At 41.2% G+C, this 288,358-nt stretch overlaps 3 protein-coding genes, 1 long non-coding RNA gene and 2 other non-coding genes across 15 annotated transcripts; all 6 read left to right on the forward strand.

Moving 5' to 3' along the window:
* The first annotated feature begins 1,120 nt into the window (after positions 1-1,120).
* Positions 1,121-154,449, forward strand: DENND2B (DENN domain containing 2B). 7 transcript variants are annotated; one of them, XM_059848887.1, is made up of 22 exons: positions 1,121-1,354; positions 37,317-37,404; positions 37,983-38,054; positions 66,935-67,039; positions 92,982-94,196; positions 98,358-98,494; positions 108,666-108,814; positions 111,428-111,643; positions 113,812-113,908; positions 114,858-114,902; positions 117,122-117,306; positions 117,920-118,029; positions 119,586-119,655; positions 125,613-125,690; positions 128,422-128,562; positions 131,889-132,037; positions 148,248-148,425; positions 149,468-149,509; positions 150,495-150,606; positions 151,609-151,848; positions 152,091-152,177; positions 152,581-154,449. In XM_059848887.1, exons 4-22 carry the CDS (start codon positions 66,960-66,962, stop codon positions 152,613-152,615), a joined length of 3,366 nt encoding a protein of 1,121 aa, XP_059704870.1. In that variant the 5' UTR covers positions 1,121-1,354; positions 37,317-37,404; positions 37,983-38,054; positions 66,935-66,959; the 3' UTR covers positions 152,616-154,449. The 7 variants fall into 7 exon arrangements, with proteins under 7 accessions (XP_059704870.1, XP_059704869.1, XP_059704874.1 ...); XM_059848893.1 differs by lacking the exon at positions 1,121-1,354 and adding an exon at positions 27,621-27,638; XM_059848892.1 differs by lacking the exon at positions 1,121-1,354 and adding an exon at positions 35,099-35,139.
* A 543-nt stretch (positions 154,450-154,992) lies between these two features.
* RPL27A (ribosomal protein L27a) lies at positions 154,993-157,835 on the forward strand. The gene is made up of 5 exons (XM_059848894.1): positions 154,993-155,176; positions 155,453-155,516; positions 155,936-156,011; positions 156,815-156,989; positions 157,659-157,835. Exons 1-5 carry the CDS (start codon positions 155,174-155,176, stop codon positions 157,785-157,787), a joined length of 447 nt encoding a protein of 148 aa, XP_059704877.1. The 5' UTR covers positions 154,993-155,173; the 3' UTR covers positions 157,788-157,835.
* Positions 156,347-156,478, forward strand: LOC132329530 (small nucleolar RNA SNORA3/SNORA45 family). Its single transcript, XR_009487088.1, has one exon. It is a non-coding gene; the product is annotated as a small nucleolar RNA SNORA3/SNORA45 family (small nucleolar RNA).
* On the forward strand, positions 157,302-157,433 carry LOC132329531 (small nucleolar RNA SNORA3/SNORA45 family). The gene has a single exon (XR_009487089.1). It is a non-coding gene; the product is annotated as a small nucleolar RNA SNORA3/SNORA45 family (small nucleolar RNA).
* A 148-nt stretch (positions 157,836-157,983) lies between the features above and the next one.
* Positions 157,984-208,067, forward strand: TRIM66 (tripartite motif containing 66). Of its 4 annotated transcripts, none has more exons than XM_059848885.1 (21): positions 157,984-160,893; positions 161,059-161,246; positions 172,042-172,145; positions 175,816-175,963; positions 180,095-180,227; positions 180,643-180,759; positions 181,553-181,667; positions 182,439-182,585; positions 182,712-182,829; positions 183,799-184,655; positions 185,679-185,840; positions 194,253-194,525; positions 194,731-194,959; positions 198,084-198,144; positions 198,845-199,019; positions 199,857-200,149; positions 201,644-201,767; positions 203,018-203,092; positions 204,232-204,384; positions 204,991-205,209; positions 205,524-208,067. In XM_059848885.1, the coding sequence occupies exons 2-21, from the start codon at positions 161,081-161,083 to the stop codon at positions 205,581-205,583; spliced, it is 3,729 nt and encodes a 1,242-aa protein (XP_059704868.1). In that variant the 5' UTR covers positions 157,984-160,893; positions 161,059-161,080; the 3' UTR covers positions 205,584-208,067. The 4 variants fall into 4 exon arrangements, with proteins under 4 accessions (XP_059704868.1, XP_059704865.1, XP_059704867.1 ...); XM_059848882.1 differs by having other exon boundaries at positions 157,984-159,820; positions 160,036-161,246; XM_059848884.1 differs by having other exon boundaries at positions 157,984-161,246; positions 204,232-204,345.
* Positions 208,068-238,498: 30,431 nt separating this feature from the next.
* LOC132328335 (uncharacterized) lies at positions 238,499-243,952 on the forward strand. The gene is made up of 5 exons (XR_009486740.1): positions 238,499-238,553; positions 239,405-239,494; positions 241,245-241,335; positions 241,693-241,781; positions 242,648-243,952. It is a non-coding gene; the product is annotated as an uncharacterized LOC132328335 (long non-coding RNA).
* Positions 243,953-288,358: the final 44,406 nt, after the last annotated feature.

Raw genomic sequence — 288,358 nt, forward strand, 5'->3', positions numbered from 1 at the left:
AATAGTTTATCTGAGGACTTGGCTCTGGGCTCAGGGAAGTATCCTTGAGTATAGTATTTGCCTGATGCTATTTTGCTTCCATTTCAGTCAAAGGAAAGAAAGTCAGCAAGTGCTTAAAAGTTCCAGAAATTTGTAGTGCTGGAGTTTGTGTTTCAAATTGCAGAATAAATGCTGCTCTTTATTTTTCTTCTGTACCTAGAATCATTTGGTTAATCTATTGTGAAGTGACTTGTCTTATCAATGCCTACATAACACTTCAAGATCAAGGAGCAGTCTCTGTATTTTGCAAGACTCACGGTGCTGCTAAGAGCTAGCATCCTGCCTCTTACTATATTGTTTTATATCAAACGTTTTGGGTGGGTTTCTCATCTGCCAAACCATCAGAAGCCGTGGACACGTGTGCCAGGGAGGTGGCCCGCACAGTGCTGTTGGTGGCCCGCACAGACCATGTGCCGTGCAGGAACTTTCTGCCCCCCAGGTACGCGCGATGTCCTGGCTGGGCCGTGCCAGCGAGCGGGACACCTTGGGCTGCGCTGCCCCGGGAGCTGAGCATTGTGCATTGCTGCCAGGAGCTGCTCCGGGGGGCTGCATCGGAACCCGGGTACCCGGCAAGGAGTTCAGAGGCACGCCGCTCCTCCCTCGGCCTCCACAGGTGCTGTTGGTGCCCAGAAAGGCCCGGGAGCTCCCTGGCTCGCAGCTCCCCGCTGGGAGCCATCGGCCCCGCGCCTGGCGCAGGAAGCGCGCCTCCCGCACTCCTCCTTCCTTCCGCTCTGCCCCGCAAGCGGCTCTGCCCCGAGAGGAGCCCAGCGCTCGGGGTGTTTTAAATAAAACCAAGCGGTATCGCCCCTCCGGGCTAGGGCGAGGAGGAAGGCTGTCAGTCGGGGGGCTCGGTCCTCTTCTCCTTCTGTGCCCATCGCATCTCCCCGCCAAGCAGCCGGCCCTGCCTGGCTGCTCTCCTCCCTCCCGCCTGTCCGGGACCCGGGTTTGGGGCTGGGGGAGGCGGTGCCCACCCCTCCGCGGGGCCGGGGCAGGGGCGAGCGCTGCCGGCGGGAGCGGTGGCTCGGCAGCCCGGGGCTGCAGCCCGGGCCGGGCTGCGCTGCGCTGCGCTGGGGGAGCAGGTTTCTTTGTTGGCTGCCGGGTGACTGGTTCCCATTAATCTCCCGCACTGGTCGTGGCCGTCTCCACTTCCTGCCTTTGCATACTTTTCTCTCCCTCGATCTCAGTCCCTTCCCACCCCCTTCCCTCCCCCCTTTCTTTCCCTCTTCCCAGCTTCTCCAAAAAAGCTACAATCTCCCGGGCTGCGGGACGGGGGCTGCAGGCGGCCGGCGGAGGGAGCGCATCCCCGCGCACCTCGGTAAGGGCCGGGGAGGCGCGCTGCCGGGCGGTGGTCGCCTCCGGGGACCCGGGCAGGGGAGCGGGACTGGGGGAAAAAACGATTGCTTGTGCTCCGGGTGGCCGTCCCTGCGCGCCGAGAGCTTCCCGCGAGCGGGGCCGGCCGGGGATGCGCGGCGGCGGCGGGGGCTCGCCGGGAGCTGCGGCTCCCCGGAGCGCGGAGCTCCCGCGCCAGCGGAGCCGCCGGAGGCCGTGCCGGCGCGGGCCGGCTCTGCCATCCCTGCGGGACCCTGCCCTGCCCTGCCCCGGGGGAGCGCAGATGGGCGGAGGTCCTTGAGCACGGGAGGAGCGGGGACTCGCTGCTCCCGCGCTGGTGCCACCGCCGTGCCTCGCTGGACGCTGCTGTTTGCGGGGGTGGTAAGGGCAGAGGCACCGCGGAGAGACAGAGTCCCCGGGACCGCTTCGGCCGGAGAGGGGTAGCTCCGGTCCGACTGGGGAGCCAGCGCGCAGAGCGTGGGGCTCTGAGCTGGGGAGACGGGAGCTGCGGCACTTCTCTTCCGATGCCCACTCGCATCGTCGGTCCGGCCGGCTGCGGTGTTTGCGTGCGTGCTGAAAAGTGTAGAGGAGCCACCTGGACTCCGGCGGAAGACTTTAGGATCCCAGGACAGATTTGGCTGAAGAGCTAAGGGAGTTGTGCCGCAGTTCACTTGGTGGGAAAATCAGATGTCCTGCTCTTGGCTTGGTACCAAACGTTTGCGTTACTAAGGTCACTGCAATCAAAGAGTAGCGGTTACATATGAGAGAGCCTTCTTGTGTTTACTCCAGTTTTATCACTCAAATGTACTTCGAATTTAGTAGTCAAGCTGAATGAAGCCGGGTGCATAGTATTACTGCATGGAATATGTCAGTAGTAGCATTTCCTACACGCTATGCTGACTTGGGGAGTAGGTTTTCTTTCATTTTTATGCTGGTTAGGCTTAACCTCAGGCATATATTAAATAATCCAATAAAATTGGAGTGATCAAAACCCACGGAAGATGAAGGATGAAACTGCTAGTTGTAGTCCGGTTTTTGATGATAGGATGAAGTGAGGCTGATTTGCCTTTAAGACTTAAGGATGTTTTGTTAATACATGATTAATTTACAGTTGGTGAATGAAAATTTCCATATAGTGAAAGGATAAGTTAACAGGGCAAAGGTAGGAGTATCATGCATTTAAAGTGAGGTTTGAGGAAATCATTTATGTTTTCGAAGCACCAAAATTTAACTTTCATTGTGGTGGGAAAATTTATGCAGGTGACACAGTGGAAATCTGTCCCAGGTTGACATGTAAGAGAAAGATTTATGGGTTTGACCATTTATTTCCCTCTTTCTTTAAGATTAGTTATTTAAAATAAAATGCAACATATTTATAGCAACTGTGATGACTTTATTGAGTTACCCAGGAGTATAGTCAAGCACCTTTTAAAATTAGCTACAGTCTATCCACTGTTAAGGGTGACATGACTGACATGGAACTGATATCTTGCTTCTGGGGTGGAACCAGTTTCCTCATGAGTATGGAGTGAGGAAAGGGGCTTTTGAGAAAGGTTGACAGGGATGGTGGTGCTGGGCTTCACTGGGGCATGAAGACTGTCCTGCTCCTAGAAGGATGTAGTGTGCGTTCTCTTGTGTGCAGAAATAAGAGAGCCCTGCCTGGCCTGGCTTTCTGCTGCTCCCTTCAGGGTGCTAAACTCCCCCAGCCAGCTTGTGTGGCATAGTCACTGCCCTTCCTGGCTCAGGGGGAGAGGTGCCTTCTGTCCTCTCCTATCCCTGCGGCGTGTTTGTGCTGTGGCTGCCAGGATGTGCTCCAAGAAGCTCAGGATCAAGCATTGCTCTTTCCCTTTAAGCAAATGCCTTCATGTACAGTGTATCTCTTTAAGGAGTGTGTGACCCCTTATTATTGGTGACCCTGTAAACCATTGTGTAATCTGTTGACTGTAACATACCATGCCAATTTATTCTTGGTTGGGAAGTCTTGCCAAGGACTTGATGGAATAGCATGATTTTGTCCACTTTATTGTTTTCATTGTGTTTCATAAACATCTAAGACCCTCTGGGAAGAATCACTGGGGCGGCTGGGCCTCCTTTTTTTAAATTGCTGGTTAAATAAATGTTGCCAGTTTAAAAAAAATTAAAGTGGTATGCAGGATCTCAGAATGCCTGGATCTGCCACACACTCATGTTTAGGAAGCAGGACTATTTTTAGTGTAGGAGCATTTAAAGAAATGATACAAGCCCCTTGTGAAGAGGTCACTGTGGAGTACACTGAAGAGCCTGCTTTTAATTGGAAAGTAAACCAAGTTTCCCACAGCTGAGTAAAGCAAAAGAACCAGATTCGTGCTTTTCCTGCTTAACTGAAGAGGGAAAGGATGGGTTTTTTTATTAGTCTACTGTAGTAGAAGTAAGGATGCCCAAATTCTTGTCATACAACAACAACAACAATGCTGGTCTTAATGACACCCTCAACTCTCCGATTTCCTCCAGTGAGTATGTGCAATGGAGATGTAGGACTGAAAGGCACTTGACACTTTTGAAGAGGGGCTGGGAACTGGCAGCTGAGAATATGGTGTATCCCTTGGGGTCTGTGTTTGTGGGAGGTCAAAGTTCCCTGGCATGAATCCAGGGTTGCCATTCTTATCTCTACTAAAAGAACAGGGGTAAAACTAGGGAAGAAAAGATCATGTGTGTTGAGAACTCCAGGTGATCTGGGCTCCTAAATCACTTCTGAATATGGGACTGAGGTTGTCAAATAAATTACTGAGATTTCAGAGATGTCTTTCCTCAGTTCATCTGCCAGAGAAGTGGAAGTCCTTGCTTTGGATGGCTTAAGAGAATGTGGTTTAGGTCAAAGTTACCACTGTGTGCTACAAACATCATGTTGCCTATGAGGTCTTGAGTAATGTTTAATGTAACCCAGGTTCCTGCAGGGCAGAGGACCAACATCTGGACTGATCAGACTTTCAAAATGTATGAAATGATAGCAGAGTTGATTTTTGGTCCAAACTTCATTGATGTCTTGTTTAGAATAAGTTTAGTTTAGATTACGAATTGGGGGTTTTTCCTTCTTTTTCTTTTTTTCCCCCTGTTGCTGAGTGCCATGTGTGTTAGTTTTGTCTGTGTGCTGTAAAGTGTGTGCAACTGTTGCTTTTCAGATTTTTTGGTCTGCAGTTGGGATTTAGTTGGCAGTGCAGACAGAGACAAGTTTGGGGAACTGAATCCAAATATTTACATTCTCAATTTGGCCTAGTTTTTGTGCTTGTAAACATTCTTAGTCAAATTAAACTTTGGTGAGGTTATAAGTGGCTTTGCCAAGCCTTGGATAGTCACACCCTACAAGACCTGAAATTCCCCCTTTTGGGAAGAGTTTTGGATCTTTTTTGGGTGTACATCCATCAGCTGAGAGTTAGTACTCATCATTTTTATCCCTTATTCGACTGCAAAATCTTTTCCTGTTTGTTGTTTTTTTCATGTAGGAATGCCTCATGCTGATGAGATGTGTCAAGTTAAGTGTCATGGAGGAGAAGTCCTGCCCACTTATGAGGTCCTGTGCAAATGCCATAAATCCTGTCCAGATTCCAAAAATCCTTGTCTCTTATGCTGCTCTACAGCTCTGCCCTGGTAGAGAGGGGCCATGGTGGGGATTCCTCTCTCTCTGTAGCTACCTTTTTCGTGGTCCTTGTTGTTTCATTGTGCAGAAGATTTTAAGACTTATTTGAGCAATGGGGTTGTTGCTTATGGAATTTCAGATTTAAATCCTCTTTTAATTCTTGTAGGCTTTGAGCAGCTGTCAGATTTTACTAGAAACTTTTTATTCACTGAGGACTGAGCCTAAAAGATATGTTCTCCATTAGCAGTTGAAATTTCTGAAGTCAACACTACTACAAACTGTAGGGCTAGGGATCAGCTGCTACATTAACACTTCATGTCCAACCCACCCTCTTGTGTGGGGATTGTGTGTTCCTATTTGGGGCTGTTGCTGATAATCAGAGTTTGCAGTTAGGATAGTTTAGTTGCAGAGAACTGGAGACTATTTTGGGCTAGAGGTGACTGCAGTGAGTTACAGTAAGATTCTTACTCATCAGCTGAGGTCTGGAGCTTGTTCTCAGCCAGCCGAGTCTGGCCTGCCTTAGCTTAATCCATGGTGAACATGTTTAGAGTAATGTAACTTGGAGTGTGTTCTCAGATAGTTCAAGCTGTTTGGGGAAATGAATGGTCTAATTCCTAATGAATGGTCTAATTCACAGCCAGTGCTTTTGCTACATTCTGCTGTGAGCTTCTGACCTTGGAGATGTGCTTGGTAGGTTGAGGAACACAGGACAGGAGTAGGTGTTCACTTTTAATGCCACCTTCACCCCTTCTTTGAAGACATGTTTGGTAGAGCTGTGTCTGTAGGCTGAGAAGCTGTCAGCTGCTGCAATGTAGTTGGGAATTCAGGGAACTTGTGCAAGTGGAGATGTCCTTAAGGACTCAGGGAAAGCACAGTGGGTTTCTGTCGGAAGTGCACCCTGTGTGTGTTCACACACACAGGAACGGGATGTTGTTCCAGTGTGAGTATATCTGTCTCCTAATTGCTCTTTAAAATGAAGATGTAAGAATGCTTAATGTGTTAACATTTAGTGTTAGGACTGGTGCCAGCACAGGAAACCAGGTCTTTGAGTTGAAACTTTTAACATTATTCTCGAACTCCTACATTATTAAAAACAGTCACTGGATAAAGTTTTAAAGCCATAATTCATTTTATCATTTTGATGAGGTTGTCACACTGAATTACTGGTTTGCATTTTTTCCCCTTAGGAAAAAGATTAGTAGTCTTCATGGGACACCCAGTCACAATCACAGGGGACAGATGCTAACTGACTAGCCCTGTGCAGAGCACTCTGCTCAGCCTGCTGTTCCAAGTACTGGGGCAGAGACCAAAAATTTTGGGAGGGCTGGCCTGGAAGATCTTGCAACCCTTCTTCAGCTAGGAGCAGATGTTTCAGACACTGACTCTGCTCATTGTTCTGGGAAGTCCTTCAAATTAGGAGATGAATCTGTCTCTTGGCATTTTTCCTTTCAACTTGAGGGAGTACAAATAGTTTTTGCAATATGGGGTGAAATTAATGAGGAATTGTAATGATTTTGATCCTTTGTCCTGATGAAAACTCCTATCACTTGAAGTCACGGGAAAGGGCCTAAAGTCATGTTTCTTTCTATGTGGGCACAAAGAAATGGGACATATTGATTGACTCACTGTGTGTGGAAGTGCTTATTTGGGCTACTAGGGTTGTAATGGTTGAAATTTCCAGTTTGCCTCATATCTTAATCCTGGCTCCAGGCTTACAAAATCCTGTTATCCAGTGTTGTTCAAATAAGCTTTACGAGCCAGGAATATTGTTTTGAAGATATGGCAAATGAGTAAAGTGCAAAACCTTACCAAATAATCAGCAAGCTCTGATTATTTCCACAGTGAAGTTGTAAATCAGGTTGCAGTTCCATACCACAGCTTGTGTTTTTACTGCTTGCTATATTCCTGCTATATTGTTAACTTAATCTTTGAGCAGAACATCATCTGTGCCACTCAAACTGCATAAGAAATTACTGACTTGAAAGAAAGCTGAGATCAGGACAGGAAAGGAAAAAAGGGATCATAAGGAAGAGGCATAAAATCATCTGCACCTCCCTGAAGGCTCTTTGTGAAGATTACTTACTTAACAATCTCCAAAACCATTAACACAGCATTCAGTTCTCATCAAGACAATTCATGCAGCTTTAGGTTAGTGTGCATATTTCTGTTGTAGCTTTATGTATGTATCCATCACCATTTCTCCTGTGGAAATGAGTAAATATCTGGAATCATTTAATTGTACTAAAGGGAAAAGCAAGGACATGCACAGGGAGCTCATGCTGTCTCCTTCTTGTCACCTGTCTTGTTTGAAAGCCCTTGGGACACTCGGCTGTACTTCAAGTTTTAATGGCACAATCCTGATGGCCTGGTTTTGTTATTACTCAGCCTCAGGGTATCTTGCAAGCCTCCCTCCCTGCTTTCACAGGTGCTGTGCTTCAGCTCTTCCCTTCCCAGCGCTAAGGATTGGTGCAGAGGTGTTTCCTGCTGATTGGCCCAGTGTTTATTAGCCTCTGAAGCAGCACTACTCTAGCTGCTGTAGTTGCAGAGCAGCTGGCAGAGGTGCTGCTCTTTCTCTCCAGAGGTGTCCTCGGGCCTGGGAAGCAAAGGGGGATGTTGCCAGGTGGCAGAGCTACCTTCTCATCTAGTGCCAAGGTGAGCTGGGGATAATCTTCTTTTGCCTGCTCTGCTATTCCTGTGCCTGCATAACTTGGATAACACAGGTAACTCTCTAGAAAAAAATCAATTCAGGAGAGGTAAGGGCTTGCAGACTCTTGCCATTTTACTTGTAAGTGAGGCTTCATCTAAATCCTTGTGCTTTGGAGAAGGTTGTCTTTTCCTCAGTGTTCTGCTTTTCTTTTTTCTCCTTTTAGCCCTTAGCTTCCCTCTGAAAGCACTCCAAGCCTAGCAGCTGGGCTGTAATGAACTCTGTGTGTGCCATAATCTCTACTTGTGCTGCTGTTTCCAAGCTGTAGAAGGATGTGAGGCTTATATTTTGTTGATGCCACTTCCACTGCAGCTTGGGATTTGTTGAGCCCTAGAAAGGGGATAAATGGTGACAAATTCTTCATCCATTTGTGAGCATTGAGGCTTCTTGTCTGCCACAGACAATCCATGATAGCAGCTACTTGAGCTGCTGGTGACATATTGCTTTGTTTGTCTGTTCTGATATTGACATTTGTATTTAGTGAAATGCCAAGAGAGGTATCAGACTGCTTTGTGCTGTTAAAGAGTATCACATAAGATTTAATTGTGATTTCAGCTTTAATTTTGTCATTGTTTGCCATTGAGTTGTCTCCTTGTGAGACAGTTATCTGTGAGCTGGAGAAACCAGAAGGGAAGTTGGTGACCGTTCAGCTAAGGCTCTGTGTCCCAAGCCAAGCAGTGAGAGAACCATGGAGTTTGCAGTGACAGGCACATGCTCCAGAGAGAATAACAGTGGAAGGTAAAGTTGAGACAAATCCACTGTCTGCCTATTCACCTCTAAGAGATTGCATCTGGAGGGGGGGAACATTCTGAGATATATGGCTGAGGGGATGTGTGTGTCTTATCTTTTCAGTTGTGTAGATCATTGTATATTGTGATATTTCTGGCAACTGAAAAATGACAGGAGATAATACCTAGCTTAAAAGCACAGTCTATGAAAAAGATGGGAAAACATTCTTGCTGCTCTGAGTGAAGCCAGCTTCTCTTTTGATGGTTAATGGTTCACATTCAATCCATTATCATTTTTTATAGTACAGAGCATTATTATGTACAGAGAGCATGAGATAAATCTGATTTTTGGCACACTGGTGTTGACCCAGAGCTACTGTGGGTAGACTGATGTGATAAGGAAAGAATCTGGCCTACTCTTAAATCTGCAGAGACAGTAGAATGTTTTGCTCTGTAGAAGTGCCGCTGAGCCCCTGGGCTTGGAGGTGTGCTCTGGAAGCAGGAGAATTAAGGTAAGTGGCATACTCATGTGAGAAATTCAAATATGTAATGTAGATTCATGAGCCTATGGATAATGGCTAAACCAGCAGGAATCCAACCCTGCGTAGCCAAGTGCTTTGTCTTGGACTAAAAACTTCCTTTTCCCTTTCCCATGTGCTTTGCAGCAGGACAGGCTGGCAAGCCCATCTGCCTGTCCAGCCCAGACAAACATGTAGTGGGAAGGTCAGCTGGGGTGGAGACCACACAGAGCAGCTGCTTTGGGCCACATGAATTATCCCTGCAGTGTCTGCTCACCTCTTCCTCACCTGGCACTGTAGTTCTGGCTGCAACTTTTCAAATTGTTTTTGAATCTACCTTTTTTTTTTTTATTAACTTTCACCTCCTAGTTAGGCAAAGAGTAAGGGGAAAGTACATGTCAACTTTTTTTGTGGAGGATTAAGATAACCCTAAGTATTGGATAGTCAGTGAGAGATGTTTTGATCCAGGGTTCAGTGACATAAATGAGATTTTATATTTATATATATATATCTATATATAAAGTTTGTTTTCAATACACAATGAAGACTTGCCTTCATAACTTCTACAAACTGAATGGAGTATTCCTATACTGGGTCTAATGGAAAAAGATTAATTTCATCTCAAGGTTTTATCATGTGGATTTAAAAAACCTGAATGATGAGGGCCTCTGAATCAAAGTCAGATTGGTGGTTTTTTAGGAGTAGGGCAAATGACAATAAAAAGCAGGAGCTGAATTCAGATATTAGCAGAAATATGGACTATAGCAACAGAGTAGCATCTTTCATTTGGAGTTTTAAAAACTCTGAACAAAATGGGAACAAATGAATGAAAGACTGCAACTGACTTTGGCAGACGAGAGAAACATCAGTGCAGATGACAAGAATTGGGAAGATAATTCTGGGAGCAGATAAACTCTTTTCTTTTTTTTTTATTTTCAGTGTAAGTCTTAGGAAAATCAGAAATATATTGTGAGGCAGAACATTTTCTTTTGTATTGAAGTACAAGTACCCAGAGTAGTGCTTTTGAGATGACAATATTGATGCTGCCTTTAAGTGCTTCCACCTGCCCTCACAACATAAAATGTGACTCTAAGTGGAGTTACTTTTCTTCAAGAGGTGTATGATCAGGTGGTAAGGCTATCAGGAAAATTTAGGCTTTTAATACCATTTCTTTTCTGTGCAATCTCAAATATTTATAATGGACCATTTTATAGAGATATGGTGTTAATACATTTTTGTTTTCTTGAAAAGGATGAGTTCTTCTTTCTCTACTTATGTCTGATTTTTGAGTCTTAGTTATAACCATTATTTCTGGTTACAAGGAGGCAGTTATTTTGTGTCTGCTATCTCCATCCTCCCCCTCATTATAAACCTGTGCCATGAGGCAAAGATGCTTCCTGGTACATCAGTGTGCTGCTCAGGTTTAATCTTATGTAGAGTATATTTATCATGGCTATTCAAAATATATTAATTTACCCATTTCTTTTCACAAATATTTCAAACAGTGCTTTCTGTATGTGGATTAAATTAGCCCTTTTTAAGGGATAGAAATAGAGATTTGCTTTGACGCACAAGTTATCACAGCAGATGTTTCATTTATTGCTAAACTTCATTTTGACCAGGGAATGGAGGAATAAAGACCCCTTCCACCATCACAGTTTCTGATCTTTATTAGTAAGTCCTCAGCTCTCTATAAAGCCTTACTAGGTTATATTCAAATAGAACAAAAAATGCTCTGGCTTTTTATACAACCCCGCTGAGATTTTCTAAGTCACTTATGATAATTAGAGGCTCATTTTCCATTAAAGTCAGTTTGAACCGAGTACAAAAATCCTCAGTGTGGCTTTGGCCTAATTATTTAACAATAAAACATCCACATGTTCCTCTTAGAGGGAATTTGGGACCTTCACATTAGGAATGTGCAAGCAAAAGGCAGCAACTTATTGTTTCAGTGTTTTCCTTGTATTAAAGATACTTCTATGTGTCTGTATATCTCTCTGCTGAAACAGAGAAATACCTCTTTCTCAAAACAATTTGGCCCAAAAATACCTGCTTTTCTTCTGTTCCCACACTTGGAAGAACTCAGGTTTGCTCTGTAATGTTGGTATTTCTGTACTTTTCTTCCTTTGATTTTTAACCACTCTGGCAATAATCACCCATGAGGAAGAACATGTTGATCTATTTCCAAAAGAGAATAATTTATTTTTTATAACAACTAAGTACAATATCTGTGGAAAGAAAGAAATACGGTAAAGAGTTACTACCTAGCAAATCTCTTGTCCAGTGGCTGATTTTTTTGCTCACTCTTTCAGAAGTCCTTTAAGTCATTCCATTACCTGGAACCTCAGTTTCCCTGTGTCTTCAATAGTAAGGCACAATTTAATAAAATAACTGATTTCTCCCCATCTATTCCTGAGATCTGCACATTAAAGAAGCAAAAGCGACCAGATGTTTGTATTTAGCTGTTTTTTATGACACTTGCCTTTGCAGTTTGCTGCATTTCTTTGGGAACCTGGAAAGGTTGTGATGGGCTGAAATTGCCCTCTGAAGGGTGGTGGCAATTTTCCTGTAGAGTTTGAGTGAGCCTGAGCTGTGCATGTGGCTTGGGGAGCTCTGAAGCTGGGAAGGCTGAAACTCGTGTTTGTTCTGTGCCGACACCTCTGGTGAGCAAAGAGAAGGTGTTGATGTTGGAAGGACCTGCAGCCCTGCTCCCTTGCCAAGTATGGGGTGAAGCCCTGAAGGGAGGAATAGCAATGGTGTGTGACCCAGCAAAGAGTGTTCAAGACTACTCCCTCTGAGTAGCTGGACCCTCTGAGGCACGTGAGGACTCACCATCTGCCAGCCAGGAACTCTTGGGAGAGGCTCAAAGCATCCGGGTTTTATAGGCCTGTTAAAGCAGCGCTGTGCAAGATGCTATTTTTCTGTGATGCAGCAGGATTTCTGACTTTTCTTTTTCTCCTCATATTTCCCATTGTCCAGGAGCTGTAGCATCTATCAGGTTACGCTTTCATTTAAACAAAATGCTACCAATGTGCTTAGAGTTAAACATGCTACATAAATACCTTATTTTACTGCTTTATTAAATGTGTAACAAATCTGTTTGGCAGGCACCTAATAGGAAATGTTGTACAGGTCTCTCTTGCACATTTACTGAGCTCTAAAGTTTTCAGGTTCAGGTTAAATTGAGTTTTGGATATCACTTTCTTTGAAAAAACTTTTCAAATAACCTTATTTCTTTCTCAGTCCTCTGGATTCTGTAGGAACTCTGCTAGTTTTTTATATGTGCTGCCTGTTTTAATTGACTTGAGTCCCCCAAAGCAAACCTTGCTGCAACTTTTTCAAATTTCATTTTTGTGTAAATGGATTGCATTTGAGTCAAATATTTTTAAGTTACATACATAAAATACAAAAGGAGGAGAATAAGCAGGTGACAGGAGATTTGATTACATCCTTAGCTGTGCTTTTGTTTCACTGTATCTTTTTACAGATGTTTGGTACCACAGCCATAGTTTTTCTCCTGTACCCTCTCTTGTGGAGGGGATGCAGGCTGGAGAAGTGAACTCCTCTCTTTTCCTCCCCCAGTATTTTTTCTGGTCTTTTTCTACATTCCTGTAGACATTTCAGAGCTTGGATCACAAGCTGGGTTAGCTGATCCTTCATGACAGTGCTTTATTTTATTTACCAAAAGTTTCTTTCAGTATCATACTAGATTTGTTGCTACTCTGGAAACTTTTTTCCTTGTGAACTGATGGTGGGAGATAGTTTCATCAGGAGGCCAGGCTGGCTGGCAATTTCTGGCTCAGATGGAGGAAGAAGCAACATTAAAGGGACATAAAGGGCTATCAACTTGTATGAGAGTGAATGGAGGTGATTTAGTATACTGGCTGTTTGTTTTCCTCAGAGCTCTTCTCTGTCCTAAGGGAGTCTCTCCAGCAGAGTCTCCTTGCTTTAGGCAGTTTGTGACCTACCCCTGGCCCCACAGCTGCTCCATCCTCAGGCGGTTTGGGCATGTCTTTACAGTGGGCCAAATGCCAATTGCATATTTGGGACTGAAACCCCATGTGGGTTTCCTTTTTTTTTTTTTTTTTTTTTTTAAGCCAGAAAAAGGAATCATGAAAATGTGTCTGTTTTTCTGTATTTTGCAAAGGATGTTGCTCACAGTAAGGGCAATGGAAGTCTAAACCTTGAACTGCATTAACACACTTGCATTTTGCTGAGGTAACTCAAGTATTTGAATGCATGCAAACAGCATGATGCTGTGTTTCTTAGAAGAGGATCATGAAGTAATCATAAAAACTCCCAACAAGGTGAAAGTGGACTTAGGCCTTTCCAGTGGTTTTGTTTCCCATTTGGAAACCTGATCCATTGATTGTTTTCTCTACTGTGCTTAGTGCAACAGCAAGTGAATTGAAAGCAGGGGCAAGTATCTATTTTTCCCTAGCTGATACTTAACAAGATCAGATTCTATATCCTTCTGTAAGGCTGAGTGACGCCCAGTTCGTGCCACCTGGGACTGTAGTTGTGAGGAAATCAATGCCTTTATTACACTGGATTTCTGCTCCACTTGTTTAGAAAGCTGCTCCTGGGGGCTTGCTGCAGAGTGAGGATTGTGCTCCTGGCTGGAATTTGCTGTGCCCTTCCTTACTCTAAGACTGAATGTCAGTCTTTTCTGCAGTGCTGTTTGAAAGACCAGTGAAGGAAAGTAGCCTGTACCCTGCTTCTCAGGGTATTTCCTACTCCACATAATGTGAAAGGGTGAAAATATCCCAGTATGATAGTGTGTTACCCTTGCTTGGAGAGGAAGGAGGACATTTTCCAGCAGCCTTGGAAGCAGAGTGGAATCTGCCTTTGAATAGGACTGTGGCTTTGGCAAAGCAAAGTGTGTGATATGAGACTGGCTTTTGTCTCTAAGTCCTCTAAAACATTCTGACTAAACAGTTTCTCCTAGGCTACACAGACTGGGAAAGGCTCAGTCTGTGGGCAGGAGACCTCCTAAGAGCCTGCTTGGTTCTGTGATTCAGTTCATGGTATCTGTCCCCTGAGCAGAGAAGATGTGTGCCAGTGGTCCAGCAAGGAGCTGAGGGCACAGTCCTCTTGGACATCATGGTTTTCAAATGAGATCTGGATCAGGTGCTGGGCTTAACACTTGTGCCTGTCTGCCTGAGGAGTTATTGCATCTCTTGGATCTAAGCAATTGTTCAAGGCACCCTGAGCTCACCAAAATGTAATAATGATTGCCCTGCAACATTAAAGTGTCATCTAAAGATAACACAAGACCAGTCTACCAACACTGTTAAACAATCACAAACAGAACAGATTAAGTTAGCCACTAAATCAAACCAGGAAAACCCTCCCTTCTACCCTTACCAACCCCTACAAAGATTTGTTGCTTTTGACTCCTCCTTGGAAGATTACCAAATTTGGAAATGTGAGCTATTTCTGACCAGTTTGGCATCAAGAATAGGGTGCTATTTAAGTACTTTTATTTTATTTTGCTTTACTGTACTTCTGCCTCCACAAACTTCCCCTCTTGCTCTAAATGGGTACAACAACATTTTGTCCTTTGTGCCCTCTATGCTTCTGTGGCTTTGCACTGTTAAATGAGTATTATGTTTTGCTCTAGAAACAGCTGTATTCCAGATGAAGCAATTTGTGTGAGTGCTCAGTTTTCACTATTTATTTTTCAAAGGTGATGCAAGGTTACTAATTGTTTAATGACTTGAAATTCTTCCTTGAGGAATATGACTTGAAGCAATGTTTAAGTCAATGAAGGCATAAAGATGTTGCCTACATGTATTTTGAAGTCTTTAGCTCATATTTGTGTTGGTAATAATACCTAGCTCTGATACAGCACTTTCAATGCAATTCTCCAAAGTGCTTTGCAAAGCTGAAGGGAGCCATTACTAGAGCTAATTAAAAGGTTTTTGATTCAATGAAACATGATTAAAATATGCTGTTTTGCTTGTGCTGAACACTTTCTGGAATTCATTTGATGCTAGGTGAGCTTCCTGAGGAGCCAGAATGGGCTAAAGACCTAACTGAAACAGAAGCAAACCCTGCAACTGCTTTCTAGGGGAGATTGGACATATCAGCAGAACTGGCTGATTGTGCAGCATCAAGTGCTTTGGTTTCATTCAAACATGAGATAAAAGCAAGGAATGACACTGTGGATATTATAATGTCCTTGAATAATTTTAGCCATTATCTCCATTTTGTAGGTTAAGAAATCGAAGTGGAGGAAAATAAAATTACTTGCGTGACTTGAATTGCCCAATATGCCAAAGATGGAGCTGGGGCTTTGAGTCTTCTGGCCACAAAGCTGCCTCTGATGCTTCACCATATTTTAACAAGGCACTTGCTTTACCACTTTTGCATAAAACCCATTATTTCCAGAAATTAAAATTCCAAGCAAAGTGAAATGTGTAGATAAGTAATAACAGTGAATTTCTCCTGGTCAAAGAAAAGGGAAGCTATGTCTACCTGTAGTGTTAAGTGCTTATGCTGCAAATGAAAACAAAGCATTCAGTGTTTCAATGCTGATATATTGCAGCATGCATGGAGCTTCTTGGAGTTTGGGAGCAGAAATGGAACTGAAATTAATTTCCTCAGAATTATAGAAAAATAAAATGGATTCCTTCTGTTTATCAGTGTCTCTAAGAACATACCTGTTATGACATCATAGAAGAGATGACAAAAGAATAGTGAGATATACCTGTGGCAAGGTGAATTTCAACTAGAAATTTTTGAAGGTAATTGATCCAGACAAGTACTGCTGCGCTGCCTCACTCTTTGTTGAGGTGACTCTGAAGACAACGCTTACCCTGCAGTGCTTTGCTGTTGGGAAGTGAAAAGAAGGTACTGCCCTAGAGTCAGAAAAGGCCTTCCTCCAGCAGCAGGCAGAGATTCAATGCCCCATTTATTGTCCTGACATTTTGTTGTATTGTTCCAGTTTGCAGAGCGGTCTCCAGAGGTTTCTAAAGTATGCATGAATAAGAGAAAGAAATGAACTCTTAGTTTCTTTTGGGAATTTCAGCTTGGAGACAGGCTTGTCTATTTAAACACATCTCTTGCTCCTTTTGGCTTTGGCAAGATTCTGGGTGGCACAGTACCCTCCTACTTCATCTTCTAATTTTTCTCTATACCTGTCTTTATTGTTTATGCTATGCTGTTTGCTAACAAGTCTAACAAGTCTTAGTTCTCCTCAGATTTTTTTTTTTTGCATTGACTGTCCTTTATTACCTTTATTCATATTCCAGGGTGGGCTAAAGTCGGTGACTGAAGCCAGATTTCTCAGTCTTTCTACATGCACGAGCCATGCCTGTAAGCAGTATCAAACATCCCTTTTTGATGTAATAAAAGCAGATATAAGAAGTAGACAGGAAGCAGAGAAATACTTGTTGGCTTTAATGCATTTATTGGTAGTTTACTAAAAAGAGGTCAAAGATGTCACCCACTAAAAATTCTCAGAGGTTGTGGGGTGACTGGCTATAAGTAGTTCTATGCAGCATTGGTCTTGAAAAATTATGTATGGGAATCTTTATCACATATGGGAGAGAAGTTATGTTTATATCCCAGAATATAAATGAGATGCTAACTGGAACAGCTTTGTAGCATGGAATGCCTCTCTTTCCTTCACAGCTTTACATAGTTCGGTGCTTCCCCTTCTTCATGTCCTCATGCCTAAAGAATGCAGACAAATAGCTGGAAAAGGTTTGTCTTAGTGCTGTTGGGTCGTTAAGGTTCTTGGCCAAAATATATCCCTGACCTCCCTGGTCAGAGGAAATGTCATCAATGGCAGTGGTTTCACTGAGACTTTAGCTAGAGTGTCTCAGCTGTTGGGGATGAGGCCTGAGGGTGCTGAAGGGGATAGATCAAAACCTGCTATAACTCTTGGCAAGCGTGTGTCTGGTGAAAACCTCTATGCCTCATTTCATGTGAGGAGAATGCCTGCAGACAGTACAGAGAGGCATTCCTCATGTGTCCATATTTTTGTAAAACTTCAGGACAGTTCTCATCAAAATCCCGGTAACAGAGGGTCTGTTGGCCTCTCCAGCTGCAGAAATTCAGCTCTTAGAAGGATCTGGGCATCAATATTCATAACTGGTGTGTAATTAACACTGAACTGATTATATCACAAATTTTGAAGCAAACTGCTTCCAACAAATCTATGTGCATGGACATGAGGCATTTTCATTTTTTCCATAGAGGAGCAATCAGCACAGCTTTCTGCTGCACAGCTCATGCCTCCAGCAAGCTCTCTCTGAACTGGAGCTGCCTGCAGCCTTGCAGCACAAATGGATCTGAGCAGTGTGGTCTGAGACAATGCTTATGAAAAACACTGGAAATGTTGTCAGGCTGGCATCAGGAGAAATGGCAATACCTGAGCAAGGAGAAGCAACAGGAGCCAAATTCTAGGATCTTGAAATCCAGCCAGCAAATTGGAGTTCTCTAGGAAGCAATACAAAAATCTTGTGGAATATTCTATATTTTTCTTGCATTACAGACAGCTCTTTCTATATATCTGAATATAATAAAATACTCTGAATTGACCATAGAATCCTTTAGGTTGCAAAAGGCCTCTAAGATCAGTGACTCCAACTGTTAACCCAGCACTGGCAAGTACACCATTAAACCGTGTCCCTAAGTGCCACATCCACATGGCTTTTAAAATACCTCTAGGGATGGTGACTCAACCACTTCCCTGGCAGCCTGTTCTAGTGCTTGACACCCTTTTGGTGGAGAAGTTTTTCCTTATACCCAAACTTACCCCTGGTGCAAGTTGAGGCTGTTTTCCCTCATCCTGCCTGCTCTGACCTGGGAGAAGAAACCCACCCCCACCTTGCTACAACCTACTTTTGGGTGACTGTAGAGGAGTGGACCTTTACATCTTCATTAAGAAAGGTCACATCAAAGCACTTGATCCTGTGGAAAGTGGAATACCCTGACTGTATATAACCTGAGCCCTCAGTAGATATTCCTGTGATGCTGGGAATCCTTCCCCATTGTCCCTTTGAGGAATGTGAGTAATTGAGGAACATGTACCTTAAATGCAGATCAATGTGCAAGTCACATCTGTTATTTGACATGCAGTGCTTGACCCTTTCTGATAAAGAACCCATACATGGGGAGTTGACATAATCTTCCTCAAATCATTAGTAACTGATTAGTTTCAGATAAAGTTTATTTTCTTGCTGTTATTGTTGTTCTTAGTCCCAGCCTTTCCTGTTTTGTGACCCTTGAGGGAAGGTTAGGTCTCATGATGAGGCCAGGCTAATTTTGCCATCCAGAAACCTAATGATTTAAACTTCTGGATTCAGTTCCAAATGACCTATGTTCCCATAAGGCTTGTGCTCATTGCTGAGCATTGTTTTATGTATTTTCTTTATTATATTAAAACTTTATGAATGTGGTTGCTGTTATATACAAGTACCTGCAGAACTGAGTGTCTTTTGGGGAAGTTGAATTTTGGTTTTTTGAGCAAGCCTGCAGTATTGAAACAGAGCAACACAGACAATGTTAGAGCCCTAAAGTAGTCCTTAGGGAGAGAACATACAGGATCTCTCTTCTTCCTCCAGGTTTCCCTCCTGGAAACCTGGGCTACCTGTGGGACTCCCAGGACACACATTCCAGCCCACTTTTGCTCTTTATTATCTCATACTGTCCTTGCACTTGTTCTCAGAATATGAGAGTGACTTTTGTAGGCATCTGTACCTGAATAACCACCAAAGGCTGAAGGGCAAAGCCTCCTTTTTAACTTCAGGGAAATAAAAAACCCAAACACAATCTCTCCCTGCCAAACCCCTGATCCTCCCTGCAAAAAAACCAAAGATACCCAGAATAGGCAGTGATACTGCAAGAGCTTTTGGCTGGTTACTTAAAGACAACACTGTTAAGGGGTGGAGTGTGGGTGGAATCAGACAATGCAGGTAGATGATTTAGAAACTAGACAGCTGTTTGTAAAATGGTATCTATCCCAAACCAAAATAATCTGTGTCCAGAAATTCTATCTTGGTTTGCTGGTAGCATATAGTGTAGGATGTCACCTATGAAGATGCCTGTACATTTGTTACTATTTTGAAAAAAAACCCAGATTTTAAACCTGCCTGTGTAATTTCTCTGTTGATCATATACTTCATTGTTGGCTGTATTAGTTTTGCACATCACTGTGCCACTTTGCAGAACCTGCAATAACTTCTGAGGTTCATACAGTGCAGCTGGTTCTTGGTGTCTGTTCTTAGTGGAAATCAGCTCTCTTGATTTCTGTCTCTACCTATGAGCAGGAAAGAGAGAAGAAGGTTTGTTTATTTGTTTTGTTTGAAAGGATGATACGTAAAGAGGAGGAGTGACTGTCCAAGACCAAAAATAAAACAGCACCAAAACTGGCCTCTGGTTTTCTTCCAGTGCCTCCAGCCTGCACTCCCAACAGGCAGAGAGTAAGGTGAGGCCAGAGTGCTCACAAAGATTGCTGCATATCCTGAGGAAAACTCTCTGGTGCAGTTCTAGTTTTGCTGTAAGGATGCTCCCTGCCACATTGCATTTAATGCAAATGGCAAAAGCTTTGTTTCTGTGGGAATAGAAACTTATTTTAAGATTTTGTTTTAACCTCAGGCTAGCTTGGAAAGTCTGGATGGCTGAGAACCTTAAGTGTGAATAATTGAATTTATCCACCAGCCCTTTTGTGAACAGGAAATAGTGTGTTTCTGTGATGCATTATTTCTGTTTGAAGAGAGATGATTGCTTGCAAAGGTGCCTTTCCTGTTCATGCATCTGATTGTATAAGCAGGGATGTTTTGAACTCTGTCTGAACCAGATCAGTATCTTACCCTGGAATTAATCATCAGGAAAACCAGTGACCCAGTTTCCCAAACCTGCTCTGATACAGGTTAGCTGCTACTTCTTCAGATTTTCCATGGGTTAAAACCAAGGTGTTGAATCCCTCTGAAAAGGTGTTCTGATATTTCTCCTTCCTCCAAAATTCCCCTTCAATGCCAGCCCCTGGCTATCACATGATGCTTGTCCTAATCATGCTCCAGGGTCTGTCAAGCCAGAGAGGGTGACCAGCAAACGGAAATGGTGTGTGGTTCATGGCACTGTCAGGGAGCAGAGAGCAAAGGCTGAACCATGAGAAGCCAGGAGCTGAGGGTGACCCCAGCACAGGTAGGACACTGCTCCCGCTGACCTCAGCAATGTCCCATGGTGCTCAGCTGGGACCAGCTTGGTGACAGTGACAGATGTCACTGGTAGCCCAGTGATCACTGCGTAGATGCAGAGGGCAGAGCTGGGACCAAGCTAAATCCATGCAGCATGTCAGGCCCAGCAAGGACAGAGCTGGGGGTGGTCAAACCTGCAGCATGGCTCAGCCTGAGCTTATCCCAGGCTTCTGGTCCCTTGGGCAGTGGCTTTGGGGGTACAAGTCACGGGTCTTGCTGGACAGGACATTTAAGGGTTGTTGGTGCACTTGGGGCCCTGACAGCTGCTCTGATGTGGACCAAGCACTGACATAATTAATGGCACATGTTATTTACTATGTAGGAATTTCTTCTGGGCTCTGTGAGACAGCTCAGTGACTAAAGTGCTACTGAGCATGAGTAAGGATCAGTAGGGCTTCCTTTCTGGAGGCCAAATGGTGAGTTATGAGTTTACCCCAGGGCAAAGCAAGGAAGGGTCTAACATTTCACTTCCTGAAGAGCAGACTGAGAAAGTGGTTGAGTCTTGATGGGCTGGGGCTCCTGCCTGTTGATGTGCCAGGGTAAAGCTGAGGTGGGCAGTTGTGTGCTGAAGAGAGGGACATTTTTGTGTTCAGGAAGAATTTGGGTGAATGTAATTTTCTCCATATTTCTAGCCTAAGACTCTTCATGGCCAGTTTATGTCTAATTTTTCTCTGTGTTGGTGAGAAGAAAACCAGCACAGGGAGTGCAGCGAATAAGGTCTGCCTTGAGGGCTTGTGGAAAAAGCTGGCTGAGCAGGTCACTCTCCTGGCCTTGCAGCAGTAGGGTGGTGACTCAACACTTGCCTGAAAACACTCGGTGTGGTTCTGATGTCCTTTACAATGAAGGAATGTGAGTCTGGCCTCAAGCTTGAGAAGCCTGTGGAAAGGCCCATGTTGACTTCAGTGGTCTTGAGAATGAAGCTGTGCACGGTTTGCATAGAGCTGGCACCAGATGCACCTCCCACCCACAGCTCCAGCAATGAACATGTGTGCACAAGGTCGCTGCAATTATGAGAGAGTTCAAAGGGAGCTCTACATCCAAGGAGAAATGTTCACAGGCTGATCTGTGCTTCAACAATGTACTTCCACACAGTAACCATCCCTAGCAAGGGCCTCCCCACAGAAGGGAACCTCAGACTCAGCCTGTACCCCAGGGCTGAGCTGCACATGTGTTCTCTAGGAGATGAAGTTACTGCATGTGAGGTTCACAAAATAAACATGCAAGGAAGTTGTGCAGCTTGCTTGCTTGCAGTTTGATCTGTAAGAAAGGTCTGTGGTAGCATGTGTTTTTGCAGTCAACACAGATATTTTTGGGGCGTGAGGCTGAAGTGTAGGCAGCACGTAATGATTCATGTGGAAACAGTAATTGCAGGAGTTGCTATGGAGGGGGTTATAAGAAGAGCTAGTGAATGAGAAGTTCTTAACTATCACAGCCTCTTGAGATAAGCCTGATGTGCAGATGAATATGCTGATAATGTGCACATGAATATGTTGATATTTGCTCCAGGAAAATATTGGAAAGTTTGATGGTGTAAAACCTCCTACCCTGGGTTGGTGGATCTCATCTAAGTTGTTCTTGTTTTCCATCTCCAGAAGTGCCATTTTTTTGGGTATGAATCCCTCTGGTGGAGCAGGGAAGGGTTGACCTTCATTAGGTAGGATGCGGTGGGTTTTGTCACACCCTTGAATCCCTGTAGGGATGCTAGAGCTGTGTCAAACATGGGGGCTGCATCCTGCAAGAAGTAACGGTCAGCTTTCACATAGAGAGACAAAGCTATAATTGGAACACCTGATGGTTATCAATATCTCTTGTTTGTGTCATCAGAGGGAGCATTGCTCACATTGGGTCAGGATGTGCTGATCTGACCCTCCAGTTATTCAATTTCCAGACTGGTTTATTTCTCTCCTCTTCATCTTTACACATCCTGTGAGGCTGCCATGTTGTAGTCCAGGTGCTGCTGTGTTTTGCTGGCAAATGAAGCAGACCTTGTTTGCTCTGTATACAGTTACAGTGACTAAGGAATTTTAAAGTAAGACCTGGAAGTGCTGTCACAATATGCTCTTACCCAATTTTATTGTGTGGGAGACAGTGGGTGGTAAATGCAAAAGAAAAAAATCAACAGCTTTTCTTCCTTACTCTTGTCAACTCTGCCAATTTTAATGTAGGATTTTTTTTTTTTTTTGTATTTGGGTTTTTTCCTACCTTCTTTTAAGGCCAGAGTTCCTGGAGCTAAGTGACTATCAGAAATCTTTACCCTCTCTGGCTTTTATAGCTATACAGGAAAGCTGTAAAACATGAGTCCCAGAGGCTCAAGGTCTGTAAACCTAATAGGAGGACTATCACCTTTATTTATTCCTAAAATTTTGAGATTTGTTTAGGTCATCTCACAGCATCTAAGTGATTTATTTCAAGGCATGAAGTACTTAAACCCAGTAAAGTGAATTTTGTCTTATTTTTCACTCTCCACTTGTTGTTTGGTGTTGGAGGGAGAGCAGGAGATGGGTCTGTGGCTCTGTCCCTCTCCCAGCCAGCTGAGAGGTGTGACAGAAGATTGTGTCTACTTGGTGTGGTCAGAGATTTTGTTCCTTGAAGGGAAAGGACCTGGCACTTTGCTCAGGGCTGGGGTGAAGAGACAACTTCCATTATTATTTTTTTACACTGTGGAGTATTGGTAAGGGATGGACAAAACCACACTTTTTTCTTACTTATTATTTACAGCACTGTTACTTCCCTACTGATGTCACTGGAAATATCTTTAATTGCTGTAACCTCCAAGCATGGCCAGAGGTCAATGAGAAGAGAATCTGGTACTCCAAAATTCCAGCTTTGTGTAAATAAACAAATATTTTGGTAAATCCTTGAGAATGGAAGCTGGGGGCCATGACACGACAAGCAAACCCATCAAAACTATGTTTCTTCTTGTTTGTTTTGTATTTGGTTTTATTAGCAGACTGAATTTTCCAAGCAGGAGGATTGCACATACTGTATGCAATTTGTCTGAAAAGTACCTTCTCTAGAAAGCTGGGGGAAAGGGAAGAGGAGGAAAGCAATAACTTTTCAGAGGCATTCTCCTACTGCATTTGTCTTTCATTTAGAAAGAGATGCTGACTCATAAGTTTGAAGCTTTCTCCTGCATCAGGATAGTACAGCCTTATGGCCATGCTATCTGCTTTGCTTCCCTTTCAGGAACTGCACTGAAGGTGAACAGGTGAACCCAGGCACTCTTCTCCTGTAGCATCTGCTTTTCAGAGCAGAGCTTTGCAGGAAATCAAATGTGATTGTGCATTGAAACTTTTTATTTTCCTGCCAGCCACACAGATGAGGCTAATTTGCTTCCAAAGTTTTTAATTGTGAAGAAAGCATTTTGAGATTTGATTGGTCTTGGCACCTTTCATTGCCTATCCAGTTCTATTAGACAAAATACAAACAGGTTGGAAACACTGAACCATTAAAAATTGATCCAATCCTCCACCAACCCCGTGTCTCCAAAACCCTTCCAGGATTTGAAGTTGCACAGAAACTCACCTGTTGATTCTGACAACATGGCATGTGGGAGGAAGATCTCCTAGCATCAGTGATAACCAAGTTGAGTGGGGAGCAGCTAGTCACTCTGCTGTATGATTTTTGGGGGTCCTGTGATTTGACTGCACTGTTGCAGCTTTAAAACTGGGCAGATTCCCAGGCTCCTGAATATATTTAAATAGCTGTATGCTCTTGGTCAGCTTGGGAGCCTAGTGGCTGGTGTGGTGTCTGCATTATTGGGGGCACTTTAAGGACAGGAACAATCATTCACCTTCAGGTATTTGTGGATGGAGTTTCTTATCAGTTATTTCAGCTCCTGACTAGCAGGTGCAAGCAGGTACTTGTTCATCTAAAACTCTGTCTAGGTGAACTATGCCTTCAGAGCTATGTACCCCACTTAATGAAGCAGCCTCTGTTGGGCAGATGCTATGCTTTTGTAGAGGACTAGTCCAATTTACCTAATTTACCTTGTACTACCTTGAATTTACAAGCTTAAACCTATATTGCCTAATATGTGTTTGCTTTGTTTTAAATAGGTTTTACAGGGCATAATTTGTTTCCTTGATGATCTCAGTGTGAAGGTAGTGGTTACAACTCTATAAGGCATCAGAGGAGCATTAATCATCTGCAATTGGTAACAATCTGGTTATTCTAAACTGCATCTTTATGATAAGCTATGTATTAGGTAAACAACTGTTATAGCCCTGCACTGAGGCATTGAGATGTTCATGTGACTTTGGGTAAGTCAGTGGTACCATGTTAAAATGAAACTTAGGGTTTGGAAGGTCTTAATCTGTCCATGCTGTCACTGGCTGACTCCTGGCTCTGAGCTCACCTCCAGGTGACCTTTCTAACTGAGGATTGCAGAATCTTTTTCTTCTGATGTCTACCAGTTTTTGTTTTGAGGAAAAGAGGCAGAAAATCAGGACAGTTAAAAATAAGTTAAATATAGCATTGTCAGGAACCAGAATGGCTTTATTTTGCCAGAGGAGAGTCATACTTCACATGTGAATGATCTTCTTTTGACCTAAACTTAAACCATGAGTTCGGGGAACTGCCATTTATAGAATTGGTTAGGTCTGTGATTCACTGTGTGAATAACAGGATGGTCTGAAAGAGAAAACAAAGATCCTTACTTCTCAACAATGAACAGAATAAAGACTGTCAAATTCTCTTGGGTTTTCTTGTTACTTGTGCTCTTGGGATTTTTTGGCTTGGTTTTTTTTTTTTCATGAAGAGGAATTGGTGGGGTTTCAGAAATACATTCAACCAGTGCAAATCGTTTCCTATTGTGGCTGGCAGCTGTTCTGTGTTTCAGATGATGAGCGCAGCAACACTTCTTAAGAAAAAATTGCTTGCAAAGAACAGATGAGTATGAGATTATGGTTAAAGGGAGAATGCACCCTCATAAATTACTGCATTATTATATATCAAAATACTTTGTTGTCTGTCATTGAAGCAACCGTTGAGTGGGATTCTGCATCCCACACTTGAAAATGGTCCCAGCTCAGCCAAATACTTGAGCATATGCTTGAAAGCTGAGCATTGACTTCAGCAACTTGCCTAAGGGCTAACTCAGGTTCTGTGCTGGTCTGGAAGGCTGATGGAATTCTCACAACAGCTCTCATGTGGTGTTTCCTCTGGTGAGAATGGACAGCAACACTTGTGTGCTTCCTGTGCTTGTGAAGTGCAATGATCACTCCTTCTTTTGAAAAGTTTATTACCTGGCTGGATCACTGGGAAGGTGGGTGGGTGACATCCACTGGGGTGGGTTGGGCTGTGAGCTGCTCAAAGCTCACCTGTTGTGAGATATGGAGTTGCATGACACAGGGAGCAAAGTTGACATGGAGCAAGAAACTGATATTAATTGGTGTAGCTGCCTTCCATTAAGGAAGGAAAGCCAAATGAAAAAGATTTGATTGGTCAGGATTGAAGATGATTGCTCAGGCTTGACTAATGCTCTTGGTTTTCCATGCTACCATCCTGACTTCTGTAGCACATGGCTATGCCTTAGTCATGATGTCTCACCCTGAATGGTATGGATATTCCCATAATGATGCTATTCTTTCCCCTTCACAATATTTTTTTTTAGTTTCCTTTTTTTTTTTTTTTTTTTTTAAAGACAGAAAACACTAATCAGAAAGTTACTGTGTCAGGTAAGCAGCGAGTCACATGCAGTTGTAGGGTTGGAGATGGGCTTTAACCTCTTGAGCATATCCTGGCACAGTTTTTGTACAGATTGCTGGGAGATCAAATTCACCGTGCTCGTCTGTTCCTTCTGTATTGATTGAGTTCTAAACTGAAGATAGTTCAATGCTGAGATAAATAGGAGAAAACAAGTCTGACAGACATTTTGTCATTTTTGGCAAAAGTAAATAACGAGTTTGCAGAGCTGTACAGCCCTGCCTTTGTGTTTGGAGAGTGCACATGATTTACTGCAGGAATCAGTTTGGCATAGCATAGCTGTGCCGATTCAGCAGGACCTACCATTATCTTGTCATGTTTTTTAGCAAATTGACTTTAACAAGGCAGCAATTCAAAAACATGAAAGAGAAATGTGCTGAGCAACCCATCCCTTCTTGTCCCCCCCATCCAGTGTGTGCTAGCAAATCTGCCACAGCTGTGCCCATGGGCACGACAATGTTCGATCCTCACTCGTTTACAGGCTTTGAGTGTTCTGTGTGTGTGAGCTGGTGTGGGTCTTGCTTTTATTATTGTGTTCTCGAGCTCCCAAGTTGCTGACTTTTCAGCTAAATGCAACAGTTCACACATGGCTTTCTGTTGTGCTTCGCTTTACACTTATTAGGATTTTAGTGGTACAGCAGGAGTAACAAAAGCACCGTTAGCAACATTTTGTAAATCTCGCTGCTTTCAGCTCTGCTCACCCACAGCTTGCAGCCTCCCACGGACAGAGAGAAAGGGGCAGAAAGCAGCGAGGTTCCCGGGCTTGTCCTGACTAGCACTGCCTTTCACTGCCTCTGAAGACAGTGATGAGCTAGAGGCATTGCTGGTCTGACCCTGAAGGGCATTTTGGGTGTTTTTAAAGTACCTCTCTATTCTAGTCTTGACACTGAAGAAGCTGTAGACACAGTATTTCTGCATTCTCATAGGATTGGCAAATGTAAATGGATTATGTTTATTTTTAAGGTGTAATTTAAAATCTGTAAAACTTTCCTACCTTCTGGGAATTTGGGATGTTCAGCTCCATCTATGCCTCAGCAAATAGCTTCTATTTAATAACACCTTTGTATATTACCATTGAGAGATGGCTATCTTGGAGACCTAATCTGTGGATGTGCCCAAGGGTAAAAAAAGAGCAGAAAAGTAAGACTGAGAGGAGAGGAGATGGGAGAAGGAACATTCTTTGTTTGTGCAGGTTTTTTGAATGGATAATGTGTGGGATGAAGAGGGGCAGAGATGCTCCAAGAGCACTCTGAGATAACAAAACACCTTGTTTAGCTAACCAGGATGGAAATGACAGCCCTCCTCATCCTTCTGTCTTGCTCTCCTGTCAAGTAGCCAGTGCTTAAGCAGCACTCTTCATGCTTGGGGCAGGACTGTGCACAGCTCCTTTTTCTGTTCCTTTGGGTTTTGAGATGACACTGCAGAGCTGGTGGGGTTTTCCCTCCAGCTCCTGAGTGTAGCAGCTTCTGTCTGGAAACTGATGACACTGCCAGCTCCTCATGTTTTGACAGGTCCTCTGGCACCACTGTGTGCCTGGGTGTCACCACACTCCATGAACCTGCTCCACAAACCCTGTCTCAAGCCACAGTGCTCTTTTTCTTGAAGGCATGACTATTTCCTCAATAGAACTTTCTTCTGTAGTAAGTTCTTGTTTCCTTTCCTTTCCTCTGCAGAAAATATTTGTTACTCAAAAGATTCATTCTGAGGATTAGCCAGGCACACAGAGATGCCAGTGAGGGAGACCCATCCTGAAGCAGCAGATTTTGGATCACTCTGCAACCCATCACTTGTGTAGGTTTCCCTTCCTCTCTCAAGTAAGGTCTTAAAATCTTTTGAATGACTCACTCAATAGGAAAAAACTCTACTCTGTACTAATGGTTAATGGGTCTTTCTAGCAGATGTAAAATCCAGCGAAACATATACAGTTTCTTTAGTTTTAAGAGGAACAGATGATTTAATAAGCAGCTATAAATCTCTTGGGAATGTACATAGTCCAACAGCAAACTTCTGCCAGATTTTTCACTGACTAGACTTATAGCCTATGAGTCATAGCAGTCTGTTCCACTCTCCACCTCGATTGCCTGTTGTTGTTTTGGCTTTTAGGGGTGCTCTGTGCTGCATATGGATTTTTTATCACCTTCTCCTGTTAATGGGCTTGCTCTTTCATCCAGGGGACAGCCTCCAAGCAGTTGACTCTTATTCTCTGTTTCTGCATGACAGTGCATGATGTTTCTTTTCCATTCCCTAGCTCACAGTGTGACTTTAAAATTGTATAAGGAAAATGTTTCTGAGGAATGTATTAATACAGCCTCCTAAATGGGCTTAATAGTGGGAATCTAGTTAAATTTAATGAGATATAGCCAGTCTCTTCTTAATATAGTAATGCTTTCCTAGCAGCAGTCTGTGGCCATCTTATGGATCTTAATAAGTTTATTGTAAGAGTATTCCCAATAGATTCAGCTCTTTAGAGATAAGGGAACAGGCAGAAAGCAGAAAGTTGTTTCAGTTGCCTGTGTCTCATGCTGAATTGCAGGGGATGGTTCTATCTTCTAAAGTATTGAGCTGCCGTTCCAAAAGGATGTAAAATGACCCACTGTGTTTTACAAACATCTTCTACGTTGTGCTGGCCTGCTGGCTCTCTGTGAGTGTCTGAGGTATCTGGGAAGGGGGGCTGAAAGCTCTTGTTTTATTTTACAGCTGGTTCACAAGCCCTGTGAATTATACTTGGGAGCCACACTAGAGGAGGGGAGGAATTAAAACTTCTGAGACTTGCTCTGGGTCACACCCTGGTAAACTAGAGATAAAACTAGTGATAAGACAAGACTTTGTGAGGAACATTTAACCATTGTGGAAGCTTTTACAAGACAGGTGCATTGCAGCTTATTTTGAATGCAGCTGGATGGAGGGGATTTTAAAAATGACCCACGGCATAGGTTTTTTGGGGTTTTTTTTGGTTAGTTTTAAGTCTCACAATGTAACTACAAAAATCTAAGAAAAATTGTGCAAAATTCTCACTTTGTCAGAATAAACAGTTGGCAGTAAAAATCAGGTTCTAATTCTTTCATGTGTGGCTCAGGACAACATTTGCATTACTTGCTCTCTAGGACCATGTAAATGGTGAGGGAAAATTCTTTTTTCGTTTGTAAGGATGATGAGGAAACCCTGTTAATGCTTGACCTTTTTCAGGCTGGAGTGAGTATCAAAAATGTATAGATGTGAAGCAGGTTAAGAAATTGGAAACAGCTTAGAGGCTTTTTAATGTACAGAATTGCATAATGTGACCAAAAATAGATATTGTTTGAAGTTCATAGTTGAATTACAATTTACTGCATTGTTCCAACACCTTCAGAAAGCCAAACAGGCCTCCCGTTACTAGGCAAAGAAAGCTATCCAAGGTCATATACCTGCATGGTGTCAAAAGCAAGAACAACATTTGACTCTTCTGACTCCTTGTTGGGCCTCTCCACACAGTGCAGGAGGAAGCACAGAGGTTTTCAACACCATGCATGTGTGCAAAACCAGCCCTTTCAGCTCTTTCTGGCAAACTGAGAGCGTTGCTTTATGCTTTCAGTAAGCACAGAGCTCTCATGTTTACTGATGGGACTTTCACACGTCAGGAAATCAGCAACTGGAGACGTAACCAGCGTGTCTGTTCTTGAATGAGGAATTTTCCCCAGAGCAAGTTGTGATGTGCACTCTTAATGATTTGCATCTTACAGTTCAGACTTTCCATGAGCTGCTTCCAGCACTGTAGGCACTAACTTGTGTTTGAGTGCACACACACACCCCCAGCTGCAAGGGTAACAGCCACAGCTTCCATGTTTAGATCTTGGCATAACTCTGAGTGGGGATACTCAGTTCCTTTGGCAGCCTGGCTCAGTTGTGGGGTTTAGGTGGAGATGTCAGTGCAGCATTCAGTGCTACCCCAGGTTAGAGGTTAGCTAGAAACTGAGGCTTTGAAGAGAGGTTTTGCTTGCCCTTCTTCACTGGCAGCATGATCTTTTGCAAACTTTCTGTTGTGTGGTCTGTGCACACTGAATGGCTGACACTGAGCCTGTGTTGTGGGATTTCACCACTTCCATAGTATGAACAACAAGCAGCAGCAGTTCCAGGGAGGGAGTTTTGTCCCTTCCCTTAAAACAATGTACATAGCAATGGGGAACATCATGTGACTGCATGGACCTTATCCAGTGTTTTAAAGGGAAAATATCTCTAACAGTGTCCTGGCCTATGTAAACTGTATAGTTTTCCCAGACTTGGAAGAAAAGCACTGGTACTTTCCCAAGTTCCGCCCTTTTCAGCTTGATATGAAACAAAAAAAGAGTTGATTCTTGCTTTCCTTCTGTCTCTAAAATGGGAAGTAGTTTAATGAAAATAAGAAATTATGCTTTTTCATGTCAAGAGGCAGAATCTTTTCTCTGAACCATCTGTTTTGATGTGAATGAAGCAGAATGTGTACTTTTTTTTCCTTAAGTAATAACCTCTACTCTTAGTGGTGAAGAAAAGATGTGTAGGTGTGTGATTCTCCAGCAGCCTAAATGTAGATGTTGGGACAGTCCACCCCTGGATATGGGGCTATTTTCAGAGATCTCCTAGCTTTGTTTGGAAGAACGCACAGAATTTAAGGAGGAAGGATGACCTTGATTTTAAAGCATTCATTTGGAGCTTGGATGCTGGGAGTTGAATTTCCAGTGGTGGGACTGGCTTCCTCTGTGGTCTGCAGTGTGATGCTCTGGGAATGTGTGTGCCACACAATGGATTTCAGCACAAAGGGCCCTGGAGCTTACCCCAGGAGGTCTGCACCGCCCTACACTGCAGTGTGGCACTGTGTGGTGCCAGGGCCCCCATCCCAGAAAAGGCAACTGCACCAGTTCAAGCACTGCTTTGTGCTGTTGGAGCTGTGCTGCTTCCAATTCTGGCATTCAAGTGGTTGTGGCTCATTTGGACATTTCTGTACCACACTCCTATTGTAAACCCAGGAAGCACTGAGGTACTGAGAAACAAACACAGAGTTCATAAAATGTTTGTGAACTGTCTGCATGGTCTGGTTTTGGATTTCTTTTTTGCACAAGCTTGTCCTAGTCACTCCAATGTCACTGAGTTTCATTCCCTCTGTGGCACTGGAAACCAGCTGGGAAAAAAGCCTCATTTTGGCTGTTTCTCATGCCCAAACTGTTTTCCAGAAAACCCCAATTTTGACTGACCCCAACTGCCTTCCAGGTTCTAACTCTGGCCTCGGGGCATGCAGCAGAGCCTGGTGTTTAGAACACTGTTGGTCACACAGAGTTTCCAGAGGGCCAGTGTGCAGACTTGCACACAAAGCCATTGAACTCGTTTTTCTGAGCAGCCACACTGGAGAGGCATTTATGCGGCTTTGCAAAGCACCCTGAGGGCCTTGAATGAAAGGATCTCTGCATATTCAAAGCAATATTATGTTTATCTGGTCTATCCAAAGTAGAGAAGAAAATGCTTTATTGTCTGTGTCTTGAGATCTGCCTGCTATGATGTTTATGACAGTACAAAAGACAAACTCTTTGTGTCCCTGAGAAAATGCGCGCTGCCACCGGCTTCGACTTTCATGGGGTGAAGGTGGTGGGAGTAGCACTGGGCCAGTGCTTGCACCATCCATCCTCCCCAGAGATGAGAAGTGGGCTCACAGGCATCCCCCTATCATGTTAGCAGCAGTTCACAGGGTCTCCAGGCCAGCTTGGAAGTTCAAGAAGCCAACTGTGATAGCACACAGAGAAGTCATTGCCTTTTGTCCAAAGGAACATCAGGCTGATGTTCCTTTCTTCTTGGAGTTTCTTGGCTCCTAGCATTCTTCACTTTCTTCTTGGAGTTTCTTGGCTCCTAGCATTTGGAAGATAAGATCTGTCCAGTCAGAGGGGGCTGTATAAACTTCCTGTGAACTTTCATAGTTGATGATCAAAAGGAATCACAAAACATGTTGTCATTATTTATCTATTTATTTGTCTATTTAGAAGTTCAAAGACTGTACAGTGCTATTGATTGTGATATTTTTTTTCCCTCATGTAAACAAGGTGATATCATACTGGATGCACAGCCTTAGGCCCCCATTTTCCATTTTGAGTTTAACTTAAGAGCTGTTTTGCTCTGGAAAGCATCTTTGCAGGGGAAAAATGAGAAAAATGCAACCACCACCCATATTCTGCTTCAGAAGTCATCACTGCAATGTTTTCTGTCCTTGTGTCCCTTGCTTTGCTAAAAGATTCTCTTCCCTCTATTAGCTTCATCTAGCCAGTATAAGAATAGAGACAGTTCCCCAACAGCATCTTTTTCTTTGTCCCACTACTTGGGACAAAGTACAGGTAGTGGGATACCTTGACAAGAATTTGAAGAGTTCCCTTCAGCTGGGGATTTGGCTTATATGACCTGTAATACCATAATCATGTGCTCTAAGAAGTATTCTGCTTCTCTGTTCCCATAAAGTCAAAGCTTTGCAGCACTTGCTCAGATTGACACAAGATTTAGTCCTCCCAAAGCTATATTCTTGTGTGTTCTGCTTCAGTGCAATTCCAGGTGTGAGGGGATCTGTTTTTTGCATTGTCTTCTAGTCCCATGTGGAGCATCTTGTGTCACAGGATGTGAACAGGGGCAACAGAAACTTGTCCTTGCACTTCTACTTGAAAGAAACAATGGTGAAAAGAGACAAATGGAGATCTTGCATTCATGTGGGGTCAAATCAGAAATCCTGTGGTGTTTCAAGCAACTCATTGACATCTCTCCTGATATGGCTGGCTCCCAGAGGAAGCCTGCTTGTCCCATTTGCCCTTCTTCTTGGGGCATAAATCCACCCTTGATGGGGATATACAGACAGGACAAATAAGCTCTCCTAGGGGGCCTCTCCCCCTCCATCAGTGTTGGACCTACAGCTTCCTGTCTCTCCCTTTTGGGCATGCCTGGGAGGCAGCAGAGCCATGCAAGGAAGGGTGTTGACTGGAAGGAAGATGATTGCAGACAGGGCTGGCTCTGGAGAGTTAAGGAGCAGAAGGACTTATTTACATGAGATTCCCACCTTTTGGTTATCCCTCTGGCTTGGCTTTTGCCTTGGCCTGGTGCCATCTGACACAGTTTGCAGTGCTGGGATGTTGAGGGCTGGCTGAATTGGCTGCCTGGGCCCAGAGCCAGTTTGTATGGCTTGTTTGGCTTTGCACTGCTTTTCTAGCAGGGTGAGTTGTTATATGTGTCTCCTGTCATGAATCAGAGCATAGGTATGGATAATTCTCAAACCAGGCATTCACATGAGTTAATTCCACACTGTTCATGTTTAAAGTTGTTTTATTAAGGAATTATTCAGCTTATTGCTCAGCAAATTTTCAGCATCATTAGTAGGCTTAGAATGAGGGTTGTGTCTCAGTATGACCAAACAGTGTCTTAAAGTTTTAATTGCCAAATAAAAACTCTTTCCACCTCTCTTTTCTAAAATATTCGCTATTACTAAACCTCCACTTTGGTAAAATATTGTAGCACGTATATTTAAGTGTATTTTGAAGTTCTTTTGAAGTCAATGTTTAAGTGCTCTGCTGAATCAGGGCCTACAATAATAATACCCACAAAGTTAAGCCACTTTATTTTTGAATGAGTGTTTGCACAGCAACTGAGTGCATGTCAGCTTCTTGTCATGACCCCCAGGTACAGATCTCCCCTTAGTTTCAGTGAATTAGAAACTTTTTCAAATCGCTGTCTTGCACACAGTTGCAGTGTCAGGGTCAGACCCAAGTATGGCAGGCTCTCATTTGCAGAATGAGATCAAACAGAAATGGGATATAGGGCCATAAAGGGATTGGCAGCATCTCAAAGAGAGCACAGCTATGATTAGTCATTTCCTATATACATACTGTATAAATACTGGGGACATACACACACAATTTTTTTTTCTTTTCTGGGTTAGTGAAACCAGTACTGTGCTGCAAACATGATCCTTGCTAGATCATTGAGGAGGTCATGGAAAATTAATTCTCCTGTTAGAAAAGAGTTGTGCATATACTATAAGTACTGGATCTGCAGTGGGGGAAGAAAACAAGTTCATTGCTGACTGATCTTAGTCTTTCACCTCTGCAGCCCCCTTGCAACTGGGGAGCTCCTATGTTGAGTCAACTCCTTTGCTATTATTTGCAAGGCTGCAATCTACTTTTGTGCTACTTACTTGGATACCACAATCCTAGCAAAACATGCAGTGGGGCAAAATTGAAGTTAACATGCCACTGAAGGCAGAGGAAGGCTTAATCACTTTGGTAGAATGGTACCTTTGGGGTCAGAGGTGTTATCCTGTGCCACTTGCTTTGTTGTTGTTTCATGTTCTTACACCATCACGTTGGAGTGTTACCAATAAGGGCCAGTGCTGTGCACTGTTAATTTAAAGAACTCAGTGGTGCTATGGGACTGCTTCAGAGTGTGTGGTGGCTGCTGCCCTGCCTGTCATCACTTTGCCCCACCTGGTAGTCCACAGAATTCCCTACGCAAAAGTATTGACTGCTGGGTCTCTATAAACAGAGCAGAGAACACAGTTTTTGTAGTGCATGTGTGCTTTACATTAAGAGCTGGCTCAGGCTTTTCCCCTTATTTCCATACCTCTGCAAGTCACTGCCTGGTGATGAGGAAGTGCTGCTCCTGAGCTCCCTGCCTCTCCTAGGGTGAGGTCAGCAGGAGCTGCAGGCACTTTCAGCAGTATTGGGTTAAAACCATACTGGGACAGACTAATTAGGTTTCACTTTTGCTGTTGAGTCTTAAAAAAGTACATATTTGTTGAGGTCATGGAAAGATGGTCAGTAAATGTGTGGGGATAACACAAAGAAGAGCAATAAAATAAATAATTTTGCAGGAGTGTTTCTCATCTAAAAAATACAAAGGAAAATGTTACTAAAGTTGAAGCAGTGAGTAATTTGAATTTATGCCTACCAGAGACTTGTGCTGCTGTTGTGGCTGGTGTAGTCTGGAGCTCACCTCTGATGTTGTTTTCACCTACTGAAAGTGATAAACTTTCATGAGGAGCAAGTCTGATTTTTGTTTCCTCTCCTGTTGCTGCTGATGGCTGCTTGGAAAGCATTGAGTAAAGGATCTCAGACTGGGCATCTCACGTTTCCCTTTCAGGGAGAGACTCCAGGTGTGCCTGGTGAGGGCTCCTGCTGTGCACTCACCCTGCTCAGTGCATGTCTGCTCCTGTGCCTCACGTGGCTGCTCCATCCTGGGGCCAGGCGTGTAGGAAGGAGTGTGCTTAACCAGTCAGAGAGGGGAAGTGTATCTGAAATAAGAAACTCAGCATCAGCTGCATGTGATTAATGGGCTGTCTGTCTCCTGCAGGGAGATGAGGGTGCACACTCTGATGTCTTTTGATGGCAGGGTAGCTGTGATGTTGTAATTAATGCAAAATCAGCTGTTCACCATGTCTTCTGTTTATGATTCCAGAACCTAAATTGTGTTCTGATGTGCTCAAATGAAAGCTCAGTGAGAAAAAAGTAGGATGTGGGAATGGCTCTTGTTTCACTGGGATCAATCTGAGCTACATATGTCCCCTTTTGGTGAGGAACTGATTTGGGGTGTATTCATGGGGCTTAGAATAGAAATGTGCTTGTCTGAGGGCTTCTGTGGTAGTCACCTGCCCAGGGCCAAAGCCTGGGTCGTAGTTTTACAACTGTGCCTTGTTCCTACATATTTGTGTATGCATGATATATTTTAACAACTTTACTCACTTTGCTTGGAATTTTAAACTGTAGCAGAGTGTGTACGTAATGCACACAGCATTTTCCATGATTTATGAATGCCAGCTTGCCTGCTCCCCCAGATCCTTGCCATATATGCAGATGTGGTCACAGAATGAAGTGCCACAGAGCCTTGCCATGAACACTGGAGTGGGATGGGATGCAGATGGTTAGAACACACTCCAGTTAGGTGACCAGTAACGGGCTCTATAGAAGAGCTGAGCATGACCAGCCATTTCACTTGTGCTTAGTCACTCACATTCCTAGGGTGTTTTTTATTACTTCTGTGCCTTTGAATACTCCCCCTGCAGTGATGCAGTATAAAATGTTACTTTCCTATGAGGAGTTAGCAGTTTCCCTCTTTCCCAGTCACACTGCTGAAATTGTGCCCACTTTCAGCATGTGATAAATTTACCTTAGTCATACACCAAAGGAACTTTTCAGGACAAAACCAAGTCATAATTCCTTAATATTTGGCTTTCATGGCTCTGGCTGGGCATTACTGATGCATTCTTAGTGGAACTTAGTGTGAATTTACAAACTTAGCATATGGTGCTTTCATATCTAGGAACTACTTGTTGTGATGTGATTTCAGCATCTTCTGGACCCCTGACAGCTTTAGTAGCTGTTTTATGTTTATCTACCTGTGAGTAGTCTGCATGCAGTTTTTGGTAGCAGTGTAAAATGTGCTTCATGTGTAAGTTTTTGTGTGATGCTCTTGTTAGAGAGAGAGGGGTGGTTTCAGTGTGCATTCTGCTGGGAGCCCTGTCACTCACAAAATGCAGAGTTTTCCAAAGTACAGGCGATAATATGCTCTGGTGTAGTTTATATGTAAGAATGGCTATATGGAGACAGGTGTTTCCCTGAAACATCTTGGCTATCTCACACGACCATAAGAGTAATAGATTGGAACTCTTTCATCTCCTGATGTAGAAACCTAGTTATGTTGATTATATCATGTATGTTTTCTTGTGTTCAACTCCCAAAATAACATATAAAGGATTTCATATGCTGAAATAATGTTGAGTTTTAAATGCAGGGGTGGAGCATCATTACAGCACAATGAAGCAGTTAATAGGTACAGAAGAAATTGATTTCCTATTTAGCTTGGCATAGGCAGCTTTGCAATTTTCTGTCCGCTAGAGGGACTGCTGCTTATACTGCTCATTGCAGAACACAGACTCACAAAGTCCCTTCAGTATCTTTTAGGAAGTTTTAAAACTTTGAATGACTGACTTCAATTAAATCCTCTCAAGAGTAAGTCTCCAAGATATCTCTCAAAGTGTAAAAACTTTGGGCACAGTACTCTTATTCTGAGTCCAAATATTTTTAAACTGAATTTTCTTAATAAATGTTCTTTCTGTTTTATAAAGTATTTTGTGTTCTCTTGATTTATCAGTCCAGACTTTCCTATATGACGTTGGTGGGGATTAATTTGGATTCTTTTTGTCAAGGAAAAAATGTTGTATGTCTTTATTTATGTTTGGTGTAAGTTTTGTTTTGCAACCATGGTGCCAGTGAATATGGTAAACTAATCAGTTCTTGTATTCTCAAATGTCAGTGAAATGGGCTTCTCCTTTAACTGGGAGATAGCAAGCTTTGGGTAAGCAGCAATTAAACTTATAGTCACTATGAGAAAACTTCCAGATGTATCTCTGTGTTCTTGTTTAGCTGGGGGATTTTTTTCTGTTTGGTTTTTTTTTTTTGAGCTGCATGTTTCTGACCTGCCCAATTTTCTTCTTAATTACAGAAACATGAAAGAATACAGGAAGTCCTGCATGACCTTATGAATACCTGTGCTAATTAAGTCACTGGCTTGGTACTGGGAGAACAGCAAGGTAAGCAGTCAGGCCATGCCAGCAGAATTTCTTGTAATCTGCATGATTGTATTTCAACAAAGCTTCAGTGCTTTCACATATCAAATTCATAAGTTAGTCAGGCAAAGAGAAATAGCCTGCAGGTCTGAATGTGATAGATTTACTTTTAGTTCAAAGCTTTGATGAGTAAGCATCTCTTTTTCTTCCTTCTGGGAAAAAAAAGTACAAGTTTTGTGGTCGTTTTCTCTTTTTTAGAAGGCAATATCTCTAATTTCCACGATCAATTCCTGCCCAAATCTCAGTTTCCTGGGCTGACTCTGGGGAGGGGCTGGAGGAGGGGTGGAATGTTTCAAAACTTAGCTGATGAAAAGGCACGCTGTTTTGTGGATGCCTCCCAGAATTGTTTAAATCTGTGTGTGTGTGTGTGCGCGCGCTTATGAAAAGGGGGGGAGCGAGATCTCCATGACAACTGGCCTGGCCAGTCTGTGTTCTCTGCAATCATTGTAGCTGCAATCAGTGCTGAGAGAGGTCATATGAAGGAGTTATGGGAAGCACAGCAGGTATTAGACACTAAACGACTGGTTTTCTGATTGCCTCAGATAATAACAGAGTTTTGTCTGGGAAATACAAATCTGAGAATGGAGTGGAAAGGGAAATGCTCCAAATTTCAGGTAACAAAAATTGCCTTTTTAATGTTATGTCCTCCCATTGTAAAGTTTGATGATTTTTATTTTTTTTTAATTGGTGGTGGTGTTTACTCCCAGCCGAGAGTGCCGTAGTGAGCTTGGATTCCCTAACTCTGGGGAATGATGTCATGCAGCAACAGTTGGATTCTATTAGCCAGGGAAAGAGGAAACATCCTGCATTTTTTGTTTTTGGGGTGGGAGGGGGGGAAGGGAGTTACTTTGGCTCTTTGTTGAATCGTGTGCACAGGCTACAAGAAGTGTTTTAAAAAGTTTGTGGCAAAATAATTCCCAGAAAATACCATTTAGGACCCAGACAGCACCAAAGCTTAAACCCACTGCAATGATTACTCCTATATGCAAGAAAATTATTATGGAAATGTTACAGAAATCAGAGGACTTTTATTTCATATTGAATGCTCCTATGTTAATCTTTAATGAGAAAATTAATTAAACCATAATTAAGCAGAGGATTTGGAGCCTCCCTGCACTTGGGATCCTTTAGTAATTGTTTGGAGAATGTGCTGCTATAGAGTTTCTTCTGGGCTGGGCCCTCTCTCAAGCGGCTGCTCATGAATAGATGATGCTGGCAGCATTGTTCTTAATAAGGTTTTCAGCCCTAGACTGTATTTCATAGCTGTAGACCAGCCTTTTAGGGAGAAGACAGTGGGGAAAGAAAGCAAAAAACTCATAATTTCAGCAATTTGAAAAGGACTTTTCTTCCCAGCTCTCCTTTTGCTAAATGCTGTATTAAACACTCAATGCTAGGGCATCATGCATAGCATTTTAGGCAGAAAAATACCTAATGGGTGTACAACTGTTGTACCCTAATGAAAAGACTTAAAAACTTAATATAATCCTACTTTGCCAAACATCACAAAAACACATTGTATCAGCAACCATGATGAATATATTAGGTCACCATTGTGCTGTTTAAATTCCATTTTGGAGATGCTTATTTCTACATTTATGCTGCTTTGTTCCCTTCAGTGCATTTCAGGCATGATCCTAAGCTCGATGGAGTCCATGGGAGTTTTCCCGTCAACTTCAAAGGGCTTGGGATCAGCCTCAGCCTGAGAACTTCCCAGCCTCTGTGTCAGTCTTTTGACTGCAGGAGCAGGCCACAGGCTCTGCCTTTTCTTTCTTGAACTTTCCAAACAGAAGGTCTTTTGTGTTTCTCCAAACAATGCCAGACGCTGCTGACTGGCTTCAGCGTGGCTGCTAATAACACATGCTGGAGATGATGGTGATGCTGATCTCCACTTTCTCCTCAAACCTTCCTAGAGAGGAAAGAATGGAAATCAGATCCTTCTATCCCACCTCCCTCCCCACAAATGGCTGTTGTTTACAAGTATGTGTGTGTGTGTGTGCAAATTGTTCCTCGATTATAGGGCTGTGCTTCAGAGGGGAGTTCCAAGAAGACTTTAGGGAAAAAACGCTGTCATTTTTGTGACCTACCCCAGAGCACTCATGCAGGACCAGCAGGCTGTGTTGGAGCAGAACTGACAGCTGTCATCTGCAAACTGAGGGCTTACCAGCACTGCCTAACACTTTGTGTCCACCTCTTGCCTACCAGCTTGATTCCATAAATAAATAATGCTGTTAGCAAATATCAATAGCCTGGTTTGGGGAAAGAAAAAATCATCTCTTTGATGGCTGGGACCAGTTTAATAAGAAATCCTTGTGCTATTTTTGACTAGGAATTAAATATTTGTGGAGCTGGTGTGCTAATTTGAACCATCTCCCTCCTTAAGAAGAAACGTTGTGATTATTTCCCAATTTTAAGGTTCATTTGAGGGGAAAATGCTACTAGTCCCTGAAATTTCTAAGACAGACAAATCTAATGATTTTCAATGTTAGAACTGCTGCTTTTAAGTGCTTACATTTTACAGATGATTATCCTGGGAATCCTGAGAGATCTCTGCAAGGAGTTCAAACTGGGTTTTCCAAAGGTAGCAGTGGGTTTTTGGTGTGTATCTGTGTGCTGTGATGCAGCAGGAAGCCTGGTGGATTCTCTCCTAGAGTTTCTGGCTGAGTGGCATTTCCCTTAATGGTCTGTGCTGTAGCATTTGCAAGTTACTTTGAAAAGTGATACAAGGCATCATTCCCTTGGTCCTTTAAGAAAATTTCCATATGTTCTTGTATTCTGAATGGTTTCAAATGAAGTTTTCATATGTTATGCTATGTATACCTTACAAGTAGGAGATAATAGTAAAAATTATAATATATTTGTAACTACAATTGCAACAAGATTGATCCATTGTTTTTTCATCTATTGAGGGAGTGAGCAATTCAGGAAGGCTGCTGGTATAGCTGGTAAGGCAGGTGGAGTCCTTGCAGGAGTCTGTGCAGGTGTAACAGCTCTGTTTCAACACAGCACCTCTGGACAGGTCCTTAGCTCAGCATTTACAGCTTTCTGTAGTTGTCATTTTATAAATGCATTCATGTCTGCATTTCAAAGACAGTTGCTTTGTGTCGTCCTGATATAAATCTCCTCACTGGTTCCAGGTGTCCACCATGTTTCTGCTAGTGGCTGAATGTCCATAATCTGTCTGTGGATAGTCAGTGGCTCTGAGTTTTCCAGAGACATTGGTGAGATCCTTTGGTGGGATTAATTGCTTTCTGTCTCACTTTACTTAGCAAGAAAGTGAAGGGACACAGAATTTTTTTCTGTCCTTTACTGTCTACAGAGTAAATTTTATATTCTGAGGTAAGTATTTTTATTGCTTGTTTCACTTTGCATAGATCCTGTCTTCTGTAACTCCTTGTACACCCTCTATCTATAGGCTGACAGCAGATGTTTGTGTTGTCTATTGAGGTCAATTTCAAGTTAACTGCTACTCTGATGCATTTGTCTTTATTACTTAGAAATACACTGCTTTGCAAGTGAGCTGAGGCTAGCTAGAAGCATAGGACTGACTTTGTCTGTACAATTCAATACTAGTTTCTGCTCTTATTCCTTTGTCTAGATTATTATGAAGTCCTTTCTATTTTTCTTCTCAGGGAAAGTCTGTGAGATATTGGAAAAACCCTGTAGTTTTCTTTGTTTCTGCTGTTTCTGTTGAAGGCTGATCTTCAGAGCACCTGGTTGTGGACAGATGTACCATTAAATTCTTGAACATGAGATCAGTGTTCTTAATCTGTAACCTTGTGCCCATTATAGGTAGAATTAATTCAATGAAAACAATGGTGCTGCATGTTTGGTAGATGCTCAAATCTTTCCTGATTTTCTATAAGTTAATGACAATTCCAGCAGTATGAACAATGACTTCAGTTGTTTCCTCTCATGTTCTGTTTTCTGGTCATGAGTATTTCTGGTCATGAATGACTTCCCAAGGTGTAAAATGTGACACACAAAAAGATCTGTTCAGTGCAGCTCACACTGGAGGTGGGTATGGCTGCCTTTAATTACAGCAAGAGCCTCGACAGGATGGCACTGTCATTCTGCTCTGCAGTGCAGGCTCTCATTAGTGTTAATCAGTGATCTCTCTTCTGGCTGTGCATCTTTGACCCAGTTACTTTGCTGAACTTAGCACAGTTGCTAGTGTGACACAAAGCAGACTCTTGGCACAGCCCTGATCACAGAGCAGGGCAAGATCTGGCAACTTTCACACAAATCCATTATAATTAAGGCTTCCGGTCTGGGATTTAAACTGTTTCTTTCTCTTAAAAGCCTGAGAGGCTTTTAAAAGTATTTTTTCAGGCTGAAAATAGACTCACTGCTCGTAGAAGCAAAGTCCCCAGGTGGTCATAGCTTTAGGCAGACCTGGAAGAAGCAGGTGCTGCTCTTGTTCCTTCATCAGGCTTTGCAAACCTGAGTGCTTTTTGAACAGAGCCTCCCAGTTGTTCCTCATTTCTTTGTGACAGAGTCCCCTAAGCAGTTACAGGAGTGTTGCACAGTTGGCTTTCCTCCAGTGCCAGCTCTTATTCTGAGTTCAAGCCTCATGTAACATTCATCTTCTCTGCCCACTTGGAGCCAAACTGCTGTAGTCAAGGGGCTGTTCAAAGGAGTCCTGTTTCCCAGTCCTCTCAGAGGCAGGGCTTCATCCTGGAACCCTTTTTGCCCATCCTGTTGTAGTTTGATGACAAGAAGATGAATTGGAGGCTAAAACTTCTGCCAATGGCAAGAGCAAAGTCTGGCATCCCCTGTGCAGCTGGCATCCAAAGGATACAAGCCATCAAATTATCTGTGCTCCTGGGCCAGCTGAACCTGTTGGTTTATGACCAGAACATCCCTCCTGTCTTTAAAGCTTCCTTGAAAGTTAAAAGGTGTCACTAAACATTTACCACATTTATGGGGTGTGCTGAGGACAGTTGGGCAACTTTGACAGTCCAGAACCTGTTCCCTGCAATGCTGTTTTGTGCCTTCTTGGTAGACAGCAAAAAGCAATTTGAGCTGTAGCAGTATAGCAACATTTGCAGCTGCACAACTCACATTCCTGTGTTTCAGTCTCTCACAGGCTCATGCAGACCTTCTATTATTAGTTTTAAAAGAATAGCTGACAGCTGATTAATTTGAATGGCGTATTCCAGAGAGAGCTGTTTTATGACTGTCAAGAGTAGCCAGCCAAGAAAATATTGACTGAAGTTAAAAAGAGATTTCTGATGTAGAGCACAATCTTGTTTATCCAAAAGATTTGTAGGGGACAAAGCCATCTTCATACCACCCTGCTGTCAACATATTCAAGCCCATGCTGGGGGAGGTGAGAAGCTGAACACCCAGCCTGTTTTGCATTCATTCCCTCACAGTTTTCTGGGAGAGTTCCCAGGGGTTTCCTGGCATGTTGTCACAGGGCAGGGGCTGTATTGCAACTCAGCCTTTAAAAACCCACCTAAAAAATAATTTCAAGTGACTCATTCTGGTGTTGCTTTTTGGAGAAGAGTCAAGTTGGTTTCAGAGAGGAAGAGTGAAAATAAAACTACTTTTGGACAATGGATATGCTCTGTGTAATCAGCTGATGCTCTGGATTAGAGCTGTTCTCCTGTGCATCAGACTGGGTTTCACTGTTGTACTCACCCTACTGCACTCAGGCTCAGGGAGGCAGATGGGCTTTTGGGAAGGGTATGAAGATCTAAGAGCAAACATTGGTTTTTCAGTGGTGTCTGGTCACCCTTTTTGTTTCCTGTGGAAAGCACTGCCCTTGTGTGCCACTTGTAGGCAAGACTGCTCACAGCCTGGGCAGCTGAGGCACAGTTACAATACTCTTGCCCTGACCTTCGGCTTCAGTGGAGAAGGAGAGCCAGTCCTGTCCCTGGAAAAGGTCCATTTAGGCCTTCTGCCTCCTTTAGCATCAAGCCTCTGCTATAATATTGAAATGTCACTTCCTTTCATGGGCCTGTTCCCCCTGACCTTCCTGTGGGAGACTCTAGTGTGGCAGGAGTTACAAAAGGTCAGAGTGAAGAGAGGCACAGGGCAAGAAGGCAAAATCATGCCCCTGTAATGAGATTTGTTTAATGTAAAGGCTGGATGAAGGCAGAGGTTGAACCAACTGCATTTAGAAACCCTGACTTTGTGCCCACATGTTTGGAGCTCTTTTCATGGTGAGGGGGCTGCTATCCAAGCTGGTTGAGCAGAGAACCCATCAGCCAGTTTTACCCTTTTCTGCTCCAATCTCAGTGCACAGTAGAACGTGCTGTCAGATTTTACATGCTCTCCTCTCCTATGGACACATTATCCAGGTTTCTGCTGAAACACATCATGAGCTGAGGTCCCTGCTGTGGTTTATTTACTATTGGCTGACGTGTATGACAGCAGAAAACAAATGTAGGCATGACTCAGTAAACAAATGTCAGCCTGACTTGGTGCCATGTACTGCATCCCTCCTGGGATCAGTCTGCAAGAACTGGGCATTCAAAGAGCAGCCTGAGGTCATCAGCCTGCAGCACCTTATCAGCAGTTCCCAGTGCAGCTCCTGTGCTTGTGACTCTGATAATGGCTGTGCTACCTGTTCTAAATGTGTGGTGAGATCCTCAGGTAGAGGAAGGCAGTGGAGTTATGCTAAAGGTTTTCATGATTTTTCTGGAAAATCTCTGTTGTTCTTGTTCTAGGTAGGGCAGGCTGATTGAAAAGTGGCCACCTATCCAGAGACTTCAGGGAGTCAGGGAATGGCTGCTCCAGTCAGGCTGTGACATGTCCTGAAATCCTGAACAAATTCCTCTTTCTCCTCCTCAATATTTCCATGTACAAAACCAGGTTGCATTAGGTGAATTCTTCTGTGTACCAGCCTCTTGCTGAGCAGTATCAGGTGTGTAATGTCATTTTGGCAGCTGCATTTCTGGTGAGATCTTGGCTACAGCAGCAGTGCCCCTGGGCTGACTTGTCTTCCAAGACCTGGCATCATGAGTCCCTCAAGGTCACAGTGACAGGACAGGCTCCAAAGTGAGCTGCCACTGGTTCCTGAGAAAGGTGAGTTTTTACCACCTGTATTGGTGCCAAATGATATGCTGGCTTCTGGAAGCATCAGTGTTTACTATTAAAAAATGATTTGTCATGAGAAAAGGAGAAACCTGTTGCTTGCAGTGAGGGAGCAGTCAAATGCTCCTGAGTCTGAGTGGAAAAGGGAAATGCTAGGAAATAGGTGGAGGAACAGGGCAGGAAAAAAAAGCCAGCTGATACTGTGAAGGAGTTGAGAGTACATTGTTAAAACATAATTATTCTTCTGCCTTTTCTGTGAGGTGGGCAAAGTCAAAACCCAGGCTTCTGGCTCAGCTTATCATTTCAACACTTATTGCAAGATTTGCTTATGATCTGATTTAAAAGCAAACTTTGTAGTTGGGGAATCCTGTAAAAGATTTTTCCACTATCATAGACATTTTAGTGCTCCCAAAACAAAACAGTCCAGGGCACTTGTGACAGTGGGTGATACTGGGACCTGCTGGGCTGTTTCACTGCTGAACAGGAGCAGCAGCTCTTGCCTTGGACAGATTGCCCTTGTGACAGTGGCTCATTAAAGAATGTCCCATCAGTTATGTTTCCATGACAGCCTCAGGTCTGACAAATGTGACAAAGTTGTGTTTTATCAGCACATCCCCTCTGGGCCCTAGTCAGGAAAGCACATGGATAAGGAGAGAAAGTTATTCTTCCTGCTCTTTGTTGCTGACCAACTGCTCTTTGTGTGTGAAGCAGCCAGCCATGACTGGCTACATTTCTCTGTAATTTGCAGTTCCTCCTGTGAGGGGCTGAAGCAGTGCTGACTCAATACATTTTCCATTTGTTAAGAAGTTTTATTTGTTGTTTTGGGGACCAAGTAAGCTCTAAAGGTCAGATGAAAGTTCTGGAGATCGAAGCACCAGTGGAGGTGCTACAGGGAAGCTTGGGCACTCTTGAATCAAGCTGACTTTTTTGCAGTACAATTACAGAAATTCAGATAGCTATGTTGGCCAGGGTTGAACCTGGGGGGTGAGCAGGCAGACTTGCTCTTGTGCAGTTACTTAAAAAAAAGAGCAGGAGCATGTCATTTATATTCAACTAATATCTCCCTTTACTCAGTGAACACTACAAGAAGCAGTCTGCAACCACTTGTTATCTGTAGGTTATCTATTAATATGTTGTATGCCAAATCACACTCATACATAAAACATGGAGGAAACAAAAAGCTAAAATTATAGATGTGGAAAGCTCTCTTTCTATCATGTACCTATCAATCTTGATTCCTAGAAGGATCTGTAATACCGGTATTTTCCCCTCCTATGCAGGGAAGATAAAAGAAGGGAAATAATACTTGTCTAAATAAGATAATATGACATAACTAATAAAAAGGAGGAGGGGTTTTGAAGTAGAACATAATTGTAGGTACACAGTTTGTGGGAACTGGAGTGGGGCTGTGGCTGAGCCCCATCCCCAATGGGCTCCAGGTGTGCAAAGCAGGTGAGCAGTGTTGAAGGTGATGAGCCATGGAGTGCTGAGGTGTTACTGAGCTGTCACCAAAGGGAACAGAGGGCACACAGGTGCAGTGCATGAACATGAGGGGTGTGAAAGGTTGGGCTGAAGGACAAGAAGGGCAGATGCTTGCAGCCTTCTGAGGTGATTAGGTGTCACTCTGTATGGACAGACACCTGAAGCCTTCTAAAGTGGTGAGGGGTTATTGTGTATGGGTTGGAGCTTTCTGATATTGTATGGTGATACTCTGTGTAGGGTGGCCCTCTCATCTGTGATGTGTGCTGTGGTGTATGCTGTGACACATAATTGACCTTTTCTGAATAGAATCAGATCTGCTTAGGAGCATTCAGTCTATCTCTGAGGGGAATTGCAGACAGGAGGGAGCTTTGCTATTATGGGCAGGTATTGGAGCTTTTTTTTTAACTGAAGTGGTAGAACCTAGGTCCCTCCATCAGAAGGTCATGAGTTGAATCCTGGTACTACACTCAGGATGCTAAAGAAAAAGGAATCAGGATGTCTTTCAGACAAAGTTTTGTCATGTACAAATAGCAAATTCTAGTTTCTGAGAGAGTGGTGAGACACTGGAGTAGGTTGCCCAGAGAAGTTGTTCCATCTTCTGGAAGTGCTCCAGACCAGGTTGGATGGAACTTTGAGGAACCTGGGATAGTGGAAACTGTCCCTATCCATGGCAGGGGAGATGGAACAAAATTATTTTCTAAGGTCCCCTCTAATCCATACTGTGTGATAATTCTGTAAACTTTTTGACACACCAAGCACAGTCAGTGGAAGATGAAAGACCAGGGATGCAAATGGGTTTGTTCTCAAAGGATGCTATACACCTCAGCACCGCTGGGTATTTGGTGAGGGAATACCTTTGTTTTACATTTTTAACAAATTCAAATCTCTATTTTGAGAAAGAGGAAAAAGATTTCTTAAGGACAAGGTGCTGCTTAATGAATGAAGTATTTCTATGCAAGACTGAAATTCTGTTGTGTTTTTTGGCATTGAAAGTAGAAAAGGCAACATTTGAGGACAGGCAATCAAAAGGAGCTGACAACCATTTTATAAGGCATGACCTGTGTATGTAGGCTCTGCTGGCAGCAGTGGTGTGCAGCATTACCAATCATGTTGCACATTCTTTTGCAGAACTACAGCAAAATGAAGCATTAGGTGACTCATGAAGTTTACTGCAAAGTTTTCTTTGTCTCCTGGTAACAGCCAGTCCAGCAATGTACCTCTTCCATTGCACCTTTGCAGGGATGGTGTAAGAAGCTGTGTGGGTGACATCACAGCAAACTCCAATTGCCACAGTGTTTGAAGAGAAACTACTCAAGTGAGACCAACATTTTCAGTTTTGTTTGTATAGTGTTCACTATGCTAAGCCTTACTGCTTTTCTGAGGTAGTGGGTGTAATAACAACGGGGTTATTAGAGCTCAGGCCTGAGAATAACCACTGTTAAACTGAGCAGAATATTGCCTTTTTCTAGATGTAGTTCTTCTAGAGATAGTTAGTGGCTCTTGAGAATCAAAATGTGTCTATCTTTTGGTTAAAAGGAAAGGTGAATGAATCAATGCATATCAGTTTGCTCACCACTTTCTCCCAGTCCTGTTACAAATCTGTGTCTAAAAATGCAGTACTTAGAAAATCTCTCCATTCTTTATCTCAATGGAAGTTTGCACTTCCGTTGTTTTTCTACAACCAGCACATTCCTGTTGGCAGTTCAGGTGGGGAAGTGAAAAACCAGAATTGTGGAAAAGTGCTTTGTTTCTCAGCTGGCTGAATCCTAGCTTGCAGTTTTCATTCTACCTTGAAAATCTTCCCCCAGAAAAAGGAGTCTGAACCCTAGACAGTATTCCTGTAAAAGCAACTGAGTCATTGCACCTGTCAAGCAACTGTCTTAGTGCCTGAGATGAACAGATAGCTAGGAATTTGCTGTAAATCTGTATTACACCACTCATTATTGTTTCATTTGTGTTTAGTTATACAGGGAGAAAGCAGACAACATTGCTCTGAAACAGGTTGGGTTTTTTTTGGTATTAATGTAGAAGCAGGCAAAAAAAAAAAATAGTGTGACTCATAAGGAGTAAGATGGAGAATAAAGAGTTTTTTCTCTCTTTTTTCCCTCTTTCCTCATCATCAAAGCCTTCCAACCAGTATACTTTTTGAAGCAGTTCATGTTTCACAGCTAGGTGTTAAGTTTCCCCCACTTACGCTAGCTAGGTGGAACAACTATTTGCAGTTTCATAGCTGAGGCTTTATTAATAATATTATGCATTCAGGTGAACAAACATGACAAATATCTTTGTGAGGGAGTTAACTTGCCATAAATCTGTGGTGTACACAAAGCAGCAGATCAGGTCTCAACAAAGTGTGTCTGTCAGTGATGATTATACGGATTTTTATTCTTCCTCTCTCCCTAGGTAAAAAGGACTATATTCAAAGGGGATGGGCAGGATACTGTGTTCAATTCTCTTCTAAATCTGAAAGCTGCTATGGGTGGGAAGGAAATTGCCTGCATTTCCAGTTGTGGGAAAGACATGTGGACAAATGCCCTGAAGGGCAAGAGGTGTGTAAGGCTGTCAAGAAACAAGGAAAAGAAAGGCATTAAAACAAATTGAATAATTAGATTTCATTCAAGCAGTGATTCATAGAACTTGGTTTTGGCTGTCTTTGGACAGAAACTTTGGAAGAAGCAGTAGCCAAGAGATGATTGAAAATGCACCACAGCTCTCTTGGCGTATTGCCTTCCAAAATAGATGGTGAAGCATCTCACTGGGGCTATTAGCTGCTGTGTTAAAAATGTTTCTTAGTCACAAACAGAGCTACCCAGAGATGAGTTTTAAAAGCTACTCTACAGCAGCTCCAGAAAAGCAGGGTTCATTCTAATTGTCATCCATGCTGTCAAATGACTGCTCAGTGTCAGTCAAAGAGAGGTGGAAGGTTTGAAGGGATCTAGACTGTTTTATTAGGTGACCAGGTAGATAAAATATGTGAATACAGTGCAAAGGGGATGTGGGAGTGGCTTTGACTTATCAAATGGAAAGCTTTTTACCAGAATGTAAAAGTTTGGTTAATAGTTAACAGAATAATAAATTTTACTTTATAAGAATTCTGTGCCTGATGGCTATCATAATTTCATTTGTCTTCATTTAAAGGTTTATGTTAACTGAAGTCTAGTTTCTACTTCTCTATGTACTGTGAAAATCTGATTTGTGGTGTGGTATGAGTATATCATGATCAATCCAGAGATTTCTGGTGCAATAAGATCTGTGAGAAAAACTAGTATTTAAAAATGACATGTTAAATCACAGATTGGATTGCTGGATCACATCCTTGGGCTGAAAGACCATGTCACTAATTTCCCTTCCATTTTTCCGGAAGAGGAAATTGTTCTAGCTCAGAAGTTGATGGAATGTTTTTTGTAATTATTTTAATTGCTTTTACCTTGTTGTATACTGGCAGCAGATGCTTCTTTCATCTTGCTGTATGTGGAGAAGTATCAATGAAAATGTATTCAGCTCTGCTGCAATATTTGGAGTGGTCTTTTTGCCAGAGAACTATTTTAAGACACTAGAAAACTGTAGACAACTGCTGCAAAAAGCAGAGGCACTATAGATCGAAATTGGTCATACCAGTGTTGCTGAATCCTAAATTCCTTTTAATTTGAATATCAGAGAGTAATGATTACCTGGAGAACCCTGAGGAGGCTCCTGAAACAGCTCAAAGTTTAGCTGATGTAAATAAGCCTGTACCTCTGTGGCACATCTTAGCTGCAGAATATGCAATGACTGGGAAACACTGGTTACTTTTGGGGGGGTTTGAAGCTGTCAGAGAGCATTACTGTGATTTTACACAGGAGTAGTGGAGCTGGGCTGCTGCACAAGCAGTCTAGTGGTAACTTGAAGACAGACCCCAAAGTCTGAGACCCCACTTATGCTGTTACTGAGCTAAAAATTTGAGATCCCACTTATGCTGTTACTAAGGAAAGGACCTTTCTGATGCCTTTCCAGCTCAGACTGTTGCAGCTGTGTGTGCACAGTAGGTTTTCTTTTCTTTTAGCCATGTGGTACATAACTGGGCTTGCTTCTTCATGTCTCTGGGCAGTTGGATTCTGCTGCATTTTCTCTTTATGGAGGATCCTGGTTGAAAAGTCTGCTAATCTCCATTGAACTTGACAGAAAAAAATGTTAGGGATATGATTTTGAAACTGAAAAGTGCAACACTGTAATAAATTGTGGCTCTCTGGTTGAACATGAGGATAAAATTCATTCCAGACCCTGTGTTCAAATGGAACAGTTTATGAATGGAAGCACAGCCCATGGATTGTATTTCAGCATTAGTCTCTGGTTTGGAATTGTGCTGTTTCCAACACAGACAAGGGTATATATTTTATAAGCTTTCATTCTTCCACTCTTCAGATTGTTCGAGGACAAAATCTCTTGTGCTGGAGTTGGCAGTGGATTATATGCCATAGGAAAAATACTTTAGTTCTTTGAAAATAGCTTTGTATTTGGCTGAAGGAGAACTAGCTAATACCTAAGAGATAACACATTTGTATTTCTTCTGCTTTACCTTAATTTCTTACTAGCCATGTCTTCTGTTCATCACCTCTGTCCAGCTCTGATGCCTGTCAGATGGGGACAGCTCTGTCAAGTGACATCACAGCCATGAGTGCTGTCATTGAACAGTCAGGGTTCAGTGAAGCTGCAGTAAGTGTCAATTAGTATTGGTTGTGTTCAGATGGGCAAGGTGGAATACAAAAATGGTGTAGTCATTAAAGAAACAACCAAATCGGGAAGAAACATGCTTAAGCAGCACCTATTAGGGATCTAGGAGTCTTGGGCTGAAGTCTGTGAATGTTCCAGCCCCCGCTGCAGAGAAACAGCAGCCGAGTAATAGATGCTTAAAGATGAAGACCAAGCCAAAACCTCCTGTCAGTTAACATGCTGTGGTTTCACCCACTGCCTAGAACTGTTTAGTTTTAAACCTTTCAGATGGTTTGTGTTACAATGTTGACAGAAACAAAAATGAAATGCAAAAAGAAAAGCTAAGGGAAAAAAGCTCAAGGTGTGATTTTACAAATGGTAACTGGGAACTAAATTTTTAAAAAATGTATTCCTTCTCACTAGGATATTTAAAGATGCTGAACTCCTATAACTTTGGCTGAGAAATGTTTATTGGTGTCTAGGTATTTCTTCATCTCAACTGACAAGACAGTGTTAGTCTTGGTTTTACTGATTAATAAGGAGGTGAAAGACCTTTGTTCAAATAGGATGTTTATTCAGTCTATCAAAACATCAGTTACTTTTTTTTTTAATAATTGGAAAGAATTAAAAGGGGGACTATAACAAGGCTTCTCATTTCAAGTAAAAAATTGTGATAGAGCTACAGCACTTATTTTGTAACATCAGATGGACTGAATTTTCCAGGTACCCAAATATGAAGGACACATGAAAACAACTGTTCCAACAAAAAAACCTCTGGAGACATTCAAACCCCAGCCTGGATGAGATCCTGTGGAACCTGCTCTAGGTGAACCTGCAGCAGAGGTTTTGGACTGGATGGTTTTCAGGGGTCCTTTTCAATTCCAGTTATTCTGTGATTCTGTGACTATAATAGCATGCTTGGAAATTGCAAATATAGTATGTTTTCAGAAGAGGAAAATTCAGGTCAGTGATTCTGATCATGATAAACCAACTCGGGGGAAAGAACATGTGGAGCCTTGGAGTTTAAAAGTAAAAGATAGATTGTGCTGAGCAGTCTGATAACACTGAATGCTCTATTGTAGACTCAGAAGTGGCATGTTTGTTCTTTTTGGAGTTTTGCTCAGTAGGAGAACTACAGAGAGAAATTTACAATCCAGTAGAGTCACTGGAGAGTGAATTGATAAGGGTGTTAAGACTCCTGTTGAGAGAAAAATATCGTGTACAGAGCTTATGAACGAACTACTGTCTTGAGACTACTTTCATCCACTATCTCCATAAAAATGTTCATTAAAAGGTATATGCAGTTAGATTTTAGCCCTCTACACAGCTGAGTTGGTGCTTTTTCAGACTGAAATAAAGGAAATGGCATGACAGCATCATCACCTGAAAATGAAGATATCCCAGGTGGGCTGAAGGCAAGCAAACACAAATTTTAACTGAAAACAATCTTATCACAAGAACTGGGGACTATATGAAGTGGAGAGCAAGCCACGATTGCTATTGGGGCAGATCCTTCAAGTCTCTTGTTTAGTATGTAGAAGAAGAACCTTTCCCTTCAACTGCTGATTATGATTAAAAATTTTTCTTGTTTTCAGTTTTAGTTCAGCTTCTTTTCATAGCCCTTACTGGTGAGAATATGTGTAGGCAACAAAGTGGGAACGGATGTTGCAAGTCTTTTACTGACCCTTTGAAAGCTGTAACACAATTGAGATAAATTAGTAGTACCAGCAGCCTGTGAACTCTTCTCAAGAATGTTCTCTTAAACCAGAGGGTAGCAATCTGGGTCAAATCCATTTGTTAAGTGAAGTACTAAATATTTTTTTGTTGTTGTTGCCAAAGCGTTAGTTTAAATAGTTATTTGTCTGCATGTTTCTATTTTTTGTTTCTTAATGGAAGCATTAATGTGTATTTTTAAAATGCTTTTCTACTCATAAACTGTACCTTGAATATTTTCCAAAAGAGTTTTTAATAATAGTTTCTGCTGAAATTAGTTATGGGGGGATCCATGTGCTGTTTGGTAGAGGAAGCGTGGGTTTTCTTTGTTGCTTATAGTGCCCAAAGAGAACTTTAATTTTCACCCCCACAACACCCTCTAACAAGCACCAAAATCCCATGTTTTGCCCAGGGGCTCAGAAAGTACTCAGTGAGACTCAAATTGCTTGACTAATCTGAACAGGGCTGTTGGACCCCTTCAATCAAAGTCAACACTTCTCTTCCCCTTCCCAGTTCCTTACAGAGAAGAGTATTTCTAATTTAGTCTTTGTTTCTCCTTAGATTGTTGAGTTCCCAGGTGACTGGGTAAGTCAGGCAATAGTAATTATGGAGGTTTTGCACTATGTAGTGCTAGATAAAATAAAATAATCAAAAGCAGATCAACTTTATGTGAAACAAGTAAAACTCTTGACTAAATTAGAACTGAGCAAACACTTTTTACCTTGATTTACCTTGACCTTATGACAGAATTTTTCAGACAGCTTGCTGTCTTAAATCTTCTGTTGATCTGTGGACATCAAAGCAATCTTATCTAACAGCACAATGATTAATGGGGCTTGCCTGAAGCAGGGTAGCTTTGAAGAAAAATATTTAGCTGGCAAGTAGCTTTTACTTCTTCCAATAGAAAAAGAAAATTATTTCTTAAAATGTATTTGCTTCTCCTTAACATGGGTAAAGTACCTTGCTGACAGTGTTTTGAAAGACTTCTGTAATGCTTTTAATGATATTGTTATGCTGCTTCCTCATGTGGAATTTTGGCTCTGTTTTTTTGTCTATTTTCATTGGGCATTCACTTGTGGAATTACTCTGAAAACGTGCTGTATTGAATGACATACACTGAAAGTCTCCCTTTTTTCTTGTAAGAAACAAGATTCCTTTTGCAAGCTGAAAGCCTCTTTGTGTGTGGCAGGAGTGAAATACCTTCTGAGAAACACGAAGCTCCGTAGATGCTGTCTTGAAGGTGCCTGTGCAACCAACCCCTGGACTGACTGCTGAGTTTAATACTTTTGTGTTGAATGAATTGTCTGCTTAAAGCAGCACTGAACATTAATGCTCGTTCTAGCACTTGTGCAGCACTGTGAAATACACAAGATGCAGAAGAAACAACTCTTCCTTCCCCACAAATTATGTCTAAGGGAAGGATGGATTGATTAAACTCAGTGTAGTGAAACAAAATGCTGGGTACATCACTGTGCCTTGACTCACCTTTAGTTATAGATTTAAATGTTGTACTGTCATGTAAGAGTATGGCCATAGTGGGCATTTAAAAGGACTCACTGTCAGCAGCCTGTTGAGTTTCAAATATGTTATTCATATGATTCTTTGCTCCCTCCAGCTGTTTCCACAAATTGGAAAGGCTTTATTTCAGTTTATAAATGCCATTTCCCCATTGTTCATGCCCACAGATATTTTCCATGCCCAACTATCCATCCTCTCAAGAAAAGAAATCCTGACCCTATAAAAGAAGGCATGTGGAATGATCATTTGAGGAGAAAGTCCAAAATGGCACAATATTGGATTTGCCATCTGCAAAGTTTCAGCAGCTGGTATTCCTCTGTTGTGTATCTGTGGGTGGGGACATGGGGCACAGAGCAGAAAATGAGTGGGGTGTGGTTGCATTTCCAAAGAGCTCTCATTTTTTGTGTTGTGGCTCCAGCTTTCCCATTAAAACTGGAAGGGCCAAAACTCCCTTGTGTGAGAACTGAATGGAGTAGTTGCTTCATGTTTTGCTACAGCATGAGGAGAATTTATCACACACACAGAGACTTCAAACTTATTGGCCTTTTGATGAAAAGACCAGTCAAAGAGTTGAGAAAATGCAGTTGTCTGAAAGAGCAGAGATAACATAAAATTAAACTGCAGCTTGACAAAAAGCCCTCAAACTTTAAACCATTTTCTCACATATATTTTCTTTAGTGCCTCACCTAGCTACCACGAAGAATCAGCCACAGTGAATTTCATGTTTTTCTCACCTTTACATTCCCTAGGATCAGAAAAAAGCTTCTTAACATGACTGTTGCATCTAAAACATAGGATAAAGAAAACCTGTTATTACATGGATGTCCCACCATGCATTCTTCATAGGTTAAATAGGAGAACATTTGTCTGGAGAAAATGAGGTAGGAGTTCAGATATTAAGTAATAGGCACACACTGGAAGAGAGAAGCAGTTTTTCCATCAGGAAGTTTCAGGAATTCATGCTCTGTAGGAACCTGTGAATCCTGGTGCATTTATAACACCTACAAATTTCAACACAAATTCAGTTAGAACATCTCAAACCTAAATTGTCAGATGAGTAGCTTGTCACAAGAGGTGTTTGAACTGGATTCATGATCTTATAAATCTTTACCTTTTGGAGTTGCAAAAGGCATTTTTTGTTGCAGCAGGGTGGAATCTGCTGTCAGTCAGCTTTTGTTCACTGTGCACTGGGCACAGGTACAATTATATCTGCCTCTATAATACAAATCACCTTCCTGGGACCACAAAAATGTCCATAGATATTTATCTACCTTTTGGAGTACTAGGACTGAGTTTTGAATGAACTGTGGCCAAGTTTGTGGTACCAGCTAGAAACCACATGGAATCTGGCACTGCAGACTTCATGCCAGACAAGTGTTCAGTATCTGTCTTGAATGTTTTGATTTGTTCATTAATCAAACACAAGTGGAAATACATTCACAGGAAGCTGACACTGAAGAGTTTCTCTGTAATAAGTCTTCAAGGTAAAAAAAAAAAAAATCTATTTGTTTTGTGATGATGGAATTTTTAGTAGGAAAGTGTTGCTTATATACTCTGTGTGTATACTTTATTCTGCTCAATTTACTGGAGAAGAAGTTTTATTTGTGAAGTTTACTATCAGATTGTCTGTGCAGTACCTCTATCTGTAGCAGTTTGTCTATGTGTAGATGTGCATTTTTTTAAATTCTCTGTTATCTGGTATTAGGAAGATGAGTGTGTGTGCACCTGAACTGAAGGAGGAACAGTGAAAAGAGTAGGAAGCAGGAGAGAAGTCTGAGCTGTAATTTCCTTTCTGGTATTGCCCTCTATGAGCAGTAGCAAAGGAGCTTCTGAAATTAGAGTTAAGGTGAGAACTGCATAAGCATGAAGTCTATGAAAGCAGAATAGAGTTGTAGTGTTCCCTTTCCCTAAATCAACTGTGTTATCAGAGATTAAGCTGAGTTGGAAGGGACCCATGAGGAGCATGGAGTCCAGCTCCTGGCCCTGCACAGGACACCACAAAAGTCACACCAGGTGCTTGAGGGCATTGCCCAAATGCTTCTTGAGCTCTGTTAGGCTTGGTGCTGTGACCACTGCCCTGGGGAGCTGCTCCAGTGCCCAAAGACCTCTTGAGTGAAGAACCTTTTCCTAATATTAAACCTAAACTTCCTCTGACACAACTTCAGGCCGTTCCATAGTTGATCATAGCAAAATCTGCTGTAACATTTTTGTTGTGAGTAGACAGGTCCAGTTTTGGAGGTCTGGTTGATGCAGAGTTATTGTCTACAGTAACCACACTTCAAAAGAAACAATAAAAATATTTTTGTATAGGGAGCAGATCCAAATTGGACTTCTGTGGCATTCAGCTTAAAACCATAGGAAAGAAGAAAAGAAAAATGAATTCCAGCTTTAGTGCCAGTGCCATTCTAAAGCTTGTTCAAATATGGACTCCCATGAGATGGGGAAAGTTTGAGTCAAATGCTGCTGTAGGCTCACTCATGTTCCAAGTAAGAGAGCACATGTCTTCAGATAATAGGTTTTATACCCTGGTGTTGTTTTGAAGAAGATATTTCCATATGGGTGCTATACCAAATTTATCCTTCGTGTGTGGAACACTTTCTGCTTGGCAAAAGACCAAAACATTCCCTGCAAGGGAGAAGGGGCTGAAATTTTATCTGATCAGAGTGTTAATCTGTGTCCCTTAGGCTTATCTTGTGGCTGTTTCTGTGTTGCAAGGGCAATGCTGCATATGCCTTTTCAATGAGATCATTCCAAAATCAAACTGCTATTAAATTATATTTTACTCCCAGTTTTGAACTGAGCTAAAGTAGGAGCACCAGTGCTAAAACTTTGAGTAGAAATGCTGGTGCTAGAGCAACATTCCAAATGCTGTCTGGGTAAAATTAATGATTTCACACAAATATTTCAAGTTAAGGTTACGTGTTTCAGTATTGTTAAACATAAGTGGTAGCACATTATGGCACTTTAGCCAACCTGCAAACAAGAAAGGGGACCCTATTCCTGCACACACTGGCTGCTTGTTATTCCTGGACACATCCAGCTGACTGTAAGGGTGTGGGATCACATTTTCTACCTGACACGTTTCTGAGGTTGTGCTCTCCTGTGCCCTCTCTGGCATTACAGATGTTCAGACTTGCATTGCAAGCAGAGAAGTGGGATTTGGGAAGCTTGGGAGCATTCTTCACAGGCCTGTGTGATGAGGGCAGTGCTTGTCTGACAGCCCCTGTGGGTCTCTCTCTCCCCAGTCTGAGAACGAAGCAGTTCAGGCTGTAATGCTCCTCTGTGTCAGGTTTACTCCTGCTCTGTGGGCTGTGAAGAAAGATTGTTCCCTCAGCAGAACTCTCCAGCACAGTGGGTCTATTCAAGCCTGCATCTGGGAAGATAGTTAGTGCCTTCATTTATGAAATTCCTATCATAGAAGTGTGAGTTCTTTGCAACAGCGGCTGGTCTCTTGAGAAGGCTCCAACATGTCATGTACACAGCTGCATGTAAATCATTTTCATAAAAGGAAAGAAAAGAAGCTCTTTCACATCATCAAATGCCATCTCCCAGCATGTGAAGGTTTAAAAGATATGTGATACCATTCACAGTTTGTTTGTGGATTTGTTCCTGTTTGCCTCCTTCTAGACCCCTGCGGTTCCCTCCCGCCACTCTGGATGCAGCGCGCATGGGAACAGAGCTAGAGTTTCTGTGGCTGCTGCTCGGTTTCTATCTCTGCTGGGAAAGGCTGCTGCTGCAGAAATCCTCAACAGAAACTCCACTGGCAGGAATCACTGTCCAGAGTGGTTTGGTGGCTGCAATCAGCTCCTGTGGGTGGATGGGGAGGTGTTTCCCTGCCTCCTCCCACAAGGAATGCTAAAACAGGTTTAAGTGTTTCCAGTTGTTTCTCTGGCTAGTGGTTGGAGGCCTGATGAAAGGTGATTTATAACACTTTTGCTTGTGGTAGTTTGTTGAAACTTTCCTTTCATGCAGATGGCAAAGGTCAGTGCTGTGGGAGCTGAACCCTTTCCTTGGGAAAAGTGCCTCTGCTGATGGCTGTGGATACCTGTGGCTGAGCCATAGGTGGGAAGGCACTCTCTTCAACTCACAATCAGCTTGTGATAGCTAGAAGAAAGCTTATTTGCATGGTTGTTATAAAGCCGGGGGATATCACTGAGGATGATGATTTAATTTTCAATACATCCAATTCTTCATAATTTTATATTATAAAAATGTCCTTTCTAGGAAGAAACAGTTACTTCTCTCTTGGACCTTACTGGCATTTTTTACACTTGTGAAGGGCAACTCTTGAAATTCCTTATGTTTCTTATGTTTCTTCTACTGGCTTTTCAGTGTAGATTCACACTTTCCTTTTTTTTTTTTTTTTTTTTTTTTGGTTTTAGTGTGGAAGAGTGAAATTCCAGCAAGGCTGACTTAGTGAAAACTGAATTAGTGTTGATGGCTGGAGAGAAATGTAACTTGATCTTCTGTCTCCAGTGCTTGAATCAGGAACTGAAATAATTGTTCTAAGACTCTGGTCAAGTTGCCAGAAAATGGAGCAGTGCTTCTGCCAGATGGTCACCGCAGAAGTGCCAGAAATTCCTCCCCTCTTTGAGCTTGCAAGTGTGTGTATTTGAGAAGGAAAATACACACAGGCAGCAGGGAACTGAACTGCTTTTCTCCCTGAGATGCTTGCTGAGTGTGCAGAGCCGTGCTGTGGGCAGCTCCCACAGGGATATCAGTGTGTGATGGCTGGGGAAGGGATGCAGGCACAAAGGCTTGGGCATAGGAGATGTCTCTGTTGAGCAGTGACATTAGTCACACTGTCACAGGGCTTGACAGACAACATGAGGTAAATCCACCAGAAATGGGGCTGCAGGGCCTGTCATACAGCAAGGGGAGCTAGTTCAGTGCCTGAAGGAAATGTGGCTCACTGGAAGAGGTGATATTGCCTGTCAACTGCTGAGCCCAGCTGTACTGGTTAATGATTGGTGCCTTTAACTGAAACCATGGTGTACTACTACAGCCCTGTCTTGTAGGAGCTGCTGGTGCCATAAATCTTGTTTTTTTCCATATTAGAAAGCTGAAGATATCTTTGGAGATATTGAAGTGTCTTGGACTTTTTTCTTCCCTGCCCCATTTTTGTTGCTATAGCTACTATAATTGTCATTAACAAAGGGAATAAGTAGTTTGCTGTGCGTAGTTTGTTTTTGTCATTCTGCTACAGTGTCATTCTGCCAATATTCTCTAAGTCATTTGTCCTCTTCTCTTTTTCCTCCAATCTCCCTTAGAACCAATTCTGTAAAGACACTGCATAAATCTAGGAACTGCAACTCTCCTGCAACCACTGCAGGGCTGTGTGTGTGGGGGGGTTGAGGCTTCTACCCATGAATCAGGGACTCAAAAACTTGAATTTAGATCTGAGTTTGTGTATTGAATGAATAGCTATGCAGACCCTGAGCACTTCTCACTCTCATGGACTTGCACCTGCTTTGCAGGACTGCAACATTTTCTGTCTCTTTTGGTGAAGTCTCATGTCAGTATTACAGATCCAATTTTCTTGAAGTATCTTCAGAAAAATCCCAGGTTTATTCCCTGAGGAAGATTTTAGCCATGGAATGAAAACATCCTGGAGCTTGAGGAAAGTTGGGCTGCTTTCTCTGGGGGACACAGAGTGTGTTCCCATTGTGGAGGGGAAGAAGGGGGCTGTATTTCTCTCCCCACTTGGGGTTTCTTATTGCCCTTTTGTATTTCTAAAAAATCTCTTCACTTTCTTGTTTCCCATTTGTGTTTTTCTCATAGTATGTTAGCTATCCATCACCTCACCTTTACTCTACCAGTCTTGAACTCTTCTGATGTTTGCCTGGACCTCACCCCTCCTCTCTGCTTGTTCTTTTGCATACACCCTCTTTCAGCAGCTAGGAGGGAGGTTGGGATTCACTCATTTTTCTGGCTTCATGCTTCTCTCTGATAATTCTTTACTTAGGTTTCTGAGGTGGGAACTTGGGCAGGGCATGGACTGCACCTTTCAGTCAGGCTGCTCACACCTCATTGCAGTTTATCATCCTGGGAGCACAGGGGACTTGGGTTTGTTTCTTTTGGCTTGGGACATGTAGAGTTTGAAGGAGAGGGAGGTGGTAGCCAAGGTGTTCATAGACACGAAGGGAACCCGAATTGGAAAGCCACTGTGCATGAGAGAGCTCCTCATTACCTCAAATCAAGCCAGTTTTAAGCCTCCATCTCTGTACAGCAGTGATGTTTGGATAGATTCCTGAGGTAGTAGGAAAATTAGGAGTACCTTTGAGAAAATGGGCCATTCAACCAGATACCAGAATGTGGGTGGTGGGCTTTAATCTCTGGCACTGAATTTGCAGATCTTACCTCTAAACAGGTTTCCTAGGACTGTGGCTGAAATCCATGTCAGAGCTCCAACACAGCTCAGAGCTTCTGCATCCTGCAGATGTTGCCTTAAGTGCAAGAACATAATTTCTAAATGTAAGCAGAGAACTTCCTGAAAGGTTCCTGCACAAATCCCTAATACAAACAATGGACTTAGTTGCCATCCCATTTGTTGCTGCTAATGCCTGTGTCCAGGTTCACTTCTGGATGTGCTTTGGATACAGGGGAGCTAAGATCCTCTCTAGGGGAATTGAAATCTTTTGTGTGCCTTTCTACAGATTCCCTGGGTAACTGCCAAGAGCTAAAGAGACTGACCCAATGTTGTTCTCATAGCTTTGTACAAGCCAAGACAACTTTGGCCAGTGTTTTCCTCTTGCATCCATGAGGTCTCCAGCCCATACCTCATCCTCCCAGAGTGCCTTCATATCATCATATTGAGACAGTCCATGCAAATTAGTACTTTCTTCACTGGAAGCACTAGCACTTCCAGCTTGGCTATCATGGACAGGACCTGTTTCTGGGAGATACTGGCTTAGAACAGTCACTAACACACAGTGATCTAACTAGAAGGAGATTCATGGTATCTCCACAGGTCAGCTCTTGACCTTACTGAAGTATCCACAGATGATTGCCCTTCCTCCCATCACGTATCATTACAACACTTTGCAAGGCCTATAACTGCCAATAATTTTACAATTCTTATTCTAGCAGGGCTCTGAGAGGGAGCCACGTGTGCCTGACAGTCAGGAATGGAGGTGTGCTGACAACTCTGGGCACAGCAGCTTGCTCTGTAGGATGGCTGTGACCCATGTTTTGCCTCAGATGATGCTCTAACAAATCAAAACTTACAGCAGTTGCAAAGCCAGGATGTTTCTCAACTGTCTGGCAGACTTTGTCAGTCAGCCTTGCTGTGAGGGGCGTTCAGTCATGGGTGTCAGCTCAACTGAGAAGTTCCTTCTAAGACTTACTAAGACTTTTGTCTTTGTTTGTTCACTCTGAGAATTGCATTGGGATGTTTTTAGGGACTGGTCACACCCTGTGGGAAATACCAAAGGACGTTTTGTCATCTCTATTTCTCATCTCTCTCTATTTTCTCATTTATTGTATCCTTTGTGACACAAGAGATATTAATGAAAAAGAATCTTTGTTCCTCAAAGCTACCCAACTCTCATTCCTTAGCAAATTTATAATTTGTTTTTTGTGTCACAAGAAGCAATTCATTATTGTGCAAATGGTGTTGATGTTGCTATTAGAGCATTATGACTTCACTGAGGAGTAAGGAACAGGTGAGCTCCTGAGACTAAAATGGTTGTTTTTATGCTAAAATCCTGAGGATGAAGGGAAAGGAAAAAGGAAGAATAATACCAAAGAATTGTGATATATGTTGGGCATAGTTTCTAAGTAGACCCTTTCTACCCTGGTATCTCAAATCAAGATATTTAAGCTTGGAATAGTCAATGTATTTTTCCAAACCCAAACCTTTACTTTAGCCTACACAGGGAAAGACTAATTTCTGGTTCAATAACAGACGTATTTTTGGTTCATGCCTCCTTCTCTAAATTTCTTCCTTGATTGTCACGTTGTTTTCCTTCCATTTGGAAGCTGTGATTGCCCTAGGATTGCTAAGGGTAATGGAGGAGCTTAGCCCCAAGTTTTTACCTAGTTCAGGCATCAGGTTTGGACTGCAGTGTATTTCAAGTCAGGTCTGTTCTCTCTACAAGGTACTGCCCATTTCAGTTAAGGGGGCAGGAGAAGAATAGCTTGAGAGAAGATAAATTAAGTAATAAGAAGATAAAGTAGGGTGAGGAAGACAGAATAAAGGTACCAAATAGGAAAGAACATCAGAAAAAGGAAAAGCATTTTAGGTGGCAGAAAAACAGGAAAGGAGGGTGAAGGGTGCGTGGAGAGCTGTCTTTGCTTTAGGCAGAGTGCCTGGAAGGGTAACTTCTTTCCCCTCCAGTAAGTGCTGTAATATCTATTATTTCCCAGTAATACCAGTTCAGTTCAGTGGGGACTGAACTGCTGAGAGGGCGGTTTGGGCATTGCAAGGGTCAATGGCAGCCAAGTTCACCAGTCCTGCTGGTTATAGGGGGAAGTTTGTGCTAGAATTAAAGTTGCCACCTAGCTGTGAAAGCTTAGCAGAGAGACTGGTCCCTGACTTGGTTGAAAACAGGCTGTAGATTATAGGGAGGGAAATTTTGGACGGGACTGTGGAGTTAATCCCAGTCCAGAGATCAGGTATTCCTGCTGGAGTCTGGTAGCAATGTTCTCAGGAGTCTCTGCAGGTGCCCTCTCAAGGCAGGAATCGTGAAACATTTTACTGGGCTTTCTAGTTCATCAGAACTGACGTGGTTCTGGAAGGACATAATTATCTGTTTTACTGGAAGGGAGTAGGCAAATTGCCACAAAGCAGGCTGCAACTCTTAAACAAAAGTTCAGCTGTGCTATACCTCTTGACATGTGGGCAAGCTCCCTTAAAGCACTCAGAAAAGCAAATTAATGTGTTAACTTCTTAATGGCTAAAGCCATTCTGTTGCAGCTACTGTTAAGAGAAAAATAAGCAAGCACATCAATTATTATAAATATATTTATGAAAGTTTGTATTTATTGTATTTTTTCAAAAACATGAGTTTGTTTTAGCAGCCTGCAGTTCTTCCCTGTTATGACTTCCTGTTACGCCTCCAGGTCTCTGCCCTGTGGGGCAGACCAAAGGAGTAGTATTTTCCCATATTTTCCAGATCCCAGATCAGTGGAATTTCAAGGGGAAGGTAATCTGCATGAAAAACTCAATCAGGACTCAAGATCTCAAGTAGATTACAAAGCATAGTGATAATGCCAGGAGAGGGCTTGGGAACCTACATTCATAGGCTCCCTTCTCAATTCATCAGACACCACATATAAACTGTTCTTCTGGGTTCAATGATATTCACCTTCCACAGAAGGAGAGGAAGGCATCAGTTCTTGGAATGTGCTAACTGATAGACACTGTGTATTAGAAAGCAGGAGGTTTTCTTGAAGCTATAAAGCAATTTAAGCATTCTGTGTTGCTTTGACTTTCCAGGGGCTTGCTCCAAGCCTCACTCCTCAACTCACTCCCATTCACAGCTTTTAGTGAAAAAAGAAAAAGGTTCCACTTTTTCAGTAGTGGGACTGAGAGTGGGTGCTTCCAAAGTGTTGGGATGCTCTAGGAAATTAAGAATAATTTTAAATTGCAGAGGGGAGGAGCAGAGGGTTTACCCCTCCCCTGCTAACACCCGCTGATGGAATTAGACATTCAGTGGTGCTGTGCTGTTCATTAGCCCAAAGTGTGATGGCTTTCAGTGCCCCATTAACATCTTCAAGCTACAGTTTAATTTCAAAAGTCTAAGTATACCATAAACAGGGGGGAAAATGGTCCATATTCTGTCACTGGAGCTTCTTGCAATGATAAAGATCTCTTAGGAAACATCCACTTTGTAGCAGCCCTTTTTAGTCAGGATGCTGAACCCTTGCCTGGCATGAGCAGCAGATCCCATGTTGCCATCACCTAATTTCTCATATTTGCCTGTCATCTTCAGTTTTTGATCCTGATAAATGGTTTGTGGAGGTTTCAGGCAAAATTGATATAATGATTCTACCATTTGGGCTCATTAAATTGCCAATTTGAGAGCTCTCCTAGTGAAATTAGTAAAACTGGGCCTGGAACAAAGCACAAATTCTGTCTAAGTAAGGGTTTCAGAGGAAGTCTTTACATTTACAAATAAAACAGAATTCTGCATTTTTTGAGCAGGTTTGTTAGATGGTTTATGAGACAATGCAGAATCTGTGTGACATAATTATTCTTGGGGTTTTTTTTTAACAGAATGTCACAATACTTGAGAGATTTTGGTTTCCATTGCTTTGTGAAGAATAATTTGCAAATACTGTAATGTGGAATGCTCTCACCCAAGCCCAAGGGATGTGATTCTCACCCTACAATGGTTCAATAAACTTGCAGGCTGTCAGACTCATTCGAAGGCTATAAGATAATTTTCTAGATAATAACATTTACTTTAGGTTTTCTCTCCTTAGTTTAGGTTTTCTCTCTTGTTTCTTTGTCTCTGTTTAATTTTTTCCCTTTATTTTTGGCATGAAGTGGATTAGTGGATGGGGAGGTGAGTTTTTTGGGGTGATATAAGTCTTTCCTTACAGGCACCTCTGTAAATGGTTGAACAATTTCTGCCATGTTCATGTTGTTTGCATTTTTTCTGCATATGCTGGGACAATACCAGCATCACCTACATTAAAATATTCATCCAAAATAAGCTTTAAAGGAAAATTGAATAGAAAAGTCAGTTGATATCACCGTATATATCATAGTCTCAACTGCATAGGAAGGAGCACACTTACATCAGTAAATTGACATATCTTGAGAAATTGTCTTTAGGAACTCAATTTATCTTTAGTTGAAAACAAACCACTTTTTCTATCTGACATTTAAGGAGGCTTTGAAATGTAACATTTAAATTAAATAAATTTAAATGTTGATGATGATGATTTTTATCAAGCTTTGACATACTTTTCTTCCCTCCTCACCCCCTTCTGATTTTGGGTTTGGGAAAAGAGGACTCTCAAAACGAGCAGCACAAAAGCACACTATATTTTTTTCATGTGTCAGATCAGTCTCCCATCTTTTTGAGGGTCTCTTGGGCTTATTTTTGTCTTGAACAAAAAAGCAGATCTTGTAAAATTAATGTTACACATGCATGCTAACAGCTATTGTTCTCCTTACGCTGTGTTTATCTCTCTTATTTTTCTCACATTAAGAGTTAAAAAGTGATTTAGGTTTAACACAGCAGAAGTATTGAACTGGTGTGTGGAAAACATTAAAAAAACCTGCTTACTCTCTGTGGAATGCACAGTCCTAGAAAGCTTGGCCAGCATTAGCAGGCTGCCTTTTTTGTCCCAAGCAATCCCTTTTCCAGTCGGAACAGGCAGTTCTGTAACAGTCCTGTAATCTTGATAATGTAACGCTAACAATAACAATGAGACACTGGAGGAATTTAGGGAGCTTCAGTGTAGAAAAAATGTTACCAACCAGGGCAAAAAAAAAATCTCTGATTAATCTGGGAAAATGGATACAAGGCAGCAGAGAAGGACAAGTAGACCTGGAGTTTGTGGTCAGCATGATTGACTCTGCCTTTGGAGCTGTAGTCTGCAGATTTTCTGACTGTGTATGTGGCAGAACTGCTTGGAATAAAGTGGTTTAGAGAATGTCCCTTGACTGTGATAGGTCTGTTAGTATAGGGATTTTTGTGTGTTGTCAGCCCCCAGCTTGTTTTGCAGCATCACATTACAGTGGCTTCTCAAGCAGTCTGGACTTCCTGTGGGTTTGAGTAAACAAGAAGTTTCGTAACACTCCTTATTTTTGCATTAGCTGTGCTGTTAATGGTCGTCAAAATTGGTAGTTCTGGTCAGACCCTGGGTGGCAGTGCTGTAAACCATGGTAGATATTTTAGTTTATAAACTAAGCAGCATCTTAGAAACCACCCAGACTGGTGCCAGCAGAGCCACAGAATCCTTCATGAATGACTCCTGTAGCATCAGGTGGAGTAAATACTGTTCCTTTTCTTTCTCAAGGGACTCTGCTGGCATTTTAGGGATTGTATCACAACATGAAAATACGTTCCTCCCTCATTTTGCAAAATATTTCTCAAGGGATTACAATGACAGAAGAAATGGCCACTAAGAGCTGTGCTTTACACTGAAGAACCATGGGATATAGTCAATGGAGGGGCTAATGATATCCCAATGATATTAGGGATTCCTGCTTTTGCATCCCTTGGATGACACCCTGGCCTTTACTCATATCATCATGTCCTCCCTTCAGTCACAGCATGACATTGCTGTTAAGAGAGCAGAATGAAGGCAAAATAAATAATGGTACTGGGCTGTTCCTTTGCCAGTGTGCAGCAATGTCTCAGAAGTGAGACCTATCTTTTGGGCACACAACTTTATACACAGGGCTGAAATTAAGTCCACTGTTTTTGGGATTACCAAATAGTTAAAAAAGCAGCTAGGAATTGATAAAGATTCTTTATATTACCTGAGATTTTAAAAGTGTTCCAAGATAGCTTTACTTAAAGAATCCTGAGGCCAATAGAGAAAACTGCTTGTGATATTTTTATATCACAAGCAGATTTCAAAATTATATTCAAAAATTCATCATTTCACTATTAGAAAATATTTCCATAATAGAGCTGCACTTTAAAGGTGAGAAAGCTTTTTTTTTTTTTTTAATTCCTTGGGATAGCTGTGGTGTGGTCAAACTTCCAGCCACAGCTACGGTGTTTGAAAGTATCACACAGTGCTGTTGCTGGGATCTCCACAAACTCTGAAGGATGGAAGAGCCACACCAAACCTGTGATCTTTTGTGGACTTAGTATCAAGCTCTGTTCATCAGACAGGCCAGCACCTGAAGCACACACCTACTTCTCATAAGTTATTTCCATTTATAGCACTGGGCTGTGATAAACTTGGCTGTGGATGTGCAATAGCAGCAGTAAAGGGTTTTGTTTTTCAGCTTCATCACTACACTGATTGCATTTTATAGAATGAAAAGCAACCTGGAGTTCTGCCTTTACACAGAACAGTAGTTCAAGGAGTTAATTGTCATTTGGGCTTGCTGAAGCTTAATTGACTTTTCTTCTCACAGATATCCACATTTCTAGGAAGCAGAAATGACCATGACTGCCAACAAGAACAGCAGTGTCAACAGCAGAGCTGGAGGGAGTAAAGTGCCTCAGGACACTCTGGATAGGTAAGTGGAGAGCTGCAGGATTTGTAGATTTTGAGTAAAGTCTGTCTGTGTTTGGAGCAAGATGTCTGTTCAAGGGTAAGCGACCTCTATTCTGATGGAAAGAGAGCTTTGCTGGGCTGAGGGAAGTTTTTTGTAGGGAGTGGAGGACCCAAGGTACAAAGAACATACCTTATTGAACAATTGCTGCTCATGGGCTGGTTATGATGGGAGTGCTTGCAAGGAAGGACTGTGTGGAAGGTGCTGTATAGATCTCAGAAGTTTTGAGCTGAATTCCTCAGCCAAGGGATTGCATGCCAGCTTTCCTGCACTGCCAATCTCCAGTTGGTGTTTTGTGTTGGTTTGTGTCACATTCCCTCTGCTGTTTCTGCCTTCACAGACCATGGTCAGACTGTCTCCTGTTGCAGGTCAGGCAGCAGGTGGGAAAGGGCTGAATGTAAAGTACAGGCTCATCTGTGGCTTTGCTTATTTGTCCTTTCTGTAGCATTAAAATAATTTGCAAAGTAGATTACCTTTGTAATTCATAGTTAGGGAAAAACTAAACTTTTAAAAATGCACAGTCAAAGAAAGATGCAGACAACCAGCAGCCATTCTGGTTTTTTTATTAGGTATATTATGCTGTGGTAGAGCTCAGCAGAGGTGAGCTCCATATCCTTGTACACTTCCCAGTTTGTGTGTTTGCCATCTCCTAGTACAAAATAGTAGGAAGATAAAATAATGAGGGCCAGGGGGGCTTAAGGAATTTCTAGAGAGATATTAACATGTAGATATTAATAACAGTTACTTAATGATCTCTGGTGCTGTCAAGTTGTTTATTGTCCTTCCACCAGTGCAGACAGATCGGTGCTCAGAACTTGGGTCTAGACTTTGGCAAACTTTGGACAAGTCTCTTATTTCGAAATCATTTCCATTCTGAATAGCTTAGAAAGTACTGTGGGATACTAAGTTATTGGATAGTAACTGTCAAATAAACTGTCTTTCCTTATCATCATCTGTTTAGATTAGAATTTGTCAGGAAGAGATTTTTCTAAGTACAAGTAAGAGCCTGAAGCTAAGGACAATCTTTAAGGTGCACTTGCACAACAAGGGATGAGATGAATAGGTGGTCATGCACCATTTCTCCATCCATTATTTTGCCTTATGTAATCTTCACCTGTCTCTAAGAAAACCTGCAAGAGGATGTTATCTGAGCCAACCATGAGCATTCTTCCTTTGAGTCAGACTGTAAATCAGTGCTGTAAGTGCTGGCATCATAAAAGTTTAAAGCTTGCAAAACTTATTGTAAACATGTTCAAAGATTCACTTAAACTGAACAGTTTCTGTTTCTGTTGTGGGATTTGACTGGGCATTTGGAAACCTGCAAAAGTATTTTATAATCTGTGGTAGCAGAGTTTCAGTTAGTGCTGATACTGGCATAACACAGGTGTAGCAGTCTCCTGGTTGCTAAGATATATTTTTAAGAATTATTTTCTTGTCAGTCTTAGTTTTGGTGAGGTTTATTGTTTCAAGATTGTTCAGTTGATGGTCTTAGAGGTATTTTCCAATCTCATTATTCTGTGATTCTAAGATGCAAGGCGTGATTCAGGGAAATGGTGACATCAGCTGGTTCAACCTTTTGTGATTCCTTATAGGTCAGAAGCAAAGGTCAGTAAAGTCTCTAGAAGTCTTTCTAATTACTTTGGCTGTGATTCAGATCCCTGTAGATTATGGATTTAAATTTTAATAATAAAAATCCTCTGTGGAAAGAAGGTGCCTCCACGTAAATATCCATACAGCTGCTTTGCAGGCATTAAGATTTTTGCAGTAACTAAAATTCCCTTGGTCCTCACCAGAGTGGGAATTAACTGTCATGAATCACCAGAGCCATTTTTCCACCAGAGTTGTTTGAACGGCACTTGAGGAAATGAGGGGAAAGACAGAGAACAGGGGAAGGACATTATCTGGGAGGATAACTGTGAATTTCACCTGACAATCTGGTTGTGGGATTCATGGGTTTCTGCTGTGAGCACAGGAGGGGAAAAAGAACTCTTGGATCTCAAGCAAGTGAAGTGTTTTAAACAAAACCACACTAAAGCATTTTTTAAAGGTACCTGAAGTTCATTCACCACTTGTTAAAACCTGAGATTTGTGTGTGTGTGTTAGGAGAGAAAACTTGACTGTGCTCAGAATGGGAAAATTGTAGAATGACAAGGGTGGTTGAAGGTAGGAAGCATTTTCACTGCAAGACAAGAGTAGATTTATTGTGACTCGTCATCCTAGAAAGGAAATTGAAGGCATTGAAGGGAAAGAGGAGTATCTGAAATTATATATAGAACAGAGGTGATAAATAGGGAAAAAATAGTCTTTCCATTTAAGAACTAATACTAGTCCAATGAAACCAGAAGATAACAGGTTGAGAATCAGTTGAAAAGAAGGCATTTTTTAGCAGCATGTTTTTAAACCATTAAACTTACTCTTATGTGATGCTGCAATCAGACAAATCCATGGAAGAAAAATCTTCCAAAGCCTTTTAGTCACAGAAATAAAATCTCTGAGTCAACAGACTTAAGCTGGTTAAGCTGCACTGCACATTCTTATTCTCTTCTCCAGGCACCTGCTAACTCTCATGGTCAGTGACTGAACATTGGACCAGGAATGCTTTTTTGGTCCAAGCCAGAGGGAACATTCTGATGTTGTTTGGAACAAGAGTCAGTTACAGGAAGCAAATTGGAGAAATTGCAGAAAAGTTATGCTTACAAAAGGAGACTCTGGCTTTCAGTGAGCTTCCAGAGTACAACTTTAATCCTTCCTTGTGAGTCACTGAGGTGAATGCCAAGGAATGGAAGGATAGGAAAGCACCTTGTGTGTAGCTGGAAGTGACTTCTTAGCAATTCTGGCAGGAAGCAGCTCTATGAAATCTTCTTAATCCTTCAGCAAGGGACAAAGGAGCCCATAGCAAGATTGCAGCTAGTGCACAACCACAATCCTGTTGCATCAAATGAGTTTGATTTCACCATAGTTATGAGGATCAGTGTAACTCTGAGGAAACCTTAGGAGAACAGAAGTCACAGAAAGGCATAGTGGTGTTTGTAGCTCTCCCTCCTTACGATGTAGCTTGCTTTCCCTCAGCAAATGATTTAATGTTTATCTGGAGTATTTGGGTTTTATCAGAAACTCTGTTTGTTATTAGTGTTTGTCCCAAACTTGTGTTTTTTCCAGTGCAATCAAAGGTTAATGTAGAAATGGCACTACTGTCTTTGACTTAAAAATCACCTCTACACTGCACTGTATTAAAAGAGGCCAATAGTTGTGTCTATGAAGTCATGCTCTAGTTAGCAAAATGCAGCTTTCAAACTTGTAGGCTGTGTAATATAACAGATACAAGGAGTAAAAAAAAAATCCTGAACAAAAGATTTATATATCATTATATCAATATATGATTATATCTTAAAATTGCAGCTCAGTTTGAGATGCTAGATACAACAAGGACCAGCCCAGAGCTGTAAAACACTTAGAGTTATGTGGCTACATAACTTCTGTAAATAATTCTTAATGTCTTTGCCTCTGGCTAATATGCCATCTCTTAACTCTGCATCTCAAGGCATTTTATACACTTGAGCCTTCTCAAATGCTGCAGTAACTGAAGCACAGGAAGGGTTTGTTTTTAGAGGACCCCATTGAATCAGTTTTTTATCAGAGTTTATTGCCTATAGGCACAAATAACATCAGATTTTGGAGATGCAGACCTCTTTCCATGTGTTTGTAAGTGGAAGAATTTCTCTTTGCCTGTAAAATTTTCTGTGGTGCAGGGTGTGCCTTATGTATGGGTCCCAACTTGCAGAACAGAAGAGGGCTTTGGAAAGCTCAAAAACATTTTACAAAAACAATTACAGTGAACAAAAATTAAGTTTGCTGCAGATAAATGTTTTACTAGCATGGTGGCTTTGGTAGACTATATAGAGGGACTGCTGTGAGAGCAAGAACAAACATTTAAACAAACTTTCAAATTTAGCATCTCTGAGTTTGATTTGGGAAGACAGCCAAGGCAGAAACCAACCCTGATTCCAGTTGTGGAAAAGGATTATGTCTGAGGAAAACTGTTCTCAGAGGCTATGTGTCCAAGGAAAGCTTGCCACTGGAATCACAGGTGTTTTGTCACAGTCTGGATTTTGTAATGTGGATTGTTGTCTTTCCACCCAAGCTCCACAGGAAAGGTGGTGTCCTCACCAGAGGATGTTGGTGGAGGATGTTCTCCAGCTGAGCAATCATGATTTATTGGCACAATAAACTGGGGGCACTGATGTCAGGGGGTGCTATAGCAAGACACCAGAGATTTCTGCAAAAAAAGGATTACATCTGCAATTTGACACTAGCACCAAGTTACAGAGTGTCTATTCAAATCAGGCTCATAAAACTCTTTCTAAATACTTTTAGTTGAATCTTTGAACCAAATACATTCTTACTTATTAAAACTGAAATGTGATATCATGAGTTGGATCTTCTTGCTTGGGAAGAACTGAACTGAGTACCCACAAACCTCTAAATATAGGCTTTGGTTTTTACCTCTCAGCAGCGTGTGAGGACATTCATAATGTTACTGAGAGTTTGTCACTTCCATTAGCCTAACCTGCTGAGATATGTTTGCACTGGTTTTGTGGCTCAGAACCTTTTCCTTCTCCAAAATTTAAGTTAATAGGACAGAAATTTAATTGGTGGAGCTACCTTACCTCCAGTGAAGGCAACAGAGAAGAACCACAGAGTCTGGACTAATGTAACTAGAGACACCCTGGGAATGTTTCAGGTAGATTGTTTATAATTCTGTAAGTATCAAATAAAAGAATGACTTACATTTCTTGACAAAGTAAGCCTAGGTTACTTTACTAGGTCAATTTCTAGGATACTAGAAATACTGTTTTGGGTTGGTTTCTTGTCTCCATCATGTACACAGGTCCATGCTCAGCCATTTCAAATGCATGTCAAGGTCCTGTGTTTTATTACTGCATTTCTCTCAAGGCAGAAACAATCTTAGAAAAGTCTTAGAAACTAAGAAAACTTCTAGAAAAATCTTAGTTGAAGGAAGACTGTGTTTATGCTTCAGCCTTAAAAACCTGAGATGTGTGATCACTTCCAAAATCAGTCATACTCAAGCCAAGCTCATTTAGTTTTATATTAAATGCATTTATTTATTTTAAAGTGAAATTAATTCTTGGTCCACATTACTAAATCCAACTAAAATACTTTGTTTCCCTTGAAAGGATTATGTGGTTATGGGCTGGGCAGAAATCTAGAAATATTTTGCCTTAGGAATTGACACCTCCAGAACCCTTAAATAAAAGAATGTGTAGATACATCCAGTGCTGGAGTTAAGCAGAGCTCTGCTGTCAGTGCTTGAGTAGGGCTGGCAGTATTTTTGCTCTCTGGCTTGTCCTTAGAGTGCTTTATTTTCTTCCCTTTCTACAGTAAAATTTTCATTTCAAAGATAATCTCAAGTCTGGAGGAAAACTGATCTGTTTAGGGAGAAGAGTCATCTTCAGAGAGGGGGCAGGATGTGTCTCTAAATAAGAGACATCCCTTCATGGATGCAAATGTGGGGCCTTTTGTTTGTGTTATCAGATATGTAACAATATGCCTTTAATTCTTATTCCTTCAATCCTTCTGCTACTCCTAATACAAGAAAAAAAAAACAAACAAACAAAAAAACAAACCCAACAAATTAACCAGTGCTCCTCAGCTCTGTGTTGAACTGTAGGCACTGCCCAAATTTATTGTCAGGTCACTCATGCAGATGTGATCCAGTCTGCCTGAATTACCACTGACAATGGATTACCTTGTGACTAATGCAGAAGAGCTGTGTTCGCATCCAGGGTGGATGACTCCAGGGGCAGATAGGGGAGGACAACACTGAACAATTCCCTCACCATTAGTTACAGAGCCTTGGGAGGGAGATAACTCTGCATCCACCACAGTGGAGCCCTGGTCCTACTGTATACAAAGAATTACCAGTGAGATAAACAAAATGCAATTAATTGCATTCATGTATTTCACGTGAATATGAATTTAAAGACCATGAGATGTATTTTTTTTTACATACCCTGAGTTTTCTGATTGGAGAGCATTGAGAAGAATGCAATAACTTGCAAATCAAAAGATGCATCTTCAGCTCTGTGTTGCTCTGAAGCAATGAGGTTTTGATCTTATTTGAAATTCTAATGCGTGCAATTTTCCCACTAATTTCTGTGTGATTGCCAATGTCTTAGCACATTAATAATAAAGTATTTTCTCATCTCTTACTCTTTCCTTGCTTAGTATGTGGAAGTATTGCTGTGAGTGATAGAAAAGCTGTTTATTTCTTTTGTGGATGGCTGTATTTCAATTACAGGCTCCATTTTAATTAAAGGTGAAAGGTGTTCTCTGTCTTACACTTAGTACACAGGAACAGGGAAGGCAGCAGGTCTAGAAGTGGTTGCTGGTTGCTTACAACTTTTGGCATTTGTGCATGGTTTGGAAGGTTAGTGGATACTGTTTTGTGCATATTTGGGCATGCAAGTTTTATTTGAGGGCTCTGAGGAGGAAGGAGTGAGAGCAGCTTGAAAAGGAGAGTCAGTTATGTATGCCCAAAGCAGGAAGCCAAGGCTTTTTTTTTTTTATTTTTATTTAGAAAAAAAAAAAAAAAAAATCTGTTGCCCCATCAGTTGTGGGGTGGCCTGGGCTAAAACATCTCCCAGTTTTTTCAGCTAGAGCAGTCATCAAGGACTTGGTTAGAGCAAGAGGCCAGTGGTGTGAGTTAAGCTCACATGGTCTCAGCATGTCCCAGCCTCTCCCCACTGCCTGGGCTGGGACCTCTCCCTCTGCTGTGGGAGATCTCCTGGCAGCTGAGCAGGGCTCAAGGCAATGAGGCACTCCACACTGAACTGCTGAGATGGATTTTCCCTGCCAAAAGTATTTGCCTACTGCTCAGAAGTACTAGTGAGAATGTTTATGAGCTCTTTATGAATTTGTGTGAGAGAAAAAAACAAATCCTCTGTAGAAAATGTTTGTTACTTCAGAAGAGAACCAAGTTTTAATATTTTGACAGTGAGCTTGAGAACAGGAAGAATAGTGAGTTAATAAAATTCTAAGACTAAGCAATATGCTCAGTTATTGGAGCTGTGATGAAACATGGCTTTTTTATTTTCTTTAAACCACTGAGATTTAGAAAACCATACAAATAAACTTCAGCCAAATAATGATGAAAACTGAATAACTGATATGAAATCTATTAGCAAATATTGTACCCTTCCCTTTACAAGCAGAAACAGCCTGAAACATGCAGCTGACAAATTTCCAGCAGCTCAGTTCCCAGCAGTGCAGAATTTCTTTTGGTTCAGAAGGGAATAAGAGCTGTTGTTTACCCTGTGACACTGGAGGTGCATTTGGGACACGAAGCTCTGGAAGCTCAGCTCTGAGCTGGGCCATGGGAGGTGGGAGGGCCATCAGGAACAGAAACATTTGTAGTGGGAAGGAGTGACAGTGCTGGCTCAGATGACCCTGGGGCTGGGAAGGGTTTGAATCCGGGCTTTGACTGTTCTGCTGCCGTTATCTGGGCGAGCGGCGGCGGTGCCGCGCTGATTTCCGATGGTCAGGGCGCGATGTTCCCCTCCCTCGCTGGTCACTGCCGGGCACTGACCCCGGCCTGCCAGAGCTGAGCCATGCTGCAGCCTCTGCAAGTCACTCAGCAGGGCTGCAGAAACGCTCTGATGAGCACAGTGCTCTACAGACACGAGAGGAATGGTTTGTGAGATGAGGTGACAGCTTCTAGTTAGATCACCAGACAGAACTGGAGAAGTGGACCTGCTTCTGGATACATCCTTTGGGCTTTCTCAAACAGTTGATGGTGGGAATTTTGCTATCCCATTTCTGTTGCTGGCTGATTTGTTTCACTTTAATTTTAAAAGTCCATTCAGGAAGAATGCACTTGTCAGTCAAACAAATCACTTTTCCTTGGCTGGAAATTTTATCAATATCTCCCTCCCATTTGCATAGGTTCCTAGAAAAACACCCCAAGAAACTCTAAAATTTTGATTGGATTTTGCTTCATAAAGCTTCAGATCAAGTTGACTTTATTATTACTTAAAGGCTACAGGAATGTAGTGAATTCCTTCCCATTGTAATTTAATTCTCATGACACTTTCAATGCTTTATGTTTTTATGTTAAGCGAATCATAGCTTATCATTAAAATTACCTTTTCTCTTCTATTAAGGTTTATATTTGCCAAAACCACTGGAAACTAAAAAATTAAAAAGAGAAACTAAGAAGTCTTTAAAAAACAGAGTTCTAGATGAGAGGTTACACTAAAGAGGCATTTTTAATGCAACTATTGCAGGATGAAAACTGCAATATTGCAATACTGTGCAATATTGCACTACTTAGACTAACACTGCAATCCTTAATTGTTTAATCACTATATTTACAATAAGGTACTGAGGGTTACTAAGATCTGAAATAAACATAGATATTTTTACAGGAAATTATTACAAGAGCTTGAATTTGGAAATGTTTCTGATATCTTTCTAGAGCTTTTACTGCACTGAATTGTAGTGAATAGAAGCAAAGAGGAAGACACAGGTTAAAACACCCACAGGAGTCCCCACCTGTGCAGTATCAGAGAATCAGCACAAGTTTTATGTGAATTTGTTTTTTGGGTGGCAATAAGAAGTGAGACTGAAGTCCTCAGGGAGTAGGACATAGTAGTCATGTGCATAACATTTTTACATCATAATGCCAATATTTCGTTTTTTTCTGGAATGAAACTCTATTGCTTTCTGGACCAGGGAGATGCTGGCAATCTCACTGAAAAGACCATCAAAGATGCAAGTGATGAGCATTGCAAATGATTTTTCATGTTCTGTGAATATCTGTCCATTTAGGAGCTAAGACACTCATCTCTTTACACTTGAGCTCTTGAAAAGCCACCAATGCGGGAGAACAATTTCCATTCTGTGCCCTAATCAGTCTGAATTTGAATCAGTAGCTTAGAAATGAAAGGGTCTGTGTTGTCTTATCAGTTTCCTGCAGTGTTTGGTTATCCTAAAAAGATATTTTCCACTTGTGCAGAGCACAATATTAAAATAATCCATAGCAGAATTTTTCAAGATTGAATTTGAAAGGAAGATCTGAATGTAATAAGATAGATAATATGTTTCTCCCCTGACTGGAAAAAAAACCCAACCCATTTGCCTGGGAAACAAAGCAAGAAGTGCACAGACATAGCACCCTCACAGGCTTCATCCTCTAAATAACATAGCCACTATTCATCAGGCAATATTGTGTGATGAAACTGGGAATTAGCTCAGTGCTTGATTCAGTCTCCACACCAAGCATCACCTTCAGTCTTCACGCTTGAGGAATGAACATTGAAAGCAAATGGTCTTTAAAAGCAAAATAAATTGTAAGCATTCTTTATCAAGCAGGAAAACAGGTAGCATCCATATTATTAAAATACATACCTGCAAAAATGCCCATAGTTCCTGGGAGACCTTTTTGAATTGTGACTTTTGTCACAATTCCCATCATGCACTCTGAAGTTATTTCCATTCTGGCCAGGTCCTGTGTAAAGAACTGGCAGTGTGTCACAAGGGAATATGTGTCACATTCCCTTGGCACCAGGGAACCCTGGAGCTGTTGAGCAGCAGGCATCTGGTAGGATGGGCTTCAGTGCTGAGAGCACAACTAAATATAACCATTTTAACAGATATGATGTTCCTAAAAACTAAATAACACTGAAAAAATGATTTATTGAGTCAATCCATAAAATTATATTGTAGTCAATGGGAATGTCAACTCCTTTAAGAGCCTGAATGCTTTTTTTGAGAGTCTAAATATCCTGGTTTTCATTAACCAGAGAGGAAAATTTTGCCCAGAGTGTCCATATGTTGTTCCTGAAGCTCTTTGTTAAAGTACTATTTTTATAAAGGAAATATTTCATGATTATCATATTAATGAGTTTTATTGCCAATATGTGTTAGTATTTTATTGTGAGGGAGCTGTAGGAAATTTCTGAAGTAAATGAGAAGTATTAATTTGTTTTCTTCTCTCCTTAGCTATAGAAAGAAAATGTTAGGTCTGTAAAACCAGGGTCACTTTAACATAGGTGATCCACAATACTGTGGCTGTAGAGCAAGTACTGTTTTGGCAAACAATTAACAACAGCTAATAGATGGAAATGGTATTTTTCATTCTGGGTTCCTAGCATAAGTCCATCATGCATGACAATTTCCTAAAAGCAAGCTTTTGCCAGGTAACAACTATTTGGCTGTAAAAGCAGAATTCATCACAGTGGCAGTAGCACAGAAAGGCTTTGTGATTCAAATTCTGCCAGCTAGAAGCTCAGCAGGTCCTTTTACAGCTAATGCAGGCAGGCAGGTGGGCTGCTGGAACAGGGGACTTCAGTGCTGGGATGGGCAGCGTTGGTGACACTCAGGTGCGGGCAGGGCTGGTTAATCCTCCTGTTGTCACTGTGTGGATGTCTCCAGCTGACTCACCTGTTTTATTCTGCAGTGGGACACTCACCCTGACTCACCCTGGCAGCTGGGGCCAGAAGAGGAGCTGTCAGTGCAGATAACCAACAAATGCCCTGCAATGAGACTGCTCTCACAGCAGACCGCTGCCCCCTCGATTTGTGCTGGGGTGGGAAGCCACTTTATGTCAACACAGGCAGAGGGGAGATGGCAGACAGCCTGTGGCCATTTGTTGGCAGGGACCTGAGAGGGTTTGAATGTGGATTTTTAACCTCTCCCTTTCCTGTAAAACAGTCACCCATGTGGGCTTCAAGATAGAGGCTGAGCCTGGCAGGCTTGCTGTGTCTGAGTGTGTGTGGTTTGGTTCCTGACACAGCTTCTATGATTTCTTTAGCATCAGGCAGCTGGATTGCCTTAGTTCAGAGCTTCAGGAATGAATTGCAAACTGTTGCTTCTTTAAAATAAAACCTCAATTTTTGTGGGCTACCAAGAGCAAACTTCTGGCTTGCCAGATTTCCCACACACCGGTGCCTTCAAAGCCAACACGTGAGACTGCAGAGAAAGGCTTTGCTCCTGTTTTGTTAAACATTAACACGAGTTTCCTCCCCTTAAGCACACAAAGGGACAGAGGTTTGACAAACCCTCTCAGTGTGTCATTTGCTGCTTGACAAGAGAAGCAGGCAGCGTTCAGGGAGCACAGAGGCTATGGCAAAGCACGGACTGAGAATTCCTGCATCCCCATTCTGCATCTTTCCAGGAGGGAAGAGCTCCTGAGTAAGTCTGGATGTGCTGAAGTGATGGCAGTGGTGGGCAGCTGTGTGCTTGTCAGAGGCAGGAGGGGAGGAGGAAACAACACAGCAGAAGGCAAGAGCATGGAGTGCCATAGCACTGAATTCCTTAGTGTCCTTTCCCACAACCAATTTTGCAGGAGATGAACTGTCTGCTCACAGGCAGGAACTCAACAGCAACCTTCTGCTTACTGAAAGTAGCTATAGCAGTAGCTTTAATTTCCAGAGTTTGCAGTTTGGTGTAGAAGTGACTTTGTAGGACTAAAACTCATTTTTAAAACCCTTCTCTTCCCTTCCTCCCTCTACCTCTCTTGCTCTCAGGCAGAACCTCATCTCTCTAAGGCTAAATACCTGTTTCTTGTCTTGAGATTCCTTTTTATCCTCATTAATTCTTAAAGGTGATTATTAAGTTATGCAGCACTGTTCATATCCATGCTAAGCTGAACTTGTTTTTATTGTATAGAAAGTGCTGGTCCATTAGAGAGAGATCATAGTTGTTTATACTTAGGCTGAATATGCCTTACAATGACTGTACTTTTCTAACTGCTGAGATGAAAACACAGGATTAAATGAGGTACTGCTGGCACACTTTTGTGTGCTGTCTTGGTTTTGATGCCTGGTTTCAGGTCTTGGGTTTTTGTGACATCTTTTGTTAATACACTTTCTGTGAAATATGCTTTCTTGGCTATGAGACAACTTGCAATTTTTTCCCCCATTGAATAAAGAGCATCAGTCACAGGCTTGTGCTTTTCAGGAAAAAAATCAGTATTATGGGTCCAACTCTCTGAGTTTCTGAGGGAACCTCAGAATTTTAATTTAGGGTAATTTAGGGTCAGAATCTGGACTTCAATTTACTGCTTCAAATATTCATTATTTGAGACCCCATGAGCTGCTGGAAGGAGTTTGTTGTTTGCGTTGTAGTTTGTAGGGAGCAAATACTTTCAGAGCTGTTGAGCTTATAAATGTTTCCTGTTGGTTTTTCTTGCTGCTTTATACACAGATGTTGGTATTGCTTCACATGCACCACAGCATTTTTATTTTCTGGATGCTTTGCCTGGTGCTACCTATGTGGCTTCCTGTAGAGACATGAAATTTAGTTTTGTCCTGGAAGTGAAAGGATGCGTGACAGGAAAAATGTCTTCTTGCTTTTAGTTGCTCTAAGTTAATGTTTAGTTGCCCTAAAGTGAGAAAAACTTTCAGTTGACTGTGCAGCATTTATGTTGGAGGGCAGTGGCCACAAAATATTTTCATCCTTAGGGTTATACTATGTACAAATTCTCTCACAAGAAGTAAAGAGTGAAGTGAAATGTTAATACATATTGGCCTGCTCCTTATAGAACCTAGTGTAAAACTAAATCCACAGTTTTATAAGAAGCCAAGTTCTTGTGAGAATCAAAAGCTTATAAAGGATATATAAATCCCCCAGCTATTATTCTGATTCCAAATTTAGGCTTGAGATCCCAGAGCTCTTGTAGGTGTGGTGCTGAAATCTGGTCTGGGAGGCTCATTTCAGCTGGATGAGTAATGGACACGTTTAAGTTACCCTTGATCACAGTGAACAAAGTCGTGGGGAGTGTCTTTCCCTGACCTAACTCTGCTCCTGTCGACAGTTATGGGCAGCAAAAGGCAGAGAGAAGCCAATGTCTGAATCTTTTGGAAAGTTTCCTTTAGATCATGTTTCTGGATATTGGTGTGCACAGCACTCCAGCACTGGCTGATTGTTCATTTGTTAATATGCAGTGAAACGGAATTAAGGCCAGATGTAGCCCTCAGTCAAGTTAAATTTGGCCTTATCTGGACTCTTATGTAGATAAGTATGATAGCAAGAAGAATTGCAAATCACAGCTTGGCTTTTTTCTTTTGCCTTTCTTCCCCTTTTTTCTTCTTTTTTTAACATTTATTTTAAAGTTTATGTGTATATGCCAACAGATTGGGGAATAAATAGATCAAAGAGTTTTTCAAAGCTCTGTTCAACTAAGGAAAAACCCCAACAACTTTTGGCTGGCCAATTTTTTCATATGATGCTCAGTTGTGGGTATGCCCAACACATTTCCTCCTTTTCCTGGCTTGTTTAGCTGAGAGTGAAGCACACTGTAACCAGTCAGATGTAGTAACCTAATTTAATTTTCAGTGTAAATGTTATTTAAATATTTAAACTGTAACTTTGTTTTTCATAAGTGTGCATTCGTACCAGATCAATGTCTTAAATCTTCCTGCACTAACTTTTGCATCAGTTTGGATCTTTAGCAACTTCTCCTTAGCAACACTTGATTTGTGCTAACATAAGGCAGAAGAAAATCTAACACTGGTTAATAGATTTTTAATGGAAGTGAATGAAAAGAAATTCCCTCATAAATTCAAGTCAAGTCCATAACTTCTTAATCTGTACAAAGCCATTGTATTGGCCAAGGCCGAGCCCATCAGCGACGATGGCAGCGCCTCCGGGATGACGTATTTAAGAAGGGAAAAAAGTTACTGTGCAGGAGCTACTGCAGCCAAAGAGGAGAGGAGTGAGACTGTGTGAGAGGAGCAGCCCTGCATGCACCAAGGTCAGTGCAGAAGGAGGGGCAGTAGGTGCTCCAGGCACTGGAGCTGAGATACCCCTGCAGCCCATGGTGAGGCAGCTGTGCCCCCACAGCCCATGGAGGACCACGGGGATGCAGAGATCCACCTGCAGCCTGAGGAGGAGCCCATGCCAGAGCAGGTGGATGCCTGAAGGAGGCTGTGACCCTATGGGAAGCCTGTGCTGGAGCAGGCTCCTGGCAGGACCTGTGGACCCGTGGAAAGAGGAGCCCACTCTGGAGAAGGATTGCTGGCAGGACCTGTGATCTTGGGGTGGACCCACACTGGAACAGCCTCTTCCTGAAGGACTGCACCCTGTGGAAGGGACCCACCCGGAGCAGTTAATGAAGAGCTACAGCCATGGGAAGGACCCACCTTGGAGAATTTTCTGGAGAACTGTCTCCCGTGGGAGACACCACGTGCCGGAGCAAAGGAAGACTGTAACTGTCTCCCATGGGACAGACCCCGTGCCAGAGCAGGGGAGAAGGGTGACTGTCTCCAGTGGGAGCAACCCCATTCCAGAGCAGGGGAGAAATGTTCCTGTTTCCAGTGGGAGCAATCCTATGCTGGAGCAGGGGAAAAATGCTCCTGTCTGCATTGGGAGCAACCCTATTCTGGAGCAGGGGAGAAATGTTCCTGTTTCCAGTGGGAGCAATCCTATTCTGGAGCAAGGGAAAAATGTTCCTGTCGGCATTGGGAGTAACCCCATTCTGGAGCAAGGGAAAAATGTTCCTGTCTCCAGTGGGAGCAACCCTATTCTGGAGCAAGGGAAAAATGTTCCTGTCGGCATTGGGAGCAACCCTATTCTGGAGCAGGGAAAAAATGTGCCTGTCACCAGTGGGAGCAACATTACTCCAGAGCAGAGAAAAAATGCTCCTGTCTCCAGTGGGAGGGACGCCATTCTAGAACAAGGGAAGAGTGTAACTGTCTCCATTGGGAGTGATCCTATACTAGAGCAAGGGAAGCTTATAACTGTCTCCAGTGGGAGAGACCCCATTCCAGAGCAGGGGAAAGGTGTGAATGTCTCCAGTGGGAGCAACCCCAGTCTGGAGCAAGGGAAGAGTGCAGTAAGTTTCTCCAGTGAGGGTGATCTCATTGTGGAGCAGGGGAAAAGTGGGACTATCTCCAGTGGGAATGACCCCATCCCGGTGCAGGGGGAGAGTCTGAATGTCTCTAGTGGAAGAGACCCCATGCCGGAACAAGGGAAGAGTGTAATAACTGTCTCCAGTGTCTCCAGTGGGAGTGATCCTACTCCAGAGCAGGGGAAGAGTGTGACTGTCTCCACTGGGATCGACCCCATTCCAGAGCAAGCGGAGAGTGTAACATCTGTCTCCAGTGAGAGTGACCCCATTCCAGAGAAGAGGAAGAGTGTGAAGAGTCCTCTCCATGAGGAAGAAGGAGCAGCAGAAACGCCGTATGATGAGCCGACCACAGCCCCCGTTCCCCGTAGCTCTGAGCTGCTGCGGCAAAAGAGGTAGAGAAAATGGGGAGTAAAGTTGAGCTCAGGAAGAAAAGGGAGGGGTGGGGGAAAGGTGTTTTTAAGATCTGGGTACATTTCTCATGATGATACTCAGATTTGATTGATAATTAATTTTTTTCCCCACATCATGGTGTGATGGTAATTGGTAAGGAATATCTTCCTGTGCTTATCTCAACACATGAGCTTTTTATTATATTTTCTGTCCCCTATCCAGCTGAGGAGAGGGAGTGACAGAGCAGCTTTGGTGGGCACCTGGCATCCGGCCACATTTATGCACGTTGGCAAGTGTACCAAGGGTCATGTTTGTCATCATAGCTGGAATGTATTTTGTATTCCATAAGGTCAGAGTGACTGAAGAAAATTATGATAAGAGAGGCCAGGGGTATAAACTTTGAAATCTTTCCTCCTTCAGAGACAGGATGCAACCTCTGCAGATGAGACATGTTGTGTACTCAATTAATAGGTTTCCTTCTCTCTTTCTTGCTTTGGCACCTCCATGAGTCATCCTTTACTTATCAACTGCTCTCTTGTCTCCTGCTTCTCCAGATGCCAAAAAAAAAAAAAAAAAAAAATCCTGCATCTGATTTCTTTGTTTCAGTTGTTTATATACAAGAGAGATATTGTGTATGTGTGAGAGATATTACTACCGCTCCTGTCCAGAGTCTGTTATGAATGTTGGGATACTTCTTAGAAAACAAACAAAAAAAAGTGTAACTTTTGGTAGGAAAACTGTTTTCCCTATTCTCAAAGGTTGCAATTAATGTCAGTGTGTGTGTGAGTAACAGACAAGTTTTGAGGTGTAATTGTATAACTCAGTGACTGGAAAGTTCACAGAGGATGGTAATAGCAATTATTATGTTGGAAAAATAGTCAAAGTTTGAGACACAGAGATCTTGGTGATTTAAGCAAGTGGAAATCCACTCTTCTAAGGGACAAAAGAGAGAGGGCAAAACTTATAAAATGAAGTTAAAGACGAAGAACAAGGGCACATTTCTCAGCTGTGTCATTGTTTGTACAAATAATGTCCTTCAGGGAACAGATAAGTTTTCCTAGCGTGGAGTGTGCTGGTTTTATGCCAGTACTTCAGCTTTTTGCTTACAGAGGAAGGTTGCAGTAAGCTGAACTGAGCTGTTACAGTTGTCTTGCCAACAGGATGGCACCCAGCTGCTGGTCAGAGATGAGTCAGCCCCTCAGAGGCCTGAGCACACTTTGGGTAGAGTTTGAGATCAGGATTAGCTCTTCTTTTCCCCTGCCTCAGATGGTCCATATGACTTGTGACCTCCCTTCCCAGTGCATGAGCTCCAAGTGCACAGCAGTGAGACAGGCTGGGGCTGATAGGCTGTGTTTAGACAGGGTGATGTTGAGGTTGTTCTGCATTCACAGAGATAGTGCAGGAGATTCTATTCTGATGGTATTTTAAATTTTATTTGATTTTGTTTTGCTTTGCTTTTTATTTCCTCTGCAGTTCAGTAACTCCAGAAGCAACACAGATATTCTCAGATCTTTTCAATCCCTTTAGTATTATCCTGTGTGACATATTGTATTTTCTCCAGATATCTCAGGCCTCAGACTTGATGGACTGTGATACTGGTAGTTGAAATGATGACAGAAATTAAGAATCCTGTTTCATAGCAGACAGATGGACAATGGCTTTTGGTTTTATAATCTGCTCTTCTGGGATGCTTTCTCACTGTGTTAAATAATCTAATTTCCAAACCTGAACAAAAGAAACCTCTACAGAAAGATGTCACTGGACACTGGCAGCACATCGGGGATCACAGCTAAGCTGGTGGAACTGGAAGGAAAATGTGGATGCTGGTAGAAAAGGCAAATAAAATATTTTATATTTATTCTGAAACAAACTTTTCTGAGTAGATGAGATTAAGAAAGTTTGTAGAAGATGGGAGCTCTGAATTCCTTTTATTTTTCTGTCACTGTTGGATAGTTATACTTGAGTCTATTTGATGAGGTTTTGCATGACCTAGAAGCTGATTTATATGTGAAGTAGGGAAAGCAGATTTGTCTCTATTCTGGATTAGTGTGTAGCCAGGATTTAGGACTTTTTGACTTCCTGTTCAGATCTTTTCTCTGTGGATACAGAGTATTTCAGAAAAGTATAGAGTGACCTTGTGAGGATTTCTGACTTGTCAGGGCAGAAGAGGGATGAGCCTATTTCCCAAGAACTTTCCAAACCCAAATTTCAGATTTGGAGGTTGCCAAACCCAGAATGCCCTCAGATATCTTCAAAACTGAGAGTCACAATTCATGAAAATAATTTTTAATGCTTCCAAAATTGCATTTGTGTGAGCACAGAAAACTTGGAAAGCTTTGTCAGAATTAGTTCCACAGAGTTTGTTACTTTGATATTGCAGGACAGATGAACAAGGCTGTTGAAAAATCACCTGTACTTTGAAAAAGCAAAGTTTAGAGCCTCTATGTGTACTGGGATTTTTAATAGTCAGCATGTTCAGACATGCTGCAAAAGAACAAGTTTCAAGGAAAGGCAGTTCTTAAATAGACAAATGAAGGTTTGTGCTTTCTGCCTGGTTTAGGAAAATGCCATTACTTGCTGCATTGCCACTCCCTCTCCTGCAAAACTCCCAAGATCTTAAGATATCAGGTAAGACTAAAATATACAGAGCCAATTCCAGAACAATAACTACAGTGGAGCTGTAATAATGGAAACATCTATTGCATAAATTATTATTCAGAACATGTTATGGGAAAAGAGTAACTCATAGGGAGGCTTCCCTTTTTCAACTTTGAATCATGTGTTTTGAGGAGAAAGTGAGAGGTGGTCCTATGAAATCAGTGCAGTTTACTTTGGTGGAAAAGAGAGAATGGCTTCCTCTGATACTTCTGATCTTGCTTTTTGATTTTACCACAGTCAGCTTCTGATGCCTGTGATGGAAAGTACAGCCCAGTCTTGTTGGTATTCTTTGCCTTGGGTAGTTATTTGTGTCTGAACAGAGGAGGTGAAAAAGGCCTTGTAACAGAACAGAAGACAGCCATAAATCTGGAGCGGCAGGGAATCTAACCCTCTGAGTCTAGATAATTTCACAATTTCCTGTTATCTTCTTCCCACTCACTTGGCAAAGACACCTAGTGCATGCTGATTGATGGCATTTTATTTTACAGTCATTCCTCTTGGTCAGATTAGTCTTGCTGTCTTGGCTTTATGGATCCAGGCTAATTCAAGTATTTAGGATCTGACTCATCAACTTTGATTTCTTTGCCCTTGTTTTGTACAGTGGTAGAGCATAGCTGCCACTTCATGTAATTCACTTTGGCAGAATGACTCCTGCATTTCCCTGATGTAAATCAGATCTTTTTGCTTCGAGCCATAAGAGCACAGCTGAGCAGCAGTCAGCTGTGACTGAGTGTACTTCTCTTCAAGAACCAGCTGCAAAGGCCCAGAGCTCTGGGGTGGGGGGTGTTAAACACAGGAATTCACCACAGTACCCCTGCAAATCCACCCCACAATTGTTATCATTGACTCAGTACCTCTTGGGAGAACAGGCACTGGGGCTTTTAAAAACCACACACAGAGACTGATCTTTTTTTTGTCTGTTTCACAGTCCTATCATTCTGTAGTGAGTTCTGATATTGTTTCAGTTTTTATTTAAATGAAAGTATCAGAACTCCTTGGGGAAAAAATTCAGAAGTACAAACAGGAAAATAATTGGTGTTTCTATTTTTGTTCTATCTTTAAAGATTTAGTGATTTGTTGTCCACTTTGATTTTACTGCTCATTCTCTCCAAATGCTGTGACTTTTCCATCCCAGCACAAGTTCAGGAGAGTGAGCCTATTTCAAACAATGTTATAATGCAGACTCACTGCTCAGTTTAGAAAGCACAAGTTTTTGTCTTGTTTTTGTCACAATCCCAAAGTCAACAATAACAGGGGGATGCAGATTTTCAGGGATTTTTAGCCAGACTCCTGGTGAGAGCTCAAAGATTATAAAGGGTCTGGTGCCAAGAGGGTTTGTTCTGCTGCTCTGTACCTCACTTTCTTTTCCAAGAGAGAGGCAAGATGTGACAAGTTGCACCACTTGTTCCAGCACCAAGTTGAATCAGCACAAAAATCACCCCTTACTGGTGTGTGCCCAGCACTTGAGTGTGAAAAGTTCATCTCCTTTATTTGCCATAAACTCTTATTTAGATTTAAGATAATTAAATACAATCTGTAATTATCTACTTGAGTTAGGGAGAAAATGAAAACGCTGTGTGCTGTGGGAGTGCAGAATATATTATAATAGAGGGTTTACTGCCAAATAAGAGTGGATTTAAATTCAGTAGTGTAGGAGGTCCCTTTGGTCTTAATGTTCTCATAATCCCTAGCTACAAGAAGTAACAATAAACATAGATTTTAAAGTCCTTTTCTGCTCCTGGAACAATTAATACACTGAAAGACTCAATTTATATTTTTTGATTGAGTATACAAGGCAGCTGTCCAAGCCTAGATGATCATTGATATTTGAAAAGAAAAAGTCAGAACTCAAAGGATCATCAATACATGGGATCCTCGTGGGCCACCCTCAACTAAGCAGCAAAGCTTGGATTCTTAGACTTCAGATCACCTCTTCTGGTGATGGTTGTACATTTTACCCTCATGCCAACCCAGTTAGACCAGCCTGACTCCCTGAATTTGTCTCCTGCTTGCAGCAGTGCCTGGCTGAGTCTTTGCAGCAGTCACTGTCACTGCCTCTGCCTGGCTGTCCCCTCTGGTGAGGAAAGGAAATGGCACATTGTCACAAGGAGAGAATGGTGAATCCATGCTGTTCTGTGAAATGACTCCTTCTGTAACTCATCTCCAAGTGCAGCCCCACCAGTGACTGCTGCTGTTTGACAGCTAAAAGTGGACTTCTCACAGTCCTTTGGAGGAAAGCATAGAGGAAATTTATTAGTAATTCTTGTATAGAGAGAGAAAGAGTGAATTTCTGGAGAAGTGTCCTTCATCATTGCTTCTATCAAAGCCCTTGTGGTGTTTTGGTCTCCTTAAATTACTCTGCCTTTTTGTGCCTGAAGAGGCCTGGGGATTGCTGTACTGCAGTGGTGTGTTCAGTTTCTGTTTGTGCAAAAGTATTGATTTGTACTGGGAGCTTTCCCAAGAATGTCTGACAAAGGCAGAAGAGTTTATGTGCTCTGTTTGTTTGCTCTGTGATTTTCTGGCAGCACTGCCCTCGGTGGGGTGTGAAGCTGTACTGGTTTCAAGGAGCTGTGGTTACTGAACCTCTGCAAAGGGCTCGTTCTGTGCAGGTCACAAAAGGAAGGGGACATAAACACCATTTCTAATTTGAGCTTCTGTTGTTCTCTATGTGTTTTCTCTCCTCTGCCTGCTTTGTCAAATCAAGTGGAAGTCTGATATAAATGAATATCATAGTGAGCCATTTAATCTGTTTTCAGCAGCAGCACACCAAGATGTGCATGATATAGTGAATGGTTCCAACTAGCAGGTGAGAAGGGTGTGCTTCCCTCTCGCTTTGCCTGGCTCTGGGAAGGATGGATTCCAGGATCTTCACTCAGAGTGGCTGGCAGATGGTAGCTGAATATTCCTTAGCATTCTCTCTTAAAAAAATATTTCCAGAGAATTTCAAAGTTACATCCTCATTTACCTATCAGGGCAGCTTTAATGTATGTATTAAACATGAGTTTTGCTGCCCTTGCAAAGAGAAATTTCTGTTGCTTTTGTTGCAGATCTCCTTAAATATTGGCTAGAGCAACAAGAAGTCTCTAGTGCTGGCCAAATCTACTCATTCCCAAAGTCACAATCCTATAGCTGATTCTGATGATACTGCTACCCTCAAACAGGTTAGGTTGTCCTGATGAAATGGCATAATGCCCTGAGAAGAACCAGGAAGGAGAAAAAAAAACCCTAAATAAAATATTTAGAAAGCAATATTTTTTTTTAACAAAAGTGGGAAAAAAGTCCTGAGGAGTAAAGCCAGTGCTGGGATTCTTTGCACCCAACATCAGTGTCACTGGGAAATGATGGGACCTCATCAACAGGAGCCTGGAAAACCCAGGGCCTCTTTGTCATCATGTTCCTTGTTCTTCTTTCAGTAAATGGGCTCCCATGCATGAGCATGTTGGAGTGGGAAATTCCCTGGATCAGAGAGCCAAAATCTCTCCTACTATTCTGTATGTGTCAGTTCAAGAAAAGCAGATGGGATTTACAAAACTGAAAAAATGCTGAGTGGCTTCTTCCAGCTTGCCTTTCCTCAGGACAGGATGATCTGTGGGGTCACTCCTGACACTTGAGGAAAGCTAAAACAGTGCTGCAGAAGTCTGAGCTGCTTAGCTCAGAGGTCAGAACAGGGCAGTGAGAGTTGGGAGTCCTGTAACTCTTTCAAGGCAAGTCACTTAAGCACCCTCCAGTCACTGTTAAAGCCTGAAATGCAACCCAAGATTTTTCTTAGTGTATATCAAGTGTATATGTTGGACAAAGTGTATACTGGATCTTGGATGCAAATGCCTCAATAAATGCACATTCTGATTATCCACCCATACTCTGATTCCCAAGCCACAAACCCCTCCAGAGCCAACCTTCTGGCTGCCTCCTGTTGTTAAAAGTTACTCATGAAGTTGTGGGAATTTTCTGCACCCATTGCTTCTCTTTCCTGGAGTTGATGTTTGGCACTGGAAGCAGGAAGGAGCTGTGCTTCTGCTCAACTGGATCAAAAGACCAAGCCCTCTAGTTTTAAATACTAATTTTGTATTGCTCACTTTCAGAGTGGTTTCCAGGAATTTTTCCTCTTCTATAAACAGACAAATGTTAGCACCACATTTTGCAGGAAGAAGATTGATGTCTTGTCCAAAATTGAAGACTTTTTTGACTTTTGGGTCAGACAGAGGGTGAGAACTCAGGCACTTTTGGCAACAAGAATGAGCCCTTTTCCATCCCCATAGATTTTTTCAGTACAAGTTAGCCTTGCTAAAAGGTAGGAGCTCAGTTTTTTCATCTTTTGCCTTGTGATGAGTAGGTTGCAAATTACCTTAAAGGAAGTGTGTCTGTTCTCTTGGTGCAGCTGAGATGCAGCTCCACTGTTATCCACATGTGGTCACTGGACCTGGTGAAAGGAGATGCCTTTACCAGAGACAACAATAGAATATATGAATATTTGAGAGCAGCCCTCAAGAATTACAGTTTTTGTAGATTACAAGTTTTTTCTACACTTGGGTGAGAAAAAGAGAAACTGAAGAGGAGAGACTGAATCAGAGTGTGAAGATCAGTTGTATCTACAGTTCAGTATTCCTACAGAGCAAGACTGATATTATCAGTTTCCTCTTACTGTGGGTAACTGCTGATTTCTCAAGGAACAAATCACAACAGCAAAGCTGAGCGTGGTCTAGAGAGCTGGAAAGCACCTCTTGGATTCTGTCTGCTCTCCCTGGTGAGCAGCAATGAGTCCCAGCAGAAAGGTGCTTCCAGGATCTGTCACCTGTTTAGAGGACATTGTGGGCTGCTTGGCAGCCTTTGAGACTGCAATGCACACCTGACTTGCCAGGGGTTTGGGCACTGCACACCTAGGGCTGTGTGTTGGAAGAATGCCCTTAGGGAATCAGAGCAACTTATAATGGTGTCTTTTGTGAAATGCTGATATCCTCAAAGACATAATCCTTGACCAGAATGAAGGTCTTGGTCAAGGGAACTTGTTAAGAAAGCTAAACTTGATTCCATCATCTCTATTTATAGATGATATTTGGGAAGTTTATGCAATGATATGCATTGTACAGTGCTGCATCATATCATTCTGTGTGTCGAAAATTTCAATTAAAAGCACTTTGCTTTACAATCTTTTTGTGGAAGGTTGCAAGTTTCCCAATTATTCATCTTTGTCTAGTAATACTGATTTTAAAGTCTGTGGAGCTACTGTGCCTTCAAGAGAACATTCTTCTAGTAGAAGTAAGTTTCTTGGGGAAGAACCATTTTATTATCTACTGATCAGCTTTTGGACTTGTTTTTCTCCTTCATTCTGTTACTTACCAGCATCCTTTAGAGAATGCATGGTGAAACCTTTGGGACAAAGCTCTGTTCCTCTTTGTTGTTGAACAAGTCCTACAGATTCTCTTTGAATTACTCAAATTTAGAGTGTATACAGTGTAAAACCAGAATCTATTTCTTAACTGATGTAACCCAAGTCTTTGAGGGCAAACTCCTGCAGAAGGCCCGGCGCTCTGCAGCCCCAGTCTAGCACAGTGGAAGTGATTGGGAATTTTGTAACTGGATTTGGGGGTTTCAAGATGAAGCCTTAATTGCAGTTACCTTACTGGGAAGTTACCTTACTGGGAACCTGGGGCTTAAAAGAATGCTCATACCTCTCAAGAAGAAATGTTTTGCAACTTCTTCAGGTTATGCAAACCATAATTTCCCCCTTTTCCTCTTTCCCTGATGACTCACCAAACCTTTTCCTGACAGTGGAAAGAGCTGAAAAGATATTTCTTAGACTGTAAGGAGAGGAAGGACTATGCCTATGGTATTTTCAGTGCAGTGTGTCAAAGGCAGAGAGAGGTGCCTGATATCTGATTGTCAGCGCGTTCTTCACCTCTGCTGTCCAATTTTACTGACCCTGTCATTTTATATTTTATTCTTGCTATTGCCAGTACAGATTCAGAGTCTAATAGGCAAGTTGTAACACGCTAAACCATTCCACAGGGCTTCTTCTGTCCCTTTCCTGTAGCTGAATCCTGACAGTGGATTTAGCCAACATGCAGCTTCTGAGGCTGTAGTCTTTTGACATAAAATACTGGAAAATACATTCCACTGGGTAATGCCTGTTTCCTTGAGAAAAATGTCAGTGCAGCTCTGGGATGGGTCTGCACGGCATGAAAGAATTAGGAGAACATGATCTCAAATCTAAGTTAAGGCAGTGTTACGAATAATATGAAAATTGGGCTTTGTGGTAGCAACCTGAAGAAACTGAGATGAGACAAGCTGAAATAATGAAGGATCAGGGTGCCCCACTAAGCCTGAGGAGGCTGATTTAGCCTTCATCTTCAGGCACTATAAGGGTATGTTGGCCAAGGTAATTCCAGGTAATCCACTACAAACTGAGCAGCAACAGCCAGCCAAAACCACTCATCATCTCTCACCTGCTTTTGATCTTCTCAGATCTCTTAAGACACCTGTCTGCAGCTGTATAGAATGGCAGGAAATTCAACTTCTAGCATGCAAAGAGCGTATTCTGGCTTGCATCCTTTCTTGTCCTGCTTTAGGCAGTTGTTGTAGGACTGTTTGCCATCATCTTTGACATGAGATCTCTTCTCCTACAGGCATATTTATCTTTCAAAACAGTAAAGAAATAAAAGTCACCAAGCAGTGACTATTCTGTGACAAATAGACTTGCTTGCTCTCAGGCCTCTGAAAAAAAGAGATCAGTTTCCTTTTGTGATAATTTGATTATTGTATTTTTCTGTCTTTTTTCTTTCTATATTTTTGAGCTTTGATTGTGAAGTAGTTGCTGTAGGAAACGGGGATGAAATCTGATAATCTGTTTTGGGGCTGCATTTGAAGGAAAAGAAAATATTTCCTGTGTCAAAGTAAATTTTTCAGAAATCACCCCAGTGCTCTGGATTTTTTGGATTAATGCACAGAAATTGGCACTTCTGCTGTAGGTATTGGCTGGCTGTTGGGAAGAAAACAATATAGCAGCAGAGATCTTCTGAATCTCTTCTTCCTTTGCTATAGTGCAGACATTTGCTCCCCTGATTTCTTTTGGGCAAGCAATTCTTTCATTTGGATCTTGCCTGAGTACAGGACAGTTGATAAAAAACAGCTTGTTTTCCACAGTCTTCACACAGCATAAACTTAATAGCAGATGCAAGGCATTACTTATGGGTCTTTCCTCTTTTTCCTGTGCTGTCTGAAACAGAAAGGAGTTAACATTCCAGGGGCTGTGATTACTTCTCCTATGATTTGTATGTATGGATTTTGGCAGGGTGGCAAACCCCCTTTTTTGATACAGTTTTGGTCTAATTTCCTTACTGCTGGCTCATCCTTGATGAGCCAAATGATTAATGTGTTATTTAATTTCCTTGTGTCTTTTTGTTCTTAAAAGTCCTTGCAACAGTGTACAAAACCCCAGTAACAATAGCTGATTTTGCAAACCATGGCTAAAATTTGTTCCAAGGGTTTTTTCCAGGGTAACACTGAGATCTTTCTATGTAGTTTATATTCTTCAACACGTAGAGTGAGCAGATTAATGTGTTTTCTCAGTGTGTAATATTCTTTTGATAAGAAATTACTTCTGTTTGATAAGGGGAATTTAATCTGTTGGCCACAGCACCAGATCAAAGACAAACCAGGTCTACTCATCTGCAGGTGGTAGATGTTTTCAAGGCAGAGGTTTGCTATGAGAATCTCAGCTGGCTTTGAGTTCAGGCAACTTGGAAAAGCTGGGGGTCAATCAGAGGTGGGAAAACTTGTTTCGGATGTGCCAAGTGTCCTGCTCATGGCCCATCACTGACTCCAGTTAAAGGCTGCCTCCTCCCACCCCTGACTCTGTGGCGGAATGGTCACTGATGTCTCAATGATGCTTTGAGGGGGTCTTGAAGTGTGGAGACCTGCAGCCAGAAGAAAGTTGGCAAATAACTCCAGTTTCCCCAAGGCCTTGATTTTTTCATTTCTTTCTGCTTCCAGGTGCCAGTCAGCCACTCCGCCGCCCCTGCTGTCCCCTCAAAGGAGCCCTGCCTACCCCCTCAGTGACAGTGAGGACTCCTCCCGCTCTACTGGGCTCTCCAGAGTCTCCAGCTCCAGGCTGTGCCTCAAGGACTGGAACAGCCGCACGTCTACGCTGCGCAGCACCTCCACGAGCCCGTCGGACACCGACTCGCCGAGCCGCCCCCTCAAAGCCATCAGCGTGGGTGCTCTGGATAAAAGGCTGTCCGTGTTCAAGGCCGACCAAAAGGAGAGTCCCAATGAAGGTCAAGATGGGGAGGCAGTAGGGAGCCATCCGCTCACCCGGAGCACTCTGTCCTTGGGCACTGCCACCAAGTTGAGGACCCTCTCCAGCAGCAGGGTGAGCGTCCGCTCGCAGACGCTGGACATCAGGCAGAAGATCACAGAATGGGAGTGCCGTCGGGAGCTGTCCCCCAGGGCCAGCGTGTGTATGGACAAGAGGGATGCTGGGGAGAGGTCGGGCAGTGAGAGCTGCCCCAGCGTGCTGACCTCTCCCTGCAGCGACAAGACATTTGATTTCAAAGGGTTCAGAAGAATGAGCCGAACATTTTCCGAGTGCTCTTACCCGGAAACAGAGGAGGAGGAACTGCTGGACAGGGATTCCTGCCATCGGTTTGACAAGAGACCGGGCAGGAGCGAACCTCCTTCTGCCACTTTCCTTAAGAGCCATGTGAGGAAAGAGTCCTCTGCTGTGCTCAACAGAATCCAGAAGATCGAGCAGGCACTGAAGGAGCAGTCGGGCAGAGGCCTCCCCCAGTTACCGAGTAGCTGCTACAGCGTTGACAAAGGGAGGAAAAAGTCTGGGACTCTGCCTGCTGTGGAGGGACTGAGCGAAAGCCCGAGCGATAGCAAAGGCGGGGGTGTTATTTTGGGGAGTGAACCAGAAACCCCTCCCGAGGCTGAGAAAAGCAGTAAAACAAAACAGGGCCTTACTGCGAACTCAGCGGGCCCCAAAGCGCTCCTGGAAAGCGCGCCCAACAGCGCCGTGAATCCCGTCCCCAAGCCCAAACGCACCTTTGAGTACGAGGCAGACAAGTCCCACAAGAGCAAACCAAGCAATGGCCTACCTCCATCTCCCACGCCTGCTGCTCCTCCTCCCCTCCCGTCCACGCCCGCGCCCCCCGTGACCAGAAGGCAGAAGAAGGAGTCGCGCTTTCACCGAAAGTCCCAGAACAGGTAAAAGCCAAGGAAATGTATTTGCAGAGAATGCCTTGATGAAGGCAGGAATGATGCACCTCATTCCATGTTCTCAGAAGGTTAATTTATTATTTTATAATGCTATATTATGTTAAAGAATACTATACTAACTAAAGAATACAGAAAGGATACTTACTGAATGCTAAAAAGATAATAATGACAACTCATGACTCTTTCCAGTCTCGACACAGCTTGGCCCTGGTTGGCCAGTGAGTCAGAACAACTCACACCAGAATCCAATGAAACAATCACCTTTGGGTAAACAATCTCCAAACACATTCCACATGACCAAAACACAGGAGAAGCAAATGAGAAAAGAATTTTCTTTCTTCTCTGAGGCTTCTCAGCTTCCCAGGAGAAAAATCCTGGGCAAGGGGGTTTTTTTCAGAGAATGTGAATGCCACAGAAATGTGCTCGGTTCTCCAAATGGATAAATAAGTGGGCTATATTTTTGCAGTAGCAATATTCTAAATTCTCCCTCTAATGTAGTGCTTTTGATGAAAGAAAATCTAGGAATTGCATGCAAGACAAGTGTTTTTTTTCTGCTGGTCTGCCCTGATGGAATGCACTGGTACAACATCTTTGAATGCCTTGAGTTTTGGAGTTGTAAAATCTGCATCCCTCAATCCCCCAAAAAGTTCTAAGTTACGTGTGCTAAAGGTCATCTAATTAATTCTGGCACAAATGCCTTATTTGTGATTTTTTAATGAACCATAATTTCATTATTGTCTGGTATGGGACCATAGCTGCTCCCTCATAGCCTTTTCTTCCTGTAAAATGTCCCTGCTGAGGTTTTCTACTTCCAAAGTTCATTAGGATAGTAGTTGTGTCAGTGTTATGCAATGTAGGTGATTTTATTTAATTGAGTCCTTAGGAATATTGTCCTAAATCATTATCAACAACTGTCGAGGATTAATGCTGAGAGAACTGTTTGTCACAGAAAGTCCTCTATGTCTTCCTGAGTTAATGATGGGGAGAGTGTATGGCTACATTTCCCCAGCAATTTGTGGAGCATGGCTTGTTTTAATCACGTCATTCCTCTTGAGTTTTAGACATGGTAAAACTCATTCTGCTCATTGCTTGGAAAATTGTAGGCACAGTTGTTGCTGAGCATTCAAATTGCAGCATTTTTAATGAATTCACCTGCTTGTGCTTGTGCATGATCCACACCCTCCCTTGATATTTAGTAATGAGATTTGTAAGGAACTGCTAAGCAGCATCTCAGATGCACAACACCCCTTCAGATTCTGCTGCTTGAGGATGGCTCAATTATTACAAGTTTTTTAGCACAAGAGAAGAAGAGCCTTCAGCTTCTGTCCTTTTCTCAAAGGAGACACCTGCTTCTGAAACATCAAACAGCTCTGCTGAGGCAGGTTGTTTCCACATCACCACCCCCCCCACCTTTCTGGAAGGAAGTCAAGCTCTGATCAGCAGTGCTTATCTTTTAGTCCTGGCAATAATCTCAGAGGAAGTAAATCTAGTTTTTAAGGAAAACTTGTGAAGTAAAGCTGCCCTCAGTTTCTTCAGCACAGCATTTGCAATGGGCAGAAGACAAACAGGAATTTTTAAATGATCTGGTGTAAATTATAACCTTTATCATCAGAAAATGGGCAAGTCATCTAAGAACCACAGTATATTATCCCAGTGAGTTTTTGAGATGAAGTTTTGAAGCTCATTTCCAGAAGAGGTATAATTCTGCTTGCACCTCCTTTTCTACAGATTCAGTCTCCTGTCATAGCAGAATTAGACAACAGCACAGTTCAGCCAAGGAGCTTCAGGCCTGGGTTAGGGCTAGGGGAAACAAGCCTTCTAAAAACATTATTTATCAATTTAAGTTATAGAATATTAATTGTAGGATTAACAGGGTTGTCATGTGTATCTGATAATTCTTGCAAATCGGTTTGACATTTTACTGGGTAGGTATCCATTCATTTGTAACAGCTTTACCTGCTGTACTTTAATGATTTCTCTGGACACATCTTGTTAATCATGATCTAAAAAAGTTCAAATCAACCTCCCAAAAAATCTCAGGTTTGCTGGCTGACTTCAACGCTGAGTGGAAATCCTTTATAAAAATTTCACTTTTATTGCCTTTGCTACTGTTCTTCCTTCAGTTACAGAAAGGATTTACAAGATTTACAAAGCACTAAAGACCATAGAAGTCATTTAAGAAAGACAGTATTTAGTTATTAGTAATTACTGAAATCTCAGTACCTAAGCTGTTCTCATTTTGAGAACAGACATAACTCATTTTGCCTGCAGCTTGTAGCTGTGTGTTTCAGACTGAACATACACATGGTTTGCACTTCCTGCAATGCCCTGAGAATGGACTGAGGGTATTTATTTCCTAATACTTGGGTTGAAAGCACTGCTTTTATTTTTGGTGGCTAATTCAACACTGTAGTAACAGGGAGGAAGTCTCTCATGTTTGCCTGCTAGCAGAAAGCCAGGCTGGATCTGGAGAACCTGGTGCCAAGAGCAGCTTTAACATTTCAGAGTGGTGTGAGCTGGGTGTTCTCCCACAGCTGGAAATCCTCTGGCACACACACAGTGCAGCAGAGCAGTGCCACAGGATAGACTTGGGACACATGGACCACAGCTGAGTGCTGGTCCACAAAGCCATTCCTGTCATCCTACACAGTGTCACCACATCATAGTGATGCCTTGAAATCTACAGGAGCTGGGTATTTAACTACTTTAGAAAGTCTCATTTCACACAGCTGTGCCTTCAGTGTGCCAGCATCCTTTGTACTGTGAGTAGCTGTGGAGGAGCAGGTGTTTGGATCTGACTTGCACAGATTGTTTCTGCCACAATCCTGATGTGAGTAACTTGGATCTGGATATTCTGAAGATTAGGGAAAGAAAAGAGAGGAGGCTCTTAAACCTGATCCAGCTGTAAGCCTGCTCCAGCAGACAAACAGGAAATGCTCTTCTCAAATGCAGTGTTCTGTGCCACAGCCACTGTGTTACCTGTAGAGATGCTCGAGCCAATTCACAGGCCAGTGTGTCTCATGAGGCTCTGTCACTGCCACATGGACATGCTGTAACATATGCTGCACTCCATCTGGGAAGAAGAAAAACCAGGGGGGTTGATGGCAGGATGATTTATTGTTAATCTAGGTTGGGGCTCAGTGAGTGGAGTCTGGGCACCAGCACACTCCACACAAGCCTTGCAGCACTGTGGGATTATTTATGCTCTGACCTGAGCCTGTTTTTCTCACTGCTCCATCCTCAGCAGTAAATCAATCCCGTGAATGCCAGCCCCTGTGCTGCTGCCACTGCAAATCATGGGCCTCCCACCCTGAGCATAGTTACTGCCCCAGAGAACAAGGGCTGGGTGAGCTGGAGAGTGGGAAGGCCTTGGGAGAAAAGCTCAAGAACTCTCTAGAACTGCTCAGCAGCACTGGGGCAGGTGTGGGTGGGAGGTGGTGAATCACCCTGGGTGGGAGACAAATTGTGTGGCTTCATCTGACCCAGCTGGTCCTCACCTTCCTGCCAGAAAGGCCAAACCTTCAGCCCCTCAGCCCAAGCTTCTCATGCACCCCAGAGAGCACCAATTTCCTCAGGGCTTTCTCCTTTGCTGCCATGCTTGGCATGGGGTGTGCAAAGGCTGTGGGTGACTGGCACGTGGGTCTCCCTTTGGCATTTGTGCTCTGAGCACTGCACAGGAACATATCCAAAGGTTCGAGACATGTGGGTGGTGTCAGAATAAGGGCTACATCTCCCAGAGCAACCAGTGCAGGAATGCTTTTCAGAGACTGTCTTTCTTTAGGGACAGAAGGCCACGTGTTTCTGGGGCCTCTGGAAAGAGCAAAGTGATTTCTAATCTGAGGACTGTGTTGCTAACTTATTCTGTAAACTTGGAAAAATAGAATGTGTTTTCTTGGTATTTTCTTCCTGTCTGCATAATGGGGATAACAAAACTTCCAACTTCATTAAATTGTCATAGATGGCTCTATTAGAGACTGCTGTGAGCACAAGACTTAGTCTCTGCTAAAAGCTAGCCCTTAAAGCATGATGTAAGATTTTTTTTTAAAGTTATGGTTCATTTTATTTGTAGATCTTAACATGCAAATAATCATCTAAATGTTTGAATAAATTTGCATTCTTGTTACTAATTATTATTGTTTTAAACTTTAGAAAATCCTTTGAGTTTGAGGATGCCTCAAGCCTGCACTCCCTGTACCCTCCCTCCCCGACTGAAAATGGAACCGAGAGCCAGCACAAATTTGGATCCAAGAGCACTTTAGAAGAAAATGCCTATGAAGACATTGTAGGTAAGAAGCTGCTGCAGGACATGGGCTCACAGCAGGATGCTGAGTGGCTGTGGGCAGGCCACAGTATTGCTGAACACATGCCCTGTGCAGGAACGTTCAGTGCTGTCAGTAGGGAGAGATGAAATGGAGGCTAAATGGGTTTGATCCCTCAGTGCAAATGGAGCTCTCGGGCTGCATGCAGGAAGTCTTGATTCTTTCAGACTTCACTGGGTAGTATTGGAAACAGACTCTTTGGTCAGCTTTTTGCCAATGCTTTTCAAGAACCAAATCGTTCTTTTTATTGAGGCCTTGGCTTGAAGCCTTGAGTGGTGTAAAAATGTAAAGAACAGGACTCGAGACAGTGTTTACAGAACTATCCAATAGCAAGATTAACCTCAGAGGCCTTGTGTGGTCAGCTGAGCTTTTCAGGACTCCGGTGTGTTCTGCCCCAAAGCAGTTGTTTGTAGCACAATTCCTGGTCTCCTCCAAGTCCCAGTTCCTGGTTAAAGAGGAATTAATTTCCTTTAGCTACACACCATCGGGAATGCACAACAAAAAACACTGTTTTCATTAAACTTCATAAGAAAAACATGTTTCTTTTGGTCTTAGAAGGAAATGTATGGCCTATGCATACATTCTTTTAACATCTAAAAAAAGTTGTTATAATTACCGAAAATTGGGCAGCCCTTCAGAGCACAGATTTTCCACACAAGTGATGAATATCTGCATTGTTTTTAACTCTTTCCGTGTTAGATTATTACAACAGATACAAAGGGGACTTCATTTTACTTTGGACAATGAATCTTTACATAATGAAAGCTGGAGGGCTCCCAAGACAGTCTGGGACCCTAGAGCACACATCCTCTGAAGAGACACAAGCTGGGCCTATTTAGTCTGGTAAAAAGGCACTCTAATAGTGCTTGCAAATGTTTGAGAGGCAAACAAAGCCAATAGAACAAAACTATTCTTGGTCCTATCAGTTGGTATAGCAAAGAACAGTGGCCACAAATTGGAGCCTGGGACTCTTTGTCAGGCCCAAATTCTGTCTCTGACCTGTCCACCTCAGTGAAAACAGGAATTTACTCTTTCCATTTACTTCCTCTATGCCATTAAAAACAATGCTTTCAGAACTGAAGCTTCCAACTCCTGTTCAGTGTCTGCTAGTTAAAATGAAAACTTGTAGATATTGAAAAATCTTTTTCTGTGTAGATCATCCTTACAAGATCATCATCCCTTTCTATGACAGACCACCATGCTATTCACACTTGAAAATGTATTGTGTGTTAGTTACAGTGCTCATCTTTGCTCAGGATTTGTCAATGTGGCACCAGATTTTAGGTGGTAATGATTCTTTTCCTTGTCTGGTTTGTTAAATATCAAAATAAAATGTGCAGGACTGGTATGAAGCTTTCTTTAGACGAGAAGAATTCTTGGGTTCAGTAAAATGAAATCAAAATGGGCTTTTCCAACTCATGGGTACTATAAACCAGGTCCTTCAAGACTATAATTTGGGCATTTTGGCAGGGCAGTGGGAAGAGAATGCAAAATTTCAGATCTGTGGACAAACACAGAACTTCATTGTTTTGTACTGCTTTTTAACAACCTCTTTCCAAGCACTTCATTCAATACAGCAGTGAGGGGGGAATACCAAATCAGTGTACTTCTTATAAACTGTCAGGCATGATTAAAGACAAGCCAAAGTGGTTTGATCTCCAGCTTTAAAGAAACGATCGTAGCTTTGTGTATCACATCTGCATAATTTATACCAGTGGTGCTAGACCCCAGTCTCCAAGTAGCACTTCTGTGCTCATGCAAACCAGGTGTCTGCAAGAGTGAGTTTATTTTACAGATCTACATCTGCTCCAAAGCTATAAAGGGCTCTGTCACTGTGCTTTGAGCTTTCTTTGCAAACAGTTCCCCTAGAGGTGCTGGTGGGTCTTTTTTTTCCTATACCTTATTGAATCTCCTTGCCTCCCTAAAACTTGTAGGCAGTTAAACATTGTTGCTGTAGTAATAACCTTAATTAAGTGTGTCATGTCCCCCCCATCCCTTAGAATTAACATTTGTAATGTAAGGAAGTGTTAAAATACAAGAAAAGAAAGCTGTGAATCTTGAGCAATGCTCTAAGCAGTCTAGTGTGAGATAGATAAAAAATTTGGGTTGGAAGGGACTGTGGAGTCAGCTGGTTCAGTCTCTGCTCAAAGCAGGGTTAATTTCAACTTGAGATGAGGTTGCTTAGGGCTTCATTTGGTTGAGTTTTCTAAATACCATGGGAGGATGGCTTCACTGCCTCCCTGAGCAGCCTCCTCCACTGCTTAGCCTCCACTGTGAAGAATGCTTTCTTGATGGCACAGTGAACAAATTTCTCTTTCCATCCAGTGTGAATTCTCCTTGTTGCTATTTGTGACTGTTGTCCTTCATCCTTTCACCTCCAGGAAGTGCCTGGTGCTGCCTTTTCCTATTGCCTTTCTGGGCAGTGGCAGGCAGCAGCTGGGTTATCCCCCAGCCTTTCCCAGCTTCTAGGCATGCAAGTGCTAGGTCTGGAGTCATTGTTTTTTTGTTTTTGTTTTTTTTTTCTTGAGTCACACCCCACATGGCCTCTTCTTGTGGGGCATATGCACACTAAAGCTTTGTCTTCCTCCTGGTGCCTTTGCAGTGCTTCTTCTTTAATAAGCAGGGCAGCAAGGAACGGCTGTGTGTAGTTTATCTTGTTTTGAGAGCTCACTTTAAAAAAAATAGTAAGTTTTAGATATATTGAAATTGAAAAGGATTGTGCTCTGAAAGCCAGTGGCATAATGAACCAGACACTTGTTCAATTTTGTAATATTTCTGTAGACTTTAATAGATGAAATACCTGCATGGTAAGTTCAGGATGGGTTTTGGATTGGAACAGAATGATCCATTCTGCATCAATCAAGCAGCCATTGTATAAAGGGGTCCACATTCCTATTATAAATCAGAGCTGTACTCCATGTGCAAGGAACCATGTGGACTTCATTCATCTTCTGTACTAGCACTCCCAGAAATGTGGCAGTCATAGTAAACTTAACATTGTTTTGCTTCTTGTGGTTTTGAATGAGCCTTTAATCAGACCAAAATTGATGTGGCTTTCTGAATCCGGCTGGGGAAACCACGCTTGGCTTTGTGTGAATTCAAGAAACTATCACAGTATTAAGAGATGGCTGAGATTGTTGCTTCTGCTGTGTTTGTGCACAACAGTATTTCCTGTCATATGGACCATAAGGTTCCAGTTTTCCAGTCTGCTCCCCTAAGTGCAGCTGAGATGTTGGAACATTGTTATTGAAGGTCTTATGTCTCTGAAACATTGTTGACCCAACATCTAGGACAAAGCACTTGTTATCATCGTCAAAAAAAGTTGAATAAATAAAGTGAAGGTCAAGGGCATAGTATTAAGTTTGAATTGAGAATATCTAATAAAACCAGGTGAAAGATACAGCACTGCATTTAGAAATTAAATGCAGTGGAGGAATCCTTTGAGAAGACAAGGCTTCTTACCCTGTAACTGCCCAGAGTGCTGTACACAGCAGAACAGGTGGAGATTTCCTCTGAGAGGACATTGCAGGTGTGCAGGAAACCCATTGCTCAGCTGGGCTCTGTGTGTTGTCTCTTAGAATGTTTAACAGAACATTGCATGACTCCATGTCTGCTTTGGCAGCTGGAGCTGAAGCAGTCTAGACAGAAAGGCAATGCCTCAAAAACGTTGCAATGGAATCTCTAAATGCAGGATGAATTTCTAAATGGGATCTTGCTGGTGGGTTCCATTTGGAGTGTCCTGCAATACACTGTCCCAGGGGCAGCTGGCCCTCTTGGGGAGGGTTTCTTATGCACCCTTCTGCTCTCTGGGCCTGTTCAGTGTCATGTTTAGAAGACTTTGAGCCCTTTCAGTAGCTGGACACTTCTATTGACAGATATTTTTTGCACCTTTAACAGGACAACTTAATCACTGCTTCCTGTAGGGGCATATAATATAATTCAGCCTTGTTACAGATGACACCAAAGGTGACTGAGAAGAGAAACAGTGGAGTCATACACAATTGCTTGGCTCTTTTTCTCTGTCAGTTTGAGATAATATTGCTTCAGTTTGGGATAACCAGCTTCTTTTACCTCTGCATTAAAACAGGACAAGTCACTCCCTTTATCCCTGCTGGTAAGGCAACTCATCTCTCCTAAATCACTGAGTTGGTTTGATTTCTTGTGTGAATTTGACACAGTGCATGTCATGTAACTAATGGGATGATTTAGCTGTTCTACTGAACCGTCCTCTGCGTGTGATCAGAGCTGCAGCAATGATGACTGAGGTCAAGCTGGAAAATGTTCCAGCTTGACATTGCTTTCAAATTAGAACATTTGCAAAGTTCTTCCAGTAAATGTGGGAAAAGGTTAGAAAGAGAGCAAGCTGATCTTTCGAGTAAAATCCCATCCTCACACGCCGCATTATTGCCTGTCATGCTTTTGTAGCACATTTTAGTCTGTCATATTTTCATCCTGTGACAAATCAGGGAGAAACTGGAATTGCTGGGCTGCTGTGAAGCTGAAGCAAACTTGGAGAGATTGCAACTCTGCCAGCAGTGCTGTACTAGCTGCTTCTCTGAAGACATTTTGGGTTTTCAGTCAGACGCCAGCAGGTCTCTGGAGCTAGAATTGATACAAAATGATGGTACAGACAGTGATCATAGAATAATATATTCCTGTCTTATTCTGCACCCACAGTCTGCCTGTGACAGCCTAAAGAGAATGTGGCATTTTGGAAAATGTAATAGCGTCAAGTTTAATAATAGACACTGTAGGGTAATGGCAGCCAGAGGACATTAAATCAAACAGTGTTCATATGGGCCTGTCAAAGAAAGGCCAAATACTTCAGCTGATCCTGTTGACAATCAGGCTGCTGCATTGATGGATTTCAGTTATTTTTAATAATCATCTCGTGCCCTATTTAGATCTCAATTTTCCTCTGTGGAGTCTACCTCATCACTGTACCATCCACTACAGCTTCTCGTGACAGTCTCTGTCAGCTTTACTGCCTGGCTTTCTAGTCAAACAGAATAAAACAGAATAAAAGACCATGAGTCTGCTCTCCCAAACCCTCTCTCAAAATCAGAGACTGTGCTGAAGGCAGCAGCAGGGTGGCAGCCCTGAAGTGCAGGCAGTTCAGGCAAGCTGCTGCTGTACTGTGCTAACAGTTGCTTATCAGACATTTGCATGCACGTGATTTTGGACTGAGTGCAAACAGGTGATTTCTGGGGGTGGAATTTCTTGTTCATTTATCAGCCATATTAATTCTTTTCCCTTGTCCTTCATTATGATTGCACTCTCAGCAGTCCCCACAGATGCTTCCAGCAGGGAGCTGGAAGCATCTGCAGTGTTTCTTCTGCTGATTGCAAGGGATGGAGAAGTTGAGAAAACACAGGTTGTTGCCTACAGACTCCATGGAGCAAGGCTCAAAAGGCTGACTGCATTTTAGACTTGCCACTCTGCTTGCTGTAGATGCTGTACTGCTGTTCTGAGCTCGTGGTACTGAGTGGATACACTGACTGACAAGCAAGTAATGGTCTGTAACTTGGTGCTGCTCAGCCATAGCTTTTCAAAGCAGCTGTAAATGTGTGCTAGCTGTAACTTGAGATTGAAATAGTTCCTCTTTCTGCAAATTCCTGGGGTAAATTCCCCAGCTGAGATGCACAGTTGCAGCATCTCTGACATTGAAAAAGCTCATCTATGTACCAAAGAGCTAAGTTTGGATACTTTATGGGAGTGTGGAGATTTACTGGTTTTCATCCAGTTGATCTGGACGTGCTCATAACCATCCCAATGGCCCAGTTTTCCTCCAGCACTGGTGGTGTGGATCTGTGCTGGTGTAATTTTATGACTGAAATGAATGAGCAGTGCACGTGCACCTCATTTGTGAGGTGATAACTGTTCTGGCCATGCAACTCAGGCCCCTGGGCTTTCAGAGCAGCCAGGAGGAAAGGCAGCAGGCTCTTAGCTTGGGCATCACCCTGTGGATTTAGCATCTCCTCCATGAGTGTTGGTTCCCAATTCAGGCACCCAACTTCACACAAGGTTAGGAGCCCTTTCCTTTACACCTGCTGTTCCATTCCTCTCCCTTCCTGACAGTGCAAAAGGCTGGAGTTATAACCAGCACTCTGTGAATCACTTAATTCCTCTGATAATGGCTTCTCCCATCTAGAAAGAAATGATGCATATCCCTGCTCTCTGCCATTTATAGAGAAGTGTCTGCCTGCTTTGTTTTTTTTCTCTCAGCCTTACTGTTCACTCCTTTCTCAGCATGAGACAGGCTTGCTGAGTCTGCCTCTGCTTCCCATTTGCCACGTGTGAGAGGCTGAGCAGAGGAACACTGTGTGCTGCCTCAGGACCCAGTGGGGCTGACTTGCACCACATCACAGCCTGAGGAACTGCAGCCCCTGCAGGAAACTCATCCATGCTTAAGCTCAAGGCACTGCATTCCTCAGGACTTCTCTAAATATCCGTGGTTATTTCATCATTTTTTCTGTTGTTGTTTTTCTTTTCTTTCCCTGATGGACCATTCATTACATTGTCTGTGAGATCTTCTGGAGATAAATGCTGTGTAGATAAATGCCCTGTGTTAACTCAGCACTTCGGTACGTAGAATTTGAGAAAATGGGAAACTTGGAAAAAATGCTTATAGAGGGAACTGATCTGGGAGTAGAGATGGTGATTAGAGACAGTATTTGCCAAAGACTTACTGTTTGTGATCATGTGCATTCTGGGGGTATGATTCAGCTTCCTTTGAAGTCAGTGATAATCTGCTGTTGTCTTGTGTGGCTCTTGGATCAGCCTCATTAAGACAAGCCTGGCCTCTATACTGCATAATGTTTCTCCTTTTGGCTTCCAATAGAGACATCCATATGGCAGAACAATGATCTTTCCTTGCTCTTTCATAGTCAATATGTTTCCCCTTTGCAGCAAATCCAAGCACTGCAGCTTGCAAACATTCCTTGCCTGAGACCTGGGACTGGAGAAGTGGTGCTGCTGAGGAGAAAGCTGTAAACCTCTGAGCCAGCCAATTACATGGAAACTTTTCTCCTTTTTGTGCTGCAGCACAGCAGTAGCAGCCACCACCACAGGTCTCCCCAGGACCTCACTCCCATGTGGGACGTGCACCTGCTGGTGACCACCACTTCCCAGGTGTTTCTCCCAAGGAAGAGAGTCACTGTGCAGTCAGAAGCACTTAAATGCTGCTTTAAGGCACTTCAGGGTATTTTTCAGCATTTTTAGTTTACTTGACACCTTTGATTCCTTGTCACTTGTACGGAAACCAGTCTGGCCTGCCTCTTTTTTGCATATCTGGTCTTTTGTGTGTCTCCCAGGGACAGCAGATACTAAGAAACAGTGGTTGAAAATTGCTGAGGAGATAGTTTATTTGTCTGTCTCTTCTAGCTCACAACTTGGACCAAATACTTAATTGGAAACTCATGTCAGCAAAACCAGGTGGTTTCTGATGGATCAGACTATTTCATTATCAGAGATGTGGTGTAGAGGGAGATTCTAAAAAAAAAAGTGGTGAGGTGTAATTGATCTCAAGGCATTATTTCAATGAAAAAAAAAAACCCAAACTCTGAAATAATTTGGTTTCTTTTAAGCCAGTGAGAGAAAGAGTAGGCACAAGAATTCTTCAACAGCAAACCAGTCATCTGCAGAAGCTCTCACAGCTCTAGGGGAAAGGGTTAAAATCCCTGTGGTGTCTCCTCTGACCTTCACATTACACTGAAGAGGAATTTGGCCCAAGCTCTCTTTTGGTAGAGACTCTGACTCAGGTAAAAAGCCTCTGCTCGTGGTTCCTTGCTCCTCCCTCTTCTCTCATCCAAGACTTCCCTGGGCCTGTTTCTATACTTAATATGTCAGGTCAAATTTATTTATGTTGAGTTTAACTGGGTTCAAACAATTCTGTTTTACGTTCTGTTTTGGGAAGAGAATCCCCCTAACACTTATAAATGCTTTACACTGTAAAAAGGGTTTTTTCACCAATGGGTTTGTTTCTTCCTGGGAGTTTGGATATTCTGTAGACCAGTACAGTAACATTTGTTTTCACAAGGAAGCACATGTTTGAGCCATGTCTCATGTAGCCGGGTATTTTGACATCTATTCATCCATTCCAAAATGCTTGCTTGACCTATACTTGACTTGGGCTTACAAGAAATTTTATGACACTACTAGAGCCCAATCAGCTGTAAGTAACAGCATTTTGCAAATTTTTCCCTTTATCATTGCTATGATTATCATTTCTAGAGCTGTAGAGTCTACAAGTAACAGAATCAGGGTGTGAGATCTATTTTTTCTTCCCACAGGAAGAACAACCACTTCTATAGTCCTCTACAGCATTGCAATTTTTAGGAATACACATTGTTTAAGATTTATCCTGTTCATTGCATTAATCAAAAGGCCTTTTTTCATGTACCCCTTCCCATGTGGCATGAGCATTGGCCACAACGACAGTGCAGCCTCTAGAATCAGATTCCCTCTGGATGAAATAATAAGCTGTGATTGCCAAGTCAAACATTCTTCAAGAGCAGCACTGATTCAGGCTTCTAATTAGAACAAAGCTAAAACATTCACTCTTGGGCTTATGTTTGACTAAAAATCTTACTATGATGCACTGCTGAAGCAAAACTGTATTTTATTTGTATTGTGAATAAGTGAACTTGCTCAGCAAAAGTTCTTGTGGCTGTAATTGATGAACCAAGCAGTCTCACGCTTCCAGGCTCAACAATCAAGAAGAAAGCACAAACTGCTTTTGTTTTCTTTTGTACAATAAGGAAATTTAGTCTGCCTAGAACAACATAGCTGGTAGTCACACAGATTGTGTTAACCCAGGCCTTGCTCTCACTGAAAAAACCTATGCCCCAGCTGTCATCTCCTTCAACACTGTGAATATTCACACTGTGAACATTTTCTGTAACACTGGGAATAATGAACCATGCTGCAGCTTTCTGTTCTCAGTTGAATTTCTTATATTAGATAGCTTGTATTGCAATACATATATATTGGGTTTTAAAACATGGGTTTTAAAGTCATCTTTAGGGAAAAAACCAAAAGCAAGTTGCTTTAAAAGCTTTTAACTTCCTGCTTGTTTCTGTAAACTCAAGTCTTGACTTTGAGTAGATCAATATTTTTTTGAGATGATTTTCTGTTCAAGACCATTGGAAAACTGGAATGACTGTGTTTGAAAAACCTGGGATTCTAAATCACTTGCTGATTATTAGCTGTCTGAAGAAATGCATAAAAAATTAATTATGTTAATTTTATTGATGGCACTCATTCATCTTCATACTGCTTGGTTCAGTGAGAGGTCGGCTAAGTTCAGGAGTTTTCAGAAGATGGTGGATATTGGATCTCAGCTAAATATGGACTATAAATTTTGGTTCTGGTTTTCAAATGTTAAAAATTCACGGGGCCTGCTTTTTTATTTTTCATTTAAGTAATATTTAGTGATTAATTGGTCAAGCCTCTATATATTACTAGCAGGATGAGTTTCCTTCTGGGAGACAGGAATTCGACATAACTTGAAATGAATAGTTGCCTAATTTGAAGACAGGATGTATTTTAAAGAACTGAGGATGCAGGATGGTTGGGAGAGAAATTCTCCTTTTGCCTTTTCAATCTTGTCTCTTAGCACTGCTGAGCTGGAGCGTTTATTCTTTCTTTGCCATCTCTCAGAAGAAGAGAAAAATGAAGGTTACATCAAAGAATTGTCTTACTGTGTGTAAGGGTGGTGTGTTGAGCACAGTTATTTATTGGTCTTCATTTCATCCCCCCGTGAGTGGCTGTTAGGGATTTATAAAATCTACTGATACACTTTCAAGAAGTTAAGTGCCTTAGCTTTTATAAATCAATAAATTTTCCACAGCTGTGGATGCTCAGAAGCACGTCTTGTGAAATCTTCACATTTTATTAAAAGAAAAAAAAAAAAAAAGGGACAGTAAAAAAATCCAAAGAAACTTGTCGAGCTCAAAGCCAAGTTCTTCTCCAAATACTTCCAGCTGCAGCTAGAGGGATGAGTCATGCTGAAAGCTGAGGAGCCTTTCTAAAAGCCTTGGTTCACATGATTTTTGTTTTTTTTTTTTCTAATTTTACATTCCTGTCTGTTTTTCTTTCCTTAAAAAAAAACCCAAAACACCCTAACCCAAACGTGCAGGCGAGTCACCCAAGGAAAACCCGTACGAGGATGTGGAGCTGAAAGGCCGTCACGGGGGGCGAAAATCCCATCCGCTGTCCGAGAACTCCCTAGATTCCCTGCACAGGATGTGGACTCCGCAGAACAGGAAATACACGGCACCTCCGCAGGTAAAGGCAGCGGCTGGAAGGGGCAGGATCCCGGCAGCAGCAGCAGCAGCAGCAGCAGCAGCAGCAGCAGGAGCAGGGTGTGCGGGCGGCTCCGCGGGCTGAGCCGCGGGAGCGCTCCCGGCTCCGCGCCCCCCGAGCGCCTGCTGCTGCCCCGCCTCGCAGCGCCCGGCAGAGCCCTTCCTCTGCTCCTTCTGCAGCCGAGTCGGCACCTAAATTAACTTCTTGTGTGGCTGCACCTCCTAGGGAGTCGCCTCTGCTGCCGGGCAGGGACAGGAGGGGAGAAGGCAGCTGCTGGTTTTGTCCCTGTGTTGTTACACAAGGCCCCTGCTCATGGGGAGTTGGGAGTGTGGCATGTTTAGTGTAAGAATGCCAGGTAAAAGCCCTTACTAAATATGTGAATAATAAAATAGTCAGAAAAACCTGAGTGTCTGCAGTTAAGAAGTGTGTATAAATTGTATTTGTAGCATAAAAAGAAAGATGAGGAACTCGAAAGACTTTCCCTTTTGTGGTGAGTTTTCCAAAGTAAGCCTGGTTTTTTGTGAATTCCGTGAAATACCAGGTTGCTTTGTTGTTTATGGGATCACTATGTTCATAAGGAAAAATATAAATCTCATCACATACTTAATTTTGAGATTCAAAGCACCCTTTTAAAAGAACCTCACTGTGCACTGAATTAACAGAAAATTAACAGTTGAAGAAAAGGTCACAACAATTTAGATTTTTGTCCTGTAAAGAGACCTAGAAAGGAAACAATGCATTTTCTCTCACTTGCTTCGTGTGCTTGGAAGCATCACAATTCAAAAGAAGCATCACCAGGATTCTTAGTGTGCTCCCAGCACATCCTCTGTAAACCAGGAGTGACTTCAGCAAAGCTGCTGGAAAAGGAACAAGTGGAGAGTAGTAATCAGGCAGAGAAAGGAGAAGCAGGCACTGCAGTCATGAGGATAACAGAGAAGTGTCCCTCATAGTAGGATATGGTGCATAACAACTATTTCTGGCTGTGTGTGTGCTTACAGGAGTTGTGTGGCATCCAGAGGATCCCTGAGGCTGTGTCATTAGGCTGGGAACCATACAGATCCATAGGAAGATACTGGCCAGTGTTCTCTAATAGAGGGTTACCAAAGAATTTACAGCTTTAAGTGCCTTCTGTAAAGTTTTTCAGTAAATAAGAACTCTCTGGTACCCTTTGCAATAGGGCTGGCTTTGTTCTGGCAGCTTCTTTTTGAAATGCTGCTGGGAGTGCCCTGACAGCAGTCAGTCCTGCCATAATTGCTCTGTCATTGTGCTGATATTTAAAATGAAGAGACACTAAGAGTGGGTCAGCTTTGGGCCTGGGTAATTCTCCAATGACCAGAAATAGAAAAGTCTGAATTTCCTGAAGAATGGTAGCTTTGGCAATGGTTTATCACCCAGTTTTTCCATCATAGCAACAAAGCTGGGGTAGCAACATGGCTTTTCAGTCTGGGATGATGATAAACAAGATGGAAGAGATCAGAAGGTCAGCAAGCTTCCAACAGTCATCTCCAAAAAGAATTCCTTTCAATAAAGGAGAGACTGCCACCAGTTTTCCTGGAGTGCTAACCTGTGGTATGCAGAGACCTCTGGGACACTGGTGTTGTGGTCATTTTGAATCCCCGTGTCTTTTCTTTTCCTACTGATTATTTTCAGTTTTTGAAGTCATCAGGTATGAAAGGAATGTTTGATGATGACATTGTATTTGTGATGCAACCCCTCTCCACAGAAACACCTGTGCTTAATCCCAGGTGGGCTGGCACTGCAGCCAGTCAGCCAAGAAATGGGACATTTATTGCTGCAGGTTTATAGCTTGTAACAGAGTGTTAGTAAATGCCAAATGACAGATGCTTGACACAATCATACTTTTTCATGCTGGGGAAGCTTCTTTACAGTGTTTATGTTGGAGAGGAGAAGGAGATACCTGGAGCTGGGCAGAGCTGCTCCTAGGACTGCTCCAAAAGACCCCCAGTTTTTTAATGACAGTTACCTGGTGCTTAATCCTTCAGTGAGATTTTTCCATTTGCCCTCTAGTGATAGCAGTTTCATGTTTTAAAGGGAATTTTTTGGGAATGTAGGGAGAGTTGTAACTGTACCTCTGCTCATTGTCAGGTCTTAAAACTTCTTATCACCAGGAAAATAGAACAAGTTTGATTTTTCTCTATTATTTTTACTGGCTAAAATAGCATGAATTTGATACTGTAGTTATTACTTTTGCACAGAATCAATATTACAATAAAGTGTGTAATTACTCATTTTCACTGCTGCAAGTCAGAAGAGTGGACCAGGCCTGTTGGGTCAGTGCTCTGCTGTTAGCCAAGCCTTCAAGTTAGATTGTAGGGCTCACAGAACTGGTGGGATGTGGGTGCCTGCAAATGTAGCAGGTCACAAATGGTGTTGTTCTCTTTGAACATAAAAGTCTTGGAGGTTGGCCCCTGTCTCTTCACCGTGACCTTGACACACATCCTGCAGAGTGGTGGCTCCCCTGGCGTGGCGTCCCTGCGCAGCCACCCCTCTGTCACAGGTGGCAGAGCGTGACACCAGGTGCCCCAGGTTCCTGGAGTACTAGGGGAAGAGCTCAAGCTGTCCTTGTCCCTGCAGCTGCCCTCGAAGGCCGGCAGCCACTCCCTGCGCGCGGGGAACTGGTCGGAGAGGAAGAGCCACCGCCTGCCGCGGCTGCCCAAGCGGCACAGCCACGATGACATGCTGCTGCTGGCCCAGCTGGGCATCCCCTCGTCCCCCTCCAGCCTCACCGAGGACAGCCTGAGCACGGCCAGCGAGCTGCTGTCCACGCGCCGCGCCAGGAGGATCCCCAAGGTACGGCCGGGGGGGGCTCAGCCCGTGCTGAGCAGAGGTCACCTGGCACCGAGAGCTCTGGGGGATTGCTGGGCACCTGCTGAGCCTCAGCTTCTCTGTGCCAGGTGTGGGATTAGATGCTCAATGTGGTATTTCTTGTTGGGACTCTGATGTTTGTTGGTTCTTATCTATATCACAGTCTCACAGAGCGTGAGTTCTGCAGCACCTCACTCTAACAAACGTAAAAATGGAGCCGTATCTCTCTCTCTCTCTACAAGGCTTTTTAAGGATAAATGATCCAATTAAGAAATGGCACCTAAATTATTTTTACTTTTAACCCAATAACCAACCACCCATGGCCCGCAATGAGGACTTTTTTTATCCAATTGCACAATACCACCCAAATCCATGAGGAAGAAGGTGAAGAAGAAGGACCAGCCTCTGCCCTAAACCCTCAATTTTGCTTTATATATATTACTATATTGTAAAACCTTAAACTCTAAGTTTTCCACCATGTGATTTTACACACTTCTGTTCAAATTACACACCCATAATCCCAGTTCTCCCAATCAATTTTGGAAGCCTTCTCCACGGCCTCAGGTCATTTGCAGTGTTGTCTTGGGGGTCAGTGCCTGTCAGCACAGAAAGTCTAAAATTCTCAGTAGCCAGGGTTCCAACAGCCAGCCTTTAGCCATCACTGAAAGCTCTTTTTGTACCCTGAAGGAACATTTAGATCAAAATCCCTTCCCTAGAAGTGATAACTTCCAAATTCTCCAAGAGGAGGAAACTAACAATGTCAAACTAATGGCCATCTTCATACAGAATTGATTTTAAGGCAGTTCCTTTCCTCACTCTTCTTTAAACTCTGTGGACAGAGCACTGCTGTGTATATAGCTTTAAGATTTTGAATGAGTGATGGCCAAGCAATTATTATTTATAATGTGCAGCAACATCTGAAGTGGTTTATTTCCCCATCATTTGTTTCCAGGAAAATAACTAATTGGCCTAATAGGTTTCCCTTCATTTACTCACAACTGACCCCATCCTGATAACCATGCTGTCCTGATGGATTTGAAGTAAAACTTAATTTTTCATTTTTTAAGGAGTTTTTCAGTTCAAAATGGAATGTGAAAAAAAAACCCAAGCCACAAGACAACAACCAAAAAACCAACAATACAATAGCAACAGAGAGGGGGAGAACTGCCAATGTGCTTCATTTTGGCTTGTGAACAAAGTTGATTTTTACTGTGTATTCAACTCTTTCCTGTTCTTATTAAAGAACATATTTTAAAGTACATGGCTAAAAATACTTTGAGTAGAGGGAGATTTTTATGTTTCTGTGAATTTGTTGGAAATTCTGTTTAAGGAGGAACTTAATTGTACATCCTTAATATTTACTGTATTTTTACTTTCTTGGAATATATTGTTATACTTCACCAATGGGCACACATCTGTGGAGGAAATGATAGGGTAGTAACCCTAATAGAGTAACTTACTACCTGATTTTGAGTAAAACTTGAAAGTTTGGCTGTTAATTTTGTACCCATTTTTTTAAATTGAAAGGACAGATATTCTCCTTATGTGAAAGTCTGATTTCATCATATGAATGTTCACAAGTTTATTGCAAATCTTGGGATAATTTCTGTTTTCTTACTACTCTACCTTTCAGGATCACGTATTCCTGGAGAATATAATTTTTTAAATTGAGATACTGTTAGTTACTAGAGGGAAAACCTAAAAAGGTTTTGTTTCAGTTTGTGCTCTGTTACTGCCCTTTTGCTGTGTCTATAGCAAATTGCATCCTTTCAGTTTATTTCTCTCTGGAAGCTGAGGTGAAACAGCTTTTTGCAAAATGTATTATAGTTCTATGAAGAAATCTGCTGTGGAATTAAATATACTATTCCTGACTTATAAAACATCATGAAGATTAATTGCTACATATTTGTGACTCTCCCATAGTTATAATATCCTGTTTAATGTTGAATTCTTAGTAATGCCAGTTTCTTGCTGAAGACAATAAACATAAATAATCTCATTAATATTTCCCATCATCTCAGATATTTTTGGGGCAGACAGTTATTATCTGCATTAGCTGGTCTATCATCCATGTTTTGTTTGAATACATTAACACAAGTCTTCTGGCAGAAAAATGTTTAGTCTTACTGATTCCTCATTTTCTTATTTTGCAGCTTGTCCAAAGAATCAATTCCATCTACAGTGCAAAAAGGGGGAAAAAGCGACTGAAGAAACTTTCTATGTCCAATATTGAGACAGCTTCCCTACGAGGTATGGTGCAAGTGTCAGGGTTCAGTGAATCCATTTGGATGCTACAGGATTAATCAGTTTCCTTCTTTCCTCCACGTCTACCATGGACTCTGCTTAGTTTAGAACTTTTTTCTGTGAACAATGATAATTTTCTCTCTGCAAGAGGAGAAAATGGGGATGAGCTAAAAAGAAATGAGATTCTCAGTATTGTGTATCCTGTTAATCCCATGGTCAGCTCGACTCACCCAGATTCTTCTTTAGTCCACATTTACTGTAAGTTTTGACCAAAATTCACAGTTTTGACCCTGGAGTTCTTGCATGCTTTTTCCTGGCACTCACAGTGTGTAACTCAACCTGTGCTTCAGACTGCTTCTGGAAAAACAGGGGCCAAAAAGGAAATTCAGGCCCTGTTTGTAGTAAGAATACAATAGTGCTTTAAGCAAGAACCCCTCAGTAACACATCTTGTCATAAGGTTACTTTTGCCTATTAACTCTAACTCACTTTGGTGACTTGTGGTGATGGGGAATGTTGCCCAGGCAGATAAAGTTCATAAAGCTTACTTTGACTTCTCAAGTGCTGCATAACATCAAAAAAAAAAAAAATTAAAAAAAAATTGGAACCTGAAAACAAGAAGGGAAAGGGTTGAGACCTATTTCCCAAATGTCACTTTTGCAGCTCAGCATAGATGGGGATTCAGTGCAAACAGTTGCTGTAATGGAGAATGAATTTTGCCCTTTCATCAAAATGAAGTTCTTACTCTCAAGCAATATTGAAACTGAATCCAAGGAAAACACAATCCAAGGGGTCATTCAAACTGTTTATTTCAGGATGTTTTAAGCCTGAGGAGAAGTGCATGTGTGTATCACAAGGCTCAGAGATGTGAGATAGGATTTTTCCCAGTTGCAGCGCAGTGAGCTGAGTTTGTTTGCTCTGGTTTTGCATTAACTGATGCCTCTGTGTCCTCTGCAGATGAGAACAGCGAGAGTGAGAGTGACTCAGATGACAGGTTTAAAGGTAAGGGATCAGCCTCAGTGACTTCTAGTTAGACCCTGTCCCAGACCCTATCAATGTATGTTCTTCTGCTGCTGCACATTGTTCCTGTCCATGGCCTATATTCTCTATAGTTTCCTAACTCCATTACTGCAGAGCTCCCAAAGTTCCAACACAGGAGCATGAACGTGGAAGGCAAGGACAAAATGGGATATGAAGATCTGACAAGGATTTGGCAACTGTGTCATTTAATGAAGAACAGGACCTTTGATAGATTGGCTTTGCCAGCCACTTCAGAGATGCTGATCTATTCCAGACTGACTACTGGGTGCAGGCTTAGAGGGATGGGACTGGATAAAGGTGCTCCTTTCTTATTCATATGCTGCTTTCAGTGTTTACTGCTCGCTGCTGTTGGAGGCAAGGGTCTGGGTCTGATCCAACGTTGTGGTTCTGAGACTCTTTTATAAGTCTGCAGTCTCCAAATTGTAGAAATTCCTTTTTCAGCACCTGCACAAACTTTGCCTGAGCCAGGCCACTAAATTAGTCTCTCCTTTTCCCAAGTCCTCATACAGAAAGAGGTCTATAAAAAAGCTGAAGACAGCAGCAACAGATTTCATTACTAAAAGCCCATCATGCTCTTCGTAGGTGAGGGGTAAAAAAGACAAGGGTGTGGAGCTATTATAAGATATGGGGCAATCATCCATGTCTACCTACTGCAGATAACACCTGCTTGCTGTACATGCAGCAAAACTTCCTGGAAAACATTGTCTTAGGGAAACAGATTTGTGCCAGATAGGTGGTGGTAAGACCATCCAAAACAGGCTGGAAGCAACAGTGTACAGTGATGTGGGGAAAATGACTCCTTGCTCCTTTGTCTGCCTGTACCAACCCAAAAGCACTTGCAGTTCTGTTTCTCTTTGTGTCAGAAAATAGAGGGGTTGCTTGTTCTCACAGGCCACGAAGGAAGATACACAGGGCCCGGCCCCTTCTTGTTACTGGGAGGATATTCTGATCTCCCTGGAAACTGGGAGGCTTTTCCCCCGTTGTTGTGGAGCAGAGGGTCTCTAACCAGCTGCTCCTGAGTGACTCTGTGTTTACATTGATGCTCTTGGGGCACCCTGAGGTGAAGACCCCCCAGTGATGTGTAGCATGACAGGACTCACTGGGTGCCCATCTGCTGGGGTGGCCTCTTTGCCTTCCCCCCAGCAAACATGAAGCAGTGGCCTGCAGTGTGGGGCTGCCTCTAGGCAGGAGCAGGCAGGCTGTGCTGGGGATTGACTGCCTCAGCTGTGCAGTCACATCTACACCCAAGTGCTTTATCAAAAGAATTGTTAATTTTTCTGTTGAACCAGATGTACGAGGGCTGGTCATCAAGGGCTTTCCCTTAGTGCTTATGACCCTTTATTTCCCTGTCACAAGGGACAGTCAGCCCCTGGAAGCTATGGGCAGTGGCACTGAGTAGAATCTGAAGGGTTTGAGGTGTGCTGCTGTCAGTTCCTTTGCCATTGCCCAGAGATCCTTGTGTGAAGAACTGGGGAAGAGCATGAAGGGAGCTGCTTTTGCTGAGTTGGTTTTGGGTTCTTTTGGTGTAACAGAACTGGTAGTGTTGTTAATGACCAGTCCTCCATAGGTATCAAGCAACAAGTCACTGGATCAAGGTACATCTTTGCCTTCATGAATGACCATGAATCTAAAATCATCCCCCAACTGAATTAGCACTAACCAAGCAACCCACAGCAGGCAATTGGCACATCTTTCCTTTCCTCCCTGGCCCCCTTCTCTGGAGTTTATTCCATGGCTTGCCTTACGTGGTGCATAGTAAAAAGCTGAGCTGTGTAGGGACAGGGCACAGAACTGTGTTTCACTGGGGTAAGCCAGGCCTCAGATGTCACCCTGGAGGCCCCAGTGCATTTGCACAACCACATAAGGTTTATAATCCAGTCTTATGTGTGAAAAAAAGCCAGACCTTTGCCAGCATAGCAGTTATGAACTGTAAATTATTTCAGTGACTGAGTGTGGCATAACTTCAGTACTTGGAGAGAGTTTTGATTTATGGGTGCAATTAATGAGGGAGACTACAGGTTTGCTAACTAGAAGGTTTGCTTTTGAAAGGAGAACATGCTTGGAATAATACTCTGGCAAATTGAAAGTGCTTTGTGAATGGCTGTGGCTTACACAAACACATTACAGTCTCAGGTAATGATCTGTCTCTTTTTCTATTCCCTTCTCTTTTTAAATGGCAGCTCACACCCAGCGCCTGGTGCACATCCAGTCAATGCTGAAGAGGGCTCCAAGCTATCGAACCCTGGAGCTGGAGCTGATTGAGTGGCAGGAGCGGGAGTTATTTGAGTATTTTGTGGTAGTGTCCCTGAAAAAGAAGCCCTCTAAAAACACTTACCTCCCAGAAGTGACATACCAGTTTCCCAAGGTAAAAGAAAAATTCCTATGTGTACAGCTCATTCTAAGATCAGTAAGGTGAATAAATGGAAAAATGCATAGAAATCCAGTTCTTAAATGGAGCTTTCAGAATTGTTCCAAACCAATCTGTTACAAAGCAAAGGGCATAGAGAAGGTAACTGAAAGCTTTCCCTGTTTTCAAATTTATCTTTTCCGGAGCTGGAGAATTTGGCCTGATGGCAGATGCTTTAAACACTGTGTTTAAATTCAGTTTCTAAATATTTCACTTTTTGGCTATATTAGGATTTGTTCCAAAACTCGCTGAAGTCAATGGAAAGACTTTTGCTGATCTCTGGCATTTCTCTTGTGCTCTTGCAGCAGAAAGGTATTTGAGTTAGGGCTGTGTTTTAAGTGGCCATGGTACAACAAGGGAGTTTCAGACAATTAAAAAAATGCAAAACCCCAGCAGTGATTATTTCTTTGGTACCAGCACCTATAAGCCTGTCCTGGAGTCATGCCTCGCTCTGCCAAGCACAACTACAGGACAGTCTGATGTGCCCTGGCTCTCAGAGCTGCTCAGTGTCCCTGAGCAGAGCTGGGAGGGGACACCCAGGGCTGACTGACCCTCGCTGTTCTCCCGGCAGCTGGAGAGGCCGACCAAGCAGATGCGGGAAGCGGAGGAGCGCCTCAAGGCCATCCCACAGTTCTGCTTCCCTGATGCCAAGGACTGGCTCCCTGTCTCTGAGTACAACAGGTGAGTGCTCCAGAGCTGCTCTGCACCATGGAGTGGTGCTGGAATGGTGCTGGAGTGCACTGGAACAGCCTCAGCCTCGTCAATGCCCAATTAAGGAAGCAGCAGTTTGAGTCTTGGCCACTTTGTGATCAAGCAGCTGTATTTAATTTTTCTTTCTTTTGAAGTTCTGTGTTCTTTTTCTTCCCTATTCTGCCTGCCTCCCAGGCCTGTGTGGCTGAGGGGAAGAGGCTTGAAGGTTCTTCTGAGTGCTAAACTCAAAAGAATAAATGGAAGTATTTAAAATAAATTTTAAAAAGGATGGGGCCCTGCCCACCCCCTGCCCCAGTCATTCACCTCAGAGCGCTTGTCTAACATTGCAGGTTACCCCTATATTTGGTTCAAAATGTTGCTGAGAACTTTCTTGGAGCTGTGCTCTGTCCTCTCTTCCTTCCATGGGAGATGAATGACTGCAGGAGAAGGGCAAGGAAAAGGAGAGCCAGACTTGCATTGTCTTTTTCCTTCAAAGTGACCTCAAAAAAATGTATCATTTTTTTTTTTCCCCTGCACTGATATGTGAGAACTGGTTGATCCAAAGGTGCAGAGTAACGGGATAGGCAGAAGGGATGGAATTGTGGAATGATTTGGGTTGGAAGGGACCTTTAAAGGTCATCCAGTCTAACCTTTCTGCCTTGAGCAGTGATAGCTTCAACTTGGTCAGAGTCCTGTCGAGCTTGACCTTGAATGCTTCCAGGGACAGGGCATTCACCACCTCTCTGGACAACCTTCCCAGTGTTTTACCACCCTCATTGTAAAACATTTCTTCCTTTTATCAAGTCTGAATCTACCCAGTTTTAGTTTAAAACCATTACCCCTTGTCCTATTGCTACAGACCCTTTTAAAAAGTCTATTCCCATCTTTCTTAGAAGCCCCTTTAAGTATTGAAAGGTCTCAATAAGGTCTCCCCAGAGACATCTGTAATTATACAAACCCTGGCATTTCAGCACTAGGAATTGTTTTATATAATACCATTTAAAACTGGCAAAGTAATCAGGAATGTTTCACAGCCCAGGCATGAATTCACAGACCCATCCCTTTACCTGTGGTGTAATTACAACCTTAAACTGTTGTTTTGCTGCTCTGTCACAAATGTATTTATCCTAGACAGAGACATAAAATGAGCTGGATTTTAGAAATTTGTGTTGTTTCTGGATTAGAAAATGATTTCTCTACTCTCAGAGAATATCTCCCTTTATGAATAAAACTCAGTCCAAAGACAGGATTGAACCAAAGACAAAGGAGCACTGGAATATTGCCCTCATATCTGATCAGTATCTGATTGCCCTCAAAATGTGATTCTCGTATTTCTTCTGCAGTCACTGACACTCAGCACCAAGACAGCTGGGTTGTCCCTAACCATACCACTGCCAGAATTTTTCCACAGAGTATGTCCTAATGATGAAGGCCTTCCAGTGGGCAGCATCTCTCCCTTGATGAGTGTCCCTTGCTAAGTGATGCACCTTGTAGCCATGCTGTAGTTCTGCTATAATCTCCACAATGGGCAATTCCCTTTCTCCTAGTGAGACCTTCTCTTTCATGCTGACTGGGGAGGATGGGAGCCGGCGGTTCGGGTACTGCAGGAGGCTCTTGGTGAGTACATCACCCTCACTTCAGAGGGCAGAATTCTCTTGAAAAGGATCTCCAAACTACAGTCTGAAGGTGTCTCTCATGGTTTTTAAAGGAAACGGGGTTTTCTCACTCTGAAATTTGGAAATGTAAGGAGATCAAGTTGAAATAAGCATTTGTAATGGCCATTTTAATCAGATAGATCCCAAGGTTTGTAGCGAATTCCTGAGAATGTGGGAAGTCTCTTGGGTGAGCACTTCATAAATTCTTTATGTTATGTACTTCAAGCACAATCAGAAGTACTACAACACTGGAAACAAAGGCAAAGCTGGTATTTCTAAACATTTGTGAGTAGTGTTTATCTCTTAGGCAGCTGCTTACATCTCAAATGACTCTGCCAGCACTGTGTCATCAGTCTGCAGCTCAGAGCCAAGCAACAGGCTGGTGCCAGCAGTGGGAAGTCTGGTTTCTCACACCATTTTCAGTCCCCATGACCAGGGGTGGTCAATAGGTGAGGTGGGGAGCCTACAAACAGTGTTGTCCCATCACCTGGAAAATCCCTGGACACTTGATAAAGTGAGAGCACAGCAGTGTGTGTTTTGAGGGGGAGCACTCTGCTCAGAGGCTTGCAGAGTGTGTTAAGAGAGGTGGAGCGCAATGCAAAGAGGGATTCTGGTGTCCATCCTGCACACCTGATGGGATGGCACAAAGCAGAAAGCAGCTGGTTGTCTGTGCCCTGGCCTTGCACCTCTTGGGTAGGTTTGGAGCTGTTTGTGAGTGACTGGGTGGGAGGCCATGGCTTCTGTCATGTTCTCATGGCTGTTGCCCACACTGGGTTGGGGAGTTTATATGGATATTGCATGCTGCAGGAGTCTTTGGCTGACCTCTGTGCCACATGAATGTCTGCAGCAGTTTGTAAGTAGGTCCCCCCTCTCTAAGAGTAAGGCACACTGCCACTTTCCCTCCCTTCCCTTTCTGGCATGATTTCCCACCTTTTCAGGCAGGGATCACCTGCCTTCAGTAGCTTCCAGCAGAGCACTCCCTGTCCCTGGCACAGCACCCTCTGTCCTGCACTGCTGCTTGTGCCTGACCCTGCTCTTCCCCTGCTCTCTGTCCGTGGCAGAGCCCCTGCGTGCAAACAGCAGATGCTGTCTGGGAGGTTTTGCTGTGTGTGGTTCCTCTATTTGTAAGAAGTTTCATTAAGCTAACATAACAGAAAATTTGTTTATCAGTTCTGGGGGCAGTGTTTGCCATAGGTAGCATCACAGGGACTCACTCTGTATAAAACAGTGTGTCACAGTGAGCCACAACAAGGTTGCTGTGTGGGCAGGAAATGTCACTGAAGGATTGTGCTGCAGTAAATCTAGAGCTGGTCAGGGGGTAACTCAGGGATGAGCAAGGAAAGCACCTAGAATTCATCCTTGCTGCTGTAAATAGGCATAACAAGATGTAGGGCAGCAGTACAAATAAATTTTTTTAATGAGTTGTCATTTAAAAGGATAATAAGGTCTTATTTGGGGAAAAACATAACAAAACCTCAGAAAATGTTGGTTAGAATAAAATTATGGATTGTTTTCACTCTACTAGGTAAAGGTGATTTGAGACTTTTATCTTTCTGAGAATGTCAGTACATTTCTAATCATGCACAGAGCTTGCCTCTGTGAAATGCCAAATGGTTGATCCTGAACCATGCTGAGACTGAAATAACCAGTGACAATAAAAAAGATTTATACACAGGAATGTTGAATCAGTTTTTCAATGAAACATTAACATGGGGTTTTTTTACTCATGTAAAGCTCAGTGAAATTCACCCTACATTAAGGACAACATAAAAATAGAACACTGATTTCAGCTGGTGCAAAACATGGCTGAGTATATTAGGAAATACCAGGAACAGAATTAAATCAATAGTGCATGCTTTAATATAATGGTCTTTTGAGACAGCATTGGAGATTTTTATCCTCCAGTGGATAAGGCAAAAATCAATCAAATAGCAAAAAGAAAAAGGGAAAATAAGTAATGCTTTGCTAAATCTATCTAATAGTTATAAAGCAGATCTGCTGCTGCCACCTTTGGTGATCACTTAATTCAGGTTGCTTATTTTGGATTGCAAACGCTGGCATAGAGAAGCTGACATGTCCCATCCCACTGGAACAGCCTCCTCAGCCAAGGAAAGGAAGGAGTGATGCCAGTGCACTTCACCAGCTGTGCCCCTTGTGGGGCAAATCCAGCCATGCCTTTCTGAGGGCAAAACTGGGGCTTAGAAAGAGAGGGGGTCTTGGAAGCTGCAGAGAAACAGCTCAGCATTTCCTCTACCTGTGGAAAAGGTAAAAGTAGCAGAGATCTTTTATTTGGGTGGTGCAACCTCCTCCTGTCCTGCTGGGAGAAATGTGGAATCTGGGTATTTACCTGAAGTGCCTTTTCCATAGGGTTTGGAAGTGTAACCATTTCATGTCTTCTGCAAGGGTTGGTGCATGGTGGGACAGCCTCACTAGTGTGTGCCATGAAACCCCACTAAAAATCTTATAAACTGCTCCACTTTAAGCCAAGCCAACTGCTGTGAGGCTAATTCCTTAGAAAATGTTCCTCAGCTGTCCTGGTGGGGGATGCTCTTGTAATTCCCAGCAAGAGGTGTCTCACACCTTCTGGTGCATTTGGCAGCCTCGTTGGCAAAAGCTTCCATGGCTGGCTGATCCTTGAGGATGGCTGGCTGCTCTTCTGCAGGATCTGCTGTGCAGATTCTTGCATTTAGGAAACAATTGTGTTTTGTCAGCCTTGCTCTCCTTTGGCATGTTGTGATATGAACAAACTGTTCCACTTTTTTCCTTCAGATCTCAGATGCTTCCAGATCTTTTCTGGGGTCTGTGTGCCAAAACTACCTCAAGGGATACAGTGACAATTATGTTTTGTTTGTTCTACAAATCCTGTACAGTATCCCCTTTAAATGTATTTATATTGTTTTGTTTCATTTTGGAACAGGATTAGAATGGAATGTAACCTATTGTCCCACAGCAGACAATCTGCATTTCCATAGATAGCATGAAATTTTCCAGTTACATCTTGATACCTCCAAGGCAATTCTGTAACAGCTTTTCTTGTGAGTGCACAAGTCAGCAGCAGAGATGATTTGGGCACCCTTGCAGGGGCTGTTTCATCCTACACCTCCCTTCCCTCTCACATAAAATTTGATCCTCCAGCACTTTTCTAGGCTAAGACAAGACAGCCCCAGGAGTCCATGGAGGAGCAGCTGCCTGAATGTGAAGTGTGTACCTGAAAACATGGAAAGCAGTTGTTAGGAGGGACAAACCTGAAATCCTGCATTTGCTGGGGACAGGAGAAGGGCACTCATTACAGTGTGAAAGCAACTTTTGTGGGATGCAGTCTGTTTATGGAGCTGCAAAAAGCTCATTGGAAAACCTGTTTTCTCCTTGCTCCCTTGCATCCTGCCCTTGCCCAAGCAGTTTGACAGCCCTGTGTACACTGAGTGCTCTGGCACTCAAAGTTCATGTTTTACAGAACAAGAAGTCTTTAAGGAGTGCTTTTGGATTTACAACACCCACAGTTTTCTCATGGTCACAATTTGGATTGGCCCTAACAAGGAATCAAGAGCCTCCATAGAAACTGAATTTAGCCTCCCAGTGTTGGAATTGTTCTGATTCCTGGCACCCCTGAGGAATATCTGTTTCTGGATATACTGGCTAGTGCATGTGCTTTGCAAAGGCCACTTCCCTCACACAGCTCAGTGCTATGGCAGATGGGGAGGAGATCTCTGAAGGCTCCATAGAATCCAAGAACATGGACAAGGAGGTGAAATTTGAAAGAGAAAAATGGCAGGCTTAGTTTTTGGAGCAAAAGCCTCTTGTTTTTCCTGCCAAAGATTTTGGAGTGGGCTTTAGTCAGTAATATTCAGATTAAACTCACTATAAAAAAGACTGTCCTGAGCCACGTGTGGACCAGCCCTGATGCAGAGCTTGGCTTCTCCACCTCAGCCAAGTTCTTGTCAGTTTAAGTTCATAATTTTGGGAAACTGTCTTGTTATCATCAAAACTCATTAGCATTTTCATTTTGTGACACTGGACTAAGGGTGAAAATATCCTGGGCTCCACAAAAACAAATTGAAAGGAAATCAAGCCCAAAACATCATCCCCTTCATCTCTCTTCTTTCAGGAGCAGTGCAGTGCACAAGCGCAGAGTCACTCGGGTGCCTCTCAGCTGGGCCACTTCAGCCTTTTGATTTCCTGATCTGGACAGATTCTTTGTGTGCAGGAGTGAGTCTTGGATGGAAGCGTAGCCACCTTGCAGAGCACAGCCTGCCACTTGGGAGAGCTCCCTTTTGGGAAGAGATGAGGTTTCACTGGTCCTGATGGGCAGACCCCAGTGTCCCCGAGTGACGAGGGAGGAGTCCAGGCAGCAGTGTCATGTCCCATAGGATGGTCTTGCCCAGGAAAGAAGCAAACTAAAGCACAGTGGGTGTTTTAGATCAGTCTAAAGTGAGATGTAAACTGATGGCTGAGAGGGGAGGTTGTGTGAAGGGTTGCCAGTGCTATAAATTTGAGAAGTTCTGCCCCTCAAAATGGCTCTGCTCAAGGCTTTTGCTTGCTGCTCTTGCAGCTGACGTGTGTGCATCTGAGGCTGTGCTGTTTGCAGGAAAAGCTCTCTGAAATAACAAAAAAGGATGTCCTACACAGTGAGGGCAGGAAGGGAAGAATCCCAGCTCCCACAGACATGTAGCCTTTAAGACAATTGAAAGCAATGATATTTCATAAAGGAGAAACTTGGAGTAAGTGCTAAGCAGTTATTGTTTCTGGTCTTATAGATGACCCAGGAATGTGATGTTTTTACTGGCACTCAGTGAGACAGCTCTTGGCTGGGAGCTGTCCAAGGCTCCTGGCATGGCTTCGGCATTCCTGCAGATTTGACACAATGATTTTAACCAAAATCCCACATGCTTGATATAATCACTCAGTGCCTTTAGAAAGGATTTTATACCTAATATGGACAAAAAAGGGCTCTGCTTTTTCAGAGATGTGACGTGTAGTGAGCAGGTTTGGATCCAGAAATAGACTCATCTGTATTCACTTAGCTTTGGTATTTTTTTTTTGTGATCTTTATTATAACAGGCAGGCACCTGCTGACTGTCCAAGTCTAGAGTGCAATATTCAGGTTTAAAAAGCACAGCTAGCCCTTAGTTTCTCTTGATTGTCATCTCTGTGGCATGTGAATTTCAAACACTCCACGGGGAAGTTGAGTACCAGTAGAGTCCAACAAGAGACAAAGTGGAGTAGGCAGGGTAGCAGAGTCCAGTATGCTGAGCAAGTACCATTTGCTTCTCCAGGATTAATCTTATATAGGATGGTTACAGAGGATGGTCTTCACAGTTTCTCTTGGGGAGGGAGTAAGAGGGATGTGTATCATTGATTCATACTTGCCACAGTTTAAGTTAAGTGTGTTTCATGTTTATCAAGAGTTGGTCCGAGGAAGTTCATGGTTTTCTCATGCAGCCTGCTTTGTTTACGTTGTGAGCTCCTTTTCTGTAGGCTGAGGTCTCTTGAGCACCATGGAGTGAGGGAGTGGGGACCTAAAGCCATCGTGGCCTCCCTTCATGTTGCAGTTCTCCTCCTGCAGCACACAGCCCCAGGCTGGCCCCACTCCTTGTGCTGCAGCAGGAGCAGGGCACAGAGATAGCAGAGGCATGAGTTACAGGCCTGGTTCCATGTGCTTTTATGGCTGCAAGCTGGAATGAGGCTGGGATGCAGCTCCAACAGGCTGTGATTTCCAAAGGGGATAAGCTCTATCTGTGCCTTTCAGTTTCCTGCCTAATGGAAGAAATATGATGCTTTTCCAAGAGCAAAGAGATTTGTTGGAGGAGCAAATAGTGAGAGATGTCACATGATGGCCAACTGTGTGGTCAGAGAGAGAAGTGTATTTCCTCATGGCTCCACATGAATGTGTAATTCCCATCTCCTCTTTGCTGTTATCAGCCCAATGGAAAAGGCCCCCGCCTACCTGAAGTTTACTGTGTCATCAGCCGCCTGGGGTGCTTTGACTTATTTTCTAAGGTAAGGAGATAGTTTTAATATTGCTTTTTAATTTGATTGTTTACTGAGACACATCTGCAGTGATGAACCAGGCTGGAAGAATTCCTTCCTTTGATGGGAGATAACTATTTTACAGTTGCTGTTTTGGATATTCCATCCCTATTATTTGGTTCATCAAAGAATGTCTTATTATTTCTGTGACTGAGGCAGAAATTGATTCAGAAAACATCTGGGTGTCTGCATGATCTGGCTGACCGAAATTTTTTCCATTGTTTTCTACAGCCGTTCTGTGCTGAGCTGTAATTCTTGGCATCCATAGTTTGGATGATGGGCCAGTACCACTTTTACTCCAACACCCTGTGGAATGATGAGGTTGAGAAAAAAGATTATTTGATATGTGAATTCTATACACTTAAAACTAGTGACAATTTTATTTTTTTCACTCGAGGAGTCTAGGATAAAGCACAGATGATCTTTTGATTGGCCCAATTTTAATTTATTGTGTTTTAATTTGCCAGAGATTTTTCACTTCAAATACGGGAAATCTCTCAGAACTTTCACAGATTTTGCCTGCTAATTTTTGTAGGAATAAAGTGGAAAAGAGCATGTAAATCATTGATGTGAAATTAAATCATAGCATTTCTATTGTTCATATGATCTAATATTCATACCGAATATTATCATTAAAGCAGGTTTTGAGTTTTTCTAGATAAAACTTTAAAACAAGCCTTGTGTGAAGAACAACGGTTGGGTTGCAAATAGTTAATTGGAATTTTGCTTCTGATGTCTTTCATAAAGCTCTGAAATCAAGGGTTTATAACAGTGTCTCTTAGATGTAATATGTATCTAAACACAGATATCTGTGAGTGAAATGGAATGCATTGTTCTGGGAGGATCACCCAGCTCACCACACTCGTGGTGTGCACAGAACTCATGAGGCTTTTTGTTTGCTATTATGTTTATTATCTAATTTTGATAGTGCTCTATTTTATAAAGGAAGACTTGGGAGAAGGAAAAAAAAATAGGTATCTTCCTTACAACCAAGTATCACTGCAGCTGAGGTATAAGGTCAGACAGCTGGCCCTCAATACAATGAATAGCTGTCTCTGCCTTACAGTGTGAATGATGAAAGACCGTGGGATATTAAATCTTGGATATTAGTTATCACAAAAGCAAAAAGATTCCTCTGGTTTAAAATGTTTCTCTTCCTATTTCTGATAATTTCCATTAACTTTGTCTTCCACAAAGCCTTTCCTGCTCACTCACTGTTGTAATACCTATTGCTGGGACAGACTTGAGAACCACAGATATTTTAACTTCCAGCCAGTTCATTTGCTCATGGTTTCAACAGCTGTTTCTGACCATTTTATCTCTTGGGATCTCTGTTCAACTTTTATTTGGTTTAAATGCTCCTTTTATTTGCGTTGTGCAGGTCTTTGGAGCCAGGCATATGACACACACATGACCCCAAGTCCAGCAACAAAATCATCAAATAGCCAATCCTGTGGCTGCAGGAGCACAACTGAGTGCTGGCAGTGTGCAGGAGCAGCAAGGGACCTGGGGCACAGCCCTGCTTCATTGCTGCTTCCCGCTGGTTTTGTTTGCTGAGGATGGCTGTGCTGACAATTACATCAAGAGTGAAATCCGTGGCCTCATTTATGGTTATCTGCCACTTCCAAGGACTGGAATGCAAGTTATGTTCATAGGGCCAGCTTTGTTTTAGTAAGGCCTTCATTATGTCACAGGGAGGAAGGGGAAACTATGCACCAGTGAATGCCTCCGCTGGCATTTGGTGTCACCAGCTCTCCTTACAGGTCACCAGCTTGTGCTTAAGTGTATTTTAATGTTCTGCTTCAGTGAAATCATTTCCAAGAGAAACAAGAGAAAATGTCTGGCTCAGGCCCACTAACTCTTGTATGGCCTTTTGCTCTGGAGTGGTGGTTAAAGGATCACCACTGCAGGTCAAACCACCAACTGCTTTGAACCTTGCTTTCTGTCTTCTTTATCATCTATATGCTCAGTCTAATGTGGGAAAACTTAGCTGTGATCTAATTTATGTTGCCCCATGTGACCAAAGAGAGAAGAACATAATGGTCTCCTCTATCTTTAAGAAGTTCCATCTGCTTATTTCAAGACTAGATTGCCTGCTGTTTCATCAAGAGAAAATGACCTTAATGCAGGCACCAGTGTGAACAGCTGGGTGTGTCAGGGGCAGCTCAGGGTCTCCAGCTCAGCACAGACCCTGACCTGACAGCCACTGCTGGAGGAGCATTTCAGGAGCTCTGTCCTGCTGTCATAGTGGTAGCATGGCTTTCTGCCTTTTTCCTACCCTCTTAGTTGAAATGAAAGAGATGCTCAGTGCAAAGAAAGTTTTTCCTTGATACGAATTTCAAGATGTGCCACTGAGATGTGATGCAGACCTGGGCTGTGATCATGGCATTCGTCTTCATCTTTCTCTCCTTCAGCTCACCCCATTCAGGCATAATCCCAACAATATATGTCATGTTGAATCTTCTTCCTCTTTTCCAGACTTATTAATTTCCTTGCCTCTGTGTTAATAACATTCACAAACAGGCTTCATTTTGTAACAAGAAAACATGGACTGATGGTAATGAAGAAATACATGGCAGAGGAGACAAACTTAGATCTGCCATGTGTTTAAGCACACATGGGTCAAAGGGTGCTTCAAAAGTCTATGTGATGCTGACATGTTCTGTCTCTCTCTCTCACTTATGTTTTACTAATGGACCAGATCCTGGATGAGGTTGAAAGGAGAAGGGGAATATCTGCTGCCCTGGTTTATCCATTTATGAGAAGTCTGATGGAATCTCCTTTTCCTGCACCTGGAAAGACAATCAAAGTCAAAACCTTCCTGCCTGGAGCTGGAAATGAGGTAAAAAGCAATTGCAAACATTAAAAGTCAAAGCCTTACCCTTTACCACTCCAGTATCAAAACAGCAAAAGAAAAGCAGGAGGAGACAAACAGATCCTGCAGGGCTGTGGGGTGGCAAACCCTCAAAATAAGCAGATCATGAGCTGCACCACTGTGGACATGCTAATGCTAGTTCCCATTGATGATCATAAGCCAATTTATGGTTATGTATTTATTAATTTATGCTTATTAATAAGTTGTGTGCAAGAAAAGCAGCCAACACAAATGTCCCAGTGTGGCTGGCCTAGTGCAGCTCAGAGACTGCAGCATTGCTGGGCTTTATCACAGTGATAACAGGCCAGTGTGAGTTTCCCATGCTGTCTGTACCTTCAGCACTGAGCACTTCAGCAGCTGCTTGTTATTTCAAACCTTGTTACTGCTGGTCCTGGCCATGGTAGGAGTGACCAGCAGCATTTAAATGGCTGTCTTTGGTAATAAATACCTTTAAACTGGCTCTCAAAGGAAAGTATGTCATGCAAAACTCTTTTGTGTGCGTGTGCACACATATAATAGATGCCACTTCTTTTTATTCCTGACTCAAGCAGCTAGAAGCCTAGCATTAGACAACATGTGCCCTATTGAAGAATGGCTGTATTGATTAAAAGGCTTTTTCAACTTGGGGCTGGCCAGCCATTTACCATGTCAAATTCTGTTCTCTGCATGCCTCTATTTAAGAATAGAGTAGCTCCACTCAGATGGTCAGGCATATACAGGGGATTCATTACTGAAGACAGGAATAGAATTTGTCCCAGTTAGTAAAGCAGAGAGAAGAAACTCCCCTTTAGGGTTATTTCACCCTCCTTAGGGTTTTTTACAGTTCCTTTGTTATTTTTGCATTAAATAGTATTTTCTCTAAATGTAGCACCTCTGACTTCAATGGAGTGGGCTTGTAATGTATGGTATGAAATGTAAAGGACTCCTTGTATAAGTGACTTGCAAGGCATTTTAAAGTCACATGCATTTTCTTCTGGAGAGGCAACATCTGAAAGGTGATTGGCCTACCAGGGAAAAGAGCTGACAATGCTTTTTCTGTGTGAATGTAACTGGGAGCCATGATCTGCAGCTTCTCTATCCTCTGCTCAAGCTTCTGAACTCTCCCAGAGAAAAATATTGAGATAATTCCCACAAACAAACAACTCTCTTCTGGCTGAGCTTTGCTCTCTGTTGTGCTAGTACAAACTTGTTATTTAAATGGAATGCACAGGCTTAATTAGGAACAGAATCTTATCCTTCCATTGTGGCTCCTCTTGCCTAAACAAAGATGGTGATTAATTGGGAAGCAGACAGTGTATTTCTTTGTGATGAGCAGACTGAGGCAGCAGGCTTTGCCAGGCAGCAGAAAACATCCCTGGTATTTGTAGAAGTTGCCATAACTTGCATTGTATCCTACCCTGCAGCAAGATATTCGTGTTGGCAGGTTTGCAGTAGAATCAGCCCTTCCTGATTTGGCACATACACTTGATTTGAGCTTGCAATCCCACTGCTAAGGAATGGAAGTGGGCACCTTTGCTGATTGTGAGAGTTAGGCAGCATTTCCAAGGAGCCATTCCTGGTACAGTCATTCCACAATTTGTTTCTCACTGCTGTTGTTTGGGGCAGGAGCTGAATGATGGGTGTCTATACATCGTACCATTCCTGTATTTCAGGCTTAAAAACATCAAATCTATTTGATTTGATACATACTGTTCGAAGAGTGGCTTTCTTTTTATAATTGTGTGTTACTGATCACAAACAATATCACAACTAAACTGATATGAACTTATTTTGTTTACAGTATCCTGTGATCTTGAGCATATCCTTAAAACAGTGTTTGTGAGGAATTCTGTAAGGGCTACTCCAGTTAAAACTGGAGCTAACTCCAGTTAATCCAATCTGCTTGTGGAATGTGCTGTCACGTGCATGAAAACATAAAACTAGTGTAAAGCAATAAAGTGATGGTGATTTTTGGACATATGGAAAGAAGATGCATGCATGTTCCTGTTAATATATATCCAGAGATTTCAATACAGCTTCGAGTTGGCCAGCTTCTTCCCTTTCCCTTCTGTTTCCTCAAATTCCTCAATAGTCAATCATTTGCTGTCTCGTGCTTCATATTTTTCTCCTTCTGTTACTCTCTTCTTCATGTTATTTTTCCCTCTTCTTTTTTCTGTCCTCTGTCTTCAAGTTCCACATCTGAACATGTCAATTACAGAGTAAAAGGAAGATATAATAAAGGAATCAAGGAAAAGGCATTTGAGAAAAGGAAGGAGAGGGCCAGAGGTCATGGATGAAGTATGAAAATTAGACTGTAAAGGGATGTCACAACTCACCTTCTAAGACCTTGTCCTGACTCCCCAGTTAAGTATATATATATATATATATGTGTATGTATCTTTATGTGAAAAGAGAAAGGATTTAAACATTATCTAGTGAATTACAAGTTATAGGAGAGTGGAAATGAAGTAAATTGGGTTCAAAGTCTTCCTGGCCTTTTAGCTGAGTCCCAGGCTCCTATCTAGATGTTAATATAATTGTTAGCCAAGCTTAGAACCCAATTTACCTTGACTTTATGGCTGTTTCAACCCTGTAAGCTTCCATCTCTAGCGTTTGATTGTTACTTGCTTCATACTCTCAACTCAGCCAAGCTTTACATCCCTTACAAAATGTTTGGAAGGGGGAATCATGCTTCCCTTGGAGATGACAGCAGGCAGTGCACACAGCTGTATTCTGGGAAGAATGGCACGCCAGGAATTGTGCAATACACTGTTTTTCTGTGTCTGCACACAAGGGGCTGGATCACTGTGTGTCCCCTCAGGCACGGGGCAGTGCTGCAGTATAGTAGATATTTTTGCCCCCAACGAAGGAGAGGAATGATGAGGAGGACTCCATCTTATCAGGAGGCTAATTAATTACATTATTATACTATATTATTCTATATTATATTACACTACATTACATCTAAACACTCTACTGCACAGAATCTCGTGACTGTCAGCCGACAGTCCTGACACAAACACACCTGGATTCGATTGGTCAGTGAATCAAAACACTCACACCAGAATCCAGTTATCGATTCCCTTCAGGTAAACAATCTTCCACGATGCATTCCACTTGTGAACAACACAGGAGCAGTAAATGAGATAAGAATTGTTTTTTCTTTCTCTGAGGTTCGGAGAATGTGACTCTCAGAAATAGTCTTGGGAAGAATTGTATCTCTTCTCTGTGAAGAGAAACGTGGCTGCCCCGCAGGGCCGGGCTGGCTGCAGGCCCTGGGCAGTGCTGACCCCGCTGTTGTTGGCTGTGTGCAGGTCATTGAGCTGCGGAGGCCCATGGACTCCCGCCTGGAGCACGTGGACTTCGAGTGCCTCTTCAGGTGCCTGAGCGTGCGGCAGATCATCCGCATCTTCGCCTCGCTCCTGCTCGAGCGCCGCGTCATCTTCGTGGCGGACAAGCTCAGGTGAGTGCTGCAGGCACCTGGAGCACACGTGCAGGACGGTGCTGTCTCTGGGTGCAAAAGGCTTTAGGAAATGTACTGAATTGTTTTCAGATGTCAGGATCTTCTCACTGGAGGATTTAAATGTCTTTTTACATGAGTGGGTGTTCTGTCTTACTATCCCACCTGTAAAATGACGATACAACTTCTCACCTTCTTCTCAGTCAGCAAACATTTGCACAGCATTTTGATGCAATGTAGTGCCAGTTTCTGTCAGGTTTTGGACACAGAACACTCATAAAGAGTAGCAGAAGTTGTCACTGAGTGTGCTTTACTGCTTATGCAGTGCAGGCAGGCAGAGAAGTGGGGCGCTGAGAGCTCCCCTGATTTGCTCCGTGCAATACTAAGACTTTATGCTGGGGCTGTTTCAATTCCTGCCCTACCAAACCAAGCCAGTGGGAGTGTTAAACTGCTGTCACAGTGCTTCCCAACTATTTAGGATATTTTTCCTGGTGCTCATATGACCTGAAAACATCTCCTTTTGGAAGCTCCATCTTGGGCTCCTTGCTAGAACCTCTGAACATGTCTTTTGTTTCCCTGCCCTTTGATTGCAATCTCCCCTCTTTGTTCCTCTGAAGCACAAACTCATCCCAAGGTGTAAGGAGTGAGAGCAACAGGCCACATTTCCACATGGCCTTTCCCAAGGAAATGGGAGCTCTGTGTAAGCTGCACCCCTGCCACACAGCAAAGAAACATCCTATTTTTTTAGATGCTTCTGTAATCCATACAGAAAAGTGTGGGTAATGTAAAGAAGACATTCTTTTCTGTGGCATGATACATAATAAAAAATGACAAATAAAAGTAAAGCCTGTCATTTATTAGACTCAGGAACATCCAGCATCTTTTAAAAGGACACCAGAGGCTGTATGGGAGGTTAAAAACACAGATGGATCTACCCAAACAAACTCTGCTAAACATTTTATCAGTCCCGACCTCCTCTGAATGACCGCCAGAAACAATAGCAGCACTTAGTGGCCGCCAGTGTATATAATAGCAAAAATACTTTGCATAGTAAAAAGCTTTACAACCTTTAGGGGAGAATTTCTTAAAGCTGCAGACCCTTCTCAGGTTATAAAGTTACTTCCTTAGCAGTCTTTTTTGTGTCTAGAACAACAGGAACATTTTATTTTATCCCTTCTCTTGTCAGTAACCCTTGGCTTGAATGACCATTTGGGATGCCTTAATTTCACACAAACCCGTGATGAGAATTGTGTAACTAGTCCAGGGTTTCTGCAGTACTTTAGTAGATAGATGAATCACACCATGAATTTTGGAGCAGGTAGCTTTAGAAACACCGTTGGTGTGTTCCTTCTGACTTTTCCTACAGCATGTTTACCCACCTCATTCTGTCTGTTTCTGTTTTGCCATTCTTTCAGCACCCACAAGTCTGACTGTAATTCAGATTGACACAGATCTGCATTCCTTCCAATGGCACAGTGGTCTGAGTGGAAACTCACAGAAGTGGTACAGCAAAAGTGAGGGCTCTGCTGTGCAGCTGCCAACTGCTGCTCTGCTCTGGAGTTCCCAGTTGCTCCTCTGTTCTATGGACCACAGGCACAGTCCTGCAGGGATGGCTCGCTGTGGGAAAGATCCTCAGCCATTAGGGATGAGACAGAAAGCAGCCATTCCCTGGGACAGCTGATCTAGCCAATGTCATATAGTGCCCTGGGCACTGTCCAGGGAAAATCAACAATTAAACCTACTTTGACAGACTCAAAGTAGCTTGGCATGGAAAACAGTCATGTTGCTGATACTGAGGGCTTGTGGTAACCCAGGACTTTATCATTGCAGCCCTGGCTGGAAGTTCATGCTTGCCTGTGCAATTTCCTTTCTCTTGGTCTCTTTCCTAGTCCCACAGGCCATGGAGCATGGAATAAGAGTTCTGCTTACAGACAGAATGCTGCTCACCCTTTTGGCACACAGAAATAGGGCACCAGGAGCAACAGGAACCAGAAATTATAAAGATCCCTTTTGATAAACACATATCCCTACACTGTGCTCTCCTGCAGAAACTGTTCTCCAGTGAACTGTTGTTTCTGTGTCAGAGGGGGCCATGGGATAAGGGCCACAACACAGGAGAAAAGAGAGGATTCAGATGGATCTGAGAAGCATGGGAGGTTTTGTGCTTGCTCCTGTAAGAAGGGACAGACCTTTCTTAAAAGAAGGGCTTATGTTCATATGCTTTACTATATCCAAATGTACCCTTTATTGTATGCCTATACGTGGTTTCATTTGATAAGAACATGACAAAATCTGATGTGGTAGATAAGGTTCCGCATGCAGACTTGTGGATCTGAGCTGTCCTGCTGAGTGTCACATGCTGAAAACGTAGCACCTCTTTCTTATCCTTTGTCTGGGATCCCAAACACTCTGGGATGGAGACCACTTCCTGCTCTGCTTTGTGCAGTGTGGTCCCTCTCAGCACAGGGATCTAGGAGGTACTGTAAACCAGAAGCTAATAATGAGTCCTTTGACAAGAGCCTGGAGAAAGTGACAGTGGATTTAAATTCAATACTTACTGAGATTTTCATGGTTTAAATAGGGATGAAGCCTAAAATGAAACACTCTGGCTTTGAGCTAGTAACTGTCTTCTTGGAACCTTTGCCTTGTCTGACATGATTTTTGTTTATGGGCATCCTGGCTGAAACTGGAGTTTACCAGTAATGTGGGAAAAAAAGAGAAGCTAAATATCTCACAGGTCCACTCTGTGCCCAAAGAATGAGAGCAGGAAATTAAAATGATTTTACAAGGGTTTGATTTCTGTATGTACCCAAAAACTAGCTTAGAAATAAATAATGTTGGGGTTTAGGATTCAAACAATAAGATGCAGTGGGATTTTGTGGCTGCCTGTTTCCAGCAATAAATGATTTCACACATTATACCAGTCTGGGAAAGTCATGCCTAGTAAAGTGAGATTCATTCAATAAGTTATTATTTATGATTGTTATAGTGCCCAGAATGTGCCAAAATTTCAAGTCCTTGATCTTTGCAGGGAGAGATTGTTTGTTAACAGAGAGAGTGATGCTCCCGAGTAGTGAGGAAACAACAGCAAAGTTCTGAATGACAGCACTGTGAGGTTGCCCTGGTTAGATATGTACAGTTGGGTTGGGTATTTTTTCCCCAATAAGTTGACTATGTATTTTTTCTGGAGCAGACAACAAGGAAATAAAAATAATGATAAAGAAACTTGGAATAATACTAATACTACTAATATCACAGCTCTTAAAAAGGAAACTTAAGGCTCCAATTCCTTAAAAATCTGCTGAAAGCACAGCTGATGTGATATGCCTCATGCCAGCTCTAATCTCTGTCCCACTGGGAGCCCCTGTTTATGTTGCCAACATTCTGCCTGTTCACCCCAACTCTGGAATTGTCCTGTGCCTGCCAGCTGCAAAGGGGGGCTGCTCTAGTGCCATCCTCTGGGGTTTGAGAGGCAGCAGATGCAAAACCAGTGGGGCCTGGGGCTCAGGAACATTGACCTTGCTGCAGGCACAAAGGTAGCAACATAAAATAAATAGAAAGCAAACATTGGCAGAAAAACATTTCTCTGCTTGTTTTAGTTTTATGCTGGGGAAACAAATTTGTGGACATGTTTGCTGAGGAGGTGATGTATCCATGTGTGGGAGAACAGTCTCTTTGCCTTTTCCCCTGAATGTTTGGAGAGGGGAAGGGAAGGCCCTGGACGTAGCAATGACCTTTTGTTATAACCCCATTTTTTATACATAAAAACCACTCTTGCTGTAATCCACTGTATTGGGAAGGACTCTGAGCATATTTTGCTTACATTTCACATATGGGTCCAGTCCAATGCCAGCCACAGTCAGAGGGAGTATTTGGATGAGGGTTTTTTTTTTTTTTTTTTTTTTTTTGCTATGGATCTGAAAAATCCTCCAATATTCTTCCTTTGAAAACTTTTGGGGCTGTGAAATGCTTCTATAGAGCCCCTGGTAAAAGACAAACCAGCTTCTCATTGTTGTGAATTTTGGTTTTATATGAGATATTTCAGCTACTTCTCAGTGAAGCAGGAGCATGGGCCTCAGGGAGAACACCCTAACTCTGCTCCTCCCCACAGTATTTGAACTGCAGGAGGAATCTCTCTTCCAGCACAACTGTGGAAAGTCCAGGCAGATCCCAGACCTGACCAAAGGTTACAGGCTGGAGACAGAAACACTGACTAATACAGGACAGAGCAGAAATATGTAAATAGTGGGGAAGTCATCCCACAGGCATGTCTCTGTTAACTCTGGAGCAAAGGAGGAGCAGAGTGTTCTTGTATTCAAGGGCAAAGGCTTTCAGAACACAGCAGTGTTTCCCTATTCTCACGCACAGACACAGCTCAGGGCTGGCTCTGCTGTGCCCAGGATGTTCTGGGAGTGGTGATGCCTCTCCTCATGTTTGAATCTGTTGTTTTGGGACCAGGCTAGAAACTGGCAGCAAGACCTGAGAGGTAGCCTGGTCCCCATTTCTTGGTGCCTACCTAAAAAACATCCTTTAACCTGGCAGCCAAAATGATAGCATGATCTTGTAGCTCAAGTTAAAATATGCAAATTTAAATAAGTGATAAGTGGCAATGTTTTAGTAGTAAATCATTGCTCCTCAGTCCAGTAGCAAGGTCAAGTGGAAAAGCAAGAATAGCTAATTTCTGGGACAGATTAATAAAGTGCAAGCTCATTTTCTGTTTCCTTATTGTTCCTTTTCTATTAACAAAAGTAGGATTTAATTCTTACAAACGAATCATGGCCATGACAGGTCTGAACAGCTTCACCAACTGCCTGGGAAAGCTCCTTTCCAGTAGCTGTCATCTTGTAACACTTGTAAAGTCTGCCAACCTGCAGCTTAAAAGGTAAAAACATGTGTATTAGCACAGAGAAAAGTGTGCTTGGTAAACAGATGTGAGCTTTGGCCAGCAATAAAGACTTCTTTTACTTTCCCCATCACAAAAACCTCCAGAATAAGAAAGGTAATAGAAATTTGACAACAAATACATGCCAGAAAACAGCTTGTGAGGGAGAATTTACTGCTGTCAGTCTGAGTGGTCTGTACCAATTCTCAGGACAGGCTACAGTGTCTTGGTACAAGTCTTTTAATTATCAACTGTGCATTAAAGATGATGTTTGGAGATGCAGACTACTGCACCCGTGGAATGTGTAATAGCTCAGAGATCTTCTCTCTAAACCCAGGAGAAGTATGGATGGGTGGCATTTCTTCTGGTGTATTTTCATCCAAAGAACTTGAAGTGCTATCTTAATACTGTCAGGATTATTGTGCTTGTCTGATCTGATATGCTGAAGCTAAGCTAGAGAATTTCTTTCACTAATTTCTGTAGTGGAAGGAAGGAGCCCTTGTATAATTATCCAATGTAGACAGAATTTATTCTACAGCAAAAACATCCATTTCTCATGTATGTAACCAGAGAGTTTCTGTTTCCTCCAGTGAGACCAGACCAGCCTCTGTTCAGGGGGCTAGCAGAGCTGTCTCCCAAGATTCTTGAGAGAAATTTTGCACTTTTCTCCCTCTTCTCAAGAGGTAATTACATTTTGTACCACTTGGATAACTTTCTCCAGCACTTAGATTGTGTGATGGCTGATGCCAACAAAGCAGCTGTACATGGATAGTAGGAAAATGTGTGTCAGGCAAAAGGGACAGACCAAGAAACAAAATGAACATTCAAAGCTCTGGCTTGTTTAATATTCCACAGTCCCAGAGAAAACAACCTAGTAGTGACATTTTTAATGTGCAGTAAACTCCATGGGCATTTTTAATATGCCATGTCCCAAGAAGAGTACAGCTTGTGTAAGTTTCCTTTTCTTCCTTCCCTCCTCCCCTGCTTTCCAGTGGTCTTTATTTATGTCACTTCAGGCTTTGACCAATGCTCTACAGTGGGAAAACAAAATTTTTCCACATCCAATTTGTGCAAAAAAATTCTCTCTCCCTTCCCCATGAAAGGAAATGGGATACAAAGATGACCCTGCTGCTTGGTAATTCCCCTCTGGATTGCTTATTGGCACAATATGGCAGTAAATTGCAACATCTGCCCAACCTGACTTTTTGCTCCTTGAAAGAGGAAATAGATTCCCTCTTTTCAGCTTTTAAATGAGATAGATTAGGGGGAGATTGTTCCTTTCCTTGTTGGTTGCTGCCTAGAAAAAACTTCATCCTGCTTTACAGCTGTGCTGCTGTTAACAGTGGAGTGATGGCCTGGGAATCTGAAACCCCCAGTGTGAGCAAGGACTGGTGGGAGCAAAGGTCCCAGTGTGGAAAGAACAAGGAGTTAACTCTCCTCTGGAGCACCTGCTCTGAGACACTTTTGTTCTAGATTCACACTAACGAATTGTCCTGTAGGAAAGGGATTGGATAACTCTGTTGATACAAAGGATAACTTCACACTTGGAAATGTTTGGTTTGTTTTTTCTTGCAACCACCTGACAAAGCTTGGGCAGGTAGCTGATGTGTCAAAGCAATGCCTTTTTTCCCCAAATCCCATTTTCTTGAAAAGGCAAGTCCTCATTCTGTAGGGCACTTTGCATGTCTCTTTCTCCAGGGGCTTTCATGTGCCTTGCTTACACACAAGTATTACAGCAGCAAAAAATAATGCCTTTGTTAATACCACATTCCATTTTAATCAACTGTTCTTTGCTTTCTCTTCAATTAAGTACTTCAAAGCTACTCTCTGAGAGGGGGAGAGCTCTCCTAACAGTGTTCTCTGCTCTGCAGCTCTCAGCTCCATGGGATGCAGCCTTGGTCTTTTCATGAGCCAGGGTTGTGCTCTGCAGGTTATCTGTGGACCCCACACTGTCACTCAGGTGTTCCCAAAAGGGGGGGGGGGGGGGGGGGGGGGGCTTGTTCTGAAAATGCAGCTCTTACTGAATTAAAATCTGGAAAATTATGTAATAGTTGGAGATTTTTGCAAAATTTGGATGAAAACCAAAAAGAAAGCCTCTTGTATAGTCAGAATGAACCTGCACTTACTCCTTCTTTTATATGTACTTATGAGTTGTTTCACTATCAAACACTGAAACTGTGAATAACTTTATGCGACTGAAAAATCCACTGGCTTTAAAAAAAGCACCTCTGAGGGCACATCATCTTCCATGGTGTCCATCTCTGTGAAGCTGTGGGAACACGTTCAGTATCAGAGATGGATCCATGCTGGGAGGGTAAAACAGCCCAAACCAGGAGAGGATGTTGCACACTAAAGCTGAAGGGGATGTGGCCAGACAAGAGTTTATCAATGTTGCACACTCTGTTTTCTGTCAAATACAAGAAGGAGGGACTAGAAAAGGAACCCAGATGATGACACAAAATGTTGGCAAGTCTGCTTCATGAATTGTGCTCGTTGACACTGCAGTGAGGCAAACCATGGCTCCGTGAATCAAAGTCAGGGAAAACAATTCCAGAAACAGGGCTGTAACCTTTAGTTCATCATAAAAAAATCTCCTCCTAGGAATCATCAATAGCACAAAGGCATTGCTGCCTGTGCTCTCCAAATTCACCTTCAGTAGTCATTGGACCTGTCCCAAGATTAATGCGTCACTGGTGCCCCACTGATAAGGAGCTGCAGCACTGCTTTTGCCAGACAGGTGAGGACATACTGGGATTCCTTTCTGAGAGGTTTACAAGCTTGGCTGTTCTCCTGCTGCCCTGTAGGAAGCACCACATAAAACATGAAGTGTGACTTGTTACTTGTAAGAGGAGGCTTGGGTTTGGGTTTAGCTCCTTTGCATGGGCCAAAGCTGCCATTTGAGTGGTGTGAAGCTTCACTCTTGGAGCTGAAAGCATGGTTAAAGGATTTTGGAAAGGACAGTAACTGATAATTGGCCTGATGTGATGTGGAAAATATGCATTTCCTCCTCAGTCTCAGTGCCCCCCTCTCCCTGCCAGTGTTATCACTTGTTTGCATTCCATGAGATATCACAGAAGTCACTTGCAGCAAATATGTCAGCATTCAAATTAGGGAAGCCACTGTGGTTGGACTCTGCCCTTCACCCCTGGCACAAGCAAAGTTTGGTTCTCACTTCTGCATCTCACTTCTGCTTGCCAGGTGGGGGGAGCGTGGATGGACCTGGAGGCTGAGGGCACAGGTGCCAGGGCAGCACTGCTGGCTTGGCAAAGCAGTCACCCACCCTAGGAAGTGTTCCCTTGTTGAGCAAGGTTCTTGCTTTGTCCAGCTCCTGTGCAGAGTGAGGGATTTTCACCTGCTTCTGGACTGAGCTGTTACCTCACTGCTGGTAGTACACGAGAATATTTGTTAGGTCTGGGTGAGAGATGTTCCAGCCCAAGACAGACAGAGGACATCTGCTCTTTGTGCTTTAGGGAGCTCCTTGCCCTGTGCCACAGGCTGACTGTAGCAATAATTCTTGCAGTGTGTCTGATGATGAAGCTGTGAAATGTTCAGAACTAGCTGCTGAATTTGAGATGGGCCAAATGGTCCTGCCTCACCGTGATCCTCACATGGATTGTATGTGTTCCCATCCATCATCACATTTACACTGGAGAATTCCTAATTTTATTCAAACACTAGGAGCAGAGCCTTCCATTGGTGGGTCTCCTGTGCCATCAAGAGAAAAAGCAACCTAAAATATGCACAGATTTGTCTGTGTTTCCTGAAAAGAAGGATATTGGGTACTGATCAGAGATACAATATTAACTGCATACTTTAGGCCAACTACTAAAGACCCCAGGTGGTGACTCTTAGTTCACCTCTTATTAAGTGTTTGTTGTATAAAATAAATCACAATGCAAAATATTACTCTGGCTTTTACAGCCTAAACTCATGCAATTTTCCATGTAATATGAACCCACTATTTTGATTTTAAACATCTTATTGATTAGTGTAGAGAAATCAGATTTATTAACAGGAAATTTAGAAACTTCAGAACTCTCTTTTAGGTCCCACATGCAACCACTCCATCCTAAAGTTCCTGCAGACACCCAGATTTTCACAGATTCACTTGAAGGTCAGATGAGGAGAAGTGCTTGGCAGCAGCAGGGGAGTCCTCCTCCCTGTGTACCCCTGCACAGAGTTGGACCCTTTACAGAAGGATTCTGCCACGGGGAATTTTCAATCCAGGACGTTAAAATCTAATTATTTGACTTTAAAAATAAATTATATTCTTAAAATTAAAAAATGTATTAATAATACATTAACATGAAACTACAATATTTATTAGCTTCAAAAATTACAATCTCTAGTTCCAAACCACCTTAGAAAGGCTTGAAGGAACCTCTGTAGTTTGCCCAGCCCCTGAAGGGCTTCTAGAAAAGTAAAAAATTATTTAAATTTCCAAAGCTTGAACATGTCTTGCTGATGAGAGGCAGCCTTTGCAGCAGCCTCTCCCACAGCAGTGAGGGAACCTGTGGTTCAGAAGGTGTTATTATGTCTTGAGGGCTGGTCTGATTAAAACAGAAGTGAGGAAAATAAAGGTCTTTGAGGCTTTGTTTCAGCAAAGTATTTCAGCACAGTGAAAGTAAATTAAAGCTGAAGCTTCTGCTGAAATATTGTGTTGAATCAAAGCCTAAAACAGTAATTTGCCTGTCCCCTCATGCTTTAATTGGTGAGGTGAGGCATGACCTGATTGTAACTCCTGCTGCTCTGTAATCATTGGAAATAATTATTTTATTAGTGCCCAGACAATTTACTGGATTAGAATTAATTTGGGTCAAACAAAAATATGTTAAGCCCAAATTCTGGTGTTTGTTTTGGTCATAATCTTTTTCCTCTCAAGGACAGGTAAATGTATTTATTGTGGAGGAAACTTTTCAGTTTGAGAATTATTCCTGATAAAACTGTGGGCTTGTGTCTTTCTGCTTAGCAGCAGTGGCTGAAGTGCAGAGCACTGGTTGTATTTGATTTCCGTCTGTGCCACCAGAGGGCTTTGAGATTCTGTCACCTTCAGCTGTCCTGGTGTGTGACCTCCCCTCCTGCAGCCCTCTCAGCATCTCTGGTACTGACAGAGGAGGGGCAATTGGCATCAGACAGCCTCACCTCCTTCATCTGCCTATAGCAGCAGGGAGGAACCAGTTTCACCTTGGGACCTCATCATTTGGCTGCATGTGTGTGGTAGCTTTAGTCATGTTCCTATTAAATGGTTTTCCCTGTTCAGCCCAGCCAGTCTTGTCCCTTAATTTTACATCCCAGCCCCTTTGCCCTCAGTTTCCTTTTCACCTGCTCGTCAGGCTCATTTTGTCTCCCTCCCCTCCCAGTTCTACCTCTCAGATCTTAATTTTTACCTCCTTGCATTTCGTTCAGCCTCTTCCCCTCCTTCCTTTCCTTTTCTGCTCTTTCCTGCCCTCAGGTTCCCAGTGGGAAGAAGATGATCTCTTTCTCCCAGAGGAGCCTTCATTTCTTAGTGTAGCCCAAGGCTACAGAAGGAGGTCTTGCTTAGTGCTAACAATTTATTCTGAAGAAATTAGCAGCTAAATAAGGCTCTTTTTAGTATGCACAAAAAATATTTTTTAAGATGGCTTCTAACATAGCCAAATCAGAGTGAATTTAGACAGCACTAGGTAGGAGTCCTTGGCACACAGGGCACTACCTCCTTCACAAAAAAGTGCAGCAAAGATGTTTAATACAAAAAAATAATGTATAATTTCATTTGGTTTTGGAAACAAACTGATCTGATGTCAAGCAAGGAGGAATTGGATCATTTGATCTCCTGAGATTTCTTCCTACCTGAATTATTTTGATTCTATATATCTTTGCTTTAAATTGGAATCCAAAATGGTTATCCAGAGGCAGACACACAAGCTCAAAACCATCACTGAAAACAAGTCAAATTTTGAATCCATATCATGTGAAAATAGTGCCTTACAAATGCAAGCAATCCTACATATAGGGAGATATCCCACAGCCACCAGGAACTGCAGGCCTTAAAGGTTAGTTCTTGTTCAAAAAGCTGCAAAAATATGCAATTTCTTTGACTTGAGTCAAAAGACAGGAATTGAAGATTTTTTTTTCCCTATTAAATATCCTAGCAATGGTAACAGAGAAACAGCAATGAATTGTATAGGAAGAATTTGTATTTGTCATGTCTGATAGTTTTATAATACTGGCTGGAAAACTGGAGATGTCCTTTATAGCACCATTATAGCAAATGAACTGGATTCTTATTTTATTCCTCTCTGCCCTTTTAGGTGAGTAGTTGGTGGGTTAACAAAAAATGTATTCTCACAGCACAGAACCCCAGAATGAAGGACAAACCATTGATGTGGGGGCTCAGGGGGCCTCAGGAGCAGAGCACCTGGGGACCAGGGGGAGTCCTGGAGCTGAGCACCCACACTCTGGAGCAGGGAGAAAGCAGTAACATGTCCCCATTGTCCAGCAGTTTTTCCAGGGCCAGGGATCCTCAAGGGCTCACTTCAAAAGCTGACCTAGAGGAATGCTGCAGGAGCTCACTGCAGACAGCTGGAGTTTGGAGACTGTCACTTCTGACACTGAGAAGTTTTCATTTATGTCTTTTCCCTGATGCTATTACTTAGTCTTATCAACCTGATTAATAATGTTGCTCTTATTTATTCTTATGCACCCAGAGAAACCTTTATTTTGTCAGAGCCTTAGAGTGCACTGTATCTGGCACAGCACAGTACTGCTCTGAATTACTGCCAGCACAGCAACAGCAGTGCTGCCTGCACTCCATCTCCACCCAAAGTCTATCAGGCTGCCACGGTTTTTACTTCCACTTGCCTTTTACTTGATGCTTTTCAAGTTTTCTACTTTGTCCTTTCCACCTCTGCAGCCTGTATGTGCGGGAGGGGAGATGGGCTGAGCCCTTGGCCTGTAGCCTCTCCCCAGAGTCCTTTAGAGTCCTCTGCAAACCTCTCAGACTATTTTATCTTGCAGAGTTGTCACAGACCTCTGTCTCTGTCAGAGACTGGAGTTAATCCAGGATCAGGAGAGGCATGGAAGGATCTAGAAGGGAAGTATCAGCGATCTGGTTTTGCTACACAGTTCATCAGTGGCCCAAGGGTAGTAGCTGTCCCAGAAAAGCAGGGCCATGGCCTGTGAGGAGGAGACATACTGGTGTGTAATACCCATGTGAGTCAAGGGATTACACCTGGGAAGGACAGAGCCTCCAGACTCCAGCCTCCAGTCGGAGGAAGCTCTCCTGAGCAGACGAGGGCTGTGTGTCAGGGAGGTAACTCAGTCTCAAAGTGCTTGTGGGCTGCAGCATGAATGTGTCAACAGGGCAGATGAAAGACTTCAGCAAATGTGGGCAAAGCAACATCATTTAATCAGCAGGGAGAAATGAGGAGCATAAAAGGTTGTGGAAAAGTAAACAATGGAAATACTTTTGTGAATTTACGTTTTTGGCTGTTTCTCAATGTGAGGAAGCAGGAAGCCCAGATTTGGTGAGTTGGTCCCAGTCCAGGGCATGGTCCAGAGCACTGGCACAGCACAGAGCTGGCACCAACCTGGGGTGACAGAACTGCTGGGTGGCTTGGCCCTGCATGTGAGGGGTGCCTCCCTCCTCTCCTGGCTGAGGAAGCTTGTCTGTCCCTCAGGGGAGGTGGAGGAAGCAAAGGGATAGTCCTGCTTTCTCCTTCAATGCAAATGCCAGACTGACTGTGGAGGTGCATGTCAATAGTGAGGTGGGATCAGGGAGCCAAATCAGTAAATGGTTGTCTGTGCTAGAGGCTTAATCCTGGATTTGGGAGATGCTCAGTGTGTGAAGCTCCCTTGTGCCTGTGAGAAGTTCTAGGTGTGGAGGGAGAAGCAGGAAGGAATATGACTGTTGGCTATTGTTAGAAAGAAAAGAGAGTTATCAAGGATATTTGTGGAGTATTTCCATTGGGAGTAGAAGGTGTAACTGAATATGACTTTAGCAGTTTGAGAGAGTTGGTGACTTGCAGTGTGCATCAAGCCACAAGTCCTTGAAACACACACAGCCAGCAATGACATCCCAGCCAGGACAGTGTCCATTCCCTGCCCAACAGCTTGTCCTTCTCAGAGCATGCTAACTGTGCTGTGATAAGATATGGATTCAGCCTAAGTCTGGAGTTATTTGTTGGCTGGCCAACCCAGAAATTGTTACCAGACATTCTCCCTATCTAAAGGACAGAAAAGGTTCTTGTTAAGTCACAGTGATTTCCTTTTTGATGTAGACCTAAATGGTGTTCATAAGCAGTCTGCAAAATTCAGCTGAGTCACAGCCTGTGTCTGAAATTCTGGTGCCTCAGCTCTTAGTCCGAGCTTGCATCTCCCCAGCCAGCAACACAACAAGGAAAAGATTCTGTGTGCTATCCTGAGAAAATGATTTGGGAAACAAAATAGCCCAGAGGAGCATAAATCAACTCTGAGTGGGAAAGAAGCAATGTCATATTTTGCCTGTAACATGATAAAGGATCTCTTAAAGAGAAATTTGCCTTTAAGAAATGTCTCAATATACTTGTATAATCTTGTGTTACTACCTTCACGGGGAGAAGATCAAACACTGAAGGTTTTTTTAATCTAGTGAATAAAAAGGCATAGAGAGAACCAAAATGTTGGCAAATTCCAAATAATTCTTTTACAAGAATAAAAAAACCCCATGGAAATAAAGAAGTGTTTTCCAGTACAACAACAGCTAGAACATTATGCAGCATTCCTGTAAAAATGCACAGACCAAATGGAAAAGCCCACTCTCCAAACCAGCTCTCTGGAGCTGCCCTAGAGTATTAGAAGTGAAAATATTTTGAAAATCTAACTTTGACTATTCTGTTGCTTTACTTTGTGTGCTTCACACACCTTAAAGAAAATAAACCATCTGACCTTACTGCTTAATTCTCATAAACAAGAACAGTTGTATAATGTGTGGGTTGCACATTTTGAAAGAAAAAACTGGAGCACACTTGATTTCCCAGGGTAGGCATTTCTTTTTTTACTTTACTAAACATGCTTCTCATCAATAATATCCCTCTAAAAGGCTCTGAACTGTATTTTGGAGACTTAGGCTGGGGGTTCCTTTACACTCATCACCTCTGAATTTTACCTTACAAACTGTGAAATTTCACTGAAATGAAAGGTGTGTATCCATTCTAAATATGAATCTTTCCAGCTAAAGCAGAGACACAGGCACTTTGTACAAGCAGGAGTTTGGTGATAGCTGTAGGAGACCTGCAGAGGGGTGTCCAGGAGGGGTGGCAGCAGGAGGTTCTGGGGGCTGGAAGCTTGGAGGGGATGTTTCACAGGGATGAGATGTTCCCAAGGAAAGATTTTCTGAGGCTGACTTTGAAGAGCTGTGTGCAGAGTGCTGAAGTGCAGAGGCTGAGGCGCTGCCAGGGCGGCGCTGTGACTGTCGTGGGGTGCTGGCAGAGGACACCCCCACCAGAGCTGGGTGCTGCCACAGGACACCCCCAGCACGGCTGCTCCCTGGGCTCTGCCTGCCCTGCCCCAGCCGGCTCCCAGGAAAGCTCGGGGAGAGACTCCAGTGTCCTGGGCTGGAGGCTGAAGCCTCCCCAGCGTGGGAATAGCACACACAAGAGGCTGCAGGGGCTGATTTACGTCACAGCACTGCGTGTAACACAACATGTTACAAAAGGGCATTTTACAGAAAGGAAATAAATACTCACTGAAGAGCAGAAGAATGTTTGTCTTCCTGCTTTTAGCTTAACATGGCTCTTTTTTTAGTTGCTCAGCTAAGATGACTGAATTTGTGGTAGGTGAAAATGCCAGGGAGTCATTGAAGTGATCTTGAGGAAGTGCTGGGAGCCTGTATCGTGTTCCACAGCTCTTCCAAAACACCAGTGTGCTTGCTGTGGTAGATGCTTGAGACCAAAGTACAAGGCAATGGCAGCACCATTGCTTCTTATATATAAAAATATAAATTAGAGAAATGCATAATTTTACAAGAATCTTGTGTCAGGCAACATTTGTTATAAACTCATGCTGGGATTGTCAGATTTTAAAGGAAGTGTCAATTAAAACCAAGCCAGCAGACTATTTGCAATAAAACACAAAGATTTGCTCTTCCCCAACAACTTCTCTCTTTGTCCCCTATTCTCATTTTTCTCATGCAGCAAACTTTGAAGTTAAATCACTGATGGGAACAAACAGGTGAAAGCTTTCCTCTGGCCTTGGAACAATTCACAACTGAAGTAAAAATGCTGATGAATGTTATTCTGGTGGAGATCTGATGCCACCTAAAGTCTCCACCAAGTCTTGCAGTAGAAGAAATGAGCATCTCTCCCCAGCATTTTAAAGCAGTAACAGCTCTGCACTTATTATTTATAGTTCTTTGTGGCTACATTAAGCACAGCAGAAATTTGCAATGCAAGAAAATTAGTTCAGTCATGTTGGATCCAAATTTTTGTCATCTCAGCCTGTGAGAGGCAGATGATATAGCTGTGATATGGAGAGCCTGTCTTTATTCCCCTGATGTTAAAACTCACTAGGTAATGATGTTCCTTAATTTTTAACATTTGGAAACCAAGTGACTGCAAAAGGGAATCGAATTCAGTAGATGGAAGGGCAACATATGCACGATATTTTCCATTAAAATATCAAGCCCTAAAGTTTAAGAGCTACCAACCTGTATTTTAGAGTACTCTGCTGAGAAAGATCAATACCTTTATCGCTGAAGTTGGTTAATAAGTACTTTAAAATTTATTTTAATAAAAAGATGCTATTGTCAAAAAAATACACAATCTTTGAAAAACGTGTTGCTTTTACCAGCTTTCCTTTGGAACAGGTATTGATTGTTGGGGGCTTTTTATATCTGATTTGGTAGAGTTTTTCTTGAGGATTTTTTACCCAATTTTATTTTACTTTTCATTTTCCTTTGTTCCTGTAGTTAGGAACATTGCTATTATGCTTTATTACTACTGATATGATCGTAACAGCCAAGATCTGAAGTTGCTTTTGGGTTTTAAGAATTGTTCAAAGTGGCTGCTTTTGAGTGCTTTTGGGAACACTGAATCTTGACCTCTAGATCAAACCCTCTGCTATGAAACAAGTGGATTCTAGTTTGAAACAGGTTCTAGTTTTGTACCTTTGGTTTGAGGTCTGCTGTGAATTGCCACACTGCACAGCACAGAGAGGGTAGGGACTGGAAGGGGACCAAGGCCTGTCTGAAGTCACAAGTGCCAGAGAGGCAGCACCTTGGGCACTTGTATTTCAACAGGCTGAGTTTCTCAGTGGGTGGAAGGTGTTGTGAACCAAGAAAAGCCTTTGTTGACCTGGTTGTTCCTCTCTCCCCAGCACCCTGTCGAGCTGCTCCCACGCTGTAGTGGCCCTGCTGTACCCCTTCTCCTGGCAGCACACCTTCATTCCTGTCCTGCCCTCGTCCATGATTGACATCGTGTGCTGCCCTACCCCCTTCCTGGTGGGACTGCTCTCCAGCTCTCTGCCCAAACTCAAGGACCTGCCTGTAGAGGAGGTAGGAGCTGGCACCACAATTGTTTGCCTGGAGTACAGCTGGTCTCTCCTAGGAGAGGGCTGCCACTGGGACATAAATCCTCACGTGTTTAATCTTTAATCTGCCTCTTTGTTTCTTCTCTGCCCAGTTCTCATTGGCAACTGCCTCTTGGCAAAGCTGCAGCAGTAGCTTTATTCTTCTCTTTTATTCTGCCCCTGTTCCATACCTGGCACCTTGTCAGAGACAAGTGAATATTTACCTGGTCACCAGTAAGGAGGGTGTAAATATGCTGATTTGTTCTGGAACAGGAGAAAGCCATCTGCTATGACATCTCTTAATCCTTATGGAAGTGGCGCATGAAGCCATAGCCCACAGGAAACAAAACCTTTAAGAATTTTAACTTCTAAGATTTGTTGATACTATATTGGAAATCAAATGAGAGTTGCACTTCATCAGCTCTTCCAGTAAAAAACCACAAAAATACTCAAGGACACACTCTTTTTCTGTCTTGCTCCTATTAGTTTCCTGTCATTTTTCTAAGGAATTTTCTTGTGCTCGCTTCCAAGGCCCTGTGTGCCTCTGGCCCAGGTAAATCTCTGCTCCACTTTCCTTCTGCTTTCCTAGCATTGCTCTTCCACATCTTCCCAGCTCCATCTCTCAGCTCTGCTGCTTTTTTATCAGGAATATTTCACACTCTTGTCCTTTGGAATCCCTGCTGCCTCCACATTGTTTTCTTTAAACCCCTTGAAGCACTTTTCAACTGCATGTTAACAAAAATTATTAGTTATAACTTGTGTAGATTTAAGAAAAAAAACCCTTTTTAGTTTTTTTAATATATTAATCTAGTATGAGATCTGTTGTATCTATGTTAAATTTGACTTGTAGCTCTAAAGAAAACCTTCATGTTGTTTCATAAAGCACACAACTTCTTGTTTCACAGTAGGAATTTGATTCATGTCAAGGCTTGTTCAGCAGATGATATTTTGCTATTAAAAAGCAATGAACAAATGAATGTTTTCTGTATCTTCAGATACATTTCACTGCAGTGTTTTCTTTTCTGTAGGCTTTGATGGTTAACCTGGGATCTGATCGATTCATCAGACAGGTAAATTACAGCTCAGAATGCTGCCACGCAGTCTAGCAAGCTGTTTACTCCTATGGTGTGATTGGGTTTCTTTGATCAGAGGGATTTTGGCAGGAATTGTGTGTGCAGAGGGAAAAAAAAAGTTCTCATTTTCTGTTCCACCTGCAAATAAGAACTTCTCAGGTGTGCAGAAGGGATTGAGGCTGTGACTGTCAGAAGGAATCAAGAACTGTATTCACAGTGGAAAGAAAACATCCAAAGACAATAACATCACCTTCGCAAGAAAACTCACACTGTTGGAGGTGAAAAGGACAAAAACAGCAAAGAAAATTCCTGAGTGAGAGCACAAAGGTGGAGAATAGTTTAATGTGACAGGAAAAGCAGAAACCTTGTAATCAAGGAGAGATCACCATCTCCTGACAGTCATGTGGCACTAAATAATTTCAAACCAACAGTCTGCAGGTTACATGGGGAAACTTTTTTGTTTGATTCCCTGGCTGGTGAACAGTGGCTGCAGAACTAAGGCTCCTGTGCATACTTGGCTTCTGCTGAACAAGCAGAAAATAAGATGAAGAGAGCAACAGGGACAGGACCCAGAAAACAAGACAGACTAGAAAACAGTAAAAACAACTGTCAAGGACCAAAGGAGTTGCCTACAACCAACTACAGCAGCTGTGTGTTTACACCTAGCAAGGCTTCAGATGATGTGTATTTAGTTAAACAGGACTATTTGGACTCTTTGTCATGTAAAGAGCTGATTCCACATTTCTGTGTTTACCTGCTCTTTGGATTATAATTCCTGACTTTAATCTTATTAAGAGTGACAAAAAATTTTGTTTAGAAGTATTTGTTAGTTGCACATAGATTCTCATTCTTTTATTTACGTAGCCATGACAGTAGCAGATGCAAATATTTTTCATCTGAGTTCTAAACTTGCTGAAAGTATTTGCTATAGTTCCTGAATAGATTCTTGTGGTTTTAAGATTTTTTTTTTCCCCTCTCTCAGATGGATGATGAAGACACATTATTGCCTAGAAAATTGCAAGCTGCTCTGGAGCAGGCTCTAGAGAGAAAGAATGAACTGATAAATCAGGATTCAGATAGTGATTCAGATGATGGTAAGTTCCTTTGGAAACAGGGACTTGTGTAATAAACAAATGTAGGTAGAATTGTGACTTTCCATGCAGGAGAAACAAAGATGGGACTTGAGGTCTCAAAAATACCTTTGGTGACATCAAAGGTTGTCTCTGAGTGCAGAGAGAATGAGACTGACAGCATCAACAGACAGTGATACCTCACCTGTGGTTTATTTTAATTTCTTTGTAAATGATAAGGACTCCTGTGGGTCCCTCTGAACCTTTGCACAAACAGAGGTTTGCAGTTAACTTGGCCCTAACTCAATCCAGATAATTCTCCAGGCCTAGGGGTGTGTCTGAGTTTGGAGTTGCTCCTGGCACTCAGTATTTTCAGGGGAGAGAAGCAGGTACCACCAGAAAAGAATTTTAGTCCAAGATGGGTTGGGTTGTCTCTGAAGGTTCATATTTCTCTTCAGCAGTGATAAAAACAGCCCAGGGTGAATTGAGATGCCTGTGGTTAAAAGGTATGAAACAGGCCCTTATTGGGTTTTTGGAATTTATTTCTAGTCATATGTATTACATATATAAGACTGTTTAAACATCTCAGAAATGATGAAAACCCAAATTCTACAAAAGACCCTTTTTGATCAGTTTTTGGTACAGACTTATTATCCTTAGGGAAAAATATTTTAATGCTGAGTCATTCAGAAGTTTTTGAAGAGAATTTGCTCAAGAGTGAAAACAGGAGGTTTGATTTTGATGAAACACCCATCAAATGTTTAATTTGCTGAGCTGTTTGCTGAGGATTTGTAATTCTCACTGACTCTTGGTCACGGAACACCAATTCTGCAGACTGGCACCCGTGGTAATGGCGCTGTCACCCTCTCCCTGTGCATCCAGGTGTGCAGGGAGCCGCTGCCACTCCTGCCAGTTGTTAGCGCGGCATCAGGGAACCGGGAGATGCACAGCCTGGCCCTGCGGGGATAATGCTGACAGCTCTGGTAGCAGCTGATTTTGGTGTCTTATTGCTGCCTTATTTTGCAGAATGTAACACCCTGAATGGATTAGTGTCTGAGGTTTTTATCCGATTCTTTGTGGAGACAGTTGGCCATTATTCCCTGTTCCTAACCCAGAATGAAAAAGGAGAGCGTGTCTTCCAAAGGGAGGCTTTCCGTAAATCTGTGGCCTCCAAGAGTATCCGCCGCTTCTTGGAAGTTTTCATGGAATCCCAAATGTTCGCTGGCTTCATCCAGGACAGAGAGCTGAGGAAATGCAGGGCTAAAGGTAGGGATGCCTGTCTCCCCTGCGGTACGGGTGCGGGTCCGCTCAGGTCCCGCAGATTGCGGCAGCGTCCCTGCACCCCGCTGTGCTCACCGGAAAAGCGGAAACGCATCCCTGAAATCCTGCCCGGTTAACCGGAAGGTCGCTGTGAGCGGAGGCTGCCGGGGCGGGAGCCGGGGCTGTGCGCGGGGACCGCGGGATCAGCCGGACACGGCTCACCCTATCCCTGTCTCCGTCTGCCGCAGGGCTCTTCGAGCAGAGGGTGGAACAGTATTTGGAAGAGCTCCCGGACACGGAACAAAGTGGAGTAAACAAGTTCCTGCGAGGCCTCGGTGAGGAAAATCTTTGGAAGTATTTCTGAAATGAATTTTCATTGTGATGCTGGGTTTTGGTTGTGGTGTTTTTTGTTTTTGATTTGAAAAAGCCGTACCCGAGGTGAACTGAGGTAGTCAAGTGGTTTCAGCGTGATAGGAATTACAAAAAAGAAGACAATGTAAACATAGTTAAAGGTGATAAAACCGGATCTAATCATGGTCCTTGTTAACACTTTCATTTTCACTTGGGGATGGGGGAACCAAACCATAATCGAGGAGTGGAACAGGAAGGGGTTGGGTTGGAGCAGTCGGTGTTCTGTAACTCAGCTCTGTCTGCTGGTGCTGACTACGAGTTAGACCCATTTGCTGTCACTTTGGATTGACTTCTATCTGCTGGAGACTGACGGTGTGCTTCCTTTAGGTAACAAAATGAAGTTCCTTCACAAGAAGAACTAGCTCCTTCCTGCTGAAACACCAACCCAAAACCTATTTATGGCACCGTGCGAGACACCTGCGGCGCTGGAGCGCGGAGCGGGAGGAGAGCGGAGCGAGCTGAGGCAGCTCCAGGCGGTGACCCGTGGATGCTGTGTCAGTGTGCCACGCGATGGCTCCTCCGTGGTTTTGGGCAGAGTTTGTACATAATGTGCTGTAAGCTTTTGTAACTGATTTTGTAATGAGCGAGAAAACTGTGGTAAATATTTGTATATTCCTGAGAATACCAGGTGCTTGTTTTTTCCTTTAGTATGAGTTGAGTTATGCTTGGTGCAAAAACGAGTAGCTGATTATGTGCAGCTGACTGTCTCAGCAGAACCACTGACTCCAAGGGATGTTTGATGCCTGAACACTGCGGGGTGAATGAGCTCGGGTACGTGGGAGAGGTTGTACGCACGGGGCTGCTCTTGTGCGGCACAGGCGCTTGTCTGTCTGTCTGTTTCCTTCAAACTGATTTTAAAGGAGAAATAACAAAGTAACTTGATAATAAGGTACTTGGTTCACATTGCAGAACCTCCACTTGGTTTGAACTCTGGTCAGTAAAGTCCTTATAACCCACTGTGCACTAAGATGCTAAGCCTGGGGAGATCTCAGCTCTCTGACATGCAAGCTGCAGCGAGTAGGTACAGTACAGCCTTTCCTAGTGTATGTATGTATGGATCCTAATAAACTCTGTAAATAGACCTGTTTGTTTATATTCATTGCAAACCTCTGCACTTCCTCATGTGGAGCAGGTACAAACACAGCAACTCACCTGTGATTTTTAAATGAATTTTAATTAAAATGTAAAGTGGTTATTACGAACCTGTCTTTTGTTAGGTTTGCTATTTCACGACACATAGTTTGGGATTTCTTCAGTGTTTTTCACCAGGGCTAAGACAAGGCATTTTACACCCGTTTTTAAACAATTTCATCCTGACAGAAGCATCTGTTAAAACATTTTTTCATGGGTTAGCAGCAAATGATTTTATCTTTGTATCATTTGCTCCTGACTATGGTATTTTCAGTTGGCTCTGTGCTGTGTGTGATGCTCAAATGTCACATTCTTCCTTGGTCTAGAAACAGAACTCCTGTTAAGGTTCTATCAGTTTTCCCATAGCGTGAAGAAGAAAATATTAAAAAAAAAAATATAAAGTGCTTCCATATGTTGCAGGTCTGACAGATAATGAAAATTAGCTGAAGCCTCTTACCTTTGAAGGAATCCCACCACGCTCTGGTTCTCGTCATTCGCAGCGTGACTGCTGTAGTTAGATGGGCTTTGAGGCTTGCGCAGTTCCTAACCTGACAGTGGTTCTGGTTTGCTATCAGCCTCATAGAGCAAATTCGAGGGGCTGTTCACTGAAAAGGTGAAGTCATTTCCTTCTTCAGTTACCTCCCTCACACTCCAAAATACACAAAAGCTTCTTAAGTGTATGTGAAATGCCTGTAAAATGCCAGATGCTTTAGCTACAGAGGAAATGTCTCCACAACTGGTAACTTCCATTAGGTTTCCTCTGTGATACTCTCCAAGTTCCAGAATAATTGCTAGATGTAATTCTTGAGAGTGGAAGGAATAACGTCACTTGTACAGGTGGCTTCTGGCCTTTTTATAAACAACAGCTGTTAGTAAATGTAGGGGGAAATACATAATTCCTCTTCAGAAAATGGTGGATAAAACTCTATCAGCACATGCTGTGGAGTTACTGCAAAGGCAAGACAAAGCCAGTGTACAAGAATGTTGTGCTGTAAAACTCATCTCCTGTGCCAAAGCTGTTTTGCTCCATTTGCACTTTAAAAATTAAAGGAGAAAGCTTTTAAACATTGTGTCATCTGTCAACGTGTTCCCATTTTTGTAATGTGAATCAGAGGGTACCACTGGGCAAAGTGAGATCATGGCCCAAAAAATCTGTGGGTGCCTTTTTGATCCTCAGACTAGAGCTGTGTAAAACAGTCCTCGTGGTATCTGGAGGTCTGTGCTTGGAGGGATCAGATGAACAAAAACCAAGGAGTGCATTATTTTCCCTACTAAATTAGTTGTTAAAACTAATGGTGTTCCTCGGCATGGAACATTAAGTGCAGCAGAAAATATTTCAGAAAATTTCTAAAGAAAAAAAGAGAAATTCTGAAGAAAAATAAATCCAGTGCTGAGGCCTGTGTTTAAAATTGGTAAAGTTTTGTTTAAAATCTTAAAAGTATAAAATCAATTTAAAAAAAACCTAGAAACCAAGCTTAAGAAACAGCAACACTCCAGGAATTCACACTCCAGTGTGACAAGTAATGGTGTTTAAGGACGTAGTGTTCATTTTCCCACTATTATGGATGTTTAATAAAGTGACCAAACTTGCAAATATTCCTAAATTCTGTTCAAAACGCCGCTTTTCGCGCCGGGAGCAGGCCCGGCTGTGGGCGGGGCCCGGCCCCTCAGAGCTCCGCCCGCCGCTCCCGCCTCAACGAAGCCTCGCGAGATCTCGGCCCCGCCCCGAGCGCCTTTGCCCGCTCTCGCGAGAGCCGCGCCCTTTCTCTCTCTCGCGCACGCCGGCAAGATGGTGGGAGCTGGGTGCGGGCCGGGAGGGGATGGGGCGGGATGGATCGGACCGGGACCGGGACCCCGCGCCCGCCGCCCCTCGCTCCCGCGGTGGGACGGGACTGCGGAGTAGCGGAGGGTGGTGGGGAGGCGCGCCTCCGAGCCCGCAGAGGGCGGGGGCGGTGCGGGGAGGCCGGTCCGCCATGGCGCCCGGCTGCGCGGGCCCAGGGGCGGGCGCGGGGTTCTCGTGGCACTCGCTGCCCGCCTCGCTCACGGCCGCTCTCCCCCTTCCCCGCAGCCTTCCAGGCTAAGGAAGACCCGGAAGCTGAGAGGACACGTCAGCCACGGCCACGGCCGCGTGGGTGAGTGGAGAGGCGGCCGCGGCCCCGCCGGGCTTCCCCGGCGCTGAGGGCATGCTGCTGCTCTTCCCGGATCCATAAAAATGGGGCTGTGCATAAAAATGGGTGCTGGGCGGCACCGCCGGCACCGTGGGAATATGGAGCAGTGCTGAAGGCCTCAGCGTGCGGGGGCAGCTGTTGCGGTGATGGGCTGATCAAGTCCTGCTCGTTTTAGACTCCGTGGGTTTATAACTTCAGCACTGCTCAGCCCATCAGTACTGGGTATGTGACATCTTAAACTTACAGGGCAGTGCATCTCCCTTTGGACTCCATCCATGCCAACCTTCTCACACCACAAGATAAAACAATTAGGTTGATATTGAAAGTATCTCTAAGTATTGTGTGTAATATTAATGTAACGAGCTTAAAATATTTTTTCTCAGGCAAACACAGGAAGCATCCTGGAGGACGTGGTAATGCCGGTGGTTTGCACCATCACAGGATTAATTTTGATAAATAGTAAGCTAACGTTTTAAATATCTACTAGCAACATGCATGCTCATGAAGTAGAAGCAACTGACTTTTATATGTGAATAAGTAAAGTTTCCTGCAATCCTATGTGTTTTTTCCTTAAATGGGAAGTGTGGCATTACAGCTGCTCATGTCCCCACTTACCCTAAAATCAAAAACCTTTTCACTTGGCATTTTGGAGAGTTCAGTGGAGCATTAGGCAAAGCTGACCAAATTTGCCTATTACAGCGTGGTCTCTGCTTAGCAGTGCACGCAGAGCAAATTCAGAATGTGGTGCTAAGTCCTGTTGGCTGCACCAGATAAAGGTGAGGGATGTTGTGATTCCCGAGACTATAGAGTCACATCTGGGCCCTGCCTGTGGTCCTGGTGTGCTGGAGTCCTCGGACAGAAACACTAATCTCTATTCACTGGCTGTGCCCTGCCTGGCTCAGTCAGTCACCGGGTTAGTGACAGCAGTGCCACAACTTCCCGGGCAGGACAGCCCTCCCTGGGTCCCTGGAGGTGGGGCTTCCCTGGAAATACAGCCTCAGACTGAGGTGTGAGCTCAAGGGAGAAGGAACACTTCGAGAGAGTGTAATTGTTCCTTGGTTTGGATACTAGTCATTGCACCTAAATTCTACACATATTAATATGAAAAAGGGTGTAATGTCATTCAGAGGATGTAATGTGTAATGTAATGACATTCTGGATACCCTGATTTTGTAAGATGCTTGTTTCAGTGTTGCTTTAGGGTTCTGCTTGTTCAGGATGAGTTAAATGGTGATCTAATGTGGAATGTGTTTCTGCCACAGTCACCCTGGTTACTTTGGGAAGGTGGGCATGAGGCACTATCACTTGAAGAGGAACCAGAAGTTCTGTCCCACTGTGAACCTGGACAAGCTGTGGACGCTGGTCAGCGAGCAGACCAGGCTCAACTACGCCAAGAACGAGGCCGGCCTGGCCCCGGTCATCGACGTGGTGCGCTCGGTGAGTCCTGCTGGAACTGAGCCCTGGCACTGCTGCCCTCCCAGGAGAGCCTGGGCTGTGCCTGTCCCACTGGGGAAGTGCTGAGCTGCACATAAGCTCCAGTGCTTCCGTGCTCGGAGGCTCACCAGACAGATCTGTGGGCTGTGAGTAGTTACAGAAGCACTTTGGGTGTTACATTTTTCCCTGTAAGAAGTTTTTGTCCTACTGGTGTGTGTTTGTGGACAGGCACTTCACAGGTGGTGAAGGATGGCTGGTTTGAAATGTTCCTGAAGGAACAAAACCGTGGTGGAGCCGGTCTCACACCATGTAACCCTCGAGACTAGAGTCACATCTCCACATGTTTGGTTGTCTTGGTGTGCTATAGTTCTCGGACAGGAACACCTGATAGATATTCACTGGCTCTGATGTCCTGTGTCTCAGCCAGTCACCAAATCAGGGACACTGCTTTGCCTCCTTTGGCCACTTAGGGCCCACTTCTCACCTCTGGCTTCTTCAGCAGCTGTTTTGTTAATTGTCTTCATGTCATGACTGTCCTTTTAATGTAATGAATTGACTGGATAAGGTCATGGTGATCATGGTTTTGTTTTTAACCGGTCTGTGCTAACAGGCCTGAATGTAGGAGCCTGCAAGCTGATAACAAACACTGAACTTCTTTTTTAATCTTTCTAGGGCTACTACAAAGTGCTGGGCAAGGGGAAGCTGCCCAAGCAGCCTGTCATTGTGAAAGCCAAGTTCTTCAGTAGAAGAGCAGAGGAGAAGATCAAAGAAGTTGGTGGTGCCTGTGTGCTTGTGGCATAAAAGTTTTTGTTTTATTCAAATTTTTTGAATAAACAATGCGTAAAATGAGCTGGTTTACAGAAGTTTGGGTTGTTCTGATTTTTCTTTTCTGACTTCTCTAGACACAGTTCACACTTAATCTTACCTGCATAATATTTGATCAGTGGTTTGCTTCTCAGTTCATTTTGAAATTGCCTGACTACAGCGTTCAGTACCTGCCATGTGCCTTACCAGTGTGAGGTTCTGCCATGTACCTCGTTGTTTTGTCTTTATAGGGTGGCAAAACTGAGTTCTGTATTTGTGCTGCTCTTCTGTTAGTGATCCTTTCTACAGCTGTCTGAAAAGAGGACTTGATGTGGTTTTGATGGGGATTCTTGAACGCTGAAATGACATCCAGGGGAAGTTTGTGGGGATGGTGCCCTGGTCTATGGGAATGGAACAGCAGGAGTGTGGACAAGGAAATGCAAAGTGACAGCAGTGTACCAGTAACTGTAAATTGACATTTGCAATCTCTGCCCTCTCCAGGCTGGGTATGCAGTTCCCAGCTGTGGGACAGAGTTGATGCCAGCTAACTTTCCTTAACAGCTGGCAAAGCACTGGCACAGCTCTAGAACTGCTCTGCGTGCAGTGCTGATGCAGTGGGTTTAAAATGATTACCTGAAATATTCCTTGGTTGTAACATCAAAGTAGGACTTGTGGTGTCTGCAAGGCCTGGCCCTGTGTGCCAAAGCAGGATTTAATGGTAAAAAATAACTAAATAACAAATAACTAAAGCCAGTGAGCTGGTTCTCAAGTGTCAGACCAAGAGCCTATAAATGCTGTCACTTTATGCTTGCTGCTGAAGTTGGTGCACATGGTCTTTTGGTATGTGTGTGCTAGAATCCTAGTCAGTCAACTTCTAACTTAGTGTTTGTCAGCAATTAAATTTAGAGGGCTTTTGGGGTGAGGTTGTTGTGCATTCCATTAAATAGTTCATCTTAGCCAGTGGTCCTGCTGCTTGTGAATAGCTATGGCATAAATGGCAGTTTGTTCCAGAATACAGCGGAGTTTGGGAGCTGTGTCTCACTGCCTGCTGGGACTGCTGTTCCCTAATTTGTGATGCTGATGCAGCTCCATCCCTCTCTGGCCTGAACCATCCAGCCAGTTCTTTATCCAGTGATCCCTCCAGGCCATGGGCAGCCAGTTTCTCCAGGAGAATGTGTGGGAAGTGGTGTCCAAGGCTTTCCTGCATTCCGGGCAGACAGACAGCTACAGCCTCTCCCTCACCACCAAGGGGGCCACCTTGTCAGAGGAGGAGATTGGGTTGCTTAGGCAGGACCTGCCTTCCATGAGCCCACACTGACTGGGTCTGATGCCCTGGCTATGGCACAAGTGCCACTTGATGGTGCTCGAGGTGATGTGCAACACGACCTTCCCCAGCACCAAGGTCAGGCCTGTAATTCCCTGAGTTCTCTTTCTGGGCCTTGTAGCTCATTTTATTCATCAGCCTTCTCCTTCTCCAGCTGCCTGACTACTACTGTTCATACCTGCCTCAGAACTAAATTTTAAACACATTTTTTTCACTCTTACTCTTCCTACCAAAAAAATTCTACTCAGTTTTGCGTGTTGTTCAAAAGGCATAAATTGAAATTTACAGTAGCCTGCTTCTGCTCATCCAGCCCCAGATTTGGCTTGCAAGATGACAGAGCATTTCCCAGTAGCAGGCTTTATTTGCACTGGTTCTCTGTGCATGGATGCTTTGGGCTGTGGTTTCTCTGTGTCAACATTGTGGTAGTTTCAGACCTCAACTTCCTACTGCAGACATTACATGTTTTTGTAGGTGCAGCTTTGTCTTAGCAACAGGAGCTGCAAGAAATGACAGAGATGAAATGAGGTGAGAGGCTGTGCTGCTTCAGTGACATTTGACCCTGATAGATGGTTGATGAAGATGCACTGTAAAAAGTGAGCTTGTGTAATAGACACTGATAAAATGTTAATTAAACCACAGGTACAGCTGGCACAGCTCATTTCCAAATGGACCTCTGGTTTTGGAATTGGAATCTGAAGTTTTAGTGGTAGGTTTGAATTTATCTAAGTAATTTGTCAGTCACGTTGGTGGGTATCTACCTAGTTGGATGGGTCTTGGGTATGAAATAGGGTGCAGACTCTAACATAGGGTCCACTTTTCTTCTAAAATATTTCAAATACTGAAGACTTCAGGATACAATGCTTAAAAAAACTACTGGTTGTTAATTTCTGAGACATTCATAATTTTTTTTTTGCATTGCAGAATAAAAGCCCAAACCCAGATCTGCTTACTAACTATTTCCACTGGAATCTACCAGAAGACACAATCCCTCAGGAGAAGAGATAGCCCTAAGATTAGAGCTGCTTCTCTTCTGTGCTGGAGAAATCTGGAGATTGAAGCTCATTCCTATAGCTTCAGTTTCATCCTGCTGGTAGCAGGGCCACCGTGCCAGGGACATCAGCAGCTCCATGGGACTCTGGTCCCAGAAGGTTGGATCCACTGGAAGAGTGGCTCCAGGGGAAATGAGGCTTTATCTGCTTTTTCTCCTCTGATACAACTGTCAGGAGTTGCCCTGTGCAGTCTGTATCTGATCCACACCTCTGACAATCTCAGAGCTGAGGATGAAACATGAGCTACAAAACTCTCAGTTGACCTTGGGGAGCTTAGGCTGGTGGGAGGAACACTGGGAAGCTCAGGTTTGGTCTATAATCTGATCTGTGGTCGTCTTGATAGCTAAAATTTGATTACTGCAAAGTGCTTTTCCTATAAAGAAGATTGTCAGAAGATGCTGTACATTTTTCAAAGCAGCTTTCTGAGATGCATTGCTGGAATGATGGACTTGTGGGTACTATTTTCTTTACATTAAAAGTGTAAAATATTTGAGTGAAATTGTAAAAGCAGCCAGAGAATCTCATCATTTTAATTGCACAGTTTCAGTGCTTCTAGCAGGAAGTGTACAGCGTGTGACAATTCAGCTTTGTAAGGAGATCGATAGAACAGATTAGTTCAGTTTTTACAGAAGTTGCAAATACTAGAGAGATAGTGGGAGCATGGTTTGTAAACCTTAAACCACGCTTTCCTGCACAACAATCTGCAGAGATATTCTCCTCTCTAAAGCAGGTATGTGATTTTCAGCTGCAAGGAATTTTTTTTTCCACAGGGGCTACATGAATGTTTATTTGATCGTGCATCCTGTGTTGCCCTCTGGTTTGCACTTGAGAGATGGAGTGTTTTGTGAGGTGCAGGGCTTGCCATGAGCCATTTTGTGACTCTTCATGTTTTCAGGGCCAGACTTCAGCCAGCAGGAATGGAGACCCTGGATCTGTTGTGGAATTGTTTGGTGTGCAAATGGGAGCTGCGGAGGAGGGAGCCCAGGATGCTCCCCTGCCTCCACTCCTTCTGTAAGGAATGCCTTCCAGGTTTGATCCAAGGATACAGCTGTGTTCCCACTGAGTATGAAGTTATCTATGAAGGTAATATTTAAAAACCTCTGGCTTGTGCTCTTTGCAATGCAGTATTATAGAAAGAAATGCACTGAGAAGGCAATTTTTGAAGCCTATTCTTCTACAGCACTACTTTAAATTGGTAAATTGGGAGGGTAAATATTTGTGTGAGCAGAAAGTGAATTGGAAGCAAGGCACTTTTGTCATGTTTTTCATCCAACAGCAGTGTTTTGAAGACAAATGACACAGGCATCATTTTAACATTTTGTTCACAATAGGCTGAATGTTTCACTAACCAAGTTGACATTATGAATATTTGATTTTCTTAGCTTAATAAATGAATAAATGCTACAAGATAGCTTCTAGAGCAATTTTTTTTGCAATCTTTTTGACGTGCTGGACCTTTCTGTGGTTCTGGTTGTGATGATAGTTTTGTTCTTCCTTCACCCCCTCCTTCAGTGACTCGCCACCAACAACACAAAACCACCCAGTTCTTTTGTTTCTAAGAGAGGTAATAATAATTGTTATTACATATGTGTATTCTGGTGCACTGAAACTCTTATCTCATTGTGAGTGGTGTTTCTCTCTACCTTAACCCTTGTGGTTGTAACTCAGCCTAACAAGCTGAGTAAACTAGTGAGGATAAGAAGCATTTCTTGGCTGTGCCTTTTGGAATCTTGGAGTTATTTGTACAATTCTCGGTTGTGATGTTAATAGAAGATGTGTAACTTTTAAATTTTGGAATAAAACTCCATGGCAGAATATAGTTTTTGTACTGAAAGTGTCTTAATTGCTGTGGGGAAGCATTCCAGACTCATTACTAATTTATGAGATGAGCAAAGGCATGTAGATAACTTTTATTTTCACAGGCTTTGAACTTTAGTTGAGTAGGAGGCACCACTTATTGTCTCTTCTGTAGCAGATTTTAGAAACATGTAGGAAGAGAAGACACCTTCCCTGAGGTGAGGGTGATCAGAACTGATGAGATGACATAAACCAGACGAGTTCAGGTTTGAGAACAAATGGAATCAGTGTTCAGAGGTCACTATTGAAGGGCTGTCAAACACAAAGGCTAAAGGAAAGGGCAAAGGAAAAAGGCTGTTCATGTGTTGGGTACTGAGAGAAAAAGATGTCAAGGTAGGAGAAGGAGAGAAATAGAACAAGGCAGTCGTTGCAAGTAATGTCTCCTTAAAAATTTTAATGCTTGGTCATAGTAGCCTAAAGTCTGAGGGACCTCTCTATAATAAAATACTGTTGAAAAAAGCATTCCATTAATTTTTATGTATCCTCATTTGACATCTCAGCCATTTCTCTCCTCCTTCTTTCTGTTCACCAAGTGGAAAACTGAATTTCTGCCACTTGCTGATCTTGGATGAAGTGCAGCTACAGGTTCTCATGAGTTGTTAAAATATTGGATATTTCTTTAGGGTGGACCAGGAATTGTTTGTGTATAGCAAGATGAAATAAATACTAGTTTATTTCTGTATTCCTGAAAGTTTCTCTATTTACTTACTCATTCTTGTGTAGATAGGGAACTTCTTTAGGAAAGAGCAAGACTAGAGAAAAGAAATAATTAACAGTGATGACCCAATAAATGAGGTGAGACACCAGGTGCAGAGACTCAGGTAATCTATGAGCAAGGAAAGCAGCAAACCCAAAACACCTGTGTCTCTTAATTAAGCCAGTGACTGAACCTGCAGCCAGCACAGGTCAGGCAGGATAAATTTGTGAACTCTTCAGATGGCATGATGTTAAATGTTGCTTACCTGCAGTGATTGCTGAGTTATGGGCAGTACAATTCCAGCTTCCAGTGTCTTCTTTAAGTTTGATCATATGCAGGTGCCAGTGGTAAAGGGTAAGTGCAAGTGTTAAACCATTGCAGCTGAGTAAATATAAAATATTGCCTCTAAGAAAATGTGTCCCTTACTCACTGTGAGTTCCTCAAGCAAAATGTAAGGGTGGAAAAAATGAATGTATTTGCAAGTGAAGTTTTCTGGCATTTGTCACAAAAAGAGTATTTGAATGTGCAGGTTTCTGTATGATTTACTTCAAGTAGGGCTCTGCTAACATAAAACTCTTCTAGTTTGTTGTTTTGTATTGAAGTTGCTGAGAAGCTGGAAGTAAGTGATCCTGACATTTGATGGGGGTTGGTGTTAGAACTTTTATTCCTGTGTGTGTTTGAGGTGACTCATGAATAAAAGCTCCTATGGCAAAGCTGCATAGCCACCAGAATTTATCCAAACTGAGAACTGAGAGGTTGGGAGTAACTTGAGTGGAAAAAGGAAGTTATCTTTGTGAGCTTGACTCCTACATATGCTTTCTCTATGAAGGGAACTTTAAGCTTCTCAGTCTTTCTTTTATATTTCCTATTTTTGGTTTTGTGGTTTTTTGTTTGGTTGGTTGGTTTTTGGGATTTTTGTTTGTTTTTGTTTTATTTTTTGCAGGCCAGTGTTGCTTTCCTACTTTTATTCCTTGTCTTCTTGTAACAGAGAATCCACATCCTCCTCCTCTACAGATTTGCATGTTGTGTATTTCTAGTCTGTTTACTGCATGGGTAACAGAATAATTTTCAAGAGAGGGCTTGAGTAAGGAAAAGAGAATGTTCTCACATCTCTTGAGAGGGAAATGTCTCAGATTAGGACTTTCCCAGGCTCCTACCTGTGTGAGTTGCCACTCATGGTACAATGTTGGTTCTTGCTTCCTTGGGTCTATCTCTTTCTCATGAAGTTGTAAATACATTCCAAACCAGATTCATCCAGGTTCCTGTGTTTATCCCTCCTCCCTGAACTGGAGGTGGACGCCAAAATAAATTACCCCACATCTGCAAATATTCCTCTCTATAAGATGTTCAGTGATATAAGTTGATTTAGTGCTTTAAATATCAGCAACATGTTAATTCCAGAAGTAGTCAAGTGACGACCAGTGGAGGTGCATTGTTGGGAGAAATTTGGTTTTGCAAGACTGTCTCAGCTAAAGGGTTTGTTGGGTTTTTTTCCTTAAAGAAAAGAAAAATCACAGGTAAATGCTGCTCAATCACAGTTAGGACCCCTGAGAGCAAGGCAGAACAGAAAAGATGTACTGCAACACCTTATGGAATTCTGCTAACTGATACAAGCCCTGGTATTCTTAATATTTTGTGACCAAATTGTGTAATTAGCCAAACCTGTAAAGTAAAAGGCTATTAGTAGTTTTCATTTTTGTAAATTGCTTTGTGAAGTGGTGGATTTAATAGTGTGATGTTTTTGTATTGAACTTGTGTGTTGAGCTATTACTTTCTGCAATTTCAGTTAAAAAATATTCTTTGCCCTTTTGTACTTCTCAAAGTTGGATAGCAAAAATCCTGGAAAATGGCTGCATAATTTTTGCCCATATTCTCTGCATAACTCAAAAACTGTCCATGCTTGTGTTGTGTTCACTTAATGCCAAGAAATGTAATAGGGTCATGTATTGGAGAAATGCAAACAGAGTGGGGAAAGCCAAACTTTTAAAGAGAGACAATGTGGCTTCAAGTATTGACAGATTTCCACTTGCTGCATTTTATTATTTCCTGGTGAAGGTAAACAGTGTTCTTCAGCTTGTATGGTAAGAGATATATATTTTTTTTATATAGTTTTATTTATATATAAATAAAAATAAATATATATATATATATATACATAGCTAAAAAACTGTGGCTCCTTAGATCCTTAATTGTGAACACTTGTTAGTGAGGCACATCCACAAGTCAGCAAGGTGTTGGTCAGAGAGATCTTCAGGGGGTTTATTTAAGGAGAATTATTGAGTTCTAGGACTGCTTTGGCTCTGGCCTCATTTTCAGTGTGAAGTTTTGGCACAGGAGTTGTGGAGCACTGGCTTCAGGAGACTCCACACTGTGTTGACACATAGTGCATTGGCTTGTATTCAGCCTGTGTTTAAATAATAAAAAATAAACAGACAAAGAAAAACCAACCACAGAGTTCTGTAAACCACAATTTAGTTCACAGTGAGGCAGTTTAGCTGCCTTGGTAGAGCTGTGGTGTCTCCAGGATACCAAATAACCTCGTTTTGATGCACTCATTTAAGGCAGGTGATGCAAGGCAATGATCTATTCATTCTGAAGGAGAACACCCTTTTGCTTTAATTGGAGCCTCTCAGAACCAAGTGCATGTTTTACCTCTAAAAGGGGAGTAGAAAGCTTGTTCAGAAGAGAGAAACTGTTCATAATGTATATATTTAGCCAACTTCAAGTGGGTTTAAAGTTAGTCAGCCCTTTGCACTGTGCTGTTTGTCTGCCAGGCCCAAAAGGCAAGTGCAACAATGAGGGGTTTAGTTATATAAATATGAAACTGTGGAGTGGGAGGTTGTCTTCAAAGCTGTTTCCTATAACCCATAATTGGGTCTCCCAGGAAATGTAAATTATGCCTGCAGCTTGAGGTGTAGTTAATGCTCTCTGAGAATAATTATTCTGATGGTTGTTGGAGGAAAAGGAGCAGAGGAATAGGTACAACATGTGGACAGCAAGTACAAATGTGGTGTGTGTAGTAGCTCCACTGTTTGTTCCTTTATGCTAATCCATTCTCATGATAATAATAAGTAAATTATCTGCATTGATTCATTTCTGAGGAAATCAGCTTGAGGGTTCTTTCTATTTAACACTGAGCAGACTGGAAGACCTTGAAACAAAACTGAGCTGTGGCTTTTCATGTACTTGGTGTCTGTGGGTGGTGGAGAGGTTACAGTTGGCACTTCAGAGATGATTTCTGTAAATGTTCCATAGCTCTGTCAATTAGAAATTAGATTGCTGCTGCATAGATGGAGTAAAAACCTTGAAACCACTCAGAAATTCTAGTTCTTTCTGTATTTGTACTTTTACAAAGGGACACTCTAAGTGTTATCATTGCTGGGTCCAATGCATTGTGGCAGCTTCCATTAACAAAGTGCTGTGGGATGTGAGAGATCCGAGCTGGGGCTTGGACAGGATGAGGCAGAACCCTCTTGTTTTCCTGAAAGCTGATTTTGGATATCCCAGGTGTGGAGTTGGAGTGTCCAGACTGGGCCTCTGTGTCTGACTAATGGATCCACTGCCTCTGAAATTCCATTTTTCCCCAACGTTCTGAGTTACTCTGGCTGAAGGGAGTGTGAGAGTGGAAATAAACCTGGTGGCTGCTGGAAAAGGGTTGCAAACTAATTTAGCCAGGGAAGCATCTGCTGTTTAAGCTTTCTAGAGCTCAGATGTGCCTGCACATAAACACAGCCAGAATTGCACATCTCTTTCTGGTGCTGGTGCCTTTTGTGGTGATGTTGAGATGGGGCTGAAAGGAGCAGTGGGGCCCTGGAAGGATTCAGATTTAGGGCTGCTCCTCCACATCCCTCATGTGCTGGCACTTTGTAGGAGTCTCTTCAGTACAGTGTGGTCTCCAGAGATTCTTCAGTAGCTGATAGCTCAAAAACACTGAGAATATCTTATATGTGGTTTAACCTGCATGTAATTCTGAAGTGGGGCTTTATTCTGTGTATCACAATGAAACAGGGCTTAAATCCAGCATTAGGACCCTTGCTAGCCTTTCTAAACTGATGGTCATCTCTTTAGCAGCAAAATGGGATGTCATAAATAACAATTTCAAGTGCTAAACAGCAGGAGGCACCGAACTTCTAAAAGATAATTGATACAAATATTCCTGCCTCCTTCCTACCAATTTATTTCCATGCAAAAATAGAATGTGTCAACATCTCTGTCAGCTTTTTGCTACTTCTAGGGGTTTTGATATTAATACTGGCCTCCCCTTAGGCACCACAATTGTACCTGATCTCCTAACAGGTAAACTGTTGTTGGAGCCCTGTAATTCCTTGCTGAGTTGCCTTTCAGATCCAGAAATTGCATCATTCTCCTACGTACAAACAGTGAGTCTCCAGGGCTTCTGACTACTCTTCCCTTCACCCACAGTGCTCTAATCATGATATATTTAAATGAGCTGTCTGCAAAGTGCAGGTTCTTAAAACAGATTAGCAGTGTTGTTTGGAGGCAGTGGCAAGGTAGGAAGGCAAGAAAAATATTGAGGTTGTGGTCTGCAAAAGGTACAGTGGGAGTGAATGGCACTGTGAGACCTGCTGCTGCTGCCTGGATTTGGGAAAGCTCCTCTCTTCCCTTCTGCTCCAGTCTGAGGATTGAGTGAAGACCCAGGCAAGAAGGGAAGTAGGACACTGCTGTTCATTTTGACTATGGGATTTTCATTTGGGAAAAAATGCAACCAAGGCAAAATTTCAGAGACCTGAGTGAATCCTAGATGAAAGGGCAAGGAAGAAGGCAAGAGGAGAAAAAACCTCTGCACCCTGTAGTGACTCAGTGCATCTTTCTTCCCTGCTGGTTTGCCAGAATTCCTGGGCAAAGAAGAGGGAGCAGCCCCAGGGAGAGGTGTAGTGGCTTCAGTGTGCATTGCCTGATCCTGGGGAATTCCTGTGTGTGCAGCTCCTACCACCCACCTGTCCCCAAAACCAGGTGAACTCTGTGGGTGGCTCTTTATCCAGAGCACAGGTAAGGAGTTTCCAGGAAAATGTGCCTTACTGGTGGTGTGCCCTCTGAGCACAGACACAGTGGGATGCTGCTTGTGGCTGTTTGTAAACATGTATGGAATTACTTGATTAATTTCAGCTTAATTGCTCCACAGTTCATTTTGTATTGTATTTATTTTGCCAAGCTAACTTTTGATTCTTTGGGGAATTCTTATTGAAAAAGATAGGGCATTTCCATAGAGCACAGGTTTTCATTAAGTGGAAAAGGTATCAAATAAACCCAATTAGCTGAATAAGTGTGATCTCCAAAGCCACCATGCTCAGGCAATTCCTCTTGTAGCAAGATGCAAATTTGTCTCCTGTGCTTTTATTAAAGGTTTAGTTATAGGATTCAGTATTAGGTAGTTTTGATTAGCCCACCTGTGAGTAGGAAATGACTTCCAATATTGCTGTGGTGTCCCCATTATTTTTCCTCTTAACTACTCTTTTTAGTTTTTTTTTTTTTAATTAAGTTGATGGCTCTGCATGCCTTCTGTTCATCTCAAGGGAATTTTAGATTTGAAATCATTATAATTTACAGTTACTTGGATATTTGAGACACACCCTGACATTTACTTAGTTGATGCTGTACTTGGTGGTCTAAAACAAAGCTCTGACCTGTGCAACTTGCTCCATGTGTATCTCTGGAACAACACTGATTTTAATAGCACAGCTTGGATCTAAAACCTGGGAGAAAATTGTGCTGTGCATCCAGGGCATCACTTTTAGATGTCCCTTAATATTGATCAGCAGTCATGTTATTTACCTTCAAATTGTTGTGTTTCTCAGCACATAGATAAGGGAGGCTTTTGTGCAGAACTGAAATGCATGCATGATTTATGTTTTCTAAGCATGAAAATTATTGAAGTTTTTTTTTAAAATTTAAAAACACTATAAAGACTGTCTGGCTCATTATCAAGTGAAATGCATTCTAATAATGCTGTATTCTATCCTTCACTGGTTTGTAACAAATTAGCAGAATTTAAAGCTCACATGATCATGCCTGAGGCCATAAGCATTCCATGAAGTATCATTCAATTGGTTTAATTTGATTTAACATTCTGCACTAGCAGAATAGTGTTGGAACATAATGAAATAGGTAAGGGAATAAATCACACGGGACTCCATTTTCTTCAAGGTGGAAAAAGCCCATTCTTTATTCACAGAACTCCTTTTTATACAGTTTTACAGACCTCGTGTGTGACTCCAGTTGGTCAGTAGCTTTCTTGCCAATTTCTTTATTGGTTAGTAACAAGTTATGATCCTGTATTGATTGGTCACTCAAACCCCAGGGTGTATGTGCAGGAAAGGTTGTTTGTGAGAAATAGTTTTCCTTTTTCTATCTAATGGTGTAAAACCAGTTTTTACAGGTGCTGGTTGTTTTTCACCCAGTAGATTGTTGTGCTAATGAGCTGCTCACACCAGGATTGCTTTCACATGGGAACTTGCAAAGTGATAGCTTGACTTAGAAGAAATGACAGGCTAACAGATTTTTGAGGCCTTTTTCTTATAATTTTTCCACTTCACTACAACAAATAGTGACTTCAATAGTAACCTTTTTTTCCTTGTGTACTGTGTGATAGAAGTTGTCCATGCTGGGACAAAGCCTTGTGCCTTTATTTCCCTGTCAGCAGCTGCTCCTCCCAGAAATGTTTTGTGCATGCTCATCCATAAATGAGAGTGACTGAGAGAGCCGTGCCTTTCTTACTTCAGAAAATCACCTGTTGGCCATTTCCCTCTTGCTCCGTGTTCAGGGTATTCTGTAGCCTCATCATGGAGGTTTTCTCTCACTGTTAGCCAGATCAAGAGCTGGCAATGCTGTTAGGGGAGAAAGAAACTGGTTCCAAGTCCCCAGGGGCTCCAGGTGGCTCTGTGAAGTCAGGAGCTGCAGTCTCCTGACTTCACTGAGAATTAGAGCACATCCCCTGAGACTTATTGGAGAAGCTGCTGTCAGAGTAGCTATCTTGCTTCCTAGCTTATCAATCAGAATATCTTTTTATTCCTGCTGCTGTTCCAGCTGTGCCACTTCTACAGGGCTGGCAGGGAAGCTTGAGGAGTGTTTCAGCTCCCAGGAATTAGTGCTGCAATTCACCAGTGCTTGTAGTAAGCACCATTTACGAGGAGGAGGAGGAGGCACTGTCAGTGCAGCACAGCTTGCCTGGCCTCCTCCTGCTCTTGCACATCTCCAGAGAACAGAGCTGCTAGCAGGCACCTAAAAGGCTCCTGCTTTGTCATTTGGAAAAGCATGGAGAGCTTTCAGTGCTACCAATATATAAGAATTGTGTTGTGCTAGGGTGTAACAGGTGAAAATGTGATGAGCTGCAAAAATTGTAGGTGATTCAGATACTCTTTCAGCTTCAGTCCTTATAGGAAGGATGCAAAGTGGAGGAACTGCTAAAAAGACTTCTGCAGCTTTCTGCCACGTGGGCATCTTTATCAGATAATTTTTAGCACCTTTGTAACTCCTGCCAGCAAACACCCTTGAACAAGGCTCACTTACATGCCTGATGAGCAGAGCACTGCAAATTGCTTGTGCTGCCCTTTCCCCTGGGTGGCTTGTGGCTGAGTAGCACAGTCACCTGTGGGCACAGCCTGCTCCTTCTCGTGCCTGCATGACCTCTCAGGGCTGTGGGAAATGCACAGTAAAATGAACACTTTGGGTGGATTGTGGTCTGCTACTTGGGCCCCCAAACCACAGTTTTGCTGTAAATGCAACCTTGAAAAATAGAAAGCAATTATGCTTATGCTTTTATATAAGATTTTTAGATAAAAAAGATCTATACCTCATGGAAGTGGTTCTTAGTAAGGGATTCTCTTGAAAGAAGATATCCCAGAACTCAGAGTTTTTCAAAGCATTTGTGAATGGAAATGAACCTGTTCAGACATCTGAGTAGTGCTTTTGTCAGAAGCAGGAATGTAGGGATATTTTGAGGTCTGTGTATCCCTGTCAATGTGAAATGCTGCTGTTAAAGTTACAGTAGCCCAGCTCTGAAACTGAGGACATTCAGAACTAGCATCCTGCCTCTGGGCAGGGACTGCAGGAGCCATTCCCAAGGGACAGGCAATACCAAGCACCTGGAAAACAGGAGAGGCTCTGATAATGGTGTAATGTGAGGAGTAATAGACAGCTTAAGGTTTAATTAGCAGACAGGCCACACTCCATGTGCACAAACAATTTTGAGTTCAGGGAAAAAAGCAGTTGAACAGTAGAATGTTGTCTTTGATCTTACTTTAAAGCCTTGTTTTAGGTGAGTTTAAACCATTTAGTCATTGAAAATACTGTTGTTAGTGATCACAAATAGATGACTTGGCAAGGTGAAATGCATGGAAATTCTGTATTTAAGAGAATGTAAAAAACTTAGATTAAAAAAAAGATACACCTTGATAAGGTGAAATAGACTGACACACCTCCACCCTCTCTAAAGGACTGTTTTCACATCTACAGTAGTTTGCAGGAATGTGACCAGGAAAATGCAGTGTCCCTTTACAAAAAACCCCAAACCAACAGAGCAAAATATAATAGAGCTCCTAGGCCAAGAAATCAAGGAAAGAATATCAGAGGTGCAAAAATGCAGGTGTACAGTCATGGGCACTGCTTGAACTCTTGGTTCTCAGACTGGGCAGACACTGAGATTCACCCCATTTGTGCTCAGTTGTTAATGAGGGTGGAGCCAGGTTCTGCTGCTAGCTTTGCTTTAGGGGACATCATTTTTTGCCACCTCTAGATTTACCATAATAATTTTCTTTATGAATTTTTTTTATCCTTTGTCTTTTTTTTGACTTGTTGCTTCTGCCAGCAGCACAATACTCCCCTGTCACTTCACCTGGATTGCATCCTGCACTGTAAAACTGGTACTAAGGAGTGTGTGTTCTATGCTTGGGTACACCTCTGGGGGGGGTAAAGCTGCTCCAGAACCACAGAAAATCTCAGAAAGCACAAGTAACATCTGCAACAAGGGGGTACAGTCTAAAGTGCAGCTCAGTTTTAATTATCTCCAAGCCAGGTGAGAATTTGGACATGCAGATATCATCAATAAACACGGAAATAAGTCAACTGAAATACGGTGTTTTTCTAGGAGTTTTTTTGCCTTGTTTTTCTTTTCTACATGTTGAACCAGGCCTAGCCACCTAGGGCCTGAAGGATGCCTCAGTTTTCTGGAACTGCCCATGTGATCCAAAAAAGCCACAATACTGAAGTGTGGTTTATATCATTTCCTGCTTCGCATGGCTGGTGTGCATTGCTTTATTTCTGGTGGTTTTCTTTTTTCTTTTCTTTTTTTTTTTCCTTTAAATTCAGGTATCCTTTCCTGCCCTGTGTGCAAACAGACCTGCTTTGCAAGGGATGTAGTTGAGAATTTCTTCCTCAAGGACTTCCCAGTTGGTGATTCAGTGATGGCAAAGGTAAGTGAAAGCCACAAAGTTGTGGCTTGTTGAAACACTGTCAGGTGAGCTCTGAAAACAGAGAAAATCTCGTTTTGAACAACAAAGATTCTCTGATAGTTTGCTTATGCAGCACTGTAGTTACTTCATTACCAGAGATGAACATATTGCCTTCATAGTAATTTTAAAGCTTCAGCTGAAGAATGAGTTTTACTCCCTGTATTTTAAATAGTCCATTAAAAGTATTGCTACTAATGTATCTCTCATAATCAACATTTTAGGGAGGTACTGAATGTCTTGGATTCCTCATTGTCCTCTTGGCTCTCAACTCAAAGTAAGCAATTATGGAATTGTTAGGGTTAGAAGGGATCTTTGGAGGTCATCCAGTCCAACTCTCCACCGAGGCAGGGTCACAGGAGCAGTGACACAGGAACACATTCAGGTGGGTGTGGATGTCTCCAGAGAGGGAGACTCTGTGATCTCCCGGGGCAGCCTTTCCAGTGCTCTGGCTCTCTCAAAGTAAAGTAGTTGTTCCTCATGTTGAGATGGAACTTCCTGTGTTTTAGTTTATGGCCACTGCTCCTCATCCTGTCACGGGACACCACAGAAAAGTGTCTGGCACCATGCTCTTAGCCCACCTTTGAGATATTTCTAAGCATTATTGAAGTCCCTCTCAGCCTTCTCTCAACTAACCAGGCCCAGCTCCTGCAGCCTCTCCTCACTGGGGAGATGCTCCAGACCCCTCATCCCCTTTGTAGCCTCTGCTGGATCCTCTCCAGTATCTCTTGAGTTGTGGAGACCAGAACTGAGGAGAATGCTCTGGATGTGGCCTCTCTGGACAGCTCCAGAGGGACAATCCCCCTCTCCTCCTGCTAGCCACTGGAGCTGAGTCTTGGCTAAATTGTTACACCAACATCACCCATTAGGTCATGTGAGCAGTTGCAATTTTCTGATTGTCTGTTTAATGATACAAAAGTCACATCATATTGCAGTTTCCCACTGGGGAATGGGTTCAAAGGGAGGTGTTGGATTACTGCTTTCGCCTTGAATTGGCATTGTACAGAGGTGGATTTAACTCCAGCTAAATACCCAGTGGACAGGCAGGGCTGCTCTCACAGCTTTGCAGTTGCCACTAGTTTGGGTGGAGAGGAGGAACAGAGAAAGTTGGGTATTGTTAAAGAGTAAAGAACGTGTAACCTAATCCACAGAGTGCTCTGGGGACAGAAAAATAATTAAGGCAAGCAAACTGTATTGACATCTTCAGGTGTACATTGCTTGCAGAGTGCAACCTAAGTTGATCTAAAACAAGAAGGGGTGTATTAACATGCACTCACCAAAGAGAGGGACAAAATTCAGAAGATACTGATGAGTTTTTAAAATGCGCTTATTATACTGGGACTTCTTAATTAATGAGACTTGCTTCATTTACTTTTCAATGAGAATTTGTGTAAAAAGGAAATCAGATGGGAATATCTAATGTCTTCAAAAGCATTAGATTATTTTTTCAAGCCATCATTAAAAGAAGTTTTTTCTTCTCTGTAATCCCTCAGGGAGTCCTAAGAGCAGTTCAGTAAAGCAGATTTCTCACTGGAGCACAGGAGTATCCTAGAGCAACTTGTGAACCTTCACAGTTTTCAGCTTCCTTTTTATTAAGTCAAATCATGTAGCTTTGCTTGCTTTCTATCTTTAACCACCACCACCACACTCCAAATGAAAGCCATAGTTTCACCACCAGTGACACCAAAAGGAGAAGCCCCAGATCATCCACCTGAGACACATCTGAGCTGCCATCATTGTCTTAATTTTCCTTCTATGTTCAAGTGGGAGTCTGTCAAGGCTTGAAACAACGTGTTTGGAAGCAGCAAGGTGTCTCTCAGTGTGTGAGAGAGTGGAGCATGAATGATAGGATGTGCTACATGCCAGCAGCAGCAGTTTCAGAAATACACAATTCAGAGTCTCCTGCCCAAAAGCCCATTTCCACATCATAAATAATGCAGCTCTGGGAACACTCTGCAACTTGAGAGTGATGTTAACACAGTACAGTGTCAATGCACATTGCAGTCAGACTGGCAGCTGAACTGCTGCAGGTAAACCTGAGCTTAAGCAGTTCTGGTTATGGCAGAGAAGGCAGAGCATGCCTCAGCTTTTTCCTGAGCTGGACCTAGGTGGGTGCATTTTAGACACGTCACTTCTTTTCATATAACTATCTTTATTTCCCAAATTAATTATTCTTGCATTTTGGTTGTATAAGTTTTTAGATTTTTTTGATTTAAATTATTGTATGTACCTTTTGGAAAACATTGCTGATAAGTAAATGGCTAAAATAACATATTGGCTTGCACAAACAATTCCCTCTCTAGACAATTAAACACATTTAAAACTTTACTTTGTTGTCTCATTGTCAAGAATTGCCCAATCTGTTTGTGCATGAGTATTTAGAAACTCTTCAGTAATGGTTTGATAAGAGACCTGTTGTGAAATGCCAGACCCATGGAAGGAAATGATAAAATTTAAATTAATTTTAGCAAAACAAAAATTTTTCTTCCTGTGCTGAAGTGAGTCAGAGCTTGACTCACTTGTGTCACAGAATTTAGGTGGATATGGATGTTCCACAAAGCATTAAAGCTGTGATTTAAAACTGAGACAACCAGCTAAGAACTGCAGCAGTTCTTCCTTCAGACTTTCCATTTCCTGAGCCACCATGAGGAGAAACCCTTCCCTTACACTCACCAGAACCTGCATCAGGGGTTATGAGCTGGGCACAGGCTGCTGTGTCCTTCTCTTCACATTTCCCATCAAATAGTTGGGATGCAAATAGTTCAACTCCCAGCTGAATTGAAGATCAGCTGATGCCCAGCAGAAAGGACCCCGTAGGAAGTGATTTTTTCATCTATTCCTATTTGCTTGAGTGGCCTTGAGTAGAAGCAATATTGAGGAGATTTGTGTGTGTACATAGCTGTAGTAGATATACTGTAATCTTGAGGGAAATGCTTCAGTTTAATAAAGTGGTGGCAAAGTATTGCTTTTTATGCTTTGATGATGGTAAATTTACATCACTGTGCTCACTCTGCCCATGAGTACCCATTTGTGGCTGTGGTGAGCCAAATACTTGGATATTGGGAGTTTTGAAACAAGGTGTTTTATGCCTAAAGCAAATCCTTTCTAAAAGAATTATCATTGTATCTATCTTGAAATTACTCTTGAGTTCATTCTGGGTACAAGATGTTGAATTACCCACTTCCTTCCTGTGCTGCTCTGTTCATGTCCCCCCAGTGACATGCCCAGGCAGTATGGCCTGTATAGCAATTCCAAAATTGTTGAATCAATGGAAGGAATACTTAATTAAGGTTTCCAGGTCTTCCTGTGTCTTGTGTTTCCAGTTCACCACATGTGATATGAAGATACAAACTGAACTCATTTCTGGTCAACTCTTTAGAGGACAGGAACTAAGTTTTTCATTAATAGCCTGTGGGTGTCCCCATGTTGTTTTCTAGATTGTCCCACCTGTAGGATGTCTTATGTATTTTCCTGGATGTTACACAGCTACAACCAGGCTCTTAAAATTACTTGAATTGCTTTAATCTGAGGACAAAAAATATGAAGTTCACCAACCTGAATGATAGTCTGTTAAGGACAGCAGTTTGTACAGCTGATTTGTCATGCTGTGTGTAATTGCACTTTTTGTTCTTAGGGCTGCTCCATGTGCAAAGAGAAGAGACCTGCCCACAGTCTCTGCACAAGATGCAATAAGTGGTTGTGCAGCTCATGCACAGAGGAACACAGACATGGCCAGGAGCCTGGAGAACACTTCCTGTCTTTATCCCTGAAAGGCTGCACAGGTACTGGGGGCATGCTGGAATTTTCTTTCTTCTCATATCAGTTATTCAGCTGCAAAGGGAGCAGTTGCAGGCTCTGTGCCACACACAGCAGGCTCTGTGGGACTCAGAAGGATATGTATGTGTCAACAAGAGATTAGGTGATTTTCCTCCAACTTTAGGGCCATTGCCACAATCAGCATTCCACAGTATTGGAAAAAAGTTTGGATATTTGTGTTTGACAGATAGGATCGTTTCCATGTGTCCTTCCAATCTGTGGAGTGATGGGACAGGGTTAGGAGGGCTACAGCAGCAGCAGGCCTTGCCCTTTGAGTATTTCTGTCCCAATTTGGGGAATTTCATTGAGGAAACCACGACAAAGCAATTCCTGTGCATATGGACAAGGTGTGTGAGGGAGCCACAGACAGCTAAAGGCTGTGATCACTACAGGATGTTCCTTTCAATTTGTGCTTGAGCAAGCATCAATTAAGCCCACTGGCAAATATATCTCATCCCTCTACAATGGTGATTTACAGAAAGTATTACCATCTCCTATTATTAGTCTTTATTTTCTTTACTAATAGGTCAGAAATCTGCTGCACAGTCTGCAAACCTAAACTTGTATAAGCAGTTTCTAACTAAAAATAAGAATTTGTGCTGTGTGCTTATTCTTCTTCATAAGGAAGATGAAGGACAGAAAAGGGAATAAAAAAAGACCACTGATTATTTTTATTTTATTTTCCTTTAGGATTTTTCTTGTAAAAGACTTGACTTGCTATAGAAGTTTTTTTAAGTACTGGGTGGTCATATCAAGCAGGTTTTGAGGCACTTGATACAAAATAGGCAATTGCTAAATAGAGTGTACACAAAAGAAGTCCATAAGAATGGTAATAATGAAAAACACAAATTACATTTTAATGATTTTTGGGTCTCTTCTAGAGAATAGTATAAGCTGAAGTCCCCCAGTTTCCCCTTAAATGTACTGATTGGATGGACAATATGTTTTTCCTCTCGAGTTGATGACAAGATAAGGACTGTGGTTTTGAGGCTCCAATTGTTTATAATTTCATGTCACTTTAGCTGAGATTACCATCTCACATTGCTGACAAATACTGGTAAGAAATCATATGTGTGGCTTAGCTGTGGGTCTGTGTGTGCTCTATAAATAAAAAGATGCAGACACATAAAAAACATGAGAGAGAATTTTAGTTTAGTACTAAATTCCCTGTGTTGAATACAACGTGAACAAGGAGCTTGGTAGTTCATATATAGACTAGTTAATGGATAAATTATTTTGAATGTAATTGGTGCTTTTATATTATTTTTATTATTATTAATGTAAGTTTTATCTATTTATGACAGATATGCCTTCAAAACAGTTCAAAGCAAGCAAATCCTGGGATATACTAGAACTCGGACTGTTGTTTGTATTTTTTCCTTCTGGAAATAAACACAGAGCATTGTCAGTCAGGAAGGATTTAATGTGCTTGGTGTAGGGTGTTCTGAAAGCAGCACCTTCTTTGTAAGCTCTTGAAACTATTAAGAGGTCTTGCACTTTTAAACTGTTCTCGCTTTTGCCATTTCCCTTGTAAGAGCCAGAAGTAAAGTAGCAAAGCACTCTCACCAAACACATTAAATCCTTCCCATTTCTAGTAATTTTAATAAACTATTTCTTGAGCTTTTTTTGAGAGGAGGCTGAGTCATTGAGAATTCTGGAAGTGGAGGCAGAATTCTATTAGCTGAGATTGCTTTTCCAAAATTGACATCAACTGATCAGAGGAGCAGAGATTTAAAGCTTTCTGTTAATTATTCAAGAGATCCACCTGAGATAAAGAAAATATAGGCTGTAGAAGATGTTGACTCAGATGATGAATTATCGAAATTTAGGGCAGCTGAGCTTTCCTTGCTCACCAAGGGAGGTTCTTTTTAAGAAGCTAAAATGGGTAGTTGTGGTTAGGTATTTGCTGCTAGAAAAAAAACAAGGTTGTGCCCTTGTTTAGTACCTGATTTCTAAGTATTAAACCTATTTCAAAACTGAAAAGTGTTGCTCTGAGCTGAGTAAAAAGTAGGTCAAGAATGCCATGGCTCAGTGGCAGTTCTCACTGATATGTCAATTGATCCAGGGGATTACTGGTGGCAGAGGCTGTGGGTCTGTGCTGCAATTAGATAATACTGATTTTATTCTTAGTTTGCATTTGAAATCTGCTTGTCTTTTAACTCTGACATGGTATTAAAAATCCCCAATGAATTCTCTGGGATGATTGCAATCACCCAAAGTCTAAAGAACCCTTCAGAGAGAGAAAAAGGGGGAATCATTCTGTAGGATTGTAACTTCATGATATTAACTACATGGACATTAAAGACCACATCTCATTATCAGTTTGAGTTTAACATAGGAAACTTGATCTTGAGTTTACAGATAAAACAGCTTGTATGCTCTGCAGATACTGAACACTTTGAAAGGCTTTTCCAGCCCCTAAACTGTCAGAAAGTTATTATGTTTTTTTTTTTTTTCCCTTTTAAGATGTAAAATCTGATCATATAGGAGATGATCTTTGACATCCTCCTTGGATATATATTGGTTGTACAACCTTGTTATGTGCTTGTCAGATGCAGGTTTTAATAAAAAGTACATATTTGTAATGTAATCAGAAAAAAAATTTGCTGTCAAGGTCAATTCAGTTTGATCCTTTCTAGTAGAAAATATTGGAGTGTGTTAAAAAAGACCTAATCTAATTTCCTCCTTCATTAATGCTACCTATTAGCATTTGATTCAATAATGACATAAACCAATAGACTTTGCTGAAGAATAAAGCAGGGTACTACAGTAAATAAGTCATAACAATGTAAGCTATGTAAGGCTGTTACATAAAGTCTTGGCCTAATCTGTCACAAATTATCCTCTTGCACCTTGTTAAGAAGGTGGAATGAAAGTCAATGGAACTGGAGGAAATAAATCAAGAAATATTTTGAGTAGATAGCAATCTAAAAACTGAGCAATTTGACATGTGTTTTTTAGAGAGTGGCATAGATTTTTTCCATATTTGTGTTGTCATTGTTAGCCAAGAGATTTTCTGAGCCTTTGTACTCCTCTGCTGGGAATTTGACAATTTGAAAATGGAGCCAGTATAGCTTGCTGCACTCTGTGGGTCTGTGTAATTGCAATTGTTAGCACTTCTGAATCTATGAAAGGCTTCATTTTGCTACAGGATGAGAGTATGGTCTCTACCCTACATTGGTTTTTTAAAAAGTATATCAGTAAATAAGAGGTTTGGTGTGGGAAAATGGAAATATTTCTTATTTCATATGAGCAGATAATGATGTATAAATTATTAATGCCTTTATATAATTTAAATTTTTTATCAATGTGTGTTATCTAAGAATACTTGTTTTGTTTAATTTCTCACATGTTGGTAAAGAGTAATGGGATAGTGTCTTTGTTGGAGTACTGTGAGAAAGCAACCGAACCTTTCTTTGGTGGTAGAGGATTGGCTTTGCCATGGTTTCTCTTTTTCTGGCATTTTTTGTTGACAGTGTTCCTTCTCTCTAAAACAGTTTTACCATTCAGAAAAAAGGCAAGAATAGATTGTACAGAAATAATCCTTCCACTTTGCATGCCCACTGTCCATTCTTACTCTTTATCACATTACTCTTTAGAAAATCCTTTTAAGAACAGATTCTAGGGCCTAATATCAGCCCCAGCTGCTGAAGCTTATGAACTGCCTTGCAACAAACACAAATTTGGAAAACAATTGCTCATGTGACTTCTTAAGAACAAAGGATTTCCTTGCTTCTGCTGTGACTGCAAGTTTATTTAATATATTTGCTATTCTACATTTTACAATGGCTTTGTTGAGTGGTTTACCAGACCAGGGAATTTAAAGTTATGAGGCAGGTACTCCAAATCATTATACTTTAAACTCATGACAGTTTAGAGGACAGTATGTTTGTTTGTTTTGGTGGCTTGTTCCTGATGTGCTCAGTTTGTAGGATGCGTAAGGAAAAAATGCAAACAAACCCAGCCTCAGATAATCAGATGGTTCCAGGTTCAGTGCCTTTAAAAAATGTCATCGAGACTTTCCATGAAGCTGTGAGGTTGGTTACTCTCTCTCTGAGCTCTCCTTGTGGATGACAGCCTTGCTTTGCATTCCTCAGCAGCTGAAGATGAAGCAAGGGAGTTTTCCTTGTTCTGTCCAGTGCACCCTCAAGAGGCACTGAAGGTGTTTTGTGAGACGTGTGACACCCTCACCTGCCGCAGCTGCCTCCTGTCAGAGCACAAGGAGCACAGGTACCTCACTGCAGTGGGGCTCACCAGCACTGGGCCCTTGTGGGGCCCTTGTGGGGCCCTTGTGGGGCCCTTGTGGGGCCCTTGTGGGGCCCTTGTGGGGCCCTTGTGGGGCCCTTGTGGGGCCCTTGTGGGGCCCTTGTGCGGCCCGGGGCCCTTGTGGGGCCCTTGTGCGGCCCGGGGCCCTTGTGGGGCCCTTGTGCGGCCCGGGGCCCTTGGCCTGCCCGGGGCCCTTTCCCCGCCAGCTGAAGCTGCGGGCTTCTCTGAATTTAAAAGCCACAGCACACTCAGCTCAGCTGTCTCACAGGTGATTTAACACACATCTATCTCACTGCCCTGGCAGAAACCCTCCCTGCTCTCACCTGTTCGCTCATGGACATGGCAAACCACGGTGTGATCATTTCCCCTTCTTTCGCAGGTTCAGGCATCTTGATGAAGCACTGTACAATCAGAGAATTATCCTGGAGAATGTCATAACTAAGGTGGAGGAGAAAAAAAATGGGATTCAAGTTTCAGTTAAACAGATTGAAGACAGGTAATTGCTAAGCTTTTTTTTTTTTTTTGATGGAAGTAGGTGATCTGTAAAAATAATATTTTCACTAAATGTAGGTTAACGGAATTAAATGCAGCTTCTACTTTTTTTTTCTTGGAGGGTAGAAAAGAATAGGAAGATTAAAAATATCAAATTCGTGTTTAAGTGGTGCTGACAAGTCATGGCATTGTAATACACGATTCCATGCTCTTTGTAAGGCACGTGACAGCTGACTTCAGAGTTGAGATTTCATTGTATAATCTCTTTCTAAGCTATAATTTGGTAATATTGCAGATTACCTTTATTACAAATAAAGAATTTTTAAGATACCTTATTTCTTCAAGAAACCTCAAAACAAGGTGTAATTTCAGTCAAGATGAATATAAAAATGAAAATATTTAATTATTTGAACTGGATTTCAGCTACTGATTATGCATTTAGTAGCTGTTGGATCTCTCTTCTGCATTAATAAAACCATTTATAAAACCAGGAATATAAATCTATTTATACTGGTTATAATCTAGTATAAACTGGAAGTTTTGGATGTATTATCTATGTATTTGTTGAAAAAGAACTGAAGACTGTTCTTGGCAGGATGTTTGAGAGAATCCATCAGCATTAGCATGTCACATCCAGAGAGGGGTTGTCACGATTCAGGGAAGTGGGGGAGAACTCATGGGAAATGATGATACAACTCTCACTGCAGTTCTGTCAGTAGACAGATCAGTTCTTGTAGCAAATAACTGCTGAGCAGTGAATAAATGACACATGAGGGATGCCTACCTCTTACCCATAGGTTGCTTGAAGTAAAACATCTGTACAAAAAGGTGGAAAACCAAATAAAAATGGCCAAGATGGTTCTGATGAATGAAATCGATAAACGAACAAATATCCTCCTTGAACAACTGGAAGTAAGTAAGGCTAGTTGCCTTTGATACCTTGGGAAATCAAGCTAAATTAAATTTAATCCCAGTGCCAGTGGAAAGAATATAGACTGTGGGAGCTATTGTCCCATTCCTTATATTTTCAAATATTTGGGTTTTTTTCTGTAGACTTTGTTGTGGAATCAATGGTTGACAAAGAGCAAAGTGGTAAAATGTTTCTTTATCGTGAGTGAACCACAGTTTCTAATGCATTTACAGAGAATATGTGTGCACCTTTTGAGTACTTAGAAAACAAACCAGATTCTGATTTTAATGTTTAATTTATAGGAGCCCACTAGCAGCACAATTAATCCACTCTTTCAGAAATGATTTTTTGGTCTAGTTTCTGTTACAGAATTTATGAGTTTTGACTCTTTAGTTTTTGTATGTCCAGTTGAAGAGTATGAAATTTTATTTTGAAATGTGCTGAGGAGAAAAATTGCTGATCAGAATTTCCAGTTGAGAAAGTGCCCACATGCAAATTTGATCCAAGCTGTCCAGCTTTCTTGGGGGTTGTGTTATTCTGTTAAACCAGGGCCAGAATGATGCAGATTGCTTGATCCTGGGGAAGTCATTGCTCTTCCTGAATTCAGACTCATCTCCTGAGTTGGATTTGCTTCCTTTCTGTGATGGGTTGTTTAAAGAAACTGTGAAGAACAGTATTGCTGCAAATACTGCATAATGCAGTGCCAGTGATTGCATCTGTTATGTACGTCTGAAGAATGACAGCCCTTTTCTACTGATTGATGTTTTTAACAGAAAATCACCAATGAGAGGAAGCAGAGGCTGGAGCAGCAACTGCAAGGTGTTGTGATTTTAGGCAGACAGGTAGAACATGTCCAGAACTTCATCAGCTGGGCTGTGTGTAGTAAGAAAACCATCCCATTTCTCTTCAGTAAGGAACTGGTAAGAGCAATGCTTGTTGTGCTGTAATTGTGAGAACTGTTTTAAGGTTCTGATGTTGATCAAATCAAACATTTTTCCCCACCTTAGAACTGTGAATAAAATCATTGTCCTTTAATGTGTCCCCAGATTGTGTTTCAGATCCAGCGCTTGCTGGAGACAAACTGTAACACAGACACGGGCCCTCCTCTGAAGATCAGGTTTGCTTGGGATCCCTCCTACTGGACTAAGCAGCTCTCCAATTTGGGTAAGAAAATTATAATAGGCAAATGCCCAAAGCTAAGATAGATAGATGTAGACAATACAGTGCCTCCTCTAAAGGGCTCTCCTTTTTTGTTTTAACATCCAGTCCTGAAACTCTTGCTATGTTCTGAAGAAAAGCGAGTGTTTTTGAACTCTCCTGTTTTTTCTCTCCATTTATATCCACCCACCAAAAGACCATTGAGATGTCTGGTGCTTTTATTCTCTTAGTGGCCAAATGAGCTAAGCACTGTTGAGACACTTGCAATTGATAGGCACAAAGGTGGCTTTAAGACACTGTCTGTACAATAACTACAGTGTTACCTATATAGCAGATGTCCATACTGTGACTGTTTCTCAGCAGCCACAGATTTTTCTAGCTGCAATGGGTTTTTACTGTAAATTCAGCTCAGTGGGCTAATCACTGATCTAAGAGACCAGTTCTCTTCCCATTTTAAGGTATTAAAACCTAAAAGGGGTAAAACACTATCAAAAGTATTTTAAAAGCAGGGAGTAATCTCTTGATGGACAAGATCATTTCATAGGTCACTTCTATTTCCAGCTTTTAGAAGTCTCACCTACATAACATAATCTCTTTTATTTTTGTCACTTGCCCCCTGGAAGCTGTTTTTGTACCTGTGCTTATGGATGAGAAGATAAGCTCATACTTCTGTAAAAACTGAAAGTATAAGCCATATCCATCAGTTAAGATAAAATAAGGTCAATATTTCAAAGTGTTTGCTGGGTAATTAAACTGTGAATTCAACAGGCATCAGGGGGAGTTGGGTGTGAATTGAAATACTAGATAAATATTGGGAAATTTATCTTGAATGGATGTTGGCAGACTCTTTGGATAGACTATTTGAATATCTTTTACATTTGAAATGTGTACAATGGCCATTTCTTTGTCTACAATTTTTATTGTATACATTTGTCAAAACCATAGGAGGGAGTAAATGTGCCGGTTTTTTTCCAGGGGGTTTCACAATGGAAGGTGGACACATTACTCACCCAGATGTGCTGCTCTGTGGAAATATTCAAGGGTTACAACCCTCTCTGTACCATGGGCACCACTCCCCAGCCTCCCAACTGGAGAGCAGCCAGCCTCACCAGTTCCCACCTGCACTCCAGTGCTCTGCACCTGTGTGCTGCTCCCACTGCCTCAGCATTCCTCACCCAAACAAAGCCCAGCCTTCTTACCAAGACATGAGCCACCACAAGAGCTTCCACCAGCCTCCTGCACTTCATCAGCAGCACTTCCCTCTGCAGTACAGCCTGCAGCCCCAGGACAGGGAGCCACGGGCTGCCCCCCAGCCCGTGAAGCTCCCGCAGGCAGGGCTGGAACAGCAGCCGCGCTCGGAGATGGAGAACGTGTCTGGGAGGGTGGCAAAGCTCTTCCCGCCCCAGCAGCTGCACCAGGGCTGTGCTGGTGTGTCCCACGAGGCTCAGCAGGTTCCTACGAGCCACCCACAGGCTTCTCTGCAGACATCAGCTGTGGGTGTGCAGCTGGGCCATGTCCAGAAGATAAAATCCAACCACGTGCTGCAGCCACCCCCGCAGCAGCAGCAGCCACTGGTGTCCCCCCAGCCAGGGCATGATGAGAGCACCCACAAGCAGGTCATCCAGCAGAGCCTGGACATCATGAACCACCAGCTGGAGCTGGAGGAGATGAAGAAGGATCTGGAGCTTCTCCTGCAGGCCCAGGGACAGCCCAGCTTGCAGCTGAACCAAGCCAAGCCACCTCAGCACGTTCAGCAGACTATAGTTGGTCAGATCAACTACATAGTGAGGCAGCCAGCCCCAGCACAGCAACAAGTCCAAGATGAAGCACAAGTATGTTCTCTCAAAGTAATGTCCTACTGCATTTAGTCAGTGTAAGCTCAGAAATTGGACACACCTTTGAGATTTCGTGTCTCTCTTTGAACTTTTTATTCTGTCTTGTCTATGCATGCAGCAGAGAGGCTTCATGCCTCATGCAGATTGGGCCAAAATTTTCTGTCAAGTTTTTCTTGTTTTTTTTTTTCCAAAATTTTTCTGCATAGCCACCCTGGATCCCAAAGATCTGAATCTCTCAATAGGCAAGATGAGCAGTAATGTGGGAGAATAAAAGATCCATCACTCCTCCTTTGTAAATAGGTGACTGGCGGACTGCAGTAGTTGCACTCTGCATTTCAACTCCCTTTTTTACAGGAAACATTAAGCCCTGAGTCCTTAAAAAGCATTAGATTCTGCATTATTATTGAAGATAGTGAAGACAATTTCTTGGTCTGAGAGTTATTGCCCATTCTTTTGCTGCATGTCATTTAAGATTATCATCATTATCCACGCATGCTGTTGTGCTACAGTTTTGTCAGCATGGCAAATCTCTTCCCTTTTCCTCTGTTAGGGAGGAACCTGCTTTTGAAAGAGGGACAGTCCTTGATCTGTTTTGAAAGAGGGACAGTCCTTGGTGGTGAGCATCCAAACTACAAGGCAGATCAGCTGCAGAATAAAGTGGCTTGGAAATTCATTTAAAATGGTGGAAAGGTGGCTCAGACTTGCCATCGTGTAAATTCTGTGGAGCTGCCACCTTGAATAGTTCTCAAAGTAGATTACCTGCAAGGGCAGACTGCAGCCTTTTGGTGTAGCTGTACATTTCAGCAGGTTTATTTAGTTGTTTTTTTAAAAAAGAATTCATTAATGTTTGAGAGAAAACTTTCTCCATTTATGTCTCTGCTTAAGGTTGCCTTGAACACCTCTGTTGTTTTAGAGGCTTTTTGGGCTTTTCTTTATGTGTATGCTGTGAGCTGATGCACATTTGTTACTGTTTTTCTTCCTGAGATGTTGAAAAGACAAATCCTCATTTGTGATTTGTAGGTCTGTGAGAGCTCCACAGAAGCTGATACCCAGAAGCCTGTCATTCCTCTTGACAGAAGTGACAGTCCCTCCCTGTCACAATCATTAGATGAAGAAGCCAGTGGCAGGAGCCACTCCCCTGAGAGCACACTGCAGCAATCAACTTTCCATCCAGTGAGAAAGGTATAAAAAACTTAAAAAAAAAAAATTTAAAGGCAAAATATGATTTGATAATATTGAATGTGGCATTGGAGTTTGCAATCAGGTGAAAAAAATTAAAACGCAGTAAAATGGCTTGTAAGTTTTGGAAACGCTCACAGCCTAACCTTGTGTGCATGTCCCAGTTAAGGTGCCAGCATGAGCAGCACTTCTAGAGGCTGATGGTGTTTGGGTCTGTCTGGCATGATTGTTAGACAAGAACTGGCCAATAAATAGATGCTCTATTTCTTCACTGCTTAAATTCTGCTTAGCTTCTATGTCTAGGGATTTAATTACTAGGACTCGCTCAGTACTGTACTAGAAACAGTTAATTTGAAAAAAATAAATAAAGCAGGAGTCAGAGGTGCTGATGAAATCAGGCCTGAGAAGCTGTCTTCAAAATAGTTGCTCCAGAAACAGCACCACTAATTACTGCTGGAGGCAGGGTGCCTGAAACTCTGCTATACTTCTTCTCATTGTACATGTATAAGCAGACAAATCACAATTTCTGTATCTCTAGAGTATTTTATTACACAATAGAGCCAGGCTTTGGTCTTCCCACCTACTGTGATGCTCTGACCATTGAAGAAGCAGCATGAACACAACCAGGAAGGCCAATAGTTATCACTAGACCCTTGCTGGCTCTGGATATCACCTGTGCTTTTGAAGCAGAGAATTTGCCTTTTACTTCTCTGAACAGCTTGTTTAAAACACTCCAAGCAACACATCATATTCTGATTTTTCAAATTAGTTGGTTACTTCAGTGCATGACTCATTTTGTGTACCATGTAGAAGACTTTCATAGTGTTTTTTCCTTGGAATTTGTCTGTGGAATATTCTGGAAGTGCTTGTCTTTCCTTTCTATCCTCAAAAAGCAAGTTATTTCTCCTTCTTTTGTATGTGACTTTGTTGATGCAACATATTCATGATGCAATACCCATCCAGAGAATTGCTGGAGATCCCTTTGGGAGTTGCAGAGATGTGGGCCTGGAAGCAGAGCGCAAATCAGATTTAAAAGCCACAAAGAAATCTGTTTTATGGACCTGTAATGGAAGGTTATTCCCAACAGCTCAAGCAAGAAACATCAGAAAGAGGAAAGAAAATGGAAGCAGATGTGCAAGAGGGAGAGACTAGTGTAATCTGATGGGAAAAGCAGGAGTAATAAAGGAGAAAAGGCTGATTTGTTGCTGTAGAAGCTGAGAAGGTGGCAAAAGGAGGATAATTCTAGGGAAAAGAAAAAAGCATTTTTTTCTTATGGTGCTGGGAAGCATGTGCTCTTGTGCAGAAAGCACAGGGGTGTCTGTTTTTTTGAGGTGCCTGGTACCTCTTCAAGAAGGGACTATGTTCAACAGCTACAGAACCCCACCTGGGCTTATATTCCTCTCTTCTAATGAGCTGCTTGGGATGAAGACACCTGGGTGTGTGAAGATACTGACAGCTCTGGCAATGGCAGATTAGAAAGGATGAAAGGAAAAAGCACAGCAAGTAAACCCTTGAAATATCTTTTTCATGAATGCTCCTTAAAGATGTTTGAGTGCTTTTGCTTTACAATTGGATTAAATCTGAGTTTAAATGGGAGATTGCTTCCTCTTTAAGAACAAGGGAATGTGTCTGTTCGTTCTCATCTGGTTCACCTGATTAAATGTTTTCACACTCACCTCCAGACAAAAACTTCTGCAAAGGTGTTTGTCCATGTGCTCTTACATGGGCTATATTCAGAACATTTAATCTCTCTCAAGATTGTCTTGGAAGACATGGAGAAAGTGAATGTGGGCAAGTCTGAAATACCTGACAAATATGGTGGAGAAAATGGCTAGATAAACCTGCTGCCCAAGGAAGAACTGTTCTGTCTTTTGGAGCAAAATTGCTGTTGGACTTCTTGGCCTTGTGTTGCATTTCTGCTGAACTCTGGCAGCCTTCAGCTAGTATTCCTAGTGGAGTACAGAATTCCCTGTCTGCTGAGATTCTTTCATTAAAGAGAAAGCAGTGTGCACCTGAATTAACTGTTTAGTGATATGGTTGCAAAGATCTGTCCAGAAAGGTCAGAAATAAAAGCTTTCTTTAGCTCAGTGGTTTTCTTTATTTTGGAGTGGGGCAAGGCTTGATTGCTCATGTAATTATTAAACCTCTGTGCATTAATTTTGAAATGTGTTTATGGTATGAATTTGATATTATTGACTGATTAACTAGATGAATTGTCTGCATACAGAATTACATTTATTTGTAAAGCAGTACAGAGAAGGTGCTCTTAATAGTTCATGTTTTAAATAGTTTGGGTTAGTTTTTGCTCATTTTGGAACAGTCCTGGTGATATTTTGTCAGTCTTTCTGTCTTCCTGTATATTCCTCTAACTATTCTTTTTCTGTGAATTCATTTTTTCTGTGGAATAAATGTTTTTATGCTTAGCCCATTGTTTGATATAAGTGCTGCACTTTGCATAATTCTGGGCTTGATCAGCACCTTTTTAAGAAAGCTTTCATTCCTAGTGTAGCATTCTGTTGATGTGGAAAATGGATACAGTTTTCTCTTTATATTTCTCTGTCAGAACACTCACATAGCCAGGATCTCTGGTTTGGATTGTGAGTTGTTCTGTCTCCATGCCTGTCAAATACCCAGCCTCTCCTGTAAGAGTGCCAGCAAGACAGAGAACAAATTTCTGAATAACTTTTGTGTTACCTGCACTGCATTTCCAGGGAGTTGTGCCAGACTCTAGCAAACAGATTTTACACAAGCTGTGGAATTGCTAATTTGCAGTGTGAAGGAATGAGTACTCAATTAGTTATAAAAGTTTTGTAGAAAGGGTTACCAACCTCCTGCAACAATATGATTTTGATGCTTTTACACAGTACGATATCAAGTTATTAATTTGTGCACAGGACTGGAGAGGTCACCTATTCTGGAATAAAGGTAAGAATAATAAGATATTTTGGGCCTAATTGTATTTTCAGGAATAATAACAGGAATACAGTCTGTTTTGTTTGCATGTACCTAATTGTCATTTCTGGCTGTGATGAGCAGGAGGTCTATAGGCTGCATCTAGCATTTGAAGAAATGTCATGATTACTGTACATCTAGAGCACAAATTTGTAATTTGAGCCTCAGGCACCACTGCAACAGCCACTGGTGTTGATGCAGGGCCAGCTGGACATCTGTCCTCCTCACACTTCATAAAGTGCTCTCCCTTCTGTACTTTGGAGCAAGACCTTTACCTTTGTTAGCTCATTTTCTGCTTAAAGTGAATCTCTGAATATGTTGTGCACTGCCTTAGTGAGTTATCACTGAACAGCTGCACCTGATCCTATATAAATATAGTCCACAGCAGATCCTTAGGGAAGGGCATCAGAAACAGACAAATATACACTGATGGTCCACTATCCCAGATCCTGAAAGCCAGAACTTCAAGGATTTTCTGACTTGGAGGTTGTACCCAGACAATTGTGGATGAGAGCTCTTTATAGACCCCTTGCCTGTGAATTTGTCTAATTCACAACTTTGATTCTATTTTAATCCTAGTGCAGAATACTCCTCAGCATTCTATACCAGCTGAGTTTTGCATCACATGAGAAGTTCCTCTGTTTGCTTACCTTAAGTCTCTTACCTGATACCTTCTAGTTTTTGTGTTAGGAAAAACAGTGAATAATCACTCTGTATTCACCCCATTCATAATATCTGTATTTTGTAGGTATACATTGAATTTTTTCTTGAAAGCTTATTTTTGAAGATTAAAAGGAACTGCTTGTCTCTCTAGAGTTGCATGAAAGACCTTCTGTACTTTGGTCCTTTGTGTGTTTGACAATTTTCCCCATACTTTCTGGTTTTGATAAATAATTTTGAGGCAGGGTGACCAAGATTAGCAAAGAAAGTGTAAACACGTGGAAATGGCGTGTAGCGCATTATATTTGTTGTGTTCTTTTTGATTCACAACAAGTTCCAGCTTGTTAGTTCAAGAGCTCTGTTTGTCTCAAGCACCATAAAGTACCTGAAATGGGGAAATCCTAGGAAATATTCCATGCTATCCAGGGTGCATCTTCAGAGCACTCTGAAAGGCTTCTCTTTTATTCCAAGTATATGCTCTGGTAGCATTTTATGAAAGACTAATGTGGTGATTAGTTCATGGTGGAACTTCTCTTTTTTTTCTTGAAAACCTCATGAAATTTGTGTGAAGTGTGCTGGAGAACAGAGTATAGATTTTATTTGATGGTAATATTGCACAGAGCATGTTGTGATTACTTAGTGAGTGAAAGTAATAATAATTTAATATCCAACTCTAGAACTTCAAATCTGAACTTGGGACCAAAATGGATTTTTCGCTGCTCTTTTTTCCCCCTTAATAACTATTAATTTTAGAGGAATTAGTGATGAAGGAAATAATAGCCTGGAGTTTGGGGTGCTATAAATTTCTCAAGTAACAGAGTATGTTTTTTACTGTACAGAATTGAGCTGCTCACGGCACAAATGCCTTTGTCCTTAATGCAATTAGGTACATTTCCCAGAATGTTAATTTTACAAAACCCTTTTTCTTTGACCTGAAAAAAGGAGATAAATAAAACATGACGCTGCTTGCTCCATGCAATCTCTTCCTCCTTCCACTTTAAGCCTGCTCCAGTTTATTCAGACAAATTGCTAAGGAAGATTTGGATTCTTTTTTTCCTCGTGAAAGCGGGAAGGAAATCCTTCGGATTCTCTTCTGAAACTGGGAGTGGGAAGCATGTGCAGCCTGTGCTATCAGTGCTGCTGTGTTAAGCAACTGGATTGGAGTAGTACATTTGTTTAACCTTCCAGCATAATGAGCTGCCAGGGGGATTGCTCCACTTAATAGCAGCCGTTCATTACTCTGCATCCATTTGCAGCGTGGTGTTTCTCCCATAGCAAAGAGAATTGGCGCTTCCCAGTTTCAGCTTCCTTTATCAGTGACACTTAATGTCAACAGCCCTGAGGCTTTGCCAAAACAATCCTAACAAATCCTAATCCCACTGTTTCAAGGTAAGTATTTGCTTCTCAGAATTCTTCTGTATTGGTGCTGCATGTTTACACTGGACTTTTTTGGAATGCGACAGTGATCAAAGAAATATTGGAACTGAACCATATGTTTATTTTGTCTTCTCTGCAGGCACTTTGCATGTTCATTTTTCTTACTTTTCACTACCATAGCTAAGAAAATTGTGGTAGGAGGCGTTTTGGGGTGGTGATGCTGCTGCCATTATAAGGCTCATCAGACCAAAATTAATTATGAGACAATGAGAATTCCATTTATAGTGACACAGATGTAGTTCAATGTGCCAGACTGTACATTAAAATGTCAAAAAGTTCAAAATTAACCAACAGCTGAAGCCACCCTCTGCCCAAGAGCATAACTAATGCTTGTTGTTGTTCAAATGTTGCAATGTAAAAGCAATAGAGCTTTTATAAAACAGATAAATCCTTTAAAGGCGTCCCATTTGCAAAATCTAGCTGAACTGTCAAGGGAAAAGAGAAATTTTTGCTAATGGCAAAAGAAATGATTATTTTAGGGAGTGAATTAATAGTCTATTAATGAGCCTTGTTCCCAGTGCATTGTTCACTTCACACTTGACAGCAGCTCCATGGATCAGGATGGAATGTCTGTTCTTAACTGTGAGTTTTAATATTTTGCACTGAAAGATCATAATGTTGCTTCATCATTAAAATAACCACAAAATTAACTTTTGCCCCAAGGGAAAGACAGATGGTAGTTTGATGGCCTCATTATTCTTTTTAACAAGAGTAAGGTTTTACATTGGCTTATATAATCTAAAAAGATCTCTGAAGAAACTAATGCTCACTAGAAGAGTAAAAAGGACATAGCCGCACCATGCAACTGAATTTCACCTTCCTGAAAAGTTCATGTGTGTGCCTCCATAGTTTAATTTTTTTTTCCTTTAATAGGAGTCATCCCAGTGGCTAATCCCAGTAAGTAAACGTGTCTCATTGGAGCCAAGAATAAACCTAAATTTCCTTAGGAAGGGGAACATTTCACCTGAGCTGCACACAGAGGGTCAGGTCACACCACATGAGATGATGGCATGTGCTTGTAAACGAGTAAAGGAAGGTGTGGGTAGTGATTGGAGGAGCTGAATGGCCAGAAGGTCTCCAGTTAACTTGGGAGCAAATTTTGGGTGGTGTGCCTGCCACTTGTTTGCCTCAGCATGGCCATTCCCAATGGAGTACAGCTGTAGGGTACTTCCTGTGGACTCAGAGATTTGTGCATACTCCATGCTATGGAGAACCTGACTAAATAAATATTTAGCTACCACACAGGGGCTTAATTAACGCTCACAGTGGACTCTGAAATAAGGAGAAAAGGCAAGGGCTGATTACAGTTTATCTTCAGGAGGGGCATGAATTCTGCTTGTTTGTTTTAGTTTTTTGTGAGTGGTATGGGAGCAATTCACATGTTAATTCTGTCATCTGAAAAAATCTTGGGATAAAATGAGTGATGGAATGAAAAGGCAAACATGTACTTGGTAGGTCCCATTTGTCTCTGCAATTGCAAGAACCTGTTACAAGCAAATTGGGGTGGCAAATCACCATTTTTGATCTTTCTGGACTTTAGGATGTGTGGCCATGAAAAGCGAATTCCTTGCTGACCTATGGAATTAACTTTGGTTTGAAACCTCAGCATTCTTAGGAGTCCTCTATCAGACAGACTATATGGCAAGTTTGGGCCTCTGGTGCATTTCCTTATTGGCTGTGGTCTAGTTTTCTGCTCAAATGTAAGGTGGGAAGAACATGTGTGACCAGTTCCAGCTGCTTCCAGAAAGTTGTTACAGCTCAGACAGCTTGGTTTCAGGGGTGTCCATCGGACTCAAGAGGGGGAGAATGACCAATTCCCTGGCTGCAGGAACCCAGTGTTCCTTGGGGTGCCTTCTACATGGAGGGACTGCTTAGAGCAGGCTCACTGCAGCTCTGTGTGCTGGGATGGCACAAACCTCCCCTGGCTCTGCACGAGAGCTGACCTCTTTCTGTCTCAAATGCAGATGTATTTTGTCTCATCAGATTAAGTGGTCACTCTTCAGGCAAAGCTCCCATGGTAGCATCTATTGCAAATTGACAAAGAGGAAATTAAATTGCATCCATGGTTAGGTGGGAATTAGTGTCTGTGGGCAGTGCTGTTTTGGCACAGAGTGCTGTGCATTGCAAGCAGAGGAATTCAAGCCTGGCAGGAGGTAGGATTTACACCGACACGTCTGACAGCTCAGGCTAGGCTGCAGTCTTTGCCCCTGTGGGGTTAAGATGGACAAAAGTATCAAAATCCCAAATGGAGTATGTGTTGAGAAAAATACTAATTAAATTTAGGAAGTGGATCCTATCTCAGATTCTCTTCTGAGTCACAGGCCTCTAGTGGAGAAACAAGTACAACAATAAATTTAAACTCCAAATGAGATGCACTGGACACGTTTCTATTGTCTTTATTTACATTAAAATGAGTGCTACCTACTCTATTGCACTCAAATGAAAAGGATATAGTCAGTCAAATGTAAGGGGTGAAACACCAATGAACTATGATGAAATCAAGGGAAAGTTGTGCATTCACACATCTGTACATTTCCAAAATTCCCTCTCTTTGCTTCACATGGATGCTACAAGAGTCTTGTTTTCAGTGGAGTCCCACATTCCAGGGTGTGAGGCAGCTTAGGGAAGTCACCTAGGTGAGTGGGTTTGCTTTGGTTTGTGTAATAGTGTCTCTGTGGGTTTGGTAGTGACAAATCACAGTAAAACATGCATATTGATGATTTGGTTAATATTTCCTTCCTTTGGAAACTGGACATGTTTTCTCATTAGTACATGTAGGATATTTCTGTATTTAATCTATGTTGTTTAAAGGGGAAATGCTTTAGGTTTTAATGGGACCGACTCACTATCATAAAGTTTTCAGCATCATTAACAGGAAAAAATAATTTCATGTACTTAATTCAGAGTTAAATCTTATTTTTTCTGAATCTTCTTTCTGAATGATCTGATGTTTTTTTAATAAAATGGCAAAATTTCTGATTTGAATCTTATTTCTTCTGGGAAAATTTAATGGAAAATAACAGGGTTTATGTCAAGGATTAATTTGGTACAGTGTTCTACACAGATTCCCCAATCATTGTAGGAGTTAAAAATCAGAACCCCTTGAATTGATCTAAGGAAGACATTTTTTTGTAAGCACCAGAAGAGTAACCCAGTTGTCTCCTTTTTCAGTTTTAATAGTGGAGAATCTAAAGCTTTTGGAAACAGCATAGGATTACAATAGATTCTTACAGCCCTTGTGACACAACTGTTTGATTATGTCAAGCTGAAACTGAGCATCTCATCTATTATAGAAAGAACAGTAGCATTTTGCTGCTGGAAATCTTATTAATATATTGGATTTTTTCTTCTTTTTGCTTTCCCCAGCATTCAGCATCCCTAAGCTTTGTGGGCTTTCCAAACAGTGCAGAAATGGAATTATCTCCCACGAGGTTACCCAGCTCTGCCGACCCAGAGGTGAAAGGTGCAGCTGCTGTGACACCTGGCCCGTCCCCAGACGCCCTCTGTGAGTGTGACACTGCACCAGAGCCCCTGCCCAGCTACAGCCTGGCCCTGGGCAGGGCTCCCAGTGACCCCAGCCCTGGGGCTCCTGCTGCCCTTGCACCAGGTGATGCACTCCAGGGAGGCACTAAATGCAAGGTAGGGATGGCTCAAACTCCTCTGCTGAGAGGGAATCCACTTCCATTTACAGCACGTTATTGTTGGTCAAGCAGTAAAAATACTGTGTCAATTAAAGTTTTCCTTGTCTGGTATTTGAAGACTGATTACAAATTATATTCTTAACATGAAAAGAAGGGAAACTCATAATTGAATTCTGCATTTCTTTCTCCCCCTCCCCCTGCAGCTAGAAAATGAAGACTTCAGTGCTGTGGATTGTCTTCTAGAAAATAGCTTGGCTGCTGCTGGGCAAGAGGTGGTTAATGAATTAACTCTTTCTATGCAAAAAGTGATGGAAGAACCTATTAATCTTTCAATCAAAAAGTCTCAGCATTGCACTTCTCCTTCTGAACTGCTCAGCAACACTTCTTTCCTGCCTGTGAATGCCAGAATGAGACAACCTAGAAGCAAAGAAGGTACCAGGCTTTTAATTATTTCCTTTAGGTTTTGGGGTTTTTTTCTTTCTTAGCACTGTGCATTGCAAGCATGGTAAAGCAGTATGCTTATTAATATACTTACATGTAAATGTGCTTTTCCAGCAAGCTTCAAATGCTATCAGAGTACTTAATCCAATGGAAAAGTGTGTTTGATCTCATTTGTGGAGGAAAAACATGGAAATTATATGCTTTGAATTTGTAACATCCCTCATCTGTGAACCAGAAACGAGTGTGACTGTGTGAAGTACCTGGAGTATTAGTTCTCTTAGAAGCACTCCTGTTAATGAGACCTGCAGTTATGACTGCTGAAGAGCTGGTTTGAAGAGTCCAAATTCAATTAAAAAAACCCCACATTACTTCCAAAATGTAATGTGCCTTCTGCTAAGTCCTTCACATCAGTAGCATACCAAATTTTTGTTAACACATTGCACAGCATGTGCCTTTGCTTGGCTCTGTCTGCTGTGGAACATTCCCTTCAGCCAAGGCCTATTTCCTCAGCCCTAATGGAGAATTAGACTTTACTTAACTCTTTTCATGGGCAAATTGCCAACATCGTTGTGCTACACTCTAAAGCCTCATTCCTGCAAACTCTGAAAGTCAATGGGACTATTCATGCAAGCAAGGGATTGCAGGATCAAGCTGTTATCCCATGACTTATGCCAATATTTGGCCGCATTTCTCTATAAAAGATGAATTAATATTTCTCTCTCTGTGCTGTATTTTTATTCAGAGAATTCTAATTAGTACAAAGGAGGCCTAGCCCAGTGAGCCAAGAAAATGTATTTGTCTTCTCTTCGATGTCCCATGCCAAACCTTGGCAATTATGGCACAATCATTTGTGTGAGTTGTAAGAATCAGGAGCACCCCTAAAAAGCTGTGCCTCAGGCAGGCTGAAGTGTCTTGGGGAGGAGCAGCAATGTGGTATCTGGGGTGGCTTGTGTGACACCACACACAGAGGGAGCCCCAGCATTCAGAATCACTGTCAGTAGTGGTTGCTACAAATTTGCTGGGTATAAAATGTGCAAGAGGCTGGGAAGCCTCGAGTGTTGAATTCAGTGCTGCTCCTTTTTCACAAGGAAGGATCAGGAGCCATTCCTCTCCTGTCAGTGCTTAGGGGCATGCAGAGAAGGGAGACCTGAGGAGATACAGTCACCAGTGCACCATAAAACATGAACTCTGCTGCAAAGGCAATGCTAACTCTGCTGGTGGCTCGTGGTAGGACTTGCTGGCTTCAGCAATGCTGTGCTGCCAAGCCTCATTCCTTCTGGTAAATGTCTCCAGTGACTCATCCTTTTCTAATAGCAAACCTAAACATTTCAGCCTAATTTAAAACAAAATAATTCTTATCCTAGGCACACGGGATGTGGTAAAAATTGTACAGAGTGTGATCATTTTCCCTCTTACAGCCACTTTTCTTTCTTATAACTTGCATAAACACCCTTCTCTCCTCTTCTCTTTCCTAGACTAAACAAATCTGATGGCTTCAGCCTCTCCTCATGGGTCAGGGGTTTGATTTTTTTCAAAACCACCTCATTCCTCTGTGCTATTTTGGGTTCTCTGCAATTAAGGAGTGCTGCCCACAGCTAAATGCAGCGCTCAGCTGAGGCCTCTGGGATGCCATGCAGAATCAGGGTATCAGCTCCTTGTGTTTTACATTCCTTGCTGCTGGTGATTCCCTGCAGGATGGCATTCCTCCCTTCTGCAGCAGCAGCATTAGGTGGTTAACTGTGTAGAGAACAGCTCACTTTAACCCTTAATTCCTTGCAAGAACATTTTCCTAGCCAGTTGTTTTCCTTTGGGATTACATTCATCTGACCCTTCATGAGCATAGTACAGTTATCTCAATTCAGTCCTACTGATTTAGGAGGTTTTTTTCCTCTGATGCACTAAGGTTTACTTTTAAATGAAAACATTCTCCACAATGCAACCCCTCTAGTTTGGTGTTACCCACAAATTTTACAGGCACTGTTGTTTGATGGGCCCAGTTGCTGATGGAAATGTTGGTTAATGTAGGAAGCCAGCACCATTGGGGCATGCTCTGCTTTGACAGTGTGCAATGAGAGCTGCTCCTTCAGCTCAGTGTGCAGTCTCCTTTAGTAATTCTGTCCATGACAGGGCTACCCACCCTTCACCTGAGCAATAATCACAAGTGAATAATGCCTTAGGTTGATGTGAAATGCCCCTTTCCTTGTTAGTCTTCATTTTATTGTTCTTTGTGGCAGGTACTGTTGACCTCAGCTAGATTTTCTTTTAAAAATCATCTTTTACTGGCCCTCTCTTATCTCAAATTAACCATGATATTGTGTTTGTTTCTTGTTTGTATTGACTGTGTCAGACTAATTCCTAACAAAAGGTGAGATTATGAAATTTTTCAGTGGATTTGTATTTCTGCGGACATCCAATGAGACATTTGTCTCTTTCCTGTCCCATCTCCCCAGAACTGTCTTATTACTTGTGTTTAATGTCAGTCAAAACTACAGCCATATGCTGATACAGCTACATAAAGCTACAGCTAAATAAATAGCAGATAGTTTTGAATTCATGTGTTTGTATGTTTGAGACATGGAGGAAAAAAGGAATTCTGGTGTAACTTTTGTCCCATGGTGGTAGGTGGGAGACACAATTTGCTTCCTGTTTTCAAGTAACTGGAATTATCCAGAAGCTTCTTAGCATGGAGCTGGAGACCACAAAGATTTCCTGAGCCCTGGGGGTTCAGACCTCATTGGGTCTGTTTTTCTCAAGTGAGGGCTGTATGGCAAAGAGGATTACTTATGTTGTTTCCATGTATGTGGATGTGTGTGATATGGTTGTGTACATACATAATTCCCAGGGAAAGAAACCATTTCCACAAAATATTTCAGATATGCTCCTTCTATTTAGAACAAAAGCTGTGGTTAGAAGTTGAAAAGAAAGACAAAGGCTCTGCACCAGAACAGAAAATAGCATGCACATTTTCTATACATATAGATCAAATTATTCCATATTTCACTTGTGATATCATATTAAATACCAGTCAGAAGTACATGAATATTGAAGTACTTTCTACCCTAATCTGCCTGTGATATTATAAATATTTTATTCATTTTCTTATCTTCTGTTCCAGATTCCAATAACTGTGAAAAGGAACATTTTGAAATGGATATGAAAAGCAATCAGAATGTCAGGTAGCAGAGCCTTTTTTTTTTTTATACAAAAGCACTGGCTGTGAAATTTTATGCATGTATTTAGAAAATTTGTCATACTTAATGATGATGGGGAACTTAAAAAGATTTCTAGATCCCTTATAGGTATTAGTTCTGAAAGTTGTAAAGTGCTCTCCAACTCGAAAACAGCAATGGAAAAGAAGTGGTGAATTCATGTATTTCTGTGTAATTTTCCAGAGTGAATAAACACTTGCAAACTTATCTCACTTGAACAATTAGAAAGTGTTAAGCCCCAATGAAAGCTAAAAGATATAAAGGGAACAGGATTAATGTTACCTCAATAATTTTATAAAATTTGATTTTCAGCTACTGCTGATAATACGGTAAAGTTGATGATGTGTGCTGTGCTCCTGTTGAAACCAACCACACTGAAAAGTATAAAATATGACTTTATTTGTGGTAATTAAGAATACAGAGAGCAGGGCAAAGCTTTAGCGCAGGAGTCAGTAGTGTGTTTACACATATGATTAATTTAAAGTGATTGCATTCACATTTCTTAAATAATTGGTTTGTGAAAAAAAATCAAGATTTTCAGCATTTGGCCACCAGAGTCACAGAGTTACAAAGGAAGAGGAGCACAAACAATGGTGCATGAAACTGAGGATAGAGGAGAGTATTGTGGAATGTGGATGAATTTAGTCACGTGTCCTTTTGACTCCAGAGCTGCCCCAAAGGAGCAGAGGATCCCCTACGTGCGACTGGAACGCCTGAGGATCTCTGCCTCGGAGGTGGGGGAGCTGCCGGTGTTCAAGCTCCAGCCCCAGGACAACGGGCAGGAGGGCAACTTCCTCCTGGTCATTGAGTGTGGCACACGGTCCTCAAGCATGTCTATAAAGGTGAGGGGGATTTTCTTCAGGATTTACCTGCCTTCTGCCCTTTATCCCTCTGGTTTGCAGGCACAGTTTCTGGAATATCATACAGTAAAAAAGTTGGCTGATTTGTTTGACCCTCAGGTAACTTCTGTGATGGGTTGTGGTAAAGATAATACAGCTTTGAGCTTGCTGTGGAGCTCCCTGCAGCTTCCATTTCTGCAAGTTTGTAGTGTTTTCATATACTAAGGAACAACTTGGCTCGCCTTTCTGGCTACAAATACAGGATAAGTAGCTTAAAAATGGCCTGAACATGTATTTGAGTGGTAGGAACCAATCCCAGAAATCACAGCATAATAGATTTTTAAAAGCTTTGTATTTTGTTGCTTCAATTGAGTCTTGGGTGTGAACTTCTTTCCACAGAAGGCAACATGAATTTCTAGTGGGAACAAGTATTTTTATTTTTTTTTTAATGTTTGGGTTTTTTGGCGGGGCATTGTGGGGGGCTTGAGCTGTTTACCATAAAATTTGCAAGTGAGATTGTAGAATATCCTGTTTCTATCACCTGTGGTGTAGAATCTGCACAGCTCTCTCACAGTGCTACTACACTGTGCTCTGTGGAGGAAATAACCTGACCAAGGTGACCTGGACTGGCCAGCCAGTGGCAAATGCCAAGAGTGTGGACCTTCTGAACCCCAGTAGAGTTCACTGCAGAGAAGCACTTGGAAGCACTTGATGGAAAATTGTTGGTAGTTGTGTCTTCCAAGTACAAGAAGTACTTGGTTATCTGCAGATAACCAGTGATGCTTTATGCTGATGTGTGAAAATGATGATTGTGTGATCTCAGATTTTTCTTCCTTCAAGATAAATAAAGATAGTCCAGCTGAAGGACAGAAGTCCAAAGAGGAGAACTCAGAGGATGGGAGATTCCTCATCTCTCAGGCTGCAGGACAGACACAGTCTCCATCTGTTGATCAGAAGCTCAGCAATGGCATCTCCATCATGAAAAAATCCCCAGTTACTCAGGAAGTCAGTCCAATTGAAAATGAGGATTTCTGTGCTGTGTGTCTTAATGGAGGAGAACTGCTGTGCTGTGATCACTGCCCCAAGGTCTTCCATCTCTCCTGCCATGTTCCAGCCCTGCTCAGCTTTCCAGTGTGAGTATGGATGACATTTCACTACTCTGCTGTTCCTGCTCACTGCCTGGGGGCAGAAGATTATCCTCAGGGATTGATGTTTCAGGCTTATGCAAGGGCTGCATCTCTCACTTGTCTTTTTTGATACTTTTTTTGTCATACGTGCAAGTAACTAGATGAATTATGAAAAAGAACTGTTTCCTGTCACTGTGCCCTTTCTGCAGTTAACTGGCCTGTACAGCAAAGGAGGAGGCAGAACTGAACTTAAAAAACGTTCATGTGACTCACTGGAGAAAAATAAAAACCTAACTGTCATGTAGTATCTGGAGTGTAGACATCAGCTCTTCTTGGCAGAACCAAGACTAGCACAAGGGAAGGGCAATCAGTGAGTTTTTATTCAGTTTGTTAGCAAATTTTATGGGAAATGTAGGATTATCAGGGCTTTTGTGGCTATATTTCAGTCATTGCTTTCCCTAAGATGGGTTCTCTTGCAACTTGTCACAGATGGATTGTATGCAATGAACCAGAAATAGACACATGTCCACATATCAAACTTAAAAGTGAGACTGAATAATGTGCATTACTGTGGTATGCAAGTCTAAATTTGTTATAAGGCATTATTAAGAAGAACCAAAGCCTACTTCATTTGACCCAAGCTCAAATCATTGTCTCAGCTGAGAAAAATATGTTGCAAGGTATTAATTTTGGGATTCTGGTTTCTCCTTTCTCTTCAAAAACGAGGAATTTTCAGCTCTTGACTTTTCCCTCTTTTCTCTAGTAGGGGAGTTCTTAGTACCTTCTAGTTTCAAAGCAGTGTGAAAACCAAATTTTCCTGATAGAATAAAATTTAAAGGCAAAGTTAAACTCTAATGAAGTGAATTAATTCCCTTAATAAAGTTCTATATTCATAATTCTTGAATATATCTTCATCTGCAGCTATTCAGACCCTGATGTTGTAGAAGTTGCATCACTGTCTTTACAAAATTCTTCAAGAGGTTTCTGAAAATACATCTACTAGCATGGACACAAGTGCCCTTGCAGGATTATGTCTGTTTGGTTTGGGGACCTATGTATTATCACACCTTTTCTGATAATGTTGATTTCTTAACTAAATATGTCAATTATTGTATCAATTGATATAAATATCTCAGTTATCAAAAGGGTCTGGGTTTGTCTTATGAACCAGTTGCCGCCTGCTTTTCCTTAGTGTTTTTTTAAAAAGCAGAACTTGAATCAGTGCAGCTGCATACACTACTGCTAAATTATTTCAAACACAATTTTGTTGTGTTCTTTTCCTTTGTGTCAGGAAAAGAGTTGTTAATAGAATCTGAAATTATTATACTTTTAAGTGGATTCAGATCAAATGAAGAATATCTAGTACAATGGGCTTCAGATTGCCTGCTAGCATAATGCTAGTTAAGGACGAGGCTTTCCAAACAATGATTTCTGAGATTTGCTGTTTGACAAGGTTGTGGAGGAAATTCCCCATGAGTTTTTTGGTTTCTTGTCTTGCAGAGGAGAATGGGTGTGCTCACTTTGCCGGAACCCCGCGAAGCCGGAGGTGGAGTATGACTGTGAGAACACACGCTACAGCCACAACTACAATGCACAGTGTGGCCTTGGTGACTGTGACCAGAAGGTGGGAATAATTATATATTGCACTATTTGGAACAGGCCATATGATCTCAGCATGAGGCTTTACTTTTTCATGAGGGAGATGATGGTTTTCGCTTGGCTGCTACTCAAATGTTGCGCACAGTAGTAAATACAACAAAACCATCGTTATTGTTTGGTTATATAATTCTCTTCTTTCTAGATATTGCTGTTCAATTTAAAAATGTTATAGAAAGATGAAGCAGGCAGATGTGGAATTCTTTTCTTTGAACAGGGAAGTCACAGGAGCAGAGCTTCCACGAGTCAGTTTTGCCTGGTTTGTGAATCTTTTTCCTTTAAAACTTAGCACCTTCTCAGACATCTACTTGGGCCAGTGCAATGACATTTTTGTGATGAAGACACTTTTCAGTTGGATTGAAATCATCAGTCTTCTTCATATGTCCCATTAGTTTCCTTGAAGATACTTAGGCTCTTAACTCGGTCTAGAGGAAAACTTAACACTTGACATACCTATTACTAGTTCTCTCTACCAAATCTTCCATTAAATAATGGCCTTTTCCTAAAGTCCATAGTATTTGGAAAGCACAAATTCAATATAGATGTCATGTGTAGATTGGTGATAACTGGACAGGGAGGAGGAGTCCACACAACTGAGTGCAGAAGATGAGCTGGCCCTGTTTCTACTGGATTGGTACAACTGAGCAAAGATTATTGGGATTTGGGTCTCACATAGTGAAGTCCTATTTAGAAAATGGAGTTGATTAAAAATTCCATGGTTTGTGAGAAAATATGGCTTATAATGTTTATGTAGTGCATTTTTTTCACTAATAAATGAGCCAAACACTGGTATAAGTGTTTTATAAATTAGTGATCATTAAAGGGAATAGTTTTCATGCAGTACTACCAACTTATATTCATTCATGCAAACCCATGTGAGCAGTGGGAAGTATTGGCCATTTAACTCTTTCCACATTGTTGCTGTTTTCTCCCAGTTGAGACCCAAGGAACAGATCTGGAGCACACAAAGTAAATAATGATAGTGATTAATTCCCAAGAATTTCCAGGAAAATATTTCTTTTTTTGCATTTCTTGACCATCCTTATTTTCCAAGGTATAGCAATGCTATGAGGCAAAACATCCCCCTGACTAGAGTGAAGTGTGCCATTTTGCATCAGAAATTAATTTGAGAATTCTCTTTTCTTTTTAATATGATTGATTAACTAAGGGCAAGAATGAAATTTGAATTAAAATTTATTACAATTTTGGCTTCCACAGAAGTGTGAAAAGCTGGTGCTCTCCCTGTTCTGCAGTAGTATGAGCCTCCCATTCCATGAACCTGTCAGCCCCCTGGTAAGTACTGCATGTGCAGGGATCAGAGAGAATCCAGAGAGCCTCACAAGCTTCTCCTTTGTCTTCTTGAAAGATGTTCATGAGGGTTTTTTTCTCAACAGTATTACATCCTAGGGAAGGGTGGGTGGTTGCCTCTTCCAAGTAAGTGCCTTGAAGGTGTCAGGCCAGAGGCAGTGAAATGTTTGGCCAGTGCTCAGGCCATGTCTGAGTGCCAATTTAAGAAGCTGGTAGAATGGCAAAGGTGTATGAGGGGTTTCTGTGATTAAAAGAGTTGACTTGCCATGTACATGGAGAATATTGTACATCCATAAGAGAGGTCTGTTCTAGAAGCAACCCTGAACTCCCTCTTTTCTTGTGCTGTGCACACAGAAGGTAAATGTGACTGTGTAGGGAAGATGTAGAGATATCTGTTTCATCCATCTACTCCACATTTGCAATATTAACTGTCTGCTTTAAGGAAGATGGGGACTCACAATATTGTAACAGTAGAGCACCATGTGCTAAAAGTTGAAGAGGGGAAAAAGAAAGGTTTTATGTGAAGGAGTAGTTCAAATAATGATATAAAACCCATTCCACCTAATAAAGCTTGTAATGAACTTATGGAACAAATTACCAAACAAGTAGGTTTAGACCCTGAAAGATATAAGAAGTAGGATATCCTGGTAGCTAATGCCCATTGAAAAAAGCTTTTATTGAACTTTTAAAAGAGTGCACAGTATCCTATTTTGAGTCACTCTTGACAGACTGCTTCCCAGATTATCAGCTGAAAGTATCACAGCACATTCTTTTTGTAATTGCTTGGGGAAAATGTCAGCTAGTTATCAATGTTACATGTATTATTGATCATGGTTAAATTTGGGTTATGGTTATCTGGGGATAAACTTTGTAAAGTGCAAGCAGCGAAGCAGTCACTGAAGTGTGCTATTTTTAGGATCAATCTTGAAAACAAGTATGTTTTAATCAAATCAAAAAGCACCCAGGAAGATGATGTGCAAGTGTAGGCACTAAAAGATTAGAGCTCTCTACCCTGATGCAAGGACTCCTCTACAATGACTTCTGTCCAAAATTGCATAGAAGTCACTGGAGAGGAAATGTTTTAATGAAAAATGTCACATACCTGCCTTTTATTCTTATTGCAGGCTCGGCATTATTATCAGATCATCAAAAGGCCAATGGATTTGTCCACCATACGAAGGAAGCTGCAAAAAAAGGACAAGTCTCACTACTGTGCACCTGAGGAACTTGTGACTGACGTGCGTCTCATGTTTTGGAACTGTGCAAAGTTCAATTATGTATGTTTCTAAAATGCATGGGTGGGGGTAGATAAAGCAGGGGCTGGCTCTTTCAGTGGCTGTCACGCTGGTGCAACTACTGATTCCATGGAAGTCAGATGTAGGATTGGGATAAACAGAAGTGTTAATCAGTTTTATTCTTTGGAAATTATGTCAGGTTTTTTAATGACAGGAATGAAGTTTATATGAAGTTATATACGGATGTGAGAACTTGAGATACATATGGATCTAAAATTAAAGAGGGACATTTTCAGAGACAGCTCTGTGGAATGTTGCTGTGTTTGCTGTGAGAAGCCAGTCACAGCCAGCAAACTACCTAGGGAAAATAAAATGCACAGAAATTCCTAAGCAGTGATGACTGCTGTTCTTTCTAGTTCACTGCATATCTCTACTTCTTAGAGGTGCACAAATGTGTTCCTTAACAGCAGCATTTTTAATTACACTGGAAATGCAGAGGGACTAATGGGCTGTAGAAAGTGTGCAGAGGCTGATGGAGGTGTAGCAGACAGAGCCAAGGAGAGATGTTGGGGTGGGGTAGTTATTTGAGTTTGATCCTAGATGATTTCTGTGTGTGGTAGCACTGAATGGTTATTGATTCCCTCACAGCCGGATTCTGAGGTTGCTGAGGCTGGACGATGCCTGGATGAGTTCTTTGAGGACAAACTGAGAGAGATCTATCCAGACAGGCATTTCCCTTCAATGCAGCAGGATGACTCTGATTCTGAAGACGTGGAGAGCCAGAACAGCCCAGTGCCATCCCAGGATTTCCAGTGGCCGTCGTACGGGCAGGAGTGTGTGCAGCCCAAAAGGAAACGGCGCCACGCTGTAAGATTGCAAAAACAAAAGCACTTGGTTGCCAAGTGGCCTCCCTGCTAACTCATTTTACAGCTACTGATGGGAAGTTTTGGCAGGGCTTTCTGGGAAAACTGTCAAGCTTCTATCATGGATGTGTGATCAGTTCTACATGTTATGTCATGGTCCCTTGAGAGGAATAAAGTGTCAGATGTGTATAAATGTGCGAGCAAGAGCAAATGAAGCCTCTCAGGCTGCACAGTTATCTTCCTAGCAGAAAGCTCTGTCAAGGTTTGTAAAAAGATTAAGCCCTTTAGCTATTCATTGTTTGTTTCCTTTGTACACAGGACAGCGAAAAAACTAAAAGAATGATGTTTCAGCCAGCTAACAGCCTTCCTCAGGTATGACCTCCTCAAGATATGAGATTGGAGGAATCCAGCAGCATGACTGGCAGAGTTAAGGTGTGTGGGAGGAAAGCAAAGCGCTCGGGCTGTTTATTGAAACTCTCCTATTCTGCTGACCATATGCCTTATTTCTAGATCTTGTGGATAGACAACAGATCCAAAATGTTTATGTTTAAATCTGTCAATATCCCATCTGTTAAATCACGTGTATGTTTTGCAGTGTTTACACTGAAGTACTAATGTCTTGGTCATAGGTAATGATAAACAATAATAAAAATGACACCCTAATAATACCTCATACTGCAGTACTGTTTCATAATCTGTTCAATGTGGCATCTCTATTTTATAGAGCACAGGTAACCATGTAATAATCTTGCAGCCTCAGTGTGAATGTTGGCCGTGCTTTGTGACGAATACAATGTATAGCCATTAAAGATGTAATCCTGTTGTCTTATTCAATGATTTCTCTGGAAGCTTGGCTGCTCCAAAGCCTGTGAGATAATGTGATTATCTGATTAGCTGTTTCTTTTGAAGCACATAGTTTTCATTACATCAGGAAAGAACAAGTGATAGTAATGCTAACACAGGGGCTTCTGTGAGAGCTGGTTCTCAGTGCTTACTGGGTGCTCTGTTTGCAAGGCATAATTCTTCTGGAATCCAATTCATGCTTGGTAAAGCAGTGTGGGATTTCATAGCTCTCAAAGGCAGCATTTTTATACAGCCCAAGGCAGTTGTTTTTCTATAAAGTAGATATTGGAATTCAGTAAATTAACTATGGAGTGAATTACATGGTTCTAGAAGTGCCTATAAAATAACGTCATTCATTTCTGATTTTCTTTTTGCTTATTACCTGTAGTTTTGATTACCAGCAGTACTACAAGATGCTAATAATGCTGTATATGTAGAAGCTCAAAATTTTTTTTTTTTTTTGTTAAATTTCACAATGTATGGGTGGAACACAACCAAGAGCAGATTTAGAGCTCACTTGAACAAAGGTTGTGTGTCACTGTAAATCCTGAAGGGTGGGATGGGTAGCAAGGCATCACACCTGAGCAAAGAGCGAAAGTTTGCAAGCTGTTTCCCACCCCTTCCAGCAGCAGGTGAGCCATGTCTCTGCATGGCCAGTGCTTTCCTCATGTGTGAGAGGGGCATCTTCCTCCTTAGAGCTCTGCCCAGCAGAAAAATCCAGGCTGGGGCCTAGCTCTGACACAGGAGGTTGTTGCAGACCTCAAACACAAATAAAGTTCATTTAAATTAGGTTCCTGTAAATAAAGATGATATTTTCATCATAGTTTATATGGGCTATTTTGTCTAGTAACTATGTATGTTATTTTAGATAACACTATAAAGGTTTATATATGAAATAGTAATAAGACATGAATGTTGTATTCTACAATGTGTGACTTACTATTTGCCCCTAACTTGGTAGTGTGCTAATCTTCGCTTTTCTTTGGAGAAGTGAAAATCTGGATATTAGAAACAGACTGGCAAACTGTGAGATGAAGGGACAGGCTTTACATTTTCTAAATGTGAATTCATATGTGTTTGCTTTCTGTCAAATTCCTCAAAACAGTGAGAGTCTTGGCACAGGGCAATGAGTGCAGGTTTGTCACTGAATTTATCACCCTTATCTGTGCTACAGGTATCATTTCTTCTCTGTTCCTCCACCAAAGAACTATCTTTTACCATTACTAATGCAAAAATGGTACGCTTTTTAGACTTCATCTAGGGGCAGTGGTAGAAATGTGAGAGATTAGTGATGGCTTCCTCTTTTCCTGGAAGAGCAGAGTCAATGAGAGCCTCCTTCTGTTTCTTAAAAATTGTAAGGTTATTAACTGTAGCATTAGTTTTGGAGAACACCTGTTTAAATAAAATTTATCTGGGGTGTGTTATGCTTTTATTAAAAATAGAAGTTTTCCAGCTTGTCGTTGTAAATAAAACACGTTTTTGGGTGTGTTCTGGCAGGACTGAATGACCTGAGCACTCTTAAGGCTAACTTAGATTCTGATTTAATGCTCTAAGACTAGTAACAATTGAAAAAAAACCCCTCATAAACCTCATGTCATGTTGGTAAGCAGAACAAAAACTGAAGTCCTACTTATGACTTCATATATTTTCAAACATGAATTCATGGCTCAGCAAATTCATGATACAGTGCAGGTTATGGGAACAATACATTTTTCCTGCATAATGAGTTACATGTATAAAGGGAAAATCCTTTCTGTGCTTAAACAGTTGGAAAAGAGATTAATTGCAGTTTCATAATAGGTCTGTCAAAGAAGAAATGTCAGCTACAGATCTGGCTTTCATTATTATCCCCCAGACAATTCCAAAGACCTGCTTGTTCCAGTATGGTGACAGGAGAATGGCATCACAGTTCATACAAACAGGTGTTTAACCATACACATTAACCAATGACTGCATGTTTATATGTGTAATGTGCATTGCTGAACAATAAAACATGTGAAATGTCCTTTTGCACATCAATCTGAAATTTTTGCTCTCAGTACATCTGATTTCTATTCATGTATGGATTGTATAATATAATTTAACAATCGTCAGCTAAATTGCTCATAACTTCTGATAGCAAAACAGAGCAGTTATGAAAGCAGCTATGCTAACACAGGAGACAGCTTGCTGTTTGTGCTAATATTTTCAATACCAAGTAGATATTTTGCCTTTTTGTTTTTCAGTTGCTGGAAGTTATTGAGAAACAAACATGACAAGAACAAGTAGCAAAAAATGTTTGTTGCTTAAATGTCTGTACACATAAAGCGCCAAGAAACATGCTACTTATTAGTGAGAGGAAAAAACATATTGTAGTGTATTAATCTGGAGGAATCAGAAGAGATATTCTAAAACTGAAAATGCCAAAAATTAGAATAATTTACAAAAAAAAAAAAAAAGAACAAAAATCCTCTATTGGCAAGAAGTCAAGCAGACACTGCAAGTGTTTTTAAAATATTATTGGTTTCTCTCTGTTTGGTTTTTGGGAAAATAAATCAGCACCAGCTTTCTGACCTGGGGACCTATTGGCTTGAGGGATAAGGAGTCCTTCTCTCAGGGTTACAGCTGTGCTGATCTTCAGACATAATTAGGAGATAATTTGTAGTTAGAGGTAACTTTTTTGTTGTATAAATAGGAAAGTGTAGGAAATCTTCTGGCATGCAATTCATTCAAGAGATAAATACAGGCAATAAACTCTATTATAGACAAAAAGCTAAATATCAGCTGAGTTTCTCTGATTTTATTAGCTATCAAATGAGATAATCTGGGGAAAATAAAGATAGACAGTAGTCATAGGCTGAGGAGGATGCACACCTTTTGAAGCTGTATTTGTAGACTAGGAGCAAGAAGAAAGAGAAGTGTTTTTTTTAAAAATGCTGCCCCCCTGTCTGTTCCTGTCTGTTAGTAAATGTATGTGCAGCTATGTTTTAGTGTGTAGATGTGTGTTCTCATGAGAGCATTTAATAAACTGGTTGCATTTAGATTAAGGGGACTTTTGTAGAAGCTTCTGTTAGGATATGCAAAAGTAGGAAGACAGTATTTGGATGGTTTTTTTTGGGAAAAGCGTTTGCTATGGTGGGAATATTACTGTGGAGATGAGAAATTGCAATGCTCAAATTTGCTGTCACATATCCAGGTCCAGTTGCTCCCTTTTCATTCCAAGTATTTTAAAAGAGGTACTTGAAAGATAATCTTTGGATGACTTCTTCCTGTTTAGGGTGGAATCTGTAACAGACTCACTGTAAATTTCAAATCAGAGCTAATGTTTGGATTGTACCTTTAAAATGGTGAGATTTGCACACTGCAGAACTAGCTCATTGCCAAGTCTTGTGCTGACTGCCTGCACCAGGATGAACATTTCTCCTGGCTGAATGAATGAACACAGCATCCTAACAGGGCTTCAACAGATGTTGAACTCTGCTCACAGAAACTCACAGAACTTAATCTGGTTTTATAATGGGCCTAGCAAATGCCAGTGTTTAGAGATCATTAAAAAGCATCAGAAACTGTGACCTCTTCAGTTAACAACACTTAAAACAGATAGACTGTTGTGCCAGGATATTTTTATGCAGTTATTCCTGGATTATATGGTAATTTATAAGTTAGTGTTCACTGTAAATACTCACAATTTTGTTATTTACTACACTTTTAATGTTTCTTTCAACAGCACTAAAACAGGCCTAGATTTAAGTCAAGGAAATAGTCTATGCACATGTCTATACCACACTGTGTATCCTGTGGTGCAGTGCAACAGTTCTGAATTTACAGCCCACTGGGCCAAGCTAAGCAGTCCTTTCCTGTGATAGAACAGCAAATGGAAAACACCCTTAATTTCTAATACTGAAAGTATTAATAGAATTGGATGATCACTATAGAACAAGTGGAGAGTGCAAGTGTTCTGTATATCACAGAAATTAAACCAGAACTTTATAGGCTATTTTATTCTGTGGTATAAATAAAGGAACAACATAGAGCTTAGATAAAGTGGAAATCAATTCAAAATTAATCTTAAAATCCTACCCAAACTCCATCCTGCATCTTGCACATAATTTTGAATACCTCAGGCATCTGCAGTGCAGTCTATTATTAACATATACAGGTGGGCTTTGGCTTATGAAAAATAACACTAAAGAATTCAGTGCTTTAAGCAAACACTGGACACCCCTCTGTTTCTTTTTCCCTGTGGCCTCTGAGGGCTTTAGAAATGTTGGTTGGCTGCCTTTCATCCATGTTTGTGATGTACTTATAAATATTTCCCACTTATAACTGTGGAAAACAGCATGACAAGGTAGTGGAATGAGCAAGCAGCAGAGATGGAAATTGAATACAGCCCTCAGTCCTGGTTGCAGGATTATCATGGAGCAGTGTTAAATGAAAGCATTGTGAGACATCTCAGGTTTGGGATACTAAAACCTTTCATTATGGAAGAGGGGATTTGGCTCTGACAGCATGCTGCAAATGATGATTGAGCTTAGCGCCTCCAGCCCTGGAGCAGTGTCAGGAGTCATGCAGAGCTTGTTTTACCTACAGGGCAGTTCTGTTCAGTGAGGGGGAATGGGGCAATGCTCAGTCCACTGCTGCAGACTCACCAGTGCCTTGCAGCTCCAGAGCAGCTGCAGTGGCCTGGGCAATGCAGGTACTGCAGCCATAACCTCTGGCTGAGCCAGGTTATCTCAGGCATGATACAAACAGCGTGGATTTTCTCCAGAGAGTGAACCACATAAAGGCTCCCCAGAAGTAATATCCCATATCATTCAAGAAAGCAGAAAGTCTTAATTGTTATTTTTGATCTTTTAAATGCCATAAAAATCTCTTAATTGGAGTGAGCCTGCTGGACAAGAAGTTCCCAACAGTGACCTTTTGAGGTGACAGTCTCACTTCCTAGCTCTTGCATCATGTTCAGAGCTCTTCCCAGTGTGCTGTGCTGTGTTGCATCATGCCATCCCCAGGCAGGTGCCATGGGGCCAGGAATCCCTGGGGGCAGAGAGAGACAGCCTGCTCTGGACACGTGCTGGAGAGTTGGGAACACCCTGGAGACCTTCAGCCCCTCAGCTGGGAAAAGTGTTACTGCAGCACACCCTTCATCTGCTGTCTAGATGACTCATATGGTGAAAGGATATTAAATGGAAAGGGAATATGCAATTTCTTCCTTTCACTGGTCCTAATTAGGGCATGCTGTAAGTACCATGAGTATATTTATAGCCACAGAACTCAACCTTTTACTCTGTGAGAAACCTGCAGCATTAGCCTGATTCTGTGTTTATTGGCTTTTACTGCTTCCAAATAGTGCACAATTTACAAATAAATTTACATTGGTTGCCTCACCTCTTCCCAGATGTCAGTATTATAATGCTCTTCTCATTTCGAGTCAAGTGCTCCATTATTAATTCAGCAGTTTGTAATTAAATGATTAACTAATCAAATTTTTTCCTCCTGAGTACCTGTGCAAATGCATTGAAGACTGATTGATTTAACTGGGGTCACTCAGAGATAAATTGAGCCCTAACATTATGAAGTGTGAGAAACAAAGAGGAAGAGGCTCTCTGAGGGGAGGGAATAGGAGGACTTGACTTTTAGCCTTGTTGATGTTTTCTTATAGTTGCAGTCGGGAGAAAAAAAATGGTTCTGGAGATCCAAAAATTACATGGAAATTTGTGTTATTACTTTACCTGCCAAAGCTGAGATTCAGATTTAAAATGTGTGTGACTGCATTAGGTGTTTTTTCCTTTTTTAAATTTTTTTTTACTGTCTCATCATATGGGAAGAAAATGAGAATTCTTTTAATGGAATTGAAGGTGTGTAAACACCAATGGTGATGCTGGGGATGGGGTGATGGGAGTGAGGGGTGGCACTGCAGTCTTTTTGCTGGTTTTGTCAGAGAAGTCAAGTTCTGCGTATCACTTTCCTCACTATTTTGAGCAAAGGTGTTTCTGAAGCTCTTATGAAAAGATGAAATTCTTACACAGATGTAAAGGGGTGGGAGGTGAAGATGTTTTTTATTTTTCTCTCAGTTATATTTTGCTATTGAATGGGTATTTTCTCAGGTTCCTGGTAAGGATTTAGGTGCTGCTCACTGCCAGAGGTGGTGGTACAGCATGAATGGGTGGGTAAACTTTAATGATGCAGCAAAGCTCAGATTTTCCTAATATTTCCTGTACGACGACACAGCCGCTGGGAGCAGGATAGTCACTGCCCGGGGTAAAGTTCGGTGCTGGGCTGGCCGCAGGGCATCAGCAGTGCTGGTACCTCCAAAGCAAGGCAGCTGGCTCCCTCTGCTGCTCTCAGCACGCTCTGAGTCGTTTTAAACAAGGAGAATTCGCCTCCTCCAAGTCCTGCGGGTTCCAGTATCATTGCACCTTCTGGTTTTAATACGGTCTCCTTCCACGGGAGGTAGCTACGGGGCTGTGTGTTTCCCCCTTAGCTTAAAATCTGTGCAGACCTTTACAAAGATTAATATATGTATTTATAAGCGAGAATCAAGCTGTAATGTGGCAGCTGAGTGTAAGCATTTTAGGTAAGACCTCCATAAAACCATAATTACACCCATCTGTTTCCCTTAAGTACCCGGTAGAAAACAGTTAGCACTTATATATCTCTTGATAGCTCTCTCTCAATCTGGTGTTATGGGGAAAGAGGGAAGTTAATTTCCCCCTTTATTTTCTTTCTACAAAAAGATGGTGCTTAAATTCAAATTTGTGAGAAAAGCAAGCTGAAAGTGTTTGTCAAAGGAGGTTGATTTGTAGATAGAGAGTGTCAAAGCAACAATTTTTCTCAAGTCTCTCTAACCGTTATGCACCAATTATGGAAAAGACAGAACAGGCATATTTCTAATAAAGTTGTGGCCATATAAATAGATATTAACAATAAAAACTCCTGCATAATATTTCTTAAAAATACGAGCGGTTTCCTCAAAACTTTTGGATATGCAAAGTGCTGGGCAAATAGCTGTAAACTGAATTCTCATTGAGAAGGTGCACAAACTAGCCCTGCCCTTGTGGCTTGGCTGTTCTGTAATCATTTCACCAAATTATCCTCACCAGGGGTAAATTAGTGAACAGTGGAAGAGGGGTGTGAGAGGCCAATTTCCACTGTGTCAGGGCTGATAAACTGACTGTGACACTGATACATTTGATATAGCAAAAAAAGAGAAAATAACTGATTTGAGACATTATTAGGAAGGAAAAAAACCCCAGACTACGAGAAGCTGTCTGCTTGTGGGGTTTTACCATTTACTGATAACCATTTTGGGGACAGTAGAGTTAGGACGTTTGATACTGCACACTTCAAAATATGGTCACTCACAAGGATTTGCTGACTTGGCTACAACCACGTTCCCTAAAGGTAAGCTCCTTATTCCTTTCGTGAAATATCCTTGTGTACCATAGCACTTGGAAGTCGCTGAGGACTCTCAATGACTTTTGAGCTCATTTGAAGGAACTTGAGACCTTCCACAGCCAAACCACCCTGGGACACTCCAGCTGGAGCGGGATGAGTGCGGCGACCGGGCAGTGCTGTGGCTCCGCAGGGCATGATGAGACCGGGCAGCCCCCAGGGAGAGGCCTGCCAACCTGGCAATGCCCGGGCAGGCTCCCCTCATCCCGAGCGTGTCCCGGGCCCGGCCCTCCTCATCCCCAGCGTGTCCCGGGCCAGGCCCTCCTAATCCCGAGCGTGTCCCGGGCCAGGCTCTCCTCTTCCCGAGCGTTTCCCGGGCCAGGCTCTCCTCATCCCGAGCGTGTCCCGGGCCCAGGCTCTCCTCATCCCCAGTGTGTCTCCTCATCCCGAGCGTGTCCCGGGCCAGGCTCTCCTCTTCCCGAGCGTGTCCCGGGCCCAGGCTCTCCTCTTCCCGAGCGTGTCTCCTCATCCCGAGCATGTCCCGGGCCAGGCCCTCCTCTTCCCGAGCAGGCTCCCCTCAGCCCAGGCGTGTCTCCCCATGCCGGCTGCCTCTCCTCCCCTCCCGGCCGGTCCCGCGGCACCAGCAGATGGAGCTCCAGGATGCCGATTGTTGAAGGGATGAAAGGATGACCGTGAAATCGCTGTGGAAGGGGCAGGCGACACCTCTGTGCTTTCCTTTGCTGCGCCGATGAACTTGAACTGGGAAATGAATACGATCGCTTTTCAGGATCTGAGAAGTCAGGTTGGCTAAAAAAAAAAAGCACTTGATGATAGAATGATAGAACGATTTGGTTTGGGAGGGACCTTAAAGATCTCCGAGTTTCCATCTCCCTACCGGGTGTAGGGACACCTCCCACCAGACCAGGCTGCTCACACCCCATCCAACCTGGCCTTGAAAGGATGGGGCATCTACAGCTTCTCAGGCAACCTGTGCCAGGGCATCACCACCCTCAGAGGTAAGAAATTCTTCTTGATGTCCAATCTAAACCTACTCTTAGTTTAAAATCATTCCCCCTTGTCCTGCCACTACACGTTCATGTAATCAGTTCTTCTCTTGTAGCTCCCTTCAGCTATGAGTAGGCCGCAGTTAGAGCAACCCTGGAGCTCCCTCTTCTCCAGGCTGAACAAACCAAACTCTCTCAGCCTTTCCTCATATGAGAGGTGCTCCATCCCTTTGGTGGCTTCCTCTGGGCTGGCTCCAACAGCTCCATGTCCTTGCTGTGCTGGGGAGCCAGAGCTGGGTGCAGCACTGCAGGGAGGTCTCACCAGAGCAGAGGGGCAGATCCCCCTCCCTTACCTGCTGCCCACAGTGCTCTGGATGCTGCCCAGAACAGGGCTGGGTTTCTGGGCTGGGAGCTCACTCTGCTGGGTCATGTCTGGTCTTTCATCCACTGTTTATTGCTGGATGTCTCTGCCCAAAACACGCTTCCCAAATTTTACCTGCTGCCAGTGACACTGCAGCTCTTAATGCCAAATTATCACTGTCAGGGCTATTGAAGATACTGGCACTCATTAAGCCTATTCTGCATATTGTGTCTATAGAAGTAAAAGCTTCTGTGCATCCACATTGGGGCTTTTACTAGAATCACACTACTGTATGATAAAAGACAAAATTTTCCATCTCAGGGAACCTGTTTCCTCAGGTGTTGCTGGGGCAGGGTGGCTGGTGGCACTTTATCTTCTGTGTATTTCATGCCAGACCTATCCAAAACAGAAATAACTCTCTTTAGGCCCAAAGGAGAGAAGCAGGTGTACTCATACCTCAAAGGATAAATGTTTAGATAAATATCAAGGATATCTAAAGCCCTATCTAAAGCTTTCCCATGGACTTTCTGTTAGTACACACTTATGCTGGATTCTGTTCAAAGCACAACTAAGTAGCACAGAGCAGTCAGAGCTTTCTAAATTTCCCTTTCAGATAAAGAAGTTTAGATGTCACATGTCAAAGGTAATCCGACCTCAGGGGTTTCAGCCTAGTCTTTACCAGGCATTTCTCACCCTTGAGAAAATGCATGGCTTTTGAAACAATGCCTCCTTTCAAGAACTTTGGCTTAATATTGTGGCATGAAGGTCAAGATTGTCTTGTACTGACTGACAGAAGCACAGCAGCTTTCACAGTGGTTCCTTTCTTCATATGTGTCTTTTACTTGTACTTAACATTTTGAACTAGAAAATGAAGAGAATGGGCAAGTATCATTTTCGGTGTGAGGTTTTGATGTGTTTTGTCTTTTAGCCTCACTATTGTTGTCATGTTGTCATAATACTGAATCCTTATTCTCCTAACTGATACCCTTTATTTGACAGGACTGTTTACTTTTGTTGGTTTTAAGTTTCTGGCAATGTACACAGATAATTTTGACTTGAACCTTTCAGTGGAAAGACACAGAGACAATGCAGCGTGTCTCCTCTGTGCAGGCTACCAATGGAACAAACAAAGAATGGACCTGTATGAGCCAGGTCAGCTCAACCCAGACAAAATGAGGGTGAATTACAGCACAGGCAGGCTGGGAGCAACCACCAGGAGGGCTGGAAAAGGTTATATCAGAATGGTTATATTCTCAGGCATCAATAGAGCATGTAAAAGGAGCCTGCAGATTGTACATGTGCAATTGAGCCCCAGAGGAAGTTAGCCAGCAGACAGCTGGGGCAAATTCCCCCGGGAACAGCCCTGCTTGGGTGAGATTACACATCCTTGTCATCACCCACCCTGCAAGAAGTCCTTCCACTCCTGCCCTGGGTGGCTGTTAGGTGGCTCTGAGAGCTGGCTCTTGGCCCGCTTTCCTGGGCTGGGAAAACATGCCAGAAATAATGCACTTGTTTGGCAGCTGTGGATTGGAACATGAATCTGCAATGTGGGGGTCTTAGAGGAGCCCGTGTTGCTCTTTATTCACAAGCCACAGTGGTCAAACAAGCAATTTTTTTTGATGTAGCTGGCATGTTATATGTGACCTCTTCTACTGGAAGTGGCCTTATCTCAGAGTACCTGAGTCACTCATGTCACCTCAGGCTACACTTGCTGTGATGTATTTTTTTTCTCAGACTGAAACTGAAGTAATTTAGAAAGGATGCCTGGAAGGACAAGAGAGAGATGGCTTAAGTAGCAGGGCTCTCCCCAAACTCTCAGGGATAGCAAACACTGAGGAATTGAAGTATACTTATAACATTCCTTTTTTCTTTTTTTTTCCTAAGTTGCCTTTTTGCCTGAAAGGCATTGCTTTTTATTAAATAAGTCTTTGCAAAAGCTCTCTTAGCATTGGTACTTGTGGTCACAAGCCAGGAACAGAACTGGAGGTGCTGTGCCTGAGTCACTGTAGAATTGTAAGTGGGGACACTTCCCTAAAACTCACTCCATGTGAAGAAAAAGTCAATACCCCTAAAGAAACAAGAGCAGAAGTGGTGGAGTTTTAGTGGGAATGCCATGAAATAGTATGCAAAACAGGGAAAACCCCATTTTCTCCCTAAATCACCACAGGAGCCATTTTCACCTGTTTTCAGGTTATTCCAGGGCTGAAAAATCATCCCCATGTCTTCATGCCTAGGAATTTCATAATCTTTCTTCAGGAAAAAAACCAGTGTCAACTACCCTGGCATACAAGGAATGCACAATAACCTGCCTGGAGAAATGGATACATCTGTTGCCTGAGTCCCTAAAAGCTCAGCTCCTAAATGGGTGAATATCTGAAATCTAACAGTAAATTTTGGCAAGGTGACCTATCTGTTTGAATTATAGGGGTTTCAAAGTCCGGTGTAACATGGTGATATGAAGAGTTTGGGAGAATGTCTTTAAGCCTGGTTTTTAAACTTCTCTTCTTTAGGACTAATTCTTTCTGAGGCAAACCTGGGGAATCAGAGGTGGCTTTGGTAGGAGATGCCAAGCTCTTAAAAGCACAGTGGGAGAGGCCACTGGGGTGAGCCAATTCCAGTCAGCAAGTGCTGGAACTGAATACCCTGAGGTAACTGGGGGATATTGCAGCACCTTCAGATTCCTATTTCATAATGTATAATGAGCAGAATAAAAACACTTTTTAAAAATAGAACCTTTAAATTTTTTCTTTCCTGTTTTTTTTTTTTTTTTTTAAGCTGGAAAATCAAATCTATTTCAATCAGGTTCTTCAGGCATTGGCACCTATGAAAGAAAAAATGACATTATTTTTGGCATGGAAAGAATATTGGAAGATTTAGAAGAGAACATGGATAGCTACTCCATGAAGGTAGCTTCTAATGTGTTGATCCCCAGAGGTGCTGCCCCTTGGGCTGGGAGCTGACTGCAGGCACAAGCACTGATGTAATGTTTGCTGCCTCTCCACTGGTGATTAACTTGGGGGAAATAAATGTAATTAGTTGAAGTAGCTTATATGTCATGCTCCTAATGAATGCTATAATTTAAGAATACTACTTAAATTTATTAGAAGCACCTCTTTAAGAGTATTGTTTTGTTGGTGTTTTCCCCTAAAATAAATTTATCTGGGTCTTAATAATTCCAATGCCAAGGATTTAGGTCTCTGTTGCAGGCAGCCCATGCAGTAGGTTCTACTGTCCCACTACTGCAGCAGAATTTTGTGAATTAACAGGATGAACAAATACATAACACTAGGCATGGATTCACCTGCAGGATGTCACCCCTGTGTGCAGGGACAAGCTTGTGCCTCCAGTCCTTGTGAACCATGGGTGGATTTCCTGCATGGTTCTGAGTTTATTTACATGTCAAGGGTGATTTATGGGTCATGGTGTTTGTTTCAAATGAGTCAAAAATTGGAGAGTTAATTTATTTTACAATTAATAAATTGTAAGTATCTAGATTTTTCTGGCTTACCAGCTGAAGATTTTGGTATTCTCTCATATTTAACAGTCTGTCTGTTTTCATTATGAATTGAATTTGCAATAAAGTACAGGGTTTAATTTTGATAAAATTATTATTGGGTAATGTGCATTGCTAACTTTCTCTGTTTGCCCATAATAATCCAGTTTATCCAAATATTGCAGAAAAGGTCATCTAAGAGTTACTTGACTGGAGTACAGCACGTTGGCAATATGAAATGACACCTTCTTCAATCAAGATATAAATAAGTCCTTTTACTTTACTGGCACTTTCTCCCCTCTTTCCCAGTAATGTAGCTATGTCCTGGTTATATGGCAGTACAAAAATTCAGATTCCTTGATCAAATCTTCTCCATAATTGTACAGACCTTGATCCTACAAGGCCCTTGCATTCTTCTCATAGAAGCTTTGTTTTGTTTTGTATTATTAATTTAAATATGGTTTGCATTCAGTTTATTTTGATCATCTGAAACCAGTAAACAGTGTCCATGTCAGGGCTAAGGCACAAAGGCTTCTGAGTCTGGCTCTCTTGCATAGCTGTTCTGGGGTTAAGATATATACTTAGTGTTCCAGATCTCTGATATTATTCATAATTCTTGAGAAAAAAACAAGTCAACTAATGAAAAGCAAAAATTTTTGAAATATGTACCATTACATCATGCAAAAGACCTGCAGTGAGAAGGCAGGATTGCATCTGAGGGTTTTCCAGCATTGAAAATGTGGCAGATGCATTGTTCCTCAAAAGTAATATGCTCTTCCTGAAATGCATTATTTACCAGAAACATGGGAGTCTGGGGATTTGGGTTGGTGTGGCGGTGATTTTAATTCACCATCTGCCTCCCTAGACCCTAATAGCCTTTCATTTATTTCATATTCACTAGGGCGTAGAAAACGCTCAGGGTCTTTAAAATATTATGTGGTTTAAAAAGAACCAGATAAAAGAAATGATAACTATTAACTACAGGAGGAATTACAGTGCAAAGTTTTTGAGTGTTTTCCAGGAGGTTGCATAAGCTCAGACTTGCCTGATCTATTTCCACCTGTGTCCTTTCACAAGCGCTTTTTCTGAGCCATTTGGGAAGCTTCCTTATCTGCACATTGCTCTGTAAGGGGTAGGTGTGCCATCTGCATATTATTGTAAATTAGAGGATCCATCCATCTACTATCTTAGATGAGCATGGCTTTCCTGCAGGACTTTGTTAAATTGTGTAAATTTAATTTTCGTATCCCTTCTGGAATATTGAACAAAACTAATTTTATGACTGTAGGGTTTGAAAGCAGAAGGGGCAGTAAGTTAATATAATTAATCATTGTGTCATTGCTGCAGAATAATGGACTAATTCTCTTCCTAATTTCCAGTTACTTATCATTTGAAATCTCACAGGGAAAACAGCACTGTGTAGAAAGAACAAGGAACAACCAATTAAAGTAAGTGTTTTGTTTCATCATCTTAAGCAACTCTAACAGAACTGATGAAACTCTGGTTGTGATTTATTAGTTGCATTTTTTGGGGTTTTTATATACAGTTAGATATTTGCCTGAGCTGCTTCATATGGAAAAAGTAATGAATTTCCCCATATTGACATATTTTTGTGAATCAGATTTGCATTTTTAAAAACCAGTTAAGTACACAGAATAATTAGCTTGAGTTAAAATGAACAGAACAAACCATCTAAAACACTTTGTTAAAAATTTTAGATATTTTTTTATGCCAACTCTGAAAAATTGAACTCCCCTGCAATTATGAAAAATCTGCCTGCAGGTCCTAACTTGGGCCTCTTAAACTAAATACTTACATTTTGCTTACAGGACTGTTTAGAACATTTATTTTACAGCTAATCATTTTAAATGTGCCTGTCACTCATTTTGGTGTGGGACTATGGAATCTACTAAATCTTTGCAGGTTCAGGCACAACAAAAATGACAAGTATCTCTGATATTCCCCCGGGTTTGGAATTGGGATGATTTTAGAGAAAATACCAAGAAGGTGAAGGAGTACAAATAGGAATGAAGCACTGGGAAATACTGGATCAGAGATAGAACTAAAGGAGGAGCTGGGGAGAAAAAACATCCCAGAAATGACTGTGTGGAGCCCATAAACATGCAGCTGAGTACCAGATGAGGTGATGGAGGGGCAGAGTGGGAATGGAGAGGGAATAGGAAGTTTTGGCATGTGTGAGATAAAGCTCTGTGGGATGGGTAGGACAGGACGCGAATAGAAGAGGAACATGTTTTGGCAGCTTCTGTTGCTGTATAGAGTTCAGCATCATTTCTGGCAGCAAGCTGGAAAGCATTTAAAGGCTGAGCTTTCATCTAAAAATTCTCATTAAGTAGAGGCCCAGTAACCCTGTCTAAAAGGTTGAAGCAAAAACACCAAACAAGGCAGCATTTCCCCCACTGTTTTTTATGTAAGTACAGCTAATTGAACTGAACTTGGAGGAAATACTAACTTGAACTTTTTTATTTTATTTCCTTGAACAGGAACAGCATGAGCTGTTTGTTAGTTTGAAGTTTTACTAATTTGGAACAACTTTAGTCACCGCTGAACCCAAATGAGAACCAAACTGAATAAGAAACATATTTCACTGTCTAAGTAGATGTAAAAATTCAGGATCAGTTTGTAACAATTCTGTTTTCTGCATTTTTTGCTTTGATCCCACTTTTCACATATCCTGCCCAGATTTCTCCCAGGCTCCTGCTTTGAATCAGGTGATGCTGTAGATTGCAGAAGACCTTCTGGTGGGATGAGTTGGAGAGAATTAATGTTGGGGTTTAGACCATGTGAATAGCATTGCTCAGAGTCCTCTTTTTTTTCCTGATATTGCTTGGTTGCTGCTTCCATCCTCACAACAAGCTTCAGGAAGGGTACAGAGGAATGACCTACCTGCCTGTCAGACACTAGGGAGAATATCCCTCCATGTTGTGCTGTGCTGCAAAGTCAGCTGTCCTCACTGCCTAATTGTCAGGTGAGCACTGCTGCAACAAGCCACTTGGAAAAAACAGGTATTGTGTGGGTTTTCATCTAGAGCTGACATCAGGTGTTTTAAGAAAAAAGCTGAGAGATTCATATAGAAATTGCCATGCAAGAGTTCATGCCAGTTATGTTGTTAGCCAACTTAAATGCAGCAGAAGCAAGATTTTGGAGTTTGATTTTTGCTTTCCTCTGTCTGGAGAACATGGTATCAAGTGCCCATTTTTTATTTTAAGCATAATCTCAAAGACTTGATTGTTCTTTGATCCTAGTGCTGTGCTGAAGGTAGTTCAAAGTTATAAGAAGTTATGTATGCTGTGTCTTAATGAAATGCTTGTCTGAAATTGAACTGATAGCCTGCTGTGAAAAAATCAATTTGCCATCAGCAACTGAATGTACTTGATGCTCAATTTAGTTCACCCAACTATTTCACGTTTGTTCCCTGTAGTAAAACAAAAGGGTCCTGAGAATTAATTACAGTGTTAGCATCTGCTCATGGCAGCTTTGCTGATACACTTGGTGGAATAAGATACTTAAGGCAGGAGGGAGATGGAGTGTAAAGTTTTTCCCACTGCCATTTCTTATGCAAATATCTTTTAAAGGATAGGCTCCTCTGGTGTTTCCTGTACTTTTTCTTTTGGCATTAGAGCACTCAGTTGTGTTTAAAACTAGCAAATGCTAATTGCTTCCAGATAATTTGTGTTATGTCACTTTTTCATAGTTCATATTTCCATAATTATTGCTGGCTGTTCAGTGGAGTATTGTTTATTTGAATGTTTGGAATAACATTTCTTAGTTTAAAGTAAATCCCAAACATTTTGGGGGATCAGTAGATGAATGAGATGTTGCTGAAGTTGCAGGTTCCTGAGATGTTGGATCTCATGTTAGTAGTTCCAACCTGCTGTGCCAAGCACACTGTGGAGCAGCCTTGAATGCTGGACAGGAATACTTTTGTCATGTGCAAAGTCTTCTTTAACAGCTTCACCTTTTTTAACCTTAAAAGTTGTCAATGTGCTCACATGCCAATCTAAACTGAGGTTTTATTGTGCTGAACATAGAAACTGAGCTGCAACACAAGCACACAAAATATCAGTACATTTAGGATTTTAATATTTGATAATTTTGTATTTTAATTCATATTCAAGTAAATAAATCTTGGTCACTTGGTCTAGGAGATGGATCATGTCTTGTACTTTTTGCCTGGCCTTTTTTTTTTTTTTGCTTGAACCATCACAAGGTATAAATCATCTTTCTTGGAATGCCTGAGAAAACATGAGCTCTGAAATCCAAGAGATTTTCATTATTTGTAAGTTGTCTGTAAGTTCTGTCATGTCAGATTTGAAATGTGTTCATCCACATCACTGTATTTTGGAGAGGATCATCTTAGATTTCTGTGATAAGGGGCTTGAAATTTTATCTTTCCTGTATGATTATGATGCCTGTAGTGGTGGTAGAGTTGTCCTGTTTGTACTGGAGAATTTTCACTTAATGTAATTATAATAAACCCCCTAAATTTGGTGAAGTAAAACCAGGTTCATTTCAATTGTCTGTCCATTAGAATGCCATGTACAAAATGCTTTTAACTTCTTAACTCCTAACAAGATTGTTGAAGCAGTGTCTGACACTGGTCAGGTGTTAATTACTGGTAATTAATACTAAAGCAAAAAGAAAAAGATATCAATTAAATATTTAATGAATTAATACTCTTATAAAACTTCAGTAACATTGTGACATTTAATATGCACACCTGCATATCTTGTTTTTCTATCCTCTAGAATTTTAACTGAGGGTTCAAAAAGTTTTTCTCAGCAATCTATTTTGGAGGTATGCCTAATTAGAACATCACATGGCATGAAATTTTAACTCTCTGTGTGTAGAACAGTTTTTGAAAGAACATTTGCTGCTCCTCCAGAATGAACACATCCTCTAAATAATTTTTTTTTGTATCTACTTAGCCAATCCATCTTAATCGGGAAAAATGTCCAATATCTTTATAAAAATAAGGTGGTTATTTATTAAAAGTGCTTCTGAGAATGTCTGTGATCTCTTTAGGCATGAGCAGATACTCAGGTGAATTGAGAAATAATGGTTTTTATGATTCTTGAATATAATTCTTATCAAGGAATGTGCTTCATGTGTTGCTTGGCAATATTGAGGGCACAGAAAAGAAGAAACCTGTTATATCATTCTATAATTTTTATAGTATATGGTAATTGTTACCTTGAAAATACATTTTACATATTTACATAAGCTGTAAGACTGCCAAAGCAATTTTTTCTATGTGAGCTTTAGTCCACAAGGTGTGTGGAATCTTCTGATCTCCATTCCTTGCATGAGAAATAATTGCCAAAAAGAAGTGGTTTTCTTTTGAATGCTTCAACAAAACAGAAAGGGGAATTTGTGCTTTCAATTTGCTAGGAAGGGAAACAATTAATTTTTTTTTTTCCTTTTTTCTTTGGTGTGGGAAAAGTATTCCTCATAGCCTAATATTTAATACAGTTGGGAGGAAAACTGTAGGTTTTGTACACCACTTAATTTCTCTAGACATTGAAATGTCTTCACCTGGAGAAGCAGCCTATTTTGTGTCTAGCATTTTTCATTAGAGGTACTAATTAGCAACAGATAACAAATGATGCTGTTATGCATTAATACTCAGAAGTGCATCCAGGATGGATGGATCCACATTGGATCCATCACTGAAATTGGGGACACCTGCTCTCAGAGCTCTGGGCAGGATACCAAATGCAGAAATGATATTGAAACAGCATCTATAGAGTACTTAATGTAGTTTTAAACAGATGTTTTCTGGATTTTTTCGAAGTAGGCATCCTTTGTGTGGTTGCCTGCACTGCTTGGAATCAGACTTGATTGTTCAGATTGTGCCAGGTAGAAGCTCCAGTGGAAGGGTGAGGGGACTATTGTTTTTACTCATATTTGGTATCAGTAAAATATAGAATATTTTGTTATACTCCTATTTAACATAGATTCGTTTTCAAGCCAGATAATTGCCCTGATTAATTCCTTACTACACTTGTTTATCTCTGTGGCAAAAAGGCCTTTCCTTCAGCTTTAAAGGGTCTTCATTACCTATCTTTCCTTGATTTGTGGTAGCTACATGCATCACATTGCAACTCTCACCTTCATTTATGGTAGCAGAAGGGTTTCAAGTCCCCCTTAAAATACTTTAGGAGTTGAACTCCTGTGTGTAGCTAAGAAAAATAAATTCAATAAGGTCCTTCTTTCAAATAATCCCTTCTATTGACCATGGTAGGACATATGGTACCCATGCACACGTAACAAAACTCTCCTCTGTTCTCATTTTAGTCCAGCTCATACATTTGCCAGATATTTTTTCCCCCTACATTTTCCTAAAATAGTCAATTATAAAATCAAGCTAAAGTTATTATTTATGAGGTTACAGCACAGGTGCTATTTTTTTTTGTTCTCCTGTACCGACCAGAAAACCAACCAAACAGTCTTTTTGTTTGTGGGATGTTTTTATTTTGGTGTTTCCTTGTTTGTTGGCTGCTTTGCACTGAAACAATGTTTTCCTCTGCTTCCTTACCTAAGGCAGAAAAGTCTTGATTTGAACTTGTCTAATTTCTTGCTGTTTTAGCATGTAGGTATAGAAAGGTCACAGGGTTGGATATTTTAGATGATTTCTCTTTTCATGTAATATCTGCAAACCAGAAGTTTAGAGGGAAGGTAGGGAATTATATCAGAACAAGTCTTTAGTGAGCCATCACAACAGGTACATATATTTTATTGGAGGCTATTCCATTGCCACAGCCCAATGTTTACTAAAATAAACATTTATGTAAGAGGCTGGTACCTGCATATCTTATTTCAGTTATATTAGTTTTTTAGCTATGCAGAACACTTCATATTCTTTGTACAGCAGTCTGTGCAAAAATTCTGCAATAGATTGTGCTGCAACTGAAAACCTTTTAGGGGTCTTCCAGCTGAAGAAGTTTGGAAGAAGTGCATTAAATTTGATGGCAGGCAAACTTTAAGGAGGAATATAGGCAGTTGTATTGGATGGGAAAAGTAAAGTAACAGTAGGAATTAACTTTTACTCTTGACATTTCTCTTCAGTAAATAACTATCTTACAACAATGCACATGATTCACATGCCCCTGTTTGTATTCTTAAATTTTGATAGATTTCTGCATGTTATGACTGTTCAAACTGCATGTTGATGGCAGTGAAAATGAATGATATTTAATTTAGTACCACTGAGTTTTCATTTTCAAGGAATATCTTAAGTAAAATTCACCAATGTGAATTGGTGAATGGAAGATCCTAGGAACAATTTTCTGTACCCTTTTCCCCCTTTCCAATCCTTGAGAGCCAATCTCTGAGATTATAGATGTTATTTTGAGATTTTTGAATAAAGTAGATAGCTGAGCATGTGTTTGTGTGTGCTCAACCATGTGTGTTTCTGGGAACTATTTTATTTAACATTAAAGAGAAATTGGTACCTTCCCAGTTCACTATAACAAAGTATGGAATTAAGGAATAGATATATTTGATTGTGGCAGAAAACCAAACACAAAAGAACAGCACTAAAAACAAGACAGCAGGGTAAGCATAACTTTTAGGGAGAAAGGCATGTTTCGTTGCTTACCTTTTCCTTCTGCTTAATAGAATTACCTCATTTGTGACTTTGCACTAAATTCTGCCTTACTGTCATGTGGAAAAATAATTTTCAATTATAGTGTTACCTTTAGTGCATTTTCAGAGACCCATTGAAATCTGTAATTACTTGCAATTTTATAATTAATTTAAAGTACATAATGACAGCTGTTTACCTATGTAATCTATGTACTGGTATGTGACTTCATGAAGAATAGAATGCTTTTTTTTCTGGCAGGCCTATGTTTAGCTGATGATTTAATTTTTTAATGATAAACCTTAGACAGCTTTTAAAATTGAGATTTTTGTGTGTAAGTACTGAGTGACTGAACTATTTTGATTGGTATCAGACAGGTTTAAGGCTGGCTTTACATTTAAAGCCAGCTTTATACATGTTATAGGGTTTTCATTATGAAAGCTTTAATACTGAGAATACCAAGTATCAGTACACAGAATACCAAGAGATTTTTCTGCAATCATGTCTAAAGCACTTTCTCTTTTATATTTACTATGGGAAAAGTGTTGAACTGGAAGCCATGACTTGCAAATTGATCCCCATCTCAAAGTTAAAATCAGTAAACGTTTTATCTGAAAGGAAGAAATATTGATGATTTCTAAATATCAATTCTAACAAGTCTTGGTACAGTGGCCTCCACTTTTCATCTGAGGTCACAGCACCTTTTGTGATGGTTGCTTGATCCTCTCTAGGCTATTAACAAAGGAAATGTAGAATGAAGATGCCACCTTGTGGGAGAACTAAATGATGCAGTAGATGGTTCAAAATGTTAAACAAATAGATTCTTTGCATAGTGACTGGCTGCTGGAAATTGAGTTTATTTTTTCTTAAACATTTAGATTTATTTTTGGAGTTTATGCTCGTGAATTCTTTGCGAAGTATCCAAGTAACAATAGTTGGACCATTCTGGAATAGGTGTTAAATGACTGCTAAAATTCATGCTTGTAATCAACACATAATTTTGGCATCAAATTCAATGCATTGTTCCTAATGTATTAAAGCACAATTTTAATGCTGTCTTCCTGACCTGATTGACAAAAACAAACAAACAAACAAAAAACCTGATAAAAGGGAAGATTTTGCAGATATTCCTTGTATGAAAACAGAATGGTGATGCATTCAGGTTCCTGTGCTGGAATTCTCAATGCATACCAAGATTAACACATTACATGTGTTAATTTGTCATTCTTAACTGCATGCCATGGGATTCCTTGCAGCATTCAGTGAAATACTGGGTGTCTACAGACCTTGGTTTTGAATCCCCTTTACCTTGGGCAGGTTTATATAGAATGCTCTGGATTTTTAGGACTTTATTGCAGTGTTTTTTGACTCATTCGGTGGTAATGGCCTCTCACAGCTGCTCTATATGGGGAACACAGTTGAGAGAAATGGTACTAATACCTCTATTCTTGTATAGATTTTTGAGATTCATTAATTTTGTATTTTGCTTTGGAAGATGCATGTTTGCTGTGCACTCCATGTTTCTTGCATAAGAATCTTATAAACTCTTCAGGGTCACTTAAGCTTGTTTGTGGCATTGTGAATCTTTGATGTGGCACTGGTGTAAAGAACACTTTCTGCTTATTTAAGGTACTATGAGCACCATCGTGTTCCTTTGGCTTTGGATTTATTTCTTCCTGGTTTGTCTGCAGGTTTCAGGAGGATTGTTAATGTAGCTGATGTAAATACCTTGGTAGGATTCTTCTTTTCCATGAAATTTGGTTCAGATTAGGCAAAGGCAACTCCTGTCCTCTCCCTTTTTCATGGACAATTGGGTTAATGCAGGGGGGGGCTCTGCTGTGCAGCTGAGCAAGTCATCACTGGCAATTAATTTCTCCACATCTGGCATCTCAGATTAATTTATAAAGGTATGGTTTTACTACTAGCCAAGAGTTAGAGATAGCACTATTATTTGGTAGCTGGAATGGTAGAGGAATTCCTGACACTTGGTCACAGCTCTGAAATCTGCTTCTTGCTGTCATGCTGCCCCCATGAGCTGCTGAGAAGGCTGTGGGAGGGTGCAGTAGAACAGTGTGAGCTCTGCAGTCTCAGGGCTCTCCTGGGGGCTGAAGAGTAGTGTGGTGGCTTTTCTTGGCTGATGTTGACCACAAGAGGTCAGGTGTCAAAAAAAAAAAAATCTATTACAGCGTAGTGTAAAATATTCCTAGCCTGAAGATATTTTAGGCTGTTCTGTGTTATGCTGTGAGTTATCTGCATTGGGCACCCTTAGGAAATAATCAATGACATCAGAATCACCCAAGAAGTCAAGCAATAAGTGCCGGATGCAGATTAAATTTTGTGTATGGTTGTGCACAACTTTTAAGCATGCCAAGCTTTAATAACCCCATGCCCCATTATTTCAGTGGTGTTTATATATAATTAAACACTAGTGCAAGAAATTAACATCATGTTTGCTGGTTCAAAATCCGTTACTGCAGCTGTCTATTTCTAATGTCCTATAAGAGTGCTTTTGATTTGAATGATTTTTCTCTTTTATGGCAGCTGAGTATTTGAACTTAATGCTCTGTGCCCTGCTTAGAAATTATAGGGTATACAAAAATTATACCCCAAAAAGAAATTATACCCCGAAATTCATTCAAACATTTAAAACTTATTATGTCTAGCAGAGACAGATTTAAGATTACTGAGGTTTCTGGTTGAAGTACTCCAAGCAGAAATCCATACTCCATTAGGTTCTGAAACATTATGTGACCTTAATTTTCCAGGTGTTTTGCCCTTCAAGTTGAAGATAGTATTTTAATACTATTTAAGTCTCCTGAAGAGCCTTGTAATATGATAGGATTAAGTTGTGAAACATTTGAACAAAATGAAAGATAAAAAAGTGATTTAGGATTTTGTGTTTTTAAAAATGTGTAGCAACATCAAGATATGCATAAAAGAACACATTGAAATAGGTAATAAAATTTGCTTTTTTTTTGTGCATTTTCCAGTGAAATTATGTGTACATGCAATCAACCATATTTCTTGTATGAAGGTCTTTCTTTGCATTTGAGTATTTTAGGCAGAGGCATTTCCAGTGATATGAACCTAGGGATTTGTCTTTTATGTTGTGGTGTACTTCACATAAAATTCTACCTGCAGAGCAGATGTAGGATCACATCTCAGGAGATGAAAGAGAATTTCAGAACAAAACTTACTTTGTGGGAAAAAAATAAGAAGAATTAGCTTTATAAAATCCTACAGAAAAAGGTAGGGGATAAAATTGTTTTCCTATTAATAAATGCAATGTTTTATTTCAGCAATATTAAATAAAAGGAAATTAAAATTATCAGCAGCTAGTGGTATGCCCAACTCCATGAGATGTTAGATGTGTACCTAATAAATGACAGCAATGGCTTCTGATATTTTGTCCCCTCTAACATAATCCTTGAGAGCCCCCATGGCTATGCAGTATGACAGAGGCAAAATACATCAATGCCAAAAACCTGGAAAAAAATAAGAGTATGTAATTGAACTATAAGGGCACTTATTCTGGGTGTGAAATTATATATATTCATGTGTATATTTGTGTATATTGTAAGTGTGTATCTCAATGGTTATCCAAAATTTTGGTGGTTTGGAGTTTTTTCTGGTCTAAAAATCATGTTTTATTCATATGCACCAAAAAACGTTAATGGCAGGGTTTTCTGTAACTGTATGCAACGCTGGATGTTATTGTATGCTGTAAAAACTTAGTGTAGGTTGTCTTACCTGAAGATTTTCATGAATTTTCCCAAAATGTTATTGAGTGGACCATCCTTTTGACAGGCCTGTGTGCTGATAGCTGCCTAGCAGATTCTACAATGTCACTATGTGGGTGTCAGCACTGAGTCACATTTTTCAGTCACAGCTTCAGTTGGGGCATTCTAGTTACTGAGCACAGGAAGGGATGTAAAACATAACCCAGCAGGCAACCATTAATTGCATTTTGCTTGTCTGAGCTGCTGTTTGCCTGCTCCAGGCTGCCAAACACTGAGCTTTTCCCACAGATTTCATTAGCTGTTGCCCAGTCCTGGGAGTTTGGGATCCTTCTCTGAGAGCTGCAAGTGCAGCGGTCAGTGCTGGCTGCTGAATTGGGTCTCAGTGTCTGGTCCAGTTTTGGTGAAGTCAGAATAAATTCCTTTTGCTGACAAGACTGCCAGTTCTGGTTTTGAAGTGTTTCAGGCTGCCTTGGCACTTGGTGAGTGTGAACATTCACCCTGTATTTCTGCCAAGCTAGGAGTAGGACAACTGTGAGTGCAGAAAGGCAGCCAGGAATCTTGAATTGGAGCTGTGAAAAATGATGTCCCCTTTAGTCGCTGCTTGTGGGTTTTATTTTGCCAAAAAGTGCAAACTTGACCTCTGATTTGCTAAATTTTACTAACTAGCAACTGCAAGCAATCTATAAAAGGCTGTTTCAAAGGATTTAAGATTGTATATTTGCTGATTTTTTTTTGTTTCATCTAGAAAGCTGTGAAGTTTTGTGTCTCCTTTACTAAAAGTAATTAGCCCAGCACTCTGAAATGCACAGAATGAAAGGAGGAAGTTAGGAAGATTGTGGAAAGGAAAATGCCATCAGAATATGAAAAGGTTAAAAGCTTATAAAAATTTCCAATCTTGGTGGATATAAAGAAAGAACTTTGTCTGATTTCTAGAAGTATACACCATAACACATCCACTTACTACTTAGAGTTTTCTTGAGTCATAATTTTTGTAATCCCGTTAGTCCTTATTGAGAGAACAAGCTTCAATCTGATGCTGGAAGGATGAATCTGTTTTTGTATTTGCTCTTAAAAAGAACTAAATAAACTTGTGGCCACTGTTTCTGTCATTTGCAGAATCTCTTCACAGTGTTATGTCACTTGTAATTGTAATCTTGTAATCTCTGTTCTTCTGCATGGCAAACCTTCTTGGCATTCTCAGACAAATCCAGCTTTCCTGTTCTTCACATTCCAGTCGCAGATAAAAATGTTTTATCTCTTAAAATATTGGTCAAGAATGTTTCTATCTATCATTTTACAAGAGAAGAACAAAACTAACTTTATCTTTGAAGAAACAACATGATCTTGTCCTTTTAATAGAAAGAAGAGATCCTTTGCCTGTGAAAATTAAATCCTCCACAGTTTGTAGTTGCTTTTAAAACTCCTCAGCCTGACAGTGAAATTGTGTAATCTGATAATAGCATGCCTGAAGCTTGTTGTGATTTTTTGGGCAGTAGTATTAGCAGATGCTGTGCTCTGTTGATTTTAGTCACTTAGGGTTTGATCCTGATCCCACTGACCTGAGTGTAAATGTAGTGTGATTATGCTGACTTCACTGGAATTACCATAGAGATTTCAGGGTAGCTGCATTTATTTAATCACACTTGTAGTTCTGCTGTGGGCTTTTCAGAAGTCACTAAAGAAAGAAAGGCACAGGTGACTTTTCCTATCTCTTTGTGACAGCTTTCTTAATGCAAAGAGTGTTTGCTGCTGACCAGCTGTTAGATTTGCCATGTATCTGTCTGTGTGTTTATAATGACGACTCAAGGTCTTGGTGCTAAATGCACACACTGGGTGACTTTCCCTTGTCTTACAGCCAGTTTGAGTTGCTTTAAGATTCCTGTGTCTTGTCACTAGAATTTCTCTTTATTCATGAACCTTCTCACTGACTTTATAGGCAGTTTGATATGAATACATTTGAGTGTCCGTGGTTGGATGCAGTAATTTGACATGTTCTAGAAGTGGTAAGCGGTTGGTGTTGGTAGGTGGCCATAAATAAAAACTAGCGAAATGTAGGATCTAATCCTGCAGTCATTTTTCCCCCTCTGATGCTGTCAATGGGAGAGCTGTCTTTGTAACAGGGACTAAGGCATCAGGATTGTACAGAACAGAAATTGTTACTTGTTCACAGCAGATTTTATAGCACAGATGTCTTCAGTGGCACAGACGTGAATGTTTCCTATTTAGTGAAGACTTTTTCTTAACTCTGGAGGCTTTTCAGACTGGCAAACCAAACTCTCCACAGCAGACTCTTCAGATTTTTTTCTTGTAATATAATAAGGGTAGTTAATTTAATGCTGAGCCTCATGTGCTTTTTTCCTCCTTTATTTTACTGACCAAACAAATTTAATGGTAATCTTGTACCCCTTTGTTTCTTGTGGTTCTCAAAATCTCCCATTTCAGTATTTTAAAACTCCAAGTAAAAGATGTTAATGGATGAAGGTGTTAGAGATATCTGTGTTAATAACTACTGACTGCTACTCATAACTGGTGATTAATATTAACCAGTTTATTATTATAATCCCTGATAATAAACTGGTTCACTTTATCTTTTATGCATCTTCAGTGTAATTTAGCGATAAGACAGAAATTCTAAACAAAATCAAGAGGAGAAAAACAGGAGGAGAATGAGAGGTTTTTGAACTGTTTTTTTCCTGGTACAAGGGGGTCTGTTTGGGGACATATGTGAAAACAGGATTTTAGTTGTGTCCAAGCTTGGAGGACCTGCAACACACAGAGAGGAAGGTCACCCCTGTCTTCTGCCTCCTCTCCTTTGTGATTCTGATCTCAGCAGCCACAGAAGAAAGGAAATATGTTGGTCTAGGAGTGAATGTCTCCAGAAGTGTCTGACCTAAGCCATGGCTTTCTCTTGGCTTGGACTGCCAAGTTCTTGTTTTGTCACTGAGGGCAGGGCTGACCCTGTACTCCAGTGCTTCTGTTCCCTGCTCAGGTAAAATCTGACGCAGGTGTTAAAGGGCTGTAGTGCTGCATAGGACACACCTGGCTCTGGGAATCTCTAGGAATGTGTTCATGTGCTTTTTAGGAATTCCTAGCCTGCTTTCTAGGAATTCACCTCTCAGCTTTCCAGGCATTTGCACTGTGCTTTCTAGGAAATGCCAGCTTCTGCTTTCTACTTATATTTCCTCATCACTTTCTTCCAGGATTATTTCCCCACATTCTTCTGTGGTTTTGTTTTTTTTTTTTTTTCCCCTTTGCTGCATCTCGATAATGTCCCCTCAATATACAGGAATTGCTTATGTGCCTTCTGGAAATTTCCTCTTTCATTTCCAGGAATTTATCTCTGGTTTTCAGGAATTCTCCATGTCTGCTTGCTATGAATTTAACCTCCCATGTTTTGTGAATTTCTTTGTGCTCTCTGAGGAATCTCCCCTCTAGGCAGGTATCTGCTCTGTGCTTTATAGGAATTTACATTGCATGTTCTAGAAAATTTTCCTGGTGCTTTCAAGGAATTCCTCTCTGCCTTCTAGAAATTTTCTCTGTGCTGCCTAGATATTTTCTCCTGCAAATTCATGTAATTTACCCTCTGCTTTCTAAGACACTCTATATGTATTTTGTAGAAATTTTACACAGGTTTTTGAGGAATAAACCCTTTTCTTTCTAAGAATTTCTCACAGGCTTCCTTGAATTTCACCTTTCAATTTCTGAGAATTGCAAGCTTTTCATTTAAAGTGAGGGTAGAAACATACTACTCACAAATGGTTTTGTATTAATTTATTAACTAGTAAGATCAACTATTTGTTTTGGTTTATTCCTCAGGCCTTTTGTGTTGACCCTTTACTTTATGCAAGCTGCAATGAGGTCCTGGCCCTGTTTTTTTCTTTTCTAGGTGCTGCTCTTTTGTAAGTAAAATTGTAGGACAAGGCCTCAGTGTGCATTCATAGCTCTTGCAGTACTTGTCTTCCTGTACCAATCATTTGCCATGTAATAATATTTTAAAGCTTTAGTTGTGATAACTGACATTATCTTAATTTAGTAGATAAGGAAAATTGTAGCAAGAGGGTGGTGTAACTTCTCAGCTCCCAAAGGAGCTCAGAGAAGATTTAATTTCTAGCTCAATTTAGAAGCAGATATGCCAAAAGTAGAAGAGAACAATCAGTAGGGGTTGAACCCCAGCTTTCTGGTTTGCTTTGTTTTTTTAAATCAAGTTCAGGTATTGCAGATGCTAAAAATCATGGAGGAGTTGAAACCAAATAAGATCAAGAATGTTAGACTCTAATATATTGGCCACATAGCTCCCACCTTCCAACACTAGAAAGTTCAAAGTGGGAGTTCCCAGTTCCCAGTTCTTTTCCCTGATGGACCCCGTGTCTCTTGGCTTGTCCACCTTGACCAGCAACAGCTACAAACATCAATGTGAGCCCTCAGTTTCTTGGATCCCTCACAGCTTTAACTTTGGTCAAAAGCACCTACAAATATCTGTGGGCTGGGAAAGAAAAATAACTTCAAATTGCTCTTTGGTCAAATTGTAAATTCACAAAGGAAAAAAAAGCAGAGTGTAAATGTAATAGGGAAATGCCTCTAGGTGCTGAAATCTGTCACATAACAATTCCTTCTCTCTTCCCCTGTTTGTGTCACATGGTATGAAAAAGAGACAGGTATTAATCTGCTCCTCTCATACAACTTTAAGTTGTATAAAATGTGCTTTTATCATAGTTACCTTGAGTGTTAAGGCAGATAATTTGCTGCTGGAGTGTTTGAGATTTTTATCTGTCCATGGGGCAGTCTGCCACACCATTTGCTCATTCTTTAATTGGTTAATTAAATATGCTATAGCTTCTAGTTTCAGTGATTAATAAAAGCTTGCAAAATAATCTGTATGTACACAGAGATGGGGTAGGCTTTGCCTGGTGTCTGGCCCTATGGTTCTGACACCCACAAGGTCCAAGAAAGACCAGATGACTCTCATGAGGGGATTAAAACATCATGAATAGAAAATCTTATTCAAAAACTAATGTAAAATCTGTATTTTTATTTTTAACTGTTTTTAATATTGGCAGCAATCTGGATTAAAAGAGCTTTAGGCCCCCCTCCCTTACTTATTGCTTTGTTGATTTATTTATTTTGAACTTGTAGTATTTTCTTGTGCCTAGACAAAGGGTTTACAAAAGTGTTTGTGAAAAAGTTATTTTTCCTTTTTCTTGAATTGTCATATTGGTAGTATGAAAGAGAAAAACCCATATCCTTTATTGATTTATCAACAGAAGACTTTACTCCAATCAGAATTTTTTAAATCAAAAATTTTGTTCAGAAGCAAAATGCAAGATAAATTCAGGATTTTAGCCCTTTCTTCATGTTTTCAGAACATCTTCAAGAGGACAAAAAGATTTCTACATATCATTAAGCTTATCTCTTTTTTTGGTGTTAGTTATCACATTTTTTCCCTGGTACATTTCAGAGAATCAAGAACTGTAATAACTTTATCATATTACAGTTAAAAATTTCTTAGATAGTAGGATAGTAAGAGTATTAATATTGTCAGGGACTTAAATATGGAAATAGGGTATTAATCACGTTTCATGTAAATTGCAAAACGTTGGCTATTGAGTGAGATTAGAAATTATCTCATGATAAAAGCACTCTATCAGAAAAGAACATTCTCTTAAGTAGTTTTTGTCTCCATGTAAGTATTTTGTACTATTGTTTCCTAATAAGTCATCTGTCATTCAAATAGAGAAGTCCTAGATCTGGGAAATGAGGGGCTAGGATGGAACCAAAGGGCTTAAGGATGTTCATATGACATCTGAGATTATCTCTGAGGTGCATCAGAGGCAATGGAGCAGAGGAGATTTTGCAGGATGCCAGCTGAAAACCTGCTCCTTGTTTTCTGTGGGAATACAGGTTGTGTGCTCTCAGCTTAAGCCAATGCTCTCCATTTTCTTGCAGCTTGGATCCTTCTTTGAGCACACTGATGTCTCCCTGTCTGGAACGCCAACACCCTCGTGGTCTCCAGAGACTGAAGCCTCCTTTGCCAGAGGTGAACAGTGCTGCTCTTGTCACTGCTCAGGGCAGCAGCTCCTCAGCATGGTGAGCAGGTGCTTGCTGAGGGATGATCCCAAATTTCAGCACTCTGATCCCTGTCCTGCCGGAGTTGAGCCAGTTGGAGGCAGTTTCCTGTGCCTCACTTGCAGTAGCTGTTTGCAATGGTAGAATGAGTCTCTTTTATAAAGGTGGGCAGCCTGATGGTATTCCAAGAGTTAAAGGCTTGTTAATCCCCCAACACTTGCAGGGGTTGCTTCTTCTCTTTTGTCTGCTGTGGAGGAGCTGAGCTCTGGCCTTCTTGCCTGGAAATGTTTTGCTAAGCTTTCCTCCTTTGGTGAATTTTAATTCCCTCTCTGCCTTTTTGTGCAGCTTCATATTTGAGAAAAGTAGACTTTGAGGAATCAACTGAAAATCAGCCCTCCAGGGGAATTGCAAGAGTACCCAAAGATCCTTGCCTTTGTTATCCCTGTTTTGGCAGCACTGCTGAAGGATGTCCTCACATGATGCCAGTTAGAAGCAAAAGTTCATTTTTATTGGATGCTCCAGATCAACAGCTTTCCAGGTTTATTGAAGTATTTTGAAATCCTCTGAAAGTGTGTTGTGTACCATTTGCTTTGAAGGAAGAATCTATTATAGTTTTGTACTGTCTGGTGGAAAAAAATGTTGGCTTTTTCCATCTCTGAATGCATCCAGAGATTCTGTAGCTAAAAAAGCTGAAGTATCATTTTTGACTGTGTGTTTTTTGTTTTTGCAGATCTGCTGTCCAAACCAGCATGCTGTATTGTGCCAATCCAGTGCCTTGTCAGCGTGGCAGACAGCTGTAGTTAGAATACAAGGCTTTTGTGTTCCACCCAGCCCCTCATCTCAGATTTTATTCCACTTCTTTGGGCAGTGGACACATTCCTGCCAGTCTCAGTGTTTTAATTTAATTTGGGCACAGACTATATAAAATTGAACAGATGTCTGAAAGCAGTGAAGAGAAGACCATAAAATGAACCACGTGCTCAGCTCCATTTGAACCGAGCAATGCTGTATTTTTTTTTTGTCCCCATTGCCACAAAAGTCACCTGTGATTTGGAGGTGTGTGACAAGAGGATCCATCATAGGGAGAGAACGTAAGGAGACTGGAATTGGACCTAATTTTCTTTGCTATGTATATTTGAGGTGTGTTTCAAGACTGGGTGTTTCTTCATCTTCTACAGTTACTAGTTACAGTTATAATGCACTCATTCCTCTAAAGTAAAGATTCTATTTTCCAGTCAATTAAAAAAAAATAATAAAAAAAAAGTAAAATCTCTTCCACAGAAAATATTCTTCCCTAATAGACAACTTGGCTTTATTTTCTGTGGGCATGGAAAGTGCTGTTCTCCAAGAAATTCCTGGAAACACAGGGTGGTAGCTCCATCCAGTAGGCAAGCCAGGAATTCCAGAGCACAAAATTGCACTGCCTCAAATAACCCATTCACCAGAAGATAAGTTGAACATATTAACCTGAAATACTGAACTTTTAAAAATGCTTTATTTCTGAAGACATTTAACTATATTTTTAATCTCAAGGTAATGTAATAAATAAGATTAATTGCATAATTTTTTGAAAAGTTGTCATGATTGTGACATGATAGCGATATTCATATGGGATATCATGCCTCAAGATTGAGCCAATTCTTGCAGAAGGTTTGTCTGCATGAATGTCTCTAGTAGATATATTTTCTTACCACTGTCTAAACTGATGAAGAAATTCATGCTCTTAAGGACTTATTAATCCTACCAATAGCTCAACACACATTAGATTAAGTTTACAGGCTTTAAAGGTGTTGTGTTTTGAAAATAAAGATTTTGTTTTAGGATTCAGACTTTGCATGTGATAGACAATTCTCTGGTTTTCCTTCCACCCACTTGCACATTGATATCTTTCAATTGTGGTACCCTTTAGACGTAGAAAAGTGTGTAAATGGCAATACCATTATAAAGGTGGTAGGTGAAAAAGTTGAAACTGAAGCTGGATTTGAAGTTGATTGTCTTTAATTTCTCAGTAGTTCACTGTCATTGATGTTCAGTCTATTTTCTTATCATTCCTGCCGTAGTTAATATTGATGGAGACATATTTATCCTGTATCATAATTTTCTCTTTCATACTGAAGGCTTTAAAATTGTTCAGTTGAAGACTTTAAAAGCTTTTGTTGGAGGAGTTTGTTACATGTACATCTGAAAAGAAAATTGAAAAAAGCACTGAAATTGAAATTTCAGAATTAAATACATAATCTTGGAATGCAACATAGATGGATCCACTATCCAGAAGCACGTCTACACATGCATTTCTTTATATTCATATACCTGGCTATAATGTAACTACCACCCTAACTTAGAATATCTGATAATACAACCAATTATTTGCCATTGTGACTTATGTGGAAAATGTGAGTAGGAGGAGGACATGCAAAGTCGCAGCAAGGAAAATGAAGATGTGTATCCATAAATGTGGGTCATTACTGCAAAAGCAGTGTCAAATTATATTGGACAGTCAGCCTGAGCAATTGAAAATGTCATATCTCTCTAGATGTGTTACTGGCATCTAAACACTCTCCACTTTTAGATCTCCCAGAAGTTTTATGAAAATGCATGAGAGTTTCCTTAAATGACATTCTTTTCAAAGAAAATATGCTTGGGAGTCTGTGGGTTTTTTTCAGTATTATATTCAGGAACTGCCACTTCATTAAAGAGAATTTTTAATATGGGCAGAGAGAGTTTTTAGTTATGGGCAGTTTTTGCAATTCCCAAGCCATAGGCATCATATAAGGTGGCTTTGTTTCTTGTTTTTTGTTTTATTTACACAGTGACTACCCACTCACTTTGTCTGGTTTCCTACAGAGCACCTGTGGAATTTCTGGAAGTCAGTAAATAAATGCATGGAAAGCATTTTTTTTTCATTCTGGGAAACTGGGAAGGCACTGGGAAATTTTCTAGGAAGCACTGAATTCCTGAAAGTTGGGACAGAATTCCTAGAAAACAGAGGGAGATTTTTCCAAAAAACCACATGGGGGAAGATACTTGCAGAGAAAGGGGGAATTTCCTGAAAAACAAAGTAGTACAGCCTAGAAAGTGGAAGGTAGAAAAAGGAGGAGAGCAGACAAAGTGAATACTTTCAACAACACACTTAAGTTTTCTAGAAAGTTGGCTGTGCATTCCCCAAAAGCACACAAGGAAGTCTTATAAAGCAAAGGGGGAATTCTCAAAAATCTTGTATGGAGTTATGGGCATGGGGAAAATTTCCCAGAAAGCTGGGGATATTCCTTGAAAGCAGTGGAATGCACTTCTGCAAAGAATGAGGTAAATTCCTATGATTTGGGATGTGGATGGGACCTCCTAGAAAGCAGAAGGGGAATTTTCCAGAAATCATGTGGGAATTTGATGAAAAACAGAGAGGAATTCCAGGCAATGACAGGTGGCAGCTCATGATACTTTTCAAAGTGAAGCAGAAAACTTGTACCAAACTCTGCAAGCTGCTGATCCTAACTAAGCCTTACAGCAAATATGCATGAAGACTGAAACATATTGAGTAGAAAATACTGCAAATATTTTTGTTGGAAAAATCAGATTACTTCTCTGATAGTGAAAGCATTTTTTGAACATATGACTGCAAGTTTTAGATTCGTTTATTTTAATAATCAATATAGTAAGATTTTTTAAATAGTTACAGTACTTTTTATGATTATCTGTTTTTTGATGGAATTCATCCATTTGGAAGGAAACTAGAAGGTGGCAGCCTTGGGGTGATAACTGAAGTGAAGCACAAGACTGTAAAAAAATAAGCCATTAAAAAAACTTCAGGAAAAGAGTAAGTATCTTGTAGATGTGTGATATTCTTTAAATTATTTTTAGCTTTCTTACTGTCTGATGATTCTCCTCTTCCAATATCTGTTTGAGCACCAGGTCATATTAGATACAGAATTTCTCTTTTCAGTCATGGAGATGTTTATTTTAATTTTTCAGGTAGTTTTTTGTGTCTCATTCATTGCCCCTGTGGCAGAAACCTAAAGCAACATAAGTTTTGAAAACATTCAAACTCTTCTGTCCATCTGTGTAATTCAGGGCTCTTATTCTTTCATGAAAGAATAATTGAGAATATATTTGCATATTAGATTGCAAAGCAACCAAATATCTTTGAAGGATATAAGCAATTGTTTCTTAGGTATTTATTTGAGTTTTTATCAGTAAAGTAAGGTAGAAATAAGGAACAAAAAAAGTGTTCCATTCACAAATCAGTATGAATACCACAGTGAAAATTTTTGCCTAAAGTTTTGTGGCTGAGCTGACAGATAAGATTTCAGGACTTTATAATGGCAGTAGGTATTATAAATTCTGCAGTAGGATATGTAAAACAATATCTGCTGTTAGCTGCATGTAGGATTTTTTGCTTGGGGGTATTGAATTGTTTGGAAGTTTCATTTGGTTGAAGTATTACAGTTTTAATTCCTAGTTGCTGAAAAGTTACATTTTACTTTATTTCAAGGGTTGATAATCAGGCTTTCTAAAAGCCATTTTTAAAGCATTAAATGGAAGAGGCTTTAAGCTAAATCCATACTTAGCCCTTGATTTAAAATCACTGTAATTTTGTGCATTTTAAAAATGCATATGTTTTGAAAGCTTGAGGGTTGGTTGTAGTAAACACAGTGCTGACAATATTTGTGGCTGGCCAATTGTCCTTTGCCCTCTGTCCATAAAATACTAAGTGCATTGGGGTTCTAGGTCATCACTACTGCTGCAGCATTGCAATTAATTATATATTGCTATTACATTAGAAGAAACTAAACTCAGAGAAAACCAAATTATTAAATTCTCCCTTTTAATAATATTAGCAGACATATCTTGTAATGGAGCTGTGTGAGGATGGAGAACTTAAAAAAATGCTTTGTGGTAAAGGGCATTTTACAGAAAATGAGACAGGACACATCATTCAAAGCCTTGCTTCAGCAATAATGATTCTGCACAAAAACTGTAATTACATTCTTCTGTTTCTCCCATATGTTCATTGATTTTGAGTGTTCATACATTTAAAAACAGTTACTGATTGATATTTTATCTATTATTTATTTCATAGGATAAAAATAATCCAGTAAAGAAGAAGTAAAATATACTACATGAATGCATTTTTAGAACTTTATTTTTCTTACACATGCAATATGTGCTGCCATTTTCTTCTACTTCTCTTTCTGCACCAGCTATGGCAATAACTGTGTTATTATTTCTTAGCTTGCAACTGCTTTGCATTATAACTTTAGCTTTGTTCAGTTGTTATATGCACAGTGTATTACAGGAGGTAAAAAAGCAGAAATGCATTGCTCCTGATAGTTCCTCACAGCATATGTTACATTTCGGGTTCAGTAAACATCAGAATTTTCATCTAGCACAAGAACCATTGCAATTCTGCACAGTCCACGACAGAATTAACCTATCCAGCCAAAACTTTAGATTTTGTAGATGGTGAAGGATGGTGAAGGACTTAGAATTCTTGGGTTTTCTTGCAAAGAAATTATTATTTGTTACAACATAGCACTTTCAGGAACCCTTCCTTTACCTTTTTCCAGAGAGCTATATGGAATTATGGGATGGTGCCTTTTATGAAGCCTTGTTTCTTCTGGGCCCTCATCAAAAGAGCAAAAACCCTTGGCTGGTTTGGTATGTAAAAATTAATTTCAGGTATGAAAATATGGGCAAATTTGGCAAATACACAAGATACACTCTACTTTTTTTTTTTGTTAGAGGATGCCAGATGATCTGATTTTAAAAGATCAAACCATTATGTACTTTTGCCTTTCTTACAAGATTGTGGTGAGGAATGGTATTTCAAAATTTGAAATTCTTGTCTGAGTTCCTGGAAGAAGTGAGGAAGATGATTTTTGTTAGGCTGCCACTTGTTTAGAGTAAAATGCATGGGAACTGCTCATAGGAATTAATCAAAAGATTTTAAAATGTTTCTGTCAGAATATGTTCACTGTAACTGATAATATTTTATTTCTTACTCTCTCTTGGCAGGTATTTTTCACAGAGATCTAAAAGTGGAAAACATTTTTGTTAAAAGCAGTGACATCAATGAAGTAAATGAAGTGGAATTAAACATAAAGGTAAGATGAAAATTGTAGCAGTTCAGCTTCAAGAACCATTTTTAATATCCAGATATTACTGGGAGACCCGATTTTGATACCTATTAGTAGGTTTTGAAATGAGTTACTAAATGGTGTTATTATGGAAAAAAATCATTTGGAAGCTAAGAGCCACTGTTGAAAAGAATATTTTTTTTAAAATGGTAAGTACATTTCTTGGTCAATTAAAAAAAAAAATCCTTAAAGTAACCATACCTTGTTCATGCAGATCTACATTTGCATAGTCCCAAGCCATTAGTTACAGGAAGCCATCAGATGCTGTGAAATGTAATTAATATTTAAATTAGGAATGTTTTCAATTTAAAGCAAATCTGTTAGTAATTCAGAAAAAAGCCTATTTAGACTGTATCTTGATTGAAATACAAGTATATTATAGGATTCTTTTGATATTAATAAATATTTGCCACCTAAACACAATGTTCCATATGCTTACATCTTCTTTTGTATTGAAGAAAATAGTCTTTGATGTTCTGTTAATTGTGCATCACTAATTTGCTATTTTAGTAGTAGTTACTGTTGAAATGCGGGCATCATCTTGTACAACTAAATTGTTGGATCAGGAATTTACTATCTGGTATAGAAGACTTCAGGCTGAGAAGCATTTTAGACAATGAAGTGGACAACTCAGTAATTTATAATGGATAAATCCTGACTGCAAAAATTTGTTTCCTGTTTCTTAGACCTGTGTATTTTATATAATTTAATATTCATTTTAAGAAATATCCTTGTGTATTTCTATGTACCCTTCAGTTTGGGGCAGTGTGTGCCTTTCTTCCTGAAAATGTCAGAGGTAGGTAACACTTAGATAAATTTTGTCTTTTCCACAGGTTTTCTATCCTTTCAGTCAACTCACCACTTCCATCAATAGAAACCTCCATGGCCAAGCTGTTCTTTTTTCATGGCCTTGCTTTATGTACCCATTTGGAACAGCAACTAGCACACTCTGTCATCTCTCCTGCAAGGTGCAAGTATTTTTTCTATGTTCCATCCTGTGAATGAGGTCAGATTTTTCCTCACTTTGCTTGTTGCTCTCATTTTAGAGGAGAATAACTCCTGAGTGACTTTAATGGGAGAAGTGGAAAACACAGAACCAAGTCCCAAAGCTGTTGTGGCCAGCAGCAATAAAGTGACTACAGGAAAGGAGAGGTCCATCACACAATGTGAGATTAAAAAACAAAACAAAACAGCTAAAACCAACATGCAAGTGCTTTAGACTTTCAGGCTTGAGACAGCTAATGTTACATGTCAGGCTAAGGTTCACACTCTCCTATTTTTGGCTGTGAGAAAGTCTTCCTGGATCTTTATGATTTTCTGGTTTTGGGCAGGATATGCAGACAGAATGGTGGGACAAATGCAGACATGGCTTGCTCCTGGTGACAGAGGTTCTTCCATATGGCACACGAGTACGTGGCACAGGTGCATACTGGCATGGGGCTGAGATGAAATTTTGTTAATATGTATAGAAAGACCTTTTTCCAGCCACCTCTCAGTATCAGAACATTCCTTCCTCAACTCACAGATACTGATATCTTCAGATGTATGTATTGTCTCACAGACTTTGATATGAAAAGTAAAACATATAAAAGTATGCTGAAGAATATGACTTCTCCATGTATTACACTTGAATAAGGCTTTACAAACAGGATAAAACACTATCTTGTTAAAAAAAACAAACAAACAGGATTGTTTTCAACCCTTTGAAATGTCCTCTAAATGGACAGTTGATGAGTAGTACATTTTTTGTAAGACTTCTTTTAAGTCTTTAAGACTTAAGACTTCTTTTAACTCTTTATCACTCTGGTGGTAACCTCTCTCTGGTGACATAGATCTACTTTGTGACCTCTGATGTGCTGCAGAAAAATATAAGAATCTCCAGCTATACAGTGGGAATAAATAATAACCAATTTTTTTTAGACAATTTCCATCCCAAAAATGTGACTACCCCAGAATATGGGACTGATTAATATTTGATGGTGAAATAGAAGTTGAAAAACCCTCAATGCCACAAAAGCAGGGGATTATGATGTAGCCTGCCCAAAGGACATGCTTTTCAGGGCTTTTCCCTTGTTGATTTAGGCAATGAAAACTTTACATTCCAAAACATAAAGATTTGTAACCTTTTCTGATTTATACTGCATGCTAGAACATACTTCACTTCATTATTCAACATAGCATTCATTTTTTAAATTCTGTGGAGTCATTTCCTCAACAGTTTATTACCAGCAAATTGCACAGCTTGCTCATTACAAACCAAAGCAAAAAAGAAATCCTTTTTGGGGGAAGATAATTAGTCCTTCCAACACTCTGATTTATTAAATACTAGTAGCATTAAATATTCTTTAAGTGAGGGGGCTGTACAGGATAGTTTCCAATTTACCAATCATGACAGAAACATAGACTCTCATCGCTGCAAGGGGCCTTGAGTTATTTGATTTATTTCTCTGTCCAAAGGAAGAAGCAGCTGTACTGAGGTCATTTGTGATGAATATTTGTGCAAAGTGTACTTAAAGACCTCCAGTAATGGAGACTCCATAATCTTCCCAGGCACTCTATTCTGATGCTTCATTATCCTCCTAGAAATTTTTCCTTCTGTCTGCCCTGAACCTTCAATTTGACAATCAGCTTAAAGTTATACCTGCAGGCCATGATCTAATCACTTTTTTCATTAGAGAGTTTCAGTTAACTCACCTGCAGCCACATAATTGCTCTTGCTGACCTAAGGGAGGTGGTGGAATCCTGTGCGTGAGAAAAGGAAAAGGGTGCAACTGCAATTCACATTTTCAGACTATTATTTCCTCCCCTATCCAGCACAGATATCAAGAACAGGTAAGCATCCTCCTATTGTCAGCAATCTGTTATTTCACTTCTCTGTCTCTTGTTCCTTAAAGAGGACAGACAACTGCAAAACATGCCTTGAGCCCGCCTTCCACTTTGACAACAAACAAGTTACCCTTGTTTTCTGAGAAGCATTTTTTATGGACCTGTGCATTGCTCCTGTGATATCTTAAATTATTACATTAAACACAATAATTTGGATTACAAAGTAATTTAAGGGAAACGGTACCAAAATCCTTACTAAAATAGAAATGTGTGACATTTTATGTTCCTCTTGTAACCCAAAGCCTGTCAGCCTGTCCTGCATGGAGATTTGCTCCTGACAGGTTCATAATATCTGTTACTCACCTCTTTGTTTTCTTCTAGGTGCTTATTAATTCCAGTATTTTCCTGGGAGTTAATGGGATACTTCTATAATTCTTTGATGCCAGCTTTTTTACTCTCTTAGGGGTAGATACCATGATTGCCTTTTTCAGTTTTCAAGTATTTTATCTGCCTTCCACTAATGGTTCTTGAAGAGCTAATAGCTCTGAAAAGTCTTGTCACTTTTTAAGTACTCCAGAATGAATTTTATCGGTTATGGCTGATTTTAAAATTTCCAACTCTAGTACTCACTAACCTTTCTCTGCTCTGTAAAAGACTGAGGTCTTGCCCCTTTGTCATTGATATTGATTGGACTTTCCACTGCTTGCACTTGACATTTTGGTTAAAATTGATGCAAGAAGACATTAAATACATTTGCCTTCTAAGCATCATCAATCAGTTGCATTTTTGGTTGAACACAGTGGCAATGTCTTTATTCACTGTCTTTCCACAACTCATATTCTTATAGATGATTTCATTTTGAGTTACATCCCCTGCCTAGTTGCTCTTCATTTTTTCTTTCAGATTTTGCCCCTCTATGCTTATGTTTTCCTTTTGGTCTTATTTAGATTTTTTTGTATCCTCCCTTCTTCTGTGGGAGACTCATGGAAATTCAAAATTTAATCAGACTGGTTTAGTAATAAAGAAAAAGTTATTATTTCTGTTTTGTGATTGTTTTGCTTTTGTTGAATACATCTGAGTTCTTTATAACCTAAGACTTTGTACATGGACCTGTGGACACAGACATAGTTTCACAGCCTCCTCTTTTCTGGATTTTCTTAGTTTGATTTTTCTATTCGCTTTATTTTCAGGAAGTTACTAACTTCCTGAGTTGGTAATTTTGTTTTGTGTAGGATGTGTGTTTAAGGATATAAATGTATATCATTTTGTAAGTTTTCCCAGTATGTTAAAAGCATAAACTACTGATTGTTTAAAAAGTTGAAAAAGTAGCCAAAATGATTGATTAAAAATGAGTCCCTACATCAGGCTTGGCCAGTTTGGTAATATTATTGCTTAGAATTTCCTTTAAAATCATATTTACCAGTTGTGGTACTATCAAACTATTAAATTAGCCATTTCAAGATCCTTGTCATAATAATGAGATATTTGAAGCTTGGTGGCCACCTAAGACATAAAAAAAAATCTGAGATCACAGTTCAACAGGCTTTTTTTTTTTGATTTGGTGGGACAACAGCAAGTAAAATATTCCCTGTCAATCTTCCCTTCCATTGTATGAAGGGTCTTATATTTTGTTCCTTACCAGGACTAAGTATGTTACCTCCTTTGATTCTGGAATTCAAACCCATACATCTTGCTGTGAACTCAACCATGATGCAGCAGATAAAATCTCACTGAGATGGCCCCAAACCAGGGTCCTATTGACATGGACTGAAATCATATAAAGTGAGTGGTGAATACGTTCTAATTTCTGAATTTTAATCTAGGACTGAAATAAAAGGTTTAAAAAAATTTTTTTGAGAGTATTTTGGCACAGATTTTGTTAATCATCTGATATGATCAAGTAAACAGAGACTTTGTGTTTTGCAAAAACCCTGTGTTCTTATGTGCTACCCTTATGTCTGGTAGAAAACCAAGTTCATGGGATGTCTTACAGTACTTTCAGTCAGTGTGTTATGAATGCTGCTTTAATAACTTACTGTGGAGAAGAAGAGTACTAAGTTTAATCACACAGCTAATGTCACAATGTCACCACCCCCTTAACAGCTAAATGATAAAAGTGAGGACACATCAGCATGAATTGTTAAGGCCTGTACATTATTCATTTAAACATCTGCTGTTGGTTCCTCTTTACATATGGGAATAAATTATACCACATCAGCACATTCTTCATGCTTTGTGTTTAAGCATTTAAAAGTTTTTTTTTTTCTATTATTAATACTATTTTTTCTGCTTGGTTGGCAGCCCATGAAGTTATCAGTGCCTGAGACTACAGCCAACAGTGTGACATTTGGAGCACAGGTGTCATTATGTACATGCTGTAAGTAGCTTGTAAAAGTAATATAAAATGTACAGACCCATTTATAATACAAGTACTTACAATTTTGCACTGAAATAAAAAATAAGCCTGTGTGCTAAATCTTCAAAAAGAATGAACTTTTATAATTGCTTGTATGTAAGCAATAAAAATTTCTATGCAAAATGAGGTAAAAGATAGAGTTCAGTATTAAAAACTGAGTATTTGATTTATGGACCACTAAATAGTCTGGAAATAAAAGAATAATGCAGTGAAGTCCCATATAATCAAACTGACAGTTCAGGCCTCTCTTTTTCATTGTTGTGTGGATCTATAAATGAGGACTGAGTAGTTGATTTCCAGATTATTGGTAAAATTCTGACATGGATTGCACAAACTGTGCAATCAGGGTGAAGACTTTTCTTGTCCACCTCTGACTGTGGTAACTCTGGAACTGAGATGTTCCAGGGCTGCCAGGTCTCCCTGTACAGGTAAACAGGTAAATCTTGGAAGTTTATTAGTTTGCTGGTATAAGAGGAAGAAAAGAAACTTTACATTTGTAAGACCACATGGATATTTGTATTGAAGTCTTTCATAATTTAAAACATTTATCTTGGCTACAAAGTAATTATTCCTCTCTGAAAAATTTTAACCCGCCTACACTAGCTAAAAGACATGAAAAGGTACTCCTGTAATTGAAAATGAATTCTTGTAAAATATGTAACTTCCTGTGCATATGATGCAACCAAAATGTCACATTTTTTCAGGGATGTTTTTCTGTCATAATGCATTTGCATGCTTTTTCTCCCCACTTGGTGTTTTTCTTCTCTCAGTTGCCACCAGATAGTGCTTTGATGCCAATGTTTTAGAACACTACATGATTTCATTGGTTATTATTTTTGTTCTGTGATTGTTTTGCTTCTGTTGCATACATCTGGGTTCTTTTACAACCTAAGACTTCATACATGGACATGTAGATACAGACACAGTTTCACCACCTCCTCTTTTCTGGATTTTCTTAGTTTGATTGTTCTTTACACTTTATTTTTGTACCTCAGCTTCTTTTCTGTACAATTAGCTCACTTTTCTTCTTTTGACTGTGCAATATGGCTTTATTGCCTTTATTTTTATTCAGTTTTTTGTTTCTAAAATCCATGTGTACAATTTATGCTGATACAGATTGAGTTTTATTGTACTTAATGATATTAATGTCTACATCATAGCACTAGGATTTGTAAAACATAGTAGAGTATATTACAAAATGTTTGGTAGAACTGGGGTGCTTCGACTGGCTAATAAGATTCCAGAGCTGTGCCTACAATCAGCACAATTCACAGCTCAGAACTTGTAAAATTCAGAGCAGTGAACTGTGTTGATTATAGCTGGAGCTTAGAACTTCTGACCTTCTTCCTTAATTAGCAATATAAATATTTCTTAAAATTAGCATTTTGTAATCACAACAATGTCAGAACAAGGTAGCATTAATTCACCCCTTGTTGTGTTGACTACCCAAGAATGAAAACACCGTGTATAAATTAATAGAATGCAATTCACACTCCTTTTTATTGCTTAATTTGAAAACAGTAATACCAAAGCCATAAGATCATCTTCTGATTTTAATTCTGCTTTTGCAAATTGCTTTTCTTCCCACCCTGAATAATGGCTGGTGCTCCTGGTGCTCCTCTAATGGGCTTAGGGATACTGTTAGAGGCATTATTGCCACCAGCGCCGCTTTGACCCTTCCTGGCTCCAGCCAATGTTTCCCTGCTAAATCCGTGGCTGCCCTGGCTCCCTTGTCCATGCAGATGGCATATTCCATCTTGGTGCCAGGGCTGTTATTGCCACCACAGGCTGTGTCTGCACCTAGATGAGGACACAAGCCCCGAGGTGACTCTAGAACTCTGTTAATGAACAGAGTTTCCTCTGCACAGTGGGGTAAGGCTGGCCTGGTGGATTTTTATGTGCAATCTAAGGTGTACTCTACACTTCCCATTTAATTTCTATCTTTACACATACTAATAGAAGCATCCACAATAGTAACCAGCAAAAAGAAAATCCATTAAAATACAAAAGTGTGCCGGCACATTGAAGGATTAGAGCAGCAAGAGTCCTGCTGCCTGTTGCGCTCCCAGACTGTGGCCTGTGTGCTGCTGTCTAATAGGAAAGGGTCAGGGGCTTCTTTTTCCTGGGAAATCTGCACTATTGGATTTCTTCCTCATTCTTCTAGGTGTGCTCTGGCCCCTACAGTAGTTCTCAAAAACCATTGTGCAGCTGAAGAAACCAGGGATGCCTAATAAATTACTTCCTGCATTACAGCAATAAGAAACCTATTAAGAAAGTGTGGTAATTCTTGCTCCTTTCTAAAGGCACAGAAAATTTCTTCACAGATTTTCGAGGTGCCATGTGATATGTTTCACCTACTTAACTTGATTTCTTCAGCTGAAGTTATCTGTTGTCTGTCACTGCCTTAGTCTGGAGAGAATTTAGTCCTATCTGTGCATAGCAGAATAATGGGCATTGTCACCAGCCAATACTTAGGGTATCATGTTCTGAAATGAATGCATTCTGCCCCTTTTCTGTTCCTTAAATTGAGTTCCATGTGGATTTAAGTCCTGAGGGAGATTGGGAAAGAGAACTGGAGGATAAAAGAAAACTTCAATTTTTGTCAAAGACATTTTGAGATGAAAAGTTTTGGGGAAAATGCACCAAAATATTAATTTTATGTTTTACCTTAAAAATTAAAATCGTGTGAATGAAACACAGTGTTTTGCTTTGATATAAAGTGACAGGCATTCTTCACCAGGATGTGACAATTACATTTTTCAGTACTGATTTCTGTGTTTTGGGAATAGAACTAAAAAAATTATTTGCTCCAAATAATTTATTTGATGAAGTTAGCTTCTTTTTTTTTGTTTGTTTGTTTGTTTTAAATGGTCACAAAAAGGAGTATTAGTTTCTCAAAAGTATTTGCTGAATAATTCTTGCAAGTCACTTGTGCATGGATAGGATGATGTAAAATCTATTAGGAGTTTAATCTTTGTTAGTTTTGATTGAAAACACAGGCCACATGATATGGTTTTCCATTCCCTGTGATTATTAAAACACAGATCAATACTTTCAAAGTATATTCTCTAATAATCATTTAAAGTTGATGTTTCTGGTTAATTCTTCTGCTGGTACAGAGTCACAGAAACCCAAAACCAAGTGTCTGATATTGTAACTTCTTTTTTTATAGGAATACATTTGTTTTTTAGTTTAATACATTTTCCTTTTTTCTTATTTGTTTCCATATTGTTAAGAATACAGTCAGTGTAAAGGAAGCAGATGACACAGAAAGATTAAATTGAAGATACAGATATCCCATTCATTAAAATATTTTACTCAAAATAACAGAAAATAGATATAGGACAAGAATGCATCTTAGGTATATTTTTATGAACATTTGTACTCTTAATGTAGACACTTATGGTAGGTTTTCACTTTTTTTTGACATTTCTTTTTTATTAACATATTTCTACTGATAAATAACATTTGATGAGGCCAAACAGGGCAACAGTCACACTACATAGGTAAAAGCATATCTAAATAGCAGAATAAAGAGTGAAGAATTGAAAATTATGCTTTGTTTCTCCCAGTATTTCTGCTTTATTTTTTTGTTCTGAAAAAGATGTCTTTTGGAGCAGTAAAATTATATTCTAGACTTCTGTAATTTTTCTATGAAACAGAGTTACTTTAATTTACTCTTACTCTATGAAAAATAGCATCCTAGACTGAGAATTTAACACATTTCATAGATTTTAAGAATTTAGAGCTGAGTTCTGAACATCAGTAGAGTTGACTTTAGGGATACAAGTGCCTACTATATATGACTAATTTGACTTATATAAAAAAATCTACAGAATAAAAGCCTACAGATTGAAAGTATCTAGTAATTCTTGTAATGCATCCATGATTTGTTTGAACTAAACCCTGTAAAAAGACAGCTCACTGGGACTCCAATGCCCAAACTGAGAATGGTCTGTTTTGTCTTGTGGCTGTTTCAGTTCTTGTGACTATTATTAACACACTAGTCTAAAAACATTGGCCCATGAATTACTGATGGTTTTTGTCACTGCAATGTAGTGGTTGTTAGTACAGAAATGTTGAATTGTTTGATGGAAGATATTACTTGGACACGGAATGGAAAGAAATGATAAGCACCCAGTGTGTGCAGTAAACATTATTTCTGAGATAGAAACACTGCACACAATGGCAGGAAGTTAGCCAAGGATTTGGGTGAGTGAATTAGGAAGTAAAATACTTTGTGTGTTCAGTTTAATATTTCCTAGCTGGTAATTCAGTTGTTTCTTAGTAAACCTTTGGCTACTACTTAAAAAATCCATACAATAGCAATTACCTTTTACCTCTGTGGATACCTAATCACAAAGAATAAATAGCTTCTTAACCTCATAACCTTTTTCCTTTATATCTCGCTGAGAGACACATTTTTAGAATTTGAGTCACTTTTGTAGAGTTCTCTGAAGTTTTCCCAGTCCTGCCAACTTTTTGATTTCAGAGTGATCCCATAATACACAGTTTTTGTGAAAAATAGTAGGTATTCATTCACTGACCCTAATTTTCTTGCACCTTTTATAGAAAGCTTGGAAGAAAAGCTTTTGATATAATAAGAAGGGAAGACCTCTGCTTTGAAGTTTGGTCTGGGAAATAGTTACCAAGGCTGGTAAGTACACAATGCTCTCACAGAATAAGTGTTGACTACATTGCAATGAATTCCACAATTACAGTAGTTGTGATATTTTTCTTAGCTTTTAAGTAGTACATGTTTTCTGAAAAGCAAAATTGTTTTTAAAAATAAATTGACATAAATTATATTGTGAACAAATTTCATAGCACTGTAAGAAGAAAGGTCTCTGCTGTATTAAAGCAATCAGTTGAAAATGTGTCTCGTTAGTAGAAATTAGAGGTTTAAAGTTGTGGTTTTTGTTCCTAGAAGAATAAGTTTTGAAACTGCTTCTGAAAGTTGATGCTGTTCACCAAATCACAGCTAATGAATTGCTTGATTACCAGTGGATAGCTGAATTTTGAAGTGATGCAATTTCTTTCCCTTGTATTATACCTCTTATTTTATGGTACGTAAACTTGCTGTATTGCCTCAGTGGAACCCAGTAGGTTGGAAAATTTAACAGAATTCCATCTAAACATCATAACACTTGTTAGGGGTCTAATCCAAAGCTCCCAAATCCATTAGCATGTTTTGCTTGTATCCCATGGGCTTCTGACAAACCTGTTAACTAAGAGAATCTTTATACTGTATTCCTTGCCCAAACCAACTTTACCTGGTTTCCCATAGGTTTTGACATAATTTGGAAGTATGGGTTTGGGTCAGATTTGATTAATTCAATGATAAATATTTTTTAATTTTTTTTTTTAATTAAAAAAAAAAAAAGAATTTTGAGACTTTGAGCTACAGGGCCATTCTGAAGGCAAGTGAAATGTAGTGCTGGAAGGGAAGTTGGGAGCTCCCAGCTTGCTGCTGGGCTGCAGATCCTGTCACTGTGAGAATACTGAACTTTCAGCTGTCTCATGGAACACTTGTGCTATTTTGTAGTTGAAATTAAAGGAGAGGGAATGGACATAGCTGCTACTTAAAGATAACCCATGATAGCAAACCCTAATTTCTTCCCTATCTGGCTTCTGTACCATTTAGAAACAGAAATGCCTGCGAATCACTGCAAAGTATTCTGCTGTGTGGGAGGATAAATAGCTCTCTCTATTCAAGATGGAGCACTGGTTTTGCTTCACACCTTCCTCTACAAAAGAGCCATTCTGGACTAGCCTGCAGCTTTCTTCCTTCCTGCTAATTGAGTAGAGCTGAACAGGAAACTTTTTTCCCAAGGTTTCATTGCATTCTTGTCTGTGGGAGAATAGCCACAACCGAATGTGTAACTCTACAATGGCCTGGAAAATGAGGCAATTTTCATCCAGCTCTGCCCTGCCATACTATGAGTACTACACTGTCTTTGCTTCATGAAAATGAAGATATGGAAGGCTGCTGCCCATGTTATTTCATGACTTCTCACCATGTATATTCATGGAGCTTGAGACTAATTTCCATATGAACATCATTGCATGTAACAAGACCTTCCTGTAATTCATAGTAAACCATTCCTTCTCTCCATACTACACAACATTTCAGAGACAGTAGATTTTAATTTGCAATAATTTTCTTCTTATATGAGGTAAGTAGCAGACTGGCTACCTTATCTACAAAATACCTCCAAATGCAACCCTGTATTGGTCGGTTTCCATTTGTACTGAAATTTGTTGGTTGGTTTCCATTTACGCTTCCACAGTAAATGTGCAACTTTAAGTGTAAGTTTCAATGCAGAACTATATTTTAGATTTTTTTCATGAGGTTTGAATGGTTTGTAAATGTTGAGGTGTGGTCATCATAGGCTGATGACAGAATTCCCTAATGTCAGGGAATGCACTCTGAGGCCTACAGATGTCCTTGGGTTAGAAACCATCAGAAATGAGCTCTGGAAATACACTGAAGCCATTTGTACCTCCAGCTGATCTACTTCTAAGAGTTTTAACTGCTTCCTTAAGGGAAATTTTTCTGGGTGAGAAAGTGCTTCAGATAGTGATTTTGGCTTCATGCTTCAGCCTTTCCTGTAGGTGATCAGCCAGTGTTGTCTGTTACTCAACCCTCTGTGCCTCACACCAGGCACCAAAAGGACTTTCGTGGTTTGACCCCAGCTGGCACCTAAGCACCATGCACCCAACTCACTCCTGTAAAAATTTACTCCTCAGCTTCAGTAGGCAGGTGGTGAAGGAGAGCCTTCTCCTGCTCCATACCTTCTACATTCCATCGGCACATTCCATCCAAAGCCCCCAGGTTTTATGGGCATTTTCAAATATATTACATATTGCAGCTCTATATGTTGTTCTGTTTCTAGTGAAAACTCTAGGCTTTTAGAGGAGCATAAAAATAAGAAATGGGGACTTCAAGTGACACTTAAAGTGAAAAGTCTCACTAAGCCAAATTGTTAAAGAAATGCTCCTGAAATTATGCTAATAAGGACCTGTGTTTCAGAGCTATGGAACACCTGTGGCTCCCTCCTTACTTCAGCAGGAGTTGCAGATACTCAGGACCATTGAAATCCAGGACACCAGTTTCTACTTCATGCTTGTGCCTTCACAGCCTCTGTGATTTTACAATAGCCAGATGGGGAACATGAAAGTGCATTATCATGTAGAGAATTCTGTGTGTAAAAAAATTAACCCCTCGGAGCCATGTGACACATGAGCTTCTGCACAGGAGAAAAATGCATTTGGCATCACAGTCTCCCACCAGGAAATCCCTACCATCTGTACCAAAAATTTATGAAGTCACAAGTCATTCTCTGTGATTAAAACTGGCATTTCAAACATAGGTGCAGCAATTTTTTATTCCAGAGCAATACTTTAACAATAAAAATTTTAATTTAAAAGTTGCCGTGTTCTTGCAGCTAAACAAATCACCTCAAGCTCAATTCAAGTTAGTGGATACCTCTGGAGGTTTATGTGTTGTCAGTTTGAGACCATATAGAGTTTTGGCCAGGGGCTATGCAAAGGGTTGATGATTAATTATTTACCAGAAATAGTAATTAATGCAGTCCTGTTACTAGTTTTGATTATGCTGATCTCTGTACCAGTTAAAACTTTTCCAGACACGTTTAACTTCTTACATCTGCTGAAAAGTAAGAGCCAAATAGATGACAGGATAGCAGAACATTTTTAAGTTTCTAAGAAACATGAAGACTGTGTTATCACTAAATGGTATTTCTGCACTATCTGCACAGAACATTACATATACAATGAGTATAATATTCATCTTTTTATTAGAGTAAATCTAATTTTGCAATAAATATCTTTATGGATACATATGCTTAATTTGATATTATAATTTCCAATTATTTTAAGCTACATTAAAAAAATCTCTATTCCATTTCCTACCTTTATATATTGCATGGATTGTGATATATTTTAACTATAAGAATATTCTACCTCATTTTGTTCACTTCTCATCCTGAGAATTTGATATTTTCTTAGTTGGGGTTTGATGGAAGATGGTGTTTCCTTTCAGATAGTGGGGTGGTTTAGTTTTTTTCTTCTCCTGTGTTGATTTTTATTTTTATCAGAAGAACTTTTGAGCATATTGATTGTAAGTTCTGATTTAGAATTCTGTATTATTGCTGTGATTTTTGGTGGCATTTACAGGTATGTGAGTATGCTTGACTGAAGAGGAAAACAAGACCCTAAAATATAAAATTTATGTGTACACCATGTGAGATTTCTTGTTTCTTTTCAGATTGATTTTTACAAGGAAGCCAAGTGCCTAAAGCTCAAATACTCTGAATTGTCTGAATTGCAACTTCAGTTCAGTAAAATCCTTGTGTAACTATTCTGCAAATTATTTAAGCACATTTCCAAAAGTATGTGAGGACTTGAAAAATTTGACTCAATGAAGTACTGAGATCCCTAAGGATGCCTAACAATTCTGAGAAGAAATATGCTTAGAGCTCTCACTTCACCATCTTAAAATTTTCTCAGCTCTCTGGATTTGGATCTTTTTGTGCACTTGCACTTCTATACCCTGGCAGTTCTGGGCAGCTTGGAGCAGAGTCAATTTATTGTTTTTAATTTCATAGTTACATTGGGCTTGCTTTTGGCCTCTAAGACTTCTCTATGCCTCAAGACTTTTCTCTGTCCCTCTTGACTTTCCAATAGTATCAGAGGGATTTTTATTATTTTCAGGCATCTTTTCTTCCATTTACTGTGTATCATAACTAATTTGTAGGTTTTTCTGTTTACCTCTACAGAATTTTAGTCAGTGGATTGATTAATGTATTCTCAATGTACAATTATCATAAATCAAGAATTTCCCAGTTCTGTTTCCTGCTCTTGGTGTTAGCTAATTTTTTCCCCCTGAACTGATAACTGAATTATTGTCCCCTAAGATATCTATTTAAAATATTCCAGACTAATGCATTGAACAGTTTTTGAAAATTATCAATTCAACCAGTCCTTCTCATTGGTGTTTTAAAATTGGTGAATATATCAGTGAGATAAACAGAATATGGATGCTCTTTAGGCTTCAACCTTTGTATATTACATGTGTTCATGGAGAAAATACTTTATTGCCTTCTCCAAGAGTAGCTGGCTATCTCTGCATTTTTTTTCTTTAATCCTGCTAAAGTTTGCTTACTAAAAATTGAGTAGAAAAAAAAAGTTGAAATTAAAAAAAAAAAAAGAAACATAACATAATCTGTCAATTAGTGACCCCCAGGCCTGTTACTCACAGTTGGCACCAGGTGCTGGTGAATTAAACCCAACAGGTGTTCAAATAAGCCAACACAGATAATAACTTAAATGGTCCCATTTCCTTAAAAACTGTCATGAAATAAACCCCCTCTTCTCTTTCATGGGGTATACAATTATCTGGCACTTTGTAAGGCCTGGCTCTTTTAAAAAGGCCTAATCTCAGCCTCTGATTTTGTGGGTGCAATTCACTGCATGCTGCACATTTAACTACATAATTGTTTATGCAAAGGAGGTAGTTAAAATGTGTGTCATCAGCTATGCCCACAGTTGTCATAATTGCAGATGTAAATCAGCTTGTGCAGCAAATGAGGTTGTTTTGGACAATCCAAACCCACCTTTCTAATGGCTGGGAGTGTTTATGCCTTGGTCATTTGCTACATAAGTGACTTTGCTCTCTGTTTCAAACAAAAGAAATGCTTTCTAAATACCAGTCCTCATCTAACAGAATACAAATAGTTTGAAATGAGAATTGTCAGTTTAATGAGATGGATGAAAGAGCCTTAGAAACTGTCTCATATGTGACCTCTTTGCTCTGCTTGATCCACTGTGTAACCCCAGAAAAATTACTGTTTTTTCTGTGTTGCAGTTTACTAGTCTGTACAGTCTAGATAAACTACCTAGTAACTATATCTTGTTAATTAATATTAGAAAAATATATCCCTGCTGTTAGTGAAGGACTCCAAGAGTGCCAGAAGATTAATAATATTAATGCCAATATCTCTTAAAAATAAGTAACAAGACAGCTCTAGTTTTCATAGTTGTGTATAAACTTTGTATATGTAATTGACAGGTTTACTGAATAGCCAAGGTAATAAAACCAAAATTATTTTAGATCATTCAGTGTGATCTGAGATGACAGATGTCTGATCAGTTTAAAAAGAATTGTTCCTTCAGAATCCATAGATTGCTGCACTAACCATTATAGATTAGGCTCAATAACATGGGAGCATTTTCTAGGCACATTTATTTGCTCAGTAACCTAAAGAAACATGGATAGGTACAGAAACAGGGAGAAGCAGGGATAGTGGAAGATCTTGGCCATCTTCTGACTCTTTGGGTTTTCTTTTTATTTTTACAGAAAGAGCTAAAATTGCTTTCCCAAAAGCACTAAAAAGTACTTGTTCCCAGAAATGGTTCCTGAGGAAGTAGAGGTGGTGATGCCTCTTTTAAGTAGGAAGTCATATCAAAATAGAAAAAAACCCCTCAAAGGTAAGAAATTATGTATGGGGTGAGATCATCTATGTCAGTGCTCGCTCTGAAAATGATGACAGAAAATCCTATTCAGGGAGACTATTCAAGCCTGGCTATTTTCCCCCATGTAACACCAAGCCTGGATACTTCCTTTCATTTAGTACCCCAGTGTTCAGAATTATCCTTAAGGTTGTGAGAAGAGACATTCCAGCACAATCCAGTTAATTCATCATGGCCCTGTTGTCCATGAATATCTCTGATTCCTCGCTGAAAATGCTGATGCCGTCTGCCTCTACAGCTGCCCATGGCTGTAAGATCCAGAAATGCACTGTTTAATGAATAAATAAATATTTTTGTCTTTTCTGTTTTAAAATTATCGTCCACTCTATTCATCAGATGGACCTTATTTCCAGGAGTACAGGATGTAGCAGAAAAGCTCACATTCACTACTGAGTAAAATCTCAGTCATATCCCTCCTCAGTCACCTTCTCACCAAAGTGGTGACTCCAAGATTGCTTTCCTGACAGGTGACTCTAACTGCCAGTTGGATCATCCTGAGCATCCTGAACACCTGCTTTGGACTACTTTCCCTAAGTGCACCATTTTATTTGTTTTCCCTCTCTTGTTTGAACAAGTATTTTCATTGGAGATGTCCAGGGCATTAAGAAACGTGAGTTTCTAACTGTGTATTTAGGAGTGGGATTTTCACCTTGAAAAATATCAGACTGCTTTCCTTGTCAGTACTGAATATTATTTGAGTTAGCAGGAGTGTTCAGAGAAAGACACTTTTGAAAGTCAAGAAATTGTCATTATACTGAGGAAGAAGTCTTATCTTCTCAGCAGGTATAAATCATTATTATGACTATTATTTAAATAACTGATTCTTATCAATTAAAGATCTGTACCAAGGAATATTCAGCTGTTTTGCTAGCTTTGTCTTGTTCTCTGAAGAGATAAATCTAATGGCAAAAAGTTGAACTTCATCCCATGGAGACCACTGATCCTGTCTTGGTTCAATTTTAACCACAAAAGAGACCAGAGATACCAAAGAATATATTTTTTGTGTGAGATGAAGATACAAGTCTTCATCTCTTGTTTTTATAATATGAAGATACCATTTTCTAGTGTGTTTGAATATTGTGATGAAGTAATATCTGTCATTTTGATTAAGAAGCCTAGTTAGTGAAGATTAAAATCAAGAAAAAGGTCGTTTACGTTTGTTAAAGCAAAAAAAGTCTTGTCTCAAAGATTGGATTTAAAATTTAAAGAGAGGAAGCTTGTCTCTGTGTACTGTAGGAGAGATTTAAAGTTATCTGTTATAATTCTTTTATTTCTTCATGATCTTAGTTTTGCATATTTTATGATATATATATTAGAGTAGAATTACATTAGAATATTATTTTGTAATTGTTCTCTGTGATGATACTTCGTTCATATCTGTATTCTTCCCACCTGTTTGGTGTATTTATAATGTTGTAGTCTTTATTTTTTTAAAATTGCACTCCCCTAAAGGTAGATCAGTATCTCTTGCATAAAGTTCAGAGCAGAATCAGTATTTCCAGGGAAAGAAGGGAGATTTTGACATGTTCTTGGTGTCTTCCACCCAGAAACTGGGAAATAAAAGCCTCCTGAAGTCTGCTGTCTCACTCACAGTCAGACAGAAATCATAGGACATCCATCGACTTTGAACAACTCAAGAGTAAACAACTATTACTTGAGCCAAAATGAGCAAACTATATAAAGATGGACAAATATATCCTGAAGTGTTTTGTCTCTTTACTTCCCTGAACCCTTTAATCAGGAAGTTTTAGCTTTCCTTTAGCACTGAAGAAAATATTACAGCAGTGTGAACTCCTAACCTGTAAGAGGACAGCCACTGATTGTATTTTTGTCAGAGTACAAATTATGGAATTGTCTAAAATGTATGTAATTCATTTGTTCTGTACAAATAAACACCATGCCAGGTAGGCAATTTTCTTTCTCAAATCCATTTTGTTGTGTTTTGCTTGCTTTTACTTTCTTTACTTTTGTTACCAACATTGGGGGTGGGGGGACCTTTGTGTGATGAGGCCAGAATCTGCAATAAGGATTCCTGATAACTGCATGCTTCACACTCAGAGAATATTCTAGGAAATTGCTTATAAATTTGCTTGAGGCAACACAAGTGCTTCAGTCTATGGAATTTGTTACTGCTATTTTAGGTTGCTTTCAATTGCTTATTTTTGAGCAGAACTTATATTAAACTGCACAAATAAGAGATGTTCTTTAAAGCACAATAGAATTCTAGGGTTCTTGCTCCTGAAATTCTGGTGTGTTGATTAAACTCCAAATAAAGCAGGTGTTAGAGTAATGGCCTTTACAAGTTAATTAATCTTCATTTTCAAAGGATGAGCTACCATTTGGCTTAGGTTTGTTATACGTAAGTGTAAATTACAATGTGATTTACTGTTCTAAAGGAAAAGCCACTCTCTAAGGACAGGTCTTGCCAGTAAACCAGCATTGTGGCACATGGTGTGAGCAAATTATGCACACTTTTGGTTGAAAACATTTCCTTAAATATATGTACAATCTGTTTTATTGCTTATTCAAGAAATTTTGCTGAGAATATCAGTTTGAGGAAATACCACCAATTTAAATAACTTCTAATCTCCAAAATAATATTGAAATTCCTCTTACAGTCATTACAGCCTTGATTTTATTTAGGTGTGAAGTATTTCTATTTCAGGGCCAAAATCTTTACTGTACATATGTGAACACTTGGAGAGGTTTTATTTACAGTAAACTAAGAAAGAGCTTTTTGACATAATATAATAATGAAAGGGTAATATATCCCCCTCATTTTCACTGTAGAACATAGCTATATTTATAATCAGGCACCTTTTGGGAGGATTGATCTAGTTTCTGTTTTTCAGATCAGAACAAAGTCAAGCCTGTTGAGGAGAAAAAAGTTATATTCTACAAAATGCAGTGAGTCTAAGCCACAGATTTCTACATTGTCCTGACAGAATACAGTAAGATTTTCACTATAAACTGAAAGTTACAGTCCTTTATTTTTCTCTTTTTTTGTGCACCCAATCAGCAGCAAAGTCAACTTCACTTATGAGTTCTAATAGTCACACAGTTTTTATCTGATGTGCTTCAAACCTTTTGCAAAGTCCCAACTGCTTTCTGGTTCTCATGACACCAAGATGGTAGGTCAGGGTGTGGCCCGGATAACTACCTTGTCAGCTGGCAGGTGACACTGCTCATTCCTTTCATTTCCTGAGAGTCACTTGGAGGGCACCTCTGGACTCACAGTCCTACCCAATCTCTGCACTTGCACAGCAGCAAACCTGGGGCACAGTGCTGCCCACCGCTGGTATTCTCTTGTCAAGTGCACTTTTTTGGAAGAGAGACGAAATTTTCAGAATCCTAGCAGACATGTTGACATTTTGTACCACCCCTGCTCTTTCAAACCAAGGGAGTTTGGAAATGCACTGCTTCACATCAAAGGGTTATGTCTTTTTTACAGCACTAGCAGAACACAGTAAGTGTAATTTGCCTTTAGAGAGTGAGGTATTTACTTTTCATGGGTACATTCTCCTATCCTGAAGTGTTAAATCATTTCCCATCTCTGTCAATTTTAAGATATCTTGGTTTAGAGCATAGCTTTTGTGACTGGCTCCCGAACTAATTTTTTATTAATTAACCTTGATCTCACTTGATCTTGTTATGACTTTCATCTCCTCCACACTCCAGGATTTATTTTGTATACTATCCTGTTTTGGTTCAGTACAATTCTGTTCCCACAGCTCCTCATGTTTCTTGCCCCAGACTGGATGCACACCCAGCATCACCCTGTGTAAGGCTCGTGTATTCCCGGCGTTTTCCTGACATATCAGCATGCTTTGGTGAGGGGCACTGGAGCTCTCTGGGGCTCACAGGAGAGCAGGCAGCAGCCTGTCTGATCCATGGCTATGCCCTGTCTCCTGCCCAGAGGTGACTTGTGTCAGGCCAAGAAGGGAATGAGGAGTTAGTGTACAGGTTGGAAGCATCTTAAAGGCAACCTTGCCAGGATGGGAGCAGTTAGGATGTGCTAAATGCTTGAGCTTGTGCAGGAACTGCAGAAGAGGAGAACACCATCTTCCCAGATGCTTGAGAAGAGACTTTCATTCTGTCAGTGACTCCTAGCTCTAAACCTCATTAAACAACATAGAGCTTTTACAGTAAGCTCCATGTATTTTTCCTTTTTCTTCCTTATCCCCCTTTTTACCTTTATCCTCTTTTTTTCACTTCTTTTCAATACCTTCATTTCCTCAGTTAACTTTTTTTTCATTTGTCAAAAGATTTCTTTTTTTCTTCCACAAATCCCTTTCTTGTTTCTCCTTTTGATGTGGCTTTTCTCTGTGTTTCCCTTTCAACCCTCAGAGCTTATTTTAGTCTCTTCTCTGTATTTGTTACATGGAGGAGTGCTATTGAAAAATTAAAAGTAGATTGCATGGGATTTTCTTATTTCTCTTTTTACTCCAGAGGCCTGTTTCTCTTCCCTGCTATTTCAATGAAGTTTACCATTCCCAAATGCTTCCTTCCTTTTCTTCCAAATTATTTTACTCATCTTTTGCTCTCTTGCTCTGTCCTTCTACTTCACCTTCCCCTTCACTTATTATTGCTTGATATTTAGTTTCTCAGGCAGGGTGAGTCTTTGTGGAAGCATTCTGGATAAACACTCCAATCTGTGCCTCAGCTCTGCTGACAAACTCTGACTTCCCAACTGTGTCTATACTGGCTTTTTGTTCCTTTTTTCCCCCCATTTCAGCCTCAGTAGCAGCAGTGAGGTTGGTAGTATTAAGTGCTACAGCCACATTATAACCACAGCCTTGTATAACCCATTAAAGATCAGGTCTGTATGACATTGTAATTTTAATAGCAGTCGCTGGCAGCCTATATCTGCTTGTTCTCCTATTATTACAACCACCAGTAGAGCTGTTCTACTGGGAAATTTCAAGTGTAGACAAAGCTTTAATCAACAGTAATCTGATCCTTTAAAAATGCAACACCAATTCATTTATTTCTCATTTCACATATGAAATTTTAATAGGTACAATCACCCTTAAGGATGTTTCAAATATTAACATTATGCACAATTAGAAAACAGAATCTTTTTACTGTATGAAACTATCAGCATCTTTGAACCAAGTAAGTAGTTTTCTGTGCAGACATCAAGTTTACTATCAATCAGAAGCTTATTAACAGCTGTGTTAGTCCTAATTAAGTGCAAAGCAATGGCAGACTTTTTAATTAAGTCTTATTTTCCTAAGAGGAGCCTGATGGGGTTTTTTTTCTCTGTCTCTTCCCCACCTCCATCCATATTTACTGTGTAAAGTCAGCTTTAAAAATAACTGGGACACAAGATGGGGCCATTGACATGAGGCCAAGGCACCAGGAAATATTTCCTTTATGGAATGGCTGTGTTGTGATTATACTGACCATATTTTATTCCTTTGGTTTAGTAAAATAATTCTGATTTTTAAAAACTTTTCTGTAGTGTTTTTCATTTTGTTTTCTTTTTCAGTTCTCCAGTTGTCTGAAGAGTATTCCCTGAATCCTCATACTTCAGTTTCAACAGAAGTAGAAATTAATTTTAGTGTATAAATTCACATGAGAGAAAGTGGAAATGTGTGACATCATATACACCATAAAGGTCCTTGTTGCCTGACTAGCCCTCTGTCTGTACTACAATGCAGTGAGTACTCAGTTGTTATGAGAAAGAACTGGCCTCACAGCTAAGCTGAAATTTAGAAGTCTCTACAAGCATTTGATTTTAGTCCTGAGTAAAGCCCAGGGGTCTATGTGTACAAGTGAAGGAGGGAGAGAAGAGCCCTGAAAACCCTCTTAATCTGAACTTTCCACACAGCACTATTTAAGCTGGAGAACTTCTGTAACCACAAACAATGTCTGGATTGTTACTTTGCTAAGAGGATAAACAGTGTGTGCATGTAAGAGGGCAGAGTAACTTCTCACTGCTCTTGACAAAGTATTGTCAAGCATGAATATTGTTCTGTACCATTACAGGTATAAAATGCCTGGCCTGGATGAGCTCACAGTTACACCAAGGACTCGTGTGAAATGCTGACAGTTCACAAGGGGTGAGGATCTGAGGATCTGTCCTGTACAGTTTAAAGATAGGGTGGATCACCACATGAAATGAATTTCAGGGTTTACTTCTCTAACCACCCCCTGAGCTCCTGAGTTTACTCTTGCATGTTTTAGGCAACAGACTGTTTTCCCTTGGGCAACGTGTTCAGCAGGAAAAACATAATATTTTCCTGTATAAAAGTGCTCCAATGTGCAAGGATAGAAAGATCAAGGCATTAGCCAGCCAGCTTAAAAGGACCTGGAGCCTAAAAGCCATTAAACCTCATGGTGTTGCCCAACTAGGCTTAGCACTATGGGCTCTGAGGAGCAGGAATTGTCATTTTCAAAGGGTTTGCAGAGCACTTGCTGCAACCTGAGCTGGCTTAAGCCTAAGGCACTGATGTAATGTAAGCACTGAGGTCAGTAAAATCATAATAGCAGTCGTGGTGACTTTAAAATGCTCTGGCTCAATTATGGCAGTAAATCCAAGTCTAGATATAGCAGCTCTTCAATTATGGGCACACAAGTATGTCATAATCGTCTGTAATAAAGTATGATGGAAATTAAAATGGCAACACTTTACCTCCTGCTTTGTGGAGCAAACCAGTGAATTTTTTTTTTCATTTATACTTATTGTGTGGTTTCTGTGCTGTTTCCAGCACAGGTTCTGGGTTTGTATATTTAGAAGTTTCAGCAATCAATACCTGGTGCGTTCTGGTTCATTACAGCTGCAGGGGTTAATGAATGACTATTGTTTATACATTGTCTGATGTTAAAGCTTAATCCATATTTGAGTCTGATGCCAGCTTTGTTTCCAGGAAGAAAGTACTGAGATAATGGCTAGGCATATTTTTAAAGAGAATAGGGTTTTTATAATGGTTATGGATCATTTTTATACTTTGGTTATCTTGAGTATGTTGGACTTGTGTGCTTCAGGATTGGCCAAGTCTGATTACTTTTTTCCTCTTACTTTAATAAAAAGCAGAATAAGCTCATGAATTTCTTCCACTTCTTTCCCCTGTCTTTCATCCACTTATATAAGGTTTATATTCATATATGAAACACTAATCTCCTCTGAAGAATAAATTTTAAAAATGCCATTTTACTTGATTGCAATAGGAATGTTAAGGTGGGAGCCTCGACAAGCAAACAGGGTTCTCCAAGGTCCTCTGGACAAGGCAGCTGCTTGTAACCAAACCTGTGTTGGCAGCTGTTGTGAGGAGTGCTTGGAAAGAGTTGTCAGACATGGGCATGGGCTGCCCAGGGAGGTGGTGGGGTCACCATCCTTGGAGGTGTTCAAGGAATGACTGGAGGTGACCCTCAGTGCCATGGTCTGGTTGACTCAGTGGTGTTGGGTCAGAGGTTGAAGAGGTTGAGCTTGGTGATCTTGGAGGTCTTTTCCAGTGTAAAAGATTCCATGTTTCTGTAATGGAGACCTTGGAAATGACTTTTCAAGAACAGATAATACTGTAAGGTTCCTGAAGCTTCTGCCCATTTTCCATGTAAAATGTCTGCTTTCCAAAGGTGAATGTTTGTTTTGCTAACTCCTAGACTGCCAAGAGCTCTACAGCACTTACCTTGTACCACTCTCCTATGTTTAATGAGGATTTTTTAGCTGTTGGAACTTCTTGGTTTTTCTGCCCAAGTTAAACATATTAACGAGCACAATAAATGACAGTGTTTATTTGATTAACTACTGTTTTCTGTCAAAATTTGAATTAATCTTTAAAAAAATGTGATAAAGGTGAATTTATTTTTCATGTTGATACTGTGAAGTAGTGCAGCATAGGTTTTCATGATTATGCTTACAATTTCCAACAAATATAGAAAACTATTGTGCAAATATTACCATATCCACATCAGAGCCTACAAATGAAAGATGGTGCTTAAAAAAAAAATTACTCTCTTTCCATAAGTAGGTGGTTTGCTAATTATCTATAAAGATACAGGAATAGGGCAGCCATAGGTGGGACTGTTGAAGACTATATTAGGGAGTTGTTGGAGGTTTCTTAGCATTAACTGGGAAATGTTTTATAATAGATGGCACATTAATACCTACTGTCAAAGAAAAGGAGACTGTGGGGTGAAAGAGAAGGAAGTAGAACCAGCTGCACAAGGGTGACTGCCATTCCAGGTCTCTGATAAAGAAAGGAGACTGCACCTGTATGGAATGAGGAAAGGCAGCAAGAACATCTTTGAAAGAGATAAAAGGACTCTCATCCCCCTTTTCTCCCTTTATTTATTCAGTGAACTTCAGCCCTTGCAGAAAGCACCTGGCTGACAGCTCTGTACCTTGCAGTCCTTGGTGTATTCCCAGCAGGGTGTACACTGCAGACATCTACAGCACCAGTTTCCCCTTTTGCTCTCCTGACAGGAAACGTGGGCTGTGCTTTTATGTCCAAGGTGTGTCCCCCCATGGGCCTGTCTGCCCTCCTCTGCAGCGGGGTGGGCACAGGCTGGGGGTGTGCAGGGCTTGGAGACTGGGCTAAAATGAGTTAGCTCATGCTGTTAGTGCTCCAGCCATCACCCCCACCCTTTGGTGGATGTTGCCACCCCTGAGGCAGTGATGTCTAATCCACTCATGAATCAATTATTGAACTGTCGCATTTTTCAGCCTGGCCTATTAAATTAAACTGACATCAGTCTCATCTCACAAAGACATTAGATAGTGATGAATTTCAGGTACTGTTAACCTGGTTTTGAATTGGCCAGCTAGAGACAGACAGATTCATTTTACATTCCAACTGCCAGAACCACTGTCATGTCCTATCTTGCTGTTGTGGCTTTTTGATCAATGGCCTCCCTTGCTAGCTCATGAGAAGGAGCAATTTCACAAAAAGAAAGAGAGCACAAGAAACCCAAAAAGGTCAAAACCTGGATTTATTTTTTCTGTCTTTAGTAGCACTGCGAGGAAGGAGTTGCATATGTAAACAGTGAGATTGGCTGGCTGGTTAAAAAAGCTTTAGTGAAAGAATCATAGGATGGGTTAGGCTGGAATAGACCTTAAAGATAATCCAGTTCTTCCTGCTGTGGGTAGGAACACCTTTTACCTAACCAGGATGCTCTAAGGCCCATCCAACCTGGCCTTGAGCTCCTCCAGGGATAGGGCATGCACAACTTCTCTGGGCAACCTGTGGCAGTGCCTCACCACCCTCACAGTGTGTGCAATACTGCCTGCACAGATTTAAAAGGCACTGTGTGGAATTAACGCAGCCCAGATTAGGGGAGTTTACTTTCATGGAATAATGGAAAAGAAATATTCCATGCTGCCAAGAGCATTGCTTTATACCTGCAGCACACTCACTGTGGATAGGCCCTGCTTGCTCTGTGTTCTACTTCATTCACTGTGTGCACCCCGTAAATAAAATGTGGAAACTTTTTTACTGTGGTCTGGTAAAATGTGGAAGATCCTCAGACTGCCCTGACCTGAACCTGCATGTGTTTGGCTTTGTCTGTATTCGCTCCCTTCTTGGATTCTGATTTTATTGGTGACTGAAATAGAACAAAAAAGGTGTTGGTTCACTGCTCTGACAGTTTATTCTCTTTTCTTCCCCCAGGACTTTTGGGGAATTTGTGAGTGTGTGTGTGCTTCCTTTTGGCTCCTCAAGGCAAGATGGAAGTGCTGGAGACCTGTAACAAGGGATGGCCCGAAGGGCAGCCTGTGAGTTTGCAGAGTGGGATGCTGACCTGTGCTGGTGCCCTGTAAAGCCTGTGTTTGTGAGTGCCCATCTCTGCAAAAGCACTTGTCTTTTTCACTATGTAAAAAAAAACAACACAAGGAAATGCTGGCAGATATTTCCCGCCTGCTGGAGCTGCGGATTCATTACTATTAATAGAACTCTTAATTGACTATTTGAGAGCAGCTATAAAAATTGATTAGATGCATATGAGGAAATAAACATGGGTCAGTCTGTAGCAGCACAATGATATGAATTTGATGACCTATTAGGACACTTCTGTGTCTAGCAAAGGATTTTTTTAATAAACATTAAACACTTCGCCCAAATTCTGCCCTCTAGCACTTCTCCCAGTCTAATGAATGTATAATGAAAGCAAATATTTGGTATAGCAAAAGAATCCCATTTTTTAAAATCTCATTCCTGTACATTTTTAAGAGGTTAGGTTACTTGACATGTAAAGCATCTATGAATTTTAAGTGAGGCCAGATTAGTAAGGCTCTGTAGTTGGTCTTTCATCTTAATGTGACCAAGAATGTCCTCTAGCTCACTCTATTTACTAAGAAATTAAAAAATAGCAAATTGCACATCATTGCAGGCCATATGTCCATTCCTCTCCTGGGCTCTGCTCTACAGCAATGTTAATTGACTTCCACAAACCCTCTTCTCCTGAGTTCTGACCACTGCTGATGAAACAATCAACAATACTCCTGAGCAGAGCAGGGAGTAAAGCACAGAATCACATTAAGAATAAATTCATTTCTGCAAAGGGATGATAAAAATTTAATACTGACATATAACCTAGGCTTTCAAAGGCAAAATCTTGTGTAAAGCACAACAAGATTTTTATAAAAAGCAGAGGTTTCAGCGTAGCCTGAAAGTTGGAGACTTCTTTTAAAAGGCACTTTACACTGAGGAAAAAAATCCCAGTAATATACAAATTATTGACTGTTACACATTCATTTCTGGTTTAGTAGACTTTGAATAAGGCACACAAAATTTTTAAGAAACCTGCAAGAGCCGTTAAATAAAGACTATATATATTCTTCTATTGGGCAAATAATGTGATAAATCTGGATGTAGAAGATAAATTGGATTAGACTACATTGAACAAAAGTAAAAAGACCATAAGCTTGTAGTGTATTAATGAGCTTGCTTTTTGCATTTTCACTTGGGTCTTCAGAGAGCTTCCAATAAACCACAAGCTTTGTCTTTTAAGCCCATACATAATATTTAGCTGAGGATGCATTACTCTATCTCTGCAGCCCAGTGCTGTGGGGTGTTACAGGACACAGCTGAGTGCAGGACCCAGCTGAAGCCCAATTTTCCCACAGCCTGCAGCAGGTGCAGGTAGTTACCTTGGGCTCCTTGCCCAGCCTATAAAGAGGTGTTAGTGAGGTTCTACCTTCTTTGGGCAGTCAAACCTTTGGCTTCAGACCTTCTCAGCTAAGGGCTAAGCAGGGTGGTGGAAGCTGAGATGAAGAGCCCAGCAGATGGGCCAGAGCCTGGCAGGCTGCAGCCCTGGAGCTGCCTGCACTTTCCTGCTTGGCTTCAACTCCCTGCCTGCCTGCTGTCCTCAGCATCTGCAGAGTGCTCAGTCCCTACCAGCCAGGGAAGATCAACCACCGGTAATTTTTGTGACTGTTCCTTCTAATGTCAACCTTGAGGGTGTCTGTGGGACTGTTTCTCAGTGCACTTCATCCAAAATGAATGCAGAATGTGGAATTCTCCAGTTTCTCTGCAGGTTTATGCAACCAACTCTTCACTCATTGCCCATACCAAACTTTCCTTTTTTTTTTTTTTTTTTTTTTGTGTTTTGTTTTTTGTTTTTTAATTTTGCTAGATAACATGATTAGGTCAGAATTTCAGAATTTCCTGCACTTTCCTTCTTGCACTTTGGGGTTTTTTTTTTTTTTTTTGGAGAACACCTAAAATAGTAGGTCTTGTGGATGTAGAGAAAATACTTAAAATACGAAAACTGAAGGGACTCTGAAGTGAAAGGGCAAATATAATGAAAACTTCATTATCATTAATACCCTGGTCACTTTCTCTAGCAGTTTTGTAATTTGTTTAGTCCTCGAAGCAGGCAGTACACAAAAATAGAACATGACTGTGGCAGGCTTATTCCTGATTTCCTTTATAATGTTATTTGTTTAATAGCTATGTAGTTAGAATTTTAATTTTAATTGCCCTTTTTTTTTTCCTAAGTATGGTCCATCTATCTTTTTACTATGACAAGTTATTTTAAACTACTTAGTATTCAGGATATTTGCAGTTGCAATGAACAAGTTCATTTAAACACCAAATCAATCAGCATTTTCACTAGAGAGAAATTTTTAAGTACCAATTAAGAATGAAAAAGTGATCTACAGTCTCTAATACAATATTAATGTGCTGAGAGGGGTGATCCCAACTGCATGAGAAAAAACGCAGCTGTGCATATGCTTGTCTTAAGAAAGGGTTTTTTCCTGTCACTTAGAATAATTTAATGAATAAAAAGTGGTTCTTTTACTGCTGCTAATGAACGGAAATCCCATCAAATTGCAAGGCATCAACACAAGGACATTACTCTTAAACTAAAAGTGCTGTAGATTATCCCAGTGATAATGGAGGCCATGGGCACTCTGTGGGATGGATGGACTGTTCTTGTGGTGCTGAGCTGGAGTTACCTTTCAGCAGTGCATAGATCACAGTTTAGAGTTATGCTAGGTGCTTAATTCTGTTATCCTCTGTTGAAATATCAACCTATCTGCTCGTAAAGAGACTGTTCAAAAAAAAACATCATTACAGAGGCCGTGGGGAAATCACATCCTTTAGGTTGATCATGGTGTGCAGTGATGTGCTGAGGGGAGTGGTGGAGTCTTGCTGATGAAGTAGCTCATACCCTTGTTGATGGATTAATTGGACATGTAGTGGTGGGAAGGATACTGGCCTGGCTCTGTGTTCCAGTGGCCATGCTCTCCTCTGGTACCCACAGTCTGGGTTTGTGTGCTTTGAAGTAAAGGGAGCAGCACGTAAAAAGGCCTTGGGGGAAGGGGACCTGAGTTTTTTACAGGAATCTGCCTTGGGGAGAGGTACCCTGTTTAGGTGGGGGTTAGACTGCATGGAAAAAGGATTTTACAGGCCTCTAACAACTGGAGGGCAGTTCAGGAGACCTAAAAAAGCAGTAACTGATGCTTTAACCCAAAGAGGTTTTATCACCTTCACTTAGATAGCTTTGTTTCAGCTCAACACCCACTTGGCTCTTTAGAGTTGATCTGCCAGGAACATTGCTGAACAATAAGGTGACAACCTCACCCTATCAAAATGACATAAAATACATTTTTTTTAAAGTTCTGTTTGAACTATCTTACCATAAAAGTATTTTTAGAGCAGGGCACCTTGGGGGATCATCTGAAAATGTGAACAGAAAAAATAAAAAGAACCTGAAGTTGAATTGTTGAACCAAAGATTGCCTGGCCTCTCCAAGGATTTCATTAGCAGCTTTCCTGTGAAATAGTTTCAGGAGCCTATTTACAACAATTTTAGTTTTCTTATTCAAGTGACTCTCTTGCATTAATTTGTATAAATGCTTTTTTTCCTTGAGATATTTCTGTAAGTGTTATCTAAATATATCATTTAAAAGGACGGTTGGCTTAACTATTTTAGGATAGTATCTTTATGAAATAGTCTTTTTTTTAGGACAGCAAAAGATATAGAATCTCTTTCTGATTATCTAGGGGGGGAGAGTATTTATTATTCATAAAGACAAGAATTTGTGCATATAAAACCAGAGCCATTGAAGTTGGCTCGATATACACAAATTGAAATCAATCCATGTTGTTTTCAAAGTACTTGTTTTGCAGTTTTGGCATGAAGAGTTTGCAAGTAAAACAGTAAAGCTTCTGCTCCCTTGCTGGTTTATAAATAGTTTATATATTAGGCATTTAGTATGCGTTTTTTAATAAATCATTACTTGTCCTGAAATTCGGGATGCTTTGATCTGTGCATGTTTTCACAAATATGTAGCACCTCTAGGATGACCCCAGTGCCAGCAGCAAACTGTGTGGGAGGGCTTTTTCCAGGAATATTCCAAGTTTTTGCAGTTTGGTGGGCAGCAGCCTTGGCTGTGTGCCACATCACCCTTTCCCTGTGCACCCTGAGTGGGTGTTGTTGGAGATGCCACAAAACCAGGCTTGAAGTTACTGTGCACAGGATGAAAACACCTTCGTGGGATATTGCTGTGATAATCCCAGCCTAGCAAGGTAAAGCTACATCTGAAAGATCCCTTCAAAAGAGAATAGGAAATGCAGTAATTGGGGAAGTGAGTGGAGTCATGTGGGAAAATATTTGTAGCAGATGACTCTTTTCCAGCACTGTGGCTGTTACATTAAAGAGCTAATGTGTAAGTTAGTGCTGCCTGAGGCAGGATTAACTCCTGATGTGTAGGGATTGAAGATTGCTAATGGCCTAGCTAGCATGAAAGCCCGTTTGCTTGGGAAGGTGACTTACTGTACTTCTTTCTCTTATCTGGCTGTAGCTTGCTTTGTTTTACTGAGCACCTGGAACTGAGTTTTCACTGTCTGCCCAGCTCCTGAGGGGGCACAAGAGCTGTTGCCAAATCTAAGGCAGGGCAGAGTCATTGGTGAGGCCATTTGTGCATGAGAACAAATCAAGCTGTATGACTGACTTGCTTTCCTCATCTCTTCTCGGGCTGCTCTGATGGCAGAAAAGAGCTTGTGCTACTTCCCTGGACCAGACTCGTAGCCCCTGCCGGTGAGTGAATCCCAAAGAAAATGGCAAATTTGCATGCTCTGGGAATGTGATGCTTGTGTTTAGGTGATCCACTTTGCTGTGCTGAGGCTTTTCAGCATGAGAGGAGGTGTTACCTCCATTGATGGAAGGTGTTAAAATGTTAAATGCTGTGGTGGATAAAGATAATAGCAAGCTCTCTTCCAGGTCTAACCCTAGCTCTTGCATTGCTCCTCTGTTCTGGAGGGATGGCTGGGGTCCCTCTGGTGTGCCCCAAGTATTGGATGGAGGTAAATTCCCATGGGAACCTCTTCCCTTGTGCCCCTTTCTAGTTTGTGTGTGAGGAAATGGGCTCACAGCATTTCTCACACACACAGCAAGGTAGACTTTGTGTGGGTGGGAATTCTCTGGGGACACTTGCCATGGAGCTCTGTGCTTCTCATTGGATGCTGTCTTTGTAGAGATTTAGGGTTTTTTATGCATTTCTTCCTCGAATGTGCTACTGAGCTCTTACTTTGGTCCTAGGTCCTTCTCTGAAAAACTACTTCAGTGTGCTCTGCTGGGCTGAATGCACTATTTCTGCAGCTTCTGGCTGATTTCTCACCTCCAGTGTTTTGCTTCTGCTGGTTGAGAGGCAGAGCACTAGAGTGTCCTAGCTGCAGTAGGTTCTGTTGATTTGTATCTCCGTATTGGCAGTTGTGCAGTCAATCCACTTTCTTGTTAAAGTGCATGATGTTGTAATGCTGCTATGTCACTGCCCTCTTAGGATAAAAGGCAATTAAAAAAAAAATTAAAAGCAAGAGATGGGGTAAAATAAATAGCGTTTGCTCTTTTTATAAAACACATTAAATGTGGGTGGAAGTGCTCAGCAGTCTTATATTGAGTTTTTTCTTGAAATTTTTTTCTAAATAAGATGTCAACATTTGTACCTAGGAAGAGTATTTCAGCTATGTCTTTTTTGTGTGCCATCTTTTCATGAATATGCTACCACTCAGCTGTTGCAGGGGTAACAAGACCCATCGGCATCCATCAGTCTGAAGGTGCCCCTGTGATTGCCATTTTAGAGATTCCTGCCTGTTGAGCAGCTTTCAGGCTGAGTGCTGAATGGAATATTTCTTCAGCACATGTGTGCCCAATGGCTGTGTGAGGAAGCAGAGGGGATGAGTGGTGTTGGTGAGAAAGCCAGGAATTCCTTCAGCAGCACCAGGACATCTTCTCCCAGTGAACATGGATAACTCAATGCTAATGGGTGTTATGCACAAAGGAGAGGATACATCCCATTGCATGCTCTGGGAAGTACAATGCAAAGCTTTCCCAAGGCATCTTTAAATTAAATTTCTTGGAGTATCTGTCTTTGAGTTGTCTCACGTGCAGAACTCCCACTGACTCAACAGGCCTTGCTGCACACAGATCAGTGGTGGGAGATTTCTCTTTTGTTGTATCTTTCCAAGAGATGTAAAAGAGACTGAGGTAAATCACTTTTATTGGTATGATAGACAGGTGTTTGCCGTTGTGTGAGGTAGGGATTCAGTATGAGGTGTGCACTTTTGGGTCATGTGAATGCCAAAACACTGGGAAAATAAGCCAATAAAAAAAAGGTCAGGAATTCCCTTTCCTTCAACCCAGAAGAGCTCCTCTTTAGGAGTACCCTTGCCTGCTGACAGGAGTTGAAGGAGGGTAGATTGGTCAGAGGAACTATCAAGACTGGATGTTTAAAATGGCTAGCAAGAACATATAGATTTGCTGTGAGAAGAATTATACAAACTAAACCAAAATCCCCATAGCCACAGGACTTGGGTGACAAAGAGGCGTGCCCATAAAAAGGTGGAGTCTGTAGCAGCAGTGTCAGGGCTTTTAATATCTTCCTCAGAGGCATCTGGTGTTGGGTGTGGTCAGTGATTGCAATGTGGGGTGCAGCTGACCAGTTCTCACATTCTGGTTTTATCCAGTAGAATTCAAAGAGCCTGGTTCCTTTTAACTCTGCAGAAGATGAACTTGTGTTATCATAGTTGCACAGTGTTTAGCTAAATTCCCTGCATTTTGCTAGTGGAATGAAGGAGGCAGCACGTGGATTGTTCTGCTGAAACCAGAAGCATCAGAGTAACATGTGATGCTGGTGCCTGCAATGCCAAACTGCTGCTTTGTGGTCTTACCTTATTTCTTTTTCCTTCTTTAAACACAAGGGAGATTTTGAAATGATATCTTTTTCTTAAACAGATTTGTGAAATCAGTGGGGGTTAATTAAAAACTAAATTTGGAATCTACAAACATCCAGAAATTATTTACACTGTTGTTAATTTCTTCTTTAATATTCATAAGTGTTTTCTGTTAATTAAGAAGAGAGGGAGAACATGAAGAAAGGCTCAGAACAAAAGCAGACTGCATACAGATTAGGGACTGAGTTCTCAAAGAAGTGGACTAAATACATACTGCCAGCACTGAGTGAGGAATTTACGTGCAGGGAATGCATCCTGCAGCTGAAAAACTGGGCAGACTCGTGTCTTAAACTTACTGTATCAGAATTTGACATGATCCTCTTACCACCATGGCTGCCACTTCCCTTCTTTCTGGCACTGGACATTCTGCAGTCCTAAAGCAGTTTTATAGAGCCATTGAATGGCCAGGGCTGGAAGGCACCTTAAAGATCATCTTGTTCCCACCAGCCTTTCACCAGAGCAGGTTCCTTAGAGCTCCATCCAACCTGGCCTCGAAGATGTCCAGGTATGGGGCATCCACAATTTGTTTGGGAAACCAGGCATAGGGGGTGCACCTCCCTCAGCGAATATCCTTTTCTCACATGTGGAGGTATTTGCAGCCTCTTCCACCAGCTAGGACCTCCACCAGCTTTGTTCTTTCTGTTTTTTAGGTACACCTGTTTAGCTTCATCCCTGCAGTGTATTTACCTTCAATATTGAAAAAACTTCCTACTGTAAATCTTTTATTTGAGGTGTTTTGAATACTGACCGGTTGGGCTGAAGTTTTTCCACTCTGTAGGATGTGGGTGAGCTTTAAATAATGTACTTTAGAATATACTTATGAATAAAAGTACTGTATTTCCCAGCAAGATTTGGGAATCTTGTGTTAGTTGTGAATAGTTGGACTTGATGTCTGTGTGGATTCTCAGTATAGACAAGAGATTGAACCTTAGTTAAAGATGTACTTCATTTAGAATATTGAATATATCTGTGTCTAATCTGGTTGACAAGTAGAAAACACAATCACCTAGGTCCCTAAAAATGCCCTTTAACCAGGCTGTGTGATTGGCATTCCTGCACTGATGGCTGCTGTCTTGCAGTGCTACCAAGACAGGCCTGTTTTCAGGTTTCACACTCCACCTTCCTTGCCTAACCTCGTGGCAATCTTCAAAGAATCAGCTGTGAGGATAACAGAAAGATGGAAGTAAGGAAAACACCACTTTGAAGAAAAAAAGAAATTAATTGTATTTCTTCAAATCAAATGTAGAAAATTTTTTGTTTGTTTGTGGGTTTTGGTTTCTTTTTGTTTGTTTTCATTTTTTTGTTTTGGTTGTTTTGTGGTTTTTTTTTTTTTTTTTGTTTTTGTTTTTGTTTTTGTTTCCTAAGGGTAGAAAATCTGGAATGTTGCTGTGGGAAGAAATAGAATTAAAAGAAGAGATTAGTTCTCCTGTGCTCCAGGGAGGCTGTTGTATGCTCTGAACTCACTGTACATGATATTCTAAGCTGTGACAGTAAGTCAAAAGTCGCAGAAAAATTTATTTTGGCAAAGGTTTATGGAAAAAAATGAAGGATATAGGGAAGTTGGGAGAGTAGAAGCAGACTTCAGACTCTGGCAGTTTGAGCACAAGCTAAGAGACCTGGGTTAGAGATGAGTGAGCTGTATGTACAAATACATTTCTGTGATCTTTTTTGATAGGAAAAAGATCACAAATTATATCAGAAAATACAGGGTCAACTGTAGCAAGAACACCTCGGGGGAGATGGGAGTTGCAGTAATATCAGAAGACATCTGGTAATGGGGCTACAGCAGATATTCTTCCCCCTCAGGGATGACAATGGAACAGTAATTACCAGGAAAGCCAGCAACCTGCAGAGTGCAGGAGTGTCTTGTTTGTAGTTAGAGATGCTGAAGTCTGGAATTTATAGGAATCAAAATTTGGTCTCTGAACAACTGAATCTACAGAGGGAAACAGGTGAGAGGGCAAATGGAATGGGGAAGGAGGAGAAGGAAATGAGCACTGGGATAAAGTGACTTCCTCAAAGAGCTAATACACATTAATTATATTCTTTAAAGGTTCATCAGTTAATGCAACTGCATCTCCCTAACCCAAATTTTATCTAAATCTGAACCCATGGAAAAGAATAGTCCAGGTATAAATGGGTAGAATTGTATCAGTCCCCTACATCACTAAAATAAAACAGTGTGGCTGTGCTTTTTATATTCTCTGTTGTTCTCCCAGCTGCTCTACAAAAATATTATGCTGGTTTAGCTGGTGATTTTTAACCCTTCATGTTGGAATTGCAAAGAGCATTTGCATGAGTTGTTGGTGTGACGATGAAATGAAACTCTGCTATAAGTAATAAGCTGCAATGTAAAAGGAATAAAAAAGACATACACTGTTTGAAGTGACAGTGATTTAAGATGATTGAAGCTCAGCTTCAGTGAGAAATCTGAAAAAAAAAAAGAGCTCTTGGGACTGCTCAGACACCTCTAAAGATCAGCTCTCTCTATGCTATCTCAAGGAGGTCACTTAAAAGCTAGGTTAGGCAAAAGGAGGTCACTTAAAAGCTAGGTTAGGCAGAAGGAGGTCACTTAAAAGCTAGGTTAGGCAAAAAGCTATCTCCCAGCAAGATAGTTAAAAAGGAATGCCTGGAAAAGAAAGTTTGGTACAGGTGTGGCGCATGTCTTCTCCAATACTGATTCCAGAGGCTAGAACTTACTGATGTATTTCTGTCCTTGCCCATACTTCTATCTCTCCATCAGAAGTGAATATAGTTTCTGCAGGGCTTTTTTTGTTGTTATCTGTGCCAATGAGCTCCAGAACCATCTGCAGTGTCAGAGGAAAAACAAATCTAAAGGCTGAGATTTCAGTGGGAAATGGCCTATTCCCTCTTCTCCTGCAGGTGCCCTTGGAGTTGCTCATCTCAGTATCAGTTGCTCTATTTCTCTTCAAAAACCCTTCAAATTGCTTGGTTTCTGCTTTGTGCTAGTGGAGCCCTGTGTGACTTCGATAAGTTGTTATACTGTATTTACATGTAAGCATCAAACATTCTTCTCTTTGAATCAGAGGTGATCAAGTGGTGATGAAAATGTAATTGAAAACAAAATCCTACACAGCTGAATAAATTCTGTCCTTTGCATATTAATGAAGATCTGGTGGAATCAGCAGAAGGTGCAGTGGTGGTGAAGTGTTTGAGTGGGTCTGTCCAGCCCCTGTGTGAGAATCAAAGGAGATGGGAGTTAAGTCACTGCAGAACACAGTTTAAAACGCACAGATTTAAAAAATCATAGATGTTTTTAAAATAAATAAAGAAACAAAAATAACTTAGCACATTAATTTGTCTGTCAAGAGACCACTGGCTGCTCATTGGTGTAGTGGAAATCTACCAATATTATAAAGCTTTTCTGTTTCTGAGCGTTAAAACATCAAACACTGAGTAGCTTTGAAATGCATGTTTTTTTAACTGAGGTCTTTCTAGAAGTAAAATTAACTGCACATCACTATTTAATGCATGAAACCACAATTTACTGTCCTGAGAACTAATTTCAGCTTGCTGCAGTTGTAAACTTGCCCTCAATTAATGTGCTACTGGGCCCAATTCAGAGATGGGTAAAGTCAGCAGGTCTCTCCAATTACTTTTATGGATATCAGATGAAGTCTTTAATTAATGCACCACTGAGTGCTCAGGCTCATTTAAAAATTTCTCATTTCTAGATAGAATGCAGATCTTTCAAAATGTCATTGTACTTTAAAGCTGTTCTGCTCTCTTGGATGAGAAGTTATTTACACTTGTGTGACTACATCTGATATATTCCTTCTTTCCTCACACCATAATATGCCTACAGTATGTGTTTTGATATATTATGTGTATCTTTGAATACATAATATATTACCAGATGGTATGTGATTAGCAGGGTACACTAAAGTAGAAAGATGTCTTCTGCCCTGGGTACATGTACACAGTCTGGTGGTGTACATATTTAAAGTGAATATTTCAAGATGTATTTTTAGGAGAGAAAATAATCTGTTGGTATATGCAAAAGTGCAGTAAAAGAGCTACTCAGGAAAATTTCATACCTAACATGCTACTGGAAGTATTGGAAAGCTACCTCTAGCTCATGAGGTCAGCCTGGTGAAATTTTGACTAAGGAGACTTAATGTTCAGATGCCACTGGCATGTTTTTAGTCCCAGGAGCTTAATATTTCAGATTTGGAATATGGAATAGCTGTTCTTAATTTGTGGAGGAGCAAAGAAGTGTTTCTGATGGGTTACCTCCTACTTGGGTGGGAGCATGTGAAAGCCATTGCTTTCTCAAAACAACTAAGAAAAATGCCAGCTTTGGGGTTGAGCTCCGGCCTCAAGGAAAGCTTATGGATATGTTTCAGACTCCTGAAAAATCAACATTTAAATCAGAAACCCTGATACAGCCTTGCCTGAAGTAATGTCATTTGTTGTTACAGTTCAGACTGGTGTTCTGAAGACACCTGAAGTTATGGCTATCTGTACCTTGCATGGATTTTAGTCATCAGAAAATGAATGTCATTGGCCAAACTTTCAGTTCTTAGCAATAAAAATTACACAGTGAAGAGGAATTACAGACATTCCAGAAGTGCACTGTTTATGGGTCGATTCAGGTTTGGAGGTAGGCTTAGGTTGGTAACTGATGGAAAATTCATGCAAGAGCCTTACCTCACATAAATCAATAAGGCTTCCTTGATTGCAATGAGCTAATGCCAATTTATATCACCTGAAGAGCTATTGCCCAGATTTACAGTGTAAGTATAATTACTATGACATAGATTTGCTGTGGTTCACTGAGCTGGCAACCAGCAAGGTTTATAGTATCGTGTCTTTTTGTTCTCACTTAAATTGCCTTTCTAGAGGGTGGCTGGAGTTAGAACCCAGACCAGAGCTTCCCTCCCAGTCTGCTGTTTTGATGGTGTTATGTATAAAGTAGAAATCCTTGTGGACTGTTGGGCTCATCCTTACAGGCCTTGTGTGCTGTTGGCACAGCAGGGAAGGGCCTTTCCAACGTGGTGCTTGGCCCAGCAGGAACCTGCTGACTCCCTAGGACCTGCAGGAGACCCCATGCCTTTCAGTTGTGGCTGCTGCAATTTATGTATTATTTTGTTGAAAGACATTGCTTGTCTGGCCACAAGCTTTCCTGGTCTCCGAAGTATCTCAGCACGGGTCTCTCTCTGCCTGGCTAAAGGCTACCATTCAATTTCCATTACTCTTCCCATTTTCTGTTCAAGTTGTGTCTTCCCTAGCTGTTAATATCAGTAAAAAAATCAATCAAGAATTATTAGTAGTAATTAAAGCATGGGTGGCCCATTATACTGGGTGGCCTTGGTCCCTCCAAGTATAAATTCTGCCCTCAGCTGTGCAAGTGCCCCTGGAGTTACTTGATGCAACTACCATGATCTCTGGATGTAACTGAGAGCAGGATGTGGCCCCTGTCTCCAGGAGAGATATTCTTTCAAGATATTGTCAGATGCAGTAAAAATTCTGATTTTAAGCGGTTGAAATACCACATAACTCTGAGAAAATTGTGCAGGAAGGAAAAGAGCTGGAGTGAGTCAGTGAGCAAGTGTTTTGTGCTTGGATAAGAGAGAAACTTGTTTCCAGGTGCTCTTTATATCACAAATAAGAGGACAATAGTTTAAATTCTAGCATCTAGCAGTCATTTCCCACAGTATAACTGCACCCTACCTTAGCATGGTTTCTGTGCTCCTGGGAGGCCATACACTTAAATAATAAGGGTGCTCCAGGTCACAGCTGAGATGCAATTAAGCCTCAGATTGAAGAAATACCTTCCCACCTGCAGAAAGGATTCTCATTTTGAATAGCTTTACATTAGTTTTCCTGTGGGAATTTCACAATATTGGCAGTATTTCTGGAGCTAATGTGACAGTGCTAGGCAGAAAGCAGCTTAGCTATAGGTCCTAAGGCTTTCAGTCAGGCTCTGTCTTTGGGCTATTGGGAAAATTTTTTTGCCCTTCTTCAACTGAGGTGATGCCATGTGGCAAAAGAAATGCCATGCCTGTATTTAACAAGGGCTGTGTTTGTGTACATCTGAGATGGGATTTTGGTTTGTGGAGAGCTAGTTACATGACAAAGGCCACGTAGACATGCTCTGGCTAGCTGAGAATTGGAAAAGTACCGGACCCAGCTAATCTGAGTCCCTGCACCTGTGAGGACGCTGTGGCCTTGAGTATAGCTGTAGTCTGATAGCAGGGTGATGTAGCCAAGAGCGAAGCATCAGAAAAGGGAGATGTAAGTCGTAAGGAATGAGGGAGCAAGATAAGAATTGATATTTATAGTATAACCAATAGGCTGCTTAGCTTACAGAATATGCATGAGCTTATTACTTGTTGTGCATAAATGTCTGAGGCTCTAATCAATAAATGAAGCTTGCTGAACTCTCATATTGAGGGTCCCAAGCTTCCCTCACTGCGACACTAGTTGTCTGTTAATTCCTTTTGCTCTCTTGGATTACCTGTAGAACCTGAATATGGTGGTGTTTTAAGCTGACCAACACTATTCAGATGTTTGAAAATCCAAAAAGGAAATTTATTTTCGTCCAAGCAATAACCTGATAGAGAAATTCAGTAGGCACACTTATAAGAATCAGAGCCTCTGATTATTCAAAGTCATATAGCTCGGTTCACTAGAAAAAGTTCAGGAATTTGAAAATAGTCATTTATGGTGAAAAACAATTTAATTTTTTTTAACTTACTGTGCAATTTTCACCCATGATTACCTTAATGTGTGTCTGAATTCCTCTGCCTCTTTCTCATGGAATTGATTGCATGGTCTCTGCTGCTCTCCTACAAGGTTTTTAGAAAATTGATATATCCAGACTGATGCTGTTTGCTATTCAATTACTTAAGTATTTGTTCTTTTTCTTTTAGTTTTTCATAACTCTTACTCTGCTGTAAACCCACTTCAGAGGGGCACACAATAAAATGAAGATACCTACAATAAAAATGAAACAAAATGGGAAATATTATTGTAGAAGAAACTTGGTTAAGGATAGGATATCCTTTAAGTCTTATGAAGTGTGAATGTTTGAGATGTCCAGCATGAGGTATCCCAGGGAGAAGAGCCTTGTTCACCTGGAGAGTGGGTTTGGGATGATTGATATGGTTTGGTTATAATGGCTTGGTTTATTGATACTCCTGAAAATTTTTGTATCTGGGCTGTGGAACATCAAAAGCCACTGTCTAAAGGAAAAGACTGACTTAAGCTGGTCATTGTGAAATCTTTAGAGAGGACATGGTCAGTGGACTGAGTCACTGATACATGAGAACAGGACTGCAGTGACTTTGGTGTGCAGGTGATGCAGAGGAAAAAGAGCCTTTGTGCAATCCAGTGTTCTGCATCTCCTGCTCTCCTGCTCGTGGACTCTGACCTGTCTGGCTCTCTGGGACTGTGCCTTGCTAAGTGCTGCTGTCACCCACAAGGACATGATAGGCAGTGCTGCCAGTGGCTGATGTTATCTGTGAGAAGCAAAACCTGCAAGATCCTGTAGAACAAAAGGCAACAATATTGAGAGCAGTGAGATGTAGCTGCAGTGATGAGGAGAAAAGTGACAGCTGTAAAAGCATCACAGAGGCAGTCTGGCTCTTCAGGGCTGTCATGTGTGTGCTTAGGAAGGGATTAATCCTAGTGACCAGTTCCCACTCTGTCAGATAATTTAAAAAGTAGAAGTACTTAGAGGCATAAAAAAAGAATAGGGGATACATATTTTAATCACATGAAAGTGGAAAAAAGGTCTTAATTTTCTTAAGGGATCATGAGGCAGGTAGAGAAAATTAGAAGTACTTATTTACTTTTGTACTGATTATTAAATGAGCATCAAATTTGGAAAGTGGGGGGATTTGGACCAGGTGATTTTCTAAGGTCCCTTTTGACCTAAATCATTCTCTGATAATTATTTCTGAGGAAAGTAGGAGGCAATGGACTCTTAGTGGATATTTTGGCCTGTAGACCCCACCCTGCCATATCATACTACTGAGTCCATGATGTTAATAAGAAAAAGAGGATTAGGCATCAGCATGGGGGAAAAAACCCACCAAAATCAAACTCCATGCTTGGGTTGGATGAGAGACCTTTTGCTGAGGGCTGGATGTTGTCAGGCCAGCACAGCTTGTAAGGCATTGTAAGAAGATTTCTAGACTTTCCTCTCCTTTCCCTAGTGTAGTTGATGTGGGCCATGAGCAGAGAGAGCTCATCTGGCTTGTCAGGATATGCTCTGTGGAGGGTGAGTTCAGACTCCAGCTATGAGAAGTTAGGTCTCATAATCACAGCATGGAAACGTCTTTGTAAGGCAGTTTGGCTTTCATACAAAAATTATTGGGGGAAAAGAAAAAAAATTAATGTATAAATTTTCCCTGGATTTAAAACTTGCATTTTGCACTGGCAGCAGATCTTCTCTCTGTTGCACAGATGGAGACAGGGTCCAATTCATCATGTATTCATTGAAGGTGATAGGCTAAGAAATGTATGAAGGAATTAAGCTGGGAAATGTTGAATTCCTTCTTTAAGGAAGCTACAGCCAACCTTGTTACGTTGCTCTGTGACCCCTGGAGTAATGTTACCCCAAATGAAGCCAGTAGTTTCCTACTTTTTGCAAACTAGGCCAACAGATTCTTGAAGTGTTAAAACACTATTCATCTCTTCTTGAGTAAAAGCAGATTAAGAGAAGAGGGTTGGCTCTTTTCTACAATAAACCCACCAACCTGTCCTTGTCCAGAATTTATTTCAATAAAATGCTGTCTTCAAGAGTGGGTAATAAGAAGATTATTTTTGAAAAGTGAGAGGAAAAGAATGTAAGCCTGAACACTTTTGTTAGTGCTGCAGTGTGAATTTGTTGCAAGGTTAATAATAGAGTTGTCACTGTCAACAAAGGAAAGAGTCTGACAACAGATGAGAATTTTAAATGGGTTTGAGTTCCTTGCATAATTGTTATTTTAATTACCATGTTCAGGAAAGGCTTCAGAGGTTCCTCAAACACTGCTCATATCCAGATGAGATTTACCAGAGCACCACTCACAAGCTTTCTTTTGAAAAGTCACTTTCTTGTTTTATCATGTTTACAAAAAACTGAAGTGAGAGTTAGCTATGAATCTTCTGTTATTTGAGTTGATGGCAGATGCTAGGAAGGCTTTGCTTTGTGATAGAGTTAAACTCTCTGGGACTGATTACAAAGAAATTCCATTAGCAATATTTAAATGCCATCCTTGAAAGGCACTCAATAATATGTGTGTTGGCGCTGATCAAGAATAGTACCTTTTAAAAATGAAAAAGTAATGTGACTGTTAGTTTAACATAAAAATGTCAAACTGTGGGCAGTCTCTTGTCAATTAAAGAATCTGGGCTATTCCTAATGGGAATAAGGATGAAGGGGCGGGGGGAGAAGTGGGTACTAAAAATTGCAGATGTGCAGAACTACTTAGAGATAATTTGTGCTGGCAAATAACACTGTCAGCCAGTTTGGAAGTAATACAGGCAGCTTGATACCTGTTCTTCCTGAGCCACCTTAGTGATTTCTTTTTCTTAGTATCTTCCTTAATAGCTAGCAAGGATTTAACAGCAAGCAGGGCTGTGGTAATGGTGTGCTGAGTGGAGGTGGATTTGTCCAGATTTAAAGAATGTGCTTGCTGAAGTTCATTAAATATATTAAAATGGCAAACCTTCTTGTTGCTGAACTGAGGGATACACCTGTGAGAGGGGAAGGAGGATTCTTTAAACTTGGCAGGCTGGTGGAGCTGATGCTCAGGTAGGAGTCAAGGGATGAGATTGTGCATCTTTGTAACCTGTCAGTTCTTGTTAAGGATATGTTGCCATAAATAAAACACCATAGTCGAGCTTCAGACTTTGCCTCATCTAAAAGTAGCTTCCAAGGAAACCAAAGTCTGGTAGAATTTCACTTGGAGGGAATGCCATACAACAACTCTCTTTATTAGTTCACCTGGGTCTGTTGCTTGCTTTTGGAAAGTCAGTGCCTGATTTTTTTAAAATCTTAAATCAGTGTTATTTCCATTGTAATTCACACACACATTTCCTCAGCCATCTTTAAACTAATCTATTTATTTACTGTTCCCTCTTCCTTCGCATGTTTCAAATCCCTCTCACTTTTTAGGGAGTTTCTAGGTATTTCCTCCAAAACTGTCCCACCTAAGATGGGGTTTGTGCAACAGCTGCTGCTGTGGTAGTATCTAGAATGGTCTTGTGATCTAAATGGCAATTGGAATGGAAGCATTAGCATCTCGAGAGTGTGATGTGACCATGGTCATGCAGGTCTGTGCCAGGCCTTGAAGTTGAACATCCAATGTGTTGTCTGAGCCCTAAGACACTCTTTTAAAAAAATAATCTTTATATCTTAATGGCAGTTTCTGATTTTCTGTCTAAACAACTATCCAAACTGTAACAGATTTTCTTATTCTTCACCCTGGGATCTTTTATTTTATTCTTTCAAATTTCTTTAACTCCTACTTGCCAATTGTTTACCATACTTTTTTAACCCAATCGTTTGGATCTTTCTCCTTTCATTAATATGTTATTCTTTGTGCCTTTTTAAAAAATTTTTGTTTTAATGACTCTCATCCCAACTTCTTAACAGTATTTTATCCATAGATTTGATAGCTTTTAATGTCAGCTTAATATTTTGTCATCCTTCAGGGCCACCAGTGGTTGGCTCACCATTTTTGACTTTGCTAATTGTTATACTTTGTTTTATTGCTCTGTCTTTCTATTATCCTTTCCCGATACTTTGCTCAAAGTGCTATAGAAATGACTAAAATATAGTGTCATGGGTCAACTGTAAAGTAAATTAATGGATAATCTTGCTGTGAGGCCAAAACCTGGGATCCTCAAGAACTGTGCTGCAGAAGGCCAGCTAAAATTTGAACTCTGGTTTCCGTTAGCACCACTACTATCACAATTTCTCAATGTTAATCCCCAATATTTTTATATTTATATTTTTGCATATGAGCATGTATGTTTCCCTAAAAATGCAAGAGGTGGCATGAATCTTGTGTCTTTAAAGGAGCTGTAGATATTCTAATGACATTTTCCCAGTCTTTGGAGGTTTTTAGAGCAGAGGTTGCAAAGTGAGGAGAAGATGGAGCTTGAGCAGACACAGGGCAGGCAGTGGGTGGTGCACATCTCTCTGCCAGATTGGGCTTCTACCCAAGCCTAAGACAATTTTCTCATTTTTGCAAAACCCATGCAATCAGTAAAGTGAGAGTTTTGCACATAGCTGAAGCTTTGGACAGCTTTTAGGAGAACTAAAATGTACCCTGTTAATTTGATGTAGGAATGTGTGAGCCTTTAATTAGGGACTCTCTAATAAGAGCAGCAGCAGACTTCCGCCAGTGCAAATGCTGTGAAGGAAACTTGTTCTCCTGAGTTTGAAGAGTGCACTTTTTTTCTTATTACATTTTGTCTTTAAAGAGGGAATAAGTGTGTTTATTAAGATGGTTGTATTTACCCTTAATGCAATGCATTAGGCATCTATTTATTTCTAAGAAGTCTGCTGTAGCAGAGAGTGTGCTTGTAGGAGAGCAGAGCTATTGATTAGACAGTGTCTGAGGCACTTTACTGTCATTACAGTGGGAGCAGGTTTGGAGTGGTGGACTCTGTTTCTACAAGCACTGTGCTATGTGTGCATATCTTGTCCACTGCATGTTTAATGGTTGCTGTTGGAAGTGATTTTTGCTCTTGCATGGCATTGGTATTGCTTGAATGGTGGTGCTTCCTCTTCCTTTCCATTTGTTCTGCCAATGGTAATAATTATCCAGCTCTGATTTGACTTTTATTTAATATTGATCTCTACGTATTGTAAATGGAGTCTCAGTATCTGCAAGAAATGGTGCTCCTGGAAGCTCTGAAATTTATTGCAAACAGCTTTAAAACAAGAAAAAAAAATCTTTCAGCACAGATCTTCCAAAAACATTTAGTAAGAAAGGGCTGAGAAATCTGGACACCAATCCCTGACTTGAGGAATTTTCGTAATTATTTTGTCTGTGATGTTGCACATATATAAAGATCTACAATTTTTGTGTGTTACATATTGTAGTGAGAGTACCATTCAACAATCTCTTTTTATTTTAATTTATTTTATTTATGTTTTTGAGAAATATGAAATAAACTTATTTTTCCATGAAAAATGAAGTATTTTCTGTATGGCAAACACTGATTTACTGTCTCTTAACAAACTTAATGTTTCTGCTGTGTGGTGTGAGGGCTTGCTTTGTTTTTTTTCTGTTTACTTTTATTTTTTCCTTTGCATGTTTTTTGCATTTGTTTTTGTTCGTTTGGGTTTCTTTGTTTTTTGTTTTGCTTTTGTTTGGGTTTTCATTGTTTGTTTTCAGGGTTTTCTTCCTACCAATAAAGTTTGCATTCTTCTCTTTGGAAACCAGGGGCTCTTCAGTTCATTTTTGGGAGACTTATGCTTTCTTTCCCTTCTTGCTCTGAGCACAAAACGAACAGCAATGGCAAAACCTGTGTTATTCATAAGCGTGAGATGAAATGAGTTGGAGAGGTGGGGAAATCAGAAATGTAGCACTAATTGCCATATGTAGGAAGTTTTTCTCCTTCCTCATACTGGTCTGCAGCATCAGTATCAGAAAATGAGGCTTAAAGAACCCTCACCACCTTTTTGAGACAAGTCTGGGTCATTTTGAGCAGTATGGTGTCCTTAAATTCTTGTCAACAGTCTTAGGATTGCTACACCTGGGGAAAGTTTGTAGACAGGAGCAGCAAAAAGGCTGTACAAAGCCTGAAAATAAGAGCTTTGGGCAGCTTTCACTAAATTAGAAAACAAAGGGGAGGCTTGAAATTTAAGCTGTTTCCTTTTCAATCCTTTATTTGCAAGATGTGTGTGCATTTCTGTCCTGGGAAGGTACCTGTGTGACTTTTTTCCCTTGGAATGCTTGGAAAGTTGGGTGCAAAGGTTCTGTGCAGTCTTTCCAGCAAGGCAAGTGCCAGTGCTTGAGCAGGTGCAACCTTGCAACTGCTATAGCAGAACTGAGACTTCCTGCAAAATCAAGGCTGATCATAGAATCAGGGTTGTTCTTCTGGAAAAGCCTTCAAGTTTCTGTTGTAGAAAGATAAACACATTTGTTTTTTTCTTCAGGGAGTGGAAAATAAGTGGTTTTGAAGTCAGGAGCATGTTAATTAGCAGGAAAAGGAGATTTACATTAGACATATTAATATGGATGGATCTTTTTCCTCAGTTCTAAGTATTTCCTGCAAATTTTTAGTCAAGGAACCTAAATATTATTCTGTAGAAATTTCAGAATACAATGGTGGGTGCAGCTTCCTTACAGTGGTTACTGCCTAGGTTCAAACACTTCAAAGAAAGAAGTGTGAAAGAGGTATTGGAAAATAAAGCAATAAAAAAAAATGGAGTCTGGGGAAAAGTAACCCCTGTCTTGTCATGTTAATAACCAGTGCCACATGTTGAAGCAGTGGAAGAGGATGCAACTGCCCAGTAAGCCCAAGGACAGATTCAGTACTTGCTTTTTCTCTTCTGACATTCATTCTTTTACCATGTAAAATTGCCTTCCTTGGACTGAATGTTACTTTAAATCAATCCCTGACTATTTCAGTATGCTTTGGGAATGTAGTAACTGGAAGCAGATTGTAATGATTGAGAATAGCTACTCCCAGCATTTGCATCCCTGTTGTATTCTGGATCTTCATAGTACTAAAAAAGCTAATCAAGAAATGGCATGCAAGGGACTGGACAAAAAAATGTGGTCTTAGCCTTGATATATCTTTTTGATGATTACCATTGCTTATTCTTTTCTTCTTTCTCCTGCTCTGGAAATTGTATTTATGCAAAGTGTTAATGCTCCTTCTCGTTTGTTGATCTTGAGCACCAGGGTAAGGCCAGGCAATTGTGCCACTGCCATGGTGAACAGGACAGGGACAGCTGCTTCCTTCAAGCAGTTGTGGCCATTTCCTTGGAAAATGCAGGGAACTGGGGAATTCTGTCTGCTAGCTTTCTCACCAGAACCCTTCACCATTCCCCAAATGGTTTTATAGCCACATTCCTTGATTTAGACGACCTGCCAT

Source organism: Haemorhous mexicanus, chromosome 6, assembly GCF_027477595.1.
Source record: "Haemorhous mexicanus isolate bHaeMex1 chromosome 6, bHaeMex1.pri, whole genome shotgun sequence".
Classification (NCBI taxonomy): domain Eukaryota; kingdom Metazoa; phylum Chordata; class Aves; order Passeriformes; family Fringillidae; genus Haemorhous; species Haemorhous mexicanus.

Bases quoted from the DNA above. Each gene is read 5' to 3' on its own strand.
- DENND2B (XM_059848887.1), top strand. From the start codon at position 66,960: ATGACCATGACTGCCAACAAGAACAGCAGTGTCAACAGCAGAGCTGGA. The intron at 132,038-148,247 runs GTGAGTGCTGCA...CTCTCTCCCCAG, and splicing joins TTCGTGGCGGACAAGCTCAG to CACCCTGTCGAGCTGCTCCC. The intron at 148,426-149,467 runs GTAGGAGCTGGC...TCTTTTCTGTAG, and splicing joins AGGACCTGCCTGTAGAGGAG to GCTTTGATGGTTAACCTGGG.
- RPL27A (XM_059848894.1), top strand. The intron at 156,012-156,814 runs GTAAGCTAACGT...TTTCTGCCACAG, and splicing joins AGGATTAATTTTGATAAATA to TCACCCTGGTTACTTTGGGA. The intron at 156,990-157,658 runs GTGAGTCCTGCT...TAATCTTTCTAG, and splicing joins TCATCGACGTGGTGCGCTCG to GGCTACTACAAAGTGCTGGG.
- TRIM66 (XM_059848882.1), top strand. From the start codon at position 161,027: ATGAGCCATTTTGTGACTCTTCATGTTTTCAGGGCCAGACTTCAGCCA. The intron at 172,146-175,815 runs GTAAGTGAAAGC...TTTTGTTCTTAG, and splicing joins GTGATTCAGTGATGGCAAAG to GGCTGCTCCATGTGCAAAGA. The intron at 180,228-180,642 runs GTACCTCACTGC...CTTCTTTCGCAG, and splicing joins TCAGAGCACAAGGAGCACAG to GTTCAGGCATCTTGATGAAG.